This window comes from Balaenoptera acutorostrata, chromosome 19, assembly GCF_949987535.1.
Source record: "Balaenoptera acutorostrata chromosome 19, mBalAcu1.1, whole genome shotgun sequence".
Lineage (NCBI taxonomy): Eukaryota > Metazoa > Chordata > Mammalia > Artiodactyla > Balaenopteridae > Balaenoptera > Balaenoptera acutorostrata.
Window position 1 is genome coordinate 22,175,527 of NC_080082.1, and position 288,358 is coordinate 22,463,884.

The 288,358-nt window shown below is 37.7% G+C and overlaps 1 protein-coding gene and 1 pseudogene across 1 annotated transcript; both read left to right on the forward strand.

Annotated features, from left to right (window-relative positions):
• The first annotated feature begins 90,297 nt into the window (after positions 1–90,297).
• On the forward strand, positions 90,298–91,156 carry LOC103014920 (40S ribosomal protein S2-like; annotated as a pseudogene).
• A 9,322-nt stretch (positions 91,157–100,478) lies between these two features.
• On the forward strand, positions 100,479–101,149 carry LOC130705743 (RAD52 motif-containing protein 1-like). Its single transcript, XM_057534551.1, has 2 exons — positions 100,479–100,574; positions 100,955–101,149. The coding sequence occupies exons 1-2, from the start codon at positions 100,479–100,481 to the stop codon at positions 101,147–101,149; spliced, it is 291 nt and encodes a 96-aa protein (XP_057390534.1).
• Positions 101,150–288,358: the final 187,209 nt, after the last annotated feature.

Below are 288,358 nucleotides of genomic sequence, written 5' to 3' on the forward strand. Positions count from 1 at the left end.
GCTATGTGTTGCTTAATTTTATTGATCTTTTCAAATATCCAGCCTTTGACATTCTTAATTTTCATTATTAGTTGTTCTTTATATTTTACTGCTTTTTGCTCTTTATTACTTCTTGCATTTTACTATTTGGAGGTTTATTTTATTTTGGCTTCTTTAGGTGAAAAGATGAGTCATTGTTTTAAAGCATTTCTTCTTTTCTAATATTGTTTAAAGCTATAATTTTTCCTATTGTTTAAAGCTATAATTGTTCCTCTGGTGAGGCTATAACTCACAGATTTTGATATGCTTATCTTTTGTTTTTAGGTAGTCCGAAATACTTTAAATTTTCATTTTGTTTTGTTGTTTGACTTATGAGTCATTTAGAAATCTATTTGCAAATACCTATAGAATTTGCAAATTTGTATTTGCTAATACCTATAGATTTTTTAAGTATTTTAATGTATTGATTTGCAGTTTAAATTTTCACAAATCATATAAGATTTCAAACTTTTGAATGTATTGAGACATATCATGGGCAAATATCTGGAAAAATATTAAATGTGACCTTGAAAAGCAGGTGTATTCTGTAAATTTTGATTGGAATGTTCTTTACATGCCAGTTAGGTAAGTAGGTTGAGACTGTTTAGCTCTTTTATATATTTATCGACTTTTTTTTTTGGTCAGCTAGTTTCATTAAGTACTAATACAAGGGTGTTAATATATCTGAATATCTTTGAAATTTTACCTATTTCTCCATTTAGTTCTCACAGTTTGCTTAGTGAACTCTGAATACCTTTTATCAGGTAAAGAGCTATTTAGAATTGTCATGTGTTCCTGGTGAATTCATTCTTGTATCATTATGTAATTTTCCTCTTTGTTTCTCTTAAAATTCTTTGTTGTGAAGACCACTTTTTCTTTTATTAATATAGTCATGCCGGTGCCAGGGTTTTGTTTTTTTTTAATGTTTACTGTTTGCATGGTATATTTTTCTATCATTTTTCTTGAAATCTATCTGGGTCTTTAAACATAGAATGCATCTCTTAGCAAATAGTTGGATTTTGCCTTTTTTTTCTTTTTTTTTTTTCAGTCTGACAATCTCTGTCTTTATTAAAAGGCATATAGTCCACTTGCTCTTAATGAAATAATTGATATGTCTGGGCATAAGCCAACCAAAGGTTTTTAATCTGTTTCTTCTGATTTTGTTCTTCTGTTGTTCCTTTAATAACTTGTATTGATCAATCAATCACTAAATGTTCTAGTGTTCTGTTTTATTTCCTCTATTGGCTTCTTAGCTAGATCTACCAATAATGCATTTTTAACTCATTAGAGACTATTATATCTCCTAGCACTTTGTACTTCACCTTGACACTTCCCCTTTCCTGCTTTGCACTCTACAAATGTAATACTCTTACAACAGTATAATTTCATTTACCCTTTCAACACTCTCTCCTCTATGCAATGGTTTCATATCATTACAAACCTTAACACTGTTATGCTTTTTGCTTTAAAATATCAGTTTTAAGTAAATTATGAGAAGAAAAAAACCACATAGTATTTTGTGTATGGTCACTTTCTTTTTTTTTTTTTTTTTTTTTTTTTTTTTTAAGGATTTTCTTATTTATTTATTTATTTATTTATTTTTGGCTGTGTTGGGTCTTCGGTTCGTGCGAGGGCTTTCTCCAGTTGCGGCAAGCGGGGGCCACTCTTCATCGCGGTGCGGGGACCGCTCTTCATCGCGGTGCGCGGGCCTCTCTCCATCGCGGCCCCTCCCGTCGCGGGGCATAGGCTCCAGACGCGCAGGCTCAGCAATTGTGGCCCACGGGCCCAGCTGCTCCGCGGCATGTGGGATCCTCCCAGACCAGGGCTCGAACCCGTGTCCCCTGCATTAGCAGGCAGACTCTCAACCACTGCGCCACCAGGGAAGCCCCTGGTCACTTTCTTACAATGCCCAGATTTAATATGAAAAGCAAAGAGATAACATTTTAAAAACCCCTTATATATATTAGAAGAATGCTGAATATTTAACTGACACAGAAATAAAACGGTAAAAGGCCAGAAGTTCCTGATATTTGAGAGCAGAAGAAAAATAAGCTTGATTTAAGAGAAAATTAAGTATATGCCTGCTCTCAAAAAATTAACATTACATGATTTTTATTTGTGTGGATGTAGGGGAAAGTGGCTCTCCAAAAATGTGGAAGAAAAGATTTTTTAAAAAAGAAAGTTTTTAAAGGTTACAAATAAAACAAAAGCATGAAACTAATGTTAAATCCCTGATAATCTTTTTGAAAGCTAAACTAGATTTAAGAGGATAAAAGAAAAAAAAATGATAAGTATGATGAGTTTAATATTACAAAAATAATGATTAAGTATTATGAACTTTGAGTATGCTATTCTGTGTATTGAGTAATTAAGGTGTATCATGCCATTTCATCCTTTCAATAACCCTGTAAGGTAGGTGCATTTATTGACATCATTCAGGTGAAAAATACTGGGAAAGAATAAGTAATTTATCAATGTGTAGTTAGCAAATGTTGAATCAAAACAAATCTCTGATTCCAAAGCCCGCTTGGTTAAGACTAAGCTGTATTGCCCCCCATCTAATTAAATTAATCAATTTGCATAGAAGGAAGCCAAATCTATGATAAAAATGAATTTTGAAAATTAAATAAATTAATCTTGACTATTATTTTAGAAAAACACAAAGATAATTACCATTAATAACAATAATTACCATTGGATAATAAAATCAAAATGTGTAAACTATCTTCAAATTTATAAAGAGGTAAACAGCAACCAAAAAGAACATATAACAAAACATACAAAATTAATGGAAAAAAATGTAAGATAGTCAAAAATAAAACATAACATAAAGCAATGAAAAATAAAATTTTAGTGGTATATCAATTACAATATTTGTTTAAATAAATGTAAATTGCTTAAAATCTCTTAAATTCCTAGAATCTTAGATTTGGTAAATTTATTTAATTCAAAGTTGCTTGTAAGAGATACAATTAAAACGTACAGGACATTAAAAAAGTTACAGAAAATTTTTTTGGGGCAACTTTAATAAGAGAAAAATTCTGCAAAAGTATTTTTACAAAACATTGTCAGGGCTTCCCTGGTGGCGCAGTGGTTGAGAATCTGCCTGCCAATGCAGGGGACATGGGTTCAAGCCCTGGTTTGGGAAGATCCCACATGCTGTGGAGCAACTAGGCCCGTGAGCCACAATTAGTGAGCCTCCGTGTCTGGAGCCTGTGCTCCACAACAAGAGAGGCTGTGATAGCGAGAGTCCCACACACCGCGATGAAGAGTGGCCTCCACTTGCCGCAACTAGAGAAAGCCATCACATAGAAACGAAGACGCAACACAACCAAAAATAAATAAATTAAAAAAAAAAAAGTTGCTGAGAGAGTAGACCTTAAAAAAACCAAAAAACAACAACAAAAAAACATTGTCTAAGGATAAGTGATTAAACAAAGAACATTATTTTGTAAAACTTACAGAAACCCAACGACAATATAACATTTGTACAACTTTATGTACTATATACAATGGAATATTACTCAGCCATAAAAAGAAACGAAATTGAGTTATTTGTAGTGAGGTGGATGGACCTAGAGTCTGTCACACAGAGTGAAGTAAGTCAGAAAGAGAAAAACAAATACCATATGCTAATACATATATATGGAATCTAAAAAAAAAAAAAAAATGGTTCTGAAGAACCTAGGGGCAGGACAGGAATAAAGATGCAGATGTAGAGAATGGACTTGAGGATATGGGGAGGTGGAAGGGTAAGCTGGGAAGAAGTGAGAGAGTGGCATGGACATATATACACTACCAAATGTAAAATAGATAGCTAGTGGGAAGCAGCTGCATAGCACAGGGAGATCAGCTCGGTGCTTTGTGACCACCTAGTGGGTGGGATAGGGAGAGTGGGAGGGAAACGCAAGAGGGAGGAGATATGGGGATATATGTATACATATAGCTGATTCACTTTGTTATACAGTGGAAACTAACACACCATTGTAAAGCAATTATACTCCAATAAAGATGTTAAAAAAAAAAAACAAAAAACTTTATGGACTTAATAATAGGACCCAAGCAGATTTTAAAATTAGAAAACTTTAAATAATAAGATAAATTGATAGAAACTAATTTCTTAGAGATTTTAATAAGTTCCTATAAGGTAGTGAAAAGATCAGTGGTTGCCAGGGGCTCAGTGGGGAGAGAGAGATAAAATATGTAGAAGACAGGGGATTTTTAGAGCAGTGAAACTATACCGCATGATACTAGAAGGGTGGAAACCTGCCTTTGGACACTTGTCAAAATCCATAGAATGTACAATACCAAGAGTAAACGTTAATGTAAAATACGGGCTTTGGTTGATAATGATGTGTCAATGTTGGCTCATCAATTATAATAAGTGTGTCACTCTGGTGCAGGACACTGATGGTAAGGGAGGCTGTTGTTTGTGTGTTGAAGGGAGGGGGGAATCTATGTGACAACGCTCTGTATTCTGTATTTTCTGTTCAATTTTTCTGTGAACCTAAAACTGCTTTAAAAAACAAAGTCTATTAATTTTTTTAAAAAGAGTATAGAGGGCAAAGCTTTCTTTCTTTCTTTTTTAAACGAGAACTATCACAACAGAAGCTAACTTACTCATCCTTAACTCAATTTACTGAATTAACCAATGCTTCTCATTCTCTCTGTAAACACATCGACTGAGCTATATTAACGCCATATATATATATATGGCAGTGCAGAAAACTTGGGACTAGCAAACTATTCTTCAGCCTAAATACATATTTCTGCACATTTTAAAATTGCTTATATCACTTACATCTGTTATTATGCTATAATTAAATATCATGAAACTTATGTATCAGTATGAAGAGAGAGCTGCTGAATATAATAAAGATAAGCTGGATAATTTGTAAGAACCCCATAACGTAATTCAAAAACTGTCCTCAAATTGAGAATGAAGAAAAGATTGCAAAGTCCTGGAATTTTTTCATTTAAAAAAGTCTATCGAAATTCTGCACTTGGATTGTTTTGCAAAAGTTCTACTTTAAATAACTGCAAATAATTATAGATATGGTTTATGTAACAAAGGTAAGACACAACCTGGCCCCTTCACGTGTTTGAAGTTGAAATAAATGTGTTCTACTAACCAAAAAAAAAAAAAAAAAAAAAAATAAGTTCCTATATAGTTTTGAAAGATTAGTAAGTTATAAGAATGATAAAATTTTAAATATCTAAGTGAATATAAGAATAAAATGAATTTAAGAATTTAGGTATATTTCCAAATGGGTTCTTGAATATTTTTCAATAATAAAAATTTGAGATCTCCTATTGATAGTTTTTATGTCAGGAAATTGGAAAGTCAAATAGAGTAAAAAGAAAAAGAAAACAGAGCAAATATATTCTGTAATTTAAGGAAATAGCTATTTTCATACTAAATACAGATTACTAAATGCATATTGTTTATGTTTACAGTAAGAAAAGAAACACAGTTCATTCGGAATAGAATATTCTCAGAGCATCATATTTTTCATTATTGGTATGTTTCATCTCCTGTCTGTCTCCAAAATAATGAGATTTTAGCTTGAATTTTTAACGTAATCTAATATAGGATAATAGAGAATAAAGTTATAATGAAGGCAGTCTAAAAGTAGCTGAAGTTATAAATATCATCAGTTTCTTGATATAAATGTATTGCCTTTTCATATTTTGTCCTTGACAGAAAGAAAAGCAAAGTAAGTTTATTGTTTCCATTGCTTAAGGAATATGTTAGAATGTAGTTGTTATTTTTTGTTCTCTACAAGTTAACAGAAATTAAGATCCCTCTTGTGCCCTAAAGGTATTATAAGAAGTTGTAGACTGGTTTGATAAGCAAACTTATGCTTTTAAATTTAATCATCAATTAACAATCTATACAAATCTAGGCTGAGAATCTATTATACATTTTCAGATTTATAATTTTAGGAGAATCAAAACACTCAAATGTATATAATTTGTACTCAACTTCAATCCTAATCATTAACTGAGTCAATATTATTCCAATGGATTTTGACAAGTTGTATACTAGGTTACACACCAGTTAAAACTGACTCAATGTAATAATAACTAATTCATGTTCACCAGCTCTTGGGTCTTCTGCAAAAGACTTGCATTTGGGAGAACCAAAAGAGTTGGTGCCCACTCCAAAGAGAAGAGCAGCATTTGGGGGTCAGAGTAAGGTAAAGCAGTGACTGTGCAGGGTCGGGACACCCGAGTATGAGGCCTCGGCGTCATTCTGGGCATTTGGTCTGGCAAGTCTCAGAGCTTGGCTGGATTCCCAGAGCTTCATCTTTAAAGCAAAGAAATGTGTCACCCCCTGGATCACCCTAAGATCCTTCCACTCCTAATACTCAGTTATCCTACGAATCACTTAGTTATTCTGAGATTTTCAGGAGCAGTCTTGGGACTCAGAACAAGAGATTTACTCATCCCTGCAATATTATGAAAACAAACACAGAATTTGGGAAAGCCTATCGTGAAGCGTTCCAGGGTCCCACCAGGGAGGGAAAGACAAGAATCTGGTTGGCACATTTTCTGCTCCCAGTCAGGACTGTGAGTGTGCAGGTGGCCCACTGTCACTGAGGCAAAGTGGACACAGAAGGCCTGGGGCACCATGGGGATGGGACCACCAGGGGGATGGGACCGCATACAAACGGGTTAGTTCAAGGCAGGAGGCAAGGAGACTTCATGCAGATGTTCATCTAATACGAGTCCCAGGCGGTAATTGATCACACTCTTGTGTTTCTGGTTCTTTTTCTCCTTCATCATTTTCTTGTATTTTCATTTTTATTATATTTGATCACTATCTGCATCTCTTCTATCAGTTTTTATGGTCCTATACTGACTGATGGCCTTCCAGAAGGTCAACAGGGAGACGCAGGAGGGAGGAGATGTGGGGATGTATGTATATGTATAGCTGATTCACTTTGTTATAAAGCAGAAAATAACACAACTGTAAAGCAATTATACTCCAATAAAGAGATTAAAAAAGTGCATTGGTAAGGAGAGACAAGATAGGGGTAGGGGAGTAAGAAGTACTAACTACTATATATAAAATGAATAAGCTACAAGGATATATTGTACAGCAAAGGGAATAGAGCCAATATTTTATAATAACTATAAATGGAGTATAACCTTTAAAAATTGTGAATCACTGAAACTTATATAATATTATAAGTCAACTATACCTCAATAAAATATACTAATAAACAATAATAAAAGTTTACAGAAAGTATTAAAAAAGTACATTGGTAAGGAAGTAGATTGGTCTCATATATAAAGTGACTCTTTTAAAGCTTGTGTTATTAAATGTAATGGGGAATTTAACTGGTAAGATTTTAATGTCTTCAAATATCTTATTTATGGTTATTCTGCTTTTTCATTTTTCAAAATTTCTCTCAGGCTTCCAAGATTTAAAAACAAAAAGGTTTTGTAACACATAGTGAAAAATACGTTTCTGTGATATCTTTGTAAGATTATTTCATGATGCTTTAATCTGAGCCCTCTTTGGAGGAAACAAATATGGATTTAAATTATGGACGAGTTCTCTGGTTATTGTTTTCTGAAGGATTGAAAAGGCTAATGGTACAAGGGAGAAAATGGTACCCTAAAACTCTTAAGGCATCCCCAAAGACTTCTTGTTCATTAAGCCTTAGTGAATTCTTCAACATGCAGCCCCTCTTTTCCTGACTTTCTTTATTCTGCAAAACCAAGAATGTGACCCCCACCCCAAAATTTTAAAACAAAATTAACATGCTATATACTCATCAAAAAAAAAAAAAAACTAATTCAAAGAAATTTTGTGTTATATCTATCCCCCCTCCTTCCAATGGCAGAAATCTTTTTCAGATCATGTCATTCCTGTTTAACTTCTTGATCAAAAGATGGAGACCTACAATCATAGCATCTTCTGACATATTTAAAAGGAATCTATCACATCCCTTTGTCTAAGAAATACTTATTAAGATTTTATGTCTTTGTTGCTTGTGTGGTCAACACAGTTCATAATGTTGATGAGAGGTTATCTTCAGTTCATGAATATTTTTCCAGGGTTTACCAAGTACTGTAATTAACCTTATTTTTTCATTACATGAGTCTTTTAGAAGCTAAAAGTACAGGGGAGAAATCCACATGTAACCAGCGTACTACAAAGCAACATAGCTCATGATTTGATAGAAGACTGACTGAGAAGTCACATGAGGGGCATGGAGGTACACAGAGGAGGTGTACTAGACATGGGGGTACTGATGGGCTTTGATTTAGCAAGTCTTGTTGACATAAAGTTGGCTTGTAATAGCTGGCCTGCAAGGTTCTCTTTCAAATTTTTGATCTTGTCACAGACTCACATCCTTTGCACGGTTCTGTGGACCCAGACTTCTTTAACCTAAACGAGCTGTTTTACAAAGTGAGCACAATCTGACTGGGTGAGTTCAAGTGTATGTATCCCAACATATCCATTTAGAGAAATGGAAAACACAGGACCTTCTGATTATGGTGGATTAAAAATATTTCCATGTAAACAATTCTCTAGTTACTGAGTTGTTGTTTTTTTCTCACCTATTCCTCTCACTGGCCTCTGTAAGCATTTATTTGACCTTCCATTTACACTACCATTTTAAATTAAAATCTAGACTACTAATGAAAATCCCATAAATGTGCATTTCATTGTTTTGGTGAACTTTTTGCAATGTTTCACATAAGTTGTAACTTCCTGATTGTGTAGCCTTATGATCTGTTGTGCGTATTTGTTTATTTTTGTATATAACACCACCTATATAGGTACAGGAGAGAGGGATGCTATATAACAGGGCAGAATCTTAAATGGTGGTGGTGGTCATAGCAACTAATATTATTTAAGGGTTTATTTTGTGCCAGACTCTGTGGTAAGCACTTAGAAAATATTATGTATTTACTTTCACAATAACCTTTAAAGGTAGCTGCCTTTTTTTTTTTTTTTTTTTACAAAAGAGGAAATGAAAGTAGAGAGGGGCTGAGTACATTTTCCAAGGTGCTAAATTCTAGAGTGTGCATGCATCTGGGGTCTGTGGGATTCCAAGGCCTTATGTTCTTATACCCCTGCAGTATCACTCCTATCCAGTATTTCCCTCTTCAGTAAAATGTAAGAGAAAAGAGAAGTGCCAACAAAATATGTCTCTGAAAACACACACCTAGGCTGCCTGCTCATGTGCAACTTGGTTACCTGTGAAGACCCTATTGAAGATGTTTCCCTACCACATTCTCAACCTCAAGAAAGAAAAGCTGACCTTCTCCCAGTCATTGGCTCTGGCTACTGTCCTTTTCTTCCCTTTCCTGGTTCACTAATCCCTCTTATCTTTTTGTTATTCACGTCAATGCCCCATCCTCAACTGACTGCACAGGTAAATTTGCCACTCTGATCTCCAGTCTCACACTCTCCAGCAAGAGACCCTGCAGCACTTCTCAAAGAGGGGCACTTACTGACCAGGGAGGTCCCTCCTTCTGTCCACTGGACAATGGGAATAATATGCAGGGCTGATGGCTGAATTCAGAGAACATAAAAATAGCACCAGTTTCCATTCCCTTCTTTTCATTTTTAAAAATATCTGAAATCCTTATTCTGAAACATTTAAAATATACCTACATCCAGGGAATAAATCCAACTTGGTTTGATACGAAAATAAATGAAAGGTATGCCACATGTCTTACAATAACAAGAAAACCTGTCTCTGCTGTAAAAGCTCTTCGAATCTATGGAGCAAATGACCTCTTTAAGTAAAGCTTCAGATTCCCCAAAATGAAGCGCTCCCAGGGGAGAGCAGTCATCAAATTCCCTGAAGTGACATCTCCATAGATCTGCCAATGTGTGATGGCGACAAGCGATTTAATTACTGAATAGGCTCTCCTTCCCTAAGGTCCCTTTGTGAAACTGTATGAAACAATTCTCTTCAAATTTATCCCTGAAATGTGTCATCACTGCACATCTTTTCATTATTTTCATATAAGCCAAGAGATGGATTCTTTTCCCAATGTATTTATTGGGGTAAAGTCCTGGCAGCCATTTTTTTTTCTTTCCTTTTTCTTTTTTTAAATCGACTTTGATGCTAGTTTCCTTTGAAAAACAAAACAAAAGTGCACCAATCGTTTTTAGAACCAAACTTACCTGCTTGTGTGGATATTCTTCATAATTGAGTATCTGTTCTTTTTTAGCTCTAGGTGAATCTTTTCTCTCTTTTCCTCTCTCCTGCTTTCTTCTCTCTCTTTCTCTCCCTGTGTCCCTCCCTCCCTCTCTTCTCTCCCTCTCTTTCTCTCTCCATTCAACATATTTACTATGTGGATACTCTGATCCAAACCCTGGAGAGGATATTAGATATACTAATAATAGCTGATGTAAAAAAAGAAGATTCTAATCATTTTAATGTATATTTACTTATATTTAATTTACATAACCATCATACGAAGTCAGTACTATTATTCCCATTTAAAAATAAAGAAATTGAAACACTGAGAGGTTGAATAAATTGCCTAAATTCACATGGCTGAAAAGAGACAGAGTGAAGAAGACATGAACCCAGGATGTTTCCCTACAGAGACTGCACCCATAAATATGACACTCTTTTGCTAGTATTACAAACACCCAGGGAGAATGAAAGAAAACTGACATGAGTTACTTTGAAAGTTCTCTCAGATTATTCTCATGATTAGGGTTACCAGTTAAAATACAGGACAATCAGTTAAATTTGAATGTCAGATAAACAATACATTTTTATAGTGTAAGTATATCCTGAATATAGCATGAGACATACACTAAAATTTTTTCCAACATTTATCTGAAATTCAAATTTAATTGTGTCCTTTTTGTTTGTTTTTGTTTTTGGCTAAATCTGACAACATGGCAGTTGTGAGAGGCAATTATTATTTTTATATTACATCTATTTTTATATATTTTAACTTACATTACATATATTATATATAAAGAGTGAGACTCAGAGTTTCCATGGCCATACACCTAGCAAGTGGTAGAGTAAAATCCTTATCTCTGGCTTCAACACACTGTGCCACTGTAATAAATTCAGCTTTATGGAGACATAATTTAATGGTTCAACCCACAGACACACAGCAGCATTTAACAGAGAAAACTGATGACATTACACTGCTAAGTTGGTTATGGAAGTGATCATTTCCATTTTCCAAAACATCTCCAAAGTGCTCTATTAAAAGACTCAGCAATCCCCACTTCCAGGAATTCAAAGATATATTCTCATAAGTGAATGACAGAATAATTTAAAGGTACTGAAGTTTATTATTCAAAATGCTGAAAAATGAACCAGCATATATTTCATAGAAGTTGGGATGGCTGGTGTCAGGACGTAAATAAGCAAACAGAGGGTTTTCCTTCCTTCCCAGTCACAAAATCAAGTTCAATGAGAGGAACTTTGTCCTATGCTGTAGTCCACACATACAGTGCTGTGTAGTCCCATTACTGATAATCTCCTAAATTATTTAAATAGCCATATTTTTCAAGAAAACCCTGGAAGCCTTTCTCCTTAAACTCTTTAAAGAAATGCATGGGAATGAATTTCATCTTCAGGGACTCACGCTTGAGCAAAGCCGAGCCGAGCCAGATATTTCTTCAACATAAGCTGCTTGGGAGAAGACTGACACATAATAGGGTCTTTAAGTAACCTTATAAGGACAAGGGCCTGGGTTTACCCTTTATCAGCTGTTACTATTATTACTACCACTACTCTTACGATTTATGAATGAGTGAATGCATGAACAAATAAAATGATTATTAGTCAGTGAATAAACAACTGAATCATATATATATATATATATAGACATAATAAATGTATATATGTTCCTTTTATATATTATTTGATCATTATATATCATTTAAACCACTTAATCATATATATATAATATAAACACCATTTAATCATACATATAATGATTTGATCATATATAAATACATACATCCTATATATATATATTTATATATATAAATATTCACATACATACTATTTATTACTGTTGAAATTGTCGTTGCCTCAAACATTTCTAAACCCCACAGCACATGATAAAAGTAAGCTGTCTTATTCCTGCTCTGTACTCTCATTTCTCAAAAATGTCCCTGCAAACCCAGTTTAGGATGTAATTTAGAAAAAAACTGGCTGAGCAGTGGAGAGACTTTTTTCCCTCCTTTTAAGGAACTACCAGTAATCAATTCAACCTACTGAAGACAGGCTTCCAGTCCTGACCCACTGAAACAACAGGCTAAGTAGGAGGAGTTCTTGCCTATTTTGGGGGGGGAGGAAACAGAGATACAGACTGCAGCAAACCAAAGAATAAACATCAGAAGCTTTCCCATACCCAGAACTCCTGAAAGCAATATTTCAGTTCAGGGTTTTGGTGACAGAGGTTATGATGATCGAGTTTTGCTGAAGGGTTCTGAATGTGTCAAAGGAACAACTTTCCTAAAATGAGACCTGGGTGGAATTTATCTCATCTTAGGTTATCAACAAAAGGACACTGGATGGATTGCCCAGTGTATTAAAATGTGTCAAAAATCAGCTGTGTGTTAGGCAAGTTACTGAATTTCATTGGGCCTAAGTCACTACTCTATGGCAAGATGGATATGGTAAAGAATTGTTCATTTTACTTCTGGCTGTGACAATCGAAACTTAAGTGCTGAGAGATTTTCCGCATTAGGAGAAAAATGGGCTCCTTCCAACCCAAGAGGGTGTGCCCCAGCATCTGTCCTTAACCAACAACCTCCAAATTCTCCCTCTGTGCTCTAATTGCCTGCCATTCACTTGTCTTTCTCTCTAGAGCACAAATTCCTTGAGTAGAGTAACTGGACATTGTTTATCATTGTCTGAAAAGTGTCTAATATGTAGCGTGTAGTAGTTGCTCAATAAATGTTAAATAAGTAACTGATTGGAAGAGAGTGAAGCAGCAGATTAGCCTGTGCGTCCAATCTGTGTCTTCTTCTGCATGACTGGTTCCTGGGATTCTGCCTTGTCCATGAGACCCTATCCAACTCATTGATTTCAGTTCTTTCAAAGCTACCAACCTCTGGCCTCATAACCCTGCTCTTCTTATAATGCAGAACCCTGAACCTGATGAAATTCCCATTGGAGACCATTTTTGTGAGGAACATTCATTTACTCAAAATTTCATCCCAAACCAACTATATGCCAGGCATTATTCTCTGTGCTGGGAATGTGTACTTAATAAGATAGATTAGACCAGGTTCTAGCTCTCCCTAATCTTAATTTCTAGTGAGGGAGAAAGACAGCTGTCAAACAGTTACACACTTGAACAAGATGTTTCTGATAAGGGTGAGTATTCTAAAGAAACAAAACTAGATGAGGTGAGAAAAGGGGGAGAGAGAATATCAGAGTGTGTTGTGGACTCTAAAATAGTTGCAACCATGGGAGACAAAGAAAGGATTCTCTTTGGTTATATGTCTAAACCCAAATGGTCATATGGTCATCGCCTATAAACCCATCTTGTAGTATTGTTTTTTTTGTTTGTTTGTTTATTTATTTATTTATTTATTTATGGCTGCGTTGGGTCTTCGTTTCTGTGCGAGGGCTTTCTCTCTAGTTGCGGCAAGCGGGGGCCACTCTTCATCGCAGTGCGCGGGCCTCTCACTATCGCGGCCTCTCTTGTTGCGGAGCACAGGCTCCAGACGCGCAGGCTCAGTAGTTGTGGCTCACGGGCCCAGTTGCTCCACGGCATGTGGGATCTTCCCAGACCAGGGCTCGAACCCGTGTCCCCTGCATCGGCAGGCAGACTCTCAACCACTGCCCCACCAGGGAAGCCCGTAGTATTGTTTTAATCCTTCCTTTATCTCCCATGTATATTGTCTCATCCCCCTTCCAACTGATGGTATTTCTGTTGCTACTGTGTTTTCCAGATCCTGTAAGGCATTCCTCTCTGGAAACATTTTTTTGTTTTGTTTTTTTGTTTTTCAGGACACAGTTTTTAGGAACCCTTCATAAGTTTTGTTATAATACAGTGTCCTTAGCTTCTCCTACCCTGATGCCATTGCTCTCTGAATGGGAAACATTTCTTTTTTCCAGGCTTAAATTGTCTGAGTTTGATTTGCCATCTGGTGCTGGTAAAGTTGGGAATTGCATGTCCTCCTGAAAGCATGCATACACTGTCCTCAAACCAGGGGGAAATGCTGGAATGGGAACCCTCCTCCCTTTGACTTTGCTGGCACAGGTCCACAAATATTATTCCAAGCAGATTTATTTCTCTCATTCTTTTCCAGCCCATCCTATTATTTCAATCTTTTATTTTCTTTTTTCCCTCAACAGCTGCAGTTAGGCTTATGACTATGTTTCTTTCATTAAAAGCCTATACTTAGCAAAACCTGAGGTTCTTTGTAATTAGCATGTTGCATACAATTTGGAGGAATGCTGTGGTTAAGGCATGTGTCTTTTATAAAGAAAATTTTCTATTGTAAACTGCTTATTTTGCTAATTTCCTTTAAGGATTAAAAAATAATTCTCCCAGTATGGCAGGTCAAAAAGATGAGTTCTTCTTAAGGAAATTAGTGAACACGGAGAGAGAGGGTACATACTATTCTGCCAATGTCTTTCTTCATTGAGTCTAAAAGAATTTTAGGATTGGTTTTGTCCTCATTTGTCTTGCTTCCCCATGAAAGTAGTCTTTATTTGGCTTGAAGAAGCTGGGAACTGGATATCTTTTTATTCTTTAAAACTATTTTGACAATGATAAGCAGCCTCTTCCAGGTGGATTGTAGAAATCTCTTTTTCTGATAGTTAAGGTGTTGTAAGGGGAGTACAACACTGGAAACTCCAGAAGAATCCCCATGGTACATCCAGGGACATCCTTTGGGTATTTTGGGGTTTTTTTACTTAAAATAACAAAGGTTTATTTCTTGCTCATGGTTCATATTCATCACAGATCATTAGAAAGTTCTGTTCAACATAATCATTCAGGGGTGCAGTCTAATAGACAGCTAGCCTCCATGTAGGATAAAGAAGGCTCTGGAGGGTCTTACATGGGTAATTAAATGCTCTAGAAGTGGCATCTCTTCTTCTGCTCACCCCACCCAACCAAAGGAGAGCAAGTAAGGAGAAAGCCACTGGAGCTGGGGAGAGAATTAGATTTGGGGGGAGATAGCTATCACAATATTTATTTTTCTTACATTGAATTTTATCTCTGTTTAAGGTATTTTAAAAGGACTCTGTCACTAACTATTGGTGAACTAAACAAGCATCCCATAAAGGCAAAGCAACAGAGTAGTTACAAGCTTAGACTCTGGGTCTGGGCTGCCTGGGCTGCCTTGGCTGCCTGAGTTCAAATCCTAGCTCTGCTGCTTATCATGGAGCTTTAGGCAACATACTTAACCTTGCTGGGTCTAGTTTCCCCATTTGTGAAATGGGGGTTATTAAAATAAAATGTACCTCATGATGTTATTGTGAGATCAAATGAGTTAAATATAGGAAACTATGCCGACACATTATAAGTGCCAGACAAGTGATATTGTTACAGAATCATTCAAACATATAATTAGTGTTCTTGTATCAAGTTCTGTTTTTATGGGGTACACAAACTAAGAACTAACCAAAGGTAGGCAGCAATGTTGCACTGAGTCAATTTACTCATTATATATCTCTAATAAAACCTGATGCCCTCATCCGTGACTTAGTCATTGTCAGTGGGGAACTCTCTGGCATTTTCTGAGCCTCAGTTATGAAGTGAGGAAGCAGCACCGGCTGGACAAGGATGCTACAGGCACACAAATACTTCACTCATCCTGCTCATCTCATCCTCAGTCCATAGCAGACATTATTAATGGAGCAAGGCACTCTCTCTTGCAGGATCTGACACTCTCTGCAGAGCCAGGACATAGTCTCAGGCTCCTTTTCAAATTCCTGTCTGTGGAATCTGGCCTACATCAGTTCTAAGGTTCCATCTAGCTTCAAAATCTACGAATCTAAGATGATAATTGGAACTTGAAAACACAGTTCCAGTTGATCTCATTGGAAAATTATAGCACAAGGATTTACTATGATTGCCAGGTCAATTTGACTAGTGCTCATAAGATCCAAAACCATCAGACCTGCCTTCAAGGTGATCTTGGATTGAAAGTTTGCTTCTCCCTTTGCTCTGCCATATGTAAGTAAGATTACCCGTGAACAATGAATATTTAAATTCTATAATAACTATTGATGGAAGCTTTCTGCCTTCTGAGGTAGCACATTAAATATTTGGATAAGTCTGTCTATTAAAGCATTCTTTCTTGTATTAGGACCAATTAACTTCTGTTACTCCTTAATCTGCCTGCCAGTTTAATATCAACTATAACTGAATTTACACATAGTTGTAGCCAGTTCTTTTTTTTCCAGCCTGGTTTTTCATCACTGAATTAACCATCCACAGGCCTTTAAATATTCTGCCAGCGGGTAGGAAATTTTCAATCCTTTCCTTTTCAGTTGCCCTACTATGGATACCATCTAATTTGTTGATCGGTGTCCTCTAAAGCTTTCATTTCATGTCTCTCTTTTTTACACTCGATAAATATCTCCTTTCCTCTTTTTGCCTCATTCTTACATAGACTGATTTGAAGAAATAAGACTGTGTCATTCACTTGGTTTCTTAAAAGAACAATTCAAACTGGTTTCTGGGAACATTCTGAAAATGTCAGTTGAGAATCACAGAAAGCTATCGACAGATTATTACAATAAACCTGGGTCCAATCTAGCAGAAGTGTCTATTATGGGGGCATATTGGCATTGAAAAAGATATAGGCACTTAGGCCTTCTCTCAAACACAAAGCCTTTCTGGATTCAACGCTCACTTGTAGTTGAAACACTGTGCTAATTTATAAAGGGGGTTCCAGGACCATCTATACTCATTCCCTTCCTTCTTTGGGAACTACCAGCAGAACCCGGGTTATTCATAAATGGAAAGAACAGGATTGTGCACATGTAAGTTAATATTGATATTGCTACTAGTACTCTATTACTAATTCTACTACTGGTACCACTTCTCATTAAAGAGAACTTGCCCAACACAAGGTTGTATGTTGAGAGCTTAACATTGATGTTCTTATTTAATTTCCCAGTAATTGTGAGGCAAGTTTCATCATTCACCTCTACCATAAAACAAAACAAAAACCTAAGATCCCAAGGTAACATGAGTTTGGAATTTCACCTATAGTTATTTGGCAAGGGAAATATTTTGACCAAATTTTACTGAGAAGGAGACATTGTTGCAAGTCAGTGTTCTAAATTATTGGCAACTAGCTTGAGGTTATTTAATGAAGTTTGGTCTGACTTCAGAGTCTGAGCTCAGCAGAGCTTCTAGCCACTACAGTACACTTTCTTCCATAAAATAAAACCAGTAGACTACTCAAAACTGCAAAAAGAGATAAGAGATTAAGGTTAACTTTAGGGCTTAAATGCTGGGGTCACTGGGAAGCTCACAGTGCTTAACTAAGGCAGTGGGCCCAGTTAGATTTAGCTGATACTGAACTTTTCAGAGCATATATGGCAAAACTGCTTGAGTCCTTAGAGGGGAACTGAGCTGTTGTATTTACTCTTTGTTCTCTTCGATGATTAACTTGTCCTCGTCTTTCCATTTCATTGTAAGAGATAATTCCCCTCTCTGTGTTGCCACATAAAGATCTGTGCACATGTTGTTTAGAAATCTCCAAAGTTTGTAGATAATCATAGTTGCATACATTCATATATGCCTTCTGTATAATTATATTGACTTTGTGAGAATTCAGGCTTATTCCAAGACTAGAAGAAAATTCTATGTGCAAAGATACATTTCCCATGCATTCATATTGCAATTTTAATGAGGTTGAAAAAAATTTTACTGCTTAAAAGATTTTTAACATGGTTGAACCTAGGACATTTCAAGAGGTTTCAAAGAAACCTGCATTATGTGTGCGTGTGTGTGTGTGTGTGTGTGTGTGTGCGTGTGTGTGTGAGACAGAGAGAGAGATTAAAGTATCAGCTTGTGTGATATTTGCAGCACTTTCTAAAATAATGTCTTATCTTTCAAAATAAATCACAAGCAGGGACATCCAATGGGTTGATTGTTTCGACAATAAATACTAACTCAGCCACTAAAACAAGAAAGTCAATTTTCCAATGACAGGAACCTGTGGACCATTAACACATGAGAGATAATTTTCAAGAAGCACTCCAAGTTTACTTAGGTTCATTGGATTCTCTGGACCAGAAGGCATTTCTGGCGACCTTCAATATAGTGACTGTAACAATGAGGAAAAAATCAGCATCAACTTATGTTGATGATGATGTCGGGATAGCGCAGTGTTTTTGATGCAAGAAATAAGAGAGAAGGTCCTTCAGGGAGATCACTACTACATCACCAGTAAAAAAAAGTCTCCTCTGCATGACTGTCTCATTCACGTGAGTTTCTCATTCAGAGAAGAGCCGATACATTGATTTTTTTTTCACTGTGGTTTCTCATTAACTTGACCAATAAAACCAAGGCAGACTTTAATGGTAATTTCATTGATCCAGTCCTGTTTTGTCACCATTAACCGTCATTTACTGAGGCCCTGTATGAGAAAACTGAGCTAGACATTTCATATGACTGACAAGTTAAATAGAAAAGGAATCATGATCTCTGACATCCAGAAGAACAAGTGTGGAAACACTGGGGTTTATAACCACTAAAACTCATGTTTGAAGCTCAGCTCTGCCACTGCTTATTGCTCTCTGGGCCTCAGCTTACTCACTTGTCAAATGAGGAAAATTATACCCATCTCACAGGATGGTTGTGAGGATGAACCAAACTCCTCAGTGTCATGTGTCTTGTTTCATTCCTGGCGTATTACGGGTTCTCAACAAGTGGTCACCTCCCACCTCCCTTTTTCTAAAGGGTTAATTTTCTACTAATTTAAGAGACAGAATAGATATAGAAAAGTAGAAAACAAGACAAAATGCTGAAAAATCTTAACTATTGAAGCTATAAAATAATTTATATAGGGAAAGAAAGAGAAATAAAATGAAACATGAGAATGACTCTAATGTATCAGAACCATGATCTTTGGAAACATTAGAGTTATTTCTAGAAGTATTCAAATTTTAATTTATATTTGAAATCCCAGTGAATCAAATTATTTATTTATAAATATCAAATATAGACTTAAAGTACAAACTTATAATTCTTTATGAGAATTGAATAAAGTGTGCGTGTGTGTGTGTGTGTGTGTGTGTAAACTTTAATACCAAAAATCAATAATACCATAGGCAGGTCTGAGGCTCAACAGGGCAGTAAACTTCTGAGCCAACACTCAGGCCATCTGTAAATGGACTTACTATTCTATACTGTGTTGAACCAAACAGATTTCATGATAGTAACAATAGTAATGACTTTCAGTTTATTTTTTCCTTTCTTCTTTTTGTTTGCAAAGTTTAAGGACTTTGTATCTTGGGTATATGATTTTTGTCATCTTGACAAACAGAAGGTGAGGAATATTAACCTGATATTCTACTCAAATGCTATTATTTTGAGAACATAAATAGATGTAACTTTCAACTTAGTATCTAATAACTCTGTAATAGCAATTAGTATTCTCCAAAGACTCGTTGTGTGTGTGTGCTTATGTTTGTGTATGCATATATGCAGTGCATATATTATTATTTGTATTAGTGCCATTTGACATGTGAGCAATCTGGAAATCAGAATGTGGGTGTTTTGGCAAAGATCACACAGCCAAACTGTCTCATGATACTTTCATATACTGTTCTGTTTTTGCTTGCTTTTGAAGATGATAACCTGTTGAGGGCCATTCTTTTTTAACTCGATTTATTCCATGAACATTATCTGTAACAGGCATGGTTTCATCAGTCATAGATATATTCACAAGTAATTGTAATAGCTTAAAATATAATGCAGTGTTTCCAATCTGATTAGCACCAACGAGATTACAACCCACTAATAAAGTAAATATATCAGGATTTCTTTAGGTATCAATTGGCTGTCTAAACTCTAAGAAGGACACATAACCATAAGCCTATCTTTGTCCATTTGCTAACCCACTGGACACAAAACCTAGCCTTTTTTTTTTTTTTAACATCTTTACGGGAGTATAATTGCCTTTTAATACCATTTTCATGCAAATGTCAATCACAAGATAATGAAACACCAAACCCTTTGTTGAATTCCTATTCTGTGAACCTTGTCTTAGAAACTTTACTTTTATTATCTTTAATTTAAAGGGCAAAATTGTACAGGAGGAATTGTCATTTCTCTGTATATTCCAGATGAAGATATTTAAAGGCTCACAGAAATTAATAACCTTACCAAAAGATAAACAGTCAGTGGATAAATAGGTTTTAAACTCAGATCTCTGGACTAAAACTCATGTATTCTCCTTCCTTAACTGCATCCTGCTACATAGTAAACAAAGTAAGTCTCCTATTGGTTGTCATCAAGCTATAGTTTCAAATCTGAATTCATTTTTTTGACTCATCATCAACTGAGTGGCCCAGGCATTTTCTTTCCCTTGTTCTGCACTTCAGCAGCAGACACAATTAATAATCCACAAATAATCTTGTGATCCTAGAGGGCATTACTGTTTTTAAGAAGCACACTTAATCTCCTCTAAAAAACTGGAGTATTAATAAAGGAAAATAAATGCATCTCAATTTAGGTCAGATTTGTGTGTATGTGTGTTTCCTAAAAAGGAGCATAATTATAGTCTCTTTTTTGTTCCTAAAGGAAATCTTAAATTTGCAAATGCTCAATTTTTAAGATGTATTAAATTTTTCTTTATGTCTGACAAAATCTTATAGTTGAACATAAGGTTCATTTTGGTTTTATTTAACTATCATTCAGGTGATCAGACAATTCCACAGAGATGAGAAGAATATACTAAGCAAAAAGCTAAAGGCAGTTTTAAATACTGATTCCAAGCTAAATCTTAGTAAAAGACAATTTTGCCTTTTGATAGTAGAACTAGCAGTTTAGTCGAATCTCTATCTAAATAGAAATTTAATAGTGGTTATTTCATGCTCATATGGTCAGGTCTTTGGTCCAATTTGTTTGTGATGAGTTAGAGTAACTGATATGCTAATCACTGTTAGTTAATTAAAAGTGGAGTTTCCATTTAGTTACAAAGTACATTAGTGTGCCGAGCATATCACATGCTAGATGACCTGATTCACATATTTGAACTCCTAAAATGAGAAGGAGGTGGTGGAAAATCTATTTGATATGTTGCCAGGAGTGTCACTAAGTTGCTTCTAGAAAGAGCTTTGGCTTGATGATCAGAAACACTGGGTTCTATTCCTTGTTCTCCTGCTGTTTTGCTCTGACCCTTGAGTTTTGTCTCTTAAACCCTCAATGACTCGATTTTCCAAGAACAAAGGATGGAATAGAATTAAATGATGCTGGGGCCCACTTTCTTGTGCTTCTGTGGCCAAGGTTCAAAAGTAATTCAGGGGTTTGAGTCTCTGCTCAGCCACTTTCTAGCTCTGCGATCTTGGAAAAAATGTTTAACCTCTCTGATCTTCAGTAAATAGGATGACATGAGGACAAGCGTGGTACCCACATGGCACTGGTGCTCAACTACAGGTCATGACAGTGATGAAGAAAAAAAAAATGATAATGTGGTCATGAGACATAAGAAGGAGGGGGCGCAGCAGGATAAGAAGCTGGAGAAGAAGGAGAGGAAACAGTATTCAAGAGGAAGAAAGAAAGAAATGCTAGAGTTTATGTATTTTACTGATATTGTAAAATTTTCTTATGGAGCTCCTGAAAATGTAAGTAAGTGTAAAATAAGAAAAAAATCCATAAATGTAGGCACTGAAACATAATCTAGTGGAGCTTTTCTCAAAACCTTATCCAAAGGGTTCTGTCAGCAAGTGTCAGTCAAATACATATTTCATGGTTGACTAAGTTTTGGGAAAAGATCAATGAAACAAAAAGATCTATAGAAAGTAGGGCCTCCCAGAACTTTCTGAATATTAGTGTACACAGTGATTCCTCAAGACTATTTCTTTGAAATTTATTTTCTTTTATTGTTTTTTTAACCTTTTTTGAGAGCGGGTAGAAGGAGGCAGAGGTTTAGAGATTGTACAGGCCTAGTGCTCTGTGGAACAAACTTTAGCAAACGTTAGAATGATGAAAATAAGTGAAGGATTGGATCTTAGAAACCTGATTAAAATCTCACTCCCGTTACTTAACCATGTCACTTAGCCAAGCTAATCCTTGGGTGACTGTAAGTGGAGATGATCCCATCTTGAAAGATTGTTTCGAGAACTAGGATCAACACAGGTAATGATACCAGCATGTGATACAGACTGAATAAACTGATAGTAGTAATATGATAGATTCCAGGCACACTTCTTTTGTTGAAGCCCAAAAGAGAAAAAATTGTGCATCTTCCCCCATTCTCCACTTGAAATCCATTTGTTATGAAAAACATCAAAGACTGATTCCCATATGTGGAACACTGTGGAAGCAATTTGTTGTTGATTGCTTCCTTCTTGAAACAGAATTAGAGGAAAATGGGATGGAAAGTTTTGATTCCTCCAAAGAAGGAATCTGAAATAAGATTGAGGGGGTGAGCAGAATACACATTCTGAGGTTAATGCTATTAGAAGTTAACTAATTCTTTCTGGAGGAGGGATATCATTTGCAGTAAAGCATCTGCCAACCGTTGTAAGATATCAGAGTAGCTGGACTTGTCATTGAAATAAACCAATGCAAACAGGCCTTTTCCTGCAGGGGGCATAATTAAAACTAGAGCCATTTTCACAGATAATCCATTTATAAATCATGGTAATAAAATGGCCATCATGACAGCAGCTCAGTGACATTTTTTCACAAGCTCAGCTGTATCCAAGCAACCAAAATGTCTTAACTCAGATGAGAAGAAAGGCAGGCTGGGGTCCCAGGAGTCAGGGAGCAAGAGCCCACTGTCTGGTTCTCTTTTCCCGTAAGAGAAGGTGATGGGTTGATGGCTAAAGGGGCTTTATATGGTCCTGGTTACCACAGCTCACTTTATTTGCATGTCAGAGTGAATGGACAATCAAGACTTTAGGTGTTTCTCAACTCTTTCCTCATTCTGGGAACTGATAAATGGGGAACTCCAAGGCCCATTATATCCACATCCAATTTTGATCCATACCTTGCTGTGAGAGAGTCAACTTATCAGCAGGAGCTGGAGAGAGAAGAACATATGGCAGAAATCCAGGTATTCTCTACTCAGCTGTTTACATGTGTAATTGCAAATCGACAGTGGCTGTGATATTACTGAGAAGAGGTTCTAATAATCATCATTAACAGCAACTATCATGCACTGTAATGCTAGAAAAGTGTGTCTCTTTCCCCCAGAGGAGAGACAAGAATTCTCTTTTCACTGCTTCGGGATTTTTCTATGCAACCCATCCTTGTAACCTTCTGACAACTGAGCTGTCCAAACTCAGCAGGGATTTAAATATTTAAAATAAAAATAAATCTTATCAAAAGTTTTTTTTAAGCACTATAGCACAAATAAATTTGTATAAATCCCATTAAATGACCTGCTTTCATGGAAAGACCAAATATTATGGATTGTTAAACATACATTTAAAGATATTTGTGTCTACATGTGTGTACATATGCACATGTGTTAAATGAGTCTTATCTTCACCATCTGTCAGTGCAGAGTAATAATCCTCTCAGAGCTAAATGAGATGAGGGTGAAAGCATGGAAGGCAAAGTACTATGTTCAGGGAAACTCTTTATTATTAGCATTATTGCTATGAAAGATGCTGCTAATATTCCCATGGATTCCTTTATCCTCTCCTCTTTCATAAACTTTATTGAGGAATAGTTGAAAAATGTAATTCTATATATTTAAAGTGTGCAAGGTGATGATTTAAGATACATACACACTGTGGAATGATTATCGAGATCAAGATATTTAACACATCCATCACCTCACATAGTTAACCTCTTTTGCATGTGTGGTGAGAATGTTTAAGATTTACTTTTGTGTATCCATTCCAAGTGTGCTTTCATTGAAAACTGCTAGGCCTATACTTCTAGGTAAGAAGCTTTCCCTCAGGTTGTCTGTAGTCACCTCCTCTTAGTAGAGGGAGAACTTTAAATGACTGGGGGCAGCCTTCTACCAATAATCCTGAAGACAGCCAGTTTTCTTGAGGTTAGTTTGGGACAATTCTAATTTTTTTTTTTTTTAAACAATTTTTTTTTTTTTTTTTTTACTAGCAGCCTTTTATTTATTTATTTATTTTAAATTTATTTTTTTTTTAATTTATTTATTTTTGGCTGTGCTGGGTCTTCGGTTCGTGCGAGGGCTTTCTCCAGTTGCGGCAAGTGGGGGCCACTCTTCATCGCGGTGCGGGGACCGCTCTTCATCGCGGTGCGCGGGCCTTTCACTATCGCGGCCCCTCCCGTTGCGGGGCACAGGCTCCAGACGCGCAGGCTCAGCAGCTGTGGCTCACGGGCCCAGCTGCTCCGTGGCATGTGGGATCTTCCCAGACCAGGGCTCGAACCCGTGTCTCCTGCATTAGCAGGCAGATTCTCAACCACTGCGCCACCAGGGAAGCCCGACAATTCTAATTTTTCTAGGGAGCCAGATTACTGCACATCAATGTGTAATCCATGCTCCCCTGTGGGACTGAGCCAACATTTCCCTCCCTGGGACTCTGCTTGATATCATACCCTGTGTGGTCTCCTTTTTCCCCCACTCCCAACTCTCCTACTACGTTTTCCTGAAAATTCTTCCAGATTAAATTACATTCCCTTGAATCGTTTGTTTCTGAGGAACCCAGCTTGCATATCTAGAAAAGAGATGGAAGTAGTTAGGACCTGAGTGGGGACTGGACTCAAGAGAGGCTCCCAAGGACTTACAGTATTTCCTGTATAAAACCTAGGAATCATCAAGTAGCCAGAAACACAATCCAGGTGAAAGTATTTCACCAGGAGATGGTTATATGGTTAGAGACCATGAACTGGAAAGGAATAACTACATTGATTAAAATATTAATAATTCACAATTGTAATAACATCCATAATTGATTGAGGCTTTGTGTTAGGTGCTGTACCAAGAGCTCTAGTGCATTTCCCCCCTCATTCAGTGCATGCAGCATTGAGGTAGGAGCTATTATATTTTCTATTTTACAGATGTGGAAACAGAGGCTTAAGAATGTTTTGTGGGACTTCCCTGGTGGTCCAGTGGTTAAGACTCTGCACTCCCAATGCAGAGCGCACGGGTTCAATCCCTAGTCGGGGAACTAAGATCCCATGTGCTGCACAGTGCGGCCTTAAAAAAAAAAAAAAAGAATGTTTTGTACTTCCTAAGTTCACATAGATGTGGACTTGGATTTGTGCCTATATTTGTCTGACTCCTATCATAAGGATAATCACTATATTGTAAGATTTGTTTACCAGTCTAATGGTGTTTTTTTTTTTTTAATTACAGCCTGTTTTTTTGTTGTTGTTGTTGTTGTTTTTTATTTATTTATTTATTTATTTATGGCTGCATTGGGTCTTCGTTTCTGTGCGAGGGCTTTCTCTTGTTGCGGCAAGTGGGGGCCACTCTTCATCGCGGTGCGTGGGCCTCTCACTATCGTGGCCTCTCTTGTGGAGCACAGGCTCCAGATGCGCAGGCTCAGTAATTGTGGCTCACGGGCCTAGTTGCTCCGCGGCATGTGGGATCTTCCCAGACCAGGGCTTGAACCCGTGTCCCCTGCATTGGCAGGCAGATTCTCAACCACTGCGCCACCAGGGAAGCCCCTAATGGTGTTTTTGAAGAACAAAAAAGTCAAGATAAGGTTAGGGAACATGGTTGATATGATCAAGCTGATGTGATAACTAGTTGGAGCAAATGCCACATTTTAATGCATATCTTTGTGTCCCTTGCATGCGCCTTTGAGGACATGGGGCTCAGCACGAAGGGTTAACATCCACTGTAGTAGAAGAAGACTTTTGTTCTTCTCAATAAATCTGCCTCCTCCCTGCCCCCCACCACCTCACACACACCCACTACCTTACCTTCCAAACCCCAGTAATGTTAAGTGACATACTCAAGGTCACAGAGCTATAAAGGCAAGTGGGCAGCAAGTCTACATCTTCTGACTCTTAGCCCAGGTCAGTTTCTTTCCAACAACATCATGCTAATTTAGCGTCTCATATCCAAATCCCAGGCAAAATCAGAACTGGTTTAGTATTAGATGGCTGTCCAAACGTAAGTTTCCAGTGGAGAAGCCAAAACCAACCCTCTATAAACCTCAGCTTTCTAAAGGAATGTCAAGATTCAGCTTCCTTCATCATCTTGCTGCCAACCCTCTGGCCTTTGGACTCAGCCTGATTTTGAAATGCTAATTTAGAGTGCTTCAAGTGGATATTAATCAAAAAATTATTAATAAGTGCTTCTCAAGCTCAAGTGTAATAGGCCCCATAGAAAACACAAAATTGTTTACTCAACATATTTAAATGTGTCTTAAATGAACTAATTGCTTTTCTCGGGTGTTCTGCCAGATTTGTGGCTTTATCCCTGCTTTGGAGATTAGGAATCTGAAGAAAAGAATCTATTGACCAACAGATACTTATCTCTCTGTGCATCTGCAGACACAGAGGCATTAATATCAATCATTTCATAGAAGGAAGGTCATAAACATAATTTCTGTCTTCCTGGATTAAGCTCTGACCACATCAAGAGGATGGAGAATAATCTGTATATAAGATGGAAATCTAAGGCAGATGGATTCTTCCATCTGTGAGGAATCATTGAGACAACGCTCGTTTCCACTCTGCCATCTCATTTCCCTGACACACAGGCTCATTTAAACATAGTTCCCACAAGAATGAGCCCCAGTGTTATCCCTTGATTGCAACTAATTATCTCTCACCAGTGGGCTGACCATTTGCCTGTTTCCTCTCAGATCTGCTCCTTTCTCTCTACTTGCTTTGCTCTGATACCTGCAAATTACATTCACCAAACCAACATCTGGTTCTGTTTAGGCAATGGGATGCCCTGGTAGAAAACTGGAGGATCGAATAGGGAAGAGGCCAGCCTACTTCTCTCCTCTCTACACTTTGGGAGGCATCACTGATGGTGGGATGTATTTTCCATTATTGCACGTCTTCTCAGACAGGAAACCCTTACCCTGAGATCAAGCTCCCATTAGGTGGAACCATATCCTAGGCACTAGAACATGCCATTTGTCCCTTTACTTCAGGGATGGTAGCAACTTCCAGTTGTTGCTACTACCTCCCTTTTGGCCCTTTTAGCTTTTCCAACATTTTAGTATCTAGGGGCCTAAACAAATTCCTCTATTGAACTACCTGTTGTGGGCTCATTTTCTCTGACTGGTAAAACTGGTTTCAGCCATTTGCCCTTTTATCAGAGTAGGTATGTGCACTTTTCTTAACCTTGGTGTCTCCCTCAAATGAGCACAGCAGAGCACTCACCCCCCACCAAATATATCATATTCTTATTTCCAGGATATTTGTGATTTGCTCTTACACACATTGACAAGGGCCTTCCCTCCCTCATGCAGGTAAATGTGACAATGAGGAATTTCCAAAATTTATCAACAAGACCTCACTTATCTGATAAGAATCCTCAAGGATGTAAAGTTGAACTCTGAATAGCTGGGAAAAATGGCAGAAAGGACCAGCTTTAAGAGTCCAGGCAGGCAGTCATGAGGGCACTTCAGGTACAAACCTGACTCTGCTCTTAGCTTACACACAGTTCCCATAAATGTAGATACCTGATTTCACAGCAGATTAAGGAAGAACAAGGGGAAATACCAACAGGCACTGATAACGGTAATAATACTGATAGTTGATGATGAGAAAATGATAAATGGAAGCAAAACTTTAAAATTAATTATACTATTACCAAAGTAAAACTAGTTAGGGCTTTTTGATGTAGGATAAAACACAACTGCCCATATACGTGAATCATAATCCAATACCAGAATAGGGATAAAGGAAACTAGTATATACATAATGCCAGGAATCATTTTATGGGTTAAAATATGCATTATTTTAATATTGATAAAGCTATTAAGTATGTACTATGCTCAACCATTTCACAGTTAAGGATAACAAGGCCCTTTAAGCTAAGTACCTTCGGTGGTGTCACAGGCCTGTGACAAGGGAAAGGGCAGAGACGTAACACCTGGTTGGCCTCTCTCAAAATCTCATGGCCTTACTGCTCCATACTGGAGAATTGTTGTTTGTAATTACAAACTTCAGATTTTTTTGTTTTAAAAGAAACAGTTGATTTTACTAAATACTCACATTTTAAGAAAGTGATTAAGCATCTAATACATTGTAGAAAAACTTCCAATTGCCATGAAAGAATAAAAAAATGTTTTGAGAATTGGCTGTTGGAAGCTTTATAAATGCAGAGGAGAGAAAGAGGTAGCTTTATAAAAGGACGTGGGACAGCTCAGATGCAGGCAGTGCTGCTGAACTTGTCTGACTTCCACGTTGTAACCCAATCTGTTTGTTCTTGATGACCATTTACAGGTCAGTGGTTAAGCCCTGGCCTTCCTATCCCTCTCTCTCCAGAAATACCCATGTTGTTCTAGGAAGGTACAGCTTCTGGCCTACAAATACCTATCACTTCCTCTGTTGGTGAATGGAATTTAATCAGACTAGCAAACTAAGCCAAAGTCATATAAGGGGTAATATCTGATGTGCTTAACGAGAAATCTTTATGCAACTGTTCTCATCAGTCAGACTTAGAATAAGACGATGCTATTTTTACTTCATCTTGGCTTTCCACAGAAAACTTTAAAAGGTTTAAGATCAGTGCCGATTGTCAATAGATCATCTCCCATCCTGTGTCAGGGCTCACTGCTGTGTCCATGAGACCCAAGAAGGTGACATCGATATGGCTGTTCCAAGTAATTCTAGATCCATTTTCTCTTTTGTTGAAATAATAACCGAGAGTGTTATAGCTAAATGCCCTGCTTTCCTCCTTCTCTTTATCTTCCAATACCAAGTAAGATCCTCCACTCTTATCAGAAAGCGTGGTGCTTATTAATTCTACATTTATTGAACATTTATCCCATTCCAAATGTAGTGCTAGGTACCACAAGGATAACAGGAACAAGTTATAGACACATCTTTCAGAAGCTTGTGAAAAAAAAGAAAAAAAAGCATAAGTGTAAGTTTGAATTTTAAAAATTGACTCCTCCTAATTCCTCACTGATTAATCACTAAGCTCTTTCACTTTTACATAATGTCATTTGAATCTACCTATTTATTCTTATACTTTCTGGTCTTGGCTATAACCAGTCCTTACCTGCACCACTGCCCAAGTGTGATCATGTGATGCCCCTGTTGAATGGCTTTTAATAGCTGCTTTTTTCTCTTAGAATAATCTTCAGAATTCACTAGTAGACTGCAGAATCTGCTCTCACCTACATCTCCAGACTAACCTTGTACCTCTCTGCCTCTGATGTTCTCTGCGCTGACCATCCTGAACCTCTTCCAGGTTCACATTTATGCTGCATTCTCACTCACGTCTGAGCTCAAACTCATCTCCCCTGAGATGTTTTTCCAGATCTACCTGTCTCATATTGTTTTTTCCTTCTTCTTCCTCTGCTGACATTACCTATCACATAGCCCTAATGAAAACTTCCTTCATTATGTAAGTCAGTGCCAGACATTGCATCATTTCCTCGTTTTGTTACTTGTTTACTCTCTGTCTTCTCCACTAAGAATTTAAGCTCCAAAATATCTAGGAATTTCCCAACTTGCTCACTTTTGAGCTTCTAGTATCCAATAGTGCTCAGCATCAAGTGGGAACGCAATCAATGTTTGTTGAGTAAGTATATGAATGAAAAAACCTTAGCATATTAGCACATTTTTTCCCTCTGGTCAGATTGGTTGTCTCCTCTTTCTTTAACTGGTTATTTGTACTCATTCCTGAGGGCTTGGCTTCAATAGCATTTCCATCAGTACACTTCTTTGACTCACCAAGCTAAATTAGAACACTCTTGTGTATATTATGATAACCACTTCTGAGCTTCAATTTCATAGCACTTGGTATACTCTTAAAAGATGAATGAATGATTTGTAATTATTTTGCTTATTATCCATGTTCACCCCTACCTTGTAAGCTCTGAAAGGGCCTGAATATCTTGTTTCTTCACCACCTTATTCCTCATGTCCAGTACAGTGCTGCATGCAGACTTTCTAATATACAAAGGCAGATACTCAAATTCTGGACATCAGGTCAAGGGAAAATTGTCTAGCAGCTCTCATAGTGCTGGGAATCTAGTGTTGTATATACAGAAAGAAGACATAATCAGGGCCAAGTAGGGGAGGACTGGGGAAATATTCATACAGGCAATAGTATATAATCTAAGCCTTATATATTTTGACAGATTTTGATAGGCACAGACACTCCAAGAAAGAGAAAAGCCATGTAAAGCAATAGGAACAGAAAAATAGACAGTATGTTTGAGTAGAAGTAAGAAGGCAAATTTAAGCACTTAGTAGGGTTTTTTTTTTACTTTTTCTTGCAACCAAATATATTTTCCTTAAAGACCTCCCTTTGTCACTATCCTCTCCAGCAGCACCTATTAATGGTATTAAGTAATTTTAGGAGAATTTATATCACACTCTGCACGTACCCAGAACACCAACTTATAAACACCCAGCCGTGTTCCTGAATGGACAGTTGGAATGGTGGGAAATGGCCTAGGCCAAAAATAAATAAGGTAAGGATGTGGGGACAATACACACACATACACACACACACACAGGCGTGTACTTGGAGATTTCTTTTCACATCTCAATTACTTCGTATGGGAAAATAAACGATAATATTACTTAACACATTAAGCACTTACATGTCATGTACTACTCTAAGACATTATCTATCTATCTATAAACTTTGTGGGGGACATGCATTTGTGACACTTGCTCAATTAATTAATTACAACTTGATCTGGAAGTATTATATATTTTTGGTGATGTTAGTATCATCATCATTACCATCACTACACTTTATTGAGAACCTACTATATGTCAGCTCCAAAGTAGTCGATTAGCACTGGGGGAGAGAAAGCAAGTGCTCGAGGGAGGCGTAAAATGATTCTATCAGATAATCTGGGTGATGATGATGATATGGAGCTTTAGGGAAGAACTGCAGAAGTAGAGGAGAGGACTTCTCTACCAGATGGAACAAGTGACTACAGTACGGAGAGAGAGAAGTTCTTCTTCAAGAAATTACCTAAACATTGGCATTCCACCTCAAGCAAGTTGGACCAGTCAGACTGTCTTTTAGGGAAGTTTGGAACTATGACTGATAGCCTGTCAGTGAGCTTGATTTTACTTGCCTAATAGAGGCAATTCAACACAGAAAGATGTTATGCACTTGAAGAAACAAAGAAAAGCAATTTGTATAAACGAGAGAGTGATACATATATAGAGGTAAGCAGAGAAGAGAATAGAAAAGATTTAGGATTATGGCTCTTCCAATTGTACTCCTGGAGAGGTTCTGGAGAAATCCCAATAGTTATAGAAAAAAGGAATTTCCATATGGCTTCTCTATAAATTATGGCATCTTTATTAGGAAACTATGACTCAATTATATATCCGAAAGTTCTCCATGATCCCCATGGATAATGGTAGAATAGCTGTTGAAATTTGTTTCATAAATACACTAGTGAAAGAAAGAAAGCAACAGATTGAGAGAGAGAGAGAGAGAAGTAAAGAAAGGAGAATTTAGAAGAGTGCTAATATCTAGGCTAAGACCATGGAATAAGAAGAGAGTTTAGGAACTTAGGACAACTCTCATACCCAAATGTCAATTCTGATGATCCAGCATTTGATAAGCAACACTGGGTCCCCAGATAGTCCCCAAATCCTACATGAGGTAGCAACTTAATCTTAATGCTCCATAGATTGATAGAGGGGGTGGGAGTGTGTTGAAAGCATTTAAAAGCATCCTCCTTTACCAGCATTGTCTCAGGGACCGTAGGGCCTGAGCCTACAGAGAGAGCTGGAGCAGAGCCCACAGCAGAGAACTGTGAGAGCCAGAGGAAGGCAAAGGTGGCCTGGATCTCTAGCTGGGTTAAGGCGCTTTCTCTCCCAAAATTAGAGTCAGAACTTTACCAATTTAATAAGGCACTTTTTTATCTCTCTCTCTCTCCTTCTCTTTCACTCCAACAAAGATCAAGAGTCAAAGAAACATCAAACAAGCGTACAGCAGACAACCCAAATAAATAAGCTCTTCTTTTTGGAGAATGGTGCCTTTTGTTGTTTGTCAGAAAGCAGAGCTCAAGCTGGGATGTACAAATTAGCCTTTGGAAACTCAATGCTCTCCCTGGAGCTCACCTTTATTTCTGAATGTTTAGTCTAGCATTTGTGACAAGCTGTGTCTTGCAAGGGGAATCTAGATTTCCTTCTGCCCTGAAAATGGGAAAGAGGAACTGTTGATATCATAAACTCTTTTCAAGATGGGTCTGAAAACATGTAATCCTTTTTTTCTTTTCATTTTTAGCACAAGCCACCAAAGACCATTTTATAGAATCCACACAAAGCGTGTTTCAGAACCCAATGGTATTTTATTGAACTAAGTCTAACATGGGAAGAAAATTTGGCCTCATAATATAAAAAGCCAGAAACTATTCATATACAGTTTAGCAAAGTTACTCTTTCCTTCTTGTCCTCTTCTGTATTAAATATGTAAATATTTATTTTAAAATTATTAAATTATTTATTACTATTTATGTTAATATTTTATATATACATGACTAGTAATGGTAATAGCAGCTCCACTGCTAACCACATTGACAGAAACCTGAGTATTTGTGTTTGTGTGTGTTTCATACAGAATTGGTGCTCTGTATCAGTGTCACTCATTCTATCTAAAGTATGAGAAGGATGAAAATCTGGTAAATACGTGCCTACACAAAGCAACAATTCTAACAGAATGGATTCAACTTTGAGCTACTCAGAAGATGGCTAGAAGCAGTGACTCAGAAGCCTACCCATGGTCAATTCCAGCAACATTCTGGCTCTTCCAGGTATGAAATTTTGGGCAAGATACTTAACCGCAGTGTACTCCAGTTTCCTGGTATGTTTCATGTGTTAGTATTTGCAACTATTTAGCACATTTCCTGACACTGTTTTATCTTATAAATATTATGAACAAGTTTTATATTATAAATTTAGTTATTATTATTGGCTAAAGAAAAAGGAAGAAAAAACATTTATGCATTTCAATCTTCTCCCCACTATGCTTGTTTTTTAGTACTAACTTGAATCACACCTTTCAGAAATTCAGAGAAAAAGTCCAGTTCTGTTTAACAAATTTTATTGGAGACACACACCAAGCAATGAGACCACTGAACTGGATACTGAGGTTATAAAGGTAAATAAGAAAAAAAAAAATCTCTACCTTTTGTGGAAAAGAAAGGTCATGCGGGTCCCTAGTGTGGCAGGTATTTTGGAAGAGCCTGGACAGAGAGACTAATTTAAATGCCTTGCTAAATGTCCAGGCTAAGATGACAAGCCCTGAACCAGCATTTCCCAAAATGAAGTACCCATACCACTGGGGAGGCATGGGGTATATTACAGGATGCAGAAAAGGTTAAAAACAACACTATTTACACAATGAGTTTCCTTTCCCAGTGCTATTTCAGTCCTCCTGATTACACAAAGTAGAAGGTCTCAGTTTGGTGATGGCTGTTCACACCTCTTTAAAACTTGCTAATCCCCCATCTCAGCAGTCAGAGCTGACCTCTAGGCAATGGTTTCCAGCTAGAGTTAAAAAATTCATTTTTTTTAAATTGTAATTACTTGAAGGTTATCTTCTCTTTCTGTTCTGAACTATTTTTTACCATTCATGATTAGAACATATATGGTTTCTTTTTAAATAAATGCACTTAAGTTTGTGAATTTAGATAAATATATTAGGTAGATAATAGTTTACTGTGTTACCTGGGTATAGAAGACATTAAAAAGGTGATAATCAATGGCTACAACTAGGTGTGCACTGACAGTAGAGATTAAAGAACAGATTAGAGAAATATTTAGAAGATAGGATAAGCAGAAGTTAGTGATATGTTTAGAAAGGAAAGAGCTACAAATGGTCAAGTGGTCAAGTGATTCTGAGCCCCAGCCAAACCTCTAGTTGGTGCACAGTATCTGAAGAGTTAACTACCTGATTAATGCTCGTGTTGACTGCAGGTGGGAAGCCTATTTGAGATATGCCTAATAAAGCTCAACCACATTCTCTCTGTATTCATTTTCTTGACAAGTGCTTTCTCTGCACAAATCTGTGCTTTTCTTGGCCACTTTTTTGGGGGGTGCTCTGTAGAATCAGCACCCTTATCAAAGGTCTGAATAGGCATCACTAATTGCCCTCCTTATTCAAAATGATGGGGTTTGACATATTATTTTACCAGGGTATGCCTGGAAGGTGGACGGACTCTAGTGAGATAGAAAAATGCACAAGGCACCTACTATTTAATCCCCTAAAATGCAACTTTCTGTCCAATAGCATATTATCATTTTACTTTGTGAAGAATTTATGAGAATTCCCCTCTCTCTTCACTGCTGGAGTAGACTGATATGTTTCAAGCCGTTATTAGACTTGATGAGGAACGCCATTCACTAAGGGTTGTGACTTGGGGAAAGTGGGATAGAAATAAACAAAACACAATTTCTGTGAGTTTTAAGTTCCACAGGAAAATTGTATCTGTTCTACATACTTCACAGGGTTGGAGGGAATATCTAACAAAGTTACGTGGAAAAATATTCCCCAGTAGTTTTGGGTGAAAATAAACACACAAAAAAGGATTTTCTGTTATTCAGTGTTTAGTCTACAATGTTTCAGGGTCATGAGCACTCACACTAATTTGTGATGAAATCCACAATCTCCAAACTGAAATGCTTTCTTCTTCAGACAGACTTTTCTAGCTCCCAAGACAGTGAATCCAACTTTCTTTTGCACTCATAATTGGGTATGTTTATACACAGAGCTTCTCAGCCTGGGCACTACTGACATTTGGGTTGGATAATTCTTTGCTGTAGGGGGCTGCCCTGTGGACTGTAGGATGTTTAGCAGCATCCCTGTCATCTACCCATTAGACGCTAGTAGCACTCCCCACCTGTGACAACCAAAAATGTCTCCAGACACTGCTGAATATTTTGCCTGGTAGGTCAAAATAGTTCCAGGACAACTGTTACATAGTTATGTGGCATTTCTCTCTCTGTACTGAAGTTGTTTGTTTTTATGTCTATTTATATCAGTACGTTAGAAATAATCTATATGTCACTGAGCACTGCATAGTGGGTGCTCATCTTTTTCTGGATTTTCTAGACAACACATACTGTATGGATAGGCACAAATTCCTATTTATCTTTTCTCCGCATTTCAAGGACCTGTCTAGTGAAGGGTTGGTGTATAAAAGTCTCAATAACATTTCCTCAGTGATAAAATGATGAATGACCTCTTCAAAGGCAGCACCTAAATAATTTTCAGCTTGACATTTCCAGCATCAAACACAACGTAGGACATATAGGGGATTCTTGATGAATGTTTTGGGGATGAATCAGTGAATGAATGGATAGAAGGATGAATAGAGGAAGACAGCCTCACATTCACGGGGCCAGACATTCATGCGTGTACATCCTTAATTTTCCCCTGGAGTTACTATGACTACAAACACCTGAGCTGCCAACTTTCTGCCTGAAACTCTAAAGAAGATTCCAGGTGAGGAAGCGTCCTTGGCAGGGACCCAGCAGACCCAGCAGTGGCTCACAGGTGGAAATCTGCACAGACTTAACTGAAAATCAGATTCATCCTAGCTGAACTAATCTGTGACTAGAAAAAGAAAATCATCGCATGTCGCCACGGTAGGGCAGGGACAGGAAGGACTGAGATCAGACAATTTAATGCCAGAAAGTTTCACAAAGGCAGTGTCCAGAACACGTATTAATGGAGTTGTTGCTTCTATAAAGCCATAGAACAAGCCTCCCCGTTCAATAAGGGGCAGAATATTTTAGATCTAAGGGGTATTTTGGAAGGGAGGAATCCATGTGGACCACCACAGAGTTTCCTATTTTTGTTCTCTTTTACAGGGAAATCTGATACTTCTGAATGGATTTATTCTACTGGGAGCTTTACCAACCACAGGAGCTTTGATGACCTGCATTGAAGTGGGAGGATCATAATCTCCTGGAGAGAAATCTTCTACTACCATCTACTCAGCCTCAAGTTCACATCTTCAGGGGCAACTTGATTTGGGATCCTAAGAATTTCTTTGGTGTTTCTGTTCAAGAAAGTTTTAATGTTGACGCTTCTTTGTTCTCTGGTCAGCTAAATCATACTCAAAGATGTGTCTTAAGCAAAATACTCTAAGAATCATTTCCTAAACTTATACTACCTCTTCTATCAAAATTCTTTGCTATGATGATTTTGTTTTTATAATTGTTATTTCCACTATATTTAAATTCCCTGATGCAGGAATAGTATCTGAATATTGATGATGATGGTGATGATGATGATAATAATATAGAAAGAAATTAAATGATTTATTGAGCATTAATATAACCTAGTCAATGACCTTAGCATTTTACAAAAAAATTTTTGCATTTAATTCTTAACACAAATTTATGAATCACATCCAACTCTGTATTCTTATGTCTTTGGTACTCATATAGGCTCTGACACAAGGATGATTACTAAGTGCCATTGCATTGAATTTATATATAAGGAAATAGAAGAAGTGGGGTAAAGAACAGGCCAAGGAGTAAGGAGTACCATAGACTGGGGTGGAGTGTTTTCTAATGGACACTGGTATTAAAGTATGAAGACCTGAATTTGAACCTCAGTTTTGTGTCCTCTCTGGGCATTCATTTAATTATCTGAGTCTCAATTTTCTCTTTTAAAAATTGTGGATCATGATATCTGCCAAAGAGAATGGTTAAAAGGATGTGGAATTTAGTAAGGGCCCAGTTTCTCCTGTTATTAATATGCATTTTAACAATTGTAAATATCATGAAGAAAACAAATAAAGAGGCATCCAGATCAAAGCTGGTTAATTACCTCCTTCCATGAATCGAATCTCAGATTCTACTGGGATTAAGTCAAGTTTACTGCCCCTACTCCAAAAAAAAAAAAATTAATAAAACGCTTTTAAATTATAGTTTTAAGTCTAATTATTATACAACATTCTTAAATTCTCAGCCCATTTGCTCAAATCAATGATCTACACTTCACATTCAACATATTTGGAAGAAGAGTACAACACTAAGTATAGTTAGCTAACACTCAGGGAGTTTACCGGAAATCCTCATCTTGAAACTCTCAGTGCCTTAGTCCAACTCGGAGGTACTAATTTTTATTTTTTTTACATAGCCAAGATAGAAACTCATATGATTCTTTTGAGTAAATAGTTATGAGGGAGGAATACATATCCTAAAATGTGGCATAATGGCTCCTTTACTAAACCTCTGAAGACAAAACTTAAGCAGGCTTATTTTGATAATTTAAATAATTGCAACTCTATTTCCTTAAAACTTTATTGTTTAATGGGGTACTTTTGATAAGTTTTCATAGCTCCAAGTTCTAAAAAACATATTAAACTTGGTAACTAAGTACTGAATGATGTATTTACTGTCAACAAACCACCATAATGTATTTTAATTTGTTCCTGAGAGTATTGCTCTATGAGGTTCTATAGCCAATGATTATTTTTTCCATGAATTATTTTCCACAAAAATTTGAGGACATTTTCACAATACTCTATATTAATAGAGGAAAATCAATTCTGGTTAAAATGTCTTGAATAAGTCCCATTAGCAAAAGATCTGTGTGTGACTGAAAAATTTTCTAATTCCAGTACTGATCAATTTGCTTCAAGTAAGTAGACTCTTGACATATTCAAGGAATATGGTTGGATTCTATACAAATATTCCAATTAACAAACACTACTCTAGCATATTCTTTATCACCATAAAATGATGTAAAAATTTATATGAAATTAGTTACCCCTTATATTTGTAATTATATTATAAATAAAGTCACACACACAGTTACTAAACTAAATTATACAGCATAATATAATTTCTTACAACTCTAATTTTCTACTTAGCATAGTAGTGTCTCTTAAGGTCATGCAAGAATGGGATAAATAATGTATTTAAACTGCTCATAACTAGTACATATTAAGTACCTAACACATGTTATTAATTGTTCTTATCATGAGCACCATTAATTCATTAATTCAAAAATATTTGTTGAGCATTTCCAATATGCAAAGCATTATTCCTGAAGCTAAAACCATGGCAGCCAATAAGTTAAGCAAGACACTTGCTCTGTGGAGTTTGCATTACCTTGGAAGCAGAATAGTCTTAATAAATTAATAGTAGAGTGTTAAATATAATGAATAAAACAAGGTGATGTGTTAGAGAAAAATGGAGAGGGTGGGTGATTAGGTTAATGTAGATTGGGTTGTCAGGGAAAGTCTGTCTGAAAAGTAACATTTGGGCAGCTATCTGAATATGATCAAGACTCCCTTCTGGAAAGATCTGGAGCCAGAACATTTCGGGAAGAGGAGAAAGCAAGAAAAAAGGTCCCAAGACAGGAATTAGGTTTTCTGTCTTCCAGAATCAATAAGAATGCCAGTGTGCCTTGAAAACTGACCAAGGAAAAGAATGACAAAAGATTTGGGAAGATGGACAGGGGCGCCACCAAGTAGAGACGTGTAGGCTATGAGGCACTGGTATGTCATAAAATCTATAAAATGATGGAAAGCCGTTGATGGTTTTTAAGAAGGGTCATAACACTATCTGATTTATAGTATTAAAAGATGGCACTGGCTGCTGTGGGGAGAAAATATGGGAGCGGGGTGGAGAGAAGAGTGAAAGGGAGACAAGTTGGAGGCTATTACACTTGTTTAGGTGTAAGGAAGGTTTGAAGTAGTAATGAATCAAAGTTGATTTCCAATTTTCTAGTGTGACCAATTTCACACTTGAAATTACTATTATTTACTGAAATCGGGAAGACTAGCAAAGAAACAAGTTTGAGAGATGGGGATAGAGGATTAAAGGTTTGCTTTTGGCCACGTCAATGATCAGGTGACAACAATATGGAATCTAAAGGGAGATTTCAAATATATATTTGAATTAATAAATCTGGAGTTTAGCAAAGATGTTAGGGATAGAGATATAAATTTGGAGTCATCAGCATTGAGTTGGTATGTAAAGGCATGCGGGCTGATAGAATTAATAAAGATAATTCATTGTGATGATTAAAAAAAATCATGCCCTATCTTGGAGGACATTTATATTACCTCTCACAGTCCCCACGCACAAAACCATTTTGTGAGGTAAATCCTAGGTTATCACTAGCTGGGTGTCACTAGCTGGCTATTGACTGTTGTCTACCATTCAATCAAATTCCCGTTTGTCTAAAGCCTTTCAAATGACTTTAGATATCTGAGATTGCTTATGGATGCTTAAATTTCTAAATGCCTTATACTCCAAAGGATTTATTCCAGTTTCAAAGACTTTTCAGTACCCAGTCAAAGTCTATTTTAATAACAACAACAAAATACCCTGAATCTTCAAAATATCAAATTTTTCATTAAAATAAGCTTTAAAATACCACATGCTCTTTAATTACTAGGTGTGCTACATTATCACAATGAATTAGTAACATTCATGCAACACACACACACACACACACACACACACACACACACACAAAGATATGAATAAAGATGGCTTTGATTTAGGACCTGGAGAGGACTCCCCCTTACATATCAGCCTTTTCTGTAGAATTTAGGAAAGTCTGTTTCATCTGGTTAGGGGAAGGTGCTAATTAATAGAAGATACTTAATCCCATCTCCAGAGATTCTTATTCAGTATTTCTGACAGGAAACATTTAAAATAAGCGGTCAATGTGTTCTCCATAGTGGTGGTGTTTCCAGCATCACACTTTGATAATACTATGGTATTCTCACAGGAAGGTCACCGGACTGAACATTTTCTTATGATGTGTTTCCAAATAATAAGGTATTAAGACATTTTCTTCTACAGACAGGATCTTGGCCCTTACCGAATATAGTGGACCATGTGGAACGCTGTCCAGATTTCCTTTTAAGACAGAAGGACTTATTCCTCAGCTACTGGCACTGCTGTCAGCTGATAGCCCTCAGCTGTCAAGCATCTTGGAGATTTGCCTCCGATGAAGACAGTTGTCTTGTCAAGATCACATCCTCTTCCCAGGGGGCACACTGCATCAAATGTCTTTTCTATGCAGGAGAATAAAAACCATTTCCCCATAGTTTAAGACAATATGGAAGGGAATCCTCAACAATAACCGTCCTGCATGCAGATCTCCATCTCTGTACCTGTTTCTGGGAACCCGAATGAAGATGGAAGCTAACTGATAAATGGCCATTTTCCATATTTGTTGAAAACAGCTCATTGTCTCAAATATCAAACAGCAGAGAAAGTCAGAGAGTGAGTTCTATTTCCTACAGAAAGCTGAGCATTCCACCAACACTCCATGGCAAGCCCAGTTCTAAGAATGAGAAAGAAATATCAGATCTCAAGAATTGCATACAGACCAGAATTGGATGAAAGCATGAGTCAGTCAATGCAGGGGACATCGAGAGGATTTGGCACTTCCTGATGTAAAGTTTGTATTGGTCTCCTTCCTGCTACCTTATGCATTGATGGGCCTGTTAGATTGAAGAGCACGAGATCAGGCAGTCAAAAGTGGCTGCTGTAAAATTACACACTGTCCTTGATCTATAAGACTGTCAGAATAAAGGTAGGTAGGGTTTACTAGCTCTGAGAACAGGTTAATATGAGGGATACGGCTGCATTATTTGAAAGAGCTCATGCCCACCTCTACCCTTCTGTTCTGAGGCTTGAAATTCCACTATTTGAAATATAAGACAGGAAGAAGGGACAAAAGACTAAAGCCATTAGAAGTTAACTGTACCATGAAGGGAACCTGTTCTTAGGCACAGTAGGGGATACCACAATAAAAGCTGTTCTCTGATCAACGTAAAGAGAGCTCCAAACCCCAGGATCAATCCAAATATTTGTGTTTTAAAAGGTTCCATCCACATCTGGCCTACCTTCTCCACACATTCTTGACTTATAATGAGGAATGGACACAATTCCCCTCTTTCAACTTCTCACTTTGCTGTCCAATAAAAAAAATATATAGCAAAGGGAGCCAAAGAACTACAATAGATGGTAGGAGCCAAATAATTACAATAGAAGGTCTGAAGTAATAGCTATTGCAAAGGAGCAACAGAGAATGTTTGGTGAAAATTGATTCTTTTACCTGGGATAAATCAATAAAAACATCATGCAGGAATAGCTTTTGACCCAGGCTTTGACGGATATGTAATAATTGCTCAAAGCTATACCAAGATTTTTATTTGCTTTCTAGAGAAGATGCAATAAACGATTATTTCACTACAGTGTTTTAGTATGCCCAATATGCCAGGTATATTGTTTGCTGTTACGAATGCATTAGAGAACCAGTTTAATAAAATTCCTGTCCTTGTGGTACTTATAGCACAGTGGAATGTAATGCCAAGCTAATAACTGAGAATACTCAATAGTAATTAAAAACATAATATGGATATGAACAATTTACTCGATTTCGAAGGCTTGGTAGCATTAAAATGGGATGGGTTATTTCAGTTCCATTTGACATTCTATGTTTGAAATAAATTTACTTGGATTCCCTGAGAACAGTGAGACAAATCTGTATTCAATGTTCTCAGAAGCAACAGAGTGCTGTCTCTTCTACACTTTAGAATAGAAAGGTCCAAAGCAGAATTGGACATGAGGTAGAAGATGGTCTGCAATGCAGTCTCACTGAGGGATTAAGTCATCATCATGGGGAGATCTGGACCTTGAATGTCCCTTCAGAGTTGTCCCATCTATATTAGGACTAGACCATAGAAGCCTATATTGACTAATCTAATCCCCAGTATTGGATGGGGACTACCACCAACCAAGGAATAAGACTTCGGGAAAGGCAATTGCATTCGGCTTTGGGAAATTCTGGAGAGGAACTCAGCTTTGAACCGTCAGCAGGTAGCTCTCCCAGCAGCTGGAGAAATGAGTGTCTTAATTCTGAAGTGGGCATATGGGCAGCACACCACAGCCTCGCTATAATATCTAACACAATTGCTTTCTCAGTTACCAAAAGCAGTTTTTCTGATTGTGCTCAAGACCTTTCCATAAAATATGAGTTTGGAAGACGCATTTTCTTGCTATTGCATTTCCTGATCAGGAAAACGTGGCAGTGTTATGGAATGAATTATGTTTCCCCAAAATTCATATGTTAAAGCCCTAACTCCTAATGTAACTATATTTGGAGATTAAATGAGGGCAGAGGGTGGGGCTCTAATCAGATAGGACTGGTGTCCTTATAAGAAGAGGAAGAGACACCAGGGGTGCACATGCACAGAAAACAGCCCATGTAAGGACACCGTAAAAAGGTAGCCATATGCAAATCAAAAGAAGAGGCCTCAGGAGAAATAAAACCTGCCAACACCTTGATCTTGGACTTTCAGACTCTAGAAAGGTGAGAAAATAAATTTCTGTCGTTTAAGCCACCCAGTCTGAGGTATTTTGTTATGCAAGCCCAAGCAGACTAAGACAGGAAGCAGGAGGGTGAGCTAGGTATTTTCATGTATCACAAAGGTGAACATTCAATCATCAACTCAAGGCCTATAGTTCCAGATTTGGATTTCTGACCTGTATCTGGACAACCTAGGGATACAACAGTTTCTTCAGCTACATTCTAATTCATTTAAAATATCCATGTCATGAAGATTTAAAAGATTTGATTCTAAAATTAAATGTCGTATTGTAGTTCATATAGTTAATATATCTGAATGAATGTTTATGTGACTATATAACCAAAATATATACCTTTTCATTATTAAATATCATGAGTATATGCGTGTGCTAGTGTATGCTAATAATTTATAGATATATATGTATATATAAATATATACATATATGTACACACAGATATGGTTTGTACATTTACACCAGATTAAAATTAATGCTAATATTAATTTACTGTGCATTTTAAAAACATTCTATGTTGACTAGTAATACAAATTTTAATGAAGAATAAAGTGCCTGTCCAGGTATCTGTGATCTACCTTAAGAGAGAAGAACCATAACATTTCCCATAGTGGAGATGCTAGAAGCCACCTATTTGGTCTTTGTGTAACTAGTCTTGATAGCCTCAACTATGCTCTGCTCTGATGCCAGATAATTCTTCCCAAATGCAAATCTATTGACATTACTTCCTTGCTTAAGTCTATTCCCACTGCCTTCAGCAGAATGACCAAGAATGATGTACAAGGCCTTTCCTGAGCTATCTTGTGCCTGTGTCTCAAGCCCATTTTGCATGTCTTCATAGCTCCATATACTCCAGCCCCGCTGAAATACCTGTGGTTCTTATACAGACTCGTGTTACTTTCATGTGTCTGTGTGCAGGTAGAGCTGCTCTCTCTTGCTTCCCATTGGTGAAATCTTACTCCGACCTACCCTCCCCAGGAATGGCCACCCAGCCATTGCACAACAGTTCTATTTTTAGAGGCCCTGACGTTATACTGATGCCCACAGCACCCCACTGCCCTGCAATGATCCAGTTTGCTTGTCTCGTTCCTGGTGAGTCTCTGAGCACCATAGAAACAACGAGGAGACCTTTATCTCTACATCCTTAGGAATTTTCTCAAGAGTTTGCACCCAGTATGTTCACAATGCAGGTTCATTGATTTGAACTGAAGGATGAATAGACAAGTGATATATATTTCACCCAGAATAAATCAAAGTTTTGCCATAAAATCATATTATTTTCAAAGTATAAATTTGAAATATAACTGAATTCAAAATGAGTAATTTTTTTTTTTTATGATAAAGAAACTATGCCCTCTTTTTGTTCAGATGCTCACATTTAACACTACACTGTTTTAGTAAAGATTTAAGCAGTTACATGGTCACTAGGGGTCACTCTTACAATTTTGAATCTTGTGAACCTGTGTAGGTTATTTTCCTTAGAAAAATTTAATTTCAACTCTTTCCTCTGTGACATATATAAAGGTGCCAATGATGATACCTGATGGGTGTATCTGCTAAATAAATTACTTAAACTCTATGTTTACCTTTTTGGCCATTAAATATCTCCAGGATGGTTTCCCTGGATGTGTTTAAAAGAAGCTGTAAGGTAAATATAACTGGATAGTCAAAGCACATATTAATGAAAAACAAATACTATTTCATCAATTATGTTCTCATTGAAAAAATATTACCTTATTGTTAAGGTAATATTGTTACAGATTGTTACAGATTTTTAAAAAGGTTATGGTGAGCCTTGCAGATGATCCTCCCATGTATCCACTGCTAAATTACCTGCAGAAATGCAGGCACAACCTTGGCTTTTCAAACCACCAAGTGTCATCTCAGCAGGATTCTTAAGCACAAACAGGCTGAAAAGAAACCAACAGACATTTGCAAATGACAGGGGAGCAGCAAAAAGAGAAACAAATCTCTTTTTAACTGTTCTGTGATCACCTCTATTCTTGCACCCACTCTCAAACCTTCCAAGTAATTAGTGTGTGGCAATCAATCATAGCTCTTCAGGCAGGCGCTAGCTAAGGTGTGTGATGTTTGATTTCACATCTCGCAGGAGCAAGACTTTCAGGAGTTAGGAAAAGAGGAAGGGCAGGAGGCTGGGCAGAACAGATAGAGGGTTGTGGACGAGGTAAGTTACCCCTTCACGGGGCATCTGTAGTCAGATGAGGAGCCTGGGGCATGTTCTCAGAAGGAATAAGCTAGGTGAAGAAAGAAAATTTGTATTTCAAAAATAAATTGGAAGATTTAGGAAGATTGGGAATAATGACTATAGGCTTTAAAGCCAGACTACAAAATTGGAATCTCATTTTAGCTACTCAAAAGCAGTAGACCTTGAGAAAGTTGTAAGCTTCAATTTTCTCACTTGTATAATGTGAATATGATAAGGGCAATATTTGTTTCTGTATCTAGATATATATACACACAAGTATCTATGTCTATAGCTATATCTATAGATACCTATATAAAGATAGATAAATATGTACACATATACACATATATATATGTATGTACACATGAATATATACATACATGTACATGCACGTACACACGCATCTCCAATTTTAAATGCCTGGCCAAAATTTGATGTTCAAAAAGGCTTCTTTCTCTATTATGCTAGCTGAGCAAAGTGTATCTCCTTAATCAAAAATCAGGAAATACTGACCTAATATACAACTGGGGGATAAGATAGGATATTTGAAATTGGATCTGTCCCAGAAAACCCAGGGTATTTAGTTGCCATAATAATATGGCTAAACCTGATTTCCACTCATTCAATCTCTTTGAAAGGCATCATAAACCATTTGTTGATTTTTCTTAAAGGAGAAATAGTAAAAAACATGTACTAGTTGAAAATGAAGTCAGGCCACCCAATTTCAGTTACAAACTTGGGCACTGGGCCTGCCAGACCCTCTCAGTGGGCTCAGCTGTACTGAATATAAAAATTAAAAAATAAAAACAAAAAACCCAAACCAAACAAACAAAAAAACCACCCACAATTTAGAAGTCCCTTAACTCAAGGACAAGGGAAAAGCTAAAGAGCAGTATTAAGTAAGGCCACATAAGAGATGGTCATTGCAGGCCCTAATGCTAGACTCTGCTGACCCTGACTGCCTCATGCTAGGGTTAACCTTATGTCCCTTCATGTATGTCCCATAGCTTTAGCCTACAGAACCTAAGAAGAGAAGGGTAATGAAAGCCACAAAACACAGGCAGGGCTATTTAAAGAACTTTGTGGCCAGCACTGAGAATAAAACTCCACGAGCAGCTTTAGAGAGACATGCAGGGAAATCTGTTGATTCTACGTCTAAGATATTTGCTTAAGAAGTGAAGAAAAAGAAAAAAAAGAAAGGAAACAACACTATTGCTGTTAATATTTAAGATTCCAAGAGATAAATATTCTATCTGGAAAGTTTCTATCTATGTATCTTTCTAGAATCTCAAGGATTTTACACAATGGATGCCGCCATTTTGGAGATGAGTATCACAGTGCTTCTGTGGGCAGGGGAGCATAGAGTACTGCTGTGCAGTCGGTACTTTGCAGGCACAAAGATCTGACATTAACTATATCACCGAACCTCTCTAAGAGAGCTTTCCTATTATCTAAAATGGGTAATAGCATCTACTTCTTACATGTTTGGTAAGAACAAACCAAAATGATAATGCACTTAAAGAGGTTAGCACAGTGCCTGACAGTTTATTTTTAGTTTATTTCACAAGGAGTTGCAGAGATTGATCTTTCTATTCTGTTTGTGATTTTAATAGCTGCCATTGGCACAGGACACAGGTTTTGTACCATCCCTCACCTTATTTTCTTTTGTACTGTTTGAAAGTATTTGCACAGAGAGAATTGTAAACCAAAATGTCTCAGTCCACAGGGATGATACAAATATGGGACTGCCTTGTATTTCAGGAAAGCTGTTGTCCTCTAGAGACATAAAGATTGGCAAAATGACCTCAAATATTCTTTACAGCCTGGAGGATCTAACTTCCCAGCCATTTGTGTTTTCTTATAGGATGTTCACTTATACTCTGCATAAGGCTCTCTTGGTTGAGTGGATGAAGTATGTCAGTAGTTGGTGCCAAAAAAATGGAGTGTCTTCCCAGCAAACAATAGCAAAAGCACCGAGTTTTTTGGGTTTTTTTTCTAATTTTTACTCTTGAACTGGTACAGAGGTAACCTGTGAACAAACTAATTTGAATATTCATCATTTGGAGAGCATTTGAATTGTCCAGAACTTCCCCCAAATATCTATCCCACTTGTTAGTCCTTGGTTTGTTCTTGCACAGAAATATCTTCACATGTGTCTGTATCTCTCCTATAAACCTTGGTTAAAATACAAAATTCTCAAAAAGAAGACAAATATTAAATATTTTTGTTGAAAACATCTTAATGGAGACCCTTATTATAGCACATCTAGGGACAAAACTCCACTCTAATGAGACAGAGAATTCCAGAACAGGGCAGGGAGATTTTGAAAGGAAAATGTGAGCACCAAGGACTGACTTTTCTCAATTCATTAATGACTTTGACTATTCATCTATATTTTAAATTACCAATTACTTGAAAGGACCCATTATTCACCATGATATATGCTAGATACAGATGTTGGGGATATAATCTGTGAACAGCTTAGTCCCTGAATTCAAGGAATTCCGAATTCAGAGGAGGAGATGTGTTTGTAGTTAAGCAGTTGTTTTCATAACTTTATGATGGATGCTTTAAGAGATTTCTGCAGTAGGTATAGCAGAGGGACCAAAAAGTTGAGTGATAATCCCCTCATTGTGATTGGGAAGGTGTACAATAGGTGGTATCTTGGTTGAATCTTGAAGGATGAATAGTTATTCATCAGAAGGATAATTTTGCACTGGGCTGAAGCTAGATGGAGTTTTATTAAAGAGTTATATTATCAGGGGCTTCCCTGGTGGTGCAGTGGTTGAGAATCTGCCTGACAATGCAGGGGACATGGGTTCGAGCCCTGGTCTGGGAAGATTCCACATGCCACGGAGCAACTAGGCCCATGAGCCACAATTACTGAGCCTGCGCGTCTGGAGCCTGTGCTCTGCAACAAGAGAGGCCACAATAATGAGAGGCCCGTGCACCGCGATGAAGAGTGGCCCCCACTTGCAGCAACTAGAGAAAGCCCTCGCGCAGAAACGAAGACCCAACACAGCCATAAATAAATAAATAAATAAATAAACCCAAAAAAGTTAAAAAAAAAAGAGTTATATTATCAGAACATTAGAATGTACCTTCATTGATTTTCACATTGCAGTTTTTGTCTTTTTACTCTTCTGATATGTTCAGAAATAAATAAGAATAATACAATCCTAGAAATGGAATACACAATATTGTCAAAGCTAAAATACAATCACTAACATTTTATAGAAGCTTACTAGCTGCTGCAATGCATCAGATGTTCCATATACATCTTCTCATTTAATCTGGACCAAGACAATATGAAAAGAGCAATAGAATTCCCACTTTACAGATGAGGAAAGTAAGGTGCAGACAGGATAAGCAAATTTCCCAAAGGCATATTAGATTGAAACTCAATATCTTAGTTTTCTGATTCTGAAATCTCTGCTCCTAACAGGTGTGAAATGTTGCTACTTGTCCATATTACCCTGTTCATTATTATTCAAAGCATGAACCGCTGACCAGCAATACCAACATTACCTGAGAATATGCTAGAAGTGAAGATTCTTAGGATCCACTCCAGATCTCCTGAATAAGAATTTGCATTTAACCAAGATCAGAGGTGATTCTTACACATAAGAATGTTTACCAAACATAGGTTTAGTCTAACCCTACCACTATAAATCCCGTACATGATTGTTCATACCAGAGAACGATTTTATCTTGCAGTTTTACTTGCTCATTTGCTAATGAAGCCTGTCTCCCTTTTATGCAGTAACAGTATACCCTCCCTGTAATGAATGGCCCTCTTTCTGAAACAATGGGACATGCATCCCTCACTCTTTCATGTGTCAACTCATCACTTATGTAGGGCCGAATTTGAATATATGGTAACTCTCTTATTCTTTGCTCCCGTCTAATGATTTCAATTTCTTTAACTATTACATTAATGATGTCATGTCTACCCCTCATCTCTCTGGTATCTCATTTATGGGCCGATGGTAGCTTGACATTGTCCTTCATAAAACCAAATCCTATGGAATGAACCAACTATTGCTGATACATTCTTTCTGGGAGAGAATACAGTTAGACAATTACTCTCTGTAATCTGAATATTCTGGGGCTATTATTAATTGAATAACACCAAACATCTCATTAAGCCAGTGATCACCTCAAATGCCAGCTGCTGTTCCTAGATACCAAGACAGGTCATCTCCCTGCTCTCTCTATTCATGGTCAGATTTGGAGAAGTGGGCCTCATACATGCCCTGTCACACCCTGCCCTGAAATCTTATATCTGAAATTCCCTTTGCTCTTGAAAAGTCTTCAATAATTTTCTTCTCTGGGACTTTCAGACATTTGGAACATTCACTGAGTAATCGGGAACTGTAATTGTGGATCATTTAGGCAGGACTAAATGTACCCGTAAAAGCAGGAGAAACTTACCCTCCTTCTATACTTAAAATGAGAAAAAAAAAGTTCAATGAGTATCTAGACTCTGGGGAAGCAAAGACGAGTTAGTAAGAGTCCTTGCTTTATAAGAGGTCACAGACTGGAGAAAGAGAGAAAGGTAAGCAAAAGCATAATCACAGTGGAAAGTATGAGCACAATTCTATGGGAAACAGAGGAATAAATGATTAATAGCCTCAGGGAGGAGAAGAGAATTTCAGAGAGAGACAGCGTTTGAGCTGTCTTATAAGGATGATTTTGCTAGTCAAAGAAGACAGAGAAGTCCTTCCACTTCCATGTAGAGAACTAGGTTGTAAATAGTCAGAGAAAAGAGAATCTTGTAATGGAGTATTCAGATAATGATAGACTTTAGTTTAAGCTGGATTCAGAAGGAAGGGGAGAAGCAGGAGATAATCTGTCATCAACATGTATTTTAAGAAGGCCTTGTATAATGAGCCATAAGGTGAGAATTTAATCCTTTGAGCACTGGGGAGTCATTCAAGATTCTTAAACAGAGGATATCGTGATTTGATTTGTGATTAGAAGTTAAACTCTGCGGGTAAGCTGGACAACAGATTTCAAGCAGAGGGAAACTGAAGGTTGAAAGATCCTTAGGAGGCTTGTACCATAGTCCAAACTAAAGTTGTTGAAAGTCCTGTCAGACCAATGTTGGTAAAATGTATCACCCAGATATAAAGGACCAAAGCACATTAGCAATAATAAAAGCTTTGCCAGCACAGCTGTTTGACTCCTAAATAAAACAAATGCTTGAAGCTCTTAGAAATTGTAAGGGAATTAATTTCAGTTCCCCAATGGTAAAGGGAACAATCCTCACACACATTTTCTACTGAGTGTTTTCCTGGATGAACAAAGCAGAAAGCCTGAGTACATATCGTTAATGAAATATATAAATATTCTACCCATTCAGAAGAAATCTGTACAGTAAATCCAGGGAAGGAGGAAAATAGCTTTGAGAATAAACATTAAATGAAAGAAAAGTCATATCACATCCAGAAAGAAATAAAAACATGTAAACCTCTGTGTATTCTAACCAAGAAATCACTTAACCATCAAGGAGCGAAAGTTTAGAAACATAACAGTCTTGTTGTTTTTGAGGATGCTAAGGCAATTCAAACCACTTTTCCTTTTTCAAAGTGTGTCCCCACCCAGTGTCTCATTTAATCCACACATCACCTAGAATAGGCTGCTGCTATTGTCCACATTTGACCAGGCAAGAAAAATTTAGGTTCTAAGAGGTTGAATAACTGATTTAATACTCAAGCCTCTTTGTGGTACAGCAAAGATTCAAACTGAGGCTTCTCTTAGGCTGAACCACATAATTTGCCATTTTTTAGGTTGAAATGTTTAAATATTGGCAACTTCGTTTAAATATTGGCAACCTAATAGATCCCAAGTACAGTGCTCTAAATTTTTCAATCAACAACATGTAATTCCATGGTTGCAAAAGCAAATTAATTCAAAATGTCAAGTGAAATGTCAAGCAAAATGGTTCTGTATCTCAATTCATCTGGGCACCAAACTGTCCCTTGTGTGTCACTGAAATGGATACTAAACTAACAGAAGAGCTGTTTGAACACCATCCCTTCTCTTATTTTCCGAAGCATCACCATAAATATCCTTTTACTCATAGATTGCTTTCTTTAGAATATTATACATCATAAGATAATGTATTAAAGATATATTATATATAATATATAATTATACATATCACATAAATATTACTATAGACCCAAACATGAACACAATTATTATTTTTGTTCCAGCTTAAAACTGGAACAAAAGATACTTTTAATTAAAATGTGGCATTTCAGGAACTATATTTTTGCCTCCAGGTTTCTGGAAAGAAAAATAAAAGAAAGATGTTTAGTAATGCAACTGTAAAGATGAGTCTGTGCCCTGAGAATCATGATAGCTGGTAGAAAAAATGATGTAAGGTCCCTTGCCAGGAGGATCCAATCAAGAACTCTTTGAATCATGTACTTTTGGTTACAAGGTGAAGGCCACAGATTTTCAAGGACCTTTGCTTCATTATTTGCTTCTAATTGAAAGAATGTGTCTGCAGTGAGTACAAAGAATTCTCATTATCTGAACTTCCATCTCAGCCCTTAAGGACATTTGTCCCACTATTGACCTTTCGCTGGTTTGTTTCATCAGCACACTTTCCAGTGGCTGCATATGGTGACCAAAGCTATCCACGAGGGCATAGAGTCTTTGCAGAAGACTTAAATATACCTACCCAAGTACCTACCAGGCATTTGCTCTTATAGTCTCAACTAGAAGCAACTGGCAAACCTTCCCGTCTTGGGACAACTCCAAACATCTAGAGGTATATATATATTTTAATGTTGAATGGAAATACGTTTCTAATAACTGATAGCTCTGTTAGTGCCCAGAAATCACAAATAAATTTTTCTCTCCCTCTTCCACATGGCACCAGATGTCTTGCATTGGTATTACCCCCTCCAGCCTAAAATCTTTCTCCATTCTTTCATCTGCTCCTTTGTGTAATATAATGTGGAATTCCCTCAAAAATCTGATTATTTCTCTCTGGCATCCCATGTGACTTTTAAATGCAGTACTCAAAAGTACCTCTCTCCCCACCTAAAGTGAAAACCACACTACGTCACTCTCCTGCTTAAAACCTGAAGAGCTTTTATGTAACCTTCAGGATAAAAGCTAAGCTCTTGACTCTGTCACAAAAATGCCCATAGTATGATCTCAGCCAGCCTCTCTGACTCACTCAAGTCATGCCATGCTATTGCAACCCTACAGACAAACCTTGTTTTCTTTCCTCTCTAGGCCTCTGCACAGGCTGTGCTCTTCTTTTCATAGGGAGAAGCCCTATGAGACTCAGCTCAAGATTTTACCTCCTCAAACAATTTTGAGTGAGGATGAGTTAGGTACTGTTCCAGGGTGTTTCAGCAGAGCTGTGCCTCTCTCCACACTCAGCAATTATCCTACAGTCATGCATTTGTTTCCCTCCCAAAAATGCACAGCTGGACCATGACTTCTTTGAGGGCAGGCACAGTGGCTTCATCTCATGTTCTTTTCTTTCTGCATCATTCCTGACAGAGTAAATGCCTAAGCCAAATAAACAGCTTAAATTAACACAACCTTAGCAGTTGAGGACTGACAAGGGATACACAGATAAAGCAGACTTTAATGGACTGCAGACTACGTAAAAATTTAGATCTTAACATGGGTTCCCTTGCTAATTGGTAATCCCAGTCTATTGGCCCAGCTCACCTATCAGGTTGGATATGGGGAACTCTCTAGCAAGGAATCCCCTAAATCATCCAAAAGGTCACTTTTAATAGCAGGGTTTAAGGACATGAGCTCTGGTGCTAACATACCTGATTCTACTGCATAGTGGCTGTGTGACCTTATACAAAACACCTAAACTCTTTGACCTTCAGTTTTCCTATTTGTTTTAATAGGGATTGCAATAGATTCAACTTCACAGTGAGCATACCAAGGCCCAGAAAAGCTTAAGCAACAGGGGCTCAAAGAGTTAAGTGGCAGAAGAATTAAGATCTGGATATCCTGACTTATAGATTCGTTTTCATTTTAGCATGATGCCTCTTATTTGGGAGCCAGATTTGAAGGACCCTGGATACTTAGGTAAGGGACTGACACATTCTCTAACCATGTGAGGTATGACTCAGTACAGACAACACACCAGCTCTCTGTAGGGGCTCAGCCCAGGTGTTTAAGATAGTTAATGAGTTAATTAAAAACTCTATGGGGATTCTTATTTGTTAGTGCATTTTTTCTAAAAGCACACAGAGTCTGCCAGATCTATCAGTCTCTAGATCGCAACATGAGAATCTGCAGATTATGAGGTCAAGAACTCCCCTAAGGTCAGACAGATATTTCTTTCAGCTTCATGCTACATGCTACTACACAAGGAGATAAGGCATCACCAAAACCACAAGGAAACCCTGCATTCTTGCCTCAGTGCTTTCTGACTGACCTGCTTTCTGTATTGTAAGCCTGTGGTCTCCACGATGTTCTGGAAAGTAATGAGCCACAGACAGGACAAGGAGGCTTATGAAAGAGGGCATATGGTTTATCCGTAAGCCCACGTAGCACTCCATTCACCTGCAGGGCAGCATAAGCTTTGAAACTGCAGTTTGTGGGCAAACAGTAATTTAATATACAAGCAAAAACCAATTATTTTATTAAGCACAAGACATTTCACTTTGGTCTGATTGAGGTAATTTGGCATTTATTTATTGAAAATAAATTGAAATTCTATTTTGTTATATTATTACAAAAAGTGCCGTTCTTCATTGAGGCAATCTGCCATTGATTTTCTATATTTTCTACATATGCAATTCAAGGTTTGAAAATTAAAATAATATTTACCTTACAAAGAATTCACATATCTATTAATAGCTAATGCAACTGGCTCTTACCATATTACAGATACAGTTGCATATGTTACTTCAATTGTTACAGCAAATTCCATGAGAGACCATGACCATCATCATCTCCATTTTCAGATAAACAAATTAAGCAAGAGAAGCAGAGTAAGTTGTCTATGGTAAAACAACTAAAAATTTCTCTTAAGCTTATGTTGGCTTTCCATAATTGTCTTGATGTCAGTATGAACTATTTCTTTATTATTTGTATTTCAGATAGACATGGTCAATAGAATTGGAATGGTTTTCTTAAACTATCTGAGGTGACAAACATCCTGGGGATGAAATAATCACTGTTCCAGCTCAAATGAAGTCAGGCAGGAGGAGTTCCCTATTATTCATGTGGGAGAGTCAGCCTTTTCATTCTATTCAGGTGCTCCACAGACTGGATAAGGCCCATCCACATTGGGGAGCACAATTCATTTTACTCAGTCTATGGGTTTAAATGTTACCCTCATCAGAAACACCCTCAAAGACACACCCAGAATGATGTTTGACAAATAGCTGGGCAACCCATGGCTCAGTCAAGATGGGACATAAAATTAATTATCAAAGCTTCCTACTCTGCTACATACTAAGAGTGATTGGATAAATCATTTAAACTGCTTAACAATCAACAAAATGTTCATGAGAAACCATCCTACATGGGGTTATTTTGAGGATTAATTATGCTACTATCTATGAAGTGTCTTTTACTATATGAATTATATCTGTTTTTATTCTGCAGCCTTTCATATCAATGCTCCCTCATTTATGAACCATTTTTGCCACTTCTACATATCATGAAAGATAATAAATATAAAATAATTAAGAATGATACAAGAAGACTTATAGTCTGGGTAGATCGCTCTATAAGAGAGTCTCGTTTCTTGTGTCTACCTACTCTGGGGACTGTGAGAATGACTGAAATATTGTCACACACACACACACAAATGAATACAGGAAATTTACTGATAGCAGTAGGTGTTATAGTTTAGGCTTTCCATGAAATAACGTATAACACTTTTATATCAGTCTAACATTTTGTCAGACTTACATTTTGTTTCCAGACAAAAGAGAAATATATTGAATCATAACTTCTGACTATCTACACTGTCAAATTGTTGCATCTATATGTTGTATCCATGCCATATTTTGTCCACACTTAAACTTGATTTAGAAAACTATATTAGTTATCTGTTGCTATTTGACAGATTGCTACATGCTTTGTAACTTCAACTACCACGCATTTATTAGCTCATAGTTACCATGGGTCAGGAATCTGAGCACTGTTTCCTCTATACAGCTACAATGAAGGTGTAGTCAAGAGCTGGATCTGCACCTGAGAGCTAAACTGGGGATGGATTCACTTCCAAGCTCATTTAGGTTGTTGTCAGAATTGTTCTCCTTATGAGTGGAGGAATGAGGTACTTGGGTCTTTGCTGGTTTGTTCTTGTGGGTCACTGAGATCTCGAAGGCCTCCGTAGTTCCCTGCTACATGTTTTCTAGAGACAGCTCACGATACGGCAGGTTACTTCTTCAGTACCATCAAGAGAGTGGGAGAAACTAGTGTAGGTCTGCATAAAAGATTGAGTCTATATAATGTAATGTAATCAGGGGTGATATCTCATAACCTTTGCCATATAATGTGACATAATCAAGGGAGTGACATTCCATCACCTTTGTCATATTCTATGGGTTTGGAACAAGGCACAAGCCCTGCTCACACTCAAGGGGAAGGGGTTATACAATCCCTTCTGGTGTGAATACCAAAAGGGGAGCATAACTGGGGGTCATCTTAAGTTTTGCCCGTGACAGAGATAAAGAAGAAATATAAGCAGCTATTAGAAAAATGTGAGATGGACTTTTTTTAAAATTCACTATTTCTTAAGAGATGTAATTTCCTGGAAGTAATTGCTCAGCTTCTTCAAGGTACTTATTTCTTCTTGTAAAAGGTTGGAGGAGGCTCTATTTTCCTTGGTGACATAAGTATAATTTTTATTTATTTTTTTTTTTTTAAAGGATTTTCTTATTTATTTATTTATTTATTTATTTATTTTTGGCTGTGTTGGGTCTTCGGTTCGTGCGAGGGCTTTCTCCAGTTGCGGCAAGCGGGGGCCACTCTTCATCGCGGTGCGGGGACCGCTCTTCATCGCGGTGCGCGGGCCTTTCTCTATCGCGGCCCCTCCCGTCGCGGGGCACAGGCTCCAGACGCGCAGGCTCAGCAATTGTGGCTCACGGGCCGAGCTGCTCCGTGGCATGTGGGATCTTCCCAGACCAGGGCTCGAACCCGTGTCCCCTGCATTAGCAGGCAGATTCTCAACCACTGCGCCACCAGGGAAGCCCCAAGTATAATTTTTAAATACCACTTCAAAATATAAATGTATATATACATACATATATACATATACTCAGTTTTGGCTAACCTTAAAACATTTAGTAAACTATTTGGGAAATTCTTAAAGACACTCAATTTTCCCAATGCCTTAGTGCACTTTGGCACAGATTCTGAGTCCAAGCACTACATATTTATTTCAAGGAAAATCCAACTTCCCTATAGGAAAAGAAAGCACTCATTCCTTCTTTCAAACAACCTCAGCAACACTTTCTAAAAATTTTAGTGTTTTTAGATGCAGCTGACAAATATTTCCACCCTAAAATGCTGTTGTTTTTGAGGGATGATGTTCACCCAATGATAACAGCAATAATTTGATTTTGGGGGAGGGATAATAGGTATAACTTTTTACTCCCTTCTTTGTATTTTTATGAGTGGTTTTAATTTTCTAAAATGAACTTTTTATTCGAAATTATGAGAAAGCAATTATCTTCAAATAATTACATTGTGAGATACAAGACAGTTAAAAGAAGGGAAAACATGTTCACAACTCACACAGTTGTAAAAAGAGAGAAATATTTAGTACTGCTGAGAAGTTTGCATGTTGATTCTAGGGTAGGCAATATTCATATGGATTTACAAGCATGCTGACAAGTCCATGTCTAGTACAATTTTTGAGGTTCCCTGGTTGCTATGTCAGTAATGCTCACAGATCAGTGCACCTGAGTCATAAACCACATGTGAAATAATACAAACTAAGAGAGTTAGAAGGAATTCTCAAGTACAAATAACAGTCTAAAATGAAAATAATAAAACTTAACTTGAAAATACTGAGCAGTTCAAAGTATATTTCTCAACTTCTTTCCCAGAAATCCTGGACCCTTCTGTTCACAAACACCTGGAAACCCTAAGCCAGAATGTGATCACGTAGTCACAGTCTCCCAGCACTGACATTTCCAGAACCCTATTTATTTTCCCTCTCCTTAAATGACTTTAACTTGTTGTTATTGCCTGAAATATAAGTGTGACACATTCAGAAACAAGCAATACATTTTGTATATGGAATACTCTGAACAATCTAGTTACTAACTGGAAAAGATCGCTTAGGGAAAAGTTGAACTGGACAGACAATCAAGAAATGTAATGAAGAGCATCATAAACTGTGGATGTCGCCTGTATATAAATGTGATAACATCACAGTTGGAGGAGCTAGATGTCCTGTGTTGACATTGGATTTGGATTATAAAGTCATTAGGGCCAAATGTCTGGTCCCTCATAGGACATTTCTGTAACTACCAAGGTTGCACATCACACACACACACAAACACAGAGGCACACACACACACACACACACACACACATATGAAGAGTTTAAGGCATCTCCACTGGAGACATATGCATGGTATAGATACTACTTTCCTACATTCCTACTTGGTCTACCTTTATTAGCCATAAGGAAGCTTTAAACAATGTTATACTTCATTTGGAATAACTGGGGAATTAATTATTATATAAAAGTATACTATAGATAGCTGAAACATCCAAAATTAAGGTTGTTTGAAACCAATCATTTTGGCAGTAAATTACTTTGAAAAATTTATGCCCTCCCTGCCTTAGTACACATAGAATTGTAAATTTAAGTTAAAAAAAAAAAAACAACCCTTAAATACTGCAACCTTTATTATGGATATCAATTGTAGAGTGGCCAGTCGCTTGGTCTATAAATAAATGACCCCTAATTACATTACTAATATGTAGAATTATTTTTTTTATTATATCCTTACTGTTAGTTGGACAACTTTCACTTCTTTCTCATTAATGTCAGAGTGTCTTTTATCCATCTTCTAATTTAATGTTTCTAATACTCCTTTGGTAGGAAAACCAGCCAACTGACTTTGGGTGTAGAATGAGAGAAAATAAAATAAAATAAAGTCTAGAAAGTACATGTAATGTGTAAACTTAATAAACTTTAATTTATGTATGTCTTAGCATTGGTATTAAATACCTATTTTTTTCATCTCTATAATTTTCTGATAAGTGAGTACTGACTACATGAAAAGTTGTCATATATATCTTTTTAAAGAATATAACAGCTTTATGAGATATAAAGCACATATTAAAGAATTCACACACTACAATTCGGGGGGGACCTTCAAGACGGCAGAGGAGTAAGACGGGGAGATCACCTTCCTCCCCACAAATACATCAAAAATACATCTATGTGTGGAACAACTCCTACAGAACACCTACTGAACACTGGCAGAAGACCTCAGACTTCCCAAACGGCAAGAAACTCCCCACGTACCTGGGTAGGGCAAAAGAAAAAAGAAAAACCAGAGACAAAAGAATAGGGACGGGACCTGCCTCTCTTGGAGGGAGCTGTGAATGAGGAAAAGTTTCCACACATTAGGAAGCCCCTTCACTGGCGGAGATGGGAGGTGGGCGGGGGGGAAGCTTCAGAGCCACGGAGGAGAGGGCAGCAACCGGGGTGCAGAGGGCAAAGCACAGAGATTCCCGCAGAGAGGATTGGTGCCGACCAGCACTCACCAGCCCGAGAGGCTTGTCTGTTCACCCGCTGGGGCAGATGGGGGCTGGGAGCTGAGGCTCGGGCTTCGGAGGTCAGATCCCAGGGAGAGGACTGGGATTGGCTGCATGAACACAGCCTGAAGGGGTTAGCGCACCACAGCTAGCTGGGAGGGAGTCCAGAAAAACTCTGGACCTGCCTAAGAAGCAAGAGACCATTGTTTCGGGGTGTGCGAGGAGAGGGGATTCAGAGCACCGCCTAAACGAGCTCCAGAGACAGGCTTGAGCCGCGGCTATCTACACATACATCAGAGACGGGCATGAAACGCTAAGGCTGCTGCTGCAGCCACCAAGAAGCCTGTGTGCTAGCACAGGTCACTATCCACACCTCCCCTCCGGGGAGCCTGTGCAGCCCGCCACTGCCAGGGTCCCATGATCCAGAGACAACTTCCCCGGGAGAACACACGGAGCACCTCAGGCTGTTGCAATGTCACGCTGACCTCTACCGCCACAGACTCGCCTCGCACTCCATATCCCTCCCTCCCCCAGGCCTGAGTGAGCCAGAGCCCCCGAATCAGCTGTTACTTTATTCCCATCCTGTCTGGGCAGGAACAGACGCCCTCAGGGGACCTACACGCAGAGGCAGGGCCAAATCCAAAGCTGAACCCCAGGAGCTGTGCAAACAAAGAAGAGAAAGGGAAATCTCTCCCAGCAGCCTCAGGAGCAGAGGATTAAATCTCCACAGACAACTTGATGTACCCTGCATCTGTGAAATACCTGAATAGACAACGAATCAGCCCAAAATTGAGGCGGTGAACTTTGGGAGCAACTGTAGACTTGGGGTTTGCTTTCTGCATCTAATTTGTTTTTAGTTTTATGTTTATCTTAGTTTAGTATTTAGAGCTTATTATCATTGGTAGATTTGTTTATTGATTTAGATGCTCTCTTCCTTTGTTTAACATAACTATATTTTTTTCTCCTTTTTCTCTTTTAGTGAGTGTGTATGTGTATGCTTCTTTGTGTAATTTTGTCTGTATAGCTTTGCTTTTACCATTTGTCCTAGGTTTCTGTCTGTCCGTTTTTTGGGGGTTATTTTTACTATAGTTTTTAGCACTTGTTATCATTGGTGGATTTGTTTTTTGGTTTGGTTTCTTTCTTTCTTTGTTTTTTTAATTACTCTTTAATTTTTTTAATTTTTAATAATATTTTAAAATTTATTTTAATAACTTCATTTCCCTTCCTCCTTCCCTCCCTCTTCCTTCCTTCCTTCCTTCCTCCCTCCCTCCCTCCCTCCCTCTCTCTCTTTCTTTCTTTCTTTCATTTTCTCCCTTTTTTTCTGAGCTGTGTGGCTCACAGGCTCTTGGTGCTCCAGCTGGGTGTCAGGCCTGAGCCTCTCAGATGGGAGAGCCGAGTTCAGGACATTGGACCACCAGAGACCTCCCAGGCCCATGTAATATCAAACAGCGAGAGTTCTCCCAGAGACCTCTGTTTCAATGCTAAGACCCAGCTCCACTCTACGACCAGCAAGCTCCAGTGCTGGACACCCCATGCGAAACAACTAGCAAGACAGGAACACAACCCACCCATTAGCAGAGAGGCTGCCGAAAATCATAGTAAGTTCACAAACACCCCAAACCACACCACCAGATGCGGTCCTGCCCACCAGAAAGAAATGATCCAGCCTCATCCACCAGAACACAGGCACCAGTCCCCTCCACCAGGAAGCCTACACAACCCACTGAACCAACCTCACCCACTGGGGGCACACACCAAAAATAACGGGAACTACAAACGTGCAGCCTGTGAAAAGGAAACCCCAAACACAGGAAATTAAGCAAAATGAGAAGACAGAGAAACACACATCAGATGAAGGAGCAAGGTAAAAACCCACCAGACCAAACAAATGAAGAGGAAATAGGCAGTCTACCTGAAAAAGAATTCAGAGTAATGATAGTAAAAATGATAGTAAATGATCCAATGATCCAAAAATGATAGTAAAAATGATCCAAAATCTTGGGAATAGAATAGAGAAAATACAAGAAACGTTTAACAAGGACCTAGAAGAACTAAAGAGCAAACAAACAATGATGAACAACACAATAAATGAAATTAAAAATTCTCTGGAAGGAATCAAGAGCAGAATAACTGAGGCAGAACGGATAAGTGACCTGGAAGATAAAATAGTGGAAATAACTACTGCAGAGCAGAATAAAGAAAAAGGAATGAAAAGAATTGAGGACAGTCTCAGAGACCTCTGGGACAACATTAAACGCACCAACATTCGAAATATAGGGGTCCCAGAAGAAGAAGAGAAAAAGAAAGGGACTGAGAAAATATTTGAAGAGATTACAGCTGTAAACTTCCCTAATATGGGAAAGGAAATAGTCAATCAAGTCCAGGAAGTGCAGAGAGTCCCATACATGATAAACCCAAGGAGAAACATGCCAAGACACATATTAATCAAACTATCAAAAAATTAAATACAAAGAAAAAATATTAAAAGCAGCAAGGGAAAAGCAACAAATAACATACAAGGAAATCCGAATAAGGTTAACAGCTGATCTTTCAATAGAAACTCTGCAAGCCAGAAGGGAGTGGCAGGACATATTTAAAGTGATGAAAGGGAAAAAACTACAACCAAGATTACTCTACCCAGCAAGGATCTCATTAAGATTTGAATAAGAAATTAAAACCTTTACAGACAAGCAAAAGCTAAGAAAATTCAGCACCACCAAACTAGCTTTACAACAAATGCTAAAGGAACTTCTCTAGGCAGGAAACACAAGAGAAGGAAAAGACTTCCAAAAACAAACCCAAAACAATTAAGGAAATGGTAATAGGAACATAACATATCGATAATTACCTTAAATGTAAATGGATTAAATGCTCCAACCAAAAGACAAAGACTGGCTGAATGGATACAAAAACAAGTATCCATATAAATGCTGTCTACAAGAGACTCACTTCAGATCTAGGGACACATACAGACTGAAAGTGAGGGGATGGAAAAAGATATTCCATGCAAATGGAAATCAAAAAAAAAAGATGGAGTAGCAATTCTCACATCAGACAAAACAGACTTTAAAATAAAGACTATTACAATAGACAAAAAATGACACTACATAATGATCAAGGGATCAATCCAAGAAGAAGATAAAACAATTGTAAACATTTATGCACCCAAAATAGGAGCACCTCAGTACATAAGGCAAATGCTAACAGCCATAAAAGGGGAAATCGACAGTAACAAAATCATACTAGGGGACTTTAACACCCCACTTTCACCAATGGACAGATCATTCAAAATGAAAATAAATAGGGAAACACAAGCTTTAAATGACACATTAAACAATGGACTTAAATGATATTTATAGAACATTCCATCCAAAAACAACAGAATACACTTTCTTCTCAAGTGCTCATGGAACATTCTCCAGTATAGATCATATCTTGGGTCACAAATCAAGACTTGGTAAATTTAAGAAAATTGAAATCGTATCAAGTATCTTTTCTGACAACAATGCTATGAGACTAGCTATCAATTACAGAAAAAAATCTGTAAAAACTACAAACACATGGAGGCTAAACAATACACTACTAAATAACTAAGAGATCGCTGAAGAAATCAAAGAGGACATCAAAAAATACCTAGAAACAAATGACAAGGAAAACACGACAACCCAAAACCTATAGGATGTACCAAAAGCAATTCTAAGAGGGAAGCTTATAGCAATAAAATCCTACCTCAAGAAACAAGAAACATCTCATATAAAAAACCTAACTTTACACCTAATGCAATTAGAGAAATAACAGAAAAAAAACCCCCAAAATTAGCAGAAGGAAAGGAATCATAAAGATCAGATCATAAATAAATGAAAAATAAATGAAGGAAACAATAGCAAAGATCAATAAAACTAAAAGCTGGTTCTTTGAGAAGATAAACAAAATTGATAAGCCATTAGCCAGACTCATCAAGAAAAAAAGGGAGAAGTCTCAAATCAATAGAATTAGAAATGAAAAAGGAGAACTGACACTGCAAAAATACAAAGGATCATGAGAGATTACTACAAGCAACTATATGCCAATAAAATGGACAACCTGGAAGAAATGGACAAATTCTTAGAAAAGCACAACCTTCCGAGACTGAATCAGGAAGAAATAGAAAATATAAACAGACCAGTCACAAGCACTGAAATTGAAACTGTGATTTAAAATCTTCCAACAAACAAAAGCCCAGGACCAAATGGCTTCACAGGCGAATTCTATCAAACATTTAGAGAAGAGCTAACACCTATCTTTCTCAAACTCTTCCAAAATATTGCAGAGGGAGGAACACTCCCCAACTCATTCTACGAGGCCACCATCACCCTGATACCAAAACCAGACAAAGATGTCACAAAAAAAGAAAACTACAGGCCAATATCACTGATGAACATAGATGCAAAAATCCTCAACAAAATACTAGCAAACAGAATCCAACAACACATTAAAAGGATCATACACCATGATCAAGTGGGGTTTATCCCAGGAATGCAAGGATTCTTCAATATCAAATCAATGTGATAAACCATATTAAAAAATTGAAGGAGAAAAAACATATGATAATCTCAATAGATGCAGAAAAAGCTTTTGGCAAAATTCCACACCCATTTATGATAAAATCCCTCCAGAAAGTAGGCATAGAGGGAACTTACTTCAACATATTAAAGGCCATATATGACAAACCCACAGCTAACATCGTTCTCAGTGGTGAAAAACTGAAACCATTCCCTCTAAGATCAGGAACAAGACAAGGTTGCCCACTCTCGCCACTATTATTCAACATAGTTTTGGAAGTTTTAGCCTCAGCAATCAGAGAAGGAAAAGAAATAAAGGAATCCAAATTGGAGAAGAATAAGTAAAACTGTCACTGTTTGCAGATGACATGACACTATACATAGAGAATCCTGAAGATGCTACCAGAAAAGTACTAGAGCTAATCAATGAATTTGGTAAAGTAGCAGGATACAAAATTAATGCACAGAAATCTTGCATTCCTATATACTAATGATGAAAAATCTGAAAGAGAAATTAAGGAAATAGTCTCATTTACTACTGCAACAAAAAGAATAAACTACCTAGGAATAAACCTACCTAAGGAGACAAAAGACCTGTATGCATAAAACTATAAGACACTGATGAAAGAAATTAAAGATGATACAAACAGATGGAGAGATATACCATGTTCTTGGATTGGAAGAAGCAACATTGTGAAAATGACTATACTACCCAGAGCAATCTACAGATTCAATACAATCCCTATCAAACTACAACTGGCATTTTTCACAGAACTAGAACAAAAAATTTCACAATTTGTAAGGAAACACAAAAGACCCTGAATAGCCAAAGCAATCTTGAGAAAGAAAAATGGAGCTGGAGGAATCAGGCTCCCAGTCTTCAAACTATACTTCAAAGCTACAGTATTCAAGACAGTATGGTACTGGCACAAAAACTGAAATATAGATCAATGGAACATAGAAAGCCCAGAGATAAACCCACGCACATCTGGTCACCATATTTTTGATAAATAAGGCAAGAATATACAATGGAGAAAAGGCAGCCTGTTCAGTAAGTGGTGCTGGGAAAACTGGACAGCTACATGTAAAAGAATGAAATTAGAACACTCTCTAACACCACACACAAAAATAAACTCAAAATGGATTAAAGACCTAAATATAAGGCCAGACGCTATAAAACTCTTAGAGGAAAACACAGGCAGAACACTCTGTGACATAAATCACAGCAAGATCCTTTTTCACCTACCTCCTAGAGAAATGGAAATAAAAAAAATAAATAAACAAATGCAGGCTTCCCTGGTGGCGCAGTGGTTGAGAATCTGCCTGCCAATGAAGGGGACACGGGTTTGAGCCCTGGTCTGGGAGGATCGCACATGCCATGGAGCAATTAGGCCCATGAGCCACAACTACTGAGCCTGCGCTTCTGGAGCCTGTGCTCCGCAACAAGAGAGGCCACGATAGTGAGAGGCCCACGCACTGCAATGAAGAGTGGCCCCTGCTTGCCGCAACTAGAGAAAGCCCTCGCACAGAAACGAAGACCCAACACAGTCAAAAATAAATAAATAAATAAATAAAAAAAAGCGACCTAATGAAACTTAAAAGCTTTTGCACAGCAAAGGAAACTATAAACAAGATGAAAAGACAACCCACAGAATGGGAGAAAATATTTGCAGTCGAAGCAAGTGACAAAGGATTAATCTCGAAAATACACAAGCAGCTCATGCAGCTCAATATCAAAAAAACAAACAAACAACCCAATCCAAAAATGGGCAGAAGACCTAAATAGACATTTCTCCAAAGAAGATATACAGATTTCCCACAAACACATGAAAGGATGCTCAACATCACTAATCATTAGAGAAATGCAAATCAAAAGTACAATGAGAAAAAAAAAAAAGTACAACGAGGTATCACCTCACACCAGTCAGAATGGCCGTCATCAAAAAATCTACAAACAAGAAATGCTGGAGAGGGTGTGGAGAAAAGGGAACCCTCTTGCACTGTTGGTGGGAATGTAAATTGATACAGCTACTATGGAGAATGGTATGGAGGCTCCTTAGAAAACTAAAAATAGAACTACCATATGACCCAGCAATCCCACTAATGGGCATATGCCCTGAAAAACCATAATTCAAAGAGTCATGTACCACAATGTTCAATGCAGCACTATTTACAATAACCGGGACATGGAAGCAACCTAAGTGTCCATCGACAGATGAATGGATAAAGAAGATGTGGCACATATATGCAATGCGATATAACTCAGCCATAAAAAGAAACGAAATTGAGTTATTTGTAGTGAGACGGATGGACCTAGAGTCTCTCATACAGAGTGAAGTAAGTCAGAAAGAGAAAAACAAATACCGTATGCTAACACATATACATGGAATTGAAAAAAAAAAAAAAAAGCTTCTGAAGAATCTAGGGGGAGGACAGGAATAAAGACCAGATGTAGAGAATGGACTTGTGGACATGGGGAGGGGAAAGGGTAGGCTGGGACGAAGTGAAAGAATGGCATGGACATATATACACTACCAAATGTAAAACAGATAGCTAGTGGGAAGCAGCTGCATAGCACTGGGAGATCAGCTCGGTGCTTTGTGACCACATAGAGGGGTGGGATAGGGAGAGTAGGAGGGAGACACAAGAGGGAGGGGATATCGGAATATATGTGTATGTACAGCTGATTCATTTTGTTATAAAGCAGAAACTAACACACTATTGTAAAGCAATTATACTCTAATAAAAATGTTAAAAAAATTAACTTATACAATTCAACCGTTTTTAGTATAATCACAGAGTTGTGCAATCATCACCAACCATCACACACACCATCACCACAGTCACTTTTAAGACATTTTTTCACCTCAAAAAGAGACTCCCATCCCTATTATTAATCACTCCACATTTACCCTCAATCCTCCAGCCCTAGGCAACCACTAACCTACTTTCTGTTTGTATGTAATTGCTTAATCTAGGCATTTGATATAAATGGAGTAATTGAATATGTGGGATTTTCTGTGTGTGTATGTCTTCTTTCACTTAGCATAATATGTCCAAGGCTGCAGCGTGAATCAGTATTTTATGCCTTTTCTCTATTAAATAATATTCCATTATATGGAGTACCATTTTTTTTTATCCATTTACTGGTTAACGACATCCTACACAACTTTGTGTGGCTTGTTAGACCAAGGGTTGGACCCTTCCTATTAGTTCTTTTGGAAATATGATCTGAGAAATAGTCAAGACAACCTCTGATGGTGGCTAGATCTGTATCATAAAATTAGGAGACGCTGAAAGGTCATTCTGTTATGTGGACTGGATGAAAAGAAAAGGTGGTTCTGCTGTGAAAGAAAAGTGAAGCAGGTTTTCAGGAGGAGCAGAGGAAACACATGGGGAGAGATTGCAACTGTCCTTCTGGTTTATAATTCCAAGCCCTTCTGGAAATCCTTAGTTTACCTGAGAGATGCATGAATCCTCAGAATAGATTTCCACTTTTTTTGGTTAAGCCAGTATGGTGGGAGGAGAAATTACTCCCAAAGTTTTCTATGTTGCAGTCCCTGAAATCTATGAGTATGTTACCTTACATTGCAAATAGGATTTTGTAGATGTGATTTAAGGGTATGGATCTTGAGATGGGGAGATTATCCTGCTTTATCTGGGCTGGTCAAATCTAATTACGTGAGTCATTAAAAACAAAGAACCTTTTAGAACCCTGAAGAACATTTGGTTAAAGGAAGTTTCAATTAAAAACGAAGGAGCAGAGAAATGAAATGTTAGGACTTCACCAGCCACTGTGGGCTTTGGAATGGAGGAAGGGGGCCATGAGCCAAGAACTGTAGGCAGCTTTTACAATCTGTAAAAGTTAAATAACAGATTCTCCTAAAGCCTATAGAAAGAATCACATCCCAAATTACATATTGATTTTAACCCAGTGAGACCTGTGTCAGGTTTCTTACATCCAGAACTGTAAGAAAGTAAATCTGGATTAAACCACTATGCTAGTGGTAATTTGTTACAGCAGCAGTAGAAAACTAATACTGTTGGCTTCCATTTATTTCTGCTATATGAAAAAAAAAAGTCAACAGAAAGGTATTTAATGTAGGCTCCAGCAGCCAAAATATCCTCTTTGCAACGTAACTGAAAGATGATCTTCTAAGTCTGGGATGTAGTTTTTGTAATGAAGAGAATACTTGCTTTGGAAGGCAATTCATTGGTCAGTGCTGATGTGGCAGGCAGATTTCCTAATATGGCTCACCAGATATGTTTCACTTTGACCCCTGAACTTGGGAATATCATGAGCTATCATTCTACGATTGTGTTATAGTATATGGCACAATGGTTTTCAGTTAGGGAGATTACCTGCCTGGGCCTTATAGATCCTTAAAAGCAGAGAGTTTTATGTGGATGATAGCAGGAGAAACCAGATAAATTTGAAATTTGAGATGGATGTGACACACTGTTCCTGATTCGAGGTGAAAAGAGATGGGGGTGGTTTCTAGTAGCAGTGAGAGGCCCTGACTTAAGATGCAGCAAGGAAATGTTAACTTTCTACCTCGAGTCACAACAAACTAGATTCTTTCCCCAAGTCTAAGAGCCCAGCTTGGCAGACCTCTTGACTGTAGCCTTGTGAGACATTCATCAGAGAACTCAGCTGAGATCACCTGGACTTCTGACTTAAGAAATGTGAGATACTATATGTGTGTTGCTTTAATCTACAAAGTTTCTGGTAATTTGTGATGTAGCCATAAAAAACTAATACAGATGGTTAGAAGGTTGGTCCTTAAAAACTAATATCCACCCAGACTTCCCAGTTTTGATTCGGACTCTCCTGCTTACTAATTGTAGGTCATTAAGGCTGTTTATAATGTTCAGTTTCTTCTTCATATGAGCACAAGTTATGATGGCATTTCCCCACACACTTTGAAATTAGGTGTGATTTGTGGCTTATCTTGGACACTTCAATGTGAGTAGAAGTGATTTGTATCAATACTGGGTAATGCTTGACTTGCTACATACCTTCCCTCTTGTGCTGATCACAGAAGGACGTGTTGAGATTGTGCTTCCATTATCCTGGGTCCTTGAGTGACTATGGTAAGTAGACTTTCCCCACATTTCTCTGCTGACTCATAGTGGGCATATACACAAGCAATAAATACTCTTTTTAGTATTAATCTATTAGAATTTTGAGGATTGTTGTTACTCAACAAAATCTAGCCTTTCCCTGCTGAAACACCATTTATGTAACCTTGGGCAAGACCCTTAACTATTATTACCTACTCCTTTGTTGTTGTTTTGTCTCCTCCTCCTCCTCCACCTCCTCTTCCTTCCACCACTTCTTCCTCTTTACCATCATTATCATCATCAATTTTATAGGAAGAAGAATAATGCTCATAGAAGCTACCTTTTTTGAGCACTTACTATGTACTCAGTTAAAAAGCCCTTAAAATATGCCATATCTATTTAGCATAGTAGTAAACATCACAGGTTCTGAAGCCCATCTGCCCTAGTCAACAACTTTGATACTTTGTTAGAATGTCTATTTTTATGCCTGTTTTTCCATTGGTCAAATTGAGATAATAGCACTTGCTTCATAGGGTTGTGTGAGGACAAATATAAATTAACATATGTGAAATGCTTAGAACATTGCCTGATATATAATAACTCTCCAATAAAAGGTCACTATTTATATGGTCTGATATAATTTTCACAACAACCCTATAAGGTAGTGATTATTATTTCCATTTTCTAGGCACGCACACTGAAACTCAAAAAATGAACTTCAAAGTCCACGCTCATAACCATTTTCTCATTGGTTCTGCATGCCTGTCCTCATGATTTAATCAATTCCTTCCTTCTCTAGAGGACTCACATGCTTCCACTAAGTTGTGTCTTTATGTCACAATGAAATATCCTAAGTTCCTTAACTGATTTATGATCTCACCAGCCTCAGAACAACTGCTTCCCCAGTTTGTCAACTTAATATAATCTGAGCTCTCCACAAGCATAATTATTACGTATACCTAGATGGGCTCTGGGCTATGTGTTTTATTAACAATACAGGAGAGTTTAAAATTACCACTTTTTTTCTCCAGAAATGGGGACTATATACAGGCTTGTTAGAATAATTAAAAAGTTGTGAAGAAGAGACATCAGGAACCCTGAGTTCCAACCTAAGCTCTGTCACTCACTGGCTGTGTGACCGTGGACAAGCCAATTTACTTCTCTGGGCCTCAGTGTCCTCATTCATCAAAAGAGGGGATTCAATTAGTGGGATATGTTTCAAATCCTCTGAGACAATAAGTCATATGCTTACTGAAAGCCTCACTTTAGCTCATGTGTGGAGGTGGCTCATGGGAATCTAATTGGGAAAGATGCTCAATTTTGTGCTGTGCTGGAATCAATGCACCAGAAGGAAGAGGGCATGTAAACAAGGGCCTATTGTGCTTATTTTCCCTAACAAAATATCCCAAAGTGTGAGAATTCAGAGGCTTGAGCTCTGTTGGCAATCAATAAAACATGAATGCGTCTTTCCGAATGCATTTTCCTCATCCCCTTCAGCTTTCCTGTAATGAGGAGATAATGAGCTATAGACATAGCCAGGGGTGCCTGGGAGCTTCTTCTAACATCCACTTTGTTAGAAGAACTTTTTCAGCTGAAAGCAAAACATTTTCAAGGGATATTCTGCCACCTGTGTCATACCCTGAGATTAATGTCATGATATTTTCTCCAGAATTTGAGGGTACCTACAGGGGTCCCTCTAATGGGCACTACTCAGTTATTGTTGGGGAAAATAAGTTTTGTTGCCACTTCATCGTTTTTTTTGTTGTTGTTGTTGTTTTTTTAAATCAGACCATGAGAAAATATTTACTGGAGAGGCACAGGACTCAACTTTATAAACTAAAGCCCCCTGAGGTCATCATTTTATCTCAGGTATATTCCTGATGTTATTTATTTTTCCTGCCTCTTTTACTGGCTTCTGTGACACAGCCTTCCCTCCTTTTTCCTTAGTATTTCCAACAACCACTGTATTTTGGACATCTTATATACCCATATGTGGTTGAGGAATGTCTCCAGCTCCCTGCCTAGCCTAAAACAAAGTCTGTAAGTCTATAGTGGTAAAAAGTCTGGAGTGGTAAGTCTGTAAGTCTAGAGTGGTAAAAAGATTTCACCTTTCTTCTCAAAATTAACCAACTGTGGCTGTCTGGGGAAAAAATAAGAACGATGAGAAGAATATCAAAGTGGCCACAGATCTCAGGGGGAAATGGGACTGTGTTTAGTCAGGGATGATTTCCAAGAAGAAGACCTGTTGTGTTCAATATTTGCTGTTATTGAAAGGATTTTCCTGAGTACAATAGGGAGAGGGGATGAGTGACTGGTTGGGATGTAAAAATAATGCACAGGAGGAAAAACAAGAGCTGAAAATGTGTTAAATGACATATTTGTTCTGGTCTCCTACAGAGGCAGATGGACGCCCCTCCCCCCGCCCCCAACTCAAAATTTAGTTTGTAGATGAAGATTGAGGGCATATCGCACACACACACACAAACACACACCCCAACAGGGTATGGAAAGTTTTATTACTTACATAATTGAGATCTCTGGGGAAAGTAGGGCAGGACTCTCAAACAGGTCAAAAATGACCTAAGATGGCAAGAAAAGGAGACTGGTTTTGGCTTTTACTGTTGTTAGGGGGCAATGCTAATGAGAGTTCCCAGAGGGCAGGTGCTTGCATGGTTTGAATTTTGCACTGGACCCCAAAGGGGAAGCACCCAGCCTTTCTTATCAGTTTGTCTAGGAGCACAGCATAAGGGCAAAAGGGAGGGAAGAGTCTAAAAACTGTCAGCAGTCAAACATCAAAAAATGAAGTCAGATTCTTCATAACATTCCTACTTCAAGGGACACAATTTAAAATTGGTATAAAAAGAATCCAGTCTCAGAGGTCAGATAGCATGGGTTCAAATCTTAGCTTAACCACTCATAAGCCTGTGACCTAATGAAAGGTGCTTAATTGCTTCAAAGCTGATTTTGTTCCTTTGTAAAACAGGGGCAGCATTAGGACCCATCTGTAAGAGGGCAGACGACTGGTGGAGAGGTTGCACACGACGTTTTAGTATTGGAATACAGTAAGTGCAACACTATCATTGCATCAATGTTGTACTTTCTACTACTGGGTTTGCTACAACCACTAGCCCCACTCCTATTTTTCCTGATTTTTCTCCATAGAATAAGTTTCCAGATCTACCTCTCTTCTGTGTATTTGTGTGTTTCTTTCCTTTTTTTGGGTCCGTCAAGTGGCTCATGGGATTCTAGTTCCCTCACCAGGGATTGAACCCGGGTCTTCAGCAGTGAAATCGCAGAGTTCTAACACTGACCGCCAGGGAATTCCCTGTGTATTTGTCTTTAAATCTGAAATTGGGGTATTTCAAATGGTTTTTTAAAAGATCTGGGCTGGGTGTTCTTCTCCTCAGTGGCTATGCTGACCTCAGTACACTCCATTCTGGGGACAATGACTTGCTGACACCCACCTTCTTATGGTGTGCTCCTTCATGGAAAGCGGGGCAGCCTGCTGTGCATACTTACTAGAGGCAGTTCCTTAGTTGCCCACAAGATTTCACTATTTGGATTTGAACAAAGCAAACTCCATTTTCTTACAGAATATACATGATTCACATTTCATGATATTTCAGCTGATGGACAAACTTGGTTTTCCAACTGCAAATCCTAGAAGCTTGCCTGAACATAAATACTTTCTTACCCAGATTCAATATTCATATCTTGGTTCAGATTTAATCATTTAACCTCATTCATTTTATTTTTAATTGTATGTAACAACTGTCCTTTTTCACAAATATGTTCTCAAAGTCACAAGGTGAGAATTTCATTTAGGAAACTTTCTCCTATCTTGACTTTCCTAGTGCATTTTATCAATACCTCTCTCAAGACAAGGATCCATCCTATTTTGTGTTGTGTTTGTCTGTATGGCTGATCACTTAAACTTTCCACATGATTGGTATCATCGTTTGGTTGTCTGTTAGACACATAGCTTTTAGCCATTATCTTGGAGATTCTGATTCACTGGGTTTTGGGAGGGTGCTTGGGAAACAATATTTTAACAAGCATTCAAGGATATTCATGAAATACTGGTCTATTCTCTATGGATTTTAACTGCATGCAATTTGTGTCTTTACCACTAGAAGAGCCAGCATACTTTGTGCACAGTAGTAACTCCAGTGCTCAGTTAGTGAATTCTTATGCTCATTGGGATTTTCTGGAGTAAAAGAATAATAACCATAACAATAGCTATGATTCATTACATACTTACTATATATTCCATTCTTTAGGCATATTACTAAATCTTATGTACTAAATCAGAATGTAGATTTCCAGGTTAGAGATCTGGAAGCTGAAGCTTGAGGTGGGGGTTGTAATTGCCTCAGTATACAGTTAAAAAGTAGCCAAATACATCTTTGTATCCAGGTGTGTCTGACAGCGAAGCCCCTGTGACTTGCGAAGGGGATTGGGCATATTTCTCCAGCCACTGCTGCTTGCCCTAGTTAACATTCTCCTTGAACAACCTACAAGGTCCTTAACTTCTCACTGGCATAAATGTCTCTGATGCTCCCAGTTTAAAAATTGCAATACACATAAATAATTCAAGCAAACAACTTGATATAGTGGAGTGCATTAAGGCTAAAATAACCCTCCCCTTTTCGACTAGTTTAGAAAACCATCATCATTTTCTAGAAATACTCTCTGGGCTTCATGTGGTGCATGGTACATTGAATTTGTTAGCATTTTGCCAGCTCTGCCATTCAAAACAACAAAAAAAAAGCACTCTGGAATTGCTGCAAAATCAGCGTAAATGCAGATTTAATTGGCTTTGCCTCACAAATAACCTTCTTCATGCCAGCTTTATTGCAATGGTTGGAGAAGAGCCTATCTTTTTCATCACTATACTGGTTTTCTGTTAACAACATTCTTAGTCAAAATCTGAAAGGTATTTACTTATAGGCTAAGGCCTAGGTGGGTTGTCTTTTTTTTTTTATTTTTAAACTTTGGGTTTATTTATTTATTTATTTATTTATGGCTGTGTTGGGTCTTCGTTTCCATGCGAGGGCTTCCTCCAGTTGCGGCAAGTGGGGGCCACTCTTCATCGTGGCACACGGGCCTCTCACTATCGCGGCCTCTCTTGTTGCGGAGCACAGGCTCCAGACGCGCAGGCTCAGCAATTGTGGCTCACGGGCCCAGTTGCTCCGCGGCATGTGGGATCCTCCCAGACCAGGGCTCAAACCCGTGTCCCCTGCATTGGCAGGCAGATTCTCAACCACTGCGCCACCAGGGAAGCCCAGGTGGGTTGTCTTTAAACAGAGGTTTTTTTCATCCACCAGAGGTTTATCTCGATAGATAGATGGGTGGATAGATTGATAAATCTAACTGTTTTTATCTCCAACATCATCTCATAACAACTCCTTCTCGCCCCTTGTCATTCCCTCCAATTACACTGTCATCTCTGTGGTCTTCAAACATCCTAGATTTTTCTAGCCTCTGGCTTTCACCCCAACTATTGCCTGTTTCGCGATACCCCTTTCCCCTCATCTCTTCGTGGGTTACTTCTTCCCATCCTTTATACCTCTGCTAAATTTCACCTACTTTAAAATGTCATCCTTGTAATTCTCTCTGAGATAGTCTACTCTCCATTCTGTTGAATCTCTGCTTGTTTCATTTATAGAAGGGGTTGGTGATTTTTTTTCTGTGTAAAGCCAGATAGTAAATAAAACAGGACACTGGCAGGATTCAGCTGCTAGGTGTAATCTCCTGACCCTTGCTTCATAGTGCTGATTACAAGCTTTAGTTGGAACATTTATTTTGTTTCATGCTTGTTTATTATCAGCATGCCCATTATAATAAAAGCTTCATGAGGACAGGAGTCATAGTGCACTTGTTCTTTATTGTATTAACATTGAACATAGTAGATGCTCAATAAATATCTCTTGAAAGAAAGAAAGAAAGTTAGTTTAGTTTGATTTAAATATTTAGCCTTAATGATTCCTTATACACTGCAAGATTAATCCTAATTCCTTAGGACACATATTCCCCCAGACTCTTGACCCAATGAAATCTTCAGTGCCAACACTCACTACCATCTTTACTGTCATAGGACAAGAGCTGTAGTTCACTCATTCATTTACTCTTTCATTTAGTGTCATGCACAATAAATAATATTCTAGACACTGTGCTAGGCACCAGGCTAACAATGACACATAAACAAGACACAACTAGTTTAAACTCTCTCTTGGAGTTTAAAATCTGGTATTGTCTCAAGTAGACAGATATTCATATCTCTCTGTTTTGCATGCTGTTTAGCATGATTTCCTCTGCATGTAGGTTCCTGTTATCAGATTCACTGAGTACTCTTCCATTTGTGCATCCCACATTAATTGAGTGGTCACTATGATGCTCTTCCAATTCATCCCTTCATCCTCTCTGTCGTTCTCTATGATGTTCACTTCATATCTTTACACAGCCCCTATCTTTTGGGCCATAGTCATTTCTCTAAGGGCCTGTCTCCTTCACTCAACAATGACTTTTGGTAAGCCAAAGAGGCTAGTCTGACATTCTTCATTGTATTAGCAGGGTCAGGCAGAATGCCTGGATTACAAACCAAATAAATGTTTGATGAATGAGTCAGTTCTGGCATCTTACCTAGCGACTTTTTTTTTTTTTACAAATTTATTTATTTATTTACTTTTGCTGTGTTGGGTCTTCGTTTCTGTGTGAGGGCTTTCTCTAGTTGCGGCGAGCGGGGGCCACTCTTCATTGCGGTGCGCGGGCCTCTCACTATCACAGCCTCTGTTGTTGCAGAGCACAGGCTCCAGACACACAGGCCCAGTAGTTGTGGCTCACGGGCCCAGTTGCTCCGTGGCCTGTGGGATCTTCCCAGACCAGGGCTCGAACCCGTGTCCCCTGCATTGGCAGGCAGATTCTCAACCACTGCGCCACCAGGGAAGCCCTTACCTAGAGACTTTTGTAGTACTAATTATTTATGGGATGAATTCAGAAGAGTTTGACAAGGATACTAAGAAATTATTGTGTTTGGATTATTATCAAATACATTTTTCTGAGATTTAAATATTTATGAGTTAAAATTCCAATATATCAATTAATTTTAGACATACTGCTATCTTTTACTTTTATAAACCATTAAAATGAAATGATATTCAAAATCCAGTGTTTTGACTGGGGTCAAAAGTGGAGACTTGACAAAGGTGGAAAATTTATTAAGGGTAAAATTACATAGTGATACTTTTCAATGGATTAGTGAATCTGACCTGGTGCCTTGTTCTCTGGTACAAAAATAGGTCATGGTGCTTTTATTTCAAATACATTATATTATAGGACTTTCTGCATAGGATCAAAAATTTCACTGATTCATTTGATGTATCTGTTTGAAGACTTAAGTTCTAAACACGCAAAACTATAAAACTTTTACAAGTCAAAATGATCCTTTAGAAAAGCCATAAAGCAATGTTTATATATATATATATATTGACTTAAAAATATTTCTCTTGAAAAACTGTCACTGCTATACAAAATAACCCTGGACCCATGCAAATAATCTCAGCTTTAGAATATGAAATAATTTGCAAATTAAATGATAGAGTTTCAGAGAAAGCATGGATTGTTTTTTAAAGTAAGTGATAGAAGGGTTGCAGATATGCGGAGAGCCTTCTGAAATGGAAAGTTTTCATGTACACTCAATGATTTCATAGAACAGCAAGTACTTTGAAGCAAGTGGCAGGGTTGAAATTCTGCTACCTTTCCTTTATCTATTTTCACTTTTCCCAGAGCATATGTTTCAGAATAGTTTTATTAGCAAGTGGAGAAGATGCCACTGTCCAAAATCTGTGGTGTGATTAGCATTATTGAATGGCAGGTTTTGTGTTACTCATGTTTACTTTATGCCTTTCCAAACCATCTGCTTCCTTGTGCTATGTCTTACTCAGATAGTGAGAAACAGTGACAGTAGAGGTGTACAGTTCCACTACAATTCTAATGGTTTCTGACATTTTGGGTTTGGGTTTCTCTTTTTCTGAGTGTCCTAGACAAAACTGAGTAACATGCTCACTTCTTAGGAAACAAAGCTTAGAAATAATTCACTCATTCATTTAACTCAAATTTATTGAGTATTTATTCAGTGCCAGGTAGTAGACAAGAACCTGTGGTTACTGAGATGCATGAGACACTATTTCTACAATAGTTTAGTCAGGGAGACAGGGAGGCAAACATTGTAGTGTGAGAAGGTCTACTATAGAGTTAAGATAAAAGTAAGATGGCATCAGGAAGAGAAAGTGAAAGCGTTTGTTTCAAGAATGCACTGGAATCTTGAGCATTTAATTATCAATATAAGAGAAAAAAAGCTGCCAAAGAGTACTGCAGACCAAAGCACCTACATTGGTAGGTGTCCATAGAAATGTGAGAGAGATTGTTGTTGAGAAATTTTAATTACTTTGGTTTGGCTGAAATACAGGGTATGCGTGGGAAAGCAGGAGAGAATGAGACTTCGCAACTTGATAACAACTGCTGGTACCTACTGAGCCCGTAGTACATGGCAACTACTGTACACCTATTCTCTTATTTAATCCTTCCAACAAATTGTTAGACTGAAACAATTTTCTTACTTTTCTTATTTTACAGATTAGAAAGCTGAGTTTCAGAGTTTAAGCGGTATGTTGACTCAGTGCTCTCATAGAACAGTCAAACTGGGTAATTCTGGAGCGTTTAATATTGGGATTATTTATAAAGCTGTAGACATGGTTTAAACCAATGGATCTCAAAGTATTGTCCCTAGACTGGCATTATCTGCATCAGTTGAGAGTCTGTCAGAAACACAAATTCTCAGGTTCTATTCCAGAGCTACTGAATCCAAAACTCTGGGGGTGAGGCCACACAATCTCTAGTCTAACAAGCCCTACAGGTGATGCCGATTCATGCTGAAGTTTGAGAACCACAGATCTAGGGAAGCAACCATGGATGGTGCAGTGCTATGTGGCTGGTAACACAGGGGAAGATGCATCACCCTGATGTCTAAAAGAAAAGGCAGTTGTCAGAAGCACTGATACTTCTTAAGCCTTCCTGAAATGTCCTTTTGGTTGAAAATTTTTACCAATTGTGGTTTCCATGATACGTTTTTTTTCTTTTTCTTCTTCTTCATTTCTGACAATAAACAGAAGCCTTCAGGGATTCAGTAAAGAGATCTGGGTTTGAATTTCAATTTAGCAATTACTAACTGTGTAATCTTAAACAATTTCCTTATACCCCCTGATCCTAAATTGTTGTTGTTTTTCACCTATTAAATGATTTTAATATTAGTGCCTACCCCATAAGTTTTTTTTGTAAAATTTAAATGATTTAATATTTAGAAAAAGTTTAGGATAGCCTGTACTAAATATGTGTTATATGTTACCTATTGTTAATGATATTTTATTGCCACTGTTGCTATTATCATTATTATCATTCTTTCTCTGTTTTTTTTCTAAGGCTCTACTTCCTCTCGTGGTATTTCACTTGAAATTAGATTTCGCTTTTCATTTTATACATATATCCCAGGTTATTTTTACTAGTATCTATTCTGTGTAACCCTCAATCTGTATCTTCAGCTTCATTTATCTTTTAAATTCTAAACTTTTATATATAACAACCTACTAAACAGCTCACATTGCTTATAACATACACAGCATCAAATATATATATATATATATATATATATATATATATATATATATATATAAAATCAATCAAGTAACCAACAACAAACAAATAATAATAAGAATCCCCATTCATTTACCTGCCATCTGTGACAGAAATCTGGGAAGCTTCTTATACTCCTTCTTCTGCCTACAACTTAGTCATCTATAGATTTTAACAAATAAATTCCACAGATTTTAATAAATTAGACTCTTTTGCCATCTCCATTCCTGAATCCTGAGTTCTTATCTCAGCCAGGTTAGCACAAAAGCTTTAAACACCTTCCTCCTCAAAAATATTGCCCAGTCCTACTGTTCTCCATTCTTCACCCCAATTAGAGTGTTTTTCTCAATCCAAAACAGAAATCAAACAACCAATAAACACATAAATAAATAAGATTGTATAACTGCACTACTTAAAACTCTTTTAGGGGCCATATTACTTGTACGATACATTCTCAGCTGCTTAGCCTGACTTAGAGGGTAATTCTCTGACCCCGACCTACTCTTATGTAGAGGTTGCATGGCATAATGGTTGAGAGTAGCACTCCAGAGTCATATTGCCTGCATTTAAAACAGGCCTTCACCTCTTCTTGCTCGTCATCTTTGGCATGTGTGACAGGCATCTTCTGTTTATCTCTCCTGATCTACACCCCATCCTTTACTTGCTCTGTGCCAGGGAGGCTGATATGTCTGGACCTCATCAGTTACCTTCCCTGTCCTCTGGTATCACTTGGATTTGGCCACTGATGGCCACCATCAGGAACTCTGTAAACTAGCAAGAGAGGGTTCCCTTCCTGGTGGGTTGCCAAAGGTTGATAGTGCCTGTCTACTGAAAGCCACAGCCCCTGTAATACAGATCTCTCAGGATTGCTTTTGCTGGGTTCTGTTAACTGCCTTCTTTTCTTTCAAGCCGAAGGGTGACAGCATCTTCCTCTATGTTACCAGACCCTGTTCAGTTTGGGTAACTGGGATCTGGCTTTTTCTTGTTCTCTGGGCAATAAATGGGTATCTGCCTTAGAACAATGCCCAGTAACCACTTTGCTTTTGCCATACTTTTTAAGCACCACATTCTTTACCTTGAACCCCAGTTCCTGCAGCTCATCATTTGCCATGACCTTTGCCATGAGGCTCCCTGATACAATGTCAGTCAGGTCAATTCAGCTGCTTAATAGCTGTGATACTGACCCCTGACCTTCTTGGCCTTGCACCTGTCACCTCCCCCTGGGATAACTGAGCATTGGTTTGGTTTCAAGGTCTCTAATATTTAATTGTCTGAAGTATTAAGATGTCAACCCAGTCAAGTTCTAACAGTGAGAAATTTCAGCTCTGGATGATTTTTTTAAAAATCAGTCATTAGAATTTTGTTATTTTAAAAGATGATTCTGACTATATATAAGTGTTTTCCCCTTGAGCTCTCCTTAAGGAAGCTAGGATTTTTTGGCAGTTCTTTCTCTTTTTTTCTCTTCCAATCAATACCTTAGTCATCTTCCCAAGAGAATTTTGGAATCATGGGATTCACCCCACTGCACCTTGATCAAAAATCTACTCTATTTTCTGCAGATATATGCCTAAACCCTTTTCATTCACTTTATATCATTTAATCTCAAAAACATCCCTGTGAAATTGCTATCACTAGTATCCCTGTTTTACAAATGATAAAAGTGACACTCAGAAATCTTCTGAAATTTGCCCATGGTCAAAGAATCAGCCAATGGCAGAGACAGAATTCTAAGATTTCTCTGTTGAATACCCAAAGTATGAACTATTTTAATATAATGCTTCTGTTTAAAAAAATACAAGCTAAAATATTTCAAACCAATAAGTAGCTTTATATTTCAAAGATAAAATCCAAAATCATATGGCTCATGTATATTATATATTAAAGGGTAAACACTCCTTATGTTTAAAATAATGAATTCCTTGTTCAGTTATGGGATGTTTGGAGTTCATAGAGTATGATCCAAGATGTCTTTTGTTACAAGTTTGACTTGAAGTCTTGGTGTTACATTTTATTCCTAATTCCAATTTCTCCTGGTCAGCTCTGTGCCCTGCCCTGGGCTAGGTACCCATCAGGAAAATGTTTTTGGCAGTCTCCCTCCAACAGTAAACAGCTAAATGGGGAACATGTTTATGGTGTGGAGCCTCATCTCTGACATGTCTGGCCCATACCACAGGACTGGGATTCTATTTAAGTCTCTATGACTAAGGTGCCAATTCTTCTTTATAGTAGAGATCTATCCTGAATTCCCTCTAACTAAATGTTTGTGCCTTCAAGCATTTTACCTATCTATAAAAAATTCCCATTACAGAAATGGATGTTTCCTGCCATGATTCAGGCCCTCCTCCAAACAGGTTGATACCTAGAACCATGGAATTTCAACATTTAACTGACTTTGCAGATTATTTCATGACACAGTTGGTTCAGTAATCATGTAAGCCTGGGAATGGGGGAGAGGGAGAATTTTCTATCCTCAACAACATTCCATCTTTCCCAGAAAAAGAGATGTGACCCAGATCCAAAGTGAATCCATCCAACCAGCAGTTAACTTCCCATTTTCTTCATCATCTTGTGTGTCAGTTGTCCTATTTTCCAATTATATATTCATCCACTTTTTCTTCATTTTTTCTTTGTCTGAATTTATAACTTATTTGCTTCTTCTATTTTAAAACAACAAAACCCACAAAAACAAATATTTTCTTTTAACCCTGAATCCTATTAGCTTCTGCTTCATCACTTCGCTTTGTTTACTGCCAACCTCTTGAAAGTACTGGTTTAAAACTTGATGTTTCTGCTTCCTTTCATGTCAATCATCTCAATACCCTCCTGGATCCCCTCTGAATCTACTCCTCAGTGCAGATACTCCTCACCTCCTCACTTGGAGCTCCTTGAATTTCTTGTTTGCAACAGGACTAATCCTGTGTGTGAGGGACACATCGCCCTAGATAGGGCAGTTAGAGTGTCATACTCATCTGGACTGAGTGGGATCCATTTGGAGGGGTCTGGACTATGTGATAATGATATTTCGAGTCCTGTCTTTTGCATTGCAATATATTTCTGAAAACAAAAACTCCTGCTGACAGAACTGGAAAAATTTGAGCTACATGGATTTGAGCTACATGCATTCTACCATCCCCATTAACTTTCTGTATCTTGTATTTGTCATTTCATGTATTTTTCCTAGAGTACAAACTATTCTTCTTAACATCAGCTGTAGCATTACACCTTAACTTCAGTAAAGAGAGCCCAAAATAAAACTAAAACACTGAAAATAAACTATAATAAACATCTGGATGAAAATGTCCAAGAAAATAATGGTATTATTCTTTTCTATGACAAAAAACAATTGGCTCCCAAAACAAAACAAAACAGTGCCTAAGAGGAGGTAAAGGAGGTGAGAAAGTGGCTATCGTATAAACCCTTATGACCAGAGCACTTGGTTTCATTTTTCACCATGATTTTGAATTTCTACTCTTAATAATATTTCCCCCCTATTTTCTCACTCCAGTTTTTTTTTTTAATTTATTATTGTATGCCTTTTTGTTGTAGTACACTTAAATCTTTGAGGGGAAGTAAGGCAATGAACAAATAAATGCATAAAAAGTAAGACATATTGACAGCTTTATTCTTCTAAATATTGAAGGAATACTGACTTATGGCAGCATCCTCCTGGGTCAGAGGGTGAGGTGGTCATTTGAGGAGTATTTGTATGAGGAAATATCCTGGGGTGGGTGCGGTGCTCACGTCATAGGAACAGTAAGGACACAGAATAAAAATAGTCGGGAGGTTAAGGTATTTGTGACTATAATTTTTACACAGCAGCTCGGATGTTAAAATTAAGCATAATATGAAGAAAATCAATGACTTTTCTTGCAATAATTTGTTTTCATTTTTTTTTCCCCTCTTGGTTGTAAGAAGGTACCTATTTTATTTTTTTAAGTCCCTCTGAGGAATCTTGCACCCCAGTACCCCAAAAGGGGCAGTATTACCAAAATACCTTAGAGTTGCCCCTCCATGAACTCGGGTGGCCTCTGTTCTTGGTAGGAAAAAATATATATCATCAATCTAATTTCAGAGGCCGATGAGAATAAAACTTTTACTGGGCTTCATCAGCCAGACCTTAGATTGAAATGCGGGCCCATTTCACTCCCTATTTCATACTTATCTTTCAAAAGTCATGGAGAAGGCTGCAAAAGTCAGTATCCAACTGAAATCCTGAGTTAAAATTGTTTACAGTTGCCTGGGACAGTAATTAATCTGAAATCATTACTTGTCATTACCTGGCTCCCTGAATATGCATTCAATTAGTTAGGAACTTAGATAAGGAGTGCTATTAGCACAATTAAATATTCCTCACAAATTCCATTGGCTGAATCTGAACATTTTGTTTTAATAGAGTCGCTGATAACTGGAATGTTTCCACAGGAATAGGTCCCATGGTCTGGATAATAAGTCTGGTGAGGAATAAGTGAAGGGATTTTGCAATTTTGAATCACAAAGAGAAGATTAAATCTCTTATCAACATTGGAAGATCAACAGAGAGAGAAGGAAGTTGTCCACAGATGTGTTACTAGTGATGGCAAAGCTGGAAACAAATTACAGAATTACAAAAAGGCACACTTAAAATCAATGAAAGAGAACTAACTCTGTGCAATGTGATAGGCTGATTGTAAAGTCCCCATCCCTGGTGGACGATCCCAAGTCCGCAATGTCATAGAATGACTCCTACTTCCACAGCCTAATTGCAGATGCCAATGAAACTGGGCTGGGGGCAGCCCTGCCCATGATGTCTATAACATTCTCCACTTGATTGTCCTGGAGACTAGATTTACTCAATAATACAAAAGGTCAAAAATCACTTCTATCAAAAGGATTTAATCATTCACTCAGAAACAGAGTGAGCTACGTCAAAAGAAAAATGGTTTTCCTTGTTTGGGCAGTATTCTTTATGTTGGGTTTAAATTGACTCCCGTAATGTAAACTGAGACTAACTTGCAGTCTAATTCCAGTTGTTCTCATTGAAGAGAATTTTCAGAAGCCACAGTTTGGCAGAACGTTCAGCTTATTCAATGAAGAAATTGATAAGGCAAAGACAGGCATGACTCTGGAGCCAAGGGGATGTACAAATGCTCTGTGCTTTTTGGCCTTGTTAGAAAAACCTCCACCCATCTTACAACTATCTTTTACAACACGTCGTAGACACTGGGATGTTTGGGTCCTAGTCTATGCAGCTAACATAGGGACAATTGTGTCCCTTCCTTTAGGGACTTAATAAACCTGAGGGAGAACCCTACGTGCAAACATAAAATTTCCACAGAAAACTATAAGCACTGAAATTTTAAGTATAAAATAAGCAGTTCCCTGCCCTCACTTATTTCAGTTTTTCCATCTGTAAACAGAGTGTTGATCCTTTAAGAAGGCTTTCCAGTTCTGAAATAATTACGACTAGTACTTAATCATCAGCTACCTGGAGCTACGACCTGCACCCTCACCGGAAGGTGGGCTTCCCAAGACATCAGTAGAATCCCACTGCAGCTTCCAGGCACATGGTAGAACAACGAATCTCTATTAGTGTCATAAACTTACTGTGTGTTTGTAATGGTAAACATCTCACCTCAACAGTTGACTTATGTCTGCTTTTTAAACAACTGCAACAGATGGTTGACACTTGAACAGAATACATACTTACTCTGCAATCTAACACTTCATTCTTATTTGTTCTTTCTCAAAGGAGAGAAGCTGTGCCTTATGCCATTGGGTCTAATCTGTTAGTTTAATCAGAAGCAGTGCTAGGAAAGCTCTCAAGAGAGATGAGCTGTGGGAGGATTCCTAATCCCAGCCTTTCGGGGACATTAAAAAAAAGCTGGGGGGCGGGTGGTGGAGAGAGAAATCTTAGTACTTTTTAAAAACCCATGCCTCATTCTCATTTGTGTTCCAGATGAGGAAAGTTTTTATACATGTTTTTTCTCATTTGTTCTACTTCACCTCCCTTAGCCTCAATTTCTTCATCTGGGTTTGTAATCCCTAACTCAGAGGCTGCTCTGAATAGTAAATGGAATAACTCCTGGAAAGACCTAGCATAGAGCTTGGCATATAGTGGACACTCCACAAATATCGCTATGGATAAATTTAGGTGAAACTGAAGGGGCATCAACTCCTACTTGTTCTGACACTGTTAATGTGATTCAAGTTAAGTCCTTGCACCCGCCCATTCAACCAGTGACCTTTCTCAAAGCCACATTTCAGGAAGAAGCCTCCAACAATATTTCTCTCCCTCTTTTATGGAATCTCTTCTGCAAACATTGCTTCTCCACACTCTTAACCAAGGCAGCTCCTAGGTTGGCATAAGTCCCTGGAAGCCCAGAAATCCATCTACCCTTCTTTACTCAACCGTTCTTATTCTCCATGCGAATCTATTCCAAATTCCACTCCTTTTGCTGATTCAAGAAATCTTAAATCAAATATGCCACTCCCTCCAAAGTTTACATTTATAGAATAGTGCTATTGTCACCTTACTTGTTTTATGTGTGATATATTCATGGGGATTTTGATATTCACCTCTCTCAAGCTTGTCAGAGAACTATGCTGTTTCAGAGAACAAAACAAAAATCTATGTCTAAAAGGCAGAGGGTTGTCAAAAAATGGAATTTGGTGTATCAGAAGAAAACAATTCTACTTCATCCAAAGTATCCTAAAGCTTTCAGATGACCCTTGACCGGCGATAATACCATATTTATTTTGGAAAAGATCACATGCCATCAAAGACCACACTAAAATTTGGTAATCCAATGAATTTATGCAACTCAAGAAGGCAATGGAATTTAAAGTCTTTAGGGAAAGGGCAGCAAAGTACCATCTAGAATAATTTACAAAATGTAAAGAAAAGAAATTAGGTAATATAAAACATATAGAAAGCTAATTGGAGGGGTCTTAAAAATTCAATCACCATAGAGGAGAAATGCATATTTATTGAGTTCTATGCTAAGTAATTCACATATTTCACACACAAGAAATGTGGTAACATACGCAATGTTCTTAGCATAGAGGGTGGCATGTAGTGAATGCTTAGTAGAGGCTGAGTACTATCATCTCACTCAATTTCAGAAACATTTCTGTTTTGCAGATGAAGAAAATTGGTCTCTGAATATTTGGACAGCCAGGCAAACTTCACAAAAAGAGAATGTGGTGAAATCAGGATTCCAAGTGAATCTTCCAGACATTAAATATCATCCATTTTTTTCTACTGTGCTACACGACTTGCCATTTGAGCTAAGAAAGAGGACTTTTCTTTCAGAGAATGCCCCATTACTCATTCACAACTCCAATCTTGGCAGATGCAAACACAACTCTACCTCTTCTACTCCAGAGGTAGAAGACACTCGAAATCTGCTTCCAAGTGATACTTAAGCCCATTGTGAGAATTTTAGCGGACTTCAAGTATATTCACTCATTCAACAAATATATAATGAACATCCTATTGTATGTCAGGAACTATTCTAGGCACATTTGCAGCACAACACCCCAGAACTCCTGCTCATCCCAGTCAACACCCTCTCCAGAGAAACCACTCTTCTGATGTCTATCACCATATATTAATTTTGCCTGTTCTTGAACTTCATAAAATTTGAATTAGACAGGTTGTACTCTTTCTTGACTGGTTTCTTCCACACGGCATTTTATGCTTTACTTTTAATTTAGCATTACATAATAAATGGTTTCCTTCAGCAAATTTCATTCAACAGAGATTTATGGAGTGTTAACCAGGTGACACACACTGACGCAGACACTGCAGGAATATTCACTATACCCATTATTATTCAACAATATATTGAGGTTCCAACAAATAAAATAAGAAGGAAATTTTTTTTTAAAAGATAAAACACTTGGAAGGAAGAGATTAAAATAATCTCTTGTTTTGATGGTGAGGTGACTGCTTACCTAGAGAATCTTAAAATATTATACTAGAATTAATGCAATATTTGGTAAGGTGATGAAGAAAAGATACATTTAACAATAGTCTTTTTCTGTTGTAACAATGCACTTCTAGAAATCAAAATAGACTTTTTCATTTTTAAAGGTATTATTGGGCATGAATGCCCATGTATTTGTCCTTCTTGACACATAGGGATAAATAAGTTAACAAAAGAAACAAAACCCTTGACCTCATTAAACACATATTCTAGAGAGGATAAATAAAATATAATCTATAAACACAATAAGTAAAATTGTATGGTAGGCTATAACTTGAAAAGTATGTTAGAAGTGGAAAATTAAGCAAGGTAGGGGGAAATTGCCAATGCAAAGGGGGTACAGTTCTAAATGGAGAGATCATACTCTCAAGCTACCTTAAATCAGTATAACACTGGATGGGGAAAAAAGGGTCATGGAAAAAGAAAAGAAGATCCAGACTTGGCTTTAAATATGTACCATAATTTAAGGTATAATAGAGATGTTATTTTAATTTAGAGGAAAGAGAAGTGTGCTATTTATAAAATAAAGCTGGAACAACCACTATCCATCTAGAAGTTAATAAAAGTGGACCACTCTGCTATACTATGCAGAAAAAATAAGTCCCATTTAGGATAGAGACCAAACCTAAATGTAAAAATTGATAATAACAAAATGATGTAAAAGATGTCTCATGAAAAACTAGAAAGATAATACATCCTTCATTCCTACATATTTATTGCACCTTGTTTATGCTCGGTGTTTGAGGCACATAAATGAACAAAACACAGAGTTCCATGTTTAATAAGTAGCAGACAATAAATAACAAGCAAAATAAACAATTATATGATTGATTTTGTCAGGAAATAACAAATGCTATAGAAAAAAGGAATAAAGAGCATGAAGGAGTGAAAGAGAGGTTGTGAATGCTGAAGCCAGAGTGGGTGGGTAGAGAGTAGGTCAGATTACAATACTAATTAATGCCAAAAGATAAGACTGAAAATGTGGCACTTGAGCGAAGACTTGAGGAAGGTGAACTAGTTATTCAGGCAGATTCCTTGGGCAAGAGAACCCTGTGCAAAGTCAAGAGTTGATATAAAGGTTCTAATGTGGGAGTGTACCTTGGGTCTTTAAGGAAAAGCAAGGTAGGTATGTGGCTACAAGAAAGTGAGTGGGGTGGGGGAGGGGGATTGAGAGATAGAATTGAATCAGGTCACATAGAGCACTTCAGGCCCTTTTAAGAACTTCATGTATAACCATTACATCTGAAAAACTAGAAATCAAGCCCTATTTGACAAGATAGAAATTAGAAATCTTATTGATTTACATACCATAAAAAAGGAAATAGACAAAACAATAGATTTGGAAAAAAGTATTTGCAGTACCTAAGATTCACTATATCTATACTATACACTAAATAGAAAAATGCAACAAGAGTATTAAAGACAATTCACAAAAGAAAAAAATAGAAGAGTTCAACAGGTATATGAAGAATTTATCTACCTTTCTAGTAGTTAAGTCAATGAAAATAGTGACATATGGATATACGTCTGTAAGACTGGAATAAATTAATAAAAAAGCTTTAATTCTAATCACTGGCTAAGATTCACAGTTACACTTGGTAGTAGACATATGAATCAATGCATTTTAAAACAGTTTGTCAACATCTAGTAAGATTAATGACATTTATGGAAACTATAATTTTAAGTGATTGCTTTTACACCTTTGCAAGTCTTTTTATCATAATCAATTCAAATATTTATATAAAATTTGACTCTACAACCTGATTGTGTGTATATGTGTGTGTATGTATATGTGTGCAAAAGAGTGCATGTGTGCACACATACTCATATAGGTGTTTTTGGATGGGCTCAACATTGGAAAAAGATGCCCAGTGATTTTGGCTTTGGCACCAGAACACTGATTTAGTCATAAACTTGTCTGCTTTGTTTTATACATAATAATATACATATAAGCATGCATAAGTATATATATTTTTAGATTTATATTTCATATATATGCAAGTAATTTTGGCATAAAAATTCAAGCTTACAAAAACAGGCTTTCTTTTATTCCAATATTCATTTTTTGTTGTTGTTGTGGAAACTAAGGCCCAAAGAAACATCCAACTTGACAGAGCCTGTGAATAATAAAGCCAGACACAGCTCTTTTTCTCTCTTTTTTAAAAAATCATGCCAATGTTCTTTTTGGAAAAAAGAGCCTGAGAATTTTGAATTAGATGTGTTCACATAATATATTGCTTGCTTGTCTTCTCTTAGTCCACTCGAGATTTTTTCCACTGTGTTCCAGAGTCTCCCAAACTTTTTAAAGTTTATGCCTGAAATAAAGTAGCATGCAAAAGTTCTCTGTACTGAGGACAAATGTGTTGATTATTGTGTTATATTTCCCATTATAGGAACATCAGAGAGAAACATCTGGACAACAAGTGGCCATGGAGCAGAAATGGAGAATTACTGGGAAATGCATGCAATACTGTGGACAAGGGACAAAGGATTCTGAAGGCACTGATGCCAAAAAATTCATATCAGAAAAGAGCAAAAAAAGAGGATTTTGTCCCAAGATTTTTTTTAAAATGACAAATACAAATATCAACAAAGGTCCATAGATGTTTTAAATTTTATTCCAAGTGGAAAAAAAATCTTCCAATTTTGTTGAACACTTTCTTTAGGCAATAAAGCTTACATTTATTTACAACCTCACATTTAATCATCCTGATCTGTGTCTAGATTTATATAAAGAAAATAGCCAAGACCAAGAGAAGAGAAGCAACTTGCCTAAGGTCACAGAGTCAGCTATCAGCACTTCCATAACTGGACTTGTATGTTCTGACACATTCATTATCCCATCCCTTTCCTCACGGAATAACCTGGGGTGAGATCTTGAATGACTGCAGAAAACAGAGAATCCATAGTTCCAGGGACACAAAAGTAAAATGAAAGCATTTTCAAATATACCTACTATAACTGAGCAGAACACATCTTCTGCAATGCTGATATCAGCTTTTTATTTCTGGACACAGATAAAAGTTACATGCTGTACATCACTGCTGAGGACATAGCTTCTTGAGGGTGGAAGACAGATGATTCATCTCCTATTATTTTGTATCTTTTTGACTTCATAATACATATTATTTTCACTGAGCTTTGAGCACTTTGAAATCATGAAATATATCTTTGATTTTTGGTACTTGGGGCAAGCTTAATATGGTCACAAAGTAGATGTGGATAAATGAATGAATGATTGAATGAATGAATGGGTGCATTTCCAACTTACAAGTGCAAAAACACTTCTACTTGTGGACATATGACCTCAGGAATTTGTTGGTGACTCCCAAGCCCTTAATCACTGAAATCACTTATTATCATATATGTGTGTGTGTATGTATGTGTATGTGCACACTGAAAGTCGCTTCCCCAGTGTTGTCAGTCAGAATCATTCAATACTTAGGGCACTTTATGTTTTGGTATGACTTCAGAATAAATGTATCTTCTTGAGCCACTGATCATCTTTGATTTGAAATACAATTTGGGGGAGGCTATCATAGGTCAGTTACTATGCCAGGTGTTAGGAATAAAAGAGGCAAAAACAATTTCTCTACATGTGCAGAAACTCAGAGATAAGTTTAGGACAAATACGTACAAGGAACTAGAGAGCACTAAGAAGGGCTTTGGACTTGTATTTGGATGTGAGACCTGAAGGATGAATATAAACTGCATGCAGAGACGGTGGGCATAGGAGTAGGCAGTGGACTATTTGGGGAAGCTTTTACAGACTGATGGATCTTCATGTGTGAATGGCACAGGGTACATGAGAAGATCTGAGAGAAGATATACTTTCATGAATGTGGAGTGTCTACGTTTACCTGGAATGATAGGAAAAAGGAGATAAAATCTGAGAGCAAAGAGAAAATAAACTCTGAGAGATAGGAGAAAAAAGCGATAAAATCTGAGAATAAGCAGTACCAAATCACAAAGAGCCTTGTAAACTTAGCCTAATATCTTATACTTTATCAAGGACTTTGAAGGTTATTGAATGGTTTCAAGTAGGGGGTGCAGTGTTATCTTCAGATTGCTTTTGAGAAAGATTACTCTGCTGTGTGAAAACATGGTGAGATGGGCAACACTGAAAGGAGAAGATATGTTTCTTCATCTAAGATGCTAACACAGTTGGAAACCAGCAGGGTGTGTTTGAAATGGGTCCTGTACCATTTGATACAATAGTGCAGGTAGGATTTAAGACAGAGCCAAACACAGAGCCTGGCACAAAATATGCATGCAAAATATCTCAGTTTCTCCCCACTCACTTCTAATTTCCTCCTTTTCTCTTATCTTATAATTTTCTTAAGTGCTATTATTATACATTGCTTATGTTATGTCTGTTTTATGTATGTGTGTGGGAGAGTGGGGTAAGAATTGGCCTACCTACAGTCAAATCTCCAGGCAGCACCGAGTCTTTCAAGAATCACATTCCACTTCTTATCCATAAAAACACCAAATGGCGGATGACGCTGGTGCTGCGGGAGGGCCCGGAGGCCCTGGGGGCCCTGGAATGGGAGGCCGAGGTGGCTTCCTCAGAGGCTTCAGCCGAGGCGTCCTGGGCTGGGGCCAAGGCCATGGAGCTCACAGAGGCGAGGCCGAGGACGAGGAGTGGCTCCCCGTCGCCAAGCCGGGCCGCCTGGTCAGGGACATGAAGATCAAGTCCCTGGAGGAGAGCTATCTCTTCTCTCTACCCATTAAGGAATCTGAGATCATTGACTTTTCCTTGGGGGCATCCCTCAAGGACGAGGTTTTGAAGATTATGCCTGTGCAAAAGCAGACCCGTGCTAGCCATCGGACCAGGTTCAAGGCATTTGTTGCCATTGGGGATTACAACGGACAATGTGGTTAGGGTGTCAAGTGCTCTAAGGAGGTAAGCCACTGCCATCTGTGGGGCCATCATTCAGGCCAAGCTCTCCATCGTTCCAGTGCAGCAAGGCTACTGGGGGAACAAGATTGGCAAGCCCCATACCATCCCTTGCAAGGTGACTGGCCGCTGTGGCTCTGTGCTGGTGTGCCTCATCCCTGCCCCCAGGGGCACTGGCATCGTCTTAGCCCCTGTGCCCAAGAAGCTACTGATAATGGCTGGAATTGACGACTGCTACATCTCGGCCAGGGGCTGCACCGCCACCCTGGGCAATTTCGCCAAGGCCACTTTTGATGCCATTTCCAAGACCTACAGTTATCTCACTCCTGATCTCTGGAAAGAGACAGTGTTCACCAAGTCTCCATATCATGAATTCACTGACCATCTTGTAAGGACCCACACCAGAGTTTCCATGCAGAGGACGCAGGTGCCAGCTGCAGCCACCACATAGTTTTATATGAGAAAAATAAAGTGAATGAAGCTGGTTTAAAAAAAAAAAATCACACTCCAGTTCTTTTAATGCCCTTTTAATTTCTTTTTAGTTCTATTTTGAATAGGACTCTCTCTCCAGGTGTTCCTTATCATGTGTTGGGAAAAAGAAAGGGGAGAAAGTTATGATTGTCCTTTCCTCCAGTCTCTGAGTGTGACATTGTTCTGTCCATATACAATCTCCCCAATTTTCAGGTATACACAGAGGTCAAGGAAGACATTTTTATCATCCTTTCCCTTATACGTCCTTGTTCTCTGTGATCTTCTTAACAAGAACCTGTGGTGAAGTAGTAAGTTGACGAGGTCCACCTAGACCTGATACTATTCAATATTCATTAACTGCTTCTCTCTTTGAGGGGAAGGAGGTAAATATACCCTATCTGATCAAATGGTATAATGGTTAATTTTATATGTCAACTTGACTGGGCCACAGAATACCCAGACATCTAGTTAAACGTTTCTTTCTGGGTGTGTTTGTAAGAATGTTTCCAGAAGAGATTGGCATTTCAGTTGGGGGACTGAGTAAAGCAGATGGCCCTCCCCAATGTTGGTGAGCATCATCCAATCCATTGAAGGCCTGAATAGAACTAAAAGGTGGAGGAAGGTTGAGTTTGCTTTCTGACTGAGCGTTTGAGATGGGACATTGGTTTTCTCCTAAACTTCGACTGGGACTTACACCATCATCGTTCCTGGTTCTCAAGCCTTCAGACTCAGACTGGATTTACACCATTGGCTCTCTAACTCTCTCTATATATATCCTATTTATTCTATTTCTCTGGAGAACTGTACTAATACTGATGTTAAAATAGAAAAATTATGTCAAAAGGTTGTTATGGAAGAAGAAAATGTGTTACAGTGAAACAACTTTCATTTCCATAGTTCCAACTGCTCTGGAATTAGGGGCAATTTCTCCAGGGATGGCAGCTTGACAGCAAATGGCTGAGTCTCTGAAAGGCTATCTGATCACTTTTCTAAGTAAACTGTGGAGCGTCTCTTCATTGAGATAAAATGCACAGATCCAGTTTAAAGGAATGCTACAACCCCCATCCACCTGACAAACTATTTTCTTAAATGTCAAACAAAAATATCACACTTCTATGAAACTTTCCTTAATCCCTCAGGTAGAGAATGTTCACAAATTCCTCTGTGCTCAAAAAATCTTGTACACTAGGTTTCATTACACAGTACAAGCTTGTATTACACTGTATAATTTAAATTTTCATTTGTGTATCCATTGGTCCCACTAGTATCTTGTGATTAGATTATGATTTTATCATGCCCTCTCTCTGTACATTTAGAACTTTCACATAAAAATAGGTGGTCAGCAAAAAAAAGAAAAGAAAAAATGTTTTTAAAATTAATGAATGAATCAATCCATACAGGCTCTGAGAAATGCCTCCTAAGAATTATTTTTTAACTTTTTATTTGGAAATAACTATAGACTCATAAGAAATTGCAAAGACAATAAATAAAGGTTCCCTGTGCCCATCACTCAGCTTCTCCTAATGGTAACGCCTTATATAATTATTGCATATTATCAAAACAAGGAAATTGATATTGAAGCAATACAATTAACTGACCTTACTTGGATTTCATTTGTTTTTGTATGTCCTAATTTTTCTTTTTTTGTTTTTGTATGTCTGTGCATATAGTTCAATGAGATTTTATCACCTGAATGATTTGCAGAATAGAAATACAGAACTGTTTTGTCAGCACTAAGAAACTTCCCTGTGTTCCCCCTTTATAGTCACACTCTCCCCTTCTTACCTAATCCTTGATAATTATTGACCTGTTCCCCATTTCTGTAATTTTGTTATTTTGAGAATATTACATAAATGGAATCATGCAACATGCAACCTTTTAAGACTGTAATTTTTCACTCAGTATGATGCTCCTGAAGTCCATCCAACCTGTTGAATTTATCTGTAGTTTGTTCCTTTTTATTGCTGATTAGTATTCCCTTGCATGGATATACCAAAGTGTGTTTAGCCAGATGCCTAAGACTTTATTTGATTTTCCCAAGTTTTCTATCATTACCACTTAATGCTTATACTTCTCATAGATGACGTAATTAAATATCTCCCCCCAAGGATTCTTTGTGTAAGTGCTTCCAGTTAACTTCTTTTCTATAAGCCATTTCACCTAATCTGAAGTCCTTACTGTGCTAGGGAAGAATAACTAGACATCCAACTTGGCCCTCTATCACTCTCCAACCCAGCACCAGCAATAGCTCTTTCTCAGTAGTAAGGACATAATATTTATAGACTCTTGGCAAGAGTTTGGAACTGTACAGGTTCACAGTAAGTAATTTCGGTAAATGTTCCTAATTCACTCTAACTCCTCCTGCACACATTAATCTTGTACCCCAGGGTTTTTTGGCAACACACTTTTAGATGTTATCATAAAGAATTTATTTCTAAACCATGAATAACTCAGTGAGTCTGAGAGTGTGCTCTTCGTGGGGAAATGTTTTTAAAGCAAAATCAGTGATATCTGAAATAGCTATTGCAAGAACTGAATTTAACAAGTCAGTATACACTTACAGTTGCACTGATGACTTGGGGGTGGGGGAGATGGTTGTGGCATAAGTGGGAAAGGCAGCAACAGCATTTTCTTACTCTAAGTGGTGGAGTGGGCATTTTTCAGTACAATAATGATTCAAACACACAAAAGGAATCCCTATGATGCTAAATAAGGAACACGTTGTGTTTTCTTCTCTTTTCTTTTCTTTTTTTTTTTTTTTTCCACTCTCACCCTGAGATTAGGGGAAAGAATGGAAAAAAGTAATGAGAATCCAACTCGGTGAAAGTAAAGTGCTTTCTCTGTTAGAAGTACAAAGAGAGACGTGCCCAGGACTTTCGTGTATATTCTGGAAGGAAAGCCTGCTTCCAGAAATGGCAAGCTTAACCTTCTCAAAGTTTCATTTTCCTGAATTATCAAGGCTCAGTCTTGTTCTTTTGTTACTGAATACATCTCCCATAGAACTCAAATGCCTTTTGCACTGACCGAGGAGCTGATGGTGGAGGCAGCAAGGGAGTGGGTGAGGAAGGAGAAAATGTATTTCATGTTTCTTATAATCAGTTTCTTTCAGGGGCTTCTTCAGGGACTACCTGATCCTTTCACAATAGTTCTCTTCCTGATCAAGAAAAAGAAATGTGATCTCACAGTCTCCTTGTAGTTCTCCTTCATGGAAGTGATTTTCTTGTTCTGAAACCAAAATGATTTCTAGGGCATGGCTGAAAAGTAAGCATTCTTGGCTTGTTTTCAATTTCTTCATCCCCAGCCATGACTGGAAAATTTTTAAGCAGTCTTTCTCATGGTTTCTTTCTGTTTTTACTATTCCAGTTCCCTTTAGATGAATCATTTTTCACTGCAGCAGAAAAAGTGAGGGAGGGAAAGTTAACACAGTGCCAGAGAATATAATGTTTGGTCTCCGCTGAGTGCTGTAACTCAGATGGATAGTTGGGAGCATTTCTAGCTGGATTTCTGGCTGGAAAGGGATTTTAAAAATTACAGAAACTGGAAATAGCCTTCATGCTAATGGCCAGGATTCACCAGAAGTAGAAGTGTACACTGCCTACAAGAATGTTAGGGGAGATTTCCAGAAGGATCTTGCCCAAGAACCTCTTCACTTGTGCTCTCCAATTTTTAAGTTTGAGTTCAAGATTAAAATAGATGTTTTATAATCTCTTAATATCTGTGAAACATTTTCTATTCCATAAGAGGATAGGATGGGAACGAAATCATGGAATTTTCCAACTCTTGGTGCATGTAGTGAGTAGAAATTTCACTTAGAAAGAATTGGATTTTGTAGGCAGGCCTGACTGTACTTTCTCACTTTGTTATGTATCAGTTGTTGATTTTTGGAGAATCCCCATTAGTGTTCTGATATAGGACACTATAACGCTACCTTTCTCACAGGGCTATTGTGGTATTAAGATGTGCGCGGAATATCCAGTCCAGGGCTCAGCACGTGGGGCTCAATAAAATGTAATGTCTTATTGGAACAGCTTAGCTCTAGTACAGGCCTTAAAAATAGTCTACTCATGTTTCTTCCATTTACAAACAAGAAATCAAAACCTAGAAACAAGAATTTACTAACACAGAAAGTTAGTATTAGAGACCTGACTCCTTGGCTACTATACGTAGAACTGTTTGTACTTACATTTATAACTTTTGTGTGTACACTTTTAAATATTTACAGTACATAGATAGTGTTTATAATAAATAGCTTTAGTGTAAATCTGGCATATATCTAATAACACAAAACCATAAACACAGGTAAAGGATGATGACTACTCAAACGAAAATAAAACAGATTCTGCTAGATCCAAACCAAAGATTGAATTCAGTATCAGGTTACAACATGAGTTCACTTATTTTTATCATACTCAGCCTACATCTGACTTTGTTACCCAATACATATTATGCTGAGACTGTTATGTAACATCCCTGAATTCAGCTGTTGTTCCAGCAGATGACATTAAAACTCCTTCAACCACCCTTAAGATAACATAACAAATGAATTTCACTTCCTTAGGATTTCTGGCAATGACTGAAGACTTATTTAACATATGTCTAGAAAGACAAGCTGCAGAAGAGGACAGAAAAATGATTATTCCACTTATTAAGTGTATTCCTAAGCTTACTTCAAAATGACTGGACTGACAGTTCCCATTGGATGATGGACACTTATGGCCCATTGCCTGTGACCTCTACAATGACTGATGGGAAGGTCAAAGTTGGCTATAAACATACACAGAGGTTGAGGTAGATATAAATGTTTACTCATGTCTAGTATTAAAGATATGATTTAACCTTTTAAAATGCATCAATTACATGATACATAAGCAATCTCTTACATCTTCTCTAAAACATATTACTTAAATAAAATAGAATTTTAGCCTTATAGATAGCTTTCACAGCAACTTAAGTAGACTGATGGTCAGGAGATTTTTCTTTACCTTTTTTAACAAATTTTTAAGTGTACAGTACAGTATTGTTAACCATGTGCACGTTGTTGTAAGGCCGATCTCTAGAACATTTTCATCTTGCATGGCTGAAACTCTATACCCTTTGAAGAGCAACTCCCCATTTCTCCCTTCCCCCAGCACCCAGCAACCACCATTCTACTTTCTCCTTCTAAGAATTTGACTACTTTAGATACCTTATATAAATAGAATCATGCAGTATCCAAAAGAATTGAGATCAGAATCTCGGAGAGATATTTGCAATTCTCATGTTCACGGCAGCACTATTACGTTATTACACACAACAGATGGAAACAATCCAAATGTCCATCAATGGATTAATGAACAAAAAAGCATGGTATATACATACAATAGAATTTTATTCAGCCTTAAAAAATAATGAAATCTTGTCATATGTTCTAACATGGGCAAACCTTGAAGAAATTATGCTAAGTGAAAGAAGGCAGTTACAGAAGGACAAATTAAATGAGGCTATTCACATGCTATATTTTAGCATCATGACCTACTTTTCCCTATGAAACTAAGATTTTTAAAAAGATAAACCAAAAAAATAAAAAAATAAAAGATAAACCAATGTTATGCTCTTTTGGACAGGGAAATTCAAAGACTATGTCATTAATTAATACAGAAGTTTGTGCAGACTAATTATCTAAATGTTTCTCATGAAAGATTTGAGATCAACTTCTTACGGAAAATGTGAAAATGATCAGGAAGAAACATCTTCAATGTTTTATTAGTGTTATATAATCTAAACAAGAACTTTTGCTCTTTGGGCTTCAATTTTCTTACTGGCCAAAAAACAAAACAAGCAAACAAAAAAAAGGAGGTGTAGCTTGTGAATCTCTAAAGGGTCTTGACAGTTCTAAAAGTTTATGGAAGTCAATCTTGTATGGAATCAAAAGATTTTCCAAAGGATCTGGAGTCTGAAAGCCTGGATTTGACTTTGACTTTGTCACTAAATAGCTTTGTGGTCTGTCATAGTCTTGGTTTCTTCATTTATAAAATGATGCTGATACCAGCAGCCTTCCAGACTTCTGGAGTGTAAATCACATGACACTGCTGAATATATGAATGCATCTTTCACTTCCTAAAAATATGAGGATTCTCCAGTGATTCTATTATTAGTATTAATCAATAGGATGTATTAATCCTAAGGGCCTGGAATACAAACATGGTCTCTAACAAGGTCATGAGCATACTAGATTCTTTCTACCAGGGGCTTTAAGTGAATCTAAATTTGGGAGGATCTCAGAACCTGAGGATTATAGGACCTGTAATTTGAGATCTGAAAATTCTGGAAGCTCAACGGAAGTTAAACCAAAGGCAAGGCATGATTCAAGATATCAGATGAGGTTAAGAAATATCATGAATTACTGGGATAGAACATATTTCTAAATACCTATTTAACTTATTTTAAAAATGTGTTCCCATACAGACTCAATGACAGTATTGATTTCAAGAATTAATCAAGGAGAATGGATGAATGGTTGCTCAAACAAGGGGAAGGTGAGGTGCTTGCCCCTTGCCTAGGTGATTTATGCATATTATTTTGTATAATCTTCCTGATAACCCTATCAGATAAGGATGTCTATTCTTATTTTACAGATGGAGGTACTGAGATGCCTAGAGCCATGGAACAGAGATAAGATCTGAGTCCAAAGGATCGATCTATCTATCTATCTATCTATCTATCTATCTCTATATATATCTCCCTATTTCTGTATCTATATAATAATTTAAGAAAATAAAATCCAAATCTTATTTTCATATTGGTGAATCTTGGTCAAATAAGAGAAAGGGTTCATCACAAGTGAAAGTTAACCTCAGGATCATGCATGAGTAAATAAAGAAAAAAATAGGAGGAGGCAAATAAGAAATCTGAAATAATTTGTTGGTCTAATAGGCTAGTATTTCCATGAACAATATTAGCAATAATAATAATAAACCCTTTTATAGGCTTGTATAACTCCATGGGAGAAATAAAAAAAAGAGGGGGTATGACTGAGGTACATTTTAACACTTGATTCATACTTCATTAGAATAAATCGATTCTTAGAATTTCCTCAGAATAAGGTATCTTAGGAAAACTCCGGATGCTCCAGCAGTAATTTATTTGCATTACGGCTTAGTTAATGGCTTTTGGAAGAAGACAGAACCTGACCATATGAAGAAAGACAACATAGTTATCTTTGCCATCAGAAAAATTTGTCTGGTAAAATTTTTAAAAATAGTGTATATGTAAAAACCTATGTGAGGAATATTCAGAGAACATAAATGATTCAGCATGAAGACATATTTGTTCGAAGTCTATCCTCTTTTATGAAGCCTATCTGTTCTTGGAGTCTTCTCACTCCTTCCCGAACTCTGTTCCTCAGAACTCACTGTGTGTCTCAAGTACACTGGACCCCTCCTCTCCAATTATGGTTGGAGATTTCTGAATAGATATATGGTTCCCAACCACCACTGTAGGTATGCAAAATAACTTCTAGACTTTAAGCATTATACAAGCCAGATTCTGAATTACAGAATGAGGGTCTTTTGGTTTTGTTTTGTTTTTTGAAATGCTTTCCTTACTTCTCTCCGTTTCTGGAAATCTTAAGTAATTTGGCATCTTGTCATATCTTGAAGGTCAGGCTGACAGCAATGGACATGCTCAATTTCTTTCTGATTTCCCAAGGAGATTCATTGATGTACTATATTTTTAGTGTGTGATTAGGTCCCTCACATTAATAACAGAATACAGACCATCTGTAATTCTGATTATTAGTCTGTCTTGAAAAATGAGGGGATTCATTTAACCAGTATTGAAGAACTAATTTGAAATTCACTAGCAATTCATTTTTCCCAGTTATACATTAGATTACAGGTCACTGAATTTGAAATCAGCCTGGATTCTTAATGCGCAGGGGGAAAACATCTGCTAAGAAACTACCTACAAGTAGCTTAAAATATAAAAAGATAAATTCCTCCATTATAATTAAGGAGACATTATTTCCTGAGATTCTATTGACTGACTTAATGTTACATTCTTTTCTTGGAGAACATTCAAGCAGATGCACATCTGTAAATATTGATGAGGATGCAGTGGAAAGAGTACTGATTTTAAAATCAGAATAATATAAGTTCAAATCCCAGCATTGTCTTTTAGTTACAGCCAGATCTTGGAAGACTTATTTACTTAACTTCCCTTATTCTCAATTTCCTCACTTATAAAAATCAGAAAAAGACTTTTAGACTTACAGAGAACTTTTCACCTTTACAGCTATCAATCACTTCTTAGCCCACTCTTTTCTCTGCTAATGTCCCTAGGGGTGAGTGCATGTGTGTTTGTGTGTGTGTAGCTATGCTGTAAGGATTTGTAACATCATGTACATAGGTTTGATGTAAGAATTCAAAGAACTGATGTCTATAAAACCCTTATACTTAATGAAGGATAATGATATGCTGATCAAGAGAGAAGGATACAGAGAAAGATTTTTTTTAATAAGAAGGTAGAAAACTTATAAACAGGGCATAATTGGTGGTACTGTTCCATAGATAAATTTACTTTATTATACAAGGGATAAATTATTTGGTTTCTGGGAAATGTAGATTCTAAGAGTTTTGTTGTATAGCTATGCATGGAATATATTCTGTTTTACAGGTACTATACAAACAAACAAAATCTCTTCAGACTGAAACATGATAAATTGGGAAACAGAAAAGAGCTAGTTTTGGCATTATTGCTAACACAAAAGAGGAGTACCATACTGAAGTTTTTGAGGAGTCAGTGTGGGAAGAAAATTAAATCTTAAGTGGAAAATGCACATTAGATAATCTCCTTGTCTCTTGTTTCTCTGCAGGACTTGTTGCAGCCAGTAAAAATATTCCAAGTGGATGTCTGTCCAAGTGGATTTGTGGATGTCTTCGGACTCATGAGTCCTGCTTGCTGATATTGCTATGGATGGAAAACCTGAGCCAAGAGATGTGGATCTTGTCTTTTAGGAGACTTCCTGGATTTGGTGGAGGTTGATGGAGGAGACCCTGGTGCTTCAGTAGGTATCCCTGTACCTGGCCAGGACCAGAGAGGACTCAGCCTTGCCCCTAGTACCTGGAACAGGAAGAGTCTAATGCACTCTGTGGGACATAGAGTTCCTCTCCTTGTATTTAGTTCTGCTGATTAACAAGTGGGCTTGGGCTTCAACAAAGTTCTATTCAGTGAGAAAGAACAAGGAAGAGGATGGAGGAATGTTTTGGATGGACTAAAAGAAAAGCAGTCATAAAAAAAAAAAAGGGACGCGCGGTAACGGTAGGATGGTGGCGTTGGTACCTTTTGTGGTTCCCATCGTGGGTGACAAAACATTGCTGGTGTGGGAGCTGAGCTCTGGACCCACGGCCGAGGCCTTGCAAGTGAGCCGAGCAGGGGCGGAGGGAGGAGTGGAGGAAGCCACCCCGTGCCCCAGTAACTGGGCGCCCCGCGGTACTGCTTCAGCACCTCATCTGCCTGTGGTCTCCGCTGAGAGGAATCTTAGTTCTAGAGCCGACCTGAGCAGTCAGCTCGCCCCCACAGATTTTTGAGAGGTAGTTCCCAACAGACGGCATTGCCTCCTAATTCTTCTCGAAGCTTAGGATTTCAGAGGGAAACTTGTTCCTGAAATGAGACGTGTTTGGAGTTGCAGGCTCACCACAGTTGCCTGCGGCGAAGGGCTGGGGGAATATAAGGGAACGGGCGGTTTGGCTTCCTGGGCGCGAAATTTCCTGCACTTACTTAGCATGGGACCACCCTACAGCATTCTCTGTTCACAGTCTTCTCCCAGTTTCGCCTTCTGTATTCGGTCCGAGTTTTCCCAAACGCAGCAGTGGCCGGTCCTGGGTTCTATGCCATCATCAAGTTTTATTCAGCAAGGGATGCCCACAGAGCCCAAAAGGCATGCGACCAGAAGCAGCTTTTTCAGACATCTCCAGTGAAGAATTCTCAATCGTAATCCTTTGACAAGAGTTGAAGATTCTTATCTTTTAAATTGCCAGCATTAAAATATTTAGACATGGGAACAACACAAGTGTCACTTACAACAATTGAAAGCATCCTCATGATGACCCTTGAATTGGAAAAACTGAGGTGGGTCAAAAAGGATCTTGCTGTGATTTATGTCAAAGAGTATTCTGCGTACAAATTGAAGGAGAAAAACCATATTATCATCTCAATAGATGCAGAGAAAGCGTTCGACAAAATTTACTCCCATTTATGATAAAAACCCTGCAGAAAGTAGGCATAGAGGGAAATTTCCTCAACATAATAAAGGCCATATATGACAAACCCACAGCCAACATCGTCCTCAATGGTGAAAAACTGAAACCATGTCCACTAAGATCAGGAACAAGACAAGGTTGTCCACTCTCACCACTATTATTCAACATAGTTTTGGAAGTTTTAGCCACAGCAATCAGAGAAGACAAAGAAAAGGAATCCAAATTGGAAAAGAAGAATTAAAGCTGTCATTGTTTGCAGATGACATGATACTATACATAGAGAATCCTAAATATGCTACCAGAAAACTACTAGAGCTAATCAATGAATTTGGTAAAGTAGCAGGATACAAAATTAATGCACAGAAATCTCTGACATTCCTATACACCAATGACAAAAAATCTGAAAGTGAAATTAAGAAAACACTCCCATTTACCATTGCAACAAAAAGAATAAAATATCTAGGAATAAACCTACCTAAGGAGACAAAAGACCTGTATGCAGAAAACTATAAGACACTGATGAAACAAATTAAAGATGATACAAATAGATGGAGAGATATACCATGTTCTTGGATTGGAAGAATCAACATTGTGAAAATGACACTACTACCCAAAGCAATCTACAGATTCAATGCAATCCCTATCAAACTACCACTGGCATTTTTCACAGAACTAGAACAAAAAATTTCACAATTTGTATGGAAACACAAAAGACCCCGAATAGCCAAAGCAATCTTGAGAATGAAAAATGGAGCTGGAGGAATCAGGCTCCCTGATTTTACTTGCAGTGTTGTTTTTTGGGTTTTTTTTCCCCTGTGAATGAGATATCTCCTTTTATTAAGGTATAATGGATGTACAATATTATATAAGTTTCAGGTGTACAACATAGTACTTCACAATTTTTGAAGGTTATATTCCATTATAGTTATTATCACATGTTGGCTGTATTCCCTGTGTTGTACAATACATCCTTGTAGCTTATTTATTTTATACATAGTAGTTTGTACCTCTTAATTCCTACCCCTATCTTGCCCCTCCCCCCTTACCTCTCCCCACTGGTAACCACTAGTTTGTTCTCTACTGTAGATACATATCTTAATCAAGACTCAGAGCACATTGGATACATAATTCTATGTTCTCTTTTTTCTTAATATCATATCAAAACTTTTCCCATCTCCTTAATCTTTGAAAACATGACTTTTAATGGGCTAATTTTCTTTTGCTAGCTTTACAATTCTTCTTAGATAAAATAAACCCAAAGAAGTTATCAGGTGGCAACAACCTGGCTATCCCAAAGTGACAAGTGAGTTTAAAATTTGAAAATCAGAGTTATTCATGTTAACTGTTTTCTGGAGGCCTCCATGGCAACTCACCAATAGGCAAGACCAAGGTGAGTTTAAGGTAGCTAAACCTGGGAATGTAGAACTCAAAGTCCAGCCGTGGGTCACAGTTATCTCTAGATTTGGGGATAATAGGCTGTTTTCACTTTCTTTTTTATTCCTTTCTGTACAGACTAAATTTGTTACCACAAGCATGCCTTGCTTTTAAAATCAGAAATAAACCATAATGCTATTTTCATTTTGGAAATAGACGACACCTAATTATATATTTACCCTGGTTCTCTCATCCTCATTCTCTCTCTCTACACAAACACACACACACGCAAGCACAGCCAGGAGCCCCATTCCCACCTCCCATTTTCCAGGTGCACAACCTCAAACCCTACTCATCCCTCTTCCCGCCTCCCTCTCCCCTGCCCCTCCAGGATCCTGGGCAGGCAGGAATGGGAGTAGGGGGCTTTCACCTGATCCCTCAGTCTTGTCCTATCTGGCTCCAATCTACTCATCTGGAGCCTGATGCCAGGAGCCAGCATTGCTCAGCAGAAAGGAGACAAACTTTGATGGAAATAAGCTTTTTTTTTTTTTTTAATTTATTTATTTATTTATTTTTGGCTGTGTTGGGTCTTCGTTTCTGTGCGAAGGCTTTCTCTAGTTGCGGCGAGCGGGGACCACTCTTCATCGCGGTGCGCAGGCCTCTCACTATCGCGGCCTCTCTTGTTGCGGAGCACAGGCTCCAGATGCGCAGGCTCAGTAGTTGTGGCTCACGGGCCTAGTTGCTCCGCGGCATGTGGGATCTTTCTAGACCAGGGCTCAAACCCATGTCCCCTGCATTGGCAGGCAGATTCTCAACCACTGCGCCACCAGGGAAGCCTGGAAATAAGCTTTTGATGTCAGAAGGGCTGTGCCGCTTCCTGTCTGTGTGGCCCTGACCAAGTCACTTAACCTCGCTGAACGTCAGTTTCCTCATCTGTAAAGTGAGGATGAGATCTAGTTTGCAGGATTATACCACAATTAAATGATATAATCTCTTTATCATACTAAGTGAAGTAAGTCAGACAGAGAAAGACAAATGTCATATGTTATCACTTACATGTGGAATCCAAAACATGACACAAATAAGTGATAACATGTGACATTTGTCTTTCTCTGACTTACTTTACTTGCAGTGTTTTAATGGAACCTATCTACACAATTCGTAATACACCAGAGAAGAAAGCTGCTAAGTAAACCTAAGGAATTGACGAGATCACACTTTTATCTTTTAGGCATGTCCTTTTAGCCCTCCCAGGGTGACTGATAGGTATGGAGATCGTATATCTCTCATCACTTCAGCCAACAAGGAAAGAAATCAACAGTAGCATGAGAGTGACTGGAGGTGGGGCAAAAAGGATCTTGCTGTGATTTATGTCATAGAGTGTTCTGCCTACAAATTGAAGGAGAAAAACCATATCATAATCTCAGTAGATACAGAGAAAGCTTTCGACAAAATTCAACACCCATTTATGATAAAAGCCCTGCAGAAAGTAGGCATAGAGGGAACTTTCCTCAACACAGTAAAGGCCATATATGACAAACCCACAGCCAACATCATCCTCAATTGTGAAAACCTGAAACCATGTCCACTAAGATCAGGAAAAAGACAAGGTTGCCCACTCTCACCACTATTATTCAACATAGTTTTGGAAGTTTTAGCCACAGCAATCAGAGAAGAAAAAGAAATAAAAGGAATCCAAATCAGAAAAGAAGTAAAGCTGTCATTGTTTGCAGATGACATGATACTCTACATAGAGAATCCTTGAGATTGGAGTCATTGGGAGATTTAGGAGTCATAGGAGTCATCCTATGAGATGATGACTACCATAATCCCTATTTTACAGATGAGGAAATTGAGTCATAAAGCTAATAAATGACAGACCTGGGTTCAAACCCAGGTAGTCTGGCTCCAGAATCTCTACTCTTAACCACTTTGTTGTATTACCACCAATGAGATGGGGAGAGGGACATGTTGCTGTAAAGAAGATGGAATAAAGATGGGAGAAAAATAGATGTTAAGGAATTAAATAATGGGGTAAAAAATGGAGAAGGAAAAAATAAGGGCAATTAAAAGTAAAAGATGGAGGAGAGGGAAAAATAGTAAGAAGGAGAATGAAGATAAGGAATCATGGACAAACAAAAGGTGGAAACAGAAAGGCAGTCTATGTGGATTGGGGAGATAAGGAGGACCAGGAAGACCTGAAGAAAGGCTGCCATGTCAGGCAGGATGCAGAGAACAAATGAGGAAAGGCGATTCTTACATGATGGTGAAGGCGCCGTTGTAGGTGTTAGGCTCTGGCTCAGGCACTCTGTGGAGCTTCTTCTTTGGGCTGAGAACAACACACGACAGTGTCTCATTTTTGCAGCTACAGAGCTCACATATGCTGATGTTTGTGGTAGCATTCTGTTCTGGCTGCTTCTTTTCTGGGGTATATTTTACACCAGGAATACCTGTGGATACTGAATACTGAGTCGAAGGAAAAAGAACTGTCTCAGATGGCCTTGGTTGCTGAGATATGTTAACTCCTAGGTCCACAGGTGGAACTGTGACTTGAGTCAGGTGTGGTTGTGCAAGTGTCACCTCAGGGTGTTTTGGAGGGGGAGCTGTAGTCTGCCGTAGGGATGTAGAATGTCCAACCTCCATAGTGGGTTCTGGAGTTGTGGTTTGCTCTAGGTCCACATGATGAACTGTGACACTGGATGATGTTGAATGCTGACCTTGATCCTTAGTTGGGGTTGGAACTGTCACCTCCTGCAGGAATGGAGATTGAACTACAACCTCCTGAGGTGCCTCTGGAGGCTGAGTTGGGGTCTCCTGCATGATTGGAGAATGTACAGTCTCCATATTGGATCCTGCAGTAACGGTAAGTTCCACATCCATAGGTTGAATTGTGACTTGAATCAGGCTTGGCTGTGCAAGTGTCACCTCAGGGTGTTCTGGAGGGGGAGCTGTAGTCTGCTGCAGGGCTGTAGAATGTTCAGACTCTGTAGTAGGTTCTGGAGTTGTGGTAAGCTCCAGGTCCAAAGGTTTAACTGTGATACTGGGTGATGTTGGATGCTCAGCATGATCCTGATCTGGTGCTGGAACTGTCACCTCGGGATACAATGGAGACTGAGCTACAACTTCCTTAATGAGCTCTGGAGGCTGAGCTTGGGTCTGCTGCATGGTTGGAGAATGTTCAACCTCCATACTGGATTCCAGAGTTAACATAAGTAAGAGGTTCAAAGGTTGAACTGTGACCTCAGTCAAGGTTGGATGCTGAGCCTGAACTTGCTCTGGATTTGGAAGTGTCACCTTGGGGTATGCTGGAGGAACTATAGTCTCCTGCAGGGGTGTGGAATGTTCAGCCTCCATAGTAGGTTCTGGAGTTGTGGTAAGCCCCTGGTCTAAAGGTTGAACTGTGACACTGGGTGATGTTAGAGGCTCAGTGATCCTGATCTGGTGTTGGAACTATTGGGTTCTGATATACTGGAGGCTGAGCTACAAAAACCTCCTTAGGTGGTTCTGGAGGCTGGATTAAGGTCTCCTGCATGGTTGGAGAAGGTTCATCCTCCTTAGTGGGTTCTGGCCTTATGGTCAGTTCAAGGTCCAAGGTTGAACTGTGACCTCAGTCAAGGTTGGATGCTGAGCCTGAACTTGCTCTGGATTTGAAAATGTCACCTCGGGGTATGTTGGAGGAACTGCAGTCTGCTGCAGGGCTGCGGAATGTTCAGCCTCCGTTGTAGGTTCTGGAGCTGTGGGAAGCCCCTGGTCCAAAGGTTTAACTGTGACACTGGGCAAGTTTGAATGCTGAGCTTGATCCTGTCGCAGTGTTGGAACTGTCATCTCGTAATGCATTGGAGTTTGTGCTACAACCTCCTTAGGTGGCGCTGGAGGCTGAGATGGGGCCTCCTGCTGGGCTGGAGAAGGTTCTGTCTCTTTAAGGGGTTCCAGAGGTAGGTCTGGGAACTCCTGTTGGACTGGAGAAGATTCCATATTCTCAGGGGGCTGTAGAAGCTGAGGAAGGGTTCCTTGAGGGACTGGAAATAGTTCCACCTTTGCAGGGAGCTCTGATGACTGAGCCTGAAGCTCCTGCTGTGTGGGAGAAGGTACCACCTCCTTAAGGGGCTCAGGAGATATAGCTGAGCCCCCTTGGGGAACTGGAGACTGAGCTGGGGCCCCCGCCTGGACTAAAGAAAGCTCTATCCCTCCAGGGGGATCTGGAGTCTGAGTAGGGTCCTCCTGCTGCACTGGAGGATGTTCAACCTCTTTAGTGGGCTCTAGAGTTAAGGCAACCGCCAGATCCACGGGTTTAACTGTGATATTAGGCAACACTGGATGTTCAACTTCACCTGGACCTAGAGGTGAGAATGTCACTTCATTATGTACTGAAGGTTGAGCTGCACCATCTGTAGAGGCCCCTGGAGGCTGAGTTGGGTGCTGATGCTGGACTGGAGAAGGTCCAACCCACTCAGTGGGCTTCGGATGCTGAGCTGAGCTCTCCTGCTGGCTGGAGAAGGTTCAACATTTTCAGAGGGGGTTGGATGCTGATTTGAAAACTCTTGCTGGACTGACAAAGGTTCCAACTGCTCAGGGGACACTGTAGACTGAGCCGAGGTTTCTTGTTGGGGTGGAGAAGTTTCAACCTCATTAGTGAACGCTGGAGTTACGATAAGTGCAAGATCCACAGGTTTAACAGTGACATCGGGCCGCTGCAGAAGCTGAGCTTGATCCTGACCTAGAGGAGAAACTGTTTGTCACGTGATGCTCTGGAGAGAAAACTACAGTCACATTAGAGAGCTCTGGAGACTGAGTTGGAGAGGATTCAACCTCACCAGGAGCCTGTGGATGCTGAGCTGTGGCTTCCTGCTGAGGTGGAGAAGGTACAAGCTCAGGAGCCTGTGGATGCTGATCTGGAGTCTCCTGCTGGGTTGTGGCAGGTATAACTTCTTCTCCAGGATGCTCTGGATACTGAGCTGGGGTCTCCTCTTGTACTGAAGATTTAATATGTGTACCGGCTTCTGGAGATTGGGCTGGCGCATCCTGTTGAACTGGCAAAGGTTCAACCTCCTCAGGTGGCTGTGAAGGCAGTGTGGGGGCCTCATGCTGGGTTGTAGAAAATTCTGCATTAGTAAGGGGCACTGAGGGCTGAGCTGAAGGCTTGTGCTGATTTGGAGAAGGTCCCACCTCTGGAGTGGGTTCTTTTGTTATGGTAAGCTCCACATCTGCAGGTTTGACAGCGACACTGGAAAAGTTTGAATGCTGAGCATGATGGTGACTTGGAGGTGAAACTGTCATTTCATGAAGCTCTGGAGGTTGAGCTGGCTGTTCCTGTTGAGTTGGATAAGGTTCCACCTCCCCTGAAGAAGGCTCTGGAGGCTGAGCTCGTTGCTCCTGCAGGGTTGCAGAAGGTTCTATCTCCACTGGAGACAGAGCTGGGATCTCCTGCTGGGTTGGAGAAGATGCTGCCTCATTAGGGGGCTCTGGAGACTGAGCTGAGGCTTCCTCCTGGGTTGCAGAAGTTTCAGCTTCTCCAAAAGACTCTGAAAGCTGAGCTGTGGTCTCCTGCTGGGTTGCTGGTTTCACCTCCTCAGGAGGCTCTGTAGGCTCAGAAGGCTGAGTCGGTTGTTCCTGTTCACTTGGAGAAGGCTCAGCTTCCACAAGAGGCTCTGGAGGCTGACCTGTGGTCTCCTGCTGGCTTGGAGAAGGTTCAACTTCTCCAGGAGGCTCAGAAGGTGGAGCTGGTTGCTCCTGCTCACTTGAAGGCTCAACCTCTCCAGGAGGCTCTGGAGGCTTAGCTGAGGTCTCTTGTTGGGTTGGAGAAGATTCTGTCTCCTCAGAATGCTCAAGAGGTGGAGCCAGGGCCTCCTGCTGAGCTGTAGGAAATTCAGCTTCCGTAGTGGGCTCTGGAGTGATGGTAAGTTCCAAATCCAGAGGTTGAAGTGTAACACTGGGCAAGTTTGAATGAGCGTGATGCTGAACGCCAGGTAGAGATGCTACCTCATCACTCACTGGAATTTGAAGTACATACGCAGTAGGGAACCCTGGAGCCTGAGTTGGGGCCTCTTGATGGAGTAGAGAAGGTTCAACCTCCTCAGGGCTCTCTGGAGGCTGAGATGGGTTCTCCTGCTGGACTGGAGAAGGTTCAGCCTCTTTAGTGACCTGTGGAGTTATGGAAAGTGCCAGATCCAGAGGTTTAACAGTGACATTGTACAAGTTTGACTGCTGAGCTTCATTTACCCCATGATGTACTACTGGTTGAACTACAACCTCCTTAAGTGTCTCCAAAGGCTTGGCTAGGGCCTCCTGAGGACTTGAAGTTTCTAGTTCCTCAGGGGCCTCTGAAGGCTGAGATGGAGCCTCCTGCTGAACTGGAGGTGGTTCTACCTCTTCAGTGGGCTCTGGATGCTGAGCCTGGGCCTCTGCTTGGGGTGAAAAAGATTCAACCTCCTCAGGTGTCTGTGGATGCTGAGCAGGGGCCTCTTTCTGGGGTAAAGATTCAGCCTCCTCAGTGAGCTCTAGATGATGAGTTTGGGCCTCCTGCTGGGATGGAGAAATTTCAGCTTCCACAGGGGGCTCTGGAGGTTCATCTGGGCTCCCCAGAAAATCCGTAGGTAGGCTGTCCTCAGGATAAAAGGCATCCATACTGGGATCTAAATAATCACCCTGCAACTGTTGTTCTAGACCCTGAGTTTTTTTTTCAAATTGGCCTGTAGTTTCAACAACTTTGGCAAGCCGTCGATGCTGAACTAGATCTTTCTTCAGGTTTGGGGGTGAAACAATAAACTTCATTGTTTTTGAGCTCTTACTACCTAGAGGTGGAACAAGTATTTCAAATGATTGGTGACCTTCAGCCTGATCTAGACCTATGTTTTTCGTCTTATATTTGTGTCGAGAAGGCAGAACGAAGGCCTAATTCTGATTCCAATCCAGCACTGGAACTTCCTCTGGGAGCTTTTGATGTTGGGTTTGCTTGTTATTCAGATCCTGATGTGGAACAGCAAACTGAACTGGCCCTGCAGGCAGCTCCCCAACCGAATCCGTGTCCGCGTGTGGAACCTCAGTCTCAGTCAACTCCTGATGAGGCGGGGCCGACATCTGGACTGGAGACGAGGACGTCAAGTAATTAAAGCCCCCGGCTTCTGCCAGGGGTGTAAGGGCATGGGGCAATTTGGGAGGGGGGTCTGAGACGTATGAAGACCAAGCCTCAGTCAGCCGCGGGGGGGCTGGGGGTCACCTGGACGGGGCCCAGGGCCCACTCCGGAGGCTGAACTGCCTGGACTAGAAACCACAGTTGTTGCCACGTGAGGAGGAGCCGTGGCAACCAAAGGCGCAGCCGGGACATAACACGCGGCGGCTCCCAGGCGCAGTGACCCAGGCCACTGAGGAGCCGGACCCACATCCTGCGTCCGAGCTGAACCGCTATGCCAGCGCCGACGCGAGGGCTCACGTTAGCAACCGCGCGCCCCTCCCCCGCCTAACGTCCCACCCGTTATTTATGACGTGTTTAGTTCCGCCACCTTTATTAGGTTCGTGCGGAGATCCAATCCGCGCCACCAGAGTGGGCCTTTTTCCCAGAGTCCCCAGGGCGCAAGCCATCCTTCCCCTTGCAAAGGCGACAATTACCTCCTGCCGGGCCCTCTTCCCAAGCACTCCCTGCCCTCCCTGGCCCCAAACAATGAGGCGGGATTTGGGCTGCAGACCCGAGTAGCCCCAAACTCCAGCGGCCCAGGGGTGGAGGGGGTTTGGGGAGGATGCAGAGCTTCCCAAGGAAACCACAGGACCTGGCATTCTGGGAAATTCAAAAGTGCTAGTCCAGTTCTGGCAACCTGAACTCTTCCTCCTCAAAGCTGAAGTCTGAGAGACATTCTTCCTCCCTTTGGCCACACAGCTGACAAGAAAAGTAGCTGACCTGCAAAATGAGCACTAGTTATGGTGGTGGGAGGGGAACACACCTTACAATTATTCTAAAATGTTGCGTATATATGTCCATGCCACTCTCTCACTTTGTCACAGCAGCTCGGTGGTTTGTGACCACCTAGAGGGGTGGGAAACGGAGGGTGGGAGGGAGGGAGACGCAAGAGGGAAGAGATATGGGAACATATGTATATGTATAACTGATTTATTTTGTTATAAAGCAGAAACTAACACACCAGTGTAAAGCAATTATACTCCAATAAAGATGTTAAAAATAATAATAATAAAATAAATAAATAAATATTTTTTTAAAAAAGGGATTTCCCTGGTTGTGCAGAGTTTAAGAATCCACCTGCCAATGCAGGGGACACAGGTTCGATCCCTGGTCTGAGAAGATCCCACATGCTGTGGAGCAACTAAGCCCGTGTGACACAACTACTGAGCCTGCACTCTAGAGCCCGCGAGCCACAACTACTGAGCCCACGTGCCACAACTACTGAGCCTGCGTGCTGCAACTACTGAAGCCTGTGAACCTAGAGCCCATGCTCCACAACAATAGAAGCCACTGCAATGAGAAGCCCGCACACTGCAACAAAGAGCAGCCCCGCTCGCCACAACTAGAGAAAGCCCATGCCCAGCAACACAGCTTCCCTGGTGGTGCAGTGGTTAAGAGTCCACCTACCAATGCAGGGGACACGAGTTCCCCACGGCAGCCAAAGACCCAACGCAGCCAAAAATTAAAAAAAAAAAAAAAAATAGTGATGAGTTTGCCATCCCTTTGCCTAATAGAGCTTTATTATATTTGCCTTTCAGAGTCAATTACCTATCAAAAGTGCCTTTTACCCCCTAGCTGGGACCATAATTTTCTGTTTATTTAAAGTCCTTGCAGAAATATTTCAGGAAGTAGCCAATTTCACCTGATTACTTGAGGTATTTTTAATAATAAATGTTGAAGCCCAACATTTATTAAAGAGGCCAGCCTCTTTCTGGGTTTTCCCTTTTTCATTTCATTTTACTAAAAGAGAAGATTGAAATTCTCCCTGAATCTGTGTTCCTTAATACCATTTAGCTTGTCAGCAGTTCTTTCTCTTTAAAAATACTGCATTTTAATTCATTCCTGGTGGCTGTGCTACCTGAGAGAAAATATTTGCAAGAGCACTATAATATCTGATCCAAAATTTTTATTCTCGGTTACTACTATTCATATAGTTTTCAGCCAGGATTAATGTCCTCTGGTAGAAACACTCATTATTAATATATTCATTAATCCTGATTGTGTTAAATCTTGACAGTTCTAGAAACTTATCTCATGTGAACCCACTTGTGTACATTGGAACACTGAATAGTTACTATTGAGTTTGACACTTTTCATTGCTCCAAATAGGTATAATGGCTTTTATTTAAATACAATTACGGCCCATTTTTTATTTAGATATTCACTATATTTTAACTTCTTAAATTGTGGTTACTCTCTTGTAATAATAAATTAATAGGAAGAAAAATAAATATTAGTGACAGATGAAACAAAAGAATAACACCAATACTGGTAACAGCCAACAGTTGCACAGCATCTACTATGTGTTAAGCATTTGGTTAAACATTCTATATTCAATACCTAATTTAATCCTCAAAAAAGTGTATAAATTAGAAATAGCAATTTTATTTCCACGTTGATATTGAGGAAACTAAGATCTGGGAGGTTAGGTGATAACTTACTCAAGATGTTAATAGCAATATAATACACATGTGTGCAATATACAGAAGTGGGTGGACCTGGACCTCAGACAAGAATCTGTTTTATGTCATGTCACAACACGTGCTTTTAACCTTTACCCTGGATTCTGAATTTTCTGAGTCTTTATATCCCTCCGTCAGGATTTCAACCCCGGGCAGAAGCACCCACTTGCCAGATACAATGGTAAGTTTTTTCCCATGGCCCATTCAGGGCTTGCATAACAAAGAATGTCCTAATAAATGCTAAACTGGATTATAGTTAGTTCCTTAAGGATTATCTACATTAAGTGATTTTTGTTCAAATACACAATGTTTTTTTGTTTTTTTTTTTTTTTAATTTTATTTATTTATTTATTTATTTATTTATTTTTGGCTGTGTTGGGTCTTCGGTTCGTGCGAGGGCTTTCTCCAGTTGCCTCAAGCGGGGGCCACTCTTCATCGCGGTGCGGGGACCGCTCTTCATCGCGGTGCGCGGGCCTCTCTCTATCGCGGCCCCTCCCGTCGCGGGGCACAGGCTCCAGACGCGCAGGCTCAGCAATTGTGGCTCACGGGCCCAGCTGCTCCGTGGCATGTGGGATCTTCCCAGACCAGGGCTCGAACCCGTGTCCCCTGCATTAGCAGGCAGATTCTCAACCACTGCGCCACCAGGGAAGCCCCTACACAATGTTTTTATTTGATCCAAAAGCTTTGAGTTTTGTGTATACTTATACATACACTGACTGAGATTAAAATACCTATTAGTTAATGATTTTAACAACATTGGCTTAGAAAGTTCCGCATATTTTTGTTATGGAAGAAGAAAACTACAGAAAAGTTTTACGTTTACAATTGTTGATGAGGTTAATCATTTCTTTAAAATAGTGATATAATTCAAATCACTAGTGTCTGCCATCAAATAATAATGTTATTGGATATTTTGAGTAACTGAGAATAAATTTTTATCACATAATACTTTTTTATGAAAGAGACATATTCTTCTTTAAGCTTTTAAATAAACACTGATCATTTGGCATCTCCTTCTTTTATGTCATGTCCTATTGCATCAGGTATATTAAAAGTTTGGCTAATACTGTGTTAAAATCAATTAATAATGGGTACATTAATCTCAGCTAGAGTATGTGTGTGTAAAACTCAAAACTTTTGGATCAAAACAATATTCTGGAAGTCAATGATAAGGATGGTATCTTAATCATATCTGTACCACCAAAGTGCTAAAAATATGTATCCTTCTGGGTAGAAGGTTTTGGCAGCATATACTGCTATTTTGCCCCATCTATGGGAGCTTAAATATTTGTATCAACTTTTTGTTTGTGGACAAGAAAAGATAATCAGCTAACTCAGAGGAAAGTAAGTTTAATAGAAGGATATTAGCTTGTTCATAGGGAAGCAAGAGGACCAAAAGAGGCTGGTCTATAGCCACTGTAGAGTCTACCACTGCTTCTGCACCAGCTTCTTACCTCAAGAAATGGAGGCTGCTGCCCTCACTTCAAAATGATTTCTGAACTGTCTCCATGCTTTGTATTCCTAACTCAAGGTCCCAAGTCCTAGACAAAAACACTGACTTGCTATAAAGAGGTAAGGGCATGTGGCCATGGTCTAGCTACCAAAACATTGGAGAGAGTGTCAGGTTTTTTGGCTTCTGAGGTCAGAGCAGCAGAAGTACAAAGAGATGGCAACTGCTTCCCCGGAAATGACTGCATAGGGTTAGTTTTTACTGATCAGTGACTAAGTATTTTCACCATTGAAATAAGTTAGTTGGCAAGAGGGTGGGGGAGGCAAAAAAGTAAAGCCAGAAAACCTGTGTTCAAACATATTCTTTGCTACTAATTAACTTTGGAATAAAAATCATAACAACTCTTCATTGAAATTATAAAGGTCAAACTATAGAGCACTTTTTAAGTAGAACAGGTTATCTGTCAAATTTTAGTTAGTAAGCTAAATGGATGGGGCAGATTTATCACAACAGTTTTAAAGTCTCTTTTCACTTGTATTTCTGGGCCCTACCAGATAGAGAGAAAGCAAAATCATACTTTTATATTAATTGTGGGCCTCCTTTCTGCAAGTTTGACACCTGAGGTCTTAAAAAAGATTTCAGAGCACACTGAAATCAGAACCAAATTCCACAATTTGGAATTTGCTGTTGTAGCCAATTTTCCCCAGCCACACTCTTCAGAAAAGCTAATGAATCTAATAAAATCTTGTAGGTCTTGCCAAAGAACCCATACATGATTTAAAAGATATAAAAAGTTCTTACACAAATGGTCAGTCGAATGCCCACAAAGTCTCTGGTAAACATCCCAGAGGCTGGTATGAATAAAGTTAAATGCATATATTTGACTTGTTTATTCTAATAACACTTTGGTTGTTTAATGGCTTTCATAGTTACAAAAACAGTTTCTTCAGGACTTCCCTGGTGGTCCAGTGGTAAAGAATCTGCCTTACAATGCAGGGGATGCAGATTCAATCCCTGGTCAGGGAACGAAGATTCAACATGCTGTGGGGCAACTAAGCCCGTGTGCCACAACTACTGAGCTTGCGCGCCTCAACTAGAGAGACCATGTGCCTCAAATCACAGAGCCCATGTGCTCTGGAGCCTGCGCACCACAACTACAGAGCCCACGTGCCCTGGAGCCTGTGCACCACAACTAGAGAAGAGAAAACCCACACACCACAACTACAGAGAAGCCAGTGAGCTGCAACAAAAGATCCCACATGACTCAACGAAGATCCCACGTGCCGCAGCTAAGACCTGACACAGCCAAAAAAATAAATTACAAAAAAAAAAAAAAACAGACTGTCATACAGAGTGAAATAAGTCAGAAAAAGAAAAACAAATATCGTACATTAACACATATATGTGGAATCTAGAAAAATGGTACAGATGAGCCTGTTTGTAAGGCAGAAATAGAGACCCAGATGTAGAGAACAAACGTATGGACACCAAGCGGGGAAAGCATGGGGTGGGTGTGGTGGGATGAATTGGGAGATTGGGATTGACCTATATACACTATCACGTATAAAACAGATAACTAATAAAAAAAAAAAAGAAAGGACAGAAAAAAAAGATTAGCTATAATATACAGAACCTACAAATTAAAAAAAAAAAAAAAAAGCAAACAACCCAGGATAGAAAGCCCAGAGATAAACCCACGCAACTATGGTCACCTAATCTATGACAAAGGAGGAAGAACATACAATGGAGAAAAGATACCCTCTTCAATAAGTGGTGCTGGGAAAATTGGACAGCTACATGTAAAAGAATGAAACTAGAACAGTACCTAATATTGTACACAAAAATAAACTCAAATGGATTAAAGACCTAAATGTAAGACCAGACACTATAAAACTCTTAGAGGAAAACATAGGAAGAACACTCTTTGACATAAATCACAGCAAGATCTCTTTTGATCCACCTCCTAGAGTAATGAAAATAAAAACAAAAATAAACAAATGGGACCTAATGAAACTTAAAAGCTTTTGCACAGCAAAGGAAACCATAAACAAGACGAAAAGACAACCCTCAGAATGGGAGAAAATATTTGCAGTCGAAGCAACTGAAAAAGGATTAATCTCCAAAATATACAAGCAGCTCATGCAGCTCAATATCAAAATAACAAACAACCCAATCAAAAAATGGGCAGAAGACCTAAATAGACATTTCTCCAAAGGAGACATACAGATGCCCAAGAGGCACATGAAAAGATGCTCAACATCACTAATCATTAGAGAAATACAAATCAAAACTACAATGAGGTATCACCTCACACCAGTCAGAATGGCCATCATCAAAAAATCTACAAACAATAAATGCTGGAGAGGGTGTGGAGAAAAGGGAACCCTCTTACACTGTTGGTGGGAATATAAATTGATACAGCCACTATGGAGAACAGTATGGAGGTCCCTTAAAAAACTAAAAATCGAACTACCATATGACCCAGCAATCCCACTACTGGGCTTATACCCTGAGAAAACCATAATTCAAAAAGACACATGTACCCCAATGTTTATTGCAGCACTATTTACGATAGTTAGGTCATGGAAACAACCTAAATGTCCATGAACAGATGAATGGATAAAGAAGGTGTGGTACATATATACAATGGGATATTACTCAGCCATAAAAAGAAACTAAATTGAGTTATTTGTGGTGAGGTGAATGGACCTAGAGTCTGTCATACAGAGTGAAGTAAGTCAAAAAGAGAAAAAAAAATATCGTATATTAATGCGTATATGTGTAATCTAGAAAAATAGTACAGACGAACCAATTTCCAGGGCCGGAATAGAGATGTAGATGTAGAGAACAGATGTGCAGACACATGGGGGGAAGGGAGGGTGGGATGAACTGGGAGATTAGGTTTGGCATAAATACACTACTATGTGTAAAATAGATAGCTACTGGGAACCTGCGGTATAGCACAGGGAGCTCATCTTGGTGCTCTGTGATGACCTACATGGGCAGGATAGGGGAGGATGTGAGGGAGGTGCAAGAGGGAGGGGATATAAGAAAAGAAAAAAACAAAACAAAACAAAACAGTTTCTTTTGCCTTAATTTAATCAAAATAACAATGATTATATCAATAGCCAACATTCACTTGCCCTTGCTGAATCAAATTCATAACCATTTTTCTTCATGATGACATGATGAAGAATGAATGATATTCCCAAATATCTATACCTTTAAACTAATCTAATATATACATGTCCCTACTGGTAAAAATCATGAGCAAGCCTTGAATCTTGCCATTCTAGGAACAAAGAAAAACAACAAGAACAATTTCCAGGGCAATGACTATTTTGTTGTTGCCCTTGTTTCTACTCCATTTAACTGAACCACTAGCAACTGGTGCCATTTATTGTTCTCACTTCTGCCCTTTGGACATTGTCCCCATCTTGATTTCCATGGATCAGTCATGAAAGCCTTTAAGATTCAGATTTAAATGATTTTCTTTTTACCATTTTCTGCTCTGATAAGCAAATTCCAGAAAAATATAACTTCTAATCCCAACTAAACAACCCTGACATCATTCCCAGGGTCCAGATGGATGGATATTATTATCCTTACTGGAGAAACACAGTAACAGAAACTTAGTGGGTTAAAGTCACTTGCTCCAGTATAGCTTTTCTGCTATTTTTATACAAAAAGCTGCTTTTGAAAACATCCCAAAGTGAATATACGAGTAGGAAAAACTTCAGTATTTATAACCCATAATCTAAAGTTTTATCTTGCATTTAAAAAATATATATAAATAAAATATAAAACAAAATATAAAAACAAAAAATAAAATTATATTACAGAAAACTTGAAGAGTTAATTTAAATAACATGAAGTTTTAAATTTTACTGATGACCTTAGTCATTTTGTATGATTTCCATTTTCTGAACTATTGTCATAATCTACTAACTGATCAAGCTATCTCTTGCACCTCCCCATCAAATCAATGCTTTCCACTTTCTAAAACAGGAATGTAAACATATCTCATGTCACACACAAACACACACTTAAAATGATAAAATTAACCCTAGTGTCTTGTAGTGAGAAGTCTAAAAAGGGTCCTTCATGATTAGTTCTCTTTCTACCTACATTTTCACTACTATTGATCATTACTACTATTTTGACACACTGTGTGTGTGTGTGTGTGTGTGTGCGCACGTGTGTGTGCATGTATACACTTCATTTTCTTTGCATATAGCGTTTCCACTGCAGGAAATGTCCCCAACCCAGATACCTCCTACAACATCCATGTCAGACATTACTTCCTCTATGAACACTTCTGTACAACTCAGAACTCAATGATTGCAAATGACAGAATATCCAAATCAAACTAGATTAAGCAAAGCAGGTTATCTGACTTTGCCATATAAAGTTAAACACCTCTTGATTTTAATCCTTATCTTGGATGAAAAACATTTATTTATCTTAGAGATTAAGGCTACAAGTCAGGGTCTGGTACAGGCTAAGCACATTCAGTAAGTATTATTTGAATAAATTTTATACCACAATGGTTCTTGTGTGATCAAAGGATATGGAAATATATTTTATCTCCTGATGCATTGGGCTTCTACAGCATGACTTTTGGTCTACTATCCTTAAATAATTGTATTGATCTTCATAAACCTTTAACAAATTGAATTTTAAATTTGTGGAAGGGGGAGAAAAAAAATGTAGGAGAGAAAAAGAAGCTTTGACAAACTCTAGAATGAAGAAACTTCTGTGTTCTGAACTCGTAAGATGGAGTGCTATTTATGAAGTACAGTTTTCTATAAAAATAGGCTCATATTGATTTTGATTACTTTTCTTTTTTATACCCCAAGCATCTGGTGAATATTATTGTTGAGTTAGAGCTTGGTGCCACAATACAGACCGTAACTGCAGTTCAGTGGGTGAGCCAGACCTCTTCTGAGTCAAGAATCCTCTATCATAAATCTCAAAATAACAAACATTCATCAAAGGTTTAGTGACACATTTTTTTTTTCCATTTTTACTTCTACATTTCCTACAAGGAAATAGGCAAGCAAAACCTACTGTGGTATTTATTGGACGATATGATGCACTTTCATATTATGAGAATATTTATACTACTTTTAAGTTGTGCCACACTAGTACATATTCTGGATTTGTATTAAAATCACTAAGAATGAATGATAACTTGACTAGTTCTATAATTATTTTAAAAATTGAATTAGTATTTAAAATGTCAGTTTTGTTTTCAAAGTTTTTGCAGATGCATTTGGAACTGTTCCCTGTGTGCATTACCCAGTGGTCAGACTGGAAACTAGCTGGTGATCTATCCTGTAGACCAGTTCTGAAAGTCTAATGAATGCTTTTAAGATCAGGATCATGCAAGAACAGCTCATGGGTGATCAATTTTAGAATTTTTTTTCTATTAATATTTCTGTAAAAAGTGCTATTGGGATTTTTTTTTGATGGGAATTTAAATCAGGATCTTGAAGAGTTAACTGCAATACCATGTTTATTGCAGCATTATTCACAATAGACAAGATATGGAAACAACCTATATGTCTACTGACAGATGAATGGATAAAGAAAATGTGGTATACAATGTTCATTGCAGCTCTATTTACAATAGCCAGGACATGGAAGCAACCTAAGTGTCCATCAACAGATGAATGGATAAAGAAGATGTGGCACATATACACAATGGAATATTACTCAGCCATAAAAAGAAATGAAATTGAGTCATTTGTAGTGAGGTGGATGGACCTAGAGTCTGTCATACAGAGTGAAGTCAGAAAGAAAAAAACAAATACCATATGCTAACACATACATATGGAATCTAAAAAACAAAACAAAAAATGGTCATGAAGAACCTAGGGGCAAGATGGGAATAAAGACGCAGACCTACTAGAGAATGGATTTGAGGATACAGGGAGGGGGAAGGGTAAGCTGGGACAAAGTGAGAGAGTGTCATGGACATATATACACTACCAAATGTAAAATAGATAGCTAGTGGGAAGCAGCCACATAGCACAGGGAGATCAGCTCAGTGCTTTGTGACCACCTAGAGGGGTGGGATAGGGAGGATGGGAGGGAGGGAGACGCAAGAGGGCAGAGATATGGGGATATAGGTATATGTATAACTGATTCACTTTGTTATAAAGCAGAAACTAACACACGATTGTAAAGCAATTATACTCCAATAAAGATGTTTAAAAAAAAAAGAAAATGTGGTATATACATACAAGAGAATATTACTCAGCCTTAAAAAAGGAAATCCTACTATTTGTGACAACATAGATGGATCTGAAAGACATTATATTTAGTGAAATAAGTTGGTCATAGAAGGACATGTATTGCATGATTTCAATTACATGAGTTATCTAAAGTAGTCAAACTTACATAAGCAGAAAATAGGATGGTGGTTGCCAGGGAATGGAGGATGAAGGAAATGGGAAGTTGTCATTCATTGTACATAAAACTTCAGTTATGCAAGGTGAATCAGTTCTAGAGATGTGCTGTACCACATTGTACCTATAGTTAGTTAATACAGTTCTGTGCACTTAAAAACTTAAGAGGGTGGATTTCACTTTGAGTGTTCTTACCACAAAAAACAAAACTAAACAAAAACCCAAATGGACACAAGAAATCTTTTGGAAGTATTGGATATATTTATTACCTTGGTTGTGGTGACGGAATTATGAATGTATGCATACATCCAAATGCATCAAAATGTATACATTATATATGTGCAATTTCCTGTGTATCAATTATACATCAGGAAAACTGTAAAAATATTAAGAATGAAAGAAAGGATATCACTATGAACCCCAGAGACATTATAGAATTTTAAAGGAATACTGCAGACAATCTACACACATAAAGATTCATGGCATTGTTCTTGATAGTGATTTCATTAATATGACACCAAAATCACAGGAAACAAAACCAAAACCAAACAAGTGGGACTACATCAATCTAAAAAGCTTCTGAACAGCAAAGGAAATGATCAACAGAGTGAGAAAGCAACATACAGAATGGGAAAAAATAATATTTGCAAACCATATATCTGACAATGGGTTAATTTCCAAAATATTTAACAGATTTTCACAACTCAATAGCAAACATACACACACACACACACACACACACGTGTGCATGTGTATGCAAATAACTCAATTTTTTAAAACTGGCAAAGGTGTTAAATAGATATTTCTCCAAAGAAGACATACAAATGGCCAACAAGTATATAAAAAGGTGCTCAAAATCACTAATCATGAGGGAAATGCAAATCAAAACCATGAGGTATATGACCTCATCCTCAGTTAGGATGTCTATTACTTAAAAATAAACTGGCAAATGTTGGGGAGGTTGTAGAAAAATTGAAAACCCTGTACACTGTTAATGGGAATGCAAAATGGTGCAGCCACTATGGAAAACAGTATGGAGGTTCCTAAAAAATCAAAACTAGAACAACCATATAATCTAGCAATCTCACTCCTGGGTATATATCCAAAAAATTTAAGAATCAGGATCTCAAAAAGATATTTATACTTTCATGCCTAATATTTATAATTTATTTCTTCTCTCTTATATCAGTCTTGCTAGATGTTTATCAAATTATCTTTTTAAAGAACCAGCTTTTGCTTTCATTCATTCTATTTTCTATTTTTATTTCACTGATTTTTGATTTTATATTTATTAACTCTTCTATTTGCTTTGGGTTCACTTTTTTTTCTGTTTTTTTTTTGTTTGTTTGTTTGTTTTTAAATTTTGGAAACCTGTATTATTGATTAGAGATCTTTTTTTTTCCTATAATAAAATTAAATGCTCTAAATTTTCCTCTAAGCACTGTTCTCGTGCATCTCACAAATTCTGACTTGTTATATTTTCATTTTTGTTTAGTTTAAATTTTTTTTTGTTGAACATATTAGTTCCTTTTGGGTTGTTGGACTGAGGGCTTCAGTTTCTCTCTGGCTGTTGGCTGGATGTATCTCCCATTTCCTTGCCATGTGGGCTTCTCCACAGAACAGCTCACAATATGGCAACTGGCTCCCATTAGCATGAGCAAGTAAGAAAGCAACAGAGGCTGAGCAAGACAGAAGCCAGACTCTTTTTATAACCTAATCTCAGAAGTCATATCCCATTGTTTTTGCTGTGTTCTCTTCTTCAGGAGCAAGTCATGAGATCCAGCCTAGACTTAAGGGGAGAGGATTATACAAAGGCATGAATATCAGGAGGTAGGCATTATTGGGGACATCTTAGAAACTGCTGCTGAACACAGAAACAAAAACAAACAGACAAATAAATAAACAAACAACCAAATCAAAGATAGAAGGCATTGGAAAATGAGATAATGAGGTCCCAGTCACTGTTGGTAACGTAACCAGGGAGACTGACCTCTCTCTCAATGTGCTGCATTGGAGTAAAGTCTCATATGAATATTAACTCTTAGATTGTTCTGTTACTCTTCTTAGCCAGAAAAGAGGTCATTTCCCCCATCCAGGGCAACAAGAGAAATATTGCACTTGCTTGCTTTCTGACTTAGTTTAGCCCCACTTTCTTCCATTTGATAGAAGAACTGCCTTCCAGACTATTTTTACCTTCTTCCAAGCACTGGTTCTGAGAGGGAAAACACAACTATACCCCTGAGACACAAGAGTAGGACAGAGCTACTGAAATTCAAATAACTTCTCTAAGCCACATGCAAACAGGGCCAAGAAGCTTCTGCAAAGTCAGTGAAATTGCTCTCCAAAGCCATGTAACTGGAAGATTCTAAGTGAACCTAAAAATGGCTCCACCTTAATATTTCCTTCTAGCACATTTTGGCCAAGTGCTATGCCTTCGAAGCAATTCTTGAGACTTCTGTGGATTTTCTCAAATGCAATCTTATTTCCAAAGTTTATCTTGTTTCTACATTTAAAAAAAAGGGAAAATTCCACCTCCCAAGTGCTCACTTCATGCCATAAACTGTGCTAAAAGTCTTTATATTTGTCTCATGTAATACTACCATTCTATACTCACTACCATTCTAATTCCTGTTCTAGGGATGAAGGTCAGATGTTATATAATTTGCCCGTTTGCTAGAGCTGAGCTGAGCTGAGCCATGTTTCTCATCCCAGGTCTAATGCCAAAGTCTGAATTTTTCAAGAGTTAACTCTATTTAAAGAGACTTAAAGTACACATTCTTAACAGATCATACCAGTAGGTAATTCACTCTTTTTAGTCAACTTTATGGATGCCTATCATGTTATGAAATGGCGATACAAACTGGAATAAAGAGTTCAATATAATTGTTTGGAAGTTCACAGTCCACTGGAAAGTGTCAACTTATAAAAAAAATTATAATACAATGCATTAAAAACTAATAAACTATGATCCAAGTTTTATAGGGATGTTAAAAGTTGAAAGAAGCTTCATAGGCAAGGCCAGTTTTGTTTGCTAAGACATATCCCCCCAGACCTTTCTCTTTTGGGGTTCTGAAGTAATATAGAGGGGCAGACATCCTTCCATAGGGGCTGGAATAATTTTCCTATATTTTAAGAAATAATTGGTTTCTGATACACCATGTTATTGAAAAAATGAATAAATGAATAAACAAGTGGTTTATGGTTATGGTTCCAGCAGTTATATGAGAGGTGAGTCATGTAGTATTATAAGTTAATTACAATTATGTTTATGCCTAGCTTACCTAAATAAATAACTCTAAGATTTTTAAAAGATATCTGATTAATATCTAGACACAAGCAGCTCTTAACATGCTAATTAGATGTCAACTGTTCTGCAAAAATAAATACAAACATTTGTAATGGTAATTGAAGTTGAACTTATTATGATTATTAAATTTAGTTTTCAAACATGTTAATTGCTATACTAAGGCAAATTCCCATTCAAGATTCAAGAGATCCCATTACCCATCTTTAATCACTGATTATGTACTTCCTGTAAGATGGGCCAGTTTGAATATATCTACTGCTTACTGCTGGATATGTTTAATGACTTGTTTCTGGAACAGGTAACCGAGTGGATGGCCACCTAGAGATTAATCAGTTTTGAAGGAAGTAAAATAAAAGGTACTGGGTAAAGGGGTTTTAAATCTACTATCAATGAAGAACTCATTATAGAAGAATGGTAGTTTACAGATCTTTTCACAGCCTCAAGGTAAAGCTGATCTTCCAACATCATCTTTCTAGCTTCACCTAATTGGAATTAGCCAATTTGCTTTTCTGAACTTGCACAGGAGACTGTTTAGAATTCAGACATCAGCTTGTCAGATCCCATCTCCTGAGTCCTCCCTTGATCTCAGAAGCCTAAGCTAATTCAGATTCTTGAGTTGACAAAAAAAAAAAAAAAAGGATATTTGGTTTATGTTCTTTTAAGTACGTATTTCAGTCTTACAAAGGGGAAGGCAATAACTCATGTTAAAAAGAGGGGTTATTTTTTATAACTCTCTTCAATATTGGATAAAACTTAACTGTAACTCTGATTACATTACCAATCAACCAAACATAAAAGGACCTTCTAAATGGATTACAAGCCCCGCCCAGACACAGTTATAAGATTATTAACACTCCTTTCTTTTTCACCCCCACAGCTTTTATTTGTCCAAGTTTGAATTTACAGCAAAAACATTATCCTGGCTTTACTCCTTGCTTTGCTTACTTTTCAAAGTGCAATATGGATAGCAGCTTGAATTGGGATTATGTAGAAGAAAACCTGTCTCAGCTGTATATTATCTGTGTAAAATTAGGCAAGTTAAAGTAATGTCTTGAAACCAAGTATACTCATCCATAAAGTGAGGATGACAATAGCCTTAATTCAAAGTACTGATAGGATTAAGTGGTGTTCATAAATCCCCTCATCCAAAATTCAGTACATAATAATAAAGGTTAACACTTAATTAGCCTTTGCCACATTCCATACACTGTACTAACTGCTTGCCCTGTGTTAAAGAAAAATGTACTCCCCACAAGAATCTCTTTTTAAAGATGAAGAAACTAAAGCATACAGAAGTTAAGTGGCTTGCCCAAAGTCATATTGAGAGTAAGTGGCAGAACTAGGGTTCAAATCCAAAGACTTTGGCTCCAGATTCTGGTTTTTACCTCCATATGCCCTCCTGCCACCAAGAGTGTCACCTGTGGATATTACAGCCATTAATTCTTAACATTCTTTCTGTTATAATTAGTTATATAGTTGGTTTTATACACATATTTCTTATTAAAACAATCAACTTCTGGACTATGGCTATATCCTAACCATATTTTTTCTGTGATCCCTGAACAGAGTCCTATATATGATAGTTTATTGATAAATATTGTGAATTAATGACTATATACATGATACTGCTGGCAGTCTACAATTTATAAATCTATAAATTTATATCACATAGTGATTTGTTCAGCACAGCCCATGTGTGGAAACTATCCCACGTGTCATGTGTTGGACTATGAAAAATCCTATAGGTGTATTGATCAAATGAATTATCTCTGAGTTATGATTCTATAAGCACCAGGAAGAGCTGGATCATGCTCAAGTGGAATGGCAACGGCATCTTTCATCCACAGTAAAAATTATGACTCCACATAACCCTGGAAACTGAGGCTTACAGAGGTTATGTTACTGTCTAATGTGTATTAAAGGACACAGCTATAATTTAAACTCAGGTCTCTGCCTCCTTTTGTATGTTTCACATGGAACTCTATGCTATCAAATTTCAAACCTCAGATGAGACTTGCATTAAACTTTGAATCTGAAATAGTCCTAGAAGAGCATTTAATTAGCTAGTTATATCAAATAAACTACTCTAAGGGTCTTAAAGTTATTTTATTTTGCATTGGGGTTTGTTTTGTACTGTGTATTTTGTTGTTTTGCTGTACATGGAAAGGTACACAGCCATGGAATCCAAGGAAGAGTTCTTTTTTCACATATCGATAACTTAAACTCAAATGTAAGCACTGCACACATAGGCATTCACAGAGAGCTTCTGTATGATGCACAAGTAATTCTGCTAGATAAATGTGTGTGTACACACACACACACACACACACACACACACACACACACACACACACATACACCAAGAGGGCAACTAAAGATTTCATTGTTTCTGGCTCTCTCCTCTTTTTTGTACCCTTTATTTTTTCTCTTGGTTAAGTAAATTGACCTACTTGCTCAACACAGACATAGCCACATTCGGCACCTGGCACCATAATAATTCCTTTAGCCTTTTCTTCAGTTCTTACAATTATTTAGCAAGATGCTTTGTAATTAATTCACTTCCTCCCTCCTTCTACTTGACCTTTTCTTTCCCAGGAGTTAGTACACATTTACTACTTACTAAGTGGACTCATAATTCACCCCTATACCTAACCCCACCTGCAAATAAAGCACTTCTCTCTCTAGATAAAAGCACTTCAAATATTATTTTGCAAGAACTTTCATCATGTGGCTCAGGGAACAGACTGCCTTAAAATATTTTTTAGAGTGCCTTAAATAGATTTAAAGATATCTTTTGTCAACTATCTTTTAAAAGTGAAACATAGCTATATTTTTCTGTTTGTGGCCTTTGACCTCAGATACTATGTTAAGCGTTTTACTCATGCAATGCCAACTAACCTTTGAAAATACTGTGAAATACTGACTATTGTGCCCTTTTTACAGGTGAAAGTGAGAGAAGGTAAGTCACCAACCTAGTAGAGCAGGTACTGTAGGAGCCCCACCCGTATCTATGTGACACTTATGGTTCCAGTACATGCTGACAGGGTCCTACTGTAATTCCCCACCTGAGGGTTTTTTCTCATCTGTTCATTGGTTAGACCAGAAGTGCCAGGGAGTTAATGGTCTCAGGAATATGACTCAGACCATAACACATGAAAGTCGGAAGCATAAATCTAGCTTCTTTGCTCTTCTGGTGGAAGAACACTGAGGCATGTTCCTCACTGTCTCTTGGTTTCCCCATGGAACTGAGTCTTAGTTGCACACAACTCTAACCTGAATAAGGCATCCTTTGTTGAATTCTTGTGCTTCTCAGTCTCTCTTGCCCACTCCCTTACTGGTACTTCCCGGAATCTCCTTTTCCCAACTCCTGTCTCAGTGTCTGTTTCCAGTAGACCTTAATCTAAAACAGCACTAAAAGGCAAAACTCAGATACAAATCCAGGTCTGCCTGTCTGCCAAGCCCATACCCACAACCTCTATGGTTCTCCAGGGCAAATTTAGTGCATGTGTTCTGGAAATTCTCCCCCTTGGCACAGAATTGGCATTGACAATAAATGCTGCCACCTTAGAAAGCTCTGATGTGGTGATGGCATTTAGAGTTAATTTTTTTTTTTTAAATTTCTGCCAGATTCTTGTCCTTGGCAATAAAAGAAAAAAAAAATTCTTCCAGTAAGCAGATATTGAAAGGTTTTCCTCTGAAGATATAAAAGGGACACACATCTGGTTCCCAATTTCTTGTTTCCTTAGGTAACCTCTGCGGAAAGGCACTCAGAAGTGTACCAGTGCAGCCTTAGTTGCTCTCTGCTGTGCACTGAAGCCCATAACACAGGAGGAAATGGTCCTGCTGGCCCATTCAAATAAGCACTGTGCCAGCAGCAATGACACTTTCCTAATATCGCTATGGGAACATTCACTGGAAGCCAGTGTTGCTTTTGAATTCTATGAGTTTGATGGCAAAATATAGATACACAGGCATGCAGAGATAGAAATAAAGAAACAGAGAGAGAGAAATAGGGTGCTTTTTTTCTATTAGTCATTCAGAACTGAGGAACTGCTCTCACAGGTTTCAGGTCATAATTAAAAACATCTTCAGAGTTTATTTAAATAGATAATTTGAAGAATAACAGATAATACAAATGTCTCTGAAGAATACCTGTATCCTAATTGTATGTTTAGCAACATCTAATATATGTGGGCCATGGTGGTAAACGTGGCCCAGAAAATACATGAATAATATTTTTAATTGAGTGAAAGAGAGGAAAGAAAAATGTCGAGTGAGTTTGAGTCTCCAGATGGAGCATGGGGAAGCTGGTTTGGTTGGGAACAGGCTATGGAAGAAGAAAGAAATATGAAGTGCAGAGCCCATACTAGAGATGATGTATCTGCACGGTGCAATATAAGACTCTTGGCCTCATTTTCGAAGGAATTTGAGAAGCAGAATTACACAGTAATGATTGAAAGGATGGATTTGAAGACAGAAAGTCCAAATTCAAATTTTGATAGTGTCATTTATATACAACCTGTGTAGCCTTGATCAAACTTGCTAACCTCTCTGTTCACTTTCTTATTTGAAAACAGAAAAAATAGTACCAATCTCACAAATGAATGTCCTAAAAAATTAAGTAATTTATAAAAACTCTTTTTTTTAAATCCTTGTTTTCCCAGTAGATAATCAGGCTCACTCATTACTCAAGCTATAAGGAAAATTATTACTAATCCTAATAGTAATAAAGTTAATAATTTATGTTTCATAATATACTTTCATTTAGACTATAGGAAATATGCTGTGTGAAAATAACACAGAATTAATCAGAGAGGTAATATTATTACAATTTTACAGAGCATATGCTCAAAGATCTCAAAAGTGTTAAAATGTTCTTAGCAGATCCATACCAACTAGTAAATTGGAAAATGATCTGATAGCTGTAAGAGCTGATATACGAAATTTTCAGTTAAAAATGACCCTAAGTAAAACAATAGTAAAACTAAATAAGATGTACTTCGCCTGCATCATTCAGGGCATGACCAATAAATTTGATATGGCTTTGCTTTGCAGGACATTTGGTCCTGTCCAAAATATCTATAAGGCATTTGGTCCCGTCCAAAATATCTATAAGGCCAAAAAAATATTTTATTGACCAAATAAGATATTTGATCAATAAAAAATCTGGTCCACACCAAAAGGTACTTGAAATTTGGTCCCATCCAAAAACTCCATGAGCATATCTGGGCCACACCAAGTGATTATGGACAGGATGAACCATCAAGGATCGTTTGGAGTGGACCAAATGTCTCCATGGATATTTTGGACAGGACCAAATGTCTGCTAACCATGGCTTTAATATAACCTTTACTGTTTGTGTGTGTGTTTGTTTTGGATGGTAAAGGAATTATACAGTCTTTAAAATAAAGAAGATTCTGAACAAAAAAAGACAACAGCAGTCAAATTTTTTGTTTATTTCCTTTTAGGATTGTTTTCTGTGTTAGCACACACATATATAGTTGACTTTACACTTTATAATAAACAGTGTTTCTCAAATCTGAGTAATGTGCAGTCTCTTCCAAAGGGGAAAAAAAATTTCCCAAATCACTAAAAATTTTTCCTTTGGATTCTAGGAACCTACTATTTGAGAAACAATGCCTTGATAAAGCAAAATCTCATTCAATGAAATTATTTTCAACTGAGAATTATCAGTAAGCAAGAAACGATTTATAGTGACTAACTCTTTTAGGTAGTTATTAGACAGTCATGAAATGAATATTCACTCACACACACACACATGCACACACATTTATCATAGAACGTTAAGGCCATTCTATATTGGATATTTTCTTGTTTTCATTATTTTAAAATAATACATAAAATTATACCATTTTATCAAAAACTTCTGTCCTTATTTGAGATTGTTTCTTTAAAATATGCTTTTAGGACTTCCCTGCTGGCGCAGTGGTTAAGAACCCGCCTGCCAATGCTGGGGACACAGGTTCGATCCCTGGTCTGGGAAGATCCCACATGCCGTGGAGCAACTAAGCCAGTGCACCACAACTACTGAGCCTACGCTCTAGAGGCCGCGAGCCACAACTACTGAGCCCACATGCCACAACTACTGAAGCCCGCATGCCTAGAGCCCGTGCTCTGTAACAAGAGAAGCCACTGCAATGAGAAGCCCACGCACTGCAACAAGAATAGCGCCGCTCGCCACAACTAGAGAAAGCCTGTGTGCAGCAATGAAGACCCAACACAGAAGTTTATAAAAATAAATAAATAAATAAATAAATGATGGTGAAATGTAAAAAAAAAATAAAATAAAAATAAATAAAATATGCTTCTAGATGTAGAAACATATGATTTAAAGACATGTACATTTATAAGGCATATATATATATATGTACATATACATATTTACTAACAGAGTATGGTTAAGTATCAGTTGTTCTAATCTTTGGTATTTTATCAGTATATTTTTTATTTGGGACATAAGTCCATACCGTTGTAACTATCAAGTATCACAAGTCCACTGAATGTGCAATGCTCATAATAGTAATTTGTTTATCTTTAGAGATCAATTAAAACCACATGACCCTCTTTTGCACTTCCAGACTAGAGACTTCCACCCTGGCTCAGTGTTTCCCTCAGGTCCCCCACCCATAACTTCAGGGATTCTGTGGACTCTAGGATAAATCCTTTCCCTAGAAGTCTTCTAACATTCATAAATCAAATGGTAGGCTCAACTTCTTTGGGACCCTCCCAAGTATCTGCTTGGTCTTTTACTGAGAATCATGCCAGAGGCTGTGACCACTAAGGAGCTGCTTCAGGTTTACTCGCTTAAGTTCCTGGCTCAAAACATGTGCAGTTTAATCCTCGGTATGTAGAATAATTTTTGGAAGAAATTTCTGGTAGAAATCCTGGGTTCCAGTTCTGCTCTGCTACTGATTAGATGTGTGAACTTGAGGAAATCTCTCAATCTCACTTAGCCTTGGATCTCACATTTAGGACAAAGGACTAATTGAAAACTATGCCTACCCTGTGCAATCTTACAAAGATCAACACACTGTTAGGTCCTTAAGAACAGAGAAGAGGTCAAATTTGTCTTTGACTTGCCAGTGCCAAATTAATGTCTAGAATAAATCTATTATTGCCATTAGAAATCCTTAAGGTTAGTTTCCACAATAATTACTTCAACAAATGTATGTTGATCACCTATATGCCAGGTATTGTTTGAGGCACTGAAGATGTAACAGCGAACAAAAGGGAAAAATCAGACTTCATGGAATTTATTTTCTAGTGATAAATACTTTTTTGGGGGAAGGGAGAATTTTATAAATATATATATTTATATTTATATAAATATAGATATTTATATGTCTATTATATATCTATATAAAATATAAATATAAACTGTTTTATATAGCTATATAATAGATTAAATAAATATTTGAACATAATAATATATAATAGAATATATTTATGGAGAAAAATTTTTTGGATTTTAATAGGTAATTTCTTTTTTTAAAAATATTTATTATTTTATTTATTTATTTGGTTGCGCCGTGTCTTAGTTGTGGCCTGCGGGATCTTTGTTGCCGTGTGTGGGATCTTCTTTGCGGCACGTGGGATCTTTCAGTTGCGGCATGTGGGCTCTTAGTTGCAGCATGCAGAATCTAGTTCCTTGACCAGGGATCGAACCCGGGCCTCCTGCATTGGGAGCATAGAGTCTTAACCACTGGACCACCAGGGAAGTCCCTTAATAGGTAATTCTTATATTGAATAATATTTAATTGCAATAAATTTTTTAACTACATAAAATCCATTGTAATATTCTTTTAGCTGGGAAAAATCCTAGGTAATTGGACCTTTACATATTCACCAATTTTTATTAGCAATTATACAAACATACCAAAGAATGCATTATTTCAATATTCATCATGCCTTTAGGTAATCATCTTTTCTTCCTATCTTTTTTTTCCATTTAAATTTAAATTTCATGGGAGATATTGTACAGCAGATGTCCTTGGTCTTGGTGTTAGTTGTGCTCATGGGGGTGAAAGGAAGATATTTTTAGAAAAAGAAGTACCTCTAAGGCCTTGTATTTAAATAATTATAACTTGAAAACATTGCAATATAGGAGAGATATATATTGTAATGATTAAACTAAGTGTTTCTTTCAACACAAGATTTAGGAAAAAGAAGAGAAATTTTAAGGGACAGATTTCAGCTCATAATATTAAAAACAACACGCTTTAGCAATGTGTGTGTGCGTGTGGGTGCATGCACACCAGAAAATGGAATAGGCTACATCAGATGCTGTGAGTTCAGTCAGACAGTTTTTAGCATGGAAAGATCACTCACTGGATTAAGCTGCTATAAACAGGCTTTTAAAGTCAGTCCAGTGTAGCATGACAAGGCAACCATCAAGGGCTCAACCAGTTCAAAACCTCCAGCTCCATGAAATGCAGCAGTTACCAGTATATAGTGCTAGAAAGAAACGTCCATCTATACAGACAAGTCAATACCTATTTATTAGGCACTGACCATGCACTTGGCACTGAGGCTTCAGAAATGAATAAAGTTCCCCCTTCTCTATACTGAGATGATAATCAATGAGACTCATTATATAGGAGAGGAGTGATGGTTAAGAAACCAGGAAGAAATGAATTTGAGCCCCAGTCCCATCATTTATTAATATGTAATCTTGACCATTTTCTCTGCTACACAATTCCTCAGGTTTGCCAAAAGAAAGAATGCAAAAACATTCACAGAGGCCATTCAACTGAGCAGATGTATAGATGGCTCTGTTTGTCTAAATCTGCATTTCTGATAAAGTTCCAGGCTGAGTGCCGAAATAGCATCATTTAGAGAGAAACACTGCATTCTATGCTTCATTAGTCAGACAACCTAAAATCATTATACATTAGATAAAAAGAAACCAAATGACTTTCCCAGGACCTCCAACTCTGCATAATGCATGGATTTTCTATGCATTAGCTCATCATTCAGAAGTACAGTGTATCTAAGGTTGACACAGAAAATGGCAGATTATCTTAAGGTTTAATTTTGGAAAAAGACATGTACTAAACTAGGTTTTTTCTGACTATGTGATTTATTTGACAAACAAATAAACAAATAAAAACCCTAAAGTGAGTGTAGTTTAATTAGAAACAACATAAAATGTTAACAGATTACATCCAATTTCTGTCCATTACTTAATTACAGAATGCTATGAAAATTACTTGGCCTCTCCTATAATCAGCTTCTTTATCTTAAAACGGGGGATCATCCCCCTTCCTCACTGGATTATTGTAAATGTTAAATGATATAATCTCAATCAAAAGCACTTTATAAACTATAAACAAATGTATATATACCTATATACACATATAACTTTATATATATATATACACACATGCATATATATTAGCAGTTACCATAGTATCTGGCACATAATAGGCACTCATATAAGTTTTGAATGAATGAATAAATGTACTAAAGATTGTAATCAAACCATCCATTCAATTCTTACTTCCAACAAGTAATTCTGGGTTTGGAATACAGGCAGAAGAATATTTAATCTATCTACTGACTGCTTTCTTATGCTAGAGGAATTAGTCATTTCTATGTCTTTAGGCTAGAAATTCAACTTGGAAATACATTCAGGATGAAGATACTTTAGTAGATAAAACGTCACATTAAAGTTAATTTTTATATAAAAAACTAAGGCATTTATAAGTCTGGTAACTGAAAAGTCATAGAATAGTAGTATTGGAGGACAAACCTTACTACCACCTTTTCCTCACAGATAAAAAAAGCAAGGACAGGGAAGTTTAGGTGTCCTACCTGAGTTTTACATGGATGGAGAGAATGTCTTGGACATAAAGACAAAAGATGATATTACTGAGTTAAAGACTGTGTCAACTGCAAGGTAAAATATCTCAGAAATGCCATACCCATATGTCATACTGGTAAACAGAAATGGAAAAGTTTTGTGTAACTAAGAACATTGTGCATTTGAGATTGTAGAGAATCCACTCTCTATTTTACTTTAAATATAAACTATATATGTTCCTGAGAAAAATACTGGGTTTAGTGAGAAGTACAGAGCAGCTGTGAACTTGTTGAATTCTAATTATGCATCAAGCATATTCTTAAATATTTTGCACACATTATGCCATTCAATTCCCCTTACAGTCCAATGATGTAAGAATGATTATTGCCATTTTACTAAATAAGGAAATAATTTAACAAAATGAAAATCTGACATTTTAAAAATAATATGCCTAAGATTATATTGTTCAAAATACAGTACTGGGGTTTGAACCAAGAAAGTCTGACTCCGAAAACTACAGACCTTTTATTTTTATTGAAGAGGCTACATGTCTCCCAGCTTGTACTTGTAATCAGTGGTCTATGACCCAGAAAGAAATTTAAATGTAGGATTTTGTTGCTGTTGTTTTTAAAGCAGGTTCATGCTGATATAGGACAAGTAATAGAGGAAGGAGAGAGTTGAACATATAACTAAGGCACGTTGCCAAGGAAACTCCATAGGTACACCAAGTGTCACAGAGTCCAGGGACATAAAATCACTTGCCTGTGGCCGTAATTATTTTCTTGATCAGTCTACATAGCAAGGAGGAGACATCAAATACTCCAGCATCTTAGAAAGGCTAAAATATGGGGTGAACAGGAAGTTTTCAGAGCTTAATTTAAATGTTCAGGAACTTAATGCATCCTCCACCCTGAGAAATTGGAAATTGCTAATTTGAACTTTCTTCTGAAATAAAGAAAACTGCTTTGAGAGCTTTTAATGTCAAGACTTCTATGAAGCCCCAAGGTAGTCTTCTACTCAAAGTTAAAAAAGAACAAGGTTCTAACTATAAGAGTATAAGAGGCTCAGGTAGGCATGGAAGTGTCTCTTGAAACCTAAGAAAAGGAGCAAATGTATACAATGACTTAGATAGCAGACTCCAGGTACCATTCACCTGGAAGTAGCCACAATACTGGAAATAAAACATGTAGAACAATCTGAGGAAATTTATTTAGGTTTACTTTGCTATTGGCTATAGGCAGTGCTTATCTCATTGAGAAATTCTGTTCCTAGTACATCAACTACAATGACCTTTTGGACACTTTTTGTCGGTTCATTTTAAATATTCTTCTCTAGAGGTAATTCAAGGGATTTCTTTCATGTATCGTGTTAACACTAACATCCAGTGTGATTCTGATGGTAACGCCCCATATCAGGAAACTTTCAAAAACATTATGTAACCACCTGTAATTATGAAAACTGTTTCTGTTCTGGCTCTATTTAGATCTTCAAACTTCTCCTTTAATAATGTGATGCTCTCCTCTTCCCCAATTATCCCATGTCTCACATCCTTGATTTTAAAATGTCCTTTTCTTTAAGTCAGTATTTAACTGACCTCAATTCCTCATCTCCCCGTAGGCAACTGAATTAAGCTTACATTTTAATTACAGTGCTTAAAGTTTTCCAAGAATATGAACTATTGGCTGCCCCTACTAGCCGCTGTACACAAAGTTCTAGAATACAACATTCATCCTTCTTTATTCCTGTGTTTTCACAATATAACATCAGTAGTCATATAAAGCTTCTTTCTCTATCACTGCGTTTTTAGCTCTCATTTTGTGCTGTTTCTCTAAACATTGGTATAGTCCCTGAATTTTTAAGAGGTAAGACAAGAGCTTCAAGTCCAGCATTATTTTTCAAAAGGCCCATTCCGCCCATTTTTTAGTGATTGGTTCTATAAACATTGGTTTTTTTCCCCCTTATTTTCAGCATCTTTCTCAGCTACTGTATCTTTGGATTTCCTGTTTATTTCACATCCATCTCAGTGGGTGCTAATAAAAGGTACAAAGCAAAGGAAGATCCTCTCTTTGTGGGCAGCATAAAATTAGAAAAGTTTGGCACACAGTTTTAATATCTTTATAGAATGTGTTTCATAGTGCTCACTGCACAATTGTGCATGCAAAATCTCAAAGCGCAGAGCAAATATATCAGCAATAATTTCATGGAAGCAGGCTCTGCCTAACATGTACAGAGTCCTACATTACTTTATCAAACTGTCTTTGCGTAATTAGTCTGTCTGCAATGCCTGGTGTATAAATTAAGCATCTAATTTGTCTTGACTGGCCTCCGGATCACTTGATCAGTCCATTCTGCCTCTGTGATGCTGTAGTGAATGCCAAGTGCAGAGAAGGACCCTGTGGAAGCAGAAGTGTGTAAAAGCAGAAACTCCCTGAGAGGTCAGAGGCAATTTTCAAATTAACTCATCACTGACACCCGGGTGGAATGTATGCTATTCCTTCCAATGACAGTGATCTTCACAAGGGGCATAACTGATGTCCCTGGTGGCAGGTTACTTTGTATCATGGCTGGTAAATAATAAATAACTACAACTCAAGATGTAAAGTTTACTAAATGAAATCAAATTAAAAGTAAATTATACTTTCCTCCCAATTCAACACCATTTCTCATAAGCCACTTATCAATACCACAGCAATCTGTACAACTCTGAGACAAGCTACACAACTATTCAAGCCTGATAAAAACAAAATAACTCCTGTAGCCATAATCATTCCTCAAGAGCATTTAATTTGTTGGCTTTTGCATTATTGCTATCAAAACAAAATCTTGCAGCTTTACTGGAATACATAAATCTCTTTGATTTAAGGGTACTTTATCTCTCTTTTCCTCAGATGAATTTGAAATGGTACAGAGTTAAATTTTTATGGAGTGATTTCTGGGGGGAAAGGCTGACATAATTTTCAGTACCAGACAGTGTGTTCTGCTGACAACTCAGAAAGTTTGAAGAAAGTGTTTAGCTCAATAGATGTTTTTTTGTCAAGAGTGTATTCTCTCTTCTGTAGCTGTGAATGCCCAACCAGTACAGATGTGTGCTCCCTTCATATATGCTAACACACTTTCAGTATGGATGTGCAGCCTCTCTTCTGACTATGTGAATGGATATATAGTGGAGAAGCTAGAGGCCTGGATTCATGAAGACTCTAGACCATTATCTTGTCACTTTCTACTGCTGAGGACTCAGCTTTTAAAAACATCCCATTGATAGTCTGTGGTTACCATGTTTTGTAATGAATTTATCAGAAGGTCTGTTTTTTCTCTAACTTTTCTAGAGGCTGTTGACATGGATCTGGGACTCCATGGCTCTGCAAAATGATGGGGACTTGACAAGACAGTGCATCTCAACTCTGGCATTATCTGATTTATACTAACATAGCAATCTCACACGCTTTTTCTTTTCCTTTTAATGTGGTTTTTTATAAAGAACAAAAGATATACTGGCTCTAAATCTACTCTGATTAGGTATCCACTTGGTGGATGTTTGGGGCCCTAAAACTGAGAAGATTTTTCTAAATGGAAGTGTGCTCATATTTACGTTGCTTGATCTTCAAATTAGAAATGCTTCTCTTTCTAGAGTAAGATTATATATATAGAAGTATAGTATAAGTGGAAGGTAGGAGAGAAAGGGTTTGAAACTATGTAGAGGTGAGTTATGGTCACAGGAAGTAAACATTACTGTCATGTAAACATAAGATGGTCACTACTTTTCTAAGGCAAATGCCTCAGTAAAGAAGGGTTATCATCAATTTACTGAAATGTAAAAATGCCTTCACATTATCTACAGTCATAGAAGACTGAGTTAGAAGATCCCTTTTAGATGACTAAGTCTAGTGACCAAATGTGAAAACTGGGACCCATAACATCAAGTGACCTCCCCAAAGCCATACAGCAAGTTTACAGTGAAGGGAAGACTGAAGCCCAGAATTCTTGGCTCTTTCATCTTCGGTTTCTTCGTTTATGCATCTGTGTGTCAGGCACCGTGTTAGGCCTTGAAATTCAAGGATGATTAGTGAAAACAGATATGATCTCTTTTCTAGTGGTCTCTGGTCTATTATGGGAGCCAAACATTAACCAAATAATTACTCAAATAAAAAAAGGTAAATTGTACAGAATGACAATGAAGAAGCATGTAAAGCAATAAGGTCAAGAATGGAATTTTTTTTTCAGGCATATGAAAAGAAAAGAGTGCATGCACGATGATGAAAAGACTTGTTTTTTGACATAGATTTCCTTGTAAGCACTTCTGAAGATGCATCTCAGAGGTAAGTCCTTTCAAGGAGCTATGATTCTCCCAAGGTGATACAGGGGCAACATTCTCAGTTGTCCCATTTGCATATCTCCCCATTACCAGTTCAGATTGAAATGGTCTATTCTGCCTTTCCTATTAAATCATGAGCTCATTAGTGGCAAATAATTGGATCTTGCCCATTATTTGATCTATACATATACCAGCATAATATTTTTATGTTCGGGCAGGAAGAAAAGAAAAAGCAAAGAAGAGCAGAATAGAAAGAGGAGAAAATTGTTGGAAGCACATACTTCTTGAGGTTCACAACACATTCCTTGGCTTATCTAGCTTTAGCACAGCTGTGGGGGACAACATTTTACAAACTCCCAGTATCTCATCTCAAGGGACTCCCTGGAGGCTTTTATGTTTTCTCCAGTGTCAAGTAACTGCTTATCTAATGACACAGGCACAGCCTGACAGTGTGTAGGGAGGGGAGCTTACCTAATACCTCCAGAGGTAACCCAATAAGCTACAGGAGATATTGGATAATTGCCTCACATTCTGATCATCTGAAAACATTTTTGTGGGACATTCTACATGGTTTCATAGAGGGTCAATAACAGGATGGAGTCCCAGTTTTTATGATGAGAAATTGTTCAAGGATGCACCCTTTAATGGCTTTTTTCCTTCCACTGATCAGTCTCTCTATTCCCTCATTCTTCTTTCTGAGATAACATTAAAAAAAAACTTCTTGCGTCCAAGTCTGTATCTTAGTCACTGGTGGGTAGGGGAAGGAAAGAAGCAAATAAAGTAAAGTTTTTTTTTTGTTTTTTTTTTAACATCTTTATTGGAGTGTAATTGTTTTACAATGGTGTGTTAGTTTCTGCTTTATAACAAAGTGAATCAGCTATACCTATACATATATCCCCATATCTCCTCCCTCTTGAGTCTCCCTCCCACCCTCCCTACCCCACCCCTCTAGGTGGTCACAAAGCACCAAGCTAATCTCCCTGTGTAACGTTTTGAGTTGAGAAGAAGCAGTAACTATCAGATCCTGCAGAGAGTACGAGTAAGTCTAATGTTTAGAAAATAATTAGCACTGGTTGGATGCTAATAATATTAAAGAAAGCAGGTTAAATTGAATTGTTGAGGGATTGTAACATAAAAGGTATAGGGACTTCCCTAGGAGCGCGGTGGTTAAGAATCCACCAATGCAGGGAACACGGGTTTGACCCCTGGTCCGGGAAGATCCCACATGCCACGGAGCAACTAAGCCCATGTGCCACAACTACTGAGCCTGTGCTCTAGAGCCCGTGAGCCACAACTACTGAGCTCGTTTTCCACAACTACTGAAGCCCGCACGCCTAGAGCCCATGCTCCGCAACAAGAGAAGTGCGCGCACGAAGAGTAGCCCCCACTCGCCGCAACCAGAGAAAGCCCATGTGCAGCAACGAAGACCAAACGCAGCCAAAAAATTAATTAATTAATAAATTAAAAAAGGTATATCTTGAGATATAAGGCCTTCTGTATAATTGTAGGCTACCACTGGTTCTCAATCTTGACTGAACCAAAATATTACAAAGGTTTAAAAGTTGCTGGTACTCCAGAACTCCAAATGAGAATTTTTCCAGAGTTGAGTATCTGGCATATACGTCTTAAAACAAAACAAAATGAAAAAACAAGTAAACATTCCCATAAGAGATTTTATGTGCAACAGAGTTAATAACCACTTGAGCAGCTATTCTTAAACAAAAATGTTGCTGGGAGAAGTATACTAGAGGTTGACAAAGCAGTGTGGATAGATCTTAAAACCATAGTAATCAGCAAAAATTTTCTTTTAAAAAGTAAGCTCTATGGTACAACATTGTTCATGTAAATTTAAAATATATTCACACAAACAATTTTAACAAATACACATTAAAAATGATATATACCAAAATTTTAGAATCACTGTCAATAGAAGAGAAGGAAGATGTGAGTAGGGAAATAGAAGAAAAGGAAATTGATCAAACCAGATGCGGGGCTTGCACAGACCAAGGACAATCATGCACCAAGAAATAATGAGTATGATTAACTCATCCTTTTTTATCAATGCTCCCTTCCCAAAAATATTTGTTGAAAACTGCAAAGATATATTTATCATAGATTATGTCAGACAGTTCTAGCATGTGTTTCCATGTATACATACACTGGCACATGCACATTAAAAGAGGGCAACTGAAAACCCATAGCCCAATGAGCTACCCTGGCTAAATGACCATTGCCAATAATCAATAATCAGTATAAAATCTCTTCATCTCCTGGCTATGTAAGGCAATCACTTATGCTGATGATTACACCATGTTCATCTGTGAAGTAAACCAGCGGTAGCCAGAGCTAATGCAGAACCAAGACTAAACAAAAAAGATGACAAGATAAATTACGTGACTGAATCCCAGTTTCATGCTGGTAAATCAGGCAAAATTTGAGACTGCAACGATGTAGGCGGACAGACACAATAGAATATACTGTTCTGCATGAGAGGTTTCCAAGAGGAGACAGGACTGTCCAGCATATAGGATTCGATTATATAATACATACTCCTGTGTGCTTGATCTTAGTATCTACTAAAAGTTTATAATCCCCTTCTTCTTTCCCCAAGTTCAGAGAGTTGGAGAGTGTCAAGTTTGAGCGGGGAAATTTGTTCAGTACCTGACAACTTATTTGGCTTCCTACCTACTCTATGAATAATTATTTTTTAACAACATAACATTTTTCCTGGTGAATATATTTCCTCAGAAATATAATTACCAAAGTGAAATCCTCTTGAATGTCTCAACTAGTTACGAGTAGCCACAGAATGAGAACAATGATAAAGATGGCTATACATTTTCAGAAATAGCTTTTTCACACATGGAATTATATATGTATATAGTTAAATAAGTAAATAACTCCTCTCAGTTCATTAGACTCCCTCTTTTTTGGCTTTGGATAATAGTTTAGTATGGCATTTTAAAGTAGAAAAGAGTATATGAAGTTTAAATATTAGTTAATTTATTTGGACCCACACAATTTCAATTTATAGTGTTGGAGATAGTCACACGCTATTATCAAAAAACACTTCTACTTTGAGCCTCCAACTAAGTTTGATATAATGAGGTGCAGTTTTTAAAACGTTATGTTCATATTTTATCCATCAATTTGCTTTTCAGCAGGTCTGCTGTCAGTTGAGTGTAATTTAAAGGTACAAGAAGACTTCTTTTTTGAGTGAAAAGATTCATAATTCTTAACTGTTATTATCACAGCAAATTACTCTAAATGAAACCTGGAAATATTTATTGGTACAAAATAGATATAATCATAAAGATTTGGTGATGTTATATTGAATAGATGCCTACTTGAGAATATTTACCTAGTCTGACTTATCTGTCCCATCTTTCTCAGTCTATGTCACTGCCTTAATTCAAATGCTTATTATTTCTCACTTACTGAAGGGCAACTAAACCCCGATTTTTCTTATCATCTCCTTTTTCCACCATGCATGACATTGCTTTTCCTTAAGTACAGTGCCAATCAACTCATTCTTTGTATTGAAAATATAACTTGCCTACTGTTTGAAATAACTCACTTTGCCATTCCAGACTTTCCAAATTGTAACCAATAGCTCTACCATTTCATCTTATTTTTCACCAAACTCCAACACAGACTCTATAATCTAGATCCATGCTGTCCAGTACAGTGGCCACTAGCCAAATATGTGGTTATATGTGGTTATAAAGCATTTTACATGTGTCTTGTCCGAGTTGAGATGCAGTGTGAATATAAAATACACACACAATTTTGATAACTTAGTACAAAAATATTTAATATGTCTCCATCATTTTACATTGATTACATATTAAAATGTTAATATTTTGAATCTATTGGGCTAGAAAAAGGTATCATTAACATTAATTTCATCTGTTTCTTTTTCATTTTTTGATGGGGCTACTAGGAATCTAAAATTGCATATGTAGATCATATTGCATTTAATTTGGACAGAGCTTCTTCAGAGAAAAAGAACTAATGAATGTAAATCAGATATATGTCATTTTTGTTCCTAATTTGGGTCTTATATATTTTCTTTATGCATTGAACAAACATTTGTTGAGTGTCTACCAGTTACCAGGCATGTTTCTCAATACTGAAAATACTGATGTGATCAAGATAGACAAGGTCTGCCTCTCTTAGAGCTTAATTTTCATGGAATATATGGCAAGTAAAGCAAGAAAACAAACATAATTTCAAAATGTGATAAATGGCACAAGAATGGATGATATACATTGGATAATACTTGGAGTTTATGATTATTTTATAGTTTCACCAAAGAAATCTGTATGAATAGGTGACATTTGAATGGAGATGAGAAGAATGAGAGAGTGTCAGTATCTTCCTAATTTGCATTCATAGATATATATGAAAACATTTAGTTTTTCATGTAAGTGTGTACACTATCAAGTGAGGTTCTGCTCCAAGATTTAAGCTCTATGTTTGATATCATGAGAGGTGAAGTATGATCTAGAAATTTAGTCTATATAGCAATAAAAGAAGCAAAAAAAAAAAATCATAACTAGCCTAAAAATTAAATTAGGTCTGTAGACCTTTAATAAACCATTTCCTGATTATCTTATATGTGGGTGGAAATTTTAAAATTGCATTTAATTCTTTTTTATTCACCCAAAATTTAGCCAATTCTTTTTTTATCAGTTTATATCTGGGCATCTGGTTGAATCTTAAGACATCTGTGAAGTCAGGTGTTCTGCTTCTGCCTTCCAAAGGACGCACAAATCAACACAGGATCCAGATCAACAGATGGTGTAAATTATAAGAAATTCTAGAAGTAGTAGTGTGTGCAGGTGAAGTTAGTGTACTCAGATCTGTAACATGAAATCGCAGATATGCCCCTGAGTGACTTTTTCCATTACTCTGACAATTGTCAGATTTCTCTCAAGGGCAAATTCCAATGACAATGGTTTTTCATGACATGGAGAATTATTGCTGCCACCCAAAAGGGAGCTCCCGTACTAAATTGTGGGACAGAATTTTCTGGGCAATTAGTTTTACTTTCCCCAAAGAATCAAAGGTGAGTCACAGAACTTTCTGAAAAAGTATAACATTTTTTATGTACTTTGAAGTTCATTCATAACACTTAACAAAGATTCGTTTTAAATTGTCTTGCTAATCTGAATACATTCCTTTTATAAAATAACAAATAATTATTATTTCTCCTTTAATGCAACTTACTACATAGTCATATTTTATTAGGACTGATAAATAAACATTTCACAATGTTACTAAAAACAATATACTTTATTAATCTAGCAAACCTTAAGTGTCTCTGTGTGTCAGACCCTATGCTAGGTGATAGAGATTCAATACTATGAGAGGCATGCCCTTGAAGAAATAGGATGAGGGAGTCTACAGTATCAAAAACATAACAAATTGATTATAAAATGAAGCAGAGAAGTTCTTATAAAAATACCATGAGTAAAGTTTCATGGAAATATAGAGGGAATGTTTATTCATTTTGCCTAGGACATTCAGAGAAAACTATATGAGGAGGTAGTTAAGAGTTCACCAAGAAAGACACATAAGGGCATACCAAGACAGCATTGATAGATTGTTAGCTCTAAGATTGTTTAAAATCAAAACAAAACAAAACAACAGTGATGAATAAATACATGTGGGTTGTTTTGTGAGACCGCTAGGTAAGTTGTTTGATGTATAGTGATGGGAAACTTAATTGAAAGGGTAGATGAGGCCAAGTTGTTTAGTACTTACTGTGGGTTAAGGCTTTCCATTTTTAGTAGCTATAGCCCTTTGGAACCTTAGGTAAATATGGCATGATTATTTTACTTAGGAAAATTTTAGGGAATGTTATTGGTTGCCCAACACTGATAATATCATGAGAGTCATATACCCAAACATTATTCAGTTAAGGATCATTTCGCCAAGATTCGATACATAGTGATATGTTAGCCCCAGCCTTCTTCAAATTCTGCACCCCTCTTTTTCCCTTAAAGTTTACAGAACAAAGGAACAGAAGATCTTTCCAATTGTCCTTGTCTAGCAACCTGATCTGAACCTGATAGTCTGAATTCTTTATGAATCTGCTATGTAAATGAGCCAAAGATGGAATCTATGTATTGGCCCCTACTTAGTTTATTTCTTCACTGCAGATTGAGACCCATTAGTTCAAAAGCCTGCAGATAGAAAACTCTAATTTTTACACACCCGATGTTTAAAAACTAACCCAAATAAGCAGATTTTTAGCTATTTAGAGCCTGCTTGCTTTGCATTCCTCACCCAGCACTGTTAGCCATTGGTAAGATAGTCTTGTGGCTTTAAGACTGGAAATCACTCCTGCCTTTCAGAGCTGTCTGGCACAGGCTCCCTGCCTTGAAGCTGAGCAATATCATCTAGCCATATAAACCTATCTCCCATTTCCCTTTCCCCCAGGAGTTCTACTACTGTACCCTCATTCTGGCTTCCTCATTATAAGCCTCTGGATGGTCTCATGCTGTAAGGGATTTCCTCTCTCATGCAACTGTATCCAAGAACCACTCAGTAAAGCTTGTTGCATTTTACTGTCTCTCGCGGTCCTATCTTTTTCCTTGACCAGCCCCCCCAAATCCCTTGAACATCTTGTATAATCTAAGCTTCTAACTCACCACCAAAACCAGTGAGTTTAGCATTGATCTTGGAAGAGCCCAAATTCTTTCAATGTTACTTCTCAGCAGAATTATATTTCTAAGAAAGGACTGTGGAAGGTTAATCGTGGTATTAGAAGGCAACTGAGAAAGTAACAGCAGGGAGAGTATAATGAAAAATTTATCTAAGAATGGCTGATGTTGTTGAGTTTTGACATTTTCTTCCCCTTTTACATTATTTCTCTTTTAATATTAAATATCTTATAATTAATATTGTTCATCAGCACCATAATATATAGGTGTGTGTACAAATATATATTTACTCAACAGTGAGTAAGAAGGATGGACTGGAGAGGGAGTTAAATGTCAAGGATGACTGCATCCATGGACATATAGAAATGTGTAGAAGAGGAATGTAGCTGGAACCAATGGAAGAGTTCTGGGATCAAACCAAGATGAAACAGGCAAAAACTTTCTAACTTCCCAACCTTATTTACCAGCAGAAGTCCTTCTGCGTCAATCCTAAAGGAAGGCCACTTCAGAAGAGTAATTTAATTCAACATCTTAATTCCAGGATTGTTTCTGGGCTGACAATCTACAGAATATTTGATTTTTTAAACGCTAAAATTTTACTACGCTTGGATGCCTGAGAATTCTGAAGAAAGATGTCAGTAACTGACAAATGGAATGAACCCAAATGCGGCTTTCTAGCTTTCTCCATATAGACAGACTGAGCTGATGAATCACAATACAGGGATCTGAATTAATTCAGTATTTCTAAATTCCCAGATGAGTTATACATAGGGAAAATAAAGGTATTTTCCTTGACACAAATGACTCTCAAAGGTCTTGATAAAACTACAAAGTTGACCATCACTATTTTTTTTTTTTTGTACCTGCTGCATTTACCTTACTAATTAATCACCTTTACCAATGGGGATTTATTTCTTTCACAAGATGTTTTGCAGATGACAGACTTACATAAAAAAAGGATTCAAACTTTATGGGCTTCTAAATTCAAACGCAGTTTTTATTTATTTTATTTATGACTATTTATTTATTTATTAACATCGTTATTGGAGTATAATTGCTTTACACTGTTGTGTTAGTGTCTACTGTATAACAAAGTGAATCAGCTATATGTATACGTATATCCTCATATCCCCTCCTTCTTGAGCCTCCCTCCCACCCTCCCTATCCCATCCCTCTAGGTGGTCACAAAGCACTGAGCTGATCTCCCTGTGTGATGCAGCTGCTTCCCACTAGCTATCTATTTTATATTTGGTAGTATATATATGTCAATGCTACTCTCTCACTTCGTCCCAGCTTACTGTACCTTCCCCCTCCCTGTGTCCTCAAGTCCATTCTCTACGTCTGTGTCTTTATTTCTGTCCTGTCCCTAGGTTCATCAGAACCATTGTTTTTTCTTTTTAGATTCCACATATGTGTGTTAGCGTACAGTATTTGTTTTTCTCTTTTTGACTTACTTCACTCTGTATGACAGACTTTAGGTCCATCCACCTCACTACAAATAGCTCAATTTCGTTTCTTTTTATGGCTGAGTAATATTCCATTGTATATATGTGCCACATCTTCTTTATCCATTCATCTGTCAATGGACACTTAGGTTGCTTCCATGTCCTGGCTACTGTAAATAGTGCTGCAATGAACATTGAAAACACTGTTTTTAGAAGAAGCACAAGGTACCAATTCCTGCCAGTATCTTCATCTTAGTATGCCAAATGGGCCTCTTACTCCTGATTGTACAAATTGAATAAATCCACCAAAATTTAACATACAATGCCCCAACTGGAAATAAAAAAGCCAACATCAATATGGACCATTTCCCTGGCCCTTTCCCTGTTTGTACTTCTCTTTTTCTCTTGCTTCCTTCCTCCACAAAATATAGCTAATCATCTCTCCATGTGTCATTCTGGATTTCTGTTTCCCTCTGGTTGGGGAACAGTCCTCTGGCTGTTTTATTTCCTGTTCGATGGTGAAAATCACTCTCTTAAGCCCTTGGATAAAAGCAGATCTGTGACATAAAAAATTACATATACAAATAAAATGGAAGAAAGTAAGAATGGAGGGAATGCGGGTGGGGGGGAAGAAGGGAGGATGTCTACAGGTGGGCATACAATTTGAAAATGTTGTGAGCAACTGCACCATCTTATGACTTTACGGTTAATTTATTTTTCTATTTTTTTAAATAAAATATAAATTTTGATGTTTATATTATCACAGGGGATGGGGGAAAGAATCTGTACCTTTTGTCTCATAAGTGATTTAACGGACAATACTCCCTGTTGTATTGTTGTCAGATAGTTACAATATCCCCCTTTGCTGAGATGTTGGGAAATTCTGTTGGAATACTGGACTGAACAAGAGAGTGGCTTTGATGTAGGCTGGAAAAAAGGCTGCATTTTGATAATAATGTGACTAAAAGCTCACCTTCTCCTTCTCAGAACACACAAATGGACACACATGCATGTACGTGCATAAACACACCACAAACTCTTTACTTCCTCTAAGCAAATATCAATAGCAAGTCTAATGTTTTTCAACTCATCTGTCATAAGTAGGGGAGATTAAGAAACTGAAGTATGGAAGTTGCTTTCCTGAGCTTTTAGAAAGGGCAGCCAGAGGAGAGGGGGTAGAGACAGAGCCTCTCTAAGGATCACCCACCATATTTTAAACCTGAGTGAGGAGGCTCCAAAATGAACAAGTGTCTAGTAATAAAGTGGTGGTAGGCATTGGAGCTTGAAATTATGGGTCACTTTTGATTAAACACTGCTCACAGAAAATAAGCCCTGGCTTTCAGTCATACAGTCCCTGCTATCATATGCAAGAATTTAAATGCCAATGCTTATTAAAACTAGCCTGAGCAATAGCCGAGAACCACCTTGGGGATGATCCATTAAAAAAGAAAGACCTACAATTCTCCTCAGAAATAATTAAAGCTCCATCAATGGATGAGATAGTTGATGGAATTTATTTTAGTATTTTTCTGTGTTTGGGAGGGGCAATACAGTTTAGTGGAAAGATCATCAAATTTAGAGCTCAAATATGATCTAAACACATTCATATATTAATTGTGATTTGGCACAAGTGACTCAACATCTCTGGGTCTCCACTTCCTCACTCTAAATTATGGGCATTAAGACTCAGAGCTCCAAGGATTGATGTGAGTATTAAATATGATAATTTATGTAAAAGAGTAAGTCTCCTGCTTGGAATGCTATCGATGCTAAGTATAACTTGTTCTTTGTAGTAATCTGAGCTTCCAATATGCAACGAGTACTCAATAAATGGTAGCTACTAAGGTTACTTTTTTAGTTATTTATGATTATACTTGATTTGTTTATTTTTTCAATATTGCTCTTCTACTTCTTTATTCAGGAAGAGGCAATGGGTTGATGACTCTTTTATAAATGTTATTATAAAGCCCCAAGAAGGAATTGCTTTTACTCTTGATTCATATTGCTTTTTACATATTTTTATTGATTTTTATATTGAAATTCTCCTTTCAATATGTTTTAACCATAATCCTTGTTTATGGGACCGAAGATCCCAGCATCTGGTAATAAGTTGCTTATTAAAAGGTGACATGGAACTAACCTTCAAGATGGCAGAGGAGTAAGATGTGGAGATCACCTTCTTCCCCACAAATACATCATGTGGAACAGCTCCTACAGAACACCTACTGAACACTGGCAGAAGACCTCAGACCTCCCAAAAGGCAAGAAACGGCCCTTCCCCACGTACCTGTGTAGGGCAAAACAAAAAAGAAAAAACAGAGACAAAAGAATAGGACGGGACCTGAACCTCTGGGAGGGAGCGGTGAAGGAGGAAAAGTTTCCACACACTAGGAAGCCCCTTTACTGGCAGAGACTGGGGGTGGGAGGGTGGGAAGCTTAAGAGCCACAGGGGAGAGTGCAGCAAAAGGGCTGCAGAGGGCAAAGCAGAGAGATTCCCACACAGAGGACTGGTGCCGACCAGCACTCACCAGCCTGAGAGGCTTGTCTGCTCACCCGCCATGGCGGGTGGGGGCTGGGAGCTGAGGCTTGGGCTTCAGTCAGATTCCAGAGAGAGGACTGGGGTTGGCTGCGTGAACACAGCCTGAAGGGGGCTAGTGCGTCATAGCTAGCCGGGAGGGAGTCCGGGAAAAAGTCTGGACCTCCCTAAGAGACAAGAGACCATTGTTTTGGGGTGCCCGAGGAGAGGGGATTCCTTCCCTGTCTTCCCACAGAAGGCAGAGCACCACCTAAAAGAGCTCCAGAGACGGGCATGAGCCGCAGCTATCAGCTCAGACACCAGAGATGAGCATGAAATACTAATGCTGCTGCTACAGCCACCAAGAATCCTGTGTGCAAGCACAAGTCACTATCCACACCCCCTGCCCTGCCCCGGAAGCCTGTGCAGCCAGCCACTGCCAGGGTCCCATGATCCAGAGACAAATTCCCTGGGAGAACACATGGCACGCCTCAGGCTGTTTTAACTTCACACCAGCCTCTCCCGCCGCAGGCTCTCCCTGCATTCCAATTATAACTACCGTACCCCACCCTCCTCCCGGCATGAGTGAGCCAGAGCCCCCTAATCAGCCATTCATTTAACCCCGTGCTGTCTGGGCAGGAACAGATGCCTGAGGGTGAACTACACGCAGAGCTGTGGCTAAAACCAAAGCTGAACCCAAGGAGCTGTGTGAACAAAGAAGAAAAAGGGAAATTTCTCCCAGCAGCCTCAGGAGCAGCAGATTAAATCCCCACAATCAACCTTATGGCCGCTGCATCTGTGGAATACCTGAATAGACAACGAATCAACCCAAAATTGAGGCAGTGGACTTTGGGAGCAAATATAGACTTGGGGTTTGCTGTCTGAGACTGACTTGTTTCTGATTTTTATGTTTATGTTAGTATAGTTTTTAGCACTTGTTATTGTTGGTAGATTTGTTTAGTGGTTTAGTTGCTCTCTTCTTTTTATTATTATTTTTATTTTAATAATTGTTTTATTTTAATAATTTTATTCTATTTATTCATTTATTATTATTTTTTTTCTTTCTTTTTTTTTTTTCTCCATTTTTTTCTGAGCCATGTGGCTGGCAAGGTCTTGGTGCTCCAGCCAGATGTCAGGCCTGAGGCTCTGAGGTGGGAGAGCCGAGTCCACGACACTGGACCAAAAGAGACCGCGTGGCCCCACATAACATCAATTGGCGAGAGCTCTCCAAGAGATCTCCGTCTCAATGCCAAGACCCAGCTGCACCCAACGGCCAGCAAGCTGCAGTGCTGGACACCCAATGCCAAACAACTCGGAAGACAGGAACACAAAGCCACCCATTAGCAGAGAGGCTGCCGAAAATCATACTAAGTTCACAGACACCCCAAAACACACCACCAGATGCAGCCCTGCCCACCAGAAAGACAAGATCCAGTCCTACTCACCAGAACACAGGCACCAGTCCCCTCCACCAGGAAGCCTACACAAGCCACAGAATCAACCTTACCCACTGGGAGCAGATACCAAAAACAACGGGAACTACGAACCTGCAGACTGTGAAAAGGAGACTCCTAAACACAGTAAGTTAAGCAAAATGAGAAGACAGAGAAATATGCAGCAGATGAAGGAGCAAGGTAAAAACCTACCAGACCAAACAACTGAAGAGGAAATAGGCAGTCTACCTGAAAAAGAATTCAGAGTAATGATAGTAAAAATGATCCAAAATCTTGGAAACAGATTGGAGAAAATACAAGAAACATTTAACAAGGACCTAGAAGAACTAAGGGCAAACAAACAATGATGAATAACACAATAAATGAAATTAAAAATTCTATAGAAGGAATCAATAGCAGAATAACTGACGCAGAAGAACGGATAAGTGACCTAAAAGATAAAATAGTGGAAATAACTATCACAGAGCAGAATAAAGAAAAAAAAGAATGAAAAGAATTGAGGACAGTCTCAGAGAGCTGGGGCAACATTAAATGCAACAACATTCGAATTATAAGGGTCCTAGAAGAAGAAGAGAAAAAGAAAGGGACTGAGAAAATATGAGACGAGATTATACTTGAAAACTTCCCTAACATGGGAAAGGAAATAATCAAGTACAGGAAGCATAAAGAGTCCCATACAGGATAAATACAAGGAGAAACATGCCAAGACACATATTAATCAAACTATCAAAAATTAAATACAAAGAAAAAATATTAAAAGCAGCAAGGGAAAAGCAACAAATGGCACACAAGGGAATCCCCATAAGCTTAACAGCTGATCTTTCAGCAGAAAGTCTGCAAGCCAGAAGGGAGTGGCACGACATATTTCAAGTGATGAAAGGGAAAACCCTACAACCAAGATTTCTCTACCCAGCAAGGATCTCATTCAAATTCGACGGAGAAATTAAAAGCTTTACAGACAAGCAAAAGCTGAGAGAGTTCAGCACCACCAAACCAGCTTTACAACAAATGCTAAAGGAACTTCTCTAGGCAGGAAACACAAGAAAAGGAAAAGACCTACAATAACAAACCCAAAACAATTAAGAAAATGGTAATAGGAACATACATATTGACAATTACCTTAAATGAAAATGGATTAATGCTCCAACCAAAAGACATAGACTGGCTGAATGGATACAAAAACAAGACCCGTATATTTGCTGTCTACAAAAGACCCACTTCAGCTCTAGGGACACATACAGACTGAAAGTGAGGGGATGGAAAAAGATATTCCATGCAAATGGAAATCAAAAGAAAGCTGGAGAAGCAATTCTCAGATCACAGAAAATAGGCTTTAAAATAAAGACTATTAAAAGAGACAAAGAAGGACACTACATAATGATCAAGGGATCAATCCAAGAAGATATAACAATTGTACATATTTACGCACCCAACATAGGAGCACCTCAATACGTAAGGCAAATGCTAACAGCCATAAAAGGGGAAATTGACAGTAACACAGTCATAGTAGGGGGCTTTAACACCCCACTTTCACCAATGGAGAGATCATTCAAAATGAAAATAAATAAGGAAACCCAAGTTTTAAATGACACATTAAACAAGATGGACTTAATTGATATGTATAGGACATTCCATCCAAAAACAACAGAATACACTTTTTTCTCTAGTGCTCATAGAACATTCGTCAGGATAGATCATATTCTGGGTCACAAATCAAGCCTTGGTAAATTTAAGGAAACTGAAATCGTACCAGGTATGTTTCCTGACCACAACGCTATGAGACTAGCTATCAATTACAGGAAAAAAAAAAACTGTAAAAAATACAAACACATGAAGGTTAAACAAGACACCACTAAATAACCAAGAGATAACTGAAGAACTCAAAGAAGAAATCAAAAAATACCTAGAGACAAATGACAATGAAAACACGACGATCCAAAACCTATGGGATGCAGCAAAAGCAGTTCTAAGAGGGAAGTTTATAGCAATACAGTCCTACCTTAAGAAACATGAAACATCTCAAATAAACAACCTAACCTTACACCTAAAGCAATTAGAGAAAGAAGAACCAAAAAACCCCAAAGTTAGCAGAAGGAAAGAAATCATAAAGATCAGATCAGAAATAAATGAAAAAGAAATGAAGGAAACGATAGCAAAGATCAATAAAACTAAAAGCTGGTTCTTTGAGAAGATAAACAAAATTGATAAACCACTAGCCAGCCTCATCAAGAAAAAAAGGGAGAAGACTCAAATCAATAGAATTAGAAATGAAAAAGGAGAAGTAACAACTGACCCTGCAGAAATACAAAGGATCATGAGAGATTACTACAAGCAACTATATGCCAATAAAATGGACAACCTGGAAGAAATGGACCAATTCTTAGAAAAGCACAACCTTCTGAGACTGAACCAGGAAGAAACAGAAAATATGAACAGACCAATCACAAGCACTGAAATTGAAACTGTGATTAAAACATCTTCCAAAAAACAAAATCCCAGGACCAGGTGGCTTCACAGGCAAATTCTATCAAACATTTAGAGAAGACATAAAACCTATCCTTCTCAAACACTTCCAAAATACAGCAGAGGGAGGAACACTCCCAAACTCATTCTACGAGGCCACCACCACGCTGCTACTGAAACCAGACAAAGATGTTACAAAACAAGAAACCTACAGGCCAATGTCAATGATGAATATAGATGCAAAAATCCTCAACAAAAAGCCAGCAAACAGAATCCAACAGCACACTAAAAAGATCATACACCATGTTCAAGTGGGGTTTTATCCCAGGAATGCAAGGATTCTTCAATACATGCAAATCAATGTGAAACACCATATTAACAGACTGAAGGATAAAAACCATATGATAATCTCAATAGATGCAGAAAAAGCTCTCGACAAAATTCAACACTCATTTAAGATAAAAACTCTTCAGACAGTAGGCATAGAGGGAACTGACCTCAACATAATAAAGGCCATATATAACAAACCCACAGCCTACATCATTCTCAATGGTGAAAAAGTGAAACCATTTCCACTAAAATCAGGAAGAAGACAAGGATGCCCAATCTCACCACTATTATTCAACATAGTTTTGGAAGTTTTAGCCACAGCAATTAGAGAAGAAAAAGAAATAAAAGGAATCCAAATCGGAAAAGAAGTAAAGATGTCTCTGTTTGCAGATGACGTGATACTAGACACAGAGAATCCTAAAGATGCTACCAGAAAACTACTAGAGCTAATCAGTGAATCTGGCAAAGTAGCAGGATACAAGATTAATGAACAGAAATCTCTTGCATTCCTATACACTAATGATGAAAAATCGGAAAGAGAAATTAAGGAAACAGTCCCATTTACCATTGCAACAAAAAGAATACAATACCTAGGAATAAACCTACCTAAGGAGACAAAAGACCTGTATGCAGAAAACTGTAAGACACTGATGAAAGAAATTAAAGGTGATACAAACAGATGGAGAGATATACCATGTTCTAGGATTTGAAGAATCAACATTGTGAAAACAACTATACTACCCAAAGCAATCTAGAGATTCAACACAATCCCTATCAAACTACCAATGGCATTTTTCAAAGAACTGGAACAAAAAATTTCACAATTTGTATGGAAACACACAAGACCCTGAATAGCCAAAGCGATCTTGAGAAAGGAAAACAGAGCTGGAGGAATCAGGCTCCCTGACTTCAGACTATACTACAAAGCTATAGTAATCAAGATAGTATGGTAGGGGCACAAAAACAGAAATATAGATCAATGGAGCAGGATAGAAAGCCCAGAGATAAACCCACGCACATCTGTTTACCTTATCTTTGATAAAGGAGGCAAGAATATACAATGGAGAAAAGACAGCCTCTTCAATAAGTGGTGCAGGGAAAACTGGACAGCTACTTATAAAAGAATGAAATTAGAACACTTTGTGACACCATACACAAAAATAAACTCAAAATGGATTAATAACCTAAATGTAAGGCCAGACACGATAAAACTCTCTGAGGAAAACACAGGCAGAACACTCTATGACATAAATCACAGCAAGATCCTTTTTGACCCACCTCCTAGAGAAATGGAAATAAAAACAAAAATAAACAAATGCGACCTAATGAAACTTAAAAGCTTTTGCACAGCAAAGGAAACCATAAACAAGACAAAAAGACAACCCTCAGAATGGAAGAAAATATTTGCAAACAAAACAACTGACAAAGGATTAACCTCCAAAATATACAAGCAGCTCATGCAGCTCAATATCAAAAAAACAAGCAACCCAATCCAAAAATAGGCAGAAGATTAAATAGACATTTCTCCAAAGAAGATATACAGATTGCCAACAAACACATGAAAGGATGCTCAACATCACTAATCATTAGAGAAATGCATATCAAAACTACAATGAGATATCACCTCACACCGGTTAGAATGGCCACCATCAAAAAACCTACAAACCATAAATGCTGGAGAGGGTGTGGAGAAAGGGAAACCTCTTGCACTGTTTGTGGGAATGTAAACTGATACAGCCACTATGGAGAACAGTATGGAGGCTCCTTAGAAAACTAAAAATAGAACTACCATATGACCCAGCAATCCCATTGCTGGGTATATACCCTGAGAAAACCATAATTGAAAAAGACACATGCACCCCAATGTTCACTGCAGCACTATTTACAATAGCCAGGACAGGGAAGCAACCTAAGTGTCCATCGACAGATGAATGGATAAAGAAGATGTGGCACATATATACAATGGAATATTACTCAGCCATAAAAAAAAAGAAATTGAGTTATTTGTAGTGAGGTGGATGGACCTAGAGTCTGTCATACAGAGTGAAGTAAGTCATTAAGAGAAAAACAAATACCATATGCTAACACATATATATGGAATGTAAAAAAAAAAAAAAGGTTCTGATGAACCTAGGGAATAGAGATGCAGACATAGAGAATGAAATGGACTTGAGGATATGGGGAGGGGGAAGGGTAAGCTGGGACGAAGTGAGAGAGTGGCATTGACATATATACACTACCAAAGGTAAATTAGATAGCTAGTGGGAAGCAGCCGTATAGCACAGGGAGATCAGCTTGGCGCTTTGTGACCACCTAGAGGGGTGGGATAGGGAGGGTGGTTGGGAGACGCAAGAGGAAGGGGATATGGGGATATATGTATACATATAGCTGATTCACTTTGTTATACAGCAGAAACTAACACAACATTGTAAACAATTATACTCCAATAAAGATGTTAAAAAAAAAAGTGAGATGATTTTTTATTAGAAAATCAAAATCAATAAATCATATTTTTGTCCTTAGCAGAGGTTAAATGAACTACATCTACAAAATCAGGATTTTACCTCATTATGAAGCTCATCTTTTCAGCAGTAAAATGGATTTCTTTTCGAGACTTCAAGTACATTTTAGAAAATTTTATTGATCTAAATCCAGAGCTGACAAGATGCCAAATCAGGATACAGGTAATAATGACTAGTGCAGCATCTTCTGCAAAGAACTGGGGGCTGCTAGGCACAGGTAGATAGTCCTGCCAGGAGATGTCAAATCCATGTTTTAGGGCAGGGCTTCAGACCCTGATATGGGATAGAGAACTGGAGCATCATTATCAGGTGGAGGGGGGCTGTTTTATATTCACCCCCTGTAACACTTCAGTTAGTTTAATCGTTCAGAAAAGCAAAAAGTCATTCATTCATAAAGTATTTTTTGAGCGTCTGCTCTGTCTCAGACATTATCTTAGGTGCTGCAGATAGAGTTCTTTGGTGCCTTCCCTCATGGAGTTTATAGTCTGCAAGGGAGATATACACATATAAAGAAAGTGAATTACAAACTGCAGTAAGACCACTGGAAGGAAAAAGAGAAGGGGCAGGCTCAGCAAGGTCACTGAGAAAGTAGTATGGCACATAGCAGTACAGCAGGTTCTTAATGCATGTCTGTTTTATTCAAGTTCCTGGGGAAATATTTTTTGTGGGGACACTGTATATGTAAATAATTTGAACCACACGTATTCTGGTGGACCAATTTCATGTAATCCTGTGAAAGAGAAACTGCCCTGACCAGCAGAAGTTATCTGCTCACCAGGCTGTCCTTTAGAACTTCAGGTGGTCATGGGGCTCCAAGACAACTCCACAGATGTAAGTCCTAGATATCTTCTGAGCATCTGGTAAGCTCCACTTGGAAGGAGCAGCTAGGGGTTGGTTGGCAAGGTTGGAAAGTGCCCTGAAGGGAAGAAATAAGGCCCACATATGCTACGTTCTTGGCTCAGGACATCCTACCCAGTGGGCACCACTGCTGCAACATCTCCCAAAAAGGGTGTAAAAGACACATAGAAAATGTCAAAGAAGCTACTCCAAAGTGTGGGGCCCTGCATTTCAAGGTCTGGGACAAGGGTTCAACTGGATCTAAGGGTGACGCTGATAGTAGGGATTGTCTTTGAATGTCCCAAGCTCAGTTCTTACACTGAGTGCATATGATAGGGCACATTTTCAAACAGAAACATTATACTTTTTTTCAGTGGATAGTAGAATATTACTGATTTTCATGGCAGTAGTGGGAGCAGTAGTAGTAGCAACAGCAGTAGTAGCAGTTGTAGTTGTGTTAGTAATGATTGGATAATAATTAAAGTGGAAATATTAACCACTTTGGGCACATAATACATGTGATTTATCTGCATTTATGAATTTAGTATTTTCAAACACTGTGAAGTATTTCATTACTGATAATCCAAGGCTCAGGGAGACAAATTAACTTCCCAAAAGCCACACATAATAAGCAGTAAACCTGGAATTCAAACCCAGGAACCAGGGTCTCCAGGAACAAATGCCATTAAACATTACCCTATATGGTACGTTTCAAAAGAAAAAAATCCACTGAATAGACCAGGGCATCAAAAATCATCCAAATGGTAAAATTAGAGAACAAAAGTAGTAAAAATGTCCAGAAGCCGGCATCATGAATGAGGACACTCTGGGTGACTGCTGATATACCTTCCATAGCAAGTGTCCTTCTCATCCCTCATACCTCCTTTCCTTTCTTTAAAGAAGAGTTTTGTCCTGATACTTTTATCCTCCTTCCAATCACACCTTGAGTTCTTCTCTTTTAGAGACAACTACATCAGAAGTACATACCTGCCAGCACTCTTATCATTTTCTCTATCCCTCATCCCTCATACCTCCTTTCCTTTCTTTAAAGAAGAGTTTTGTCCTGATACTTTTATCCTCCTTCCAATCACACCTTGAGTTCTTCTCTTTTAGAGACAACTACATCAGAAGTACATACCTGCCAGCACTCATATCATTTTCTCTACCTGCTTTAGTCCTGAAAGAATATATAAGAATATGTGAGGAGTTTCTTTCCTTTGTTCTTACCAGTCAGATATTTAGAGGAACTGTGTGTTAAGACTCTTTTTTTTGGCTTTGACATTGTGGGAAGCCCACAACACATTATCAGTCTTCACTTCTATGTTGGTCAGGAAATATTAAAGGATGCCAAGTATTTTAACCAATATCCTCTGTTTAATCTCTCTTCATCACCTCAAGAGTAATCTGGATCTCAGGTAATTATGGCCTGATCCTTGGGGATACAAGGAATAAGACATTATCTTCATCACCCCTCCTGGGCTTCCACACCTTCCCTCCCACGGACACCTCTACCATCCAGGAGAATACACGCAATGAAAAATATCTATTAAGAAGCACTTCTACAGGATAAATTACTTACTCGGTTTTGCCAACTCTGGGTACCACAATCTTGACTATGAAGACAATTTCCAAAAAAGTCACTTTAGATATATATGCTACTCAGCCACATGCCTAATTCTCCTATTTCCAGCCACACGAGAAGATTATATGCCTCTAACTCAGACATGCCATGAGCATGCTCTTACCAACAGAATGTGAGTAGACATGACCTGGGTCTCCTCTAGGTGGAAGTATTTAAGATCTGCTCCAACTTGGAGGGGCATCAAACAAAATAGGGAGCTAAGCCCCCCACCCAGATGTGACAGCATGGATTAAAAAAAAAACGTTTCTGGCTTTAAGTCACTGATGTTCTAGTGTTTGATACCATTGCATGGCTTAGTCTAAACTGATTAAATACAGAGGCATTTCAAGAAGATCTTGAAGACTTGGGAGACATTAGAATATGTTTTCTCAGTGATGAACACTTTTAAAAGGACCACCGTCATATGAATAAATCAGTGCCCAGAAATCTGATTAAAGAAATAAGTGTTTTGTTCTGGCACTGAAGTCACTTTACCTCTCTGGACGTTCAATTTCACATTTGTAAAATGAAGTGATTTAACTTAATAATCTCTAGAGTCCCTCCTCACTCCATAAATCTACAAATTATCTGCATGCTTTGTATTCACAGCACCCCACCTCATAACTACACACACTGAATGTATGAACAAGAGGAAAATATCTTTTTAAAAAAGTAAGTTCCTTCATTTAATGATGTAATATTTTAGCAGTATGTTGCCCGTACTCATATGTTAGCATAGTTTTTACTACTTGTTCTGTGAAAGATAAAGCAATTATTGAAAGAACCCATTGAGTCCATAAAAGGAAAATCTTTGTTTATCCTGGCATTAGTCAGCATGAAACCTGTTGAGTTCTAGCTCTTCTTGTTACCCTTCTCCCCCTCTCATCTACACACATCTAACCCATAACTCTAAGTCCTGACAGTTCTACTATTCGAGAATCTCTGGCATCCATTTACCTTTTCCCATCCCTACTGGCAATGCCTTAATCCAAGAAAACTTGTTTGCTGCAACTCTCTCCTTACTGGTCTTCTTGATGGCACTTTTGCTCCTTTGATATATTTTCTTTCAAGCCTGAGTCTTCCCCTTATACTTTATCATGTCAGGACCAATCTCTCTTCCCTCCTCTCATTCATTTTGAAATTTTTATATTTCCTTTAGGAGATTTTTATCTCTGCATAGCACTCTTTGATTAAGGACAGATACCCTTGACATGAACTCTGGAATAATTTTATTTTCATTTTCATGACATTAGAACAGTGAACTACATTATGATTTCTTATAAGGATTACTGCAATTGGTGGTCTGACAAATATTTATACTTCTCCTATGTACTCTTCATACTTCTCATGATATCTTCATATAAGATGAAGTCCAACTAGAGTCTGACAAAAAAGACATGATGATCTTGTCCTTAGCAATTTCTTTTATTGCACCTCTTGCTAAACTACAATCTCACCTTAGGTTTTAGACTCACTTGACTAAAGGAAATCTGTTTGAATAGAACATTTATCTCTTGCTTTAAACACCTGAAGCATTGCTCCCTGCGACTTTAATATCCTTGATCCAAATGTTCCTCTGGATAACTTCTAATGGTCTCTAAGAGCTCAGTAAGCAGGGAATTATCACTATTAGGAAATATTCTCTGAATTCTGTAATAATGGGTTAGATGTTCTTTGTTTATTCTCCACAATACTTTTAGCATTTTATCAACATTCATCAAACTGAATTTCTATTTTCAGTTTGCTTATCTGGGCTTTCCTCTGGACTTGAAGTTCCCTGAGGGCAAAGCTTATGTTTCATTTGGTTTTGTATGTCTAATGCAAGTCTTTCCCTCTCTGGAACTCTTTCTTCATCTGGGAGATAAACTTAATGCTCTTTGCTCCTGACAGCTTTGGGAGTTATGAAAACCGGTCTAAGACAATGAACATAAAATTGGTATATCAACAATTAAATACTGCACATGTGGAGACGAATATATTCCAATTTCTTGCATATGACAGGCTTTCAATAAATGGCAGTTGTTGATTATGCCAACTGGAACCTCAACAATCTGTGTTACCTAAGAAAGTTAGTCTCTACTCAGTCATTAGGATTCTACCAAGACCTAGACATAGCAATACCATCAAAGACCATGAATATTCTACTGTACAAATCCATTAGGAATACATAAAGCATTTTTTCTGTTGGCTTACTGAGGCAACAATTATTCAAAATTCAGAAGTTTCTGCTTGGCTTGTTCCTAAACAGTCGAGTGAAGACTTTGGATCCCTAGATTCTTCTTTCTCTCTTTGTACTACACAGCTCACTGTTGCATGCATGCATTCATTTATTCACATTTTGCTGTATAGTAGACAGGAATCTGAGTCCTGAGGAAAAACCTAGAGATCTGAAAATGCCCTTCCTATCAAGAGTCCCACTGATCAGTTGAGGAGCTGGGCTGAAAAACAAAATAACAACAAAACTAAAACAAACAAAAAACACAGGTAATAAGGGCTCCAAGGTACATATGCATTGGGTGGAATGGTGGAGACAAAATAGAGAATGGTTCAAAGAGCGCTGTAGCTGGAGGGTAAAGAAAGGCCTCACAGAGGGAAAACACGTTATTTGAGTTTTAAAAATGATTAGGAAGGCATAGGACGATTTTGCTTGAGGAGAGAGGCAGGGATTTCAGATGGACATTTTCCAGTATATGAAGGTAAAAGTAGCAAAAGAGATTGCATGAGGCATTTAGCATTTAGGAAAATATATGTGTTTAGTGAACCCAGGACTTAGCATCTGTAAGAGGTTGTTGTTATGTGTCCAGACTAAGGAGAGCTTCTGTTGCCCCTGTATGGTGGTCACCTGCATCCTGTGAGCAACCGGGAGACCTAGCAGAGTTCTCAGCAGAAATATTTAAGTGAGCAATTAGATCATTACTTATTGAGAGTAGGGAGGGACAATTGCGGATCTAGAAGCAGATAAAGAGGCTAGTATACCTGGAAGCTTAAAGAACATAACAAGAATCAAGGCTCTGGAAGGACCTTAAGTAATGATTTTAGTATAGTATTTTTGTTTGTTTTTAATACAAAATAATTTTCCCATGCATTTACTTTATGAAGAAATAATTTTATAAGTGGCATTATATGTTAGGATTTGTTTCATGCCAACTCTGATCATTTGGGGCTAGGTGTCTGCATCACTGTGTTAAGAAGGATTCTGAGGCTCTATCCAGGCTCCAGGAAAAAGAAAACTTGATTATATGGTGATGTATGTTATGGTCAAGATAAAGAGAATGGTGACTGGGTGAACCACACATTTAATATCCCTGTTTTTATTTATGCAGTTAACATAATGAAACAGAGTTGTTCGTGTGTTAGTCATGAGATGGGCAATCCAGAGTTCTAACAGGTTATTTCTTTGCTCTCTGTCCTACCTTCACCCTACCTAACATGTCCAATTACCTCCTATAACACTTAGATCTCTAAAAAATATACCTTGAAAAACCATTATTATAGTTAAAATGCCCTTATTTAATAGATGAAGGAACTATTTTCTGATGGTTGAACGAAAACAACTGTTTGCATGAAAAATGTACTCAAAACTAGGGTTAATGGATTGTTTTTAACAGTTTATTTTGTAATACCAAAGGATACAAGGTGAAGAATTCTCATTTCAGTGGTTTGAAGAACTACACAGCTTCTGACCAATGAAATATCTTACAATTTCTAATTGGTTTAGATGTCCCAAGTCCATCTTAGGTGAATAATATCATTTAAATATTTTCGGTAATTTCCCTTACTTTAACAGGTTTTTAAACAATGTTTCTGCCTTGCTTCAGGACAACATCTTTTAATTGCTCTAAATTATCACTGATGTCTGTAGCATTTTCACAGAACATGGATTGATTTCAATTAACTTTCTCATGCTTTTGCATAAAAGCAGTCTTTTTCAATTTGCCAAATTGGATCACACAACCTCTTGGAGCTGAGGAATGACAGTTGTTAAAAGGTTGGGAAAAGAGGACACAGCCAAGGTTGTTTACTTCCTAATGTCTCCATTTGGAATTTTCAGTTGTGCTTGATCATATAAAACCATTGATGAAGAATGTGGGTTAAAGAGTTGAAATAGACTATCCCCCCAATGGAGCGCTTTGAATTCCCCAGGATTATATTTTAACTGCAAAGAAATAACCAAAGAGAATTTGTTTAAAGCCTGTTCAAACACCCCTACCACAATTAAAACTGTTGTTTTTTCCTTTTTTCATCTGCTTGTGCATATGGTACAAGTGATGGACTCTCAATATCTGTGACCATGTACACTCTGGGTTGTGGGTAGTAATCTGCTGGCACTTCTACACAAAATGACTCCATTACTATTGTTGAGCGTTACGAGATTTGAGGTAAGCAGTCAGTGGAGAGCAACTGTGAAAACACAGTCAGTACAAAAAAACGAGAGACCCAGAACCTTGGAAGTCACAGGTATTGAGACAACAGAATTCAAGGTGGGACAAGGCAAATGGTGCAGAACCTAAAGAGTGAATGAAAAATAAATGAAAAAAGTGAGTGGAACAAGGGTGAAAGAAGCTAATTTTTACTGGCATATTTAATAAATCCAAGAGAATCAACTTAAAAATACTAACAAGTTATGGAAATTAACTCAGATGACTAGTTACAAAGTTAGTGTGGAAAAGAATCAATTTCTTAATTTAGAGATAACGTGATTCTATATATAGAAAAACCCTAAATATTCCACTGAACAAACTATTAGAACCAGTAAATGATTCAGTAATGTTACAGGGTACAAAATTAATGTACAGAAATCTGTTTCATTTCTATACACTAATAATGGACTATCAGAAAGAGAAATCAAGAAAACAATCCCATTTACAATCAAGTTGAAAAGAATAAAATACCTAGCAATAAATTTAACCAAAGAGGTGAAAGAACTGTACTCTGAAAACTACAAGACACTGATGAAAGAAACTGAAGATAATACAAATAAATGGAAAGATATTCTGTGTTCATGGATTGGAAGAATTAATACAATTAAAATGTCCATACTACCCAAAGCAATCTACAGAGTCAACGCAATGCATGGCATTTTTCACAGAACTAGAACAAATAATCCAAATTTCCTCTTCTTAAAAGGACATCAGTCAGATTGGATTAGGGTCCACCCTAATGGCCTCATTTTAACTTAATTGTTTCTTTAAAGTCCCTGTCTCCAAATACAGTAACATTCTGAAGTACTGGGAGTTAGGGCTTTAACATATGAATTTTGGGAGGGCACAATTCAGCCTATAACAGACTGTAAGCAACCTAAATAGCCATCAATAGGTTACTATTTAAATAAATCATGGTGCATCTATACAATAAATACTATACGGCCACAATGACAGACACACACACACACACACTTATACTCTTAGCTTATCACAGGAAGGACAGATAAAGGACTGATGATGGTATTTACTTGTAGAGAGGACACACCTTGTGGCTTAGGCATGACGGGGAGACTATTCTGTACTGCTTATTATTTTTTAAGGTGTATGCATTTTTTTTTTAAAGAGAGGGAAAAATATTTAAGAGAAGGAATGATTCTAGGACTCGTAGCCTGTGCAAAAATTGATGGTGATGCCCTTAACTAAGAAAATGAATACAGAAATAAAAAAATAAAATAAATGTGTGGAAGTCAGCAGCCATGACACTCAAGCTCTTCTTTTTAAAGACCTTCGCAATGATATTGTTATAGTGTCATCCTTCTGGTATTTCAAGTAATTAAATCTTCTTCAGTAAGGTCATGCCCATGTAATACTGAATTCCATAGTAACGTCAGTCCTATTATATTGAGCTGCCAACGTGTTACTCCACTTGTGAGACCATATTCTGCTAGACTACACTACAGACACATTAAAATATGAGTGGAATATTAAATTGACCATCCCTCCATTACAGAATATGTCATCTTTCTCCATTATAATGCAATGTCGCTTTCTTTAGGGGCCTGGAAAACTTTTTGGTATTGTTAGTAAGTTTCTGCTGTCTCTTTGATGTCAGTAGATATTTAATTTAATTATCAGGGTTGAATGAACTTGGTGTAGCTCAGTGATAGCTAACAACTCTGTGGAACTGGAACAGTCCACAAACAAATTAGTTCTCCAGATGTGGAGACATAAATAACCACACCAGTGCTATCTGTGGGTGTAAAGGGAAGACAGGCATTGTGAGTAATAATTGAATATTTTCTGAAATGGCGGAAAGGGCATTTGGATACAGAGAACAGTTTGATTTAAGTTTTGCATTTAGAGGAATACTCCTCATTTTTTCCTGGTTTTAACCTAGTGTGTAATCAGTCATTAATTAAGTAATTTCACTTCATTCAACCTCTTAAATATGTCTTGTGCCCATTCTTCAACCAGACTCATCCACTGAAATCTTGCCACTAGATAAAAATTTATAATAAATACAACCAATAAGATCATCCCTTTGCTCAAAATTACTCTGTGCTCAAAATTACTCTGAGGATTCCTGTTGGCTAAAGGAAGAAAAAAATCTCAACTCCTCTGACAGCTATACCAGATGCTTCATAATCTAGTTCATATTTTCCCCTTCATTAGCACCCCCCTGCATTTTCTCCTTTATACTTATACTCCAGAAATTCTGACATATTCTCAGTGTCTTGCATGTGCCACATATATTTCTAGTCTAGAAAAATCCTAAGGGAATTGTGTTTCAATCCAAGTATCTAACAAACTCCATCCCATACAGACTGTGTGTTTATTCACTGATTCTTGTCTCAATGTTTGGCTGCTAAAATATTAAAATCCCCAACCATAAATAACTTAAATAAGAAAATATTTGTAACATTTTACTAAAAGTATACCTTTCGTGGAAGGAACCCTATAAACAAAGCAGGGTAGGTCTACTCTGGGTTAGCATCATTAGCCTGTTAGCAACCTACCTAATGTTACCCTCTTATCATACTACATAATTGCTGTTGAGGCTGGCACTGAGGCCTTAGAACACAGGAAAACAAAGTGAGGAGACTGATTCATTAATTTGAAGCAGAGTGACTCTGGTAGTTTACTGGTTAGGATCTGATTAACAGTTTCTGCAGATACAGAAAGTTGTTTTGTTTGTTGGTTTTTAAACTAAAAATGGCATTGGCTTCCCATGTATTGACGATCCAAACATAGGATACCATAGTGATTCAGTTACCATCAAGCATGGGTGGAGTGGAGGAGTTAACTGTTAGCTGGAGGCAGGAGGGATTTCCTGCATGCAATTAATTGGTTGTTGCCATTGGCTCCATTGTTTGGCATTTCAAGGGGCCATGGTCCTGGGAATAAGCAAGAGGATAACATCACTAAAAGTTAAATATATAAAATGCATATATACATATTTTATATATATATATAAAATATTTCTGTTCTCTGGAGTTGCCTGAAGGAGTCCCAACTTCTATTTGGACTGAGAACAAGAGTTTTCCTGGTTACAAGGCTAGGGTATTCATGTCATGAAGACACTTAGAGTGATAGATGTCAAACACATTTGCACAGTCATTTGTGAGACAGAGATGTGAAACAGGACTTTACAGAATACCAGTTGGGCTTCTGACCTCCTCACTTCTTGATTATCTGTAGGTTATTTTACCTGTCTGGAATAGCCACTCCTGTTTGGATCCCTAGCACATTTCTAGTAATCCTTTGAACATCACTTGAACTAGGACTTTCTTTATAAAGCCTCCATTCATTCCCCCACAAAGACATTGTTTTATCCTATACTATGTTCCCACTGCATCAAAAGAGTGATCATCTAAATTGCTCATCTTTATATCTGAAGGGCTCAGCATAGTTTCCTGGCATGTAGTAGCTACTCAATGCATGCATTAAATGAATTCTAGAATTAATCACTAAATACACAAATATATTCATAAATGAATTGATAAAGATGAATGAAAACAATTTCTCCTATTTTAGTGCTTTGAGGAAGAGAAGAGAAGGTAATTAGCATAAATACATATAAATATTTAGTAAGTGTGTAAGGGGTATTGGAGTAAAGGGATCTCTGTAATCAATTTTTAATTGTTCAGAAATAAAGAATTGAACACAAAACAAATAAAATAAATGGAAGAGATACACAGAGAGACTAAACAATGCAATCTCTCACTGTTAGTCTCTGGGTAGTTCTGAACAAAACTTTTCTGAACTTAGCTCAGATTATGTTCTAGGTCATTGGCTGGCTATGCACAAGGACAATACATGAGCAAATCACAGAGCACATAGGATTTTTGTGCTGGAGAGGCAGTTGTTAAAGTTTAGGTCTAAAAGGTAAAGGAGAAAAGAAATGAGGTGTGGAGTCAAGGTTCATTCATGTAGGTCTTTCTTGGATGCTGCCACCAGCCAAATAGAGCAGACCCTTGACTTGGAGACATAAATGGGAGAGAGATGAACATAAAGGACAAGGAAATGAGAGCTTGCAAAGAAAACTTAGGGCCGAACAATTTATACCTGGCATGTAGAGTTTTACTAACTTCTTATTTAACTTAAATTCTTAGTAAGTGCCTCCCTCCTTTCTCTGCAGGATATTCCATAGGAGCTTCTGGGTTTGAAAATAATGAATTTGTTAACAATTTTAGTTTCAAAAGAAAGCAGAGCAGATAGACTCAGTGGCAGAAGAGTTTTAATACTGACTATACCACTGACTGAATATCCTTCTTTGAGGAAGTCAAAACCCATTAACCTCTTCTGGAAAAAAAGAGTGTGTGTGACTGGATTAGATATAACAACGATTAATGGTATTAATACTACCTAGTATTTATTTGATATTTCCAACATGACAAGGACTGAACTAAGAGTTTTACATTCATTACTTAAAATAATTCTTAGCATAACCCTCTGAGTCAGGTGCTGTTTTAATATGTCCATTTTATAGACGAAGAAATTGAAGTGGTAGTATTGGAATTTTAGCTAAGGAATTTTAACTTTGGAGCCTACATCTTTCTTCAGGATCCATTCTGTGAACACTAACCATATATTCCTGCGTTTTAAAAACAACCCTGTTCAATTATTATGATTCACTAGGCACATAAATATCAGACTTTTCATTCTTTGTGTCTTGATTTTTAACTTGTTCTTGTTTTAACAACAGCACCTCTGTATGTACCCTTCTATGTGTATATAAGTAGCTACTGACTTTGCAGAAGCACCACTGGAAAATGTCGATTTGAGAGGACTGATGACAAAGCTGTTACATTCTTTCTTGGTGTGTTCATAAATTTTGCTAACATCTATTTTTTAGTTAGACAATGAAATTACTGATAAATATACTAATTATATAATCAAATAATAGAAGTAGAAACATTTTAACTCAAGTATATTTTTTCCAATAGAATGCAAAAATGTTTTTCATGGCTTTAAACATTTTCAAGGATTTTACATTATGCAATAGAGAATGATCTGCCATCCTTGGAGGGCAGACAAGGTGTTTTAACACCAAGGCAAACAGGCAGCAGAAACTAGAGTCTTGATCAAAGGTCTTTCAATAGGATGGTTCTTATCCAGGACTACTTCTGGTTCAGGAAATTCAAATATAGCTTTCCAGGAATTAATTAGAAAAGAAAAACCATTTTAATCAGATGAAACTGGTCCATTCTGGATGTCTGAACCAAACTTGGTTGGTATTCAGAGACATGGAACAAGATGGTGAGGGTTCTTAGAAACTAAGCCCTTTGAGGAACTGTCAGAGGAAGTATGGGTTTTTAACCTTCCAGGAGAAGACAGAGGTGCTGAAGTAGACTCTGGAAAACACCAGAGACAGGAAATATCATGGATATTTGTGCACTGAGTGATGATCAGAGCAGGGTGTTTCAAGCTTGGCATTACTGACATTTGGAGTGAGAGAATTCTTTATTGTGGGGTGCTGTCCTGCATATTTTAGGAAGTTTAGCAGCAACCTTACCTCTACCCACTAGATGCCAATAGCACCCGTCCCCCAGTTGTGACAACTCATTGTCAAATTTCCCTAAAAATCTCTTAAAATGCCTGCCAACTTAGAGACTGAGTTTGTGATTCCTCTCTAATTCCAAAGCAGCATGTAACAATATGTCAAATTTGGTATGATGTGCAGGATTTATTTTAAACTAAGAATGGGCTTCCTCTACTATCCTCTCTTCTTTTGTGTTTTTAAAAAATATTCCGTAATAAAAACTGGCATTCATTTTTAATCCATTTATAAAACTAAATCTTGACAACTGCGAAATTATTGACTCAGAATGTACTATGTGTAATTCTTAACAAAGTAACACTAATATAATTAGCAATAAAAAAATGGGATGTGGGTAAAAAAAAGTTTCAGCGTGCTAATTATTTTATTTGCATAAAAGGGATTCCATCCATACTGCCTTAAACATGTAGGGAAAATAATGAATCTAACTTCTTAATGATTTTAATAATGTATTTTTTAAAATTTCTTAGGGGTCTGTTAATAAATTATATACCCTAATGTAAAAAAAAACACTTAAGTTTAGCAATTCAGTTAGATTTTCTTCAGGTTCTTTTTTCTCTTAAATTCAAGTAGAATAAATGAAGTGCATTTACTTAAAATATCAATAAGAGTAGAAATAGTCTGTTTACAAATGTCTATCTAGTCATCGTCCATCCATGTATCTAGTTTTCTATCTTCCTTTTTGTCCTTCCAATCATCCATCCATTATTTATCTTTCTATCCATCCATCTAATCATCTTTCTATTTGTACGTATGGACAGACAGATGTCTGTTTAGCGACTAATTTATACTACCACCACTGCTATCATCTAATTTGAATACTAGTAACTTCTGGGTTCGTGCTATCCTTTGCTTTCCTCTTTCTGCTTTTTATCTTACTTGAAATGTTAAATGAATATAAATGATTTTAATAATATTAAAATGATAATGCTTTAAATGGGAAAACACATCAGAAAGAAGAAAATAGTAGTTGATATAGATTGTTGAGAATCTGGATTGCAAGGATTATCTTTTGTCAAATTTGGGAAAATAATATTTCTTGAAATGAGAGCTACAGGTGTTGTTCCTAAGTAGAATAAAAATATCTAAGGAAAATAGGAATTTTGAGCATTTTTGTGGATCTTTCACAATATTCAACACAGGCCTGGATTTTGCATAATGAAAAAATATAAATAAATTTTCTGTGCCCCTAAGTCCCATAGTTCATATCACATCAAAAGCCAGAAACACACCTGGATACCCAAGTCCTCCCTTACAGTTCCCCATTCCTCATAGTCTTGGCTTTGCAACTTGACACACTCATCTCATCTTGCCCCATTTAGGTTTGGTTTTCTAGATCCACTTTTATTTCCTGCTTTTGAAGAAGTTTAGGGAGCTATAGGTAAAAAATAATCTTAAGATTATTTAAGTATCAGACCATGACATTCCCAGGTCTAGACTTTCAAAGATAACAGGCAGATCCCAGTCCCGTGAGGGTGGACATTTTGCACTATGGAGGTACAAATCACTGAGTAAGAGAGTGTAGGAGTACATCAATGGATATATATATTTTATGCATTTTTTATGTGTGTTCTGCCTCACAGCCAAAGTGATTTGAGGCAGCCTCTGTGTCCAGCTGATAGGCATGGGAGAAAGAAGCATTGATTTTACACATTCCTTCTTTAAGAGATCATCTTTTTTTGGCTGCGCCATGCAGCTTGTGGGATTTTAGTTCCCCAACCAAGGATTGAACCCCAGGCCCTCAGCAGTGAGATCTCAGAGTCCTAACCACTGGACCACCAGGGAATTCTCTAGAGATCATCTTTTCATCTAGCATTGGCTTGTATCAATTAAGCTCTGGATGGGTGGGGAATTGTGGGACAGAGTCCTCTAAGAATTGTTTTATTCAATCACTTGAACAAAAGAGGATTTTTTTTTTTTGATAGGAGCTGACGTTGATACTTAACTTACATTCTTTTTTTAGATTGCTCTGTCATCTTAGGCATATTGACAGAGAAACCTCAAGGTGTGTGGCATCAGATAGCTTCATCTCAGTGTGGAATCAAGTTTATCTTTATTTCCACTTTCTTTGGATGTTTCAGTTGGCTTTATTTGGGGGGAAGCAGTGTATTTCAGCCCTCCTGCTTCCACCTTTTACAAAGCTCATTCAGATTGGGTGCCAATAGATAAATTAGATAAATAAACATGTGGTTTAAGTTTCATAGAAATAGGAAAGTCAGATCAACATGATGTAAGCAAATCCTTCTTAAAAATGTGTGTCCTATTCAAAGGGAGGATTACTTTAGTCAAAACTTAATTTGTGGGGCTTCCCTGGTGGTGCAGTGGTTAAGAAATCCGCCTGCCAATGCAGGGGACACGGGTTCGGGCCCTGGTCCGGGAAGATCCCACATGCTGCGGAGCAACTAAGCCTGTGCAACACCAACTACTGAGCCTGCACTCTAGATCCCGCGAGCCACAACTACTGAGCCCATGTGCCACAACTACTGAAGCCCGCGTGCCTAGAGCCCGTGCTCCACAACAAGAGAAGCCACTGCAATGAGAAGCCCGTGCACCACAACAAAGAGTAGCCCCCGCTCGCCACAACTAGAGAAAGCTGCGCACAGCAACAAAGAATCAAAGCAGCCAAAAATAAAATAATAAAATAAATAAATTTTTTTAAAAAAATTTGTATGTTATAGATAGGGAAACATGATATTAAAGTGGCAAATATAGCATTAACGGTCCTTTTTTTAAGGAAACTAACTTGTTAGTTGAAAATGGAGTACTTAGGACATAGGCTAAGGGAAAAAAAAACAGTAAAAAAACAAAAATAAAAGAACAAAAAATCCTGTTAGCATAAGAAAATGGTGGGATTCAGTGCTTGCTACAGATAGGACAGAGAGGAGGAGAGGAATTTGAGAGGAGAAGAAACAAATGACTATTATAAGTCTGGAGCCAATAGGCAAATATGATGAGTGAAAATATTTCAAGGCAAGGTGGTCTCAAAATATTTGAAACAGATATGTCTAATATTTTGTTTTCTTACATTTTTAGTCTTGTAACCAGATTTTAATGTCCTCAACCTTCAAGAAAAGGTCCCTACACACAAAGAACCCAGTGGAAGAAGTATTTGGGGTAATGAATAGAGTTGCTTTCCTGAGAGCCAATGCAACGTTTAAGATGGGATAGCAGATACAGAAAAAATGAGAAATTCTTTAATTCAGCTGAAGAAAGAAATTGGACGCAGGACTGTGAAGGGAAAATTCAGTCAAATCCATAAATGGTCAGAGGGGGACAGAGACTTGAATCTTCCTCTGAATGTGAGACGTCAGCTCAATCTTGTTTTGGTTGAATAGCAAGGGACTGTTTGACCTAAGTGATATATGAATTAGACATAGAGCATCATTACTGACATTTTCTAAATGTAACTGAAAGGAAAACTGGATCAACATACTGTACCAGCAACACTGAATGAGAGTTAGAAAATATGGATTTTAATGGTACAGATGAACTTACTGGCTAAGCAGAAATAAGAGTCACAGATGTAGAGAACAAACTTATGGTTACCAAGGGGGAAGGGGGGTGCCAAATTGGGAGATTGGGATTGACATATATACACTACTATGTATAAAATAGATAACTAATGAGAACCTATTGTTTTACGCTACTCAGTGATCTGTGGTGACGCAAATGGGAAGGAAATCTAAAAAAGAGTGGATGTATGTATAACTAATTGATTTTTGCTGCACAGCAGAAACTAACACAACATTGTAAAGCAACTATACTCCAATAAAAATTTAAAAAAATAAATAAAACTTTCAAAACTGTTGAATGCTAAAAAAAAAAAGAAAATATGGATTTTAATTGAGACTCTGGCATCAATTTTCTCAATGACTGACAAAGTTATTCATCTTCTGTGATCTCCAGCTATAAAATGGGGGCATATGACTAGGTGTTCTTTCAAGTCTTTTCAATCTCTAAAGAAGTTCTGAAATATGTCAACTATAGTTAACTCTTAATTTGACACAATCAACCTGTCATCCACAGATTTGTTCTCCCTCTCAACATTATCTTTGTAAAGATTTAAAAATTTTATTTGTAGCAGTAATATTCATGATAACAGAGCTGTTATGAAACATGCATTGTGAAGAAATACAATAAATCATTTTCTGGGTTTTTTTTCTCTTATAGTAGCAATGGGTCAGGCTACGAGAGTGATCTCTAAATGAGTAAGTTTGGCTGAAAAGCATATAATTCTGTATGCTGCATTACCCCATAGCCATCATGTCTGTGTGGAGGGGGAGTGAGTTTCTTGAACTATTGCCAGCCTCTGGGTCTGGGAGCTGAACAGCTTTCCTCTAGTTTAAAGACATCTTCTAACTAGGACACTTGTATGGATGCTACAATTTTCTTCTTTGCAGCTTTAACTGTCTAATAACGTGGAGTTTTCTCTAGGCTAGCTCAGCAAATTCTGCTCATTTAAAAAACATCAACCTTGGGCTTCCCTGGTGGCACAGTGGTTGAGAATCTGCCTGCCAATGCAGGGGACACGGGTTCGAGCCCTGGTCTGGGAAGATCCCACATGCCACGGAGCAACTGGGCCCGTGAGCCACAATTGCTGAGCCTGCGCGTCTGGAGCCTGTGCTCCGCAACAAGAGAGGCCGCGATGGTGAGAGGCCCGCACACCGCGATGAAGAGTGGTCCCCACTTGCCGCAACTAGAGAAAGCCCTCGCACAGAAACGAAGACTCAACACAGTCATAAATAAATAAATAAATAAATAAATAAAAGAACGTGAATTTCTTTAAAAAAAAAAAAAATAACCTCCTGGCTGGATTTACACCTTTCCTTCAAAGATTATAATTTTGTTTGTTTTCACGCTGTGAATTGATAGATGGAACATTCAGAAGGGTACTGGGGTTCTGAGTACAAGTGGAAGACCCTAATGGTCCTGTCTTTGTCTGAAATGAGAAAACTATTAATTAGCTTGCTCTCTTTTCTAACATGGTTTCTTTCCCTAAATTGATGAGAAGCTTAAAAATGGTGAAGAGGGCTTCTCCGGTGGCGCAGTGGTTGGGAGTCTGCCTGCTAATGCAGGGGACACGGGTTCAAGCCCTGGTCTGGGAGGATCCCACATGCTGCGGAGCAACTAGGCCCGTGAGCCACAACTACTGAGCCTGCGCGTCTGGAGCCTGTGCTGCGCAACAAGAGAGGCCGCGATAGTGAGAGGCCCGTGCACCACGATGAAGAGTGGCCCCCACTTGCCACAACTAGAGAAAGCCCTCGCACAGAAACGAAGACCCAACACAGCCAAAAATAAATTAATTAATTAATTAATTTTAAAAAAATGGTGAAGAGATGCAACATCTGTAACTATGCTAGGTCTGTAGGGTTCCATTGCTTGTTAGAAGGCAGTATTAGGTGATGGTCAAGGCAAGGAACCAAGAATTTGTTATTAAATAAAAGTAGGTTATGTCTGGTTCTGCTACAAGCCATATGACCTTGGACAAAACACTTAGCCTCTTTAAACCCGGTTTCGGAGCAGTAAATCACATACAACTATGGCACCTACTTCACAATGTAGTTTTGAAGATCACATTAGATATGATATATACAGCACTCAAAAACAGTGCCTGCCATAGTGTGACCCTCAATTAATACTATTTATCATTATTTTTTTCTGTCTTATGTGGATTGCACCATCCTATACAGGTGAATTATGGGAGGGCATCAACACTTTGGGTGTTCAGACACCCTTCAATATCTGCTATTTTCCCTTGGCAATAGACATTTTACTTCCTGTTTCCTAGTCAGCTAGCTGCCCCAAGCTGAGTCGGGAATTTACTGCTTAGATTCAATTACATGCTTGATGTTAAATACCAGGTTGTCTGATTGTCCATCTTGCAGGTCTTACAGAAGCATTTATTCACATGCACAAATTCTAGTACATACCATTTAAATACGAAGTGTAGATCTTTCCAAATATATCTCCTCTGATCTATCCAAATTCAGCTAATATTCACTGTGCCATCGTCCGAATGTCTGTCCTTAACTAAATAAAATCTTTCACATGCCTAAATACTGTTATTAAAACTACTTAGTATATTTAAAAAGATACTCTCAGGTACTCTTAGTCCTCTCAGGTACTATTTCTCTATTACATGAATTATTATATTTTTTGTTAATTACATTTATTTCATTTTAATGCAACTATACCTTTCACAAAGTTGTCTAACTTTGATCATGAACTTTGATCATGAAGATCATGAACAATGCTCTACTATCCTGAATCACCGCTATGCTAGTGTCTGGCTTACTACAGGTGCTAAATAAATGATAGCTTAATATATGAGAGATGAAATAAACCTAGCTATAAAAATTTTAACTCAAAACCCTCAAGTTTTAGGGTTTTAATATAATCCACTACTTTCTTCTAGGCCTTTAATGTTTTTTACAGTTTGAATAAAGAAAAGACACTGCAAATATATTTTGTTTGAAGAGGAAATCAACATGACTATGTATATAATCGGTCATGTCCAAAAAATTCCATGGGTGTCACTCATTGTGTCTGGTAAAGATACTCTTGCCATAGGAAGTGAAATAAAATTACTGAACTATAGAATACTTGAGCAGAAAGGTACCTTAAACTTTACCTTTTCCACTATTTCTCATGCTAATAGCATCAAGATCAAGTACTACTGGGTCAGAATACATTTGTATGGGACTCAAGAATTTGCATTTTTAAACTTTCCCTTACTGATTCCTAAGCAAAATAAGTTAGAGAACTATCTATTTACCATGTTCAACATACTCATGAAAGACAAATAAAGACATGAATGAGACCCAGGGAAGAGAAGATGTTTAGGTAAGATTACCTTGCCTAGTCTCTTTATTCCCAGCACTATTTGAATAAAATCTGGCCAGTGGAAATCATGACATCTCGACATGTTCCATCTCGACATGTCAATTGCTTAGTGTGAGCTGATCTTTCAGTTTACATGATCTGTACCCCAAATGTCAGGAAACACTCCTCAGTCATATTGCCCCAGGATATTAAGCAAATAACAGAATTCAGCATTACAAAATTAACAGTCCCTGCCAAGCCTTAGAATCAATGTCTTTAAGGAAAAAATACACACACACACACATGCATGCACACTTTAAAGTTTGGGAATAAAACATAAAATTTTGTTGTTGGACTATGTCCTATCTTTATAAGTCAGAACAATTTGCTCATAAATCTTTGGATAACCGACTCTGCTGTGTTCTAACTCCATGAAACCTGGCTCTCAGCAGAGATGCTTTATACAATGTGACCTCCCTGAGGATATTTCTCTGAGTTTTGCTCTTACATTTTTCTCTAAAACTTTTAGCCTAAAAATAATTATAAGACCTGAGGGCTAGTCAGAAAATGTAGACTTGAACTGTTCCTCATGACGTCATTTTGAAAGGGACAGCTCTTTTGATTGTAAGATTTAAACAGCTAACCACAAATTAATGACTTCCAAATATACATTTCAGATTCAGACTCTTCTCAGACCTGTCTCCAGGAAATCTAAACCTGGGAACACAAAGACACTGTCTTCCCTCCAAGACTATTTTGTCAGTAGTCACTTTTCAAAAACAACATGTGTGATTTGCTGTCTTTTTTTCTTTTCCTCTTTCCTCCCTCCCTCCCTCTCTCCTTTCATTTCTTCCTCCCTATAGTCTTCTCTTTCTTCATTTTTCTTTATTCTTTCTTTCTTTCAGAGGTCCCTATAACCTTAAGAATGAAGTTTAAACTTCTCATTTCTATTGAGGGGAAATTCACAAACTATAAAATAAGCCATTTTAAAGCAAATAATTTAGTGGCATTTAGTACATTCTCAGTACTGTGCAAACACCACCTCTATCTAGTTTCAAAATATTTTCACCATTAGCCCCTCAAAAGCCCCAAACCCATTAAGCAATTACTTCCCATTTCTCTCCTTACCCCAGCCCCTAGCAAACACCAATCTGCTTCCTGACTCTGTGGATTTATACTTTTATGGATCTTTCATATAAATAGAATCATACTGCATGTGACCTTTTGTGTCTGGCTTCTTTTACTTGGCATAATATTTTGGGGGTTTATCCATACTGTAGCATGTATCAGTTATGTCATTCCTTTTTATGGCTGAATAATAATCCACTGCAAGTACAAGCCACAATTAGTTTATCTATCCATCTGTTGATGGACATTTGAGTTGTTCCCACCTTTTGGCTACTGTGAATAGCACTGCTGTAAACATGTGTATACACCTATTTGTTTGAGTACCTGCATTTAATTCTTTTGAGTATACACCTAGGATTGGAATTGCTGGGTTATATGGTCGGTTTATGTTTATATTTTTGAGGAACTACCAAACTGTTTTCCACGGCAGATGAACCATTTTATATTCCTATAAGAAATGTACAAGTATTCTATTGTCTCCACATCCTCTCCAATACTTCTATTTTCTGTATTTTTTTCCTATGATAACCATCCTAGTGTGTGTGAAGTGGTATCTGATTTCACTTTTTTTTTTTTTGGCCGCGCCATGCGTGCAGCATGTGGGATTTTATTTCCCCCACCAGGGATCGAACCCATGCCCCCTGCAGTGGAAGCACTGAGTGCTAACCACTGGACCACCAAGGAAGTCCCTCATTTCACTTTTAATTTGCATTTCCTAAATGACTAAAGATGTTGAGCATCTTTTCATCAAACTTCTCATTTTTTATCACAAGGTCCTTAGGACCTCCCCCTGCCCATTTCTCCAACACACCTCTCATCTCTCCCCCACACTCTGTATGTTTTCTATCCCCATCTAGTTGCAGGTCCCTCAGTAAGCCTTGTTATCTTGCACCTCTCTGTATGTTATTTCCTCTGCCTGGAACATATGTGCTTCTTTTTCCTCCAACAGTTATTCATTCTTTAAGACTCATATCAGATATTAATGCATGTTACATGGCCTCCTTCAGGTTAGTATTGGTTTTCTTTCTATAATTCATGATATCACCATTTACTTAATTATATCATGTTATTTATGCTGTTTTTGTTATACCTTTCTCTGCTTCTTCTCCTCTCCATTAGATTTCAAATTTCTGAAGGGAAGAGTCATCATCTTTCCTTTATGTAACCACACTTTCCAAATTTGATGATGCCAGTCACTGTCATCTTTAACACTCCAAGTGTTTTACACAACCCTTACAGAATGTCCAAAATCTGAAATGGCTTCAAATGCTCAGTGTTCTAGCCCCAAATCCCTTACTCTTTCTCACGTCAACCCTATTCCTATTTACCTTCCTCCCTCCCTTCTTCCTTCCTTCCTCCCTCCCTTCCTTCCTTCCTCTTCTCTCATACTTTTCATTCTTCTCCTTTCCTCTCCTCTTCATCTCTTATATATCAGCTTCTCATCACTGACTCTTGTTATCTCACTCAATAGTTCTCTCTCCCTCTCTCTCTCTCTCCCCCCTGTTACTCTCAATCACTCTCTAGCTCACTCTCCTCAGCACCTGCTCCATGTCATTCAGTCCCTCCAGTGCCCCTTGCTCCTCTTATTTGTCCCTCACTGCTGTTTCCTAATCTAAGCATGCCCTCCTCCCATCCCACCTCCTACACAGTTAACCATTTAGCATCCTTCATGTTTCATCCTGTGCTACCTCAGGGATGCTTCTTCTAAAACCCTAGACTAAACTAATTCCCTTTTAATATTCTCTCTCATAGTTCTGTACCAATTCAATTTATTTTTAACATCCTCTCTTGAGAAAAATCTCTAAGTTAGGCTGAGCCAAAACACAAAGAGCTACAGTTTTCTTCCCTGCAAGGCAAATGGGTTGTGGGATCTAGGGCACAACCCTTGACACACTGAAATGAAACAATAATCAAATGATATAAGGCACCTTGAATGCACTGTGCAAAGATGAGGTGTAATAAAAATGCCAGGTATTACTAACATTATCTCCTAAATCTGTTCATCTGATTACTCTTTGCAAGTGCTTCTCCAATGGTAGTACTGGGGATATACCATTAATTCAATAATAAGGTTAAAATCCTAATTTCTATTCATTTGACCTCTATTAAACCTATCTGTTTATGGAGCCTTCTACAGAGAAATATGAAGAAACATGTAGTTATTGAAGACAGAGTTAAAAGGTTTATTACATCAGTGATACCATTCAAATAATTTTTGAGAAACACTTAGTTTTGTCTAAGAAGTCATTCATTTAGCTTATGGGATCCTTATGATACACACAATAAGAAGCACTTACAGAAACTAGAAAGCAAACAATAAAAGAGAGGCTTGTACCAAGAGTCTGGGAAGTGATAATCTGAAAATAGATAAAGAAGACCACAAAGGGGCACATTCAGTTCCCCAACCAACCCTCCCTCCCTCTGCGTGTTGCCCAAGGTCCATGTCAGGATCAATAGGGAATAAAGTCAGAGTTGTGTTTCAAGCAGCTAAGTGCAGCAAGTTGTTCTTCCACAGACCTGGTGGCCTTTGAAAAATCATTTGCTCCTGTACTGGATATTTCTGCCCCAGCTGTCATATGGTACAATAGAAGGTGACAAAAAGCAAAATAAAGCATCATGTGCTTTTGCCCCTTTTGCAGTCGACTCCAGGTTTGCTTATTATTTTTTTAATGATAATCTATTTCTAGTCTATTGGTTTGCCCCCAAAACAAATAGTGCTATCCTCTCAGTGGCAATGGTTGTAGAAAATTACAGGAACTCAGGGCCAAGCCTTTCTCCCAGATTATGCTAAGAATGGCTAAAGAAAGAAGCATTATGTATTATTTGCCTGCTGTATGCAGACATCACTCCTAGTGATGTCAACTACAATGTTCCATTCAAACCGCAGGGTAAGCCTGTATGGTAGATGTTACTCCCTCTATTTTCAAGAGTGGTTCAAGTGAAATTCAGAGAGGTACAATAGCACAAGGTTTACACAGCTTCTGTCTGACTCCCAAACCAAGCTTGCTATAGTGGAGAGTCCAAATGAAGTCTTGATAAATTTCATTGGTTGAACAAACTCTAAGGTTACTATTCTGACAGGTACTGTGGATACTTAAAGTGATAGAGGACTTTAAAAATAAAAAAGTGACTGACATGAGTCTTTAGGTATAGATTTCTTTTCTGGTCCATGCCATATACATCTTCGATATGAAGGAAATCACCAATACTGAGCCAACATATATTCTACTGAAAATAGACAACTAAAATACACTTAAACCATGAAAGTCATTTTACTAACCAATGACATATTATTTAGGGAGTTCCTCTTAAGTATCTCTCTTTGGAGTAAATTCCAGACAATCTTCACTTTCCTATATCATTGGGAGGCACCTCTGAGAAGAGTGAATGGCTCTTGGATTTAATGTCTAGGAAAATGTTTCTAAAGTTTAATTTCATTTCAGAAAGATAACTTGCCAACAATTCACTAAAAGACTTGAGTCACTTTCTTTTGTATGTGGCTAAGCAATGCTCATTTGGGGAAAAAAAAAAACCCAAAACCAAAAAACTTCATGACAATGTATTTGGATCTGTTATAAAGCAAATAGATGGGAAACCTGGTGACTAAGGATACTTTTTTTTTTATTGGATTGAAACAATGCAAACTGCACACTGTGTCTAAATGTTTAACATAAACATTTACACTGAATATATTTGCAGATCAACAGCTGCTCAAACAAAAGCAGCGAATATAATGGATTTCATAGTCAAAGCCCCCACCAGAATGGAGTTTATATTCACCACTCATGGCTTATTCAACTGTGCTTGTGTACTGGCCTTTGTTTCAAAATGATTACCTACTTTTAATCTTCTTCCAAGAAACAATCAAAACAAAGTTACTTAGTTCATGTTTCTAGACCAAATTAATTAAGTGCAGGGCAATTAATTTTATTCCCCAAACAAAATCCAGTTAGTACTACTGATATGGAATAATGCTTTTCTATCATAATGCAATTATGCTATGTGTGCCCATTTCAACTGAACATACACAAAGACATTCCAAATGCATCTGAATTCTCTATCCCTGTTCGATGTACAATTCAAAGCACTTCAATTAGGGGCACTTGCAAATCCTTGGGGATCATGGACTGAACACCTCCCTTTGTGAGCAATCAAGAACTCCATGAACTAAATGGATTTATAATTTTGCAGGAGTTTGAATCTTACGGGAGGAGGCTGGTGTGTGGGAGTCAGTCACTTAGTATAGGTAGAGATAGCATTATGTATCCCAATTCAGCTCTATTATACTTTACTGTTCACTGTGCACATAATAACCTTTGGGAAGTGATAGAAATGGAGTTTCTTTGTAAAAAATGAGTGCCAACTGTTAATGTTAGTAATAAAATCCAGGATAAAATAAAGACATCTTCATGAGTAATGGTACTCTAAAAAGAAATAGGAGCACTCCCCCCTTCCACCACTACAAGAATTGTAAACTACTGTGGTATTAATTAAGTTGGTTATTCCTAAACATAGTAGAGTATATTCCTCATAAATGATAAAGTCGTAATAAATGTGATTAAATGAAGGTATAATTATTTAGTTTCATATAACATTTCATTTGGAGATGATTTTGGATCTGGCTATTCTTATGGCTTAGTTAAAGGAGGAGGAGATTAAGCTAGACTCTAGGAGAAGGTACAATGCATTAACTCTTTTATGTCCTCTGAGTACCTTGTAAGTAGTAAGACAATGTTACAAGTGACGAATCTTATTCACTTAGGTTTCAAAAGTGAACAGAGACAATGCTATATTTAGTTATTTTACCGCAAAGTAATTTGTTATTTTATCTCCTTTTTCTTTCTTCATCTGATCTAAAAACAACATACTTTCTTTCTTGAAATAAATACTAATGAAAACAATTTTTCTTAGTGATAAACATATGCAACTTTATGACACCTTTCTTCTTATGCTGAAAAGTAAGAAATTCCAAAGCCACCTTGATGCTGAAATTCTTTCCTTCATAGCCTTGTGCTATTTTGACAAAGTATTCTTATAAATACTTCTTTTACTGCTGTACCTTCATGCTAGAGGCCCATGTTCACTTCCAATCTACCTTTTATAATGCTGACAAAATATATTTCTTAGAGTATCACTTTTTATTATGGAATTTCCCAGCTCACAAATTTTAATGGGCCCCTAATGCCAACTCTCAGGGATCCGAACAGTTTGTTTTTGCTATTTGCTTTGTTTTAAATAAGAATCACTACCTTTAAACTACTTAAACTCAAATGTTATCAAGTCTAAAATGAGGGGAGTGTTGGAAAATATATTATATACCTCCTTGCTCCTTGGAACTGTACAAGATACATCACAGAAATCACTTCACATAATCTTTTCAATAATCCTGGAATGCGGAGGAAGAAAATGAGACATGGGCAACTTACCTGTAGTAAGTGCCAAAATTTGGATTTGAACTAGCCCCTTAGACTCCAATAGTGATATGTGTGTATGAGAGCAACGGAAAAAAATGTTATGGGGATTCACGGATAAGGTGAAGGTTGCTGAGGGTCCAAGACCTGGATGTTTTATTCTCACATTGCTGTACAATGGCATCCTTGTGGATTGCTACTGTTTGAAGACAACTGGTGCAAGACCATGCCTACAGATGCACATGACTTTGAGTATCATTTTCATCCTAAATCAAGCCCAGTTCTACCATCTCTTCAAGAATAGGTCTCAGATTGCTGGCTAACTCTCAATTGCTAATATCTAGAAGCTCTGCCCCCAGAGGCTTGGCCTCTGCCCCATAAGCACATGCTGTGAGAGCCGCTAATATTGCTCTAGGGGTCACTGCACATTGGTATTCTAAATAAATATCTGCTGCTGATTTTTCATAGCTTATATGTCTACTCCGATCCTTATCTAAACATGGCAACATGAAAGAAAGCAATGTCACAGTATGTATTTATAGATATTCATTATTTCATTCTTTTACAGATAACTTGAGTTGACACCACATGGCAGGAATTTTTCTAGAGCTTGGAGCTATAAAGGTGAGACACACTCCCTGCACCCAAATAATCCATCACCACAATCAGGATCAGTAATTTTGCAGCTACTCTCCTTGGAGTATTAGAGGTTCAACAAAACACCTCAACCTGTACCCACTACTTTTTCATTTATAAATATTTAATAATCTAAATATATACCAAATAGAGATTTAAAAAGATAGATAGAGCTACATCTATGGGATGGAAGATTATGTAATCATGAGTAATGCTCACAAAATTTTTCTAACATTCAGATTTTTATGCATTAAGTTAGTATAAAATATAGAATTACATACATATATACATATATGTTATCATATATGGACATATGCATAAAAGGAAATTATACATAAGATATATTATATTATTAAAATGGTTTTCTGTGATAGATTGTGAATGAATTACTTGTGGTTATTTTTCTGAAATTTCAAATTCCAAAAATAATTGTTTATTTTCTGAAAAAGACAAACACCAATTATAAAAATAAATTGTATTCTGCCTTCCTGGTAGTGTATACCACCTCTCACTATTTTTAACAAGCCCCACCCACAACACTACATATATTTTTGTCCAATTTTATTGAGGTTTACTGACAAATAAAATTCATATATTTATGGTATACAACATGATAATTTGATATACGTATACAGTGTGAAATGATTACCGCATTCAAGTTAGGTAACACATCCATCACCTCACATAGTTAACGTTGTGTGTGTGTTGAGAACATTTAAGATCTTCTTTCTTTGCAGATTTCAGGTTTACAATACTGTAAAATTAACTAAACTCATGATGCTGTGCATTCGATCCCCAGAACTTATTCATGTCATAAATAAAAGTTTGTACCCTTTGACCCACATCTCCACATTGCTTCTACCCTCTAGCCCCTGGCAACTACGGTTCTCTTCCATTCGTATGAGTTTAACTTTTTTAGATCTCAAATATAAGTGAGATCATACAGTATTTTTCTTTCTCTGTCTGACTTATTTCACTTAGCATAATGCCCTCAAGGACCATCCATGTCATGCAAATTACAGATTTCCTTCTTTCTCATAGCTGAATAATATTTCATTGTTTACATATATTTATATATATACCACAGCTTCTTTATCTGTTCATCTATCAGTGGACACTTACATTGTTTCCATGTCTTGGCTACTGTGAATAATGCTGCAATAAACATGGGCATGCAGACATATCTTCAAGATCCTATTTTCATTTCCTTTGGATATATATCCAGAAGTGGGATGACTGTATCAATATCTAACTCTATTTTTTTTTTTTTGCTGAATCTCCCTACTCTTTTCCATCTGGCTGTGCCAAATTATATTCCCACCAAAAATGCTCAAGGGTTCTCTTTCTCCTTATCTTCTTCAACACTTGTTATTTGTTGTCTTTTTGATAATAGCTATTCTGACAGGCGTGAAGTGATATCTCACTGTGGTTTTGATTTGAATTTCTATGATGATTAGTGATGCTGAGCATCTTTTCATGTACCTGTAGACCATCTGTATGTCTTCCTTGTGAAAACGTTTATCCAGGTCCTAAGTCTATATTTAATTGGGTTATTTGTGGGGTTTTTTTGCTACTGAGATATTGGAGTTCCTATATATATATACAAAATATTACCCCTTATCAGATATATGGTTTGAAAATATATTCTTCCATTCCATAGGCTACCTTTTCCTTTTGTTGATGGTTTCCTTTGCTGTATAGAAGCCTTTTTTAAAAATAATTAATTAATTTATTTATTTATTTTTGGCTGTGTTGGGTCTTCGTTTCTGTGGGAGGGCTTTCTCCAGTTGTGGCGAGCGGGGGCCACTCTTCATCGCGGTGCGCGGGCCTCTCACTGTCGCAGCCTCTCCCGTTGAGGAGCACAGGCTCCAGACGCGCAGGCTCAGTAGTTGTGGCTCACGGGCCCAGCCGCTCCGCGGCATGTGGTATCTTCCCAGACCAGGGCTCGAACCCGTGTCCCCTGCATTGGCAGGCAGATTCTTAACTGCTGCGCCACCAGGGAAGCCCCAGAAGCCTTTTACTTTGATGTAATTCCACTTGCTTATTTTTGCTTTTGTTGCCTGCACTTTTGGTGTCATATCCAAAAAATCTTTGTCAAGACAAATGTCAAGTTTTCTCCCTATGTTATTTTGAGGAGTTTTATGGTTTCAGGTCTTTCATTTGAGTCTTTAATCCATTTTGAGTTCATTTATGAGTGATGTAAGATAAGGTCTGACTTTACTCTTTTGCATGTGAATATACAGTTTTCCTGACACCATTTATTGAAGAGACCATACTTTCCCCATTGTGTATTCCTGATGCCTTGTTAAGTTTAGTTGACCATATATGAATGAGTTTATTTCTGAGCTCTCTATTCTGTTTCAACAGTTTATGTGCCTGTTTTATGCCAGTACCATACTGTTTCAATTACCTTAGCTTTGTAGTACAGTTTGAAATCAGGAAGTGTGATGCCTCCAAGTTTGTTCTTCCTTCTCAAGATTGCTTTGGTTATTTGGGTCTTTTGTGGTTCCATACAAACTTTAGGATTTATTTTTCTAGTTCTGTGAGAATTGATATTGGAATTTTGATGGGGTAGCATTAAATCTGTGGATTCTTTTGGGTAGTGTGGGCATTTTCACAATATTAATTCTTCTAATCCATGAACATGAAATATCTTTCCATTTATTTGTGCCTTATTTAATTTCCTTCATAAATGTTTTATACTTTCAGTGTATAGATCTTTTACTTCTTTTAGGTTAAATTTATTCCTAAGTATTTCATTGTGTTTGATGCTAGTTTGAATGGAATTTTCTTCTTAATTTCTTTTTTAGATAGTTTGTTGTCAGTGTGTAGAAATAAAACTAATTTCTGTACATTGCTTTTCTATCCTGCAACTTTACTGAATTCATTTACTAGTGCTCACTGGCAGGGTGATGCCACTTGGTTGTACTCTGCAACTGAGTGGGTCCACAGTTGGGCTCCATAATTACCCCTGGTCAAGTGGGGCCCCAGGCTGTGCTTCCTGGAAGATGGGTGTTGCTGGCTTGACTCTGCCTTCAGGCACAGCTGTAGGCTGGTCTCTGTAATTGATTATGGCCACAGACTGTGCCCCACAGTTGAGGAGGATCACTGGCGAGGTTCTCTGCTCAGGCGGTGCTGCTGGCTGTGCTCTGCTGTAGGTTTGGGTTGCTACCAGGCTACCAGTTTGGGCAGACTGCAGGTTGTGCCTAGAAGCTGACAGAGTTGCTGAATAAGCTCCCTGGTTGAATGAGGTTGGTGTGTGTACCCCCGATTTGGGCGTGGCTGGAGTTTGGGCTCCACAACTGGGTGGGGTCACTGTCTGGGCTCTCCAGTTCCATACGGCCGCCTCTCATTTCATTGGGATCATTGGCTTGGCTTCTTGCCTGGTTAGGGCCATAGGCTATGCTCTGCAGTGGGGCAGGGTCTCTGGTGTGGCTTCCTGCCTGGGTGAGGCCAATAGCTTTGCTCTCCCACTGGGCTGGATTGCTGGTTGGGAAGCCAAGGCAGGCAGAACTGCCAACCATGCTCCCTGGCAGGACAGGGACACCAGGTCAGCTCCGTGAGTGAGTGGAGTGGCTGGATGGGCTCACTGGTCAGGTGATGCTACCAGCAGGGATGCAGTGCCCCCACGAAAATCCATGTGCTGGTCACTGTGAGCCCTGTTTCTCTTCTTTGTTCCTAGCTGACTCCAGGTGATCTAACCCTGTTACTTCCCCCATGTTCCCCGTGAGACAGAATCTGGCCTCCTAGGAAGTGCCTTGGATTCTGGGGAAGCTGAATATCCACCTTGGACTCTCTTTCTCCACTTGAGAAACTGTAGGCCCAGAGAATCCCTCTCAGTGTGGTGCTGTGTCAGCATGGGGGAGGGCTGTCACAGTCAAAGTGACAACACTCTTCTTACTCTTCTAATGCAGCTTGTCTTTTTTTTCTAGTCCATGGGTGTCCTTTACTCTCACCCCTGGGTTCTGAGATTTTCAAAAAGGCATTCTTGTCTATGGATAACTGCTAGTTGCTCCTTCTGTGAGGAAATATAGCCAGGGACCTCCTACTCTACGATCTTTCTGACGAACCCAGTCACTATGTATATTTTAATTGGACACATAACCAGGCAGACATTATCATTATGACAGAAATACAGAAAACAATTTGTGGCCACAACACAGAAAGGGCAGCATTAGCAGTAATAGCATAGATAAGCATTTTTCTTGTTTTGGAAAGGTTCAAAATTCATGATTTTCAAGCAACAAAGTACCCCTAGAGTAAGAGACAAGCAACATATAGACCAGTTCTTTAAAAACACGACAGAAACAATGAAGGCATGGCTGAAGCTCATCAACCTATTAAAAAAGATGGAGGAAGACACTTTCTTCCACTGTGAAGTTGGCAGAGCCCATCAACTCAGGACACACTTGACAGCAAACTGAATATAACCAGAGCATGCCAGATTTGCAGAATGCCATTATTCATGCACTGGTTCTATAGCAGTTACTAACAGTAAGTTATTGAGAGCAGTAGGCCATTCTCATCCTCTCATCATCCCCTAACAGTTTAACGGTGAACGGAAACATGATTTTAAGGATTTCTTTAAGATGGAGAAAGAACTGACTTCTGTTAAGTCATAAAGGAGATGATTATGGACCAAATGGGAGAATATGCTGAAGCAGACTTAAAGATAACTTACAGGCCTGGCAAAGGTGGAGTTCCTCTCCCTTGTAATTTGTAGACAGAGTTCCTGAGACTTGACCAAAGCACCAGCTGCCTTTCATTTCCTCAAGCTCTGCTCTCACTGTATAAACCCGGTGATGGAAAAGGCAGCTTTCCAATGGATCACAAATAGATAGCAGCCATTTGGAAGTACTGCAAGGAAAAGAAAGGAGTGTTAGTGACAAAGTATTTATATTTCTTCAGAGTCTTCTAGTTGTAAGACATTGCTTTAGGTAAACTATGCAAACTTATTATTTCCAATTCTTCTTTCCTAATAATTTTAGATGTGGCTGAATGGCCCTAGATTTGAAGAGATGGTCAGTTATAACGTGTACAGTAAATCTTTCTTCCTTCATGTCAAAGGTAAAAGTAATAACATTGATTGAAAACCTAATATGTGTCAGGGTTTTATATGAGTTTACTCTTTTTGGTCTCACTACTATTCTTAGGGTGCACATTACTGTAAAGAGAAATGGCAACCAGGGAGATGATATGAGTATCAAAGACATGTCACTTGTAGGTCTTGCAGGAGAATTATGAAACCAGTTGTCTCTGACTCTAAGTTGAATAGGCTTTCAACTTTATCATTTAGCCAGAAAAAGGTTGAAATGTGTGCTACAGGAATAGTTAATTCATTTTAAAATAAACTCTCATGTATTAATTATAGGACTTTTCACAATCAAAGCATGCTTTTTAAACTGGCATTTTAATATGAACCTTCCAAATTAATCAGACAATTAGTGCCTTACAGACTCAAGCCTTGTAAACCAAACATTGAGCAAACCTTATCTCTCAAGATTAATTTATATGGTTTGTCTAAAGTATCATATACCACAAAATCATATTTAAGAGTGGGTATGCAAAGAAAAGAATGCTATTGCTTTATTTATAGGATAACCCAAATAAAGTAAACTTGATTAGAAGAAATGATTTAGGAGGTATTAGGTTATGATAGTAATGTTCTGAACTTAGAATCAGTAGCACAGGCTTGAAATTTAGCTTTACTATGAATGAGGTATCCTCAGAAAACTCAGTCAAAATTGTTGAACTTCAGTTTCCTCACCTGAAAATTGAAGGTAATAATGACCAACCTGCAACACTGTTATAGATGAAAAAAATATATAGTAGAATAAATGTTTCATAGTAGGTACAGGATTGTGTTAATAAAATAATTAGGACAAAGTTCATTAGAAATATATGAAAATCCTCCTTGATTATACCTTTCTAAGTTTTACTCATTTAACACATTTTTGTTGAGTGTCAACATTTATCAAGTGCATTAGTCTGTAGAGCTGCCATAACAAAATACCACAGACTGGGTGGCTTAAACAACAAAAACTTATTTCTCACAGTTCTGGAGGCTGGAAGTGCAAGATCAAGATGCTGGTTGGTTTGATTTCTCCTGAAGCCTCTTAACTTTGGCCTACAAGGGGCCCCCTTTCTTCTGTGTCCTCATATACATCTAGCTTTTCCTCTGTGTACATATATCTCTGGTGTCTCTTCCTTTTCTTATAAGGACATTGGTTAGATTGAATTTAGGCCCACCCAAATGACTTCATTTAACCTTAATTACCACTTTAAAGTCCCTATCTCCAGATACAGACACATTCTCCGATACTGAAGGCTAGGACTTTCACATATAAATTTTGTGAGGACATGATTCAGCCCATAAAACCAAACATTTTAGGGTAGGGAATTGACTAAAACTACGCGCAAAACAAGCGTGTTACTTGACCTCAAGGAATTTTAGTCTGGTGGAGGTATAGATGAATTAAAAGGATATTATAACAGCATGTGATAAATGACCTTAGGGAAATCATGGGGTGCATGAAAGCAGAGAGTGGAAACATTCTATTCAGATTTGGGGATCAAGGAAAGATAACCAAGGAATTTCTTCTAAATTGCCAACTGACATAGAAATAGAAGTCAGATTTGCAAAGATGAAAAGGTAAAGGGTACCCCGGGCACAGGAGACAATCTGTGCAAAGTCACAGAACTGAGAATTTGTGTTTAGGGAACTTAAGTGAGCTGAAGTGTGGGAGGAAGAGAAAAGAAGAATATGCAGAGATTTAAAAACCATGGTGCAGTCATAATGCTCCTTTCTAGCTAAATCAGAACTTTTGACCTAATCCTAAGGGCACTGAGAACCTCATAAAAAAGTGTTAGATAAGAGGGACACATTAGCAGTTTTGTATTTTAGAAAGATTTGTGATGTAGGAAATGAGCTGATGAGAGACAAAAATGAAATCAAGAGATGAAATTCCTCCAATGCACCAGTCACCATGATCTGGGACATGGAAATATCAAAAGGGATGAAAAAGTAAATTTGTGAGCGACTTGTGGGGTAGAATTTATACTTAGATTGGTTGAGGAGGGATGAGAGAGAGTGCAGAAGAGTCTAAGATGTCTGCCAAGATTTTGAGTTGAGTCCATGAGTGGGGGGTAGTAATATTGCTTGGAAGGAGGGTTAAAGTGAATGGGAGGTTTTAGAGTGGAAGGATACATTCTGTTTCGATGTACTGCTTTTCAGATGGATATCTTATTGGAGATGTCAAAGACAGCAGTTTCTATGGGGTCTGGTTGCTGCTAATTGCATTTTAGTGAACCATCTTCAACCAAATTCAGCTCTATTATTTCTAAGGTAAAATTCATTTATGTCAACTCTATTTTTGTAAGACACAACTAATAACACTAGTTTTCTTTTACCGCCTTTGGAGAAATTATGGATTATAAGAGGTAACTGGATTGGTCTTTTTGACCATTATTTCATGAATCTGCAGACATCAGTTCAGCTTAAAATATGTCTGTGCATGTAGTAAAATATGTTTATCCCATGATGAAAGATGCAAGTAGACAATCAATGAAAATTTATATAGGGAAGTCTCATTTGTTGCTGTTAAGAACAACTTGAATAAAGTCCAAAACCATGCATTTAAGAAAACTAAAACAGAAAAAAAAATTCATTTAAGAACACAAATTATTCAATAAAAAAGAAACAACCTGATATAAAAATGGGCAAAAAATCTGAATAGACATTTCTCTAAAGAAGAGATACAAATGGACACAATTACATAAAAACCGGCTCAACATCACTAATCATTAGAGAAATGCAAATTAAAACCACAATGAAATAATACTATATACCATTAGGATGGTTATTATTAAACACACGCATGCACACACACACACACACACACACACATACACATGCACAAACCCAGAAAATAGCAAGTGTTGACAAGGCTGTGGAGAAATTAAAACCCTTGTACATTGCTGGTAGGAACGCAACATGGGGCAGCAGCTTCAGAAAATAGTATAACAGTGCCTGAAAAAAATTAAACACTGAATTACCATATGTTCCAGCAATTTCATTTCTGGGTATATACCTGAAAGAATTGAAAGCAGGGACTTGAGCAGATGTTTGTACACCCATGTTCATAGCAGCATTGTTCACATTAGTCAAAAGAATGGAAACAACCAAATATCCACCTATGGATGAATAGATAAACTGGAATATGCATAAAATATTTTATATTATTTATTTTTTTATTTTATATTTTATATTATTTAACCATAAAACAAATGCCATTCTGATACATGCTACAAAATACATGAACACTGTGCAAACTGAAATAAGCCAGTCACAAAAGGACAATTACTGCATGATTCCATTACATTAGGTATCTGGAAGAGTCAAATTCATAGAGACAGAAAGTAGAATGGTGGTTGCCAGAGTCAGAGGAGAGAGAGGAATGAGGAGTTATTTTTTAATGGGTACAGAGTTTCAGTTTTGCAAGATGAAAAGTACTGGAGATGAATGGTGGTAATGGCTGCATAGCAATGTGAGTGTGATTAAAGCCACTGAACTGTACACCTAAAAATCATTAGAATGATAAATTTTTCCAAAATTTCAAAAAACTTTAAAATAATTGTATAGTATTTCCTTTACTTATGGATTAAATTTAAAAGCAAAAATCTCAGTTTGTCATACAGCAAGTATATGGTATCAACACTCCATGATACAATCAGCAATAGTGAATGCTATCAATACATCAGAAGGTCACATTATCCTGCAAGGTGTTTATGTGATATACATATGTTAGAAACAATATTATGAAGTAAATGTTAACTTTTCAGCACAGATGGAGAGTTATAAACCCTGGGATCTTCTCTGTTCCCACTAACAGAAGCACAACAATTATCAACAGATGCTGAGATTAGAACTTACTAAGACTTGGGTGCAAAAAAAAAAAAAAGAGTAAAATAAAAGTCAATTTATAAACAATATTGTTATGTCTGCAATTTATATATTTCAGAGGATATTTAGAAAAAGCCCCATGGTAATGAGTTTCAATACATCAAAGCAGAAAGAAACACATATGTTCACAGTGTCTTGGAGAATAATACAAATAAATTACTACAAAATGAGGAAAAAATTGATTGGACTGATACTCCTTGGAGCTGCTGTTTCTTTCTGGTTAATTCCATTTATTACATGAAGTTGCTTGAAACTTCTTAAAAGTCTGTTTAATATTAGCTTGTTAAATATTCAAAAATGTTTTAGAATTTGGTTATTGCTTTCTTCAGATCCATAACCTTGCTTTAATAGCCCACATATATTCACATCCACTTAGCAAACACATTACACTGTGTCATTAAGTTACACAATGAGTATAACTGCTTTACTTCCTACTGATTCTCTCCTAGGTGTAAGTCATCAGCTAAGAATCTTCTCTCAGAGTCTCAGAGTCTGGAAAGCCTCCTGGTATCTGAAGGGATCAAGCCAGGTGAGAGTCACCATATCCCTCCCAACATCTTAATTATTTATCACCCTGCTCCAGCAGGTCAGGGTTTTTGCTGAGGACACTGCCAATCTGACTTGAATCAGAAGAAACCTCAGAGCTCACTCTCAGTTAAAGGAGGCCAAATGCCCAATGGCTGAGGAGAGCTCCAAGGAGCTTCACAGCCTCATTAGGGCATAAATGGGATTTCCTGATCCAAATTTGCATATAAAAAGTCAACTCACTTAAACAAACAAACAAATGAAACATTTCTTGATTACATGTTTCAAATCCTTTAGATTCACCTCTTTAGATTTCCTGCTTCTTCCTGACATCTGACTATGCCATTTTCACAAATTCTTAACATGTCCTCAAGAGACCAAAAAGAAAGGATAATGTGAAACTCAAATGATTGTTTTGGACTTTAGTTGCAGTCAGAAATTAGTGTGAACAGAACTTGAAACTGTTGGCAAAATGATAATTTGGGAGCATCAGTGATTTCAGTTTCCTTGACACCCCCTCATATACACCTTACTATCACCAAATGTTTTTCCCAAACAGCCAGTGGAATTGAAACACCTGCAGCCTGGGACTTCCTTGGTGGTCCAGTGGTAAAGAATCCGCCTTCCAATGCAGGGGCTGGGGGCTCAATCCCTGGTCAAGGAACTAAGATCCCACATGCCACGGGGCAACTAAGCCCTCGCGCCTCAACTAGAGAGCCCACGTGCTCTGGAACCCGCATACCGCAACTAGAGAGAGAAAACCCTCATGCCACGACTAGAGAGAATCCTGTGAACAGCAACGAAGAGCCCGTGTGCTGCAACGAAAGATCCTGCATACCTCAATGAAGATCCTGAGTGCCACAACTAAGACCAGACACAGCCATAAAAATAAAATAAATAATTAAATAAAATAAATATTAAAAAAAAGAAACACCTGCATTCAGTATTTGTTACTTGTTAAAAGTGGTCTTCTCTTTGAGGTGTATATCCTGTGCATGAGAGACATGAAATGTCCACTTGGAAATCCAGGCAGGGGCTGTGTTAGGGAGATGAAATAAGAATATTAGTGAATCTCCTGGATATTGTATCAAGTAAAGTAACTAGCTTGATTCTCAGGAGGCCTGTGAAGGACTAGTGACTCCAGATAAGCCTGATAAACTCTATCTCATTTTCCTTATCAGTAACATTTAAATCTACAAGCATTCCTCAAATCTCTTCTTCCATTCAGTGCTGTAAGAGGTGTACCCAATGTTTGAATGTGTAAGGCCAACACTGAGCTATCATCCAGGTGACAGTCTAGACACAGAGATCGTCAAACTCTAATGTGTATGAATATCCCTGGGGAACTTGCTATATATGAATATTCCTGCAGAACACAGAGAAATTCTGATCTAGAGATGTTAGAAATAGCTGATTTCTCCTTTTAAAAAAAAATTGAAATTTTTTATTATTTAAAAAACTTGTTTTGCTCCGTATGTTCTGATCAAGTATGTTCCTGTCAATGATTTTGGGTCATCTCTCTTCTGCATTGCCATGCTGTGACTAAGGCAGTGGAAAAATTTCCCTTAAGCATTCCATACTGTACCTAAAAACGAAAAGGGTCTCATTTTGTCATAGCCACATGCCTACCATGTATGACAATGGTATATATTGGTGATCACTTTAATCAAAGAGGGTGCTTTTAATTTTTGTTCTTCTGAGGTTACTGCCTGAAGGTATGTATATTTTTCACTCCAAGTTCTAAATATGATCTTATCGTGCCTCTTCTGAAAGTCCCTTAGTTACTACCCAATTATTATACCAATGTTTTTCAAATTTTGGCTAGGGAGGATCCTCAGGGAGGACCAGCCAGAAAAGTAGTTGGAGACAGACCTTCAGTTGTGCCAGTCTCCCTTTCCCTCAAACCCCCACCCACCTACATGCACACACACACACACACACACACACAACTAGAAAACTGCAGTTTTAACCTGGTTTTGCTTACTGGATTTCCAAAGAAAATTTTGATTGGGTTTCAGAACTAATCAAAGACAGAATCAAAGCAACAGGTTTACTCTCTGACACGAAACACAAGTTCCATTATCAACCCTGTTTCCTGTTTCTCACATAGTTCCTTCCTGTGATATACTAGCTAGCTCATCTCCCAGGACTCAGAAACATTTTAAGGCTATATTTGGGACCCCTTTTCTGTGATTCCACAGATTTTTGTAAATAATTTTGCCATAACCCAAACTGTAGTATACTATAATGGTAGGTTTACCTCTTGATATCTGTATCATTCATGGAAAAGAGAGCCCTTTGAGGGCAGATACCATGTCTCCGTGTCTGTTATATGCTTTTTAGTTTTAAATTTCCAGTACCTAACACCTTGCTGGATACATGATACATGCTAGTACTTGTTTACGAAATAGATAGAAATATAAAACAATTTCTTTTTCATTTACTCTCTTTTAATGTGTTATTAATGCTTCTAGCTTTCTTTTTATTTCTCAAAGACAAGATACTAGCAAAACCAGTACATTCAGACAAATTCAGAAGATTACTTGGATTTTGTTAGAGATAAAATAAAAGAATTTAGGTCAAATAACATGTAAATCTTTGAAAGGATCTGGCAATACTTCAGGCTTTGCTAAATTAAGGGTTTGTTGTTGTTGTTGTTCTGTTCTGTTTTTACAGCTATTTAGAAATCAGTGGAGGATGTAGTTTTAGCCTAAGAATGTTCAGCAGTTCCCTACTCACCTCAAGATAAAATCAAACATTCTTCTGCCCTGAAAACTCAGCTCTTTGAAACTGAGATCTTTCCCCATTCAAATCCCATGTGATTCTACATCTTTCTACAAACTTAAGATCCAGACATAATTGGTCCTAATTTGGTCAACACCTACTAATACCTCAAGACCCAGTTCAAATGGTTATTAATTATACAGCCTGTCTTGGTAAATATGTTCTGTTAAAGTGCTTGCCTGACCTGGTAATTTTAGGTCTCCCCTCTTCCTCACTGACATGATGCTATCAAGGCAGTTTGAAAATTTCCCTTAAACACATCCATGACTTACCTGAAAATAAAATATGCATCATTCTGTTGTAGTTAGCACCCCACTATATGTGAGGATGTTAAATACTGGTTATCATTTGAATAAAATACGATACTTCTCTCAGTAATTATTTAAATTATTGTTGAGTGAAACTGATTTATTTATCATTCTATGAATTTTAGCACCTGTATAGAATCATGTATACTACAAATGGGACAAAGAACAGTTCCATCGCTTCCAAAAGACTACTTCAGGTTATCCCTTTATAGTCTCACCTTTCCCCCAACCCTAACCCTTGGCAACTGTTGACCTGTATTCTACCTCTACAGTTTTATTTTTTTGAGAAGGTCATATAAATGGAATCATAAAATATATAACCTTTTGAAACAGGTACTTTTTTCAATCAAAATAATCTCTTTGAGATTCATTCAAGTTGTTGCATATATTAATATCCCACTCCTTTTTATTTCAGAATCGTCTTCCATTGTAGATGTACCAGAGTTTGTTTATCCATTTATTCATTAAAGGATATTTGGATTGTTTCCAGTTTTTGGCAATTACAACTAGAGCTGCTATAAATTTTTATGTATGGGTTGTTGCATGAACATAAGTTTTCATTTTTATAGGATTAATACCCAGGAGTCGATTTCTGGGTCATACAGTAAGTGAATGTTAAAATTTATAAAAACTGTCTAAATGTTTTCCAGAGTGGTTGTACCATTTTGCATTCCCATCAGGAACTTATGAAGAGTTCCACCTGCTCCTCACCCTTGCCTATAATTAACACTAGCAGAATTTTTTAGCCTTTCTAATAGGTGTGCAATGGTATGTCATCATGCTTTTAATTTACATTCTCCTAATGACTAATTAAATTTAAAATCTTTATTATAGGGTTATTTGACATACATAATCCTCTTTAGTGAATTACCTATTCAGGTTGTTTGGTCATTTGTTGCTTTCTTCCTCACCAATACTGCCTTTTAAAATTTTAAACAGCTTTATTGAGATATAATTGATATACCAAGGACTGCATATATTTAGTGTATATAATTTGATGAGTTTGGACACATGCATACACCTGTTAAACAATCACCACAATCAAGGTAACAGACATAGCCATCACCTCCAAGGTTCCCTTGTGTCTCGTGATGGTTAATTTTATGCGTCAAATTCATTGCACTAAAGGATGCCCAGATATCTGGTGAAACATTATTTCTGGGTGTGTCTGTGAGGGTGATTCTGGAAGAGATTAGCATTTTAATCAGTCAGCTGAGTAAAGAAGATCCTCCCTTGTCAATGTGGGCAGGCATCATTCAATCCATTGAGGGCCTGAATAAAACAAAAAAGAAAAGGCAAATTCTTTTTCTCTCTTCTTGAGCTGGAATGCCCATCTTCTCCTGATCCTGGACTTTAGAGGTCCTGATCTTGGGCCTTCAGACAAGGAGTTACACCATAGGCTCCTGTGGTTTTCAGGCCTTTAGACTTAGACTGAATTATACCACTAGCTTTTCTGGTTCTCCAGCTTGCAGACGGCATATCCTGAGCCTCCATAATTTCATGAGCTAATTCCCATAATAAATCTCCTCTTCCATAACTTTATATATCCTATTGGTTCTGTTTCTCTAGAGAGCCATGACTAATACACGCCCCCTCTTCTAAATATTTCTGTGGTACAAATATAACATGAGATCTATCCTCTTAACATTTAAGTGCATAATACAGTGTTGTCAGCTACAGATACAATATTGTACAGCAGATCTCTAGAACTTACTCATTTTGCATAACTGAAACTGTGTACCCATTAAATAACTTCCATTTCCCTTCCCCCAGACCCTGACAATCACAATTCTATTCTCTACTTCTACGATTTTAACTATTTTAAATACCTAATATTGTATAAGTGGAATCATGCAGTATTTGTCCTGTGACTGCCTTATTTCACTTGCAATAATGTCCTTCAGGTTCATCCATGTTGCTGCAAATGACAGGATTTCCTTCTTTTTAAGGCTGAATAATACTCCACCGTATGCAGAGTATATCACATCTTCTTTATTCATTCATCTATCAATGAACACTTGGGTTGCTCTGATACCTTGGCTATTGTAAATAATGATATGATGGCTATGGAAGTACAGATGTCTCCTTGAGACACTGATTCCAATTTTTTTTTTCATATATGTATCCAGAAATGGGATGGTTGGATCATATGATAGTTTTATTTTTAATTTCTTGAGGAACCTCCACACTGTTTTCCATAGTGGTTGCACCGTATTACATTCCTACCAACAGTGTATAAGAGTTCCAGTTTCTTCACATCCCTGACACACATGGTTATCATTTTTCGTTTGTTTGTTTTTTATTAATAGCCATCCTAACTGGTGTGAAATGATATGTCATTATGTTTTGATTTGCATTTCCCTGATGATTAGTGACACTGCACACCTATTATTTAATGGTGGCCATTTGTGTGTCTTTGGAGGAATATCTTATCAAATCTTTTGCCTATTCTTCTATTCAGGTTATTATTATTATTTTTTATATTGAGTTGTAGGAGTTCCTTATACATTTTGAATATTAACCCCTTAGCCCTAAAAATGAATGAAATTCTGCCATTTGCAACAACCTGGATGGACCTAGAGGAATTATGCTTAGTGAAATAAGTCAGACAGAGAAAGACAAATACAATATGTTATCACCTATGTGTGAAATCTAAAAAATCAAACAATCATGAATATAACAAAACAGAAACAGACTCACAGATATAGAGAACAAACTAGTGGTTACCAGTGGGGAGAGTGAAGGTGGGAGGGGCAATATAGGGGTAGGGGATTAAGAGTTTGAAACTACTATGTATAAAATAAATAAGTTACAAGGATATATTGTACAGTACAGGGATTATAGTAAATATTTTATAATAACTTTAAATGGAGTGTAATCTATAAAAATATTGAATCACTATGTTGTACACTTGAAACTAATATAACATTGCAAATCAACTACACTCCAATTTAAAAAATTGAATAAATACAAATAAGCATAGATTCAGATATGACCAGAAAGCTTTAGAAACAACATGTCACGGTAAAAAGGTCCCTTCCTATTGAGAAATGGATGATCATAAATAAGCCCTTGTGGGTCAGGATATATGGAAAGACATTTGGGTTCACCTGCAAGAGTCTGAGGATGCCTCACAGTTTTCAATATTCTGGCTCACAAGGCACCAAAACCTCCTGGCAATCAGGAAGCTGATGCCCTAAACCAGATATAAGCCTTAGCAACCGACCCTTCAGTAGATACAGCAGATCAGATATGTAGAAAGAATGGCTACCATAGAACCCAGATAGGATGACATATTGCCAAGGATGCTGAATTGCCCTTTATATACAGTGAGTTGGTTAATGTAATTATAGCGTGTCCTTTGTGTTCTAAACAATGCCCAAGGCAACTGCCAAAGGAATCTGGGGTCATCCACCAGAACTTCCAACTTGTGAAGGATTGGCAAATTGATTATATTGGCCCATTCCCTCCAAATGAGGTTTTTAAGTATGTCTTGATTTGTGTGGACACCATGTCTGTCCTAACCCAAGCTTTCCCCTGTTGCCAAGCAAACTAGGCTACCCCCATTAGGGCATTACAGAAACTAAGTACCATATACAGCCACTCTCATGGAACAGACAGTGATTAGGGGTCATATTTTAAGGGTCATGGCATGCAAGACTGGGCAAAAGAACATGACAGTGAATGGAGGTTCCGTCTCTGCTAAAACCCACAGGCAGCAGGGTTGATAGAAAGGAAGAATGGAATATTAAAGAAGCAAATTAAACTAGTAACAAGTAAAACCACTTTGGCCTGCTGGACCAGCGTAGGTCCCAGGCTTTCGTACATCTGAATAACCAACCAGTAGAGCCCGTTACCTCATATACCAGACTGGGAACCCCTGCCAAGACACTCAACACTGTAGAGGTACAGAAATCATGGGAGACAGCCAGCGACCTGACTCACGTTATGGATCAAGCTGTTATACTGCTGAGAACACCTAGCCCCATTACACCTGGGAAAGGCGTTTTCTTCTGGAATTCGCAGTGGGATGTCTCACAGGGATGGTGCAGCCAGAGAGCCGCCAAACAAGCCACTTTCATGCAAGTGAAACCCCTCGCTGACCACTCAGGGCACATTCTGGAAGGGGAGTGAAAGAGGAGCGCACCTAACAGCTAATTACGAGGAATAAAGTGTTGGAGAAGGTCATCCAGATGACGCGACCCGTTGGTCGACCTGCGAGCTGGAGCTGGGAATTCGGTGTTCCTCACCCCCTCCCCTGTCCCGGGAATGTACCTTCCGCCCACCATTCCCACAGCTGGAGCCGTTTCACTGAAATAGCCTTGAGAGAGTAACTGAGAGGGTGTACGTGACTGAACTCTCTTAAGGCCTCTCTATTAACTTTGAAGATTCTGCGGGCAGGTGCAGATACCTACTTGTCTCGCAGACAAGTCTCTTGGGTAAGTTCCCTTGCTTATTTAAAGGGCCACCTACCAATTCGGAGTGGGCTGCCTCTTTCCTCAGTCACTTCTGAAGCTCCGTGTCCACGCTCCAGTTTGTGAACTAACAGGGAGGAGAGACTGGACCAGGCCCAGGAGCGGCTGAGAGGCCTTGGCTGTGGTGTGCACTCCTCGGGCTGGCAGGCTGGCCGCAGGCTTGTGCGCGGCAGTGGAGGCCAGTGACAGGAGTCGGGGTCTGCTGTGTGCAGATGCAGAGCTACAGGTGTAGCTGTGGGCACAGGCGACAGCACAGGGTCCGGGGCCCGGGGTCCAGGCCTTGTCAGCGTCCGCGAGCATCTCGTCAGGATCTCAGCTGTGCCGCCGGCGCACGGGCTAGCTGTGGGCATGCGCACAGCGGAGGAGGCGGGTGGCGGGAATCCCGCCACATCTGGGAACCTGAGCGGTCGTCGGAGGCTAAAGTGCCTCCTGAAGAGGCGAGTTGGTCGCAAGTGCGGGCTCCCAGCGCCAGACCGTCCATGGTGGCTCTGGCAGTCGGTGAGGAGGAGGACAGAAGCAGGTAGAGACTCAGTCACTCGCATCTGTAAACGCCAGAAAACCTGTGGAGTCCTCAGCGGCAGGAGCGGTCTGGGTCTGTGATGGCTGCTCTAGCCGCTATTTTCCTCAGTGAGGAAAACTGCTGGTGTCCTCTTCAGAGCAGACTGCTGGGGTCCACAGTGAGGTCCTCAGTGATGAAAGCTTCAGGGGTCCACTGGCATCTGCAGCAGCTGTTGAGGCCCTCGGAGGCAAAGGGTATTGGAGTCCTTGGCGGAGCAGGTGACCGGGAACTGTGGGCGCTCTGCCGGGGGCTGGTATCCATAGCCTCTGCTTTCCTCCTTGTTTCGAGCTGTCTCTAGACAGCTCGGCTGTGCCAGTCGCTGGGTGGGATGAAACCGAAGGCGGTCCTCCTGCAGGGCCCCGGCAGTCTGGGAAGCTGGTTGCTCTTCCTGTTCTCCTTTTCCTGGTGAAGGGAATTCTCTGGGGTCTGGGAGTTCCCTGTCAGCGCCAAGAAGTCCCAGCCTGGGGGATGGGGTGATGCAGGCAAACTGAAACTATTCTTCCTTCCCTTTTTGTGAGGTTATTATCGGGCTTTTTGCTCCACTGTGTTGCTGAAGCTTCTAAGTGGACTCCTGAGCTCTCCCAGAGCTATGTAAATTTGTGGATAGCTGCTTAATTGTTGTTCTTTATGGAGGCTGCAGTCGGCTACTCCACCATCTTGGTGACATCGCTCTTACCACTCCCCAAAATTTTTTGAATGAGCTTCTCTATATCTACAAAAATATACTGCTGTAATTTTGATTTGAATTAAATTAAATCTTTAAAAAAAAAAGTGCGAGGAATGACATCTTTACGAGGTTGAGTCTTCCAATTCATGAACACAATTATGTATATGCATTTTTTAAAAAGATCAAATTGGTTTTATTGAGCGATTCATGAATTGGTTAAATAGAAAGATGCTCCCTATGCATCTCTGTTTTTTAAGATCTTCGATTCTTTCATCAGTGCATTTACGGTTTTCAGAATACGGTTTCTATATATGTTTTACATATTTATACAAGAGTATTTCCTTTTGGGGTTATTTTAAATATTTACATTATTGTTTTTGACCTTCATTTTATAATTGTGTATTACATTGCTAGACATAGGAATACAATAGATTTTTATGTGTTGACCTTGCATCCTACAGCCTTGATAAATTCATTTATTTAGTTGTGAGAGGTTTTATTCTGTTTTGTTTGTTTTTAGACCCTTTGGGATTTTCTCCTTAGATGATGAGGTCATCTACAAGTAAGAACAGTTTTATTTCTTCATTTCAAATTTGTATGATGTTTATTTTATTATCTTGTTGTATTTTCCTGGCTGGAGCCTCCTGTTTAATAGGAATGGTGTGTTTAATAGGATTGGTGTGAGTTGATACTCTTATTAGGTCTTTCACTATTAAGGGTGAGGTGAGTTGTAGTTTTGTTTTGTTTTTGGTAGATGCTCTTTATCGGGTTGAGTGACTCCTATTTCTAATTTCTGAGAATTTTTATCAGCAGTGGATGTTGAATTTTGTCAGATACTTTCTGGGCATGAACTTTTCTGATCATGTGGATTTTCTTTAGACTGTAACTGTAGTGGGAGATGTTTGTTTTCAAATGTTAAACAAGCCTTGCATTCTCATGATAAACCATAGATGGTTTGGGTTTATTATTGTTTTATATTATGTTGGATCCTATTTGGTAATATTTTGTGGGGATTTTTGAGATTTTATGTATTTCGTGGAAAACCTGCTTTACATGAATGGAGTTTTAAAAGCAACAGTTCATACAAAGGCTCCAACAAGGCAAGTGATTGGTGTTGGTTTCTAGTTTAATTTCACTGTGATCAAAGAACAAAATTTGTATGATTTCTCTTATTTTTAATGTGTTAAGGTTTGTTTTATGATCCAGGATATGATGTATCTGGTGTATGTTCCATGCAGGCTTAAATGCATATTCTGCTCTTGTTTAGTGGAGTGCTCTATAAATGTCGATTAGATACAGTTGACTGATGGTGTTGTTCAGTTTTCCAATATCCTTGCTGATTTTGAGTATTAATTCATATTGATCCTGATTTTTACTCAGCAAGAGTGTTAAGTTTCTGATGTTTATTGTGGATTTATCTATTTGTCTTTTCATTTCTGTTGGTTTTGCAATGTGTATTCTGTAGCTCTGTAGTAAGGTGTATATATACATTTTCTTAGGGAATTGACCATTTTATCATTTTGTAATGCCTCTCCTTAACCTTAGTAATTTTCTTTGACTGGAAATTTACTTGTCTGATGTTAGTATTGCCACTCCAGCTTTCTTTTGATTAGCATTCATGTGTTATGTCTTTTTGCTAGGCTTTTAATTTTAGTCTCCTTAGATCATATTTGAAGTGAATTTCTTGTAGGCAACACATGTTTTTAGATACATTCCTCTAATCTCTGTCTTTTCATCAGCATATTTAGATACTTTACATTTAATGTAATTATTGGTATGTTTGTATTAAGTCTATAATTTTATTAATTGTTTTCTGTTTTGTCCCTTGGTTTTTTGTTTCTACTTTCCTATCTTTTGTGGCATATTTTAACATTTTTAGTATTTCTACTTGATTTATCTATCTATTATATAGTTGATTATAATTTTATGGTATTTTTGTGGATTACTCTAGAAATCACAATATAGATTCTTAATATTTCACAGTATAATAGTATCAGCATTTTATAATTTCAATTGGGATGTAGAAATGTCACCACCATATAGTCCCTTTAGCTTCTTTGCTTTATGTTACATTTTCTTATCAATTGAAGCTACATATGTTGAAAACCCCATGATACAATATTATGATTTTTTGCTTTCAACGGTAAAACATTTTAAAGCTCTTAGAGAATAGTCTATTATATTTACCTGAGATATTAACCATTTCTGTTGTTTTTACTTTATTCCCAATATTCCAGGTTTTCTTGTGATATTTCTGTCTGTTGGAAGAATTTCCTTTAGTGATTATTTTAGAGCAAGTTGACTGGCAACAGATTCTACTAGTTTTTCTCTGTCTGAGAATGCCTTTATTCAGCTTCACTCCTGAAATATAGTTATTCTGAATACAGAATTCTAGGTTGACTTCTTTTTTTTTTCTTTTAGCAATATAAAAGTATTATGCCACTTTCTTTCCATTCTCCAAGGTTGTTTTTTTTTTTTTTTTTAATTGTATAGCTACTTTATTTATTTATTTATTTATTTATTTTTGGCTGTGTTGGGTCTTCGGTTCGTGCGAGGGCTTTCTCCAGTTGCGGCAAGCGGGGGCCACTCTTCATCGCGGTGCGGGGACCGCTCTTCATCGCGGTGCGCGGGCCTCTCACCATCGCGGCCCCTCCCGTTGTGGGGCACAGGCTCCAGACGCGCAGGCTCAGTAGTTGTGGCTCACGGGCCCAGCTGCTCCGTGGCATGTGGGACCTTCCCAGACCAGGGCTCGAACCCGTGTCCCCTGCATTAGCAGGCAGATTCTCAACCACTGCGCCACCAGGGAAGCCCCCAAGGTTTTTTTTTTTTTAATTACTACTCTTTATTTTATTTATTTATTTGTTTATTTTTTGGCTGCATTTGGGCCTTCGTTGCTGCACACAGGCTTTCTCTAGTTGGGGCGAGCGGGGACCACTCTTCATTGCGGTGTGTGGGCCTCCTACTGCAGTGGCCTCTCCTGCCGCAGAGCACGGGCTCCAGGTGCGCGGGCTTCAGTAGCCGTGACACAACAGACTCAGTTGCTCCGCGGCATGTGGGATCCTCCCAGACCAGGGACCGAACCCGTGACCCCTGCATTGGCAGGCAGATTCCCAACCACTGCACCACCAGGGAAGTCCCCCTCCAAGGTTTTTGATGAGACTTAGTCATTGAGACTGGTATTCCCTTATAATGTGTTATTTTTCTGTTTTCAAGATTTTTTTTTTTTTTTTTTTTTTTTTTTACTGTCTTCAGTCTTCAGTGTTTTGAATATATTTCAAGGCATTAATTTTGGGAGGGATTTCACTGACCTCTGTGAGTCCATTGGTTTATTTCTCTCTCTTTTCTCTTTTTTTTTTTTTTTGGCATCAAACTCTTTCTTCTTTTTTTTTTTTTTCTGGGGCTTTGATCACTTGAATATTTTATCCTTTGGTATTAACCCACTGGTTTGTGAGGAGCCGTTTATTTGAGAAAAAGAGAAAAACAAGTATAAAAATTATACTTTGAAAATAAAAACTTCACAGTTAACATGGAGATGCTACTAGGTTGAGGAAATTACCTAATATCAAGCAGAAACAAGAGAAGAAACACTGACATGTGTATTTAAAGAATAAAGTGGATATTTCTGAGAACCAAGATAGAAGTATGTAGAAAATAAACAATGACTGTCTGATAATTCAGTCTTTCTCATAGCTGTTGCTGTGCTGTAAAAAAAAAAGTGCATGGTGCTATCTGCCAAAGGTGAGTCATTCTTGCAAAAAAATTAAATATTAATAAGTTTAGACATATAGTATATTTTAAACAAATTCTTTGAGCAGTGTTCCAAGAAATAAAAACTTTTGGAGACAAATAAATGTTTAAATTGACAATTTTAATACATAATTATGTGAAGTTCTATTAGTTTTGCTAGGAGTTAATGCATGTTACATTATTTAAATAGTACCCAATAACGTTTGCTGGGATTTTCCAGTGCTTGGATATTCACTGTATGCTATTGATCTTTGAAAAAAGAAGTGCATAGAGAATATATGAATGTTGCTGTGGAGTACTCCAACAGAAAATTAGAAACTGATGTAAAATCTGAGGCAGAAAAAGAAATACAGATTTTTAATGGCAAAATAAAAATCAGGACAAGTAGACAAAATATTTTTATTATTTAAAAAGGAAGTGACCTTATACAGAACAGCATACATCATAGCACTCAACTTGCAGATATTTTGGATGAACGTATAACAATTCAACCAACATCAATGCAAAAGGAAGGAAATCTTTCTATGTTTGGAAAATTTGTTGTGCAACAAAGATTAAGATGACAGGATAGAACAATTAAGCTTTTTGTGTTTTAAACTTTCATTTTTAGTGATAATAACTTTTAAATATTAAATCTGCTATTATATTTTAGTTTCAAATTATTTTATTTGACATTCATTAGTGGTAATGTTTCCTTCTTTAATGTTTCTATTATAAAATATTTCCTTATCAGGCAGAGTTCATTTTGCATACTATTTAAATATACAATCTTGTCATAACATATTTGTTTATAGTAATAACTACCCATGTATTTGTATGAAATTTTTACAATATCCCCCCTGAAGTATTTAATATAATCCTGTCATGAAAAAAAAGATTCACTCTTTATTTTTTAGCTGTTCATTATTATTTGAAAACAGTTTCAAAGTGCATAAAAATACAGAATTATTTATGATTTTGGAAATTCTTAAGAATTCCTGGGAATTATGACTTCTCATTTTCAAATTCCAAAGGTTAGTATCTTTTGGGAATTTGGAATAAGGAGATGGATACTAAGGCTTCTGTAGAATCCTAAGGATTCCAAGAAGTAGCTGTGTAAAAATATCTGAATGAGGTGCTCCTAAGGACTTTGCCTATTTTGAATTTACAGTCTTAGTCCTAACTTCATCTGCATGCTCAGTGAGGAAGTACCCCACATCTAAACATGATTTTATGTTATGCTGGAAGGCCTCATCCTTAATTCAGGGCAGCTTTTCCTTTTGTGGCTTTTGAGGTTTATGTTTCTGCTGAGTGTTAGAATTTCAAAGGTGAGAGACTATTTATTTACATTATGGCCAATTTGTCTAAGGGAAGTCTGACAGTTGTAATAAGTCTGTTGAGCCTTCAGAGATTTTAAAAAGAAAAAAAAAAGAGACTCTCATTCTGACAGGTTAGCAGTGGGAAACCTTGCCTTGATTTCTGAACTTATTTGTTCTTTGAGTTTTTATGTACCATATGGAAAACCTCCTTTATATGAAAGGAGATTTAAGAGCAAGAGTTAGTACAAAAGATCCAAGTTAGGCATGTGAAATCAGGAAACACAAGTGGAGTGAAATGTGCTTAAGTTGTTGGTAAAACATTTGCTCCTGTTTAATAGCTTAATGAATGGATCTCCTCTCCTAATCCCTCTGACCTCTGTTGTGGGTTCTGAGTGTGAATTCCCTGCAGGGAAACAATATATACTACCTACAATGCAGTAAATTGGGAGGGAAATGGAATCTGATTTTTGTCTTTAACAGCCCAATTTTTCCTTTTCTTGCACATTCAAGTTCCTGCTTCCCACCCTCTAAGGAGCAGGAAATTTTCCAGAGAGAGAGAAGTTAGAAAGAGAGGGGCCAATTTTCTGCTCATTTGTGTGTGAAGAATCTCTAAACAGAGATATCAATCTAATGATAAGGTACTCAGAAAGAAGGGGGCCTATGTACTCAAGATCCTGATTTCAGTGCTTTCAGATAAATGTACAAAACGGGATTGCTGGATCATATGGTTGTTTTTAATCTTTTGAGGACCCTCCATACTGTTTTCCATAGTGGCTGCATCATTTTACATCATTTTACATTCCTGCCGACAGTGTACAGTGTTTCAATTTCTTCACATCCTCACCAGCCCTATTGTCTTTATTTTTTTTAAATATATAATAGACATCCTAACAGTTGTGAGGTGATATCTCATTGTGGTTTTGATTTGCATTTCCATGATGATTAGTGATGTTGAGCATTTTTCCTATACCTGTTGATCATTTATATATTGTCTTTGGATTCCCATGTCCTTTAAAGCATTATTCACAATAGCCAAGAAGTAGAAACAATGTAAGTATCCATCTACACATGTCTGGGAAAATGTGGTATATACATACAATGGGATATTATTCAGCCTTAAAACAGAAGGAAATGCTACAATATGCAGCAACATGGATGAATCTTGAGGACATTATGTTAAGTGAAATAAGACGATCACAGAAGGACAAGTACTGTATGATTCTACTTATATGATGATCTTATATGATGATCTGAAATAGTCAAATTCATAAAGCAAGGAGTAGAATGGTAATTGCCAGGGGCTATGGGGAAGGGAGACATGGAGAGCTGTTCAGTTTTAGTTATGCAAGATGAATAACAATACTGTAATTTACGCTTAAAACTTTGTTAAGAGGGTAGATCTCATGTTAAATGTTCTTACTACAATAAAAAAAAAGGAGACCTAACAGAGAAAAGACAGCTCCATGCATGTCAGGGTGCGCTATTTGAGCATCTTGCAAGTAGGAGTACCTGGAGTATTTTGGGTGTGTGATGGAATAAGAGAGAAGAGGAAATGCAGTTTCACCAAATAACACTGTGAAATGTAAAGTAAATAAACTTTGATGTGCTTTGAGATAATTAATGACATTTGAATCGAAAAACTTCTGATTACGATTGACCCTTGAACAACTCACGGGTTAGGGACACCAACCCCTGTGCAGTCGAAAACCCGTATTTCACTTTTCAGTTGGCCTGCCATGTTCCATATTTGTGGTTCTACATCCATGAATCCAACCAACCTCAGATCATATAGTACTGTAGTATGTATTTATTGAAAAACGTCCACGTATTAGTGCAGTTTAAACCTGTATTGTTCCAGGGTCAACTGTATTTTACTATTTTTAACACAGTTGCATTAGACTGCTGTAGACTAGGACATGTAAATCTATCTGTATGGATTATATCCATTTGGTATCATACCCAAATACCTCCCCTCTGCTCCAGGAAAAGACAAATTGATCTCACTCTCATTTCTGTAATTCTACCAATGTAGTTCCTACTAATTCTTTAGGACTTATATTATTATCACTTCCAAGAAGGCATTTTCTCCCACCACCCCCTCAGGAATAATGTTAACTATTCTGTCTATTGGCATCCGTTATTTACTTCTTAACCTTTATCAAATCATTTGTTGTACAATTCCATAATCAATGATTTCTTCTGTTTTGTTCTCTTTCTTGATCCTCAGAGTTAGCACAGGGCCTGGATGGATGGGAGTCCCCCCTCCCCTTGAAATATATTTTAAATGAATAGAGAAATAAATAAACTTACCTAGCTAAGATAGTTAAGACAAGTGGTATGGAAGACTACTTATAGTTTAGTATTCATTTTTAGGGAGAAAAGTCTAATCTGGAGGAAATGATACCACTTTGAGAGTTAAAGCAGAAATGATAATGGTACAAGTGAGAAAATTTTCTGTTCCAATTTCTCACTTACAGTTCCACCCAAACTGAAAAAAGTTCCAAGAGATGTTTGAGAACTGGTCCAGTGGGATAAAGTTTAGAAACAAGTTCTGTATATGAGACGTCCTCAAGTATCTAAGGGGACATAAGCGGTAGAGTATCTGATAGGGGTCTGGCCCCTTGATAAGATATTCAAAGCAGAACTGGCCATATTTTTTCATACAGTTTGGATGTGGCTTATATCAAGATCTTTCCTTACATTCTTATATATCCTCACTCTTTTTCATGCTATGGATATGTATTTTGCTCTTTACACATTTTCCTTTCTAATCATTTGTCATAGGCATCTTTTTTCCCCTTCCTAATGATATATCCATTGTTAAGTATTATATTTTATGTTTTATATTTTTGATTTTTACCTCATGTTTTACCTCAATTATTTCTCATATGCAGCACAAAAGTAACATTTACTATAATAGAACTTCACTGTTGTATATATAATTCCCTACCCCATCACAATTGCCAGTGCACTTAAATAAATTCTATGAAAACTTCCTTTTTTTCATTGAATATTATTTTTATGGGGTTTTTTCTAGCATCTTTATTGGAGTATAATTGCTTTACAATGTAGTGTTAGTTTCTGCTGTATAACAAAGTGAATCAGCTATATGTATACATATATCCCCATATCCCCTCCCTCTTGCGTCTCCCTCCCACCCTCCCTATCCCACCCCTCTAGGTGGTCACAAAGCACCAAGCTGCTTTTTTTTTTTAATTTTTTAAATATTTATTTATTTTATTTATTTATTTTTGGCTACGTTGGGTCTTCGTTGCTGCGCGCGAGCTTCCTCTAGTTGTGGTGAGTGGGGGCTACTCTTTGTTGTGGTGCACGGGCTTCTCATTGCGGTGGCTTCTCTTATTGTGGAGCACAGGCTCTAGGCACGTGGGCTTCAGTAGCTGTGGCATGCGGGCTCAGTAGTTGTGGCACGTGGGCTCAGTAGTTGTGGCTCATGAGCTCTAGAGCGCAGGCTCAGTAGTTGTGGCTCACAGGCTTAGTTGCTCCATGGCATGTGGGATCTTCCCACACCAGGGCTCGAACCCGCATCCCCTGCATTGGCAGGCAGATTCTTAACCACTGAGCCACCAGGGAAGCGCCAAGCTGCTTCTTGACAGTATCGAATTTGACAAAAAATATTTTAAATTTCCTGATTTCAGATAAAATCATATTTTAAATGGTGAAGTATGAAAATAATTAGACTCTGTTTACTTAATAGTTTAAATACAATAGACTGTTTTCTCCTAAATAGAAGAAAAAGAAAGAGAAAAAGAAAGTATACGTTCTTATTGTTTCCCACTGGCTGTATTTAGTTGATTTCATGCACTTAATATTTTTTGTCCTTGGTGTTCACTATAATTAGCTGAACAAGATACTTGAAATAATGCATTTTAATAAAAACAATTATATGAAAGTGCTTTTAAAAATCAATTGACAGCCTTATATAGCACTTTTCAAACTGTGCTATTGGATATGTTATTAAAAACACCCTATGATTTTAAAATAGAAGTTTGGAAAATGCTGGATTACACAAAGTCAAATGGGTGTTCAATAGTGAGATTTTTCAGAAAATATTAGTGTACAATAATCCTAAATAAAGATATACTTGGTACCACTTTTGAAACTATTTTTACCATGTGCACACTCTCTCTCTCTCTTTATTTTGTTTTTAATTTCTAACATTATATATGTGTGTGTAACAGGTAGAAATTATTTAGTTTTTTTTCAAGTTAATTGAAAAGTAAGATCTAATACAGAAGTTGTATGTTTGCATTAAGGGAAGACAAACTAACATCTTGGCATTCTGTAGGAATGAAGATTTCTCTGTGGTTTGAACATAGAAAAATGGCAAAACTTTGACTCATTACATGGTATGCACAGTGGAGTCATGCAGAATTCAAAGGAAACGAAATCTAAAACACTAGCTCACCTACTACATGTGACCTCATATCTCACATTAAATTAATTACTTTTCTTTTATAATTGTGTTTGTTTCGAGCTATGATTCTGGCAGTTTAAAAGTTTTAAAGTGAGTATAAGGATTTTATACCTATACTAATGTTTACATATATTTACATAAGTTTATACTGTTTTAAATCAACTCATAAGATGTAGGATTTTTTCCTCTGTAAATAATAGTTTTATTATTCAAGGTTTAGAAACTTTGTCACATGATGGACATCATCTAAAGGTGCATTTGATCAGTAATGTTTGAATTTCATAACTATTGACTTAGAGCTAATAAATCACTTGTCTTATGGAAGCTCATGTCAGGAATAAAAATGAGTTAATAATTATAATCCCCAAATAAAGTATCTCCTCAAAAACTTGAACTCATCAAAAGAAAAACTTCATCTGCATAATATCATAAAGTTTCGTAAGAATAGAAGTGTGATGTTACCACAAAAAGAGTAGAGATTTTAGTAGTTTCTGGTTGAATGTTACTGATGATTTAACCCATTCCTCTGTGAATTTCCAAATTATAATATCATATACTTAATATATTATTTTAATATATTGTTACGGATGTTATGGACTTATATATTTTCAGAGACAGATAACCTGCATGAGAGTGGAAATACATACACTTTGAGAACAAATAGAGTAGAAATACCTGCTCTGCCACTTGTTAGTTTTGTGATACTGGGTAGTCAAACACTAAAAATATGAATTAAAAAAAAGTCTTCAAAAGACCTCTGAGAATGCATAAATCTCATTTACTGAATTACTGAATGTTATTTTTTTCTTCTCACTAAATACTTCCTATACAAACTTCATGGTTAATATAATAAAATAGGCCATTTTGTATAATTATTCTATGGACTTAAGTTTCAAATGTTCTTCTTCTGAGAAGAAGATTTAATAATATGCCTCAGGGAAGAAATGTACAAGTGCTAAGTCTTACTTAAGGTATCTTAAGAGGAAAATGTTTTTTTATGAGTATCTCCAAGTACTTTTATGGCATAAATGTAGTTTTCCTGTCTAAATATCTTTTTGATGAATTTGATATTCAAATAAATATTAACATGATCCACATACAATACCCATTTGAAAGGTTATGGGTGAAAATTCAAGAGAAAAGTTTTTTTTAAGAATAACGCTCAAGTGAGTTAGTTCATTGCCATAGAATATATTTTTCTTCTCATTTGAATCATAGTTTTTTTCAAAACTAAGAACAATTCTCACTTATGTTTTCTAAAGATTTCTTATTCTGTGGAACATAATGTCTGTAAAAGGTTCAAAGTAGGGATAAAAGTAGTGAGAATTAGCAGCTACATAACCTCATGCATTCTATGTATCTATACCTTTATCTGTTTTGGTTAGAATTAATTCATGCATTCATCCACTTTTCTCCCCAGTATTTTAGAGATGCAAGAACATTCTTTATAGACTCCTGCACGTACTCACTTCTTTGACGAGTTTGCTTGGCTATTTAAACAAATCAACATATCTTCAGTTGTTTATGGTATCATTATCATCCCTGATGTCTTTTTTTTAAGTGAGGGAGGAACAAACAGCATTAAGATGTGCTATTGGCTGTGTCATTTTATGCATAATATTATTCATCATTAGGAGAACCCCAGGAGAAAGGTATCGCCGTGCTCATTTTACAGTTGAGATAACTGAAACTTAGAAAGGTTAAGGGGGAAATCACGAGTTCTGCAATAATTAGGTGGGTGGCTCTAGATCTATTTGCTCCCCACAGCCTTGGTCCTTTTAAAAGTCAGGCAGCCGTCTAGTATGACCTTATCACATATGTCATTGCTCAGTTTCTTCTCTGTTTTGAAAATTCAAATTCAAATCCTGTTTAACCCATTTTACTGAGTGAGATTCATCTCACTTTGTTAAAGAATCTCTTTTAATTGATGTTAATTATAATCCTCCTTGTTTCTTCCTTTGACTTAGTTTAAAACCTTCCAGTTTCAGGCAAACCTCATAAAACACATGACCGTGTACTTGCTGGTTGATTCCTGTCTGTGGATGATATTCTCAATGATTCAAAAATTTGACCTAAATAAATGTACTCTGTTCAAACCTGCTCCCATAAGGACACTGGTTTCTTTCTGGAGAAAACTCTGGTTTCTGACCTCCTGAGGAGACTTTGACAGAGGTTGGGCTGCACAGGAAGGTAACCTGTAGTGGCACATCTTGAGGCAGAGAGAAAACAGAGACAAAAGCCAGGGGGAATGTAGGTGTTGGTTGTAGCAAGGAGAATTTTCAGGCCCACACCTAGAAACGTGCAAACTTGCGAGATTTGCCATTCTATTCAGCAAACATGCCTTGAACTTTCAACACATGCCAAGCAATATGTAAGAGAAAGGAAGGTTAAAAATCAGGTAATGAAACTAACATTTCTTAAGATGTGACAAACATTGTGGTAGATAGAACCTAAGTTTTACATTCTACTGATGTATTTTTTCTAACGAATACCTATTGTGTTGGTTAATTTTTTTTTTTTGGATGGTTAATCTTATATGTCAACTTGGCTAGGTCATGGAGTGCCCAGGCGTTTGATCAAATATTATTCTCTGTTGTCATGAGGGTATTTTTGTATGAGATTAACATTTGAATCAGTAGACTGAGTAAAGCAGATTGTTCTCTTTAATGTGGGTGAGCCTCATCCAATCAGTTGAAGGCCTCAATTGAACAAAAAGTTTCACCTTCCCCTCCTGCCTTACTGTCTTCAAGTTGGGACATTGTTTTGTTCCTGCTATCAAGTCAAATTAAAACATCAGCTCTTCCTGGGTCTGGAGCCTGCTGGTCTTTGAAGTGGCACTTAGACCATCAACTCTCCTGGGTCTCCATCTTGCTGACTGCAGATCTTGGGACTTGTCAGATTTCATAACCACATGGACCCATTCCAATAAAGGAAGAGAGAGAGAGAGAGAAGGAAAGAAGGAAGGGAGGAAGAAAGAAAGAAACTCCATTGGTTCTGGTTTTCTGGATAATACTGAGCAATATACCTATGTTGGTGTGCTATGGACAGGAGATTTCAAGGAGTATGAGATAATCCATTTTCTAATTTATTCTTTCCTGATTTTCTCCATCAACATGGCCCCTGAAGTTTCTAACTGAGATACAGGGACCTCAGAACAGGCATCTTTCTCAAGAAATCTGAGACCACATAGATTTTTAGCCTTTACCAATTCTCTCCCTGCTCCCAATCAGTCAGAAATCTATTTCTGGGAGATTGATCCGTTGCTATTGATCAGTTTTCCAAACTGCAGCCGTTTCTTGCTAATGTCCATGGTTTTGTCACAATTGTCATCTGCAATGTTGACTTGATATTTAAATATACTCACCATTTTTTACTTAAGTGCGTGTGCTAAAGAGGTTTGACTATATTGGTATTTTACATGGAAAACTAGTATCACTTGCTTTAAAGAGAAGGTAAAAATAAACCTAAGAAAACAAGAGAATACTCTTATATTCTAATACGACCTTATTGCTCACAAGGCTCTGAATTTGAACCAGCTTTCTCTTTGTTTCAAGTGGAAATTAGCAAGTATTAGAAAACTGAAACTTTCTCTTTGATGCAATCAGCATGGATTAAAGATAGTTCAAAAAGACATTACTTCTTACTGCTTGAATCAGTGTTTAAAAGGTATACTCTTGGGAGTTCCCTGGTGGCCTAGTGCTTAGGATTCTGGGCTTTCACTGCCACAGCCCAGGTTCAGTCCCTGGCTGGGGAACTGAGATCCCGCAAGCCACATGGTGCGGCCAAAATAAAGGTATACTTTTTACTACTCCTAATTACCTCTAGTAATACTATGATATGTACGCTGCATTTTGAGGAATGTTATTATTGAACATTTCCATCTTTAGTGGTAAATTATACCTTCTGACCATGCTATTCCTGGCCTCATGCTTCCCTTCCTCATGCTAAATTTTCTGCAGAGAGGTACTTCCTTGGGAAAACCTTGTTCTGTTGTAAATAACTGTCTTCCTCAGCTCCATAAAGGTAACTAAATTATTGATATATTAGAGTCACCTGGAAAACTTTTGCAATGTCACTACTTGAAATTCCTCCCCAGTGGAATGAAGCATTCTCCATAGTTAGAAACTAGAAACCTGTCTTTTTAAAACCAGCCTTCATCCTCATCAAGTCATGAACCAATCTGGACTGAGGCAAGCAAACTAAATCCAATAACCTAAGATCTGTTGCTCCCAGGGTCCATCAGTGATCAAAAGGTGTTGACCAAATGGAACCAATATTGAGGAGAGAAGTTCAGTGAGATCATGAGAATGTGCCATTAAGGAACCACAAAAAGTGTTAAAAGCAGAATGGGAGTCTTGGCAGCTGCAATCAAAAATTTAAAGGGAGGTCAGCCTCCCACTTTGTACTTTCAGAGTGAGACATGATTCTCAGGCAAAGATGGAGGAACATTTCAATACACTATAAAAAGTATGGAGGAATATTTCAATAAAATATGTAAGCAAATAAAATTTTTTATTCATTAGAGTGGCTCAATAATGTATTATCTCATTTTACCACTTTTGAGTTTTCACTATTTCCCAAGGTAGGGATTTGGGATATAAAGTTTCTCTTGAGAAACTTTTAGTCAAGTAGGAATGACCTAATAGTGAACACTCATAGGGATACAGCAGTGGCTGAATGACCCCGTGATCTGGGGTGACTGAGCCTGCTGTATGGGTGAAAGGTAGGACCTGATGACATCTGGGGCTTCTTTTTCTCTAAAATCCCAAGTACTATTACTGACTTGTTGCAGAGGTATGCTATAAATAGGGGGTGAAGTATATTATACTCACACATCTATACATGTATGTATCCATTTGAAAGACATCACATGCATTCTTCAGATAGCTTTCATCAAGCCCGTTTATTCCTCCTTTTCTAACATAGAGGAGAATGCATTTGGACGTGGAAAAGGCAATGCTTTTTTCTCCCCCATTCTGTTTTTGTTCCTATTATAACTCAATTACTTTATTTCTAGGAAAAGGAAGTAAGTTAGCTTTGCTTTGGCTCTGGTAATTCTTATTATTTGCTGTGAATGGAGTAATTTCCAGTTAGTGTGTTAGGGATCGATTACAATTTCAGGGTCCTGTCTCTACCATTCGTGTTACCTTAGGTTGAGCGTAAGACAGAATTGTGAAGAAGGTAAAAGTAGTTTTGGTGCCCTCTCCCCTTTTCTTCCTTGGTCTCTATAGCCCCATTTCCTGCAGTCAGACACTTCCTCTCTGCTCCCTGGCACATTTCCAAAGGACTGAGTTTCAATTGTGAAACCTTAATTGTCCCTTTTTTAATGCATATTTATGGATTGTGTATGACCAGCTATACGCTAACCACAGAACACAGAGAAAGGTAGCCTTTGCTCTCTAAAAGTTTATTGTTACACAGTAATACACCAGGGAAAAAACAATTGCAAAAAGTTAGGGGGGAAATTGCCCTAGGATGCCAAAAGAGGGAGATGATCTCTAACTGATGGGGACATTTGATTTGGGTTTTGAAGTATTGCTTTGCAAAAGTGATCTCAGATGGAGAGAACAGGCAAAGCCAAGATGAACTGAACCGAGGGTGATACATACAAAGGTTGTGGTTAATGGACCACCTGGTCTGGAATAAATGATAGGGAAAAAGGAACTTGTGTATAGATATGGATGGATACAGAGAAATCACTACATGATTCCAAGGTGATCTTTTCCCTTAATATGAAACAGTTAAATAAAAGTAAATCTTTTAAATAATGATATGGGCATGCTAAGACATGTATAGGTAAATAGAGCATTTTTGTGTGTGTGTTAAATAATGAATAGCAATTGTCTGACTATAGAAGCAACATAAAATTGTTAATATGTTCTTTTTCTTTCTGTATGTTTAAGTTTCCTGGCTAGAGGTGGCCTCTTTTTTAAAGTGAGAATTCAGTTTGGCATGTTTGTAAGAAAGTAATGAAGATAAGAAGAGTGACATTAGAAACAAAATAAGGAAGGCCCAGAATGCTAAATAGGAGCAGAGGACTGTTGGGCAGTCCATGAGGAGATTGCTGCATCCTGCTGTCTTTATTTATTTTATTCAATTATTTAAAAATCTTTATTTTTATCATAAAGAAAAAATATGGCAACTATAGAAAACTTGGAATCATAGAAAAATATATAAGACAACATGAAAGTCATCCAAAATCCACTCTTCAGAGATAGTAATTATATAATGCATGTTTCCTTCCAGCTAAACATGAATATATAATATATAACCCCCCCGACACACACACACACAATTTTGACATTGATAGAACTAGAATTATACTGCATGTATTTTTTTTAACATTTTTATTGGAGTATAATTGCTTTACAATGGTGTGTTAGTTTCTGCTTTATAACAAAGTGAATCAGTTATACATATACATATATCCCCATATCTCTTCCCTCTTGCGTCTCCCTCCCTACCACCCTCCCTATCCCACCCTTCTAGCTGATCACAAAGCACCAAGCTGATCTCCCTGTGATATGCGGCTGTTTCCCACTAGCTATCTATTTTACGTTTGGTAGTGTATATATGTCCATATATACACTGCCACTCTCTCACTTTGTCCCAGCTTACCCTTCCCCCTCCCCATGTCCTCAAGTCCATTCTCTAGTAGGTCTGCGTCTATATTCCCTTCTTGCCCCTAGGTTCTTCAAAACCTTTTTTTTTTTTTTTTTTTTTTTTTAGATTCCAAGTATATGTGTTAGCATACAGTATTTGTTTTTCTCTTTCTGACTTACTTCACTCTGTATGACAGACTCTAGGCCCATACACCTCACTACAAATAACTCAATTTCGTTTCTTTTTATGGCTGAGCAATATTCCATTGTATATATGTGCCACATCTTCTTTATTCATACATTTCTCGATGGAGACTTAGGTTGCTTCCAAGTCCTTGCTATTGTAAATAGAGCTGCAGTGAATATTGTGGTACATGACTCTTTTTGAATTATGGTTTTCTCAGGGTATATGCCCAGTAGTGGGATTGCTGGGTCATATGGTAGTTCTATTTTTAGTTTTTTAAGAAACCTCCATACTGTTCTCCATAGTGGCTGTATCAATTTACATTCCCACCAACAGTGCAAGAGGGTCCCCTTTTCTCCACACCCTCTCCAGCATTTATTGTTTGTAGGTTTTTTGATGATGGCCATTCTGACTGGTGTGAGATGATATCGTGTTGTAGTTTTGATTTGCATTTCTCTAATGGCTAGTGATGTTGAGCATTCTTTCATGTGTTTGTTGGCAATCTGTACATCTTTGGAGAAATGACTATTTATGTCTTCTGCCCATTTTTGGATTGGGTTTTTTTTTTTGATGTTGAGCTGCATGAGCTGCTTGTAGATTTTGGAGATTAATCCTTTGTCAGTTGCTTCATTTGCAAATATTTTCTCCCATTCTGAAGGTTATCTTTTCTTCTTGTTTATGGTTTCCTTTGCTGTGCAAAAGCTTTTAAGTTTCATTAGGTCCCATTTGTTTATTTTGTTTTTACTTCCATTTCTCTAGGAGGTGGGTCAAAAAGGAATTTGCTGTGATTTATATCATAGAGTGTTCTGCCTATGTTTTCCTCTAAGAGTTTTACAGTGTCGGCCTTACATTTAGGTCTTTAATCCATTTTGAGCTTATTTTTGTGTATGGTGTTAGGCAGTGTTCTAATTTCATTCTTTTACATGTAGCTGTCCAGTTTTCCCAGCACCACCTACTGAAGAAGCTGTCTTTTCTCCATTGTATGTTCTTGCCTCCATTATCAAAGATAAGCTGACCATATGTGTGTGGGTTTATCTCTCGGCTTTCTATCCTGTTCCATTGATCTATATATCTGATTTTGTGCCAGTACCATACTGTCTTGATTACTGTAGCTTTGTACTATAGTCTGAAGTCAGGGAGCCTGATTCCTCCAGCTCCGTTTTTCTTTCTTAACATTGCTTTGGCTATTTGGGGTCTTTTGTGTTTCCATACAAATTGTGAAATTTTTTGTTCTAGTTCTGTGAAAAATGCCAGTGGTAGTTTGATAGGGATTGCTTTGAATCTGTAGATTGCTTTGGAAGCAGAGTCATTTTCACATTGGTGATTCTTCCAATCCAAGCACATGGTATATCTCTCCATCTGTTTCTATCATCTTTAATTTCCTTCATTAGTGTCTTATAGTTTTTTCCATACAAGTCTTTTGTCTCCTTAGGTAGGTTTATTCCTAGGTATTTTACTATTTTGGTTGCAATGGTAAATGGGAGTGTTTCCTTAATTTCTCTTTCCGATTTTTTATCATTAGTTTATAGGAATGCAAGAGATTTCTGTGCATTAATTTTGTATCCTGCTACTTCACCAAATTCATTGATTAGCTCTAGTAGTTTTCTGGTAGCATCTTTAGGATTCTCTATGTATAGTGTCATGTCATCTGCAAACAGTGACAGCTTTACTTCTTCTTTTCCGATTTGGATTCCTTTTATTTCTTTTTCTTCTCTGATTGCTGTGGCTAAAACTTCCAAAACTATGTTGAATAATAGTGGTGAGAGTGGACAGCCTTGTCTTGTTCCTGATCTTAGTGGAAATGGTTTCAGTTTTTCACCATTGAGGATGATGTTGGCTGGGGTTTGTCATATATGGCCTTTATTATGTTGAGCAAAGTTCCCTCTATGCCTACTTTCTGCAGGGTTTTTATCATAAATGGGAGTTGAATTTTGTCGAACGCTTTCTCTGCATCTATTGAGATGATCATATGGTTTTTCTCCTTCAATTTATTAATATGGTGTATCACATTGATTGATTTGCATATATTGAAGAATCCTTGCATTCCTGGGATAAACCCCACTTGATCATGGTGTATGATCCTTTTAATGTGCTGTTGGATTCTGTTTGCTAGTGTTTTGTTGAGGATTTTTGCATCTATGTTCATCATACTGGTTTGTAGTTTTCTTTTTTTGTACCATCTTTGTCTGGTTATGGTATCAGGGTGATGGTGACCTCGCAGAATGAGTTTGGGAGTGTTCCTCCCTCTGTTGTATTTTGGAAGAGTTTGAGAAGGATAGGTGTTAGCTCTTCTCTAAGTGTTTGATAGAAAATTCGCCTGTGAAGCCATCTGGTCCTGGGCTTTTGTTTGTTGGAAGATTTTTAATCACAGTTTTAATTTCAGTGCTTGTGATTGGTCTGTTCATATTTTCTGTTTCTTCCTGGTTCAGTCTCAGAAGGTTGTGCTTCTGTAAGAATTTGTCCATTTCTTCCAGGTTGTCTATTTTATTGGCATAGAGTTGCTTGTAGTAATCTCTCATGATCCTTCGTATTTCTGCAGGGTCAGTTGTTAGTTCTCCTTTTTCATTTCTAATTCTATCGATTTCAGTCTTCTCCCTGTTTTTCTTGATGAGTCTGGCTAATGGTTTATCAATTTTGTTTATCTTCTCAAAGAACCAGCTTTTAGTTTTATTGATCTTTGCTATCGTTTCCTTCATTTCTTTTTCATTTATTTCTGATCTGATCTTTATGATTTCTTTCCTTCTGCTAACTTTGGGGTTTTTTTCTTCTTCTTTCTCTTATTGCTTTAGGTGTAAGGTTAGGTTGTTTATTTGAGATGTTTCCTGTTTCTTAAGGTAGGATTGTATTGCTATAAACTTCCATCTCAGAACTCCTTTTGCTGCATCCCATAGGTTTTGGGTCATCGTGTTTTCATTGTCATTTGTTTCTAGGTATTTTTTGATCTCCTCTTTGATTTCTTCAGTGATCTCTTGGTTATTAAGTAGTGTATTCTTTAGCCTCCATGTGTTTGTATTTTTTACAGATTTTTTCCTGTAATTGATATCTAGTCTCATAGCGTTGTGGTCAGAAAAGATATTTGATACGATTTCAATTTTCTTAAATTTACCAAGGCTTGATTTGTGACCCAGGATATGATCTATCATGGAGAATGTTTCATGAGCACTTGAGAAGAAAGTGTATTCTGTTGTTTTTGGATGGAATGTCCTATAAATATCAATTAAGTCCATCTTGTTTAATGTATCATTTAAAGCTTGTGTTTCCTTATTTATTTTCATTTTGGATGATCTGTCCATTGGTGGAAGTGAGGTGTTAAAGTCCCCTACTATGATTGTGTTGCTGTCGATTTCCCCTTTTATGGCTGTTAATATTTGCCTTATGTATTGAGGTGCTCCTATGTTGGGTGCATATATATTTTCAATTCTTATATCTTTTTCTGGGATTGATCCCTTGATCATTATGTAGTGTCCTTCTTTGTCTCTTGTAATAGTCTTTGTTTTAAAGTGTATTTTGTGTGTTATGAGAATTGCTACTCCAGCTTTCTTTTGATTTCCATTTGCATGGAATATCTTTTTCCATACCCTCACTTTCAGTCTGTATGTGTCCCTAGGTCTGAAGGGGGTCTCTTGTAGACAGCATATATACGGGTCTTGTTTTTGTATCCAGTCAGCCAGTCTATGTCTTTTGGGTGAAGCATTTAGTCCTTTTACATTTAAGGTAATTATTGATATGTATGTTCCTATTACCATTTTCTTATTTGTTTTGGGTTTGTTATTGTAGGTGTTTTCCTTCTCTTATGTTTCCTGCCTAGAGAAGTTCCTTTAGCATTTGTTGTAAAGCTGCTTTGGTTGTGGTGAATTCTCTTAACTTTTGCTTGTCTGTAAAGGTTTTAATTTCTCCGTCAAATCTGAATGAGATCCTTGCTGGATAGAGTAATCTTGGTTGTAGGTTTTTCCCTTTCATCACTTTAAATATGTCCTGCCACTCCCTTCCTGCTTGCAGAGTTTCTGCTGAAAGATCAGCTGTTAACCTTATGGGGATTCCCTTGTATGTTATTTGTTGTTTTTCCCTTGCTGCTTTTAATATTTTTTCTTTGTATTTAATTTTTGCTAGTTTGATTAATATGTGTCTTGGCGTGTTTCTCCTTGGATTTATCCTGTATGGGACTCTCTGTGCTTCCTGCACTTGATCAACTATTTCCTTTCCCATATTAGGGAAGTTTTCAGCTATAATCTCCTCCAATATTTTCTCAGTCCCTTTCTTTTTCTCTTCTTCTTCTGGGACCCCTATAATTCGAATGTTGGTGTGTTTAATATTGTCCCAGAGGTATCTGAGACTGTCCTCAATTCTTTTCATTCTTTTTTCTTTATTCTGCTCTGCAGTAGTTTTTTCCACTATTTTATCTCCCAGGTCACTTATCTATCCCAGAATAACTCAGTTATTCTGCTATTGATCCCTTCTAGAGAATTTTTAATTTCATTTATTGTGTTGTTCATCACTGTTTTTTTGCTCTTTAGTTCTTCTTGGTCCTTGTTAAACGTTTCTTGTATTTTCTCCATTCTATTTTGAAGATTTTGGATCATCTTTACTATCATTATTCTGAATTCTTTTTCAGGTAGACTGCCTATTTCCTCTTCATTTGTTAGGTCTGGTGGGTTTTTACCTTGCTCCTTCATCTGCTGTGTGTTTCTTTGTCTTCTCATTTTGCTTGACTTACTGTGTTTGGGGTCTCCTTTTCGCAGGCTGCAGGTTCGTAGTTCCCGTTGTTTTTTGTGTCTGCGCCCAGTTGCTAAGGTTGATTCAGTGGGTTGTGTAGGCTTCCTGGTGGAGGGGACTCGTGCCTGTGTTCTGGTGAATGAGGCTGGATCTTGTCTTTCAGGTGGGCAGGTCCACGTCTGGTGGTGTGTCTTGGGGTGTCTGTGACCTTATTATGATTTTAGGCAGCCTCTCTGCTAATGGGTGGGTTTGTGTTCCTGTCTTGCTAGTTGTTTGGCATAGGGTGTCCAGCACTGTAGCTCGCTGGTCGTTGAGTGGAGCTGGGTCTTGGTGTTGAGATGGAGATCTCTGGGAGATTTTCGCCGTTTGATAATATGTGGAGCTGGGACGTCTCTGGTGGACCAATGTCCTGAACTTGGCTCTCCCACTTCAGAGGCACAGCCCTGACGCCTGCCTGGAGCACCAAGAGCCTGTCATCCACACGGCTCAGAATAAAAGTGAGAAAAAAAAGAAAGAAAGAAAAAATAAAATAAAATAAAATGAAATAAGATTTTTTAAAAGTTATTAAAATAAAAAACAAAAAATAATTAAAAGAAAATTTTAAAAGTAATTTAAAAAAAAAAAGAAAGAAGAGAATGAAACCAAAAAACAAATTCACCAATGATCACAAGTGCTGAAAACTATACTAAAAAAAAAAAAATGGACAGCCAGAACCCGAGGACGAATGGTAAAAGGAAAGCTATACAGACAAAATCACACACAGAAGCCTACGCATACACACTCACAAAAAGAGAAAAAGGGGAAAAAATATATATATATCATTGCTCCCAAAGTCCACCTCCTGAATTTGGGATGATTCGTTGTCTATTCAGGTATTCCACAGATGCAGGGTACATCAGGTTGTCTGTGGAGATTTAATCCGCTGCTCCTGAGGCTGCTGGGAGAGATTTCCCTTTCTCTTCTTTGTTCGCACAGCTCCTGGGATTCAGCTTTGGATTTGGCCCTGCCTCTGCGTGTAGGTCGCCTGAGGGCGTCTGTTCTTCGCTCAGACAGGAAGGAGTTAAAGGAGCAGCTGCTTCAGGGCCTCTGGCTCACTCAGGCCGGTGTGGAAGGAGGGGTACAGAGTGCGGAGCGAGCCTGCTGTGGCAGAGGCCGGCATGACGTTGCACCAGTCTGAGATGCGCCGTGTGTTCTCCCGGGAAAGTTGTCCCTGCATCACGGGACCCTGGCAGTGGCGGACTGCATGTATTTTTGTGTTTTTTTTTTAATATAAATTTATTTATTTATTTATTTATTTATTTATTTTTGGCGGTGTTGGGTCTTTGTTTCTGTGCAAGGGCTTTCTCCAGTTGCGGCGAGCGGGGGCCCCTCTTCATCACGGTGCACGGGCCTCTCACTGTTGCGGCCTCTCCCGTTGCGGAGCACACGCTCCAGATGCGCAGGCTCAGTAGTTGTGGCTCATGGGCCTAGCCGCTCCGCGGCATGTGGGATCTTCCCGGACCAGGGCACAAACCTGTGTCCCCTGCATTGGCAGGCGGATTCCTAACCACTGCGCCACCAGGGAAGCCCTGTGTACTTTTTTTTTAACTGACTCATATCTTATTCTATTAACCAGCTTATAAAAACAGAACTTCCTGAACAATGTTAAATTATAAGGCCGATAGCATTCATCCTCTGGTGTTTGGATGATATACCTTTCCATTGTTCTATAATATGTTTCTAAAGAGATATAAAGACAGGCAGATAGATGGATAGATTTAATTTACTTTCATTTCACTTTGGTCTCTTGAATAAATAGTTGGAGTTTGCCAACCATCCCATTACATGGAATGCCCATGGAGTTCCACATCTGGAAGTTCGTTGTTGTCAATAGCCACAAACCCACTTCTCAGTACAGTCCCTCTTTAAATATACTGGAGATCTGTTAGACTGAAGAGAGACAGCCTTACCCCAAATGTCAGGTTTTCAGACAAGCTGGCATATGGAATAACTGACAACAGCGATCTCCTACATGCATGACTACCAGGAGACTCGCTGCCACCCCTCTATGGACAGCCCGCCCCTGTAGCTGCTACTTACTAGCCAGCTGTTTTATGGATGTTCTAGTCTAGGAGCAGAAGTAGCAATTGAGATTATTACGTGGATGAAGAAGAAGAACCCTCAGGCTGTCTCAGTTAAAATTCCTATGCAGTGATAGAAGATGATTGCAGAGGTGAGAAACACATCATTTCTGAACAAGATAAGAAACAGCAGTAGTGAGATAAAGGGATTCCCTAACATACGTGACTGATGGATTTCTGTGATTTGTTGCATAGCAAATGTGAGTTGCCAATTTCTCAGTCTCCTTCCAATTCTTGTCAGTTTCAGTCCTGACATTTTCTGGCAATTAAGTAAACCTAGTGTTCAATATAGTTTTGAATTTTTTTTCTGCAAATTTGGATTAGTATCTATGATATATAACCAAGACCCTCTTTAATGGAGCCAACTTTTACATATGGATATATTAGGGATTCTTTCTGGTCTGAATCTTTCTATTTTTCTACTTCCCCCTCAACCCTGCCCTGAAACATGTCCCGTATTTCAGGGGCCGGCTGAAGGCCGTTTTCTTTGTATCTGGGTTTACTCTCTGTTTACATCACTTTGACATTGATGTTTTATGGGAGAATCCCTTTGGATTCATGACCTTACCTTCATCCATGCATGCTGTGAGGCCTTTTAGACCTAGGTTGTATCTGTATCTCCTCAGTTTCCAGAACCCTATATCAGAGTTCTTTGGTTGCCTGGGAGAGGAAAATTGGGGATTTCTATGGGTTTCTAATTATTTCAGTGGGAAATTGAGAGAGGCTGAGCCAGCAGTTCTTAGTTGCTCAGATGTCATTTAAACCTGGAAATAATTCCAATGAAGTTTTCTGAGGAGAGAAATGAATGATTGGTACTATACTTAAAGATAATAAAAGTTTGGCTGCAATGTATAGAAAGCTTTAAAGGGGAACTGAATTTGAGAAAATCGGTAAAAACAAAACAAAACGAAACAGTGTAAAACTTTAAGCCAGAAGTAGTGAAGGCCTGAAATAGGGTAGTGTTTGTTACAACAGAAGCACTGGTATTACTTGGCTCTTGACTCAAAGCCAGACAAATAAAAAATTTAGAAAAAAATCTGTGTTCTTTAGATGACTTGAAAAAGATGGTGGTGGGCAGCCTAGTTAAATATGCTGAGCTGCAATTTGTGTTTTTCTTTTTCTTTTTTTCAAAAAGAAATGAAGATTGAAAAGAATATTATCTATATAAAGAAAATTGTGATAAATAATCTATTGGAAGGACTCTGGTACACAGTAGGTATGAGAAAAATATTAGTCCTTTTTCTTGTCATTTTTAGAATTATTTATTTATACTCAACTGGTTCTGTTTAGCTATTTGTATGTTTATCTACCCACTGAGTTAAAACAAATCCTTCTGTTGTCTTAATTTTATTAAGCTGGAGAAACTGTGTTCCTGTCTTGCTTTGTTACCTTGTCCCTGCATCAGAAATAAATGATGAACATCACTATCTCTGGGACCTTTGGTTATTATCTTTGGTTTTCAGAATTGTGCATTTTCCCCATGTATGTTTTCAAGCTGATATGTCACACCAAGATAACTCAATGTGAGCTGCAGAATTTGTATCATAGTATTACTGAGACTTCCTATCATTTGCCATGGCTGAAACAACCTGACATGAAATATAACACTATAACATGTCAGGTGGAAAATTTAAACATTGCTTTTTCCCAAGGAAGAATAGAATCTTTATATTATAAACCACACTATTTCAACAGGGGGGAAAAAGTTATGATACTGTATTGATTCTTCTAGGGAGCTGAGTTAGCGAAAATCCCTTCTACTTCAGGATTGTTCATTTCTCTCTTTTGACACAAGAACAATTCTAAACAAGCTGTTTCGTAGCTAACTAAAATCCTTTTAAAAATATCCCAGGAAAGCATTTTGATAAGTACCAAACTAGTAAAACTGTTGTTTACGAGTGTCTTGTTAATTTCTTCTCTCATATTTTCTTGGTAAACTCTAAGTAATCAAGATGGATACAGACATACCTTATTTTATTGTGCTTTTTTTAATAGCACTTCACAGATACCGCATTTTTTCCTTTACAAATTGAAGGTTTGTGGCAACCTTACATCGACCAAGTTTATTGGTGCCAGTTTCCCGACAGCATTAGCTCACTTCTTGTCTGTGTGTCACATTTTTGGTAATCCTAACAATATTTCAGACTTTTTCATTAGCATTATATTTGTCATGGTGATCTGTGATCAGTGATTTTTGATGTTGCAAAAGATCATTACAAAAAAATTACAACTCACTGATGGCTCAAATGATGGTTAGCATTTTTTAGCAACAAGGTACTTTTTAATTAAGGTATGTATTTTTTTTAGACATACTACTATTGCACACTTAATCGACTGCAGAATAGAGGAAACATAACTTTTATATGCACTGAGAAACCAAAAAAATTGTGTGACTCATTTTATTGCTGTGGTCTGGAACCGAACCTGCAGTATCTCTGGGGTATGCCTGTACAGTCACTTACAATTTATAAGTCTCTCTCCTTCCTATTTGCACTAGAGAAAAGTAGAGTGTTACAAAGCATATAAGAGCTAATTATGCAAGAAAGCTGAGTTGTAGATGGTGCATTAGTTTCCCTGAAGCGATCAGTCTCCAGTAATTAGCATGAGCTAAAGAGAAAGAGAGTCTACTAGAAACTACCATCATTTCTATGACTTTCTTTCTACTTTTCTCTCTTTATTTTGCTCTCTGCCTCCTTTCACTCTCTTGTTTGCTAGACATTCTTCTTGGCTCAATCAGAAAACAGACTTTGGTTCCTTGTAATAAAAATAATTTATAAATGCACACTTGAGGTTTCTTTCTGCTGTCATTCTGATTTTATATTGATGATTTTTTTCTTGATCACTGGAGTACTGGAGGTGAATAAAGTAGCAAATAATCATAAAATGATGATGAGGATAATGATGACATTGATGATACAGATAGTTCACATATGAGTATTTTTTATTCCCTGGAAATCATGTTAAATAGTTCCCAAGCCAGGAGTGGTCTGGTGGTGGGAAACATGGCAATTCTATGTGGTAGGTACATTTAACGTTTTCACTTCCTCACAAGGTGATTGAAATTAATACAAATCAAATTATTCTTCTGAATTATTGTTTGTTAGTAACAGAACCAAAATACAGACCTTATTTATTCTGACTTGAAATCCTATATGCCTACCCCTCATGCTGTGCTCTATGGAAGATGGACTTGCACTGATAACATAGGATTTAGAGTATTAGCCAGATTCTGCTTAGGGACAGATCCAGGGGGTTTCTAAACGTAGACACCACTGCTTCTTAGTGATGCTGCTTTTATAGAGGCATATATGGACTTGTGGGCTCATCCCTATTCTTTGCATTATTGGGTGTTTGGATTTTAAGGTAGTTATATTCCATAGGCAGAGCCAGCAAAAACAAAACAACATAATTAAGTGGCATAGGTGGGTTAAAATGCAAACTACTTATAAAAGATTATAATGGCATAATAGCAGAACAGATAAGGGTATGAATATTTTGGTTGGATAGTGGTGGATTTTAGAACACAGTTCACACTACACCCTTTGTGTGACTTCAAATTCATTCTGCCTTGGTTTCTCCATCATACACTTTTATATTATTGTTCTTACAGGCCTGTTGTGAGGTTTAAATAAGATAGTGCATAGAAAGTGTTCTGCACTGTACTTATAAAAAAATAAGCATGCCACAAATGCTGTCTATCTCCTTTCCCGTATCTGTGGGGCATTGGTCTTTCCTTGGTCACTCCGGTCAATCCAACAGACATGGGACTATCAACAACAAAAGGAAACAGAACAGACACTATTGTTGCTGATAAATCATCCTGGATTTAGAGACTTCTCCCTTTGAAATTTAAGAATATCGAAGGCTTAGCCAAGGTGGCAGAGATTATTATTCTTTCTGTTATCCCTTAAGAGCTTGAAACAAGATCACATTTGAGGGGGCTTCTTGAGGACGTGCTTTGCTTTGAAGACTGAAATTTTATGTATGCATGTAATGCCTTGTTTGGGATGGTTAGATTTTTACACCCTAGTGGGAAATTCCAGAGCACCTTCTGTGTTCTAATTATTGCTTTAAATTTGCTCAATCTACTGAAGTTGTAGAATATAGTTTTGGGTGGTGCCCAACAGTAAGAATTTGGGGAAGAGAGATAGAATTTAAATAAGATTTGTGCTGGTGCTGTTCCTGTATCCTGAAGTGTCTTTTCCTCTTGGAGCACATTATATCCTCCTTCAAGACTCAGTTCAAATGTCATCACCTTCCCAGGTCATTCCCTAACCCCTCCTATCAGTATAGAAATATGTATTACCTTGTGCCTATAACTGGAAATAATACTGAATAAAATAAGTATTTATTGAACACTCTATAAATCTGCCAGGCATAGTGCTACCTCTTTAATATACTTTATTCCATTAATCCTTATAAGAATCTTTTGCTGAAGACATTATTGCTATGCCTCTCTTAATGATGAGGAAATGAAGGCTTAAAGATGTCGTGTAGTTTTCCCAAGGTTACCAAGCTAGTCTTGGGTTTTCCTCAGAGAAGATGGATGTGTTTTGCCCAGTTGCTGCATAAACTAGGCTCATTCCAGAATATTAATGGAGTCAATTAATCTTTTTATTATAACCTCCCCAATTCTCTGGAAATGTTTGTCAAATACAGAATATTAATAAAAAATTAAAATGCAATATACTGAATAATTAAACCCACAAAGGCCTGATTTATCTTTAATGCTTTTAATGATATTTTTAAAAAGGGAAAGTTTTGATAACATATGCTTGCGGCAGCATATGAAGAGATGAACAAGCTGTTCCTTCTTATTGTTTATTCTTAGAGGCTGTTGTGGGGAAGCAAAATGCCAAGGACAGTGATACTGTGGGTATGATTGCTGTGTGCATGCGTCTGGTAGTATATTATATTTTTCTTCCTTAAGTTTTATTTTTGTTCAATATTCAAAAGTCCTTTTCTCAGTTGTGCTTTGTTTTTTAGAAAACATTTTTAATTTTGAGGATTTTTTTTCCTTTTTTGTCTATCTATTGAGAATTCACTAGATTAATACTTTCAAAGTCCTTCGTCACCAGGTTCAAAGGAACTGAAGTCATGGCACCCTTACCGTATAGCATGAATCTCTCCCTAAAGAATTATCAAGGTAAAGAAATGAGCAATCAAGCCATGAAAAGACATGGAGGAAACTTAAAGCCTAAGTTACTAAGTGAAAGAAGTCAATCTGAAAAGTTCACATACTGTGTAACTCCAAATATATGACATTTTGGAAAAGACAAAACTATGGAAACAGTAAAATGATTGGTGGTTTGGGGCAGAAAAGGATGACTAGGTGGAACATGGGATTTTTAGGGTGGTGAAACTATTCTGTATGGTAAGGTAGATACATGTTCAAATCAATACATGTTTGTCAGACCCAAATAATGTACAACACAAGAGTGAACCATAATGTAAATTTTGGACTTTGGTTGATAATGATGTCTCAATGTTGAGTTACTCATTGTAGCAAGTGTACTAAATTAGTATGGAATGTTGATAGTGGAGGAGGCTGTGTGTGTGTGTGTGTAAAGGGGCATACATGGGAATTATATGTACTTTCCACTCAACTATGCTGTGAACCTAAAACTGCTTTAAAAAATAGTTTATTTTAATAAGGAGGGAAAGGAATAAAGCACAGTGGTTCCTTTACTTTTCATATTTATCCTGTCAGACAATCCCAATTTCTATGATCCTGTAGGAAAGTGGTGATAAGAAGTTTAAGGAAACATTTCCAGAAATGGAAAAAATTGCTAAAAATAGGAAAACTACAAGTTCACAATGCTTTTCCTCCTTCAATATCTAACTTTCCCATCTACTTCTCCCTTCTTTGCACAGATAGCACTTTCTTGTGTTACAGAGCACAGCTTAAACATTGCCAATTTAAGAAGCTTTTCCTGACCATCCCATTGATCACAGACATATGGATGGTGCATAGCATATTCACCTACTCTAGTTCTCCCCATACTACTGTTGTTCTTCATATTTATAAATCCCTTTACTTTATCTTATCTGTCTAGATCTCCTTGCCTTACAGTTAGCTTCCTTTGGGGCAGATTAGACATGGGTATCTTCATGTTCTGTCTAGGCCACTGTTTTCACCGTGGAGGACGGCAGTCATAAAAGATACTTTTATGACCCTTAAAGATACAAAAGACTCTCAAAAAGGAAATAGGGCCCTTGGACTCTAGGAAATTTGGCTACTCCAGCTGGTCCTTCAGCAATTTTCAAATTGAGTCCTACGTAGCAGTGATTTATGCTTGAGCAGCATTTGTTAAGCCCAGATGTTAAGCCCATTTATTTATTTAAATGAGATTTAACGCTAGGGAAAAAACACTTATTGTGTAGCATACCTACTATGAAACAAATCTTCTATTAGGCACTGGAATGCAAAGATGAATAAACCAGAATCCTGAGTCCTCCAGGTTCAGAAAGAAGCATTGAAGAGGGAGGCATGATTATACTGTTATAATACTACACAGTGTCAGTTATAATGAAGGCTGGTTTCAATATTTGAAATGAACAGTAATTCAGATATTTGACAAAGGTCAAGGGAAACTTCACCAAAGTCATAAATTAGTAACAATGTTCAAGATTCTATAGGAGTTTGGAAGAGAAATAAGGAGGAAAGAGTTTCACGAGCAGTTACCAAATGATCTAAGGCTGAGGTGTGTAATAGTGCATGGCTTTAGTGGGATGACAAGCAGTTCACAGTACCTACACCTGCCCCTCTGGGAGGGAGCTGTGAAGGAGGAAAAATTTCTACACACTAGGAAGCCCCTTCACTGGTGGAAACGGGGTGGGTGGGGGTGAAGCTTCAGAGCCACAGAGGAGAGGGCAGCAACAGGGGTGCAAAGTGGAGAGATGCCCGCACAGAGGATCAGTGCTGACCAGCACTCACCAGGATTGTCTGCTCACCTGCCGGGGCAGGTGGGGACTGGGAGCTGTGGCTTGGGCTTCGGAGTTCAGATCCCAGGGAGAGGACTGAGGGTGGCTGCTTGAACACAGCCTGAAGGGGGCTAGTGCACCACAGCTAGGTGGGAGGGAGTTCGGAAAAAGTCTGGACCTGCCAAGAGACCATTGTTTTGGGGTGCGCGAAGAGAAAGGATTCCTGCTCCGTGTGCCCACAGAAGGCAGAGCTCATCTCTAAGCGAGCTCCAGAGACGGGTGCGAGCCGCGGCTATCAGCTTGGACCCCAGAGACGGGCATGAAATGCTAATGCTGCTGGTGCAACCACCAAGAATCCTCTGTGCAAGCACAGGTCACTATCCACACACACCCCCGCCCCCGGGAGCCTGTGCAGCATGCCACTTCCAGTGTCCCATGATCCAGAGACAAATATTTTTTTAAAATTATTATTTAAAATTTCTTTTAATTTAATAATTTATTTTTTATTTTGTAAATTTATTAATAAAATTTTTTTTCTTTCTTTTTTTATTTCTTTTCTTCTGAGCCATGTAGCTGACAGGGTCTTGGTGCTCTGGCCTAGTTCCAGGCCTGAGTCTCTGAGGTGAAAGAGCCGAGTTCAAGACATAGGACCACCAGAGACCTCCTTGCTCACATAATATCAATCGGCAAGACCTCTCCCAGAGATCTGCATCTCAGCGCTAAGACCCAGCTCTACCCAATGGCCAGCAAGCTCTAGTGCTGGACGCCCCATGCCAAACAACTAGCAACACAGGAACACAACCCCACTCATTAACACAGAGGCTGCCTAAAATCATACTAGGTTCACAGATACCCCAAAATGCACCACCGGATGCAGCCCTGCCCATCAGAAAAACAAGATCCAGCCCCACCCACCAGAACACAGGCACCAGTCTCCTCCACCAGGAAGCCTACACAACCAACTGACCACCCTCACCCACTGGGGGCAGACACCAAAAACAACGAGAACTACGAACCTGCAGCCTGCGAAAAGGAGACCCCAAACACAGTAAGTTAAGCAAAATGAGAAGACAGAGAAATACACGGCAGATGAAGGAGAAAGGTAAACACCCACCAGACCGAACAACTGAAGAGGAAATAGGCAGTCTACCTGAAAAAGAATTCAGAGTAATGATAGTAAAGATGATCTAAGATCTTGGAAATAGAATGCAGAAAATACAAGAAACGTTTGACAAGAACCTAGAGGAACTAAAGAGCAAACAAACAATGATGAACAACACAGTGAAATTAAAAATTCTCTAGAAGGAATCAATAGCAGAGTAACTGAGGCAGAAGAACGGATAATGACCTGTAAGATAAAATAGTGGAAATAACTACTGCAGAGCAGAATACAGAAAAAAGAATGAAAGTAATTGAGGACAGTCTCAGAGATTCTGGGACAACATTAAGTGCACCAACATTCGAATTATAGGGGTCTCAGAAGAAGAGGAGAAAACAGAAAGGGTCTGAGAAAATATTTGAAGACATTATACTTGAAAACTTCCCTAACATGGGAAAGGAAATTGTCAGTCAAGTCCAGGAAGCGCAGAGAGTCCCATACAGGATAAATGCAAGGAAAAACACGCCAAGACACATATTAATCAAACTAGCAAAAATTAAATACAAAGAAAAAATATTAAAAACAGCAAGGGAAAAGCAACAAATAACATACAAGGAAATCCCCATAAGGTTAACAGCTGATCTTTCAGCAGAAACTCTGCAAGCCAGAAGGGAGTGGCAGGACATATTTAAAGTGATGAAAGGGAAAAACCTACAACCATGATTACTCTAGCTAGCAAGGATCTCATTCAGATTTGAATGAGAAATTAAAACCTTTACAGATAAGCAAAAGTTAAGAGAATTCAGCACCACCAAACCAGTTTTACAACAAATGATAAAGGAACTTCTCTAGGCAGGAAACACAAAAGAAGGAAAAGACCTACAATAACAAACCCAAAACAATTAAGAAAATGGTAATAGGAACATACATATCAATAATTACATTAAATGAAAATGGATTAAATGCTCCAACCAAAAGACATAGACTGGCTTAATGAATACAAAAATAAGACCTGTATAAATGCTGTCTACAAGAGACCCCCTTCAGACCTAGAGACACATATAGTCTGAAAGTGAGGGGATGGAAAAAGATATTCCATGCAAATGGAAGTCAAAAGAAAGCTGGAGTAGCAATTCTCATATCAAATAAAATAGACTTTAAAATAAAGACTATTACAAGAGACAAGGACATTACATAATGATCAAGGGATCAATCCAAGAAGAAGATATAAGAATTGTAAATATTTATGTACCCAACATAGGAGCACCTCAATACATAAGGCAAATGCTAACAGCCATAAAAGGGGAAATCAACAGTAACACAGTCATAGTAGGGGACCTTAACACCCCACTTTCACCAATGGACAGATCAACCAAAATGAAAATAGATAAGGAAACACAAGCTTTAAATGACACATTACACAAGATGGACTTAATTGATATTTATAGGACATTCCATCCCAAAACAACAGAATACACTTTCTTCTCAAGTGCTCATGGAACATTCTCCAGGATAGATCATATCTTGGGTCACAAATCAAGCCTTGGTAAATTTAAGAAAATTGAAATCATATCAAATATCTTTTCTGACCACAACGCTATGAGACTAGATATCAATTACAGGAAAAAAACTGTAAAAAATACAAACACATGGAGGCTAAACAATACACTACTAAATAACCAAGAGATCACTGAAGAATTCAAAGAAGAAATCAAAAAATACCTAGCAACAAATGCCAATGAAAACACGATGACCCAAAACCTATGGGATGCAGCAAAAACAGTTCTAAGAGGGAAGTTTATAGCAATACAATACTACCTCAAGAAATAAGAAACATCTCAAATAAACAACCTAACCTTACACCTAAAGCAATTAGAGAAAGAAGAACAAAAAACCCCCAAAGATAGCAGAAGGAAAGAAATCATAAAGATCGGATCAGAAATAAATGAAAAAGAAATGAAGGAAACGATAGCAAAGATCAGTAAAATTGGAAGCTGGTTCTTTGAGAACATAAACAAAATTGATAAACCATTAGCCAGACTCATCAAGAAAAAATGGGAGAAGACTCAAATCAACAGAATTAGAAATGAAAAATGGGAAGTAACAACTGACACTGCAGAAATACAAAGGAGCATGAGAGATTACTATAAGCAACTATATGCCAATAAAATGGACAACCTGGAAGAAATGGACAAATTCATAGAAAAGCACAAACTTCCGAGACTGAACCAGGGAGAAATAGAAAATATGAACAGACCAGTCACAAGCACTGAGATTGAAATTGTGATTAAAAATCTTCCAACAAAAGCCCAGGACCAGATAGCTTCACAGGCAAATTCTATCAAACATTTAGAGAAGAGCTAACACCCATCCTTCTCAAAATCTTCCCAAATATAGCAGAGGGAGGAACACTCCCAAATTCATTCTACAAGGCCACCATCACTGATACCAAAACCAGACAAAGATGTCACCAAAAAAGAAAACCTAGGCCAATATCACTTTTGAGCATAGATGCAAAAATCCTCAACAAAATACTAGCAAACAGAATCCAACAACACATTAAAAGGATCATACACCATGATCAAGTGGGGTTTATCCCAGGAATGCAAGAATTCTTCAATATATGCAAATCAGTTAATGTGATAAACCATATTAACAAATTGAAGGAGAAAAATCATATGATTATCTCAGTAGACGCAGAAAAAGCTTCGACAAAATTCAACACCGATTTTTGATGAAAGCCCTCCAGAAAGTGGGCATTGACGGAACTTACCTCAACATAATAAAGGCCATATATGACAAACCCACAGCTAACATCGTTCCCAGTGGTGAAAAACTGAAACCATTCACTCTAAGATCAGGAACAAGACAAGGTTGCCCACTCTCGCCACTATGATTCAACATAGTTTTGAAAGTTTTAGCCTCAGCAATCAGAGAAGTAAACGAAATAATAGGAATCCAAATAGGAAAAGAAGAAGTAAAACTGTCACTGTTTGCCGATGACGTGATAGTATACATAGAGAATCGTAAAGATGCCAACAGAAAACTACTAGAGGTAATCAATGAATTTGGTAAAGTAGCAGGATATAGAATTAATGCACAGAAATCTCTTGCATTCCTATACACCAATGATGAAAAATCGGAAAGAGAAATTAAGGAAACACTTCCATTTACCACTGCAACAAAAAGTAAAATACTTAGGAATAAACCTCCCTAAGGAGACAAAAGACCTGTATGCAGAAAACTATAAGACAGTGATGAAAGAAATTAAAGATGATACAACAGATGGAGAGATATACCATGTTCTTGGATTGGAAGAATCAACATTGTGATAATGACTGTCCTACCCAAAACAACCTACAGATTCAGTGCAATCCCTATGAAACTACCAATGGCATTTTTCACAGAACTAGAACAAAAAATTTCACAATTTGTGTGGAAACACAAAATACCCCGAATAGCCAAAGCAATGTTAAGAAAGAAAAACTGAGCTGGAGGAAGCAGGGTGCCTAACTTCAGACTATACTACAAAGCTACAGTAATCAAGACAGTATGGTACTGGCACCAAAACAGAAATATAGATCAATGGAGCAGGATAGGAAGCCCAGAGATAAACCCACACACATATGGTCAGCTTATCTTTGATAATGGAGGCAAGAACATACAATGGAGAAAAGACAACCTTTTCAATAAGTGGTGCTGGGGAAACTGGACAGCTACTTGTAAAAGAATGAAATTAGAACACTCCCTAACACCATACACAAAAATAAACTCAAAATGGATTAAAGACCTAAATGTAAGGCCGACACTGTAAAACTCTTAGAGGAAAACATAGGCAGAACACTCTATGACATAAATCACAGCAAGATCCTTTTTGACCCATCTCCTAGAGAATGGAAATAAAAAGAAAAATAAACAAATGCGACCTCATGAAACTTAAAAGCTTTTGCACAGCAAAGGAACTTATAAACAAGATGAAAAGACAACCCTCAGAATCAGAGAAAATATTTGCAAGCAAAGCAACTGACAAAAGATTAATCTCCAAAATATACAAGCAACTCATGCAGCTCAATATCAAAAAAACAAACAACCGAATCAAAAAATGTGCAGAAGACCTAAATAGACATTTCTCCGGATAAGATATACAAATTGCCAGCAAACACATGAAAGGATGCTCAACATCACTAATCACTAGAGAAATGCAAATCAAAACTACAATGAGGTATCACCTCACACCGGTCAGAAGGGCCATCCTCAAAAAATCTATAAACAATAAATGCTGGAGAGGGTGTAGAGAAAAGGGAACCCTCTTGCACTGTTGGTGGGAATGTAAATTGATACAGATACCATGGAGAACAGTATGGAGGTTCCTTAAAAAACTAAAAGAACTGCCATATGACCCAGCAATCCCACTACTGGGTATACACCCTGAGAAAACCATAATTCAAAAAGAGTCATGTACCACAACATTCATTGCAGCTCTATTTACAATAGCCAGGACATGGAAGCAACCTGAGTGTCCATCGACAGATGAATGGATAAAGAAGATGTGGCACATATATGCAATGGAATATTACTCAGCCATAAAAGGAAATGAAATTAAGTTATTTGTAGTGAGGTGGATGGACCTAGAGTCTGTCATACAGAGTGAAGTAAGTCAGAAAGGGAAAAACAAATACTGTATGTTAACACATATATATGGAATCTAAAAAAAAAAAAAAATGGTTCTGATGAACCCAGGGGCAAGACAGGAATAAAGACACAGACATAGAGAATGGACTTTAGGACATGGGGTGGGGTAAGGGTAAGCTGGGACGAAGTGAGAGAGTGGCATTGACAAATATACACTACCAAATATAAAATAGATAGCTAGTGGGAAGCAGCCGCATAGCACAGGGAGATCGGCTTGGTGCTTTGTGACCTCCTAGAGGGGGTGGAATAGGGAGGTTGGGAGGGAGATGCAAGAGGGAGGGGTTATGGGGATATATGTATACATATAGCTGAGTCACTTTGTTATACAGCAGAAACTAACACAACATTGTAAAGCAATTATACTCCAATAAAGATTTTTTAAAATACCAAACTATAATATACTTTTACCATACAATCCATCATTATAATCCTTGGCATTTACCCAAAGGAACGGAAAACTTATGTTCATATAAATACCTGCACAAGAATGTTTATAGCAGCTTTATTCGTAATTGCCAACACTTAGAAGCAACCAAGATGTCCTTCAGTAAGTGAATGAATAAATAAGCTGCAGTACATCTGGATAATGAACTATTATTCAGTGCTAGAAAGAAATGAGCTATCAAGACATGAAATGACATAGAGGACAATTAAATGTGTATTACTGAGTAAAAGAAGTCAGTCTAACAGGGTTATATAATGTATGATTCCAACTATATGACACTCTGGAAAAGGGAAAACTTGGGAGAGAGTAAAAAGATCAGTGGGTGCCATGGAGTGTGGAGTGGGGAGGGATGAATAGGTGGAGCACAGAGTATTTTTAGGGTAGTGAAACTACTCTGTATAGTATAATAACGAATGTATATCATTACACATTTGTCCAAACCCATAGGATGTGGAACACAATGAATGAACTCTAATGTAAACTGTGAACTTTGGGTGTTTATGATGTGTCAATGTAAGTTCCTTTGTAACAAATATACTATTTTGGTGGGGGATGTTGATAACGGGGGAGGATATGCATGAGTAGGGTTGGAAAATATATGGAAAATCTCTGTACCTCTCTCTCAATTTTTGCTGTGAACGTAAAACTGCTCTTAAAAAATAGTCTTTAAAAAAAGTGTATGGTCACCTTAGTGACAAGGCCAAGGAGGGGAATAGGATCTGGACTGTGGGGGTGTGGTATATTATGGTTAGAAGGTTGGGCCTTTTTCCTGTGAGGACCCAGATAAGTAAACTGTGAAGGATAATGACCAGATAGGATTTTTATATTTTATTTATTTACGTGATATTTTAAAAGGCAAGTCACTCAAATAGCGACACGAATAGTGAAATATACAGGAAATGAGGATCCTCAAATAATCTGATAAGAAAACTATTAATATTGAAAATAATTGAGGAGTAGTACAGTGTGGACTAGAGCTAAGGCATGGTGAAGGTAGGGAGAAAAATAAGGCATTTAGAGATTTCTGTGAAAGAATCAATTGGGCATGGGCAGAGGGTGATGACTCCATGTTTGTAATGTGACTTACAGCCTGAAAATACAAAAATTCGGAAGGAGATGACATGCTCTGATGTGGGAGATGATAAGATGAGGTCCTGTGGGCAGGTATGGGAACACAGATCCAAGAAGGAATTGGTCAACAGTGATGATTATTTCAGACAAGTGAAGTGTGGGTAAGGCAGTCTTCTGGAATTTCCACAGGCATTAATGATTATAATAAGTGAGCAGAATAAGGATGATGTGAGGTCTAGGAATCTAATATCAATCAGAATTTGGAGGTTTGCTAAGATAATATTTGATGAACACCTCAGTGGAACAGGCATCGTGTTATTATTTTGTACCCATGTAAAATCACATAAATCTCACAGCAGCAGAAATAGGCTGTCATTCTTTCCCCCAACAAATGTTTATTTAATGTATCTTGTGTTTCAGATAGTGTAATCATCATTGGATAACTGTCTTTTACTTTCAAATGTGAAAACTTATGCTCAGAGAGGGGAAGATATTTAATGGAATAACAAGCTAATAACTGGCAGGGGGTGGGGAGGGAATGAACCTGTTTGTGTTTAATTCCCCAGTCAATGCACCTTCTTCTGCACAACCTGCTATCAGACCTAAGAACAAATCTGATTGTAAAGTGGTTAATTGCATTTGGGTGGAGGTAGATTGTTTAGGATGGGACTTGCAGTCTAACTGGAGTCTTCTATATAGAGAAGAATACCGGTGTCAGGATTTTAAAGTATTCTAATCAGGCACATACACACAAAACAAGATATCTAGGTGGTACAGTGATAGACACAGGAAAATGTTCATCCACAGAAATCTGCTGTCATCTGAAGCTTAACATAGTGGTAAAGGTGGTTCCTGGTGGGTAGAGAATATAATTGGAATATCTCAGGGCAGGAGCTACTAGAAATGCAGGCAAGTTCTTGACATCAATAATATTTTTAGGAGGGAGAAGGATTCAGCCCATCTCTATCATGATGCCAGGGAGTTCTCCTTGTTTACGTAGTGCTTGTGTGTCAGTGGTGGGGAGAGAGGTGATTGGAGGTAATTCAAGGTTCTTGTCATCCTCACTCCTTTCCGCCCTCCCTTCATTTCTCCCTACCTTTGTTTTCTCATTTCTTCCTTTCTTCCTTCTTCCTTTTACAAACACTAGACTTTTATTTACTATGTGTGATGCACTGGGAATATAATAAAAAGCAGGGCATGACATTGCCAGTATGGGGCTCACATTTTTATGCAGAAAGCTAAAAATAAATAAAATAATTTAATTAGTGCAAAATAACACAAAAATCAAGAACACGGGACTGAGCTAGATCTACTTTACAGATAAGATATATGGTAAACAAGAGAAAGCTGAGGCTCAGAAAGGTTAAGCAACAACGTGAATAGTAAATATCAGAGTGAGGATTCAAACATACAGATGCCCACTGGGCCAGTGGTTTTGATTTTTCACAGCAGCACACTGTACTCTCAGTTTTCTAAGCACTTTTACTTCAAGACTTCAAGGCAACGTTTTTTGAGGGTTGATAGTAAAACCAGGTCTTAAAGGATGAGAATGAGTAACTTGGCACACGTGAAAGGTTTCTTTTCTTTCTCTCTTTTTTTTTTTTTTTTCTGGCCTCGCTGCGTGGCATGTAGGATCCTAGTTCCCCGACCAGGAATCGAACCAGTGCAGAGTCTTAACCACTGGACCACCAGGGAAGTCCCGAAAGGTTTCTTAATAAGAGGAACCTACAACCACCTAGTTACTCAAACCTGAAATGATGGCTCTTCTGTTCTTCACACCTTTCATAAAAACCATCACCGACTCACTATCACTCTGGGTTACAAACAAGAAAATAAAAACACTTATGAGTACTTAGAAAAAAAGGAGATTTAACCAGGAATTAGTTACATTGGTGGTAGATAAGCAGAAAGCCACCTACATTAGTAACCTACCGTGCTTAGGCTGGTGGAAGAAAATTGGTATTCTCCAATAGGGGCTGAAGCATGAAAGATACACAGATGCCTCTGAGGATGGAGCTGGGAGGCAGAGAAGGATCACGTGAAACACCATTTCCTCCCTGTTTTTTTTTCTTCCAAATGTCTTACCTGTGCCACTCATTGGTTGAGCATCTAGATGACAAGGGGGGCTTTAGAAGTAACACCCGCTGGGATAGTCACAGCTCAATCCTTATAAAAAGCAAAGCAGGGCTGGTTTGAGGAATGGATCTGAGGATAATCAAGTCTTGGTTTCTCACATAGTATTGTCTCAAAATGTTATCTGAAACCTGTCCACTTCTCTCCATTTTTAGACCTTGGTCTGAGTCATCATCCTCCCCCACACAATAGCCTCCTAACTTCCTCCCTAGATTTAGTCTGATGCCCTGACAAGTCTCCGCAAAGCAGTATGAATGAATGAATGAATGATATTGTTGAAATAATAACGGGTGGATAAAAGGGAGGGGGTATGAGGTTCAATATTCTATATGAACTCCTGACTTAGGAATTTGCCTCTGGTGAAGTAACAATTTTTTCTGAACCTCTATTCCTTATTGGTAAAATACTCATAGCAACTCTCTCACAGGAATGATAGAAGCAAAAACAATGTTAGGTACGTAAAAGTGCTTAGAAAACTGAGAGTACAGTGTGCTGCTGTGAAAAATCAAAACCACTGGCCCAGTGGGCATCTGTATGTTTGAATCCTCACTCTGATATTTACTATTCACGTTGTTGCTTAACCTTTCTGAGCCTCAGCTTTCTCTTGTTTACCATATATCTTTCCGTATTTTTTTTAAATCTGGCCTGCCCTCAGGACTTGCTTTGACTGATAGAAAGTGGTGGAAGAGAAATGATGCTGCTCCTGAGGCCAAGCCTTGCATTTGTGCCCTCTTGGGACACTGCCTTGAGACTGCCATGGGAAGCTGGGCTAGTGGACTGGGTTGTGCGAGGCCACATGGAGGAGAATGGAGGGGCCTCAGCAGCAGCACCAACTACCAGTCACACAATTGAGGATCTAGAACCTTCTAGAATAGCCAACCTCCTGATAAATGCAATGCAAGAGTGAATACAAGTAAAATCGGAGGAGAATCTCCTAACCACCCCACATAATCAAGATAAATAGTAAATTGCTATTTGTAGCCATTAAGATTTGGGGTGATTTGTTGCAACAGTAGTTAACTAATACGGTGTATATTATCAAATGGCATGACTTATTAAGAGAACATTATTATTAACTATTGATAAATTATGATTGATGCTACTATTGACATAATAATAGCATTGTTGTATTTTAATCTCTTCAAAATAACTAAAGGTAGCATTATGTCCAGAGCTTTCTCAGTAGCATATGGACCATATTATGACTTTAACATTATATTGAGGACAGGGTTCAGTTGCAATTTATAGGTCTTAGCTTCCCTTCCCCTCCACTTTTTAGCATGTTATCTCATTCATAGTAGATATACATACACATTATTTAGCTTAAGGGAATATAAAAAATGTACAATTTTCAGAAATTGAAATCCTTATTTTTCCCAACATTGACAAACACTTTATAGACTCTCCTTTGATTTTTAAGCTAACTAAAGAAGAGGGCAGGTGGCATATGCCCTTTTGCTGATTTTTGGAACAAAGACCAGGACAGGCAATTGAATGCTAGTTTGAAAGATGAAGTTGACCCCACTTGCCCTGTGACCATCTTTTCTTTTTCTGTGGAAGAAAGCTCTCGAAAGTCTTCTGTAAAGCCAAACTTAGAATGCTCTTATCTGAAAGGAACTGCTCGTCTCCATCTATGACTCAGATTATTTCTTTGCATATTAAATTAGAAGAGACAGTTCCAGCTGGATCCATCAATGTATTTATAACTCAGTCACACAATTTTCCTCCAGGCGGAAAACTTGGCAAACATTCTCGCAGCCTCGCTGTGACTTTCAAAGATGAGAAGAGGAAAATAATTGTGGCAGTTTTTATATCAAACTTCTTGTCTAAATTCTGAATATAATAGGAGAAGTTCAGTCCCCTAGCACATCACAAGTCACCATTTCCACCAAAGGAGGGAGTGAGTAGGACAGCTGAGGAATTTACCAAAAAAATCATAATTTCTTCTGCCTCTCTTGGATCTTATTCCCAATGAATGATCTTTGGTAACAACAGTGAGAATGTCCCTTGAATTCTATGAAAGAAAGGAGTATTTTCATTAATGACCTGGCACAGTATCTAACACAGAATCAAGACCACTGTGCTGGGTGCTTTAGACACACAATGTCATTAATCAATAAGGCAGATTTGATTTTCCTCAAACTTAGGTTGTGACAAGTTAGTTAGCATATTCAGGGCACAGAGTCATCTCCTATAATTTATTTATAGCTTGTTTCCAAGGGAAATTATATAAGTATATATACACATAGGACTTAAAGTGCTCTTATCTGAAAGAAGTCAGTCGTGTGTGTCCATCTATCAGTCATATATATCTGTATTTTTACTTAGTTTGTGACAGAAAATCAAACTCAAAGTGTTCTAAGTAAAAAGGCAATTTGTTTAGTCATATAACTAAACATTCAGGGGTAAGTCTCCAATCAGGTACAGCTATAAAATGGTAATATCACTAGGAATCTCACCACGTGTCCCTCTCTCTGAAGTTGAAACACTTCTACTCTATTAGTTTCAAGATTAACCAATCCTATATTTAGAAATTCTAGTACAAAAGAATCTTCTATTTCCCAATAAATTTAATTAAAATACCTGATTTGAGTCTCATTGGCCTGTTATAAAGCATTCAGCCATCCCTAGAGTAATCCCTGTAGCCAAGAGGAGGAATTAGGCTGAGAAGTTCAACCTGGATCATGTGTCCTCTGGCAAAATTCTAGCAAGATCTATATATTAGTTAATATAATTATATCAATGTCAACCTTCTGATTTTGAGAATTATACTATGCCTATGTAAGATGTTTATATTAGGGGAAGCTGGATAAAGGTTATGTGGGAACGCTACAGTTTTTGAAACACTTCCATTAGTCTAAAGTTATTTCAAAAACATTTAGAAAAGTATACATTGAACCTAATGGAATGTATGACAGTAAAACTTTAGAGGGTAAATATCTGTGAAAGGCTTCACCTAGCAATTTTCTTTCATCATATGAATTAGAACCTTTGGGTTCCATGGTTGGCCATTCCAGTTTTCTCTTGCTTCTTCTTCTTCCCTGCTTTCTTCACAGACCACTTCCTTTTTATATAGATACTTTTGATTACAAAAGCATGTGTTATTATTTATCTGTTCACATATTTATCTCCTCAGCTAAGCTGTGTGTATCTAGAGTGTCAGGTCTGTAGCTCATCTTCAAAGTCTCAGAGCCAAGCTGAAAGTCCAGTACAGACCAGAAGCTCATTAAATGTTACTAGAATACATGAACAGGAGCATGCTAATTTATTAATTCATATCAACAGCTGGGATAACAGACTATTATTTTAACTAGCTAATGGTTTGGCTTTTAAATAAATATTTAAATAGAATTTTAGTTTATAATGTTCATTTAATTCTTTCCTTTCATACATCAGTGTCCAATACCATATTATAGCTAGGGAAAACATATCCTGAGTCTGTTTCTCAGAAAAATAAATGGAAAAATGCTAATAGCATTGCTGTTTCTAACTGCTTTTTGTATGTGGGTTGTAGGGAGTGGGGGGAAAGGCATTGAGAGTTTATTTATGCATTTATTCTATCAATATTTATTAAGTGTCTCAATGCTGTTTTAGGATATGGTCTATACCACCCAATCGTAGGAGATTAGTGGATTCATTTGAAGAAGCAGGCAATTCAGTGAGGGAGAAAATCACCTTAAAGTGTAGCATATCAAAAGTAAACTCACAGTTCCTCCACCCCACCCCCTGCCATTGTACCCTGCTGTCTTTGGAATGAGCCAGGTTTCAGTCAGCTCTAGTGTTGTCATATGATATACATCCATCAGCAAACATGCACTCAACTCCTGCTGGGGCAAGTGTCATGGGATAAAATGATCTTGGAAATGCTTGCCTATCTGAATATGCCTGAGTGCTAATATTTTATATATTCTATATTTGGTTCTTTTTTAACTAATTAAAATTATTAAGATGGTTTAGATGTAAATATGTATTAGGCAATACAAATGTAACTGATAGCAAATAATATCAACTCAATTCTATTTCAGAGAAATGTGTCCACATGTCTTGTTATGGTAAATGTAATAAAAGTGCAGAGGTCTTGTATCTGGTGACATTCAGGAAGAAGGAATCAGGTATCCATTTGTCTAGGGCTGATGCAATGTTGTAGGCTTGGGGTCCAGTGTACTGACAGTTCTCTGTTCATCAACATGAAGAAAGTCAAAGAGATTTCCTGAATACATGTGATAACGTTATGGGAATTAAATTCCCTGGAGTTTCTAATAATAAATTAACTATCCAGAGATCATTGTTATGTAATCTACTGAAATGGGAACTGACCTAATTCCTACTTGCAATGGACTGAATTGTCTCCCAAAATTCACATGTTCCAGTCCTAGCTCCCACTGTGATGGTATTTGAATATGAGGCCTTGGGGAAATATTTACGTTTAGGTAAGGTCATGAGGTGGAGCCCCCATGATGGGATTAGTGCCTTTCCAAAAAAGACTCCTGAGAGCTTGCTCCCCCTCTTTCTCCCTGCCATGTGAGAACACAGCAAGACGGTGGCTATCTACCACCAGAAAGAGAGCTCTCATCAGAAACCAACAATGCTGGCACCTTGATCTTGGACTTCTAACAACTGTGAGAAAATACATTTCTATTGTTTAAGCCACCGAGTCTATGTATTTTGTTATGGCTGAGTTGATTAATTAAGACTCTGCCTTTTCTTCTTCCCATGTTAGTTAGCAGAGCTGTAACACATATTCAAGTGTATTGACAAATATTTTTATACTGCATGCCTCTCAACTCTGAAGGGCTAGAGGTTTGACTTGATGGGGAGCTTCAATAAGACATTAGGGGAAGTAGAAGTGATCAAGATTACTTAAGAGAAAGCTTCTGCTAGTACTGATAATATTTTATAATTAAGGAAACACATAATCCAAGGATAGTGTCAACTGTGGGAAATATCCTGATCTGTGACTGAAATTTGGTAAAAGAAATGGGATACATCTTATTTTCTCGTTTGATCACTAAATTCCAAACATAAATGGTTTTTGCTTAAGTTTCCGTATGTCAAAAGTACTTTATTTAAATGGTCCATGTGGTTGGTTTAAGGTGATTAGAATGAGAAGTTTCTATTTGTAGGGTATTTATTCCCTCATATAGAATCTCTGAAGAACAGTGTTGAAACCACTGTTAGATGCTTCAGGAAGCACTGTGCCTTGACTAAGCCTGACCAAGACCTAAAACTTAGGATCACTGGGAAAGCTCATAATTCTCAAAGATTATGACTTTTAGTGTATGAAGTTTAGTAACCGATAATGCATTGTATAGAGAGTTTTAAGTGTCTCGTTTACCTTACCATAATATCTTAGTGATGTATACTTCCTTAATTTTCACGTCTTTTAGGACAGGGACTTCTTCAACCTCCCTGTCTTTAGCTATCTTACTCATTTCCAAACAGAAAAACATGAGACTACATACTGTGGCTAATAGAAAATGAAATATATGACCCTGTATTTCAAACAACTTATATTTAGTGGGGACAAAATAATATGAATATAAAATTAAATATTTAAGCAATTCGGAGGAAAAACCAATGACTATTTGCTGTTATTCCTGGAGGGATAGGAATTAAGTTGGACCATGGCATCATAGGGACTGAAATGAGAATGAAGAATATATCAAGTGGTTGTGAGCTAAGATCCATGGATGCGCAGCAAATACAATATTTTAGGGAGAGGAAGGCAGCTATTTCAAGCAAAGTTCCCCCACCCCCGCCACAAGAGAATAATGAAGGTTGGTTGGGGCCAGACTGGAAATAGTGTATCATAACTACAAGAATATAAACATCATCCACTGATCCAAGAAATAGAATAAAATTTGTTTTGGGAATACTGAACCAGCAGCAGTTTACAGAGTGGGAGTGGTGGGTGAAGAGAGTTGGAGGCACAGAAGCAAATAATGGAGGAGGATCTGGATGGTCTTAAGAAACAACTCTCTTCTTCTGCCAAGTTTCTATTGCTTAAGGGATTCACAACAGGAACTGGTAGCCTAACAGGAATTAAAGTGCCATTTTTATAATTCTAGATTACAAAAGGCAAGGCAGGCTCCTTGCCTCAAACTTGACCTCTGTGATGCTCAATTTTATAGATGCAGTTTTGGTTCTCTTTCACTGACCCTTTAGATTCTGAAACAGACCATGCTCCTTCCAGCAACTGTGCCTTTGCATATTTGCACATCCATCTCCTCTCCTTGGAGCACTTTCTTTTTGCTGTTGTGAATTCATACTCAGTGTTCAGATTTCTGCTCAAATATAACTTCTTCAAGGTGTCTTCCCTACCATCCTCACATTTAGACAGGCATATTCACTGCTTTCATAGCTCATGTTCTTTTTATTCATTAACTTATCTCATCTCAATACCTATACACTTGTTTGTGACCATGATGATTAATGTTTATCTATTCCCACTGAAATGTTAAGTCCTAAAATAACCAGTCCATAGCTAGAAAGTGGCAGAGTCTGGACCTAAAAGTAGCTATCTCTGAAGAGGTGAAAAAACCTAAAATATATCTCAAACAGAGTGAGAATATGGAGGAATCTTGCCAAAGCAAACACAAACAAACAAACCACAGGATTAAACCTACTTTGATACCACTGAGACAAAATACCCAGTACCAAGACTTGAAATGCTTTACCCTTAAACAGGACACACCAAAAAGTAATATTTTACTCCCAATTCAGACTATGTCACTTTCTGACATAGGGATTTGCAGTAGAGATGCACAGAGACACCATGGAAATGCTTGGAAGCCCTCAAGTGCTGAGAATTTTGGGGGCAGACTTCTTCTCTCCGCACAGATGAACAACATGAGCTTGCTGGAAGGGGTTCAAAGAACAGCCCACAGCACCACTCAAGTTTGCTTAAGTGACTGACGTTGGCTTCAGCCTAGAATCCAAAGGTGACAACTGACAAGGAAGAAAGGAAGGGAAAGCAGAGGCGAGGTTTGAACGTTTGCAAAAGCCTAAGGCAGCAGAAGGCAAACATCTTCTGGGGTTATCACAATGTTCGTAACGAGTTGCACCAGAAATCTGTCTAACAGAGTGACAGCTGGTGATTGGAGCAGCCAACCCTAAAGAATTACCCCTGTCCGCCTCCTTTGTAGGGTCTGAAACAATAGGCATGACAAGAATGGGTTGTGTGTCTTTTCATGTCTAATTTATTCATCTCTGAAGGGAGGATTATAATAAGATAGTAGACATTATATAGTGCTAACTATATGTCAGACATTGTTCTAAGTGTGTTGCTTATGTTAACTACTTTAATAAGCCCAACACTCCTGACATAGGTACTATTATCAACCCCTCTTTTCAGATGAGAAATGGAGGCACACAACATTAAAATAATTTGTCCAAAGTCACACAGCTATCATTAACAGTCTAGCTGCTAAGAGCATGTGCTTAATGCTGGCACTACACTGCCCCCGTATTATAGTATGATGGTTAACATTTATTGAATGTTTATCATGAGTGTTTTATATGCCAAACAGTGACATGTGAAATCCTTTGTTCAGACTTGGGAAGAATGTTTTCCACTGTGACTCTATAGATGAAAGAATTTAGGCAGAGAGAGCTGTCATGTTGAGAAGCAGTTATTGAGCAATTCCAATGTATATGGTAAGATGCTATGTGATGAGCACACATATAAAGATGAATGCCCCACCCACAAGGAGCTGATAGTTTAAGAGACTAGAGGTAGGGGAGTAATGGTAAGAGACAAAGCTAAACATTGATTTGACCATCTACCGTGTTCCAGGTACTAGGCAAGGCATTTTGCATATACTGTTCCATGTAATGCTTACATCATCCCTATGATGAGAAAGGTCTCATTCTAACCCAGTCTTCTATCACTGTGTAGTTTTTATTATATACATATTTATAAACATCAGAAAGGAGCTGGAGAGAGTACCTTAGCAGAGGTGTTCAGTTGAGAAAGCTGTACATCTCTCATAGCCCAAGTTCTCACTGTCAAGTCCATGCCACTTGGCTGAAGCTTCCCTAGGTCTCAGACTGTAGCCCAATTCATATCTTTAATTCTTGTCTTTCCACAGTAAGCATGTGTGAGGGACTCAGTACTGATAAACAATGTAACTTCAAAACCTTCAGAGAACAGTCCATTCTAAGTGTTTTTCATGGAAAATATCCAAAGTACTCAATAATTGATACAAATGATCAGGTGCTTTTTTAATTTAAAAAAATGTTTTGCAGAGTATTCTTTTTTTTTAATTAATTTATTTATTTTTGGCTGTGTTGGGCCTTTGTTGCTGCATGCGGGCTTTCTCTAGTTGTGGCAAGCGGGGGCTACTCTTCGTTGTGGTATGTGGGCTTCTCATTGCAGTGGCTTCTCTTGCTGTGGAGCGCGGGCTCTAGGCGCACAGGCTTCAGTAGTTGCGGCACGTGGGCTCAGTAGTTGTGGCTCGCGGGCTCTATAGAGTGCAGGCCCAGTAGTTGTGGCACACGGGCTTCCTTGCTCTGTGGCATGTGGGATCTTTCTGGACCAGGACTCAAACCCGTGTCCCCTGCATTGGCAGGTGGATTCTTAACCACTGCGCCACCAGGGAAGCCCTGCAGAGTATTGTTAAAAAAGGATAGATGGGAACAGATTGAGAGAAGAAAGGAAAATGTATTTGCATATAATACCAAAAAAGCCCACAGACTTTTACACTGTTTCAGATGCTTTTGTAGGCATAGTTCTTTTTAAGGATGATTATGCACATTGTAGCAATGTGTGGTATGGATTTTCCCTTGACAATAAAATCAGTAACTTGTTGTATGGTACTGAGTACATCCCACCACCTCTCTTGACCGCAGTCTCTTCGACTTCCAGTTCTGTGTAGAGGCCACTATAGCAAGATTCAAAAGAAACACCTCTGACCAGAGCTCCAAGAAGATAATGACCAGGGCTTCAGTGACTCCACATGGCCTGCACAGTAAGACCCAAACTCTGCAACTTGAATTCCAGCGCTCTGAGTGTGCCACCACTCTCTGTTTACCTGGCTCCCTTCATGTCTTACTACCACCATACAGCCCTAACTCCAAACATTATGACTTGTGCTTTCTTCGTTTTAGAAAATGTCATGTTTATTCAGGATTCAGTCCCTTTTCAGATGCTGTTTCCTCTTCTTGGTATGTATTTTCATACCTTTATCTCTTAACAGATATCTACTCATCCTTTAAGCCCCAAAATTCCTACTCTGTGAGAGCAGTGGCTTCAAAAAGGTACAGTTGAAGTATTATCTTTAAAATGTATGTATTTGCCAGTGTGGTAGGTGAAAATATCTCATTTTGCAATTCCCTAATTTCTAATAAAGTTCAACTTTTTGTTATTTAGAAATTGTTATTTTCAAGCTAAATATCTTTTCATAAGTGGAACATAGTGTGCCTGTGTGTGTGTGTGTGTGTGTTGCACAGTTGTTTGTTCCCTATTTGAGTTAAGGGTGTGTTTCTCCCTTTTATGCTTCACTTGTAAACATCTGGGTCTTTAGAATGTACTTTTCAGATGTTGAGTTATAGGATATCTTGTATAGACCTCCTAGGCAAAGTCAGGTGAGGCTCTGATGGGATTCAGCAAGAATCTGTCTGGTCCTTCTAATTGGTGATGTGTGGGTAGCCATGTCCATGTGTATCTATTGATATCTCTGCCTGATAGAAGTTATACATGAATGGAGTGAATTATTTTTTTCTTTATAGTTGAAAATTTTTCATGGTTCTTCTCTACCTAAATGAATATATGAGAAGATTCAATTCCTACATCTCCTCCCTTACCTGTTTCTTTTTTTCTCTCTTTTTTTTAACATCTTTTTTTTTTAATGACATCTAATGTTTATTAAGCTTCTACTGTGTGCCAAGACCTTCTGCATCATCTCACTGGATCGTCTCAATAACTGCATGAGATGGGTACTTTTATTATCCCCATTTAATGGATGAAGAAAGTGGGTTCCAGAGGTAGAAGTAACTTACCAGGAGTCACATAGCTAGGGAGTGGCAGAGCCAGGCAGGGTGCCCATAGATCTGACTCCCCCACTCCACACCAGTGTGCCACACAACCTTGGGATGATGCCTCCATTAAAGCAAAGGAAACACAAGCAAGTTCCTGAAAGACATTCTTCTAAAACACAACAACTATGACAGAATGTTAAATCAAATTCAAAACCATGCAAAGAAAATAAAGCCCTGGTTCTTTCCCCTTACATTTCTCATCAGAATTCACAGTCCCATTATGTGTATTGCTCCCTTTGTTCCAGTTTCTTCTTAAAAAGAAGTTTTTGGGTTTTTTTTTAACATCTTTATTGGAGTATAATTGCTTTACAATGGTGTGTTAGTTTCCACTTTATAACAAAGTGAATCAGCTATACATATACATATATCCCCATATCTCCTCCCTCCTGCGTCTCCCTCCCTACCACCCTCCCTATCCCACCCCTCTAGGTGGTCACAAAGCACTGAGCTGATCTCCCTGTACTATGCGGCTGCTTCCCCTTAGCTATCTATTTTACATTTGGTAGTGTATATATGTCCATGACACTCTCTCACTTTGTCCCAGCTTACCCTTCCCCCTCCCTGTATCCTCAAGTCCATTCTCTATGTCTGTGTCTATTCCTGTCCTGCCCCTAGGTTCTTCAGAACCTTTTTCTTTTTTTCTTTTTTAGATTCCATATGTATGTGTTAGCATATGGTATTTGTTTTTCTCTTTCTGACTGACTTCATTCTGTATGACAGACTCTAGGTCCATCCACCTCACTACAAATAACTCAATTTTGTTTCTTTTTATGGCTGAGTAATATTCCATTGTATATACGTGCCACATCTTCTTTATCCATTCATCTGTCGATGGACACTTAGGTTGCTTCCATGCCCTGGCTATTGTAAATAGAGCTGCAATGAACATTGTGGTACGTGACTCTTTTTGAATTATGGTTTTCTCAGGGTATATGTCCAGTAGTGGGATTGCTGGGTCGTATGGTAGTTCTATTTTTAGTTTTCTAAGGAACCTCCATACTGTTCTCCATAGTGGCTGTATCAATTTACATTCCCACCAACAGTGCAAGAGGGTTCCCTTTTCTCCACGCCCTCTCCAGCATTTATTGTTTGTAGAGATTAATCTCCAAAATTTATAAGCTGCTCATGCAGCTCAATATCAAAAAAAACAAACAACCCAATCCAAAAATGGGCAGAAGATCTAAATAGATATTTCTCCAAAGAAGATATACAGATTGCCAACAAACACATGAAAGGATGCTCAACATCACTAATCATTAGAGAAATGCAAATCAAAACTACAGTGAAGTATCATCTCATACCGGTCAGAATGGCCATCATCAAAAAATCTACCTGTTTCTTTCTATTTGCAAAATCTATGTGACTTCATGTTTCAGAATGTAGCACCCAACCTTCACTCCCAGAACTTAGCTCAGTAATTTACATAATGAAACAAAGGAAAGGAGCAGAGCATGTGTTTTGGCTGGGTTGATGGACGTTCTGGGTGGTAGGCCATAAATCTCTTCAACTTTTTAACTTTTTTTAATTTTTGGTTGTGTTGGGTCTTCATTGCTGCTTGTGGGCTTTCTCTAGTTGCGGTGAGCAGGGGCTACTCTTCGTTGTGGTGTGCGGGCTTCTCATTGCAGTGGCTTCTCTTGCTGCGGAGCACGGGCTCTAGGCACGCAAACTTCAGTAGTTGTGGCACGGGGGCTCAGTGGTTGTGGCTCACGGGCTCTAGAGTGCAGGCTCAGTAGTTGTGGCACACGGGCTTAGTTGCTCCGCAGCATGTGGGATCTTCCCGGATCAGGGCTTGAACCCGTGTCCCCAGCCTTGACAGGCGGATTCTTAACCGCTGCGCCACCAGGGAAGTCCCTCTTCAACTTCTGATTTCTTCTCAATTGAGTCTCTCCACACTGTAACTCATGGCAATTATATCAAAGACATTTGAACAATTTGCATGCCTTTCAGTATTGTGGTAAATTTGAAACAGTTGCTCTTCTTTTCATGGGCATTTTATTGGAAAACTTTTAGACAATGGAAGTGAATCAGCCTTAGTTAACTGATCAGTGAGTCATATGAGTCATACTCTAGCACTTAATTCTTTTATTTTATTGACACCTACCTGTGAGCCCCCAGGTCTAGCATTTTAGCTGGTATATAATAGGTGCTCAATAAAATATTAATCAATGAGTTGATTTCTCCAGTGTGCACTTGGGTAATATGGAATATGCTAAATTAAGTGCCTTCCTACTTCACCCAGCTACAAGTTTAAATATAATTCTGTCCCCACGGCAATTTCTCAAAAAAGAAAGGCCATTAACTCTACTGACATGTGTAATCTCCAACCTGACTTAGTACCCCAACCTCGCATTTCTCAGATGGGTTTAGTTGATTAAATGAAACTATGTGGGGCTATTTGTCTCTCTGTCTAGTAGAATTCATGACTGAGTAGCCTCCTCATATTTCAGTTCAGGCTTCAGTGGGTTTCTGAGGAAAATTGCTCTATTTTTGAGGAAAGAGGCTTAAATATTTTATTTCAAGAAAGTATGCAGATGATTAAAAGTACAACTTAATTGGAATAGTTTGTGTTCACTGAATATTTGCATTTCTTATTCCAAGTCATCTAGTGTACTATAGCTTTCATTCATTCCTTCATACTTACTAACCCCCGGAGAAAATATCTACCCCAAGAATGATCTCAAAAATTGTGTCAGAGTATAATGAATGCTACCATCTTTTTGTTTCTTTTCTTATTAATTTTCAGTTTCTCAACATAGAACAATTTAATTTCTTTTTTTTTTTAAGACATTTTATTCCATCAGTACTTTAAAATATATAGGAAGGTCCTCTGGCAGTTTAGAGCAGATGAAGTTGATTTGGAATTCACTGATCACCATCATTATCATGGTCATCATTTTGAGAGGGGAAAAGAAGGAACACAGTTCTGACCATTAGTTGGTTAGTGTTTCTACCAGAAGAGCAAGTATCAGTTTTGAGATCTCTGCTATATTATGTAAGTGGTTCACCAGATCATTATTTGCATTGAAGATACTGAGATGTACCACTTAGATTCCTCTTCAAGAAAAGGCTTACTGTCCATTTGCATGGAGTGTGGTAGCTGACAGACTTCACTTGGTAGCATTTTGAGGGTCTGTTTCAGGAACTCTCTAGCCTAGATCACTCCCTCATGTGGCCTTAATCCAGTTATTAAGCAAAGCACTGGTAAAAAAAAAAAGTCTGACCATTTCCACTCAATATGATGGATAACTTTTTTTTTTTTTATGATGGATAATCTTTGAGCCACACTTCCTCATTGGGATTACGAGGCAGACTTTGTCAGATCTGCCTTGCAATCCTACAGCCCCCCTGCCCACTCATGCTTCTTACTATTTTCTTTAAAGGATGACTCCCCAAAGAAACCAGTACACTCCTAACTATCTCAGCGTCAGCTTTCCGAAGAATCTAATCTCTGGAAAATGTGTTAGGAAGGTAAATAAGAAGACAGACCAAATGGATGAAACATCAAGCAGGAAAGCTGGCTTTGCTTTGCCTCCACTCTTATATGCAGATATCCAAGGATGCACTCAGATTTTAAGCAGCCATTTGCTAGAATGATTTGGATGTAGAAGGAAGGAGAACTCCTTTCTTTTCAGGGTTACAGCTGAACGCTTGCCAGCTGCTCACTTTCAAAGAGCATTGTGCTAGAGTTTTGAGAACAAGCCTATCTAATACTGAAAGTAAAATAGTGCCATACTTTCCCTTTGGTTTCCTCTTTTGTGCTTGCTTGCATCTCCCTTTTCATGGTAAGATGGTGCTGATAGGCCATGATAGAAATGAAGCCTTCCTGGTCCCTTGACCCACTGGCTTTCTTAACAAAAGCAGAAAGTTATTACAATCCTGAGTGCTGTAAATCAAGAATTTCATCGTCCTGCATATGCATATCAATTCCTTAAGATGAATTAATCATCATTTAGGATCCTCCCTACAATCCTTTGATTATGCAAAACATATTCAGCTAAGAACATTGTGGTTCAGGGAGTTAAGATGGCTTGACTTAGGTGTCATTATGATCATTATCATCATCTCTTACTGAATATTTAGTGTGTGGCAGATACTGTGATGGGCATTTTATATTAATTATCTAATTTGCAACACCTCTATGACATTGATACCATGGTATCCAATTTTCAGATGTGAAAGCTAAGCCTAGAGTGTCTAGTAACACATCTAAGATCACACTGTTAAAAATGCCAGATTTTCTGTGCTTATCAGGTCTGACAAATGGATTCAGTTTGCCTGGATCCAAGACCATTGCTCTTTTTCTTTCATCTAAGAGTTCTATTAATAGGAGCGCAAGAGAGAATTTATAATACTTAGGATGGATTATGGCTTTTTTTCTGACATATCTTCCTGGCATGTATGAAGAACACAGATTTCATTGCACAGAATGTATTTTCACTTCTCAGATCAATCAGAAATGTTTATTTCCTTTCTTTCTTTTGCTTTTTCTCATTAAGAATGTAGAAGTTATCCTTATTTTCTTTGTCAGGTCCATATCATTATTCTTCCCAAGCAATAACCATTTTCCCATTTGAGAGGTAATATGTTAATTAAACTATTATAATGTTGTGGAGTCCCAAGAGCATGATCTGTAAATATAATAGATATGGCTTTGAATAATGGAGCTGATGCTGATGCCCTGGGTATTTGACAATTTATTCATTGTGTGTTTAAGGTTCAGAGGATAACACCTATTTTATAGGAATTCTATGAAGGTGAAATTATATCATCCATCCAACTTTTATTTATTTAGCTATCATTTGTTGGTGACTGGAAAGATAGACATAAACAAGTAAATGCAACAAAACAGTCCCACAGGTTGTTAGGGCAGCATAAAGGTACATAGTAAAGTACTAGACACAGGCAGGGAATTGGACATGCAGGATTTTCTGGAAGACTTGATACCTGAATTCAGGTTTAAAGTATGAAGAATTAAGGCTGAGTAAAGAATAAAGCAATGGGGAACAGAGAATTTCAGTCAAAGCAGAGGGGACAGTAAAAGCAATTGAAAAAAAATCATCGAAAAAACATACCACGGTTGTCAGGAGTACTTACCTGTCGTGAGATGTAAATTTTACAGCAGTGGGCAGATGGAGTGATGCTATTTGGATGCTTTTTTGTGTGTATAAATATCCAAAGACTAGAATGATACCTCATACACAGGGCTGAAGAAATCATACTTCTCCTTTTTTCTTTCTCTGAGACTCTTGTTTTTAGATGTTTCTACCTTTTTCACTTCTTAGTCCTTCTATAGGACCTACATAATTCCCTACCAATCATCAGAGTCCACTCATCTGAACTGTCATCCGTTAGTATGGGTTCCAATCAATTAACCAGAGATATTTACCCAGTTTTTTTTTTTTTCCTCCCAAGAGATTTTCCACAGAGCCCCCATGTCTTCTAAGTAACATTGGCTTCTTTTTATTTTCTATTTATCAGGTGTGGATCAGGTCTTAGGAAGTGATATTATAGGTATCTTAAAAGGATTATCTGCTTGGAAAAATGTGGGGAGGGTGGAAACAGAGTAGGGAACTTGTTTATTTTAAAATAATGAAAAGCATGGAACAAGAATTCAAATTCTTGAAAATGAAGTAACTAAATAATAGCTTAATATGTACATACAGTAGAAAATAACACTTTGGTTCCTTTTTTACATTATTTCTTTTATTGTTGGATTTCTTGGGGTGATTGGAAACAGAGCTGTGGAGAGAATTTTGTAGGAATATTTAGAATAAATTTATCTGTCAAAGTGGAATTCTAAAAAGAGATTTGAGAGCAGAGAATCATGTTTTTACAGCCATCACTCAAAGAATTTTATTTATTTTTTTAACATCTTTATTGGAGTATAATTGTTTACAATGTTGTGTTAGTTTCTGCTGTATAACAAAGTGAATCAGCTATAGGTATACATATATCCCCATATCTCCTCCCTCTTGTGTCTCCCTCCCACCCTCCCTATCCTACCCCTCTAGGTGGTCACAAAGCACCGAGCTGATCTCCCTGTGCTATGCGGCTGCTTCCCACTAGCTATCTGTTTTACATTTGGTAGTGTATATATGTCCATGCCACTCTCTCACTTTGTCCCAGCTTACCCTTCCCCCTCCCTGTGTCCTCAAATGCATTCTCTACGTCTGTGTCTTTATTTATGTCCTGCCCCTAGATTCTTCAGAACCACTCTTTTTTTTTTTTAGATTCCATATATATGTTAGCATACGGTGTTTGTTTTTCTCTTTCTGACTTACTTCACTCTGTATTACAGACTCTAGGTCCATCCAGCTCACCCTCAAAGAATTTGAAAGGGATCTGCTATGTGCAAATGGAAATTACATTTCTCACTAGCCAGATATGCTTACATTGCAAAGATAACTTTGCAAAATTTTGTCAGGGAACATTCATTTATTGTTCTGCTCATTAATTTATTTATTCAGTCACTCATTTTATAATATAGGTTAATTAAGCAACTACTGTTAGTTGGGTTCTGTGCTAGCTGTTCAGAACAGTTATGAAGAAGAATAAAGGTTATCTTTACCAGAACTTAGCATTTTCAATGGGAAGACAGATGCTATACAAATAATTATAACTCAGTGTGATGTATGTACTTAAGCAGAGGTGGTGATTGGTTGCCTTGGGAGCACACACATATTAGGCACAATCTACAGGGAGAAAATCAGAATTGAAGGATGAATACAAATTTTCTGGGTAGACTACAGAGGAGGAGCTTGACTAATGATAAGAGCCTCAAAAGATTTAAATGTTATCACAATAGAGTTAAACGGCTAAGATTTTGGATTCTGGAGTCAGAGGAATGATTTTAAATTCTTGCTTTTTTCCTATTATCACTCTCTAATATTTTTCCCCCACTGAGTACTTAATATGTATTAGGCATTGGATAAGAAATCTATCAGATCACCTTCTCCAATGTTCATGGCAGCCTTATGAGTCCTCAGCATTTTACAGATGAGGCAACTGGCATAAATAGTTTATGGCACGCTCCGGGTCATGCAAGTATCAGGAAGGATCTGGACACATGTGGTGTGACTCCACAGTCATACTTAGCTTCCAGAACAGCTAATGTTATCCAATCCCTTTGCTCCATCTGAGCTTTAAATATTAAGGTCTTTGAATAAATGGGGATCATCATTGACTCTGTACCATGAGTCAGTCTCTGTGTTAGGCATTTTAGTAACACAAATAATAACAAAAATAGCAATAACAACAAAATGGCTACCAACTGACCTTGTTTTATAGAAGGCAATGCATTAATCAATACTAAACCTTAGAAATGGTTATGTTTATTCGACAAATGAAGAAGCCTGGGTTTAGCTAGGTCATGTAATTGCCCAGTAACAGAGCTTGATAATGATAAAACATATAAACACACACAGAATCCGGGTTTGCTCCTAGAGCGCATACATATCTAACCTTACCACAGTACTTCCTGCTGCTTAGAAGGCACCAGATCCACTGCTTCACTGGTCTGCTGTCTGTGCTTCCAGCACTGCTACAAGACCCAGAACATGCCTATTGTGGCAATGAAGAAATCTTGCAATTATTCAGAGACAAAGCCCTCTGAATAATAACTCAGGGCTCTGAAATGTTAACTTAGAAGTGTTTACCGACACCTCAGGGGGAGGCAACCATCGGCAGCTGCATCCAACAACACTATCGATGCCCATTGATTTGATTGCTACCATTATTCAGGTAAACCCTCCACTAAAGCCCTAAGATGCACTGTGACTATGGACATGCTCAGAAAATCCCACACATCTCTTTATGAGCCCACCTGTCACTTCCTTGTGGGGGATTGGTTGCTGCTTTTTCCCTCAAAATACATTTTGAAGAATGGAATAAAGTCTCTGTTCTTCAGCTGCAAAGTCTGATAAGCATGATTAGGTCGTCTTTTCCAGCCTCAGTTACTTTATTGGAGGTACAATAAATGCATATTAGGAAGAATTAAGTAATGATAATTGACATATGATAAACTAGGTAAATAATTACTATGGTGGCTAATATTTATTAAGCTTTTACTGTATACCAATATTGTTCTTTGTCTCATTGAATTCCTTCGATAGGTCTGAGGGTAAGTATTATTACTTCCATACTTTACAAATGGGGAAGCTATTATAGTGTTATCTTAGTCTGTTTAAGCAGTTATAACGGAATGCCACAGACTGGGTGGCTTAGAGACAACAGACATTTATTTCTTATAGTTCTGGAGGATGGGAAGACAGTGAGGGCTTGCTTCCTGGTTCATAGATGACAGTCTTCTTGCTGTGTCCTCATATGGTAGAAGGAGCAAGGGAACTCTCTAGAGTCCCTTTTATAAGGGCACTAATCCCATTCACGAGGACTCTACCCTCATTACTTAATAACCTCCCAAAGGCCCCACCTCCGAATATCTTAACGTGTAGGGGGTTATGTTTTAACATATGAATTTTGGGGAACACAAACATTCAGTTTATACAAAGCATATATACCCTAAGGTGACCCCCAATGAAACACAACCACATATAATCTTTTCCCTTGAGCTCAGGCAGAAACTGACTTGCCAAAGGTGAAGGGCGTTTTCAGGTGTAATTGAGGTCCCAAAGTATTTGATTTTGAGTTAATCATCCTAGGTGGTCTGATCTAATCAAGTGACTCCTATAAAAGAGTACCATCTGTTCAGCATATGTAGAAGACATTTTATCTTCTTTGTAAGAACTTAGCATTTTAGATGGGAAAGCAGATTCTAAACAAATAATTATAATTCAGTGTGATATGTAGTACCTAGGCAGAAGTAGTGATTGGTCGTCTTGGGAGCACAGATATATGAGCCATAACCTACATGGAGAATGTCAGTATGGAAGGATGAATACAAATGTCCTGGGTGGACTACAAGGGAGGAACTTGAATCATGGTGTAGAACCTCAAAAGTGTAGGGCAATATAGTCAAGTGGCTAAGACTGGGTCAGAGAAGTCAGAGAGAGTCTCTTGCTTGCCCTAAAGAAGTAAGGTGCCATTTTCTACAGCACAAGGAAATTAATTCTGCCAAAAACTTAAGGGAGATTTTTAAAAAAAGATCTTTTTTCAGTCAAACCTCTGGTCAGAAGGCAGCCTGACCAACACATTAATTGCAGCCTTGTGAGACCCGGTAGAGGACTCAGCTGAAATATGTGCACACTCCTCACTCATGGACACTCTGAGAAAATAAGTTTTTTTTTTCTTAAATCATTTTGTAATTGAAGTAAATTTCACATAACATTAAGTTAACTATTTTAAAGCCTACAATTCAGTGGTGGTTAGTATATTCACCATTTTGTGCAGCCATTGCCATTTTCAATTTCCAGATATTTTCCTTTTTTAATATTTATTTATTTTGTTTATCCATTCATCCATCAGTGGCCATTTGAGTTGTTTCCAACTTTTGGCTATTATGAATAGTGCTACTATGAATATGTGTGTACATGTATTTGTCTGAGTATCTGCTTTGAATTCTTTAGACTGTGTAACTAGGACTGGAATAGCTTACCTTTTCGAGGAGGAACTGCCAAATTATAATAAATGTGTTTTAAGCCACATTTTAAAGCAGTGATCGAAAACAGCTTCTCTGAGGAAAAACAACAACAGAATTCAGATTAAAATGTCCATGTATAGAAATAGTACTTGAAAAATCAGGGATTTGATCTCAGATCTATCTGCAGTTAGGTACAGGGATCATAAACATGTCCATATTAATTCATATTTTCAACAAAATACAGTGTTGCTGAGTTCCTTATGTAAGTCAGTGGTTCTCAAAGAGTCTTCACCAACAGCATCAGTATCACCTGGGAGCTTGTTAGAAATGATTATGACCAAGCCCTACCCAGAGCTTCTAAATCAGAAAGTCTGTGGTTGTGGTCCAGCAACCTGTACTTTAAGCAGTCTCTGGGAGCTTCTGATGAATACTAATGTTTGAGATCCACCACTACCATCAAACAGTAATCTGGGAATTTAAGTAAGGAAATGATGGAAATGAAGATTCCCTCATTGAATGCACAGTTTACTAGGTGAAACTGATAGATGAACAAACATGTCTAATATAGTGCAGTCAGCAGTTAGAGAGAGGGTATAAATTATGCTCTATTAGACTCATAGAAGAATTAAGCCTTCTCTGGAAACATTGGGCTTCTTCACAGAGAAGGTAATGTGCAAAAAGAGACTTAAAGAAGAAGTAGGATTTCTGCAGTTGATGGAAAAGGGAAGCATTTAAGGGGATTTAAATATTTTGTATAAAGTGATGGAAACATGGGCCGTGATGATGCCTTTGGAGAGTGTAGGAGGCATATAGGAGAATGTAGGGGAGGATATCAGAAGGTGAGACTGGACAAGTGAGCGCTAAAAAGTTTGGGCTTTATCTGTTGCACTTAATGAACCATAAAAGAATATTTAGAAAAAAATAGCATCGACTTGGAATTTCATTTCAGAAGGGATAAATTTGGTGGGAGAAAGATGTAGCTCATGAATAGGAAGACTCTTGTTTAATTTGCTACTTTAATGAACACGTCACTAGGCTTCAGTGTTCTCTAAAATAATACATATTAATTCTTTCTAAAAGGCTTTCCTTAAAAATCAGTTATTTGATGACATATGTATTTTGTTTGTTTTGGTTTTACTTTTTTTTTGAACAGCAGTAATTATGCTGTAAAACGTTGCTATTATGTGCTGCCACTGCTTTAAAATTAAGATTTCTTGTTCTTAAAGTTAGTGAAACTGTCTAAAAATGACTTTGATAAAACAGTACTGAATATTGAAACATTTTCTGGGTGAATCTTGGTGCATTCTAAGGGAAACATTATGGTGGGAGTAAGTATATGTTGAGGTGGTGGGGAGGGAGTGACATCACCCTTTCACATGAAAATAGCCAATGTAGGTAGTACGAGCATTGGCAGATTTTACCACAGGGCCACAATTTCAAATTTAAGCTTTTCTATGTTAGGCTTTTCTGGTTGGTTAACACATTCTATGGGGAAACTGGAAAGCTGACTGAGTGTCGGAGAATTCCTGGGTTAGTGTAAAATGTTCATTCTGCTTCTTGGGTGGGAGGGGGTCCCTGCAATCTCATTTGAAACCCCAGCGCCAAAGTGAAACAATACCCTAGTTACTCTGCATAATTCGAGGCAGCCAAGCTGAAAGTTATTTGGAACTTTGTGTTATTTATACGATTTGTTCTTCACTAAACCTGCAATCATTAGAGTCACTGGAGTCCATAGCTGAGCTGTGGAGCACCACAAGGAATAGAGTGCTACTTCCCGCTTCTCATTTTTAGAAGCACTGTCAAAGCTGTTCTTTATGTGGAAAAAGCACATGATTTCAATTAGTTTCTAGGGGATAGCAACCTGGAAACTCATTTATTTGATACCTTGAAGTCTCAAATTGTTCTTATGCACCAAACCATGGAAGGTGAAGAAACCAGCAGCTTTATCACTATCTTTCATGTACTTTCTGAGCTACAGTCAGAAAGAGCTTGGTTATAACACATCCACATAACATAGACATACACACACACTTACACACAATCTGTTGAAGGAGTGACAGGGTTCCAGGGCATTTTGGTGACCCTGACAATTTGTATTCAGTTATTCTGAGATGCCCTTTCTTGGATAATTATTTTCAAAAATAATTTGAGTTATTTTTGAAAATAGGAATTCAGTGATACTGTTATTTTGGGATGTGGGTAAAGAAAAAAGGGGAAAGAAGACATCAATACAAACCTGAGTTACAGGCTTCCATTTCCCACCCCAACCTCATTACTTAGAAGTAAGATAACATTTAAAGACCTTCTCAGTAAACTAGTAATAAGCAGCGAGCCTTAGGACTTCCGTTGGGTCTCACCAGTCTGCCATTATAAGACCACGTAATTCAGGACTTCAGGATGCTCATGGGATCACTCCAAAAACAGGGACATGGATGAGGTAGCCAGCATTCTGCCAACCTTGAGTTTCCTTCTGAGCCATTCCTCCTATGTATGGATTCTTCCTTTGGTCCACTGGGTCTTCTGCAGATCACTTTCTCAAACTAGCTCACACATACTATTTGTACTTTGAATGAACTGGTCACCTAGAGTCAGTTTGTCAGCTTTATGTCATGGATCTACTTACTCCTTTCTGGGGAAAGTTGTTCTGATAATAACTTCTTTCCTGGCCCTTAAAACCCATCTTTGCTGAACTTTTCCAATGGGTACGTACTCCGTGGCTGAAGCTTAATATCCTAGACATAAATGCCTCTCCAATTCATTAGAGAGATCCCTATGTTTTGTCATAGATCTCAGAAAGCAAAGCCCTAGACCCACTTTTAATTGTCCACTTATTCTCTTTATTTATTTAAAATTCTCCTTTGTGTGATCTTGGGAAAATTAATTTATCTCTGAGTCTTATTGTCTCTTATCTCTAAAGAGCAGTGATTGAAAATGTTGCTATCACAAGCCTCGACACAAAATTACAGTGCTAAGAACGTAAGGATGAAATGAAATGTGATGGGCATTAGTGGGGTGAGGGAATATCAAACTTAGAAACGAAAATACCTTCAGAGGGTCAGTCGGAAGCTGATAAGATTAATTTCCCAATTTCCATAATTAATGATAAAAAAATCATCAATTAAAATATACTGCCATGCTTACACTCTTCTCATCTCTGTAGTACTTCCTTACTAGAAAAGCTGAGTGAAGCTCAGTTGCCTATTTGGCCTTTGATGTATAGCTGTGCAGAAGATGTCTCTCCAGCAAGTACATAGTTATGGTCACTAAATATAAAGTTCTTTGGATCAATGAGATGACACAGATAATTAATTCATAAAAAGCCTCCTAGGAAACCTATGCATAAGGTAAAAAAAAACCTCTATGATGTGCTTCAGAGAATTCTCATTGTCAAAGTGAAAAGCAGTAGAATCACAGGAATTTTTAAAAATTGTAATTCGGTAAAGTAGCCTAGTCTGTGTGGCATTCACTAGTCTGTGAATCTGTGCCATTAATAATTACCATATGTTACAACATGAACAGCCAATAGAAATTAAAAGATTAAATATGGTTTATTGGCTCAACTTTCTCTCAGATCACTTACTTTTTTTTTTTTTTTTTTAGATCACTTACTTTTGAAGCCTTGGTGTCATCCTCACCCCTGTCTCCTCCTTCACCATTCCGTCCAATCAGCCGCAAAGCCCTAAACATTTTATCGTACACATTCAAATTATCATGACAGCCTTCCTGCCAGTACTTTCCTTCAGATCTCACCAAATCTTGCTTGAATTATTGAGCAGTTATTGCATTTAGTCTCCCTCCCTCCCTCCCTCCCCCTCTCTCTCTTTCTTTCAACCTCTTTAATCTGCTATGTGATGCTAGAAGTATGTTTCTAAAATTACATATCTGATGTTACCCCTTGCCTAAAAATGTCCAGTGGATATTTATGGTCCTTATTAGGGCTTGTTAAACATTCCTTTCTAGCTCCACCTTCTTCGATCTAACCATCCCCATATCACTTGCCCTCCTCTAGCCAAATATTTGAGAAACATACTCTTCATGATGAATATCATGCATTTCCATATGTCTTTCCCTCAATGCATACTGTTTCATTGGTATGTAATGTCCTTTACTTTTACACTTAGTAAATCATTACTTTTTCTTTAAATCTCTGTTCTTTTTGAGAAAATATTCTCAGGTCTTCAGGAGCAATTGGGGACCCTTTTAATGTAACACAATAGTAACTTATTGATTTATCTGTTACTATTCATAACATTGACCACTATAATGGACTGAGAGAGGACCCCACCTAATCCAACTTACAACCACAGGGCCTTACTGTGTCAAGAATATGTCAAGCACTGAATATATGGTGTATGTAGAAGGAGATGGACTAAGAGAGAACATTTGTTAAAGCAAGAAGAATCCACGTGGTAGAATTTAACGTAATGAAAGAGTAATGTGCTTGGTTCTGTGTTAACTTCTCTGGAGGATGTTGAAGGTCATGGCCAGAAGTTGCATGTGGCCTATATTTAGGCTCATTGGTGGGTCTGGTTTTTAGAATATTTTTGAAAGAGCTGGCGATTTTCTTGTCTAAAGTCATTCTCAACTTCTCTTTCTTTTCCACTGTGGACAAATGTAGCCAAATCATCAACAAAAAAATGAAGAAGGTAGTGGTGGTTTCATCAGAGGAAGCATCTACATGAGCAAACACAGATGCAAATGCAGAGATAGATAGAGAGAATAGAATAGGATAGAGAGAGAGAGAGAGACAACAGAATCTCACAGCCACAACTAGCATTTTGCAGAGGTCATCGGAAAGAACAAAAGCTTTTTGTAGAAATCAGTTAATTAAAACTCAATACAGTAAGTCCCTTACATACGAACCTTCAAGTTGCGAACTTTCAAGATGCGAACGTGCATTCCATCAACATCAGGCGTGAGGGAAATTGCAGCTTGCCCTCCATCTCCTATTGCTGACAATCCTTCAGCTCTACCATCTCCCACCTCCTCTCTCTCCTCCAGTTAGTAACTCTTCTTGCCTGTTCACTCGATGCCAGCCCCCATATGCCAGTTGTTGTACTGGACTACTGTACTTTTCAAGGTACTGTACTGTAAAATTAAAAATGTTTTCTTTATTTTTTGTGTTTGTTTTTTATGTATTATTTGTGTGAAAAGTATTATAAACCTATTACAGTACAGTACTATATAGCTGATTGTGTTAGTTGGGTACCTAGGCTAACTCTGTTGGACTTACAAACAAATTGGACTTTCGAACGCACTCTCAGAACGAAACCCGTTCATATGCAGGGCACTTACTGTAATTAAAGAGTGTTCTTAAAACAGGGCGATGTATTAGTCAGGATTTTCCAAAGAAACAGAACCAATAGAGAACTAATCTCTTTCTCCCATCTCTCTCTCTCTCTCTCTTTCTATATCTATATATATATATATATATATATATATATACACACACACAAATATTTATATTTATCTATTATAAATAGATAATATTCCATAAAAATTTTTGTTATGTAAAATAATAAATAAATATATTTATATATTTATTATGAAGAATTGGCTCTTGTGATTATGGAGGCTGTGAAGTCCCATGATATGTTGTATGCAATCCAGAGAACCAAGAAAGCCAGTGGTGTAGTTCAGTCTGAGTCCAAAGACCTGAGAACCTACCAGCAGATGGTGTAGGTTCCCAGTCCCTGGACCAGGAAGACCAATATCCCACCTTGTTTCAGGCAGAGAGAGTAAAATTTTCTTTTCTTTGCCTAATTTTTGTTGTTGTTGTTGGCCCCACCATACGTTATGTGGGATCTTAGTTCCCCAACCAGGGATTGAACCCGTGCCCCCTGCATTGGGAGCGTGGAATCTTAACCACTGGGTCGCCAGGGAAGTCCCTCTTAGCCTAATTTTTAATCTCTGCAGGCCCTCAGTGGATTGGATGATGTCCACCCACATTGGGTAGAGCAGTCTGTTTACTAATCTTAATATCAAAGTGCTTATAGAGGTGCAGAAACCTTACATGAAGATTGATTTTTAAAGTTTAATCCAATAAGAATCACCAGGAAGATCTGTTAAAAATGCAAATACCATGGTCAAACCACTAGAGATTCAGATATGTTAGCTGTAGGAGGCAAACATTGGCTGTTTGACCATTTGAGTTGAATCCTCGGCAGCTTGTGGAATCTTAGTTCCCCGACCAGGGATCGAACCTTGGCCCCTGGCAGTGAGACACCGAGTCCTAACCACTGGACCACCATGGAATTCCCCTGATTTGACTCTTGAACAACGCAGGAGTTAGGGGCGCTGGCCCTCTTTGCAGTTGAAAATCCGAGTATAATATATAGTCAGCCCTCCATATCTGAGGTTCCTCTTTATCTGCAGATTCAACCAACTATGCATTGTGAAATAGTGTAGTAAATAAATTGTAGTAAATTGAAAAAATCCACGTATAAGTTGACCCGTGCAATTCAAACTCATGTTGTTCAAGGGTCAGCTGTATTTAGTTTCCTCTTCTTTCATCAATACAACCCATATTTTATTTTGCAGGTCTGCCCTACACTTAGCCCTGCAGCTTGTTTGGAATTGACCTCACAGTTAGTTTTGCACTGCTATATGGATGGATGGATACATCCCTAATATGCAACAGTGCTCGCTATTGCTGCTTGAAAATACTTGCTTTTTCACTGAAACTCTCTGTTCCTCAAATGTTGTGGGATTAGTCTGGAACTCTTAGATCCATTGTTGCTCCATGTGAAGAGTTGACCTAAAGATGAACCATGTGCAGGAGCTTCCCATGTGCATTTAGAATGGAAAATATATAGATAGTAGATTTATGTTGAATGTTTTAAGAATACATATATATCACAATGAAACATATACCCATATTCCCTTGATTTATTCTAAAGTGGATCTTATACTTCTAGCATTTGATGTTGAAGTAGAAGGAAAGAAAAAAGTACATATGTGCTGTGACTAAAACCCTTAAAATAGTTTATGTTATGTTAATACTTGACACCATACTTATGCTTATGTTGAAAAAATATGTTTGTGCCTATCAAATGTGTTTTATTTTTTAACACATTTTCGTATATGTCAAAGTAGGATTTTGAACTAATGTTCATTACCAGGAATGAATTCTTGAGTTCAGTTCCACTTTATATCTCATTCAGAAGAAATTCTAATCTTAAATAAAACTGGATTCAGAGGTCAGTCATTCTATTAAAATGAAAAGTACAAAGTAATCTCTTTTGCACATGATCCAATGATATTAAACTAGCATCAGTATAATTGACCCTTTTGTACAATTTTAAAACATTTCCTATTGCTGATAGTCAAATATTGCAATAAAATGAGAGGACCTTGTTCAAACATATTATCAAAATTGTGAAGAAAAGTATATTTTGACCTCAATTCAACCAGTTCTGCTAAATCAACCAGATCTCTTTCACATTTAGTAACTTTAATTATTAAATTTGAGAATGTCTAGATATTCCTTATGAATTTGTTTGCAAATAGTTCCATTAGTTAGTATTTTCAACTCTGTGCTAAGGACTATAAAGATAAATTTAAAAACTAGATTCTTAATTGCACCTCAGGTACACTATACAATGTAGACATCTTCTCTAACACTCGGATGTGCTGTGCTGTGGAGACAAAACAAAAAAAAAGATATGTATACCTATAATGAGCATTACAATTAATAAGAATTATCACTTTTGACAGTCTGTTGCATACAAGGCACTGCTAAGATATATATCTGGCAGCCATCTGTAATGATCACTCATTACTTACAGTTTTGTTTACAAGATACAATTGATTCAAATTTGTTATTTTTTCTTTTGGCTGCGTTGGGTCTTTGTTGCTGTGCGCGGGCTTTCTCTAGTTGCAGCGAGCAGGGGCTACTCTTTGTTGCAGTGTACGGGCTTCTCGTAGTGGCTTCTCTTGTTGTGGAGCACGGGCTCTAGGTGCGCGGGCTTCAGTAGTTGTGGCACACGGGCTCGGTAGTTGTGGCTCGCGGGCTCTAGAGCGCAGGCTCAGTAGTTGTGGCACACGGACTTAGTTGCTCCGCGGCATGTGGGATCTTCCTGGACCAGGGATCGAACCTGTGTCCCCTGCATTGGCAGGTGAATTCTTAACCACTGCACCACCATGGAAGTCCCTACAATTGATTCAAGTCCCTACAATTGATTCAAAGTTTTAAAGGACCAAGTTATAAACAAAAATTTCTCACAAGATGTATAATTCAAGGACAATTTTACTGGGAAAGATTTGGCATACAGGGGTATTAAGGAAGGCTAAATAATCTCTCATGTTTTTTTTTGTTTGTTTGTTTGTTTCTTTGACGAAGCTCCACAAAATCTTTGCAAAGGTTCAGTGAATCAGGGGTCATTTTCACGGCTCCTAAGACTAGGTCTCACAGCATCAACCTCCTTGCCAAGATTTCCTTGAGATGTTGCTGAATATTCATTCCATCAGACAAGGACTCCTGATTTCTTTTACCCATGGAAGCCGGGCAATGCAGCAAAAACCTATTCTTCACTGTCACACACATCACATAGACAAGACTCTGCTGGCAGTTCAAGATAAGTAATATCTGCTGGAAGAGGGTAAAAGATGTAAATCCTTTCTGTGTCTTATGTAATGCAGACTTGTTTAGCACAAGAGTGTCTGGTTGCTGGAGAAGTTGATCTCCTCTAAATGACTTACAAACTTTAAAACCACAATGGTGGTGAGGAAGTAGGGTGATGAGGGCAGGGGAAGGCGGGGGAAATACAGTTGGTGCAGGAGGGGAGAATAAGATTATCTCCTTTGGTAGGAATAGTGTAAAGTAGTGAATCTGGCAGCAAATGTAGAATCAGAGGTTATCTGTTCTCTTTGATGCTTCTATCTGGGTATATGACCTTGGATAAATCACTGAAGTCTCTAGTTCTTGGTGTCCTCGTTTGTAAGGTAGGAATTGTCACCTATGATACCTGCTTCAGAGGGATGGGTGTTCTAAGGGCACAATAATTTTTTAGATGATATAGTTCACGCTTCAGCTCTGCTCTGGCCACAGTTCCTCTCCAAATGGTGCATTTCTCCTTCTCTAATTTGAGAATATACATAGAGGACAACTCTCAGAGACACCCTTCTTGCAGTATAAAAAGACACAATGTAAGAGAAAAGAGTGGTATTGGCATTGTGAAGATCAGGAATTAGGAGCAAGTGGCAGCCAGATGGTTAGTGGTGAAATACTCAGACTCTATAATCAGGTAGATGTAGATTTGACGTTGAGTAAGTTACCTTGTGAAACCTCATTGGAATTTCTCTGGAGGAGAGTGGGATGATAGCGTCTACCTCCTAGTGTTACTGTGAGTATTAAATGAGATTATGTTTGGTCCCATGTCTGGCATAGAAATGCTCTCAAAGGTCTGCTGTTGCTGATCTTCTGTTGTTTTTGTTGTTATACTTTTCTGTTATTACCAGAACTATCATTAGCTTTTACTGAATAAATATGTCTGTGTAGCACTTACCCAGAAGAGCTCTATAAAGTAGCCCATGTGAGAAGCAACCAACAGCATGTCGGCATCAATAGTTAGGGATTCCTGTCTTTTGATTTGGGGCTCATATTTGAAAATCCTTTTGGTTTTCTCTGTTCATGGTATTCTAATTCATATGGGCTCTCTCTCCCAATAAAGAGTCATGTGAGCATCTCATGTCTTAGTTTCAGCTATTCTGGAAGATAGCTACATGCTACTTTGAAGTGTCTTATTCACCTAGACCTTATAAAATGTAGTTTTATATATGCCATGTAGTCTATTTTTAAGTCAGGTAATCAACCCCAAATATACCCTTAAAATATGGTGATGTATTATGGACAAAGAGATAGATACATGCCTTTACTTATTTAGTTCAGGCTTCTGCCCATTAGAGGAAACCCCTTTTATCCTCCACGAGTGTGGACAATCCCACTCTAAGGTCTCCAGAGCTCAGATCTCATTGCACTGCCTTGGGAGAAGAGGGCCTCTAGAATTAGTCTTATCATCTACTTGGTGATTGCACTCTATTCCTGCTTTTTTAAAAATCACTACTGCATGCAAGACCACCCCCAAGATGGCAAGTGTTGATTCTTAGCACCAAAACATCTCAGATGTTAGAAGATCTTACGGCCTTCCATAGGGCCACAGAAGGGTCCTTAGGGGAATAATGAAAATAAGGTTGAAAAGTACTGCTGTAAGGCTACTGAGGTCTCCAAAATGACTTACCTGTACTATCCTATCTGAACATAATATTTGGAAACAACTGGGAAAAAGGCCAATGGTAATCTGTTACGGACTGAATTGTGTCCCTACAAAGTTCGTATGTTGAAGTCCTAACCTTCAGTATGTTAGAATGTGACTATATTTGGAGATAGGGTCTTTAAAGAGCTATTTAAGATTAAATGAGGTCAAAGGTTTGATCCCTAACCCAATATTACTGGTGTCCTTTTAAGAAGAGGACGAGATACTGGAGGTATGTGACCAGAGAGAAAAGGCCATGTGAAGGCACAAAGAGAAGGTGGTCATCTGAAAACCAGGAGAGAGGCCACAGGAGAAATCAAACCTGCTGACGCCTTGATCTTGGATTTCTTGCCTCCAGAACTGTGAGAAAATAAACTTCTGTCATTTAAGACACCCAGTGTGGTATTTTGTTATGGCAACCATATCAAACTAATTCAGAACCACAATATCAACTTTATATTGTAAAGCTGGTATTTTACATTGTCAGAAAGTAGGCTTATTAATATTGAGACTCAAAAATAGTCAGACTTAACCACTTAGTCACAGGGCATGACATAAAATTCCACACTTCCTCAGGTGAGGTCCTGCGTGTAGAAATTTTAGGAGGGCACCGAAGAAAAAATAATACGCTCCATGTGATAAAGGCTGAACTAACTTTCAGGAGCTGTGTGGCAAAAGTGACTAGGTTATGTATGGCCCAATTCTTCCAAATGCATCTATCAGATTAATCAACTTCTCCACTCATGGGAAGTGGTCAGTGAGGAGTGAAAAGAGGTCAGAAATGTGAAATTATTGGCATTTCCTCCACATGGAAGGAAACATCTGGACATTGACCATCTCTATCACCAGCCTAGCAACTATCTCAGAGGTAGAGCTCATTAACATTCTCTACATCGATCTAAAATGATTGAGCCCAAGCACTGGGGTATCAGGAGGCATTAGCCAGGTGTCTGATCTGAGAAATAAAAAAATCATTGGCGTGGTCATGTGTTAGGTACTTGCTATCCATTTCCCTACAGAGTTCTGGGGCCCAAGGCTGATTTATGGATATACCTGAATGATTAGGATAACATGACTCACTGTTGTAAAGGATGAAATTTGGCAAGGTCACTACTTCTTATTTGACTCCATTTTCATCTCCACGAAAAAGATGTCAACAACTTCTAGGATGTTAGTTAAGGGAAAATGAGATGATGGACTTAGATGTGTCTTTCCTGGAAGAAATAACAGCAAGCATATTTTTGAGGAGTAGACAGTAGTATGAAAGGCTACATCATTAACAACTTTGAAGTTGGGGTGGGCCATTTTGAATCCCAACAAAAACAACTGGTCCAGCAGCCACAAGCATTCTAAGTAAGAATGTCACATATTCTGTGACCTAAGTTTCCATTCTCTCATGACATTGCAATGAGTGGACCAAGGACTTGACCCCCAAGCAGCTCATGATACAGTGATATTTATGCAAAGACATGTGGTTTATGTTGCAGCCATGCCACATCACTTCCAGATGTTTGCAGAACATCACTGGCAGCATCTTTTGAGAGGGTGTTAAAGAAGAACAGGGCTGGTACTTTCCTGATTCTACTGTTCCTGTACTTTCTTTTGTGGGGAAGGCAGAATGCCAGCCACGCCAAGGGAGATTGTTGCAATGTATGTGTTACATTTGAACTTCAAATCTCCAGTAATTTTCTCAATTGTGTCTTTGTAATGAGTTCTTATGAGACCAAGAACAAAAAGGCTGAGATTCTCAAAAGGAAGTTGACCTCTTGAAAAACTATGTTCTTAGCCTCAACCTAGCAGCCTCTTCTTACCATCCCCAATAACTCTTGTCTTAATCTATCCAACCAGCACACTTTTCACTTTAATTAAGTGGGGGAGGGTGGAGAGAGAGGAAGACAGAGGAAGAGGGAGAGGAAGATAGAGGAAGAGGGAGAGGGAGCGTGAACAAGAGAGCCTATGCTAGAATTCTAGCAGGCCATTAAAGCTCATAGACAGATAATGGTCAAATATGGGTGCTCATAAAGAATTCTGAGAGGGGGAGTGTCTGAGTAGCATCTTCTTTCTGAGTTGCTTTTCATCCCCTCAATTAAGTATAAGCTAACATGCAGTGCTGACTATTGGCCATACTTCCATCTATAGAAATGCCCCCCCAGACTGGATAATCCTGGCTTCCCATTCACCCAACCCCTATTCATTGTGAAACTTCTTTCACAATGGTTATTGGATAAATCACTGGACTTTTCTGGTCTCACTCCCTTCACAGGAGATTTTAATTATTGCTACTACTTTGCTGCCACATATCCTCTGCCTTATGCAACTATTTGCATACTATTTTGGTTTATACAGGTCTCTTCTATCACTTTAGGAAGTTCACAGATATTTTCTGTAAATGTAAATATATGCATATATTTTCTACTTATAATGGTCACTGATGAGTATCAAACTTTCTCCCCTACCTCAACATTGTTAAGGTCTTCTTGAATTAGTAGCAGAGAATTAAAATATTATTTGTAAGAAGCAATTGAGATTTTCCCCCATAAACCCTCTCCATCTCATCAATCAACCCAGGAAAAGAGCCCATCTATATTTTCCTGGCTAAGATAAAATTCTTAGACCTTCCCAACATGTGATTTCTTTAAAATAACTTGAGGAGGGAACAGATTCATATTCAATACCCTCTATAGTCATTCTGTTTTCTCATTTATATGAGTAACTTAGTCTGTTTTTTTTTTTTTTTTCTTCCTCTTCTTCAGTTAAATTTCCTTTGGAAGTAATAACATTTTCTCTCCTCTCCACTCCACCAATCCATACCAAATACACTCTACTCATAGCTGTTCATTTTCAATGTCCCTTTAAAAGTTTAAATGTCACATTTGCATTTCAATGTTTAAAATACAAGAAGCTGAAAATGAAATAAAACCATAGGAGAGGGCCTTTCAGTGAATGGAAAATAGTAATAAATCCAGTGTTCTGACCCCAGTTATGGGTGTTCAACCTCATAAGGCCCCTTTCGTTCATCCTGCTCAGGCTGGGTGACACAAGCCCCTTACCAGACTCCATTCTCATCTCCCTCTCTTCCCATCAGAGTGTCCATGTGCCACATGATCAGTGTTGAGACATATGCTTTCAGTCTGTCTTTGTATTCCCTGAAATGAAACCTTGTAGCAAAACAAAACCTAAATCTTTCTGTGACTACACTGGACTTTAAAACTATAAGGATAATAAGGACTTTGGTGGTGTTTTTTGATCCAGGGAGAACCATTTCTACCAGTTTTCAAAAGTAGATACATAGCTGATGGATAGTGCAGCAGCTTTTTTATCCTTTTCATGGAATTAGCAAAATTATCTGTCATTGAAAATAATAAGCAGGCATTGAAAAGACAGCAGGTTGCTCCACAGAGGAGATTCTGTAAGGAGTGTGTCTTTGGGGCCAGATAAACTGGGGTTCAAATATTTTCTTTATCACTTGTTGGTAGGGTAACTGTGAGACATAGCTTTTCTGAGCCTTAGTTTTCCATCTGTAGAATAGGCACACTAATGTCTGCTTCAAGCTTTGTTGTAAGGATTAAGTGATAGGACATATGTAAATTTCCCTTAAACCACATTGGGTAATTGGTAAACATTCAATGTATTATTATTATTACTATTGTTATTGTAAGCAATACTGTTTACTAATATTGGTATGCTAATGCCTTTTGTCTCTGTGGACCTTCTCTCTTGTGAGAGTCACTCAAATGGGTATCTTATTCCCGGGAAACACCACCTTTGCAGGACATGTGTATTCTTAAGTGGACTCTTAGGCTCAAAAAAGCTTCAGGGAGTAAAGTTAATTCATTACTTCAACAAGTATTGATTGGAGGCCTGGTCTGTGCCTCATATTGTTTTACAAGTTAGGCATTCAGTAATGAACAAGGTGAATGAGTTTTCTAGAGCTTATATTCTAGGGGAGGAAAACAGAGAAAAATAAACAATTAAATATACAATCAAACCAGATAATTTTATAGTGTGGTATGTACTATAAAGAAAGTAAAACAGAAGCATGTGACTGTGGGGGGAGATTAATTTGGACTCTGTGGCCAGGGACAGGAGCAACCTCACACTAGAGTTGGTTCTGAGTTTATTCCTAAATTCCAAGTAAGATCCAGTCATAGGAAATTCTGGGATGGGAGGAAAGACCATTCTGGATAGGCAGGGAAACCCATTAAGCTAAGATTAGAAAGAAGACCAATGAGTCTCAGGGCTACTGACTTGGGCAAAGGGCATATGGGGTACTGAGAGGTGAAGAGGAGTAGTGGGCAGAACAATTTTGTAACAACCTTTCTAGGCCACAATAAGGGATTTGTTTGTATTATACTTGGAGAAGTAGAGAAAGCGTGCCCTCGAAAGACTGAAGAGTTGACTCTAGCTAATGTCCAATTGTGACATAATAATGGCTTGGTCCAGGTTATGTCCAATAGTACAGATGGGGAGTAGTGGATAGATCAGAATAAATTTTGGAACTAGAGTTGATAGGCTTTATTTCATGGATGTGAGGGATGAGGAAAAGAGAAGAATAAATTATTCCTACATTATTTCTAGTCATAGCACTAAATGAGACAGATGTGAAATCTTCAGAAGGATAATAAATCTCAGGAATTATAAAAGTACATCTGGATATGGAATCAGAACATTGGGAGTTGAATACCAACTATTCGACTTACTATGTGGCCAGAGGCAAATAATGTAATGTCTCAACTTCCATCTTCTATAAAATGAGGATAATAAAACTATATTTATGTACCTGTGAAAGGTGTTTTGAGAGCCAAATAAAACAAAATCACTATAATTTTATGGTAATATTTTATCAAGTGTTTAATATATGCAGTGCCTTGTGCTGAATGCTTTCAATTTACTCCTTAAACATGAGATCAAAGACATTTGTTGGTAGTCCCATTTTACAAGTGATGAAATTTAGGCACAGAGAGATTAAAAATGTACATGTGGCCGAAAAGCTAGATCACAGGTTTAGTTCCCATGCGTTGTAGAATCTAGAGTCTGTGCCATTAACTGTTACCTAAAATGTCTCTTAGTAAGTCCCAAAAAGGTTACTGAAATTTATAGTTGCAAATCATCTATAATATTGTTAATAGGAATGGTAAAAAGAAAAGAAAGTAATTTAATAGGAATAATTTAAAAAATAAGAAGATAAACTGTGTATGAGTATAAGTTTAACTTCTCCTGAAACATGGTTACTTTGTGATGGGAAAGCAAACTGGAATGAAATTATGTGATAAGTTATCTTAATCCTTTAAATAAAAAAAAAAAAGAGTCTGACAGCAGTGACAGTATCTGATAGTGCTGTCTCTTACAGTACCTAGCATCTAGTAATAGGTCCCTAAGTAGGTGTTTAATAAACTCCTACAGAATACGTAAATAGATCTTTTGGGCAATAGTCTGTATATTTCCACAATATAAATTTCTGAAGAGCAAACCCTTGACTTTTTTTTCTCTTGTCTTATTTTGCCTTCCCTCACAGTGTTGAGAATAGTAGACGTTCATTAAATTTATCATTTATCAAATAAGCTCTTGCTGCTAGGCACTAATGAGAAGGAGCATGAACACAGATGGTACAAAAGTGCCAGTAAGTCAATGACTGTTTTTGTCACTGTCCTGAAGCAAAGCAATCATCACATTGTTGGAGACTGGGGTCCAAATCTGATCTAAGAAAAAGGGTTTATTCTCTTGTTTATCTTGTTAGTTTATTTTCATTTCCTAATTGATTAAGATTTGCTTAATAACTTAAGATCCCAGGGCACATAGAACCTTGAAGATTTCACCATTTACCTAATGCATTTTATGTTTAGCCTTATTCAATGTTCTGTCATGTTGCTGAGCTTTGAAATGATATATACCCCAGAGATATCAGGATATTACATTGAACAGTTAGAGAATAAAGTTGACCCACTACCCTCCCTGCCCTCAATCCAGAGGAAGTCCTATTTCCCTGGTATGTGACCTCTTTACATATTTTTTCTGTGCATTAATGGTTCTCACCGTTTCTTTCTTTCTCATTTATTTATTTATTTATTTATTTACTCATTTGCACCGAACATGTGTATCCCTTCTATGCTCTATATATTCCAGGAGTGTAGAACTATGTGTGCTAAACTATAAATCACTCTTGCCTAGAAAAGCATCTGAGGTAACATATGCTTGTTAAATAAATGAGAGATACATATGCCTCTGGGCCTTTACACACCTTTTTCTACCAGAAAAGAGTCAAATTCTTAAGCAACGATAATGAGAAGTTGTATTTAAGGTGATGTATTAGGGGATGTATCAGCCATCTATTGCTGTACAACAAGTTACCCCCAAACTCAGTGGTTTATGGCAATGACAGTAATGTTGCCATCCGTCCCAGTTTTAGGAATTTGGGAAAGGTTAGGCTGGTAGTTCCAACTGGGGGTCACTTATGTGCAGTGAGATGGGGGCTGGCTGGTTATGTTATCTCTGTCTTTCTCATGTATTCTCCATGTGATAGCTCAGCATGAGCTAGTTTGGGCTTCTTCACAGTATAGTGGCCTCAGAGCAGTCAGATTTATTCCATGGTGGCTCACTTCTCTTGTCTGAGTCTTCTAGAATTCAGGCAGAAGCTGCATCACGTTTGTGAGCTACACTTGAAAGTCACTTAATGTCATGTCTGCCATATTCATCTAGATGACTATTTACTAAGGTCAGCTAGAATCAAAGGGAAGGGTTATAGGCTCGGCTTTTGATGGGAAGAGTGTTAGAGTATTTTGTAGACATGTTTTAAAGTTACCACAGTGGGTTATATAAAGTATAAATTTTTCTTTGGGAGGTTTTTCTGAAATCCCCATAACTATCTTCTTCCCTTTTGTATTTCCCCATTTAACTCTTTATCAGGAGACAGCAATATGTGTAGTGATGAGGCAAACATGCTTCATCAAACAAAATGTATCTATTTTTGTAGTAGGAGAGAGGTCAATTTTTATGGGCTTCTCCATGAAAAGGAAAGGGAATTTGGAAACATGCCTGATGTCTTACCTTGTTTCCATTTCTTTTCCCCACAAACCGTTAGGCTGGAGACTCCAACAGGCTGGGTTATTTCAGAGGAGACACAAATGAGCAGAGTTGTATGAGCTGGTTGGTAGAAGGGGAAAGCCTCTCTGGGAGTCCCAGTGTGAGTTGGAGAAGACAGATGTGTTAGCAGCTGTTCAGCTGGATAATGAGTCAGCTCACAATGCATGTGGATAATCTACAATACAGCTAATACATTCACAGATAATCAAGAATTGACCATATGCCACAGATGGACTATGTGTGAAGGCAGCACATGAGGAAGGAGGAAAAACAGGAATTTGACTGTTATCTTAAAAAAAAAAAACACTCCTAATATCATATGGATAATAATAGTGGGCCATTCACATAAGTAACATTTGTGTTTATCAAAGCATTATCAGATCTTCCTTTAATTTGCTTTCTTGTGAAATAGAGAGGCCACTCTATTTTTCTTAATGGAGTGCTTTAAAAGGATGGGAAGGAAAAAGAGAGAGGAGACTAATATTTACCGCTCGCTAACTCTGTGTTAGGCACTAAGACCTGCCCAGAACTATAGAAATAATTAGTGACATGACAGATAGAATGTGGCCATTTTAGCTAGCAGTCCAACTCTCATGGAGTGCAATATTAATTATGTATTACAAATCCAATAAAAATGCCTTTTAGCTGTAAATATTTTTCACTCTGTGCATTTGTGAATCAGAAAAATATATACTGACCTCATAGAATCACTGTCTTCACTTTGCCTCGGAATTGAGGTTTATTTTGTGGTTATCTCACAGCATATTTGCATATTAAACTTATAATTTCCTTAGTACCATCAAGCCTACTTACGAAAAATTCAGATTCTCAGAACCTCCTCCCTAAAGATTCTGATTCAATTAGTTGTGAGAGGACCAGAGATCTTCATGTTTAAACAAACACTTTCTGTCTGAGGCTCTGAGAAACATTTTGGGAAACACTATTGTAGAGCATCGTTCTCAACCTGGGGTGATTTTGCCACTCTGGGGACATTTGTCGATGTCTGGAGATAGTTTTGGTCATCACACCTGGGGAACAGGTGCAACTGGTATCTAGTGGATAGAGGCCAGGGATGATGGTAAACACCCTGCTGTGAATAGGGCAGCTTCCCACGACAAATCTGGCCCCAAGTGTCAGCAATGCTGTAGTTGAGAAATCCTGTTATAGAGGAACTGTAAAAGCCAGTCACATGACCACACAAAGATTTAATTACTACTCCATGATATCTGTCCATATGTATATCTATGTCTGTGTTTATTTGTATGTCCATATCTATATCCATATCTATCCATATCTATGTCTATATCTATGTCTATGGCTATGACATGTCCATGGCTGTCTATATCTCTATCTGTATCTATATCCATATCCATATCTATATTTATGTCTATGTCCATGTCTATATCTATGTCTTTGTCTATGTATATGTATGTCTATGTCCATATCTATCTATATCTCTATATATCTATAAGATTTTATAATATTAAAGATAATTTGCATCTATAAGCTTCAGTAACCTTTTTAGGACTCACTAAGAGACATTTTAGGTAATGGTTCATGGCATAGACTCTGTATTCAAGAGTGCGTGAAAACTCTATATACAGGCACACCTCAGAGATACTTCAGGGTCCTTTCTAGACCACCATAACCAAGTGAATATCACAATAAAATAAATGACATGAATTTTTTGGTATCCCAGTTCCCATAAAAGTTATGTTTATGCTATGCAATAGTCCATTAAGCATGAAATAGCATTATTTCTAAAACACAATGTACATATCAATTAAAAATACTTTATTGCTAAAAAATCCTAACGATCATCTGAGCCTTCACAATCACTGATCAGAGATCACTGTAACAAATGTAATAATAATGAAAAAGGTTGAAATACTGCAAGAATTACCAAAATGTGATACAAAGACACAAAGTGAGCAAATGCTTTTGGAAATAAGGCACCTATAGACTTGCTTGACACAGTTTGCCACAAACCTTCAATTTGTAAAATATGCAGAGGACAGATAAATTAGCAGTTTGGGATTAACATATACACACTACTGTATATAAAATAGGTAAACAACAAGGGCCTACTGTACAGCACAAGGAACTATACTCAGTATCTTATAATAACCCATAATGGAAACGAATCTGAAAAACTGAATCCCTTTGCTATACACTTGAAATTAACAGAGTACTGTAAATTAACTATACTTCAATTTAAAAAAAACATGCAAAGCTTTAGACAAAATTCTACATGCATTCATGATAAAAACCCTCCAGAAAGTAGGCATAGAGGGAACTTTCCTCAACATAATAAAGGCCATAGATGACAAACCCACAGCCAACATCGTTCTCAATGGTGAAAAACTGAAACCATTTCCACTAAGATCAGGAACAACACAAGGTTGTCCACTCTCACCACTGTTATTCAACATAGTTTTGAAAGTTTTAGCCACAGCAATCAGAGAAGAAAAAGAAATAAAAGGAATCCAAATCAGAAAAGAAGAAGTAAAGCTGTCACTCTTTGCAGATGACACGATACTATACATAGGGAATCCTAAAGATGCTGCCAGAAAACTACTAGAGCTAATCAATGAATTTGGTAAAGTTGCAGGATACAAAATTAATGCACAGAAATCTCTTGCATTCCTATACACTAATGATGAAAAATCGGAAAGAGAAATTAAGGAAACACCCCCATTTACCATTGCAACAAAAAGAATAAAATACCTAGGAATAAACCTACTTAAGGAGACAAAAGACCTGTATGCAGAAAACTATAAGACACTGATGAAAGAAATTAAAGATGATGCAAACAGATGGAGAGATATACCATATGCTTTGATTGGAAGAATAAACATTGTGAAAATGACTCTGCTACCCAAAGCAATCTAGAGATTCAATGCAATCCCTATCAAACTACCACTGGCATTTTCCACAGAACTAGAACAAAAAATTTCACAATTTGTATGGAAACACAAAAGACCCCGAATAGCCAAAGCCATGTTAAGAAAGAAAAACAGAGTTGGAGGAATCAGGCTCACTGACTTCAGACTATACTACAAAGCTACGGTAATCAAGACAGTATGGTACTGGCACAAAAACAGAAATATAGATCAATGGAACAGGATAGAAAGCCGAGAGATAAACCCACACACATATGGTCAGCTTATCTTTGATAATGGAGGCAAGAACATACAATGGAGAAAAGACAGCCTCTTCAATAAGTGGTGCTGGGAAAACTGGACAGCTACATGTAAAAGAATGAAATTAGAACACTGCCTAACACCATACACAAAAATAAGCTCAAAATGGATTAAAGACCTAAATGTAAGGCTGACACTATAAAACTCTTAGAGGAAAACATAGGCAAAACACTCTATGACATCAATCACAGCAAGATCCTTTGTGACCCACCTCCTAGAGAAATGGAAATAAAAACAAAATGAACAAATGGGACCTAATGAAACTTCAAAGCTTTTGCACAGCAAAGGAAACATAAACAAGACGAAAAGACAACCCTCAGAATGGGAGAAAATATTTGCAAATGAAGCAACTGACAAAGGATTAATCTCCAAGATTTACAAGCAGCTCATGCAGCTCAATATCAAAAAAACAAACAACCCAATCCAAAAATGGGCAGAAGACCTAAATAGACGTTTCTCCAAAGAAGATATACAGATTGCCACCAAACACATGAAAACATGCTCAACATCACTAATCATTATAGAAATGCAAATCAAAACTACACTGAGGTATCACCTAATACCAGTCAGAATGGCCATCGTCAAAAAATCTACAAACAATAAATGCTGGAGAGGGTGTGGAGAAAAGGGAACCCTCTTGCACTGTTGGTGGGAATGTAAATTGATACAGCCACTATGGAGGACCATACGAAGGTTCCTTAAAAAACTAAAAATAGAACTACCATACGACCCAGAAATCTCACTACTGGGCATACACCCTGAGAAACCATAATTCAGAAAGAGTCATGTACCACAATGTTCATTGCAGCAGTATTTACAATAGCCAGAACAGGAAGCAACCTAAATGTCCATCGACAGATGAATGGATAAAGAAGATGTGGCACATATATACAATGGAATATTACTCAGCCATGAAATGAAATGAAATTGAGTTATTTGTAGTGAGGTGGATGGACCTAGAGTCTGTCATACAGAGTGAAGTAAGTCAGAAAGAGAAAAATAAATACCATATGCTAATACATATATATGAAATAGAAAAAAAAATGGTTATGAAGAACGTAGGGGCAGGACAGAAAAAAAGATGCAGTCGTAGAGAAGGGACTTGAGGACATGGGGAGGGAGAAGCATAAGCTGGGACGAAGTGAGAGAGTGGTATAGACTTATATACACTACCAAATGTAAAATAGATAGCTAGTGCGAAGCAGCTGCATAGCACAGGGAGATCAGCTCGGTGCTTTGTGACCACCTAGAGGGGTGGGATAGGGAGGGAGACGCAAGAGGGACGAGATATGGGGATATATGTTATATATTCACTTTGTTATAAAGCAGAAACTAACATACCATTATAAAACAATTATACTCCAATAAAGATGTTAAAAAATAATAAATAAAAATAAAAAAATAAAAAAACATGCAGTATCTGCGAAATGAAATAAAACAAAGCACAACAAAATGAGGTGTGTCTATATGTGGGAGTGTGTATATGTAATGTTTTTTCTGTACCAAATAATGTGAGCTTAACTTCCTTTCCTCAGTGAAAGTCTGATGATATCTTAAGAATTTTAGCTGCATCTAAAAATGCCTTATTTTGTTGGAGAATTTCAACCACAGCACAGAAAGTTAAAGATATTTCTTATGTTAGAGGTTTTGAATTCCCTGAGTAAGATTGGACAACCCATCTCAAATTCCATTCCTCAATCCAGAGACACAAATTGGATACTAAACTCGTAAAACGGAGAAGTTGTAAAGTGTGTCTTTAATACGTTAAAGAAACAATCATGTATTTGGAAAAATCAATCTTAAATGTACCCATATGTATGTGACTGATTAGTGCCTTTTTATGTTCTGCTACCTGGGGCTGTACCCTAATATACATAAACTATTCTGAAATTTCCTCATTCTTTCTCATTTGTAGTAGAAAGGTAGAGACTAGTAAGAAGGAAGAACAGGAGATTGTGAAAAATGGGACTTGCTATGAAGTCAATGAGAATATTTATTATTCATAAGAGGGAGATGAAAAGGAGATGCATTATCTCAGGGCTGATTTTTTTCAACTATTACCTATCCTTGCCACCCAGGCTTATTTCTCTTTTCTGGGATACTCACATTCTTTGTATCCACTGGATATCTCCTTTGGATATCTCTCAATAAACAATGGCATTCACCTTCCCCCAACACATGCACCTTATACTTACTTTTTTCCAAGCATCAGGCTGATATACAGACTTTCCTGTTACAAATTATAGATATTCTAGTTATTCTAGCATTCAAACCCTGTGAGGTTCATACAGATGAATAATTCTTGGGTCACTTCTGAAGTTTATCTTAATAACCCATTTACTCATTCATTCTATACTTATTTATCAAGTGACCAGTATGTGTAGACTTTCTGCTAGATGCTTTCAGTAAAGAATGAGTAACAGTAAAGTTCTGAACTTCCTTGGGCTTATTAGTGAGCAAGGAAGGCAATAGACAAATTTTTTTAAATGCTTATATTTTTTGAAGGAAAATGTGGCAAGATAATGGGAGAGATGGAAAGAGGTGGATATTCTGTATAAAACAGTCAAAGGCAGCCCCAACTCAGAAGGTTATTTTTCTGTGGAGAACTAATGTGTCATGATTCTTGATTCTTCTTCTCTTTACTCTTCTAGTGTGACTCTATTTTCATGTTCCACAAGTACCTTAATGACAAATACAGAAAAAATTCCAGAGCCAAGCCTTTAGAACTTCCATAAGAATTTCAGATTACTCAAGAGAAGGCGGCCAGTTTAGGGCAGGTGAAACCCTAATGCCACCTTCTAATAAGAATGCACCTGCATCTGTCTACTTACCTTACAGAGACCAGGCTCTGACTATACTATTCTGTCTTCTATTCTGTCTGAATAAGCAAGTAAGTTCAATTGCCTTATATTAGTATCCAGATTATCATGATATCATAATGTAGTGAGATGAGAATTTATAGTAAAAAACAAAAACAACTGACTTGAAATCTTGACCATGTCACTATGTAATTTTTGACATGTTACTTACTCTTCCTGAATGCCATATCATTCATTTATAAAATGAAGATAATATTGATGGTGCCCATTCACATCTCTAGTCTCAAGCATCATTTCATATACAGTTGAGTTACCTTCTGTTGAAACTTGCTGTCTTTGCTTTCTATGATGTTGCTCATCCATGGATTTCCTTCCACCCTTCTGCCTGCAAGTTATCAGTCTTCTTTGCTATAAATATTACTTATAAGCTGTTCCTTTTCAAAATTTCATCTCCAGTATGGGTCCGTCTTGTCAGCTGCAGACCCATGTGTGACTATATTTGTGTTGGTGTGTAAATATAAAAATGTCTAGTTGGCATCTGCCCTTGGATTTCATACAGTAATGCCAAGCTTAACATATTCAAAGCAGAACATTTTATCCTTACCCCAAATTTGATTTCCTCAAAGCTGTCATCTTTAGTAAAGTGTTCACATATGAGCCAAGTCTTTCTAGGCACTTTAGATCCCCCAGCTAGTCTTTAAAATCCCAAAGCACAAGTTGCCATCATCTGGACTGTGGCAGTAATCTTAACCTCACTGTCATTCTTGCTCCCTTTCAGTTCCATATTGCATACAGAAAATGGAATCATCTTAAAATAAAAACAACATCAGTGAATGCTGTGCCATTGGTTTCAGAACAAAATTTAGAATCTTTCACATGACTTCATTAACCCACATTATCTGGTTTACATTATCTACATTCCCATTTCCTGCTTCTCTTCTTACTGCCCTTCATTCTTCCAGTGGGCCATCTCACAGGCATTTCACACCTATTTTCTCTGCCTGGAATATTTTTCTCCTTCCTGTTCACTGTGGCACAGCTCATTCTTCTTCTTCAGATTAAATCCTTCTTCCCCAGGGAGGCTTTCTCCTCTACCCTTCTCTAGTTCCTGTTGAGGTTGGGTTCTCATTATAAAACTCTTTTTATTTCTTTCATATAGCTTAACATAGATATAAATATTTCATGATATATGTGATTTTCTGATTAATGTATATTTCTCCCATGAGAATACATGATTGCTAAAGAGAGAGACAGTCTGTTTGTTCACTGCTCTATTGCACACTAAACACACTGTCTGGCATATTACATGGTTCAATAAATATTTTTGATAGAATGAATGCATAATAAGTCATCACGAAATCCAACCATCTCTCTTATTTTCAGCAACCATGATATCACATATAACACAAAAATTTTATTTAAAATAGTCTGTTTTTAAAGTAGCTTCACTACATTGCAATGATTTCAAATCATCCTCAGTCCTGGAAATAATTGGTCATTCATTGCTTCTTTCATTCATAAAGTTTATTTTGTGATAAACTTAGTCCTACTAAGTCTCAAGCATTGTATTAGGCCCAAAAGAAATAAGCATTGAAGAACACTGCTATTTCCTTTGCTTTGAAGTCTATTAAATCTGTTTGTGGTATTAATATTTATCAATCAAAGACATCAACTAAAATATCCAGTCATAATAAAAAAAGAAGAGATGTTTACAAAAAAGATTGATCTAGAGGAAATAGAAAGAGTTTGTTGTGCAATATTTTTAAATATCCAAGGGAAATCTGAGACTTGGAAAAATTATTGTAGCAGAGAGAGAGAGAGAGACTGTTATTTTAATTAAACTGATTCATTTGCGGACAAAGGGACAAATTCTAGGGAAGACAGAGCCCCAGATTTCCACTCATGGGGTCAGTGGTGGATTACACCTCAGAATGAGAAGGGGCAATTCATAGTCTAAGCTAAAAGCAAATAACTTTAATTAAGCCTGGCTCATGGGTCTAAGCTTAGGAGACCTTTTTAATAAGAGAGATCACATGAATGAGGAAAATTTTATTCACCACCTCACCAGGCTACTTTTCCCCTCTTTTTGAACTGCCTTTGACAGTTTCTTCAGCATATTTGAGGATGAGAGTAGATGAAAGAAAAGCAGTTCTGACCTTTGGCTTGAACTTATGAAATGAGAATTGGTGATGGTACTATGATAAGCAGTATGCAAGATTCAGAATAAGGCAATTTAAAAGTCATATGGTGTATAATGCTTCTCAATGGGAGAATAATTTTCTAGCCTCCTTTCACATAACATATCAACTCAACAAATAGTTTTGAGTGTTTGTGTACCCGACACTGCCCTATATTCTGCAGTTGGAACAAAATACAAAACAGGATAAATAATTATGTAGTAGATATTATAATGGATAGAATGGCAAAAAATTTTTAAAAGCCTATAATATTATATTATATTAGAATGTATAGTATGTCAGATGTTTTAAAATAAATACAAGTCAAAACAAATATTTAAAATAATCGGTGAAGGGGAAAATCATGCTGAGTGTGAGTGGATGTTTGAGAGGGAACCACCTGTACTGAATAAAGCACTTCTAGTGAGCCGAACCTCTGGACTTTTTGTGGCAGTTAGAAATCACTAAATGCTACAAGTTCCTTTTTTTTTAATTAGCTTCATTCTTGGATTGATCTGTTAGGCTCTCTCTCTGCTCATATTTTTATAAGGCATATAATTCTAAGAGGTTTAATGTGGGCTAGAGACAGAGTCTGTTGTTACATCTGGACAGAGTAACGCAAATGTGATCAATGTTTGTTTGTCAGAAACATTATTTTCAATAGTTAAGCTGAGAAACAACTGAACCAACAAGAAAGTCATACAGAATATATTGGGTCTTTAAATGCATATACTGAGCTATAATGTTCTCTAAATTATTAAAATGCAGAGGCACGTACCTGTCTAGCAATGTTATATTTTTATTACTCAAGGTGTTTGTGCATGTGATCCAAAGACACATGTGCAGGTTCACTAGAGTTCCAAGGAAACACACACATACACACACACACACACACACACACACACACACACACACCCTCTGCTATAGACTGGATATTTGTGTCCCCCCAAATTCATATGTTGAAACCTAATTCCCAATGCAATGGTATGTAAAGAAAGAGGATTTCTGGGAGGTGATTAGGTCATGAGGGTGGAGCCCTCATGAATGGGATTAGTACCCTTATGAAAGAAGCCCCAGAGAGCTTCCTTGCCCACTCTGCCATGTGAGGTTACAGCGAGAAAGTGGCCATCTATAAACCTGAAAGTGGACCTCCACCTGACACCAATTCTGCCAGCAGCTTGATCTTGGACTTTCCAGGTTCCAGAACTGTGAGAAATGAATCTTTGTTGCTCATAAAACAAATAGACTTAGACAGCCCCTTATTATTTTTTTTCATTTATTTAAATTGGAGTATATTCTTTACAATGTTGTGTTAGTTTCTGCTGTACATGAAGTGAATCAGCTATATGTATATCTATATCCCTTCCCTCTTGGACCTCCCTCCCACCCCCATCCCCCATCCCATCCATCTAGGTCATCACAGAACACCGAACTGAGCTTCCTGTGCTTTATAGCATGTTCCCACTAGCTATCTGTTTTACACATGGTAGTGTATATAGGTCAATCCTACATGATTGTATACAGTGGAAAAGCACTGGACTTGGAGATAGAGAATCTGGGTTCAAATCCTGAACCTGCTATAGATGAGCTAGTGGCTTTTACAAGCACGGTTTTCTCTTCTGTCAAATGGAAATATTGATATCTGCCTCACATATTTGTGAAAGGACTAAATTACTTTAAAACTTTCCCCCAAACATTAGGCAACGAAATAAATGTAAGTGTAATTGCAGTGTTGCTGATGAATGAAGTTTTTAAAATATCATGGCCAGTTACGTGTAAAGTGTTAGGAATTATATCCCTAACTCTACGAGTGGAAGACAAGACAGTATCAGGAACAGAAAATATCTGGTTAAACTGTATGCTATGGTACATCTTTTTAATTGAAAAATGCAATTGATTTGTTTTCTATTTTGCTAATCATCACCTATGTCAACAATTGATAAAGCATAAATTAAAATTTTCATGTGTCAACATTAAACCTATAAAATCTTGTTAACAGCTGGCATAGTTGTCTCAAAATGTTAGCCTGCTGGATAAATATGTACTTAAGGAGACAGGAGCGTGTGGCCTTCCCAGAGCCATGCTTCTAAATGTTACAGCAGTTCTAACATACTTTCAATTAAATAAAAATTAAAGCTCAGGAAATGTCACAAAAGGGTAACCTAATATTTGATCATTAATGTGCTTATGCAAAGGAATATTTACAGCGGTGCATTCAGAAGTGATCAACTCGCCTTTCCAAGTTCCATGAAACCAAGGTTTAAGAAAATGTTTAGATAAAATTTAGAGCAGAGTTTCTTGGTAGTCTGTGCCCTGTAGACTGATTTTGATCGTAAGGAAATGTTGAGAAGTGTTTGTGTTGCAATTTTCTTTTTTAGTTCAACAACCAAGCGTCTCATGATTAGAGTTAGTTAAGTTATTGTCCAAGATCACAAAAGATCATCTTGTCCAAGATCATCTTGCCCAAGTCATAAAAGACATTAAATGGATAATTCATTAATATCTTCCAAATAGATATATCTGAACCACCTGTGTGGCCAGATACTGTAAATACAGAGTATTAGTCTAATCACCATTAGACCCTAAATGTTAAAAACTCTCTCTTCCGCTTAAAGCATAACAGACCAGTCTGTTTTCCTTCCTCTGGTGATTTAAGTGCATTTGGAAGAATAGTGAACAAGTGATCATCCTCATTTATGTTATAAACCGGTGTGTCCTTATACATGCTATTCTGCTATTGAGCAACATTCCCTGCTTACAGTTTAATACCCCAAATCCCTTTTGCCTTTTCTCATAGGTCTTATTTGCCAGCACTTTAATTATTGTGAATAAGAAACTTGCCACATTTGCCACTTCCAGTGCATCTATTTCCATAGAGCACAGTGTCATCTCCAGGTCTAAAACAAACCTTTTTTGCTGGAGTCTGTAAGAAAGAAAAAGTGGTATCACCTAGATCTCTAAACATAAAGTTTATTTATAACTTGGTATTATTTCTTAGAGATCAGGTTGACAGTCAAAAAATGGTATATGGACCCATCTATTGACTTAAGATATGGGACTATCTCTGGTTTAGTGTTAACTAATGCTTTAGAAAAAAAAAAAAAATATATATATATATATTTTTTTTTTTTTCTGATTCAGAATCAGAGATAATTTCTTACAAAAATCAGATTTTCTAATACTTAAAATCATAGATGAATTTTTCACCTCTTCTTAAGTTTAGGTACTTTTTAAAAGATGAAGAGCCTGTGGGAGTCCCAATTAGAGTCAATTATAGTTTGATTGACTTACTTTACCGTTTAAACACCTAGAAGAATAACACCTAGAAGAGGTTATTCCTTCATAAAGAAAAAAAATTTCCTGTCCCATGTCTACCAGACTTAGGGTTTTATTCTTTGTATGGAAAATAGCCATGGTGCTTGACTGGACATAATAATTAAACTATATAATATACCACTGAATCTAGACATGAGAAATTCTGAATGAAAGTTCAGAGAGATAAAGAGGAAAGAAGGGGGGAAGGGAGGGTGAACACCTGGAATAAAGAAAATGACAATTTAATTAAAATATCTATGCCTAATATGTAGCCAGAACACTTACTCTCTCAGTGTAGTTCTTTATTTTCCCCACATTTTATTGCAGTGTCTTTATAGGATAGCCTGATTATCTGATATGCTTATTGTGTTCATTTTTATAGTTTTCTTTGCTATTTTTGAGTCTTTACTTATCACATAATTTAAGATAAATTTATCCAATTCTCCTTTACCATCTTGATCTTGTTGGAATTTCAATAGGAACTGCATTAAATTCATTTATTTATTTTGGGAGAATTTACATTTTTATCATATTAAGTCTTTCAAGAAGCCTTTCCATTTGTTACATAGCTTTTTTCATATAGGTCTGATGCCTTTCTTCGACTGAGTATAGTCCTACATATGTTATTAA

Coding starts and splice junctions, on each gene's coding strand:
- LOC130705743 (XM_057534551.1), top strand. CDS start 100,479: ATGGTGGCGTTGGTACCTTTTGTGGTTCCCATCGTGGGTGACAAAACA. Junction 100,575..100,954: donor CCACGGCCGAGGCCTTGCAA/GTGAGCCGAGCA, acceptor ACCACCCTACAG/CATTCTCTGTTCACAGTCTT.